The 287,035-nt window shown below is 34.5% G+C and overlaps 27 protein-coding genes and 3 long non-coding RNA genes across 72 annotated transcripts in view; 13 read left to right on the top strand and 17 right to left on the bottom strand.

Annotated features, from left to right (window-relative positions):
- The window catches only part of LOC118644976, a 52,417-nt gene extending 348 nt beyond the window's left edge, over positions 1-52,069 (bottom strand). The window contains exons 1-2 of the long non-coding RNA XR_004962743.1: positions 50,857-52,069; positions 1-2,548 (exon numbers count right to left, since the gene is read on the bottom strand). The exon at positions 1-2,548 is cut by the window's left edge and continues 348 nt beyond it. This is a non-coding gene — a long non-coding RNA (uncharacterized LOC118644976). The remainder of the gene's footprint in view (positions 2,549-50,856) is intronic.
- LOC105838293 (RNA-binding protein Musashi homolog Rbp6) overlaps positions 1-68,766 on the bottom strand; it is a 613,545-nt gene extending 544,779 nt beyond the window's left edge. For all 3 annotated transcript variants that reach the window (XM_036284985.1, XM_036284984.1, XM_036284986.1), the window contains exons 1-2: positions 67,727-68,766; positions 63,401-63,441 (exon numbers count right to left, since the gene is read on the bottom strand). In XM_036284985.1, coding sequence (XP_036140878.1) covers positions 63,401-63,441; positions 67,727-67,791 — 106 coding nt within the window. In that variant the 5' untranslated portion in view covers positions 67,792-68,766. The remainder of the gene's footprint in view (positions 1-63,400; positions 63,442-67,726) is intronic.
- Positions 68,767-97,465: 28,699 nt separating this feature from the next.
- LOC105835464 (mediator of RNA polymerase II transcription subunit 12) lies at positions 97,466-107,018 on the bottom strand. 2 transcript variants are annotated; one of them, XM_012678768.3, is made up of 12 exons: positions 106,472-107,018; positions 105,525-106,315; positions 104,637-105,417; positions 104,027-104,352; positions 103,161-103,692; positions 102,481-103,074; positions 100,683-102,397; positions 100,117-100,545; positions 99,563-100,046; positions 99,159-99,430; positions 98,887-99,048; positions 97,466-98,781 (listed from the first exon to the last, which is right to left on the bottom strand). In XM_012678768.3, the coding sequence occupies exons 1-12, from the start codon at positions 107,016-107,018 to the stop codon at positions 98,557-98,559; spliced, it is 6,858 nt and encodes a 2,285-aa protein (XP_012534222.2). In that variant the 3' UTR covers positions 97,466-98,556. The 2 variants fall into 2 exon arrangements, with proteins under 2 accessions (XP_012534222.2, XP_012534229.2); XM_012678775.3 differs by having other exon boundaries at positions 98,557-98,781; positions 99,563-100,043.
- Positions 107,019-107,947: 929 nt separating this feature from the next.
- On the top strand, positions 107,948-114,534 carry LOC105835490 (transmembrane 9 superfamily member 2). 2 transcript variants are annotated; one of them, XM_012678829.3, is made up of 15 exons: positions 107,948-108,370; positions 108,844-108,911; positions 109,725-109,818; positions 109,912-110,047; positions 110,673-110,794; positions 110,890-111,013; positions 111,101-111,240; positions 111,372-111,548; positions 112,102-112,246; positions 112,417-112,594; positions 112,870-113,029; positions 113,115-113,266; positions 113,327-113,438; positions 113,514-113,685; positions 113,775-114,534. In XM_012678829.3, the coding sequence occupies exons 1-15, from the start codon at positions 108,245-108,247 to the stop codon at positions 113,840-113,842; spliced, it is 1,974 nt and encodes a 657-aa protein (XP_012534283.1). In that variant the 5' UTR covers positions 107,948-108,244; the 3' UTR covers positions 113,843-114,534. The 2 variants fall into 2 exon arrangements, with proteins under 2 accessions (XP_012534283.1, XP_012534272.1); XM_012678818.3 differs by having other exon boundaries at positions 108,245-108,370; positions 112,090-112,246.
- Positions 114,535-114,966: 432 nt separating this feature from the next.
- LOC105835474 (apoptotic chromatin condensation inducer in the nucleus) lies at positions 114,967-120,309 on the bottom strand. 4 transcript variants are annotated; one of them, XM_012678808.3, is made up of 10 exons: positions 120,059-120,309; positions 118,027-119,413; positions 117,708-117,789; positions 117,510-117,620; positions 117,237-117,435; positions 116,937-117,145; positions 116,636-116,860; positions 116,297-116,557; positions 115,943-116,072; positions 114,967-115,608 (listed from the first exon to the last, which is right to left on the bottom strand). In XM_012678808.3, exons 2-9 carry the CDS (start codon positions 119,409-119,411, stop codon positions 115,953-115,955), a joined length of 2,592 nt encoding a protein of 863 aa, XP_012534262.1. In that variant the 5' UTR covers positions 119,412-119,413; positions 120,059-120,309; the 3' UTR covers positions 114,967-115,608; positions 115,943-115,952. The 4 variants fall into 4 exon arrangements, with proteins under 4 accessions (XP_012534262.1, XP_012534243.1, XP_012534252.1 ...); XM_012678789.3 differs by having other exon boundaries at positions 114,967-116,072; positions 120,059-120,307; XM_012678798.3 differs by having other exon boundaries at positions 114,967-116,072; positions 119,930-120,066.
- Positions 120,310-120,703: 394 nt separating this feature from the next.
- LOC105835496 (NADH dehydrogenase [ubiquinone] 1 beta subcomplex subunit 11, mitochondrial) lies at positions 120,704-121,615 on the top strand. Its single transcript, XM_012678842.3, has one exon. The coding sequence runs from the start codon at positions 120,887-120,889 to the stop codon at positions 121,316-121,318; it is 432 nt and encodes a 143-aa protein (XP_012534296.1). The 5' UTR covers positions 120,704-120,886; the 3' UTR covers positions 121,319-121,615.
- Positions 121,616-121,637: 22 nt separating this feature from the next.
- On the bottom strand, positions 121,638-125,030 carry LOC105835503 (Golgi reassembly-stacking protein 2). The gene is made up of 7 exons (XM_012678855.3): positions 124,813-125,030; positions 124,059-124,139; positions 123,718-123,921; positions 123,414-123,631; positions 123,236-123,320; positions 122,735-123,086; positions 121,638-122,504 (listed from the first exon to the last, which is right to left on the bottom strand). The coding sequence occupies exons 1-7, from the start codon at positions 124,873-124,875 to the stop codon at positions 122,080-122,082; spliced, it is 1,428 nt and encodes a 475-aa protein (XP_012534309.1). The 5' UTR covers positions 124,876-125,030; the 3' UTR covers positions 121,638-122,079.
- A 696-nt stretch (positions 125,031-125,726) lies between these two features.
- LOC105828205 (probable kinetochore protein NUF2) lies at positions 125,727-129,007 on the top strand. The gene is made up of 9 exons (XM_012666433.3): positions 125,727-126,294; positions 126,522-126,694; positions 126,816-126,957; positions 127,497-127,705; positions 127,783-127,929; positions 128,018-128,253; positions 128,334-128,516; positions 128,652-128,814; positions 128,933-129,007. The coding sequence occupies exons 2-9, from the start codon at positions 126,542-126,544 to the stop codon at positions 128,966-128,968; spliced, it is 1,269 nt and encodes a 422-aa protein (XP_012521887.1). The 5' UTR covers positions 125,727-126,294; positions 126,522-126,541; the 3' UTR covers positions 128,969-129,007.
- A 307-nt stretch (positions 129,008-129,314) lies between these two features.
- LOC105828207 lies at positions 129,315-130,593 on the top strand. The gene is made up of 3 exons (XM_012666438.3): positions 129,315-129,676; positions 129,842-129,994; positions 130,192-130,593. The coding sequence occupies exons 1-3, from the start codon at positions 129,662-129,664 to the stop codon at positions 130,477-130,479; spliced, it is 456 nt and encodes a 151-aa protein (XP_012521892.1). The 5' UTR covers positions 129,315-129,661; the 3' UTR covers positions 130,480-130,593.
- A 912-nt stretch (positions 130,594-131,505) lies between these two features.
- Positions 131,506-144,813, top strand: LOC105835801. 2 transcript variants are annotated; one of them, XM_036285095.1, is made up of 7 exons: positions 131,507-131,930; positions 141,378-141,454; positions 141,538-141,738; positions 142,803-143,011; positions 143,309-143,443; positions 143,588-143,687; positions 143,857-144,813. In XM_036285095.1, the coding sequence occupies exons 1-7, from the start codon at positions 131,908-131,910 to the stop codon at positions 143,946-143,948; spliced, it is 837 nt and encodes a 278-aa protein (XP_036140988.1). In that variant the 5' UTR covers positions 131,507-131,907; the 3' UTR covers positions 143,949-144,813. The 2 variants fall into 2 exon arrangements, with proteins under 2 accessions (XP_036140989.1, XP_036140988.1); XM_036285096.1 differs by lacking the exon at positions 143,857-144,813 and having other exon boundaries at positions 131,506-131,930; positions 143,592-143,686.
- Positions 132,027-135,246, bottom strand: LOC105828206 (pollen-specific leucine-rich repeat extensin-like protein 2). The gene is made up of 4 exons (XM_036285093.1): positions 134,330-135,246; positions 133,923-134,012; positions 133,501-133,734; positions 132,027-132,698 (listed from the first exon to the last, which is right to left on the bottom strand). Exons 1-4 carry the CDS (start codon positions 135,029-135,031, stop codon positions 132,225-132,227), a joined length of 1,500 nt encoding a protein of 499 aa, XP_036140986.1. The 5' UTR covers positions 135,032-135,246; the 3' UTR covers positions 132,027-132,224.
- LOC105835800 lies at positions 138,361-141,371 on the bottom strand. The gene is made up of 2 exons (XM_012679358.3): positions 141,025-141,371; positions 138,361-140,755 (listed from the first exon to the last, which is right to left on the bottom strand). The coding sequence occupies exons 1-2, from the start codon at positions 141,171-141,173 to the stop codon at positions 139,072-139,074; spliced, it is 1,833 nt and encodes a 610-aa protein (XP_012534812.1). The 5' UTR covers positions 141,174-141,371; the 3' UTR covers positions 138,361-139,071.
- Positions 144,177-147,657, bottom strand: LOC105835818 (cytoplasmic phosphatidylinositol transfer protein 1). Its single transcript, XM_012679395.3, has 8 exons — positions 147,419-147,657; positions 147,084-147,232; positions 146,893-146,981; positions 146,680-146,687; positions 146,539-146,610; positions 146,349-146,447; positions 146,113-146,268; positions 144,177-145,225 (listed from the first exon to the last, which is right to left on the bottom strand). The coding sequence occupies exons 1-8, from the start codon at positions 147,467-147,469 to the stop codon at positions 144,992-144,994; spliced, it is 858 nt and encodes a 285-aa protein (XP_012534849.1). The 5' UTR covers positions 147,470-147,657; the 3' UTR covers positions 144,177-144,991.
- Positions 147,658-147,871: 214 nt separating this feature from the next.
- On the top strand, positions 147,872-151,410 carry LOC105835819 (derlin-2). The gene is made up of 6 exons (XM_012679396.3): positions 147,872-148,312; positions 148,675-148,740; positions 148,905-149,072; positions 149,301-149,423; positions 149,575-149,738; positions 149,932-151,410. Exons 1-6 carry the CDS (start codon positions 148,214-148,216, stop codon positions 150,032-150,034), a joined length of 723 nt encoding a protein of 240 aa, XP_012534850.1. The 5' UTR covers positions 147,872-148,213; the 3' UTR covers positions 150,035-151,410.
- A 1,142-nt stretch (positions 151,411-152,552) lies between these two features.
- On the bottom strand, positions 152,553-155,973 carry LOC105835816 (protein phosphatase PTC7 homolog). The gene is made up of 5 exons (XM_012679392.3): positions 155,366-155,973; positions 153,862-154,041; positions 153,557-153,755; positions 153,155-153,411; positions 152,553-152,757 (listed from the first exon to the last, which is right to left on the bottom strand). Exons 1-5 carry the CDS (start codon positions 155,616-155,618, stop codon positions 152,708-152,710), a joined length of 939 nt encoding a protein of 312 aa, XP_012534846.1. The 5' UTR covers positions 155,619-155,973; the 3' UTR covers positions 152,553-152,707.
- Positions 155,928-160,186, top strand: LOC105835815 (golgin subfamily A member 4). 4 transcript variants are annotated; one of them, XM_036285091.1, is made up of 13 exons: positions 155,928-156,010; positions 156,839-157,329; positions 157,425-157,619; positions 157,682-157,825; positions 157,911-158,110; positions 158,187-158,349; positions 158,421-158,712; positions 158,796-159,028; positions 159,107-159,250; positions 159,318-159,482; positions 159,555-159,676; positions 159,749-159,863; positions 159,988-160,062. In XM_036285091.1, exons 2-13 carry the CDS (start codon positions 157,081-157,083, stop codon positions 160,060-160,062), a joined length of 2,097 nt encoding a protein of 698 aa, XP_036140984.1. In that variant the 5' UTR covers positions 155,928-156,010; positions 156,839-157,080. The 4 variants fall into 4 exon arrangements, with proteins under 4 accessions (XP_036140984.1, XP_028045379.2, XP_012534845.2 ...); XM_028189578.2 differs by lacking the exon at positions 155,928-156,010 and adding an exon at positions 156,048-156,214; XM_012679391.3 differs by lacking the exon at positions 155,928-156,010 and adding an exon at positions 156,049-156,682 and having other exon boundaries at positions 159,988-160,186.
- On the bottom strand, positions 159,886-161,325 carry LOC105835817. The gene is made up of 5 exons (XM_012679394.3): positions 160,999-161,325; positions 160,773-160,908; positions 160,593-160,713; positions 160,393-160,522; positions 159,886-160,245 (listed from the first exon to the last, which is right to left on the bottom strand). Exons 1-5 carry the CDS (start codon positions 161,126-161,128, stop codon positions 160,184-160,186), a joined length of 579 nt encoding a protein of 192 aa, XP_012534848.1. The 5' UTR covers positions 161,129-161,325; the 3' UTR covers positions 159,886-160,183.
- Positions 161,326-161,501: 176 nt separating this feature from the next.
- On the top strand, positions 161,502-163,992 carry LOC105835802 (GTP-binding protein 128up). Its single transcript, XM_012679360.3, has 8 exons — positions 161,502-161,703; positions 161,799-161,964; positions 162,180-162,310; positions 162,495-162,734; positions 162,967-163,135; positions 163,210-163,339; positions 163,418-163,540; positions 163,640-163,992. Exons 1-8 carry the CDS (start codon positions 161,662-161,664, stop codon positions 163,740-163,742), a joined length of 1,104 nt encoding a protein of 367 aa, XP_012534814.1. The 5' UTR covers positions 161,502-161,661; the 3' UTR covers positions 163,743-163,992.
- Positions 163,993-164,144: 152 nt separating this feature from the next.
- Positions 164,145-167,905, bottom strand: LOC105835808 (centrosomal protein of 131 kDa). Of its 2 annotated transcripts, XM_028189627.2 has the most exons (11): positions 167,817-167,905; positions 166,873-167,184; positions 166,617-166,710; positions 166,400-166,472; positions 165,848-166,280; positions 165,559-165,776; positions 165,308-165,467; positions 164,970-165,226; positions 164,712-164,883; positions 164,484-164,647; positions 164,145-164,377 (listed from the first exon to the last, which is right to left on the bottom strand). In XM_028189627.2, the coding sequence occupies exons 2-11, from the start codon at positions 167,092-167,094 to the stop codon at positions 164,239-164,241; spliced, it is 1,932 nt and encodes a 643-aa protein (XP_028045428.2). In that variant the 5' UTR covers positions 167,095-167,184; positions 167,817-167,905; the 3' UTR covers positions 164,145-164,238. The 2 variants fall into 2 exon arrangements, with proteins under 2 accessions (XP_028045428.2, XP_036140983.1); XM_036285090.1 differs by lacking the exon at positions 167,817-167,905 and having other exon boundaries at positions 166,400-166,469; positions 166,873-167,371.
- Positions 167,906-168,115: 210 nt separating this feature from the next.
- LOC105835809 lies at positions 168,116-180,146 on the top strand. Of its 3 annotated transcripts, none has more exons than XM_012679382.3 (5): positions 168,116-168,994; positions 174,484-174,580; positions 175,434-175,607; positions 176,356-176,720; positions 177,530-180,130. In XM_012679382.3, exons 1-5 carry the CDS (start codon positions 168,983-168,985, stop codon positions 178,376-178,378), a joined length of 1,497 nt encoding a protein of 498 aa, XP_012534836.1. In that variant the 5' UTR covers positions 168,116-168,982; the 3' UTR covers positions 178,379-180,130. The 3 variants fall into 3 exon arrangements, with proteins under 3 accessions (XP_012534836.1, XP_012534834.1, XP_012534837.1); XM_012679380.3 differs by having other exon boundaries at positions 168,118-168,994; positions 177,527-180,130; XM_012679383.3 differs by lacking the exons at positions 168,116-168,994; positions 174,484-174,580 and adding an exon at positions 175,918-176,105 and having other exon boundaries at positions 175,469-175,607; positions 177,527-180,146.
- Positions 180,147-187,948: 7,802 nt separating this feature from the next.
- LOC118644994 lies at positions 187,949-189,862 on the bottom strand. The gene is made up of 2 exons (XR_004962756.1): positions 189,382-189,862; positions 187,949-189,262 (listed from the first exon to the last, which is right to left on the bottom strand). It is a non-coding gene; the product is annotated as an uncharacterized LOC118644994 (long non-coding RNA).
- Positions 189,863-190,025: 163 nt separating this feature from the next.
- On the top strand, positions 190,026-229,104 carry LOC105835806 (disintegrin and metalloproteinase domain-containing protein 11). 15 transcript variants are annotated; one of them, XM_036285104.1, is made up of 26 exons: positions 190,027-190,822; positions 203,919-203,972; positions 206,015-206,163; positions 206,492-206,548; positions 206,665-206,744; positions 207,018-207,087; positions 207,538-207,684; positions 208,050-208,253; positions 208,578-208,652; positions 208,729-208,901; positions 209,135-209,304; positions 209,415-209,578; positions 209,692-209,859; positions 210,077-210,381; positions 210,570-210,689; positions 210,787-210,868; positions 210,987-211,082; positions 211,442-211,604; positions 216,404-216,542; positions 219,098-219,250; positions 221,226-221,297; positions 222,859-223,040; positions 224,158-224,512; positions 224,775-224,891; positions 226,257-226,466; positions 228,323-228,501. In XM_036285104.1, the coding sequence occupies exons 1-26, from the start codon at positions 190,738-190,740 to the stop codon at positions 228,348-228,350; spliced, it is 3,618 nt and encodes a 1,205-aa protein (XP_036140997.1). In that variant the 5' UTR covers positions 190,027-190,737; the 3' UTR covers positions 228,351-228,501. The 15 variants fall into 15 exon arrangements, with proteins under 15 accessions (XP_036140998.1, XP_036140997.1, XP_036140994.1 ...); XM_036285101.1 differs by lacking the exon at positions 216,404-216,542 and adding an exon at positions 213,629-213,731 and having other exon boundaries at positions 190,028-190,822; positions 219,101-219,250; positions 228,306-229,104; XM_036285100.1 differs by lacking the exon at positions 216,404-216,542 and adding an exon at positions 213,629-213,731 and having other exon boundaries at positions 190,028-190,822; positions 228,306-229,104.
- Positions 225,777-233,201, bottom strand: LOC105835814. 2 transcript variants are annotated; one of them, XR_001139020.3, is made up of 4 exons: positions 233,053-233,201; positions 232,711-232,880; positions 232,189-232,268; positions 225,777-225,985 (listed from the first exon to the last, which is right to left on the bottom strand). It is a non-coding gene; the product is annotated as an uncharacterized LOC105835814 (long non-coding RNA). The 2 variants fall into 2 exon arrangements; XR_004962755.1 differs by having other exon boundaries at positions 232,711-233,188.
- A 111-nt stretch (positions 233,202-233,312) lies between these two features.
- On the top strand, positions 233,313-235,982 carry LOC105835810 (sin3 histone deacetylase corepressor complex component SDS3). 6 transcript variants are annotated; one of them, XR_003625490.2, is made up of 10 exons: positions 233,331-233,697; positions 233,810-233,873; positions 233,945-234,058; positions 234,125-234,326; positions 234,408-234,588; positions 234,897-235,014; positions 235,108-235,192; positions 235,253-235,423; positions 235,507-235,664; positions 235,738-235,982. XR_003625490.2 is itself a non-coding variant. In XM_012679386.3 (9 exons), exons 2-9 carry the CDS (start codon positions 233,574-233,576, stop codon positions 235,346-235,348), a joined length of 984 nt encoding a protein of 327 aa, XP_012534840.1. In that variant the 5' UTR covers positions 233,313-233,452; positions 233,552-233,573; the 3' UTR covers positions 235,349-235,482. The 6 variants fall into 6 exon arrangements, 5 of the variants coding, with proteins under 5 accessions (XP_012534840.1, XP_012534838.1, XP_012534839.1 ...); XM_012679386.3 differs by lacking the exons at positions 235,507-235,664; positions 235,738-235,982 and having other exon boundaries at positions 233,313-233,452; positions 233,552-233,697; positions 235,253-235,482; XM_012679384.3 differs by lacking the exons at positions 235,507-235,664; positions 235,738-235,982 and having other exon boundaries at positions 233,316-233,465; positions 233,552-233,697; positions 235,253-235,482.
- Positions 235,350-235,911, bottom strand: LOC105835812 (E3 ubiquitin-protein ligase MARCHF2-like). The gene has a single exon (XM_028189651.2). The coding sequence runs from the start codon at positions 235,876-235,878 to the stop codon at positions 235,381-235,383; it is 498 nt and encodes a 165-aa protein (XP_028045452.1). The 5' UTR covers positions 235,879-235,911; the 3' UTR covers positions 235,350-235,380.
- Positions 235,983-236,450: 468 nt separating the features above from the next.
- Positions 236,451-238,444, bottom strand: LOC105835811. Of its 3 annotated transcripts, XM_012679388.3 has the most exons (7): positions 238,291-238,419; positions 238,155-238,219; positions 237,773-237,932; positions 237,514-237,695; positions 237,029-237,155; positions 236,777-236,949; positions 236,456-236,689 (listed from the first exon to the last, which is right to left on the bottom strand). In XM_012679388.3, exons 3-7 carry the CDS (start codon positions 237,917-237,919, stop codon positions 236,605-236,607), a joined length of 714 nt encoding a protein of 237 aa, XP_012534842.1. In that variant the 5' UTR covers positions 237,920-237,932; positions 238,155-238,219; positions 238,291-238,419; the 3' UTR covers positions 236,456-236,604. The 3 variants fall into 3 exon arrangements, with proteins under 3 accessions (XP_012534843.1, XP_012534842.1, XP_036141000.1); XM_012679389.3 differs by lacking the exon at positions 238,155-238,219 and having other exon boundaries at positions 236,451-236,689; positions 238,291-238,444; XM_036285107.1 differs by having other exon boundaries at positions 238,155-238,406.
- A 768-nt stretch (positions 238,445-239,212) lies between these two features.
- On the top strand, positions 239,213-242,344 carry LOC105835803 (popeye domain-containing protein 3). Of its 2 annotated transcripts, none has more exons than XM_012679362.3 (7): positions 239,213-239,504; positions 239,771-239,905; positions 240,100-240,281; positions 240,353-240,592; positions 240,657-240,809; positions 241,057-241,126; positions 241,367-242,344. In XM_012679362.3, the coding sequence occupies exons 2-7, from the start codon at positions 239,884-239,886 to the stop codon at positions 241,537-241,539; spliced, it is 840 nt and encodes a 279-aa protein (XP_012534816.1). In that variant the 5' UTR covers positions 239,213-239,504; positions 239,771-239,883; the 3' UTR covers positions 241,540-242,344. The 2 variants fall into 2 exon arrangements, with proteins under 2 accessions (XP_012534816.1, XP_012534815.1); XM_012679361.3 differs by having other exon boundaries at positions 239,222-239,508.
- Positions 242,345-243,256: 912 nt separating this feature from the next.
- Positions 243,257-258,246, top strand: LOC105835820. 6 transcript variants are annotated; one of them, XM_036284267.1, is made up of 8 exons: positions 243,266-243,394; positions 244,017-244,186; positions 244,803-245,117; positions 252,834-253,175; positions 253,395-253,792; positions 254,124-254,542; positions 254,909-255,204; positions 256,127-258,246. In XM_036284267.1, the coding sequence occupies exons 4-8, from the start codon at positions 252,846-252,848 to the stop codon at positions 256,148-256,150; spliced, it is 1,467 nt and encodes a 488-aa protein (XP_036140160.1). In that variant the 5' UTR covers positions 243,266-243,394; positions 244,017-244,186; positions 244,803-245,117; positions 252,834-252,845; the 3' UTR covers positions 256,151-258,246. The 6 variants fall into 6 exon arrangements, with proteins under 6 accessions (XP_012534853.1, XP_012534851.1, XP_036140163.1 ...); XM_012679399.3 differs by lacking the exon at positions 244,017-244,186 and having other exon boundaries at positions 243,257-243,394; positions 252,834-253,157; positions 254,927-255,204; XM_012679397.3 differs by lacking the exon at positions 244,017-244,186 and having other exon boundaries at positions 243,257-243,394; positions 252,834-253,157.
- A 317-nt stretch (positions 258,247-258,563) lies between these two features.
- Positions 258,564-259,410, bottom strand: LOC105835805. The gene is made up of 3 exons (XM_036284571.1): positions 259,377-259,410; positions 259,082-259,293; positions 258,564-258,893 (listed from the first exon to the last, which is right to left on the bottom strand). Exons 1-3 carry the CDS (start codon positions 259,380-259,382, stop codon positions 258,704-258,706), a joined length of 408 nt encoding a protein of 135 aa, XP_036140464.1. The 5' UTR covers positions 259,383-259,410; the 3' UTR covers positions 258,564-258,703.
- Positions 259,411-260,874: 1,464 nt separating this feature from the next.
- Positions 260,875-264,698, bottom strand: LOC105835821. The gene is made up of 4 exons (XM_012679400.3): positions 264,540-264,698; positions 263,680-263,858; positions 263,124-263,403; positions 260,875-262,402 (listed from the first exon to the last, which is right to left on the bottom strand). The coding sequence occupies exons 2-4, from the start codon at positions 263,847-263,849 to the stop codon at positions 262,157-262,159; spliced, it is 696 nt and encodes a 231-aa protein (XP_012534854.1). The 5' UTR covers positions 263,850-263,858; positions 264,540-264,698; the 3' UTR covers positions 260,875-262,156.
- Positions 264,699-287,035: the final 22,337 nt, after the last annotated feature.

The following is a 287,035-nucleotide window of genomic DNA, read 5'->3' as shown; positions in this document are numbered from 1 at the left end:
TGTTTCGAGACTTCTCGCTTCGAACGAAAAACATGTATCCTATAAAACTGCAACCCGACCTCTCATAAAACAGTTTCTTGATGTGGCGATTGTTGAAACACGATTTCGAGCGAGATTTTAAGTCGCGAGACGAGCATCATGTTTCTTATCCAGAACGAGACATTGAAATATAGTACACGATGTAAGTTTCAACACGTAGACTTGCGTTTTGCATCACACAGAAGCAATATGTTACAAAATAGAGAAGCATGAATACGTTAAAATGAAGAATTTCGTATCGCGAAAGCTGTAGTTTTGTCATGTTGCTCGACATGTTGCTTCATTTCTTATTGTGACATATAAACTGTTTATAATAATTCAATGTAATACAAATTCAGTTATGTAAAGTAATATTAATTTAATTCTTAAAAAATAATTCACGTAGAGGGCTTTACTTGCAATTTTTTGTTGTCCGAAAATTATTAATCCCTCGACGAGATTGTTATACGAAAAAGTTCTGGCAAAATATATATATAAGATACCATACTTCTAGAATGGTCTCATGTAAAGATTAGATAAATTTTTAACGGAGAACAAACTTTCTCGAAAGGGTTATAACGCTCCCTACGGAGACGGCCCTATGATCTCGATCCTAGGGGATGCTTGATCGCGAATGGCCGTGTAAATAATGATACACACAACGTGCTACCGATACACGCGGCTTCCGATACGATAAATTGGAGGGACTTCATTATCGTCTTCGAACGAGTCGAGGGTGATTCGAAAGAACAACGGACTTTCTTCGATCAAGAGTCCCCAGAGGAATCTCTGTCCTTTCGAGAAGAAAGAGTTCTCTGCTGATCGCTTTCGCTTCCTTATTTTCTCCTTCTCTTTATCCTTCGCTTCAACATCTAGTAAAGACCTCCTCAAGTCGTCGTCATCGAAATCATACCTCTTACGCGGCAAACAAGTAGGTATGTATCGAACCGCGAATCAAGGCGCCTTTATCGTGTTTCCCGAGGAACGATTTTTGCCCCATTTAACTTTGATTATGAGTCGCCGCGCGTTATACGAGTTTCAGTCCACGACGGTGGCTTAAGGGCTGCGGCAATCGCCGTCGGAAATCTACAGCATTCGCCGCCAGTATCTTCACTGTGCGCACGTGCAAAGGTTAAAGACCTATGAAGGTATCCTATTCTCAGTACGCTCCCGCCTGCCAACACATATACACACGTACAAACACATATGTTTTTCTTGCTGCTTACGTGTGTGTATGTCTGTATGAGTAATTTATCTAATGTCTCTTTTGAAAAATTTTTAAAAGATAAATAAAGATTGATTGTATGTGTGTAAAGTTCGGAACAAATAAATAAGATAATTTTAAAAATTACCAATATAATATTAATGTACAAATTTTTTCAAAAATATAACTCCGAAATTATTCTTGAAAACACAAATTTCTAAGAAAGAAAAGAGTTGGACGCTAAGCTACATCATTATCAGATTTTCATATTTTTATCATTATTTGAGTATTTTTAATATTCTAAAGATATTAGTACTCGAAATAAAAGGAAATACTTTTATAGGGTCATATAACACCAAAAAAACTTACGCACTAAGAAACTCAAAAGTTTGGATCTACTACTGTTTACGTTATATCTTAAGTTCTTGATTGTGATCAACTGATTCATTTACTGCTTAAATTTTTCTGTATATTACGACTCTTACTCATACTGATGTACGCATGTGTGTATTTAAAACTTGATAAATACTTAAAAAAAAAAATATATATATATATATATAAACATATATGTTTAAAACCCGTTAGCAGAAAATATATTTAATAGCCGTTTAAATATGTATTTCTCGCACAATATGTCTCAGATGGATCAAGGAAGATCATATTCTGCTACGATAAAAAAAATTTAATGTAAATTCTACACGTTTTCTGATAATATAAATGTCATCTAACAGGGTATCACGTATATACGACTATATTTAGAAAGCTATGAGATATAGATGGAAAGATCTGAGACGCTTCAAATCCTGTTCCGTCTATCTATATTATGTCGATGGTAAGATGCTATTATCGGAAGATAAGGGTTAAATTTATCCTTGGCAAACCTGGATCCTCACCTTGGCAGCACTATGCGCCCGTCTTCGAAAGCGACGGAATGGAAATGCAAGTAGAACTGCAAATTTCGCGAATAATTGAACTTAAGTTTTGGTCAGCTGATAGCGAACACTCGCGTCAATTTGAATTCAACACATTTCAAAATCAATTTAACTTCAGTCTTTCCCTCCATTTCGGTAGACTGCATGTCGTGGAATGCATCACTAAAATCTCCGTATCCCAGGTTTATTTTTTCATGCTTCGGAAGAACGCATCCTCAACTTTTTCCTTTTCGTTCTCTTTCTGTATTACGCTTAACATTTCTCTAATTTCTGTACGTTCTTAAACGATTAAATTACGACGTTGCAAAATCTTATGTAACAAACAAATACAAACTCACCGAGATTATATCGCCTTCGTGACTTTGCGCAGTGATTTACGAAAACGGTCACTCACCTGTAACAAAAAGAGAAAGGTATGTTAGTATATAAACAACGGAAAATTTATTTGATCTGTCGTAATTTCTTGATTATCAGAAACGTTGGATCACCTTGGATCACATTGTGCAGTTTCACGCCACGCAACAATTTGATCTTTACTCTGTCATAATGAACTGACTCATCTAATTTATCGGCGTTGTACAATCAAAGCGTCTCGTTATCTTTTATAGGATGAATTCTTACTTTGTTTTATCAGCTAAGGTTTCCGAATTCTTTAAAATCTTAATTGCAATCTGTTCATTATTACACATTTTATGTTTTCGATTATGCAACGAATTCGCTAATACCCTCTCTGTTATTTCCCGTAATATAAAAACCGTGCGCCAAAACTTTTTCCTATTGCGGAGAAACAGAATACGAAACGATTTTCGCCATGGAAAAAAAAAGAACAGAAAGAAAAGACAGCGGAAAAAAAGATAAAAAAGACGGCGGAAAGAAGAAAAGAATAATAAATAAAGGAAAAAAGAAAAAGAAGGAAGGAAAGAAGAATACCGAATTCGTTACTTCACGGAATTGAGTCGTACGGTTCGCAATCTTATATTACACCTACTTTTCACTGCTGCGCATGCATTTGTTATCAAGGTTGGCATACGAAACTCGAAAAAGAAACTGAGGTCGGCGTTGTTTAAAATAAAAGGGTGATCGCGCTCTCAAAAGCTTCTCGAACGTTTCGTTCTAAACATTACAACGAGGTCACGTTGATGGTCTAATAGCGCAATTACATAATGCATAGATTTTTGCTGGACCGTAACGAGATAATACGACCCGTCTTGACAGATGTCGGCGCCAGTTGTGAGAGTCGCTGTTGCGCCGCCTGCACAGGAGCGCGCGTGTATGCATGTATGTACAATACAATGCGAGATACACGACCCATATACGAACTCGGGCGTCCAACGCACGAGGTGGGTGGTCGTCCGGGATTCGCGTCGCAGGTTGAGCACCCCTACCGCCGAACAAATGAATGAGTGTGGGCGAACACGTGACTGGAGAGGCAAGAGCGCGCCGCTCTGAGCCCTGCCTGTCCCCTCTGCCACCTCCCACCTCTCTCTCAATCACTCTCCCTCTCTTTCATCCCCCCCCCCCTCTCTCTCTCTCTCTCTCTCTCTCTCCTGCGTCCTCTATTTTCTATCCGCGTTTTTCCTCCCCCGCACAGTAGAAATGACTCTAGCTTTGCGAGGCAAACTGTGCCTCGGTCAGGATTGGCTTTAGACAATGAACAAAACACACAGCACAAGTATAGGCATCTTTTTTACAATAGAAGAGATAGAGAACATAAAGTTCTCATGTCACTTGTATAACGAGTCACACGATTCTTAATTGTTCGAGAACAATTAAATTTAATCATTACGAGTTCTTATATCGCCCGAGAGATATCTGTAGCAGAATAGGTATATTTCAAGCAAATACTTCCAGGTTAAATATAAAAGCAATGATACATCGTACAGCAGCTCTTTGTGTTTACTAAATATTTTATTAAAATTCAAAATTATTTTCATATCACTCCGATCGTGCGAGTGTAAAACATATAGCACTACAAATGCATTATTTTCAAACTTTGCAAATCACAAAAAGTAAAAAATTCGACTACAAAACCAAAAATACTTAAGTTATTGTATTTAAAACAAGTAACATTAAAAACTTTTGTTGAAGAAAAACCTTTTATGATAGAGGTAGAGAAAAACTGATAAAAAAATCCGTAAATACCTAGCCATAAATGATATCGCATGCATAGTCATTACACGGTATAGCTTTTATATATTTTCCGTTTTACGCCCGCGTATATAAGTCCGCGAATATATATATATACAAAATGTAGCAGATTTAACTATGATAAACAAACATTTTCCGATACAATTTAATTTGTTTATCCCGAGCGATTATAAAGAGTGAATTGCGTAAATCTGTGGCTTCAACTCACAGCGGTGGCTCGTTTACTTAACTCCGAAAGATGTTAACTTCCACGACTGGACAGTTTTTCTTCTCCCTCTGCCCCATCTCCCCTGAGTACCGAGACGTAATCTTGTAAACGCACTGCGTTCTCTTCCGCACTTCTTCCTTTTTACAGCGACTTTTTGCGCTCGTCGGGAGAGCACCGCTTTGCTCGAAGCCGCCTTTTACGCCGCGACGCGGCCGGAAAATTGTAGCAAGATAAAAGTTTAAAGTCGCTCAGCCAGCGTTTACAAAACGCTAGTTGGTGCGATAGCGCCATACAGAGGAGAAGTTTGTCCCTCTTTTTAGAGAATGAAAGAGGTTCTTTAAGGAAGAAACATACACCACTGAGATGTCACCACCAAAAATTAAGAGGAACAATAAATGATCGTATTGAATAACATTAACGTAAAGAAAGCGATATTAAATTCTAGAGTATATTAGAATATACATTTAAGTAACCTATATATCATAAAAATTATTACATGTAATTAATTATATAAAATTAAAATATATATAAAGTATTATATAAACAAGCCGATTAATTTTTTTATATCAGCACTAAATTTGTTTTTAAAACATAAAAACAAGTGAAAAACTAAAATAAAACAAGAAATCGTTCGTTTTATAATTATCAATGTCTAAAATATATAATATTATTTTTATTTCTTTTTTCTTCGTCTGCCTGAGAGTTCTGCCAAAATGAATAAAGATTATCCTCGCCAATAGGTTCGTAGCAGAGTGCATTTACAAATTTTGCAAAGATCGCGACGAAATTCTCGCGTTTTGATTTACTATGCCACTTCTAAAAGAAAGCCGCTTGTGTATGATAAATATTTCGCGAGTTAAAAAAACCGCGCCAGACACCGAGAACGCGTCGTGACTCAAGCTTACGTAATCGCACGTACTTACGTCGTGTATGCATATCGCGTGCACGCGTGTTGCCCCGCCGTTGTGTGTCGTGCTTGCGTGCGCACGTCCGATGTAGACGGCACGGTCCCTGTTTGCAATGACTAATACACGTAATATTGCCTCGGCACACACATTATACAGAGTCTTCCGTCCGCGTTTTGACGCACGGCCATGCGAGGATGTGCGCATTAGAGCGCACTGATACCGGGTGTCCGCCGAGTTCACCATGTTTCGCCATCGCTTTTCATCGGATTTTTTTCTTCAAAAGTCCGACGACAGATCGACTTTTCATTTCCTACCATTGAATCGCATAATCATAATTAATAAATAATCAATAAAAAACAGATTTTCCACTTGAATAAAATTCTATTCAATTTATTATTAATAAAGAAATAACATTTTATTATCCATTTCTAGTGTGCTCTCAAAAATTAACTCATTTTCTTTCCATTGTGATTAAAATCTAATAACGATCGTGGGATAAAAACGCAAAAACTGTCAACACGCATTACTTATAACTCATTTATATAATTCGGGCATTGAGAAATAAAAGATCGTAATATACGTGTGTAAGAGAGACTATGCCTATGGATCTACATATGCCTGTATGTAGATGTGTCCGCAATCTCCACGAATACTGGCATGCCGAGGATGGAGAATAATGAATATGAGAAACCGGAAGATCCAATATTCAGCGGCTATATTCCATTTTCAGGCAATTATCGGTTTATTTAATTGAACTATTAATTGGATCGTCCGACGTAACGCACACGTCGCGCTACCGTACTTGTGATCAAATTGAATAAACGTCGTGCAAGATTACTTGGGTAAACGCTGATCGATTTTAGCTTTTATTCAAAGAATGAAAATATCAGAAACGTGCGAGTACCCGACAGTTTAGAGTATTCGATTTCATTTGAATATGGTCGAGCCGACTAGAAAGACATTTCGTAATTTCGGATTATTCAAAACAAAATAGATTTTCGCTTGTCTGTATTGAAGATATGAATTTTATGGGTATTTGCACATCTTTTAAAGATGCTACAGCTTTAACGAGTTAATTAAGAAAAGATTTTGAATAATAATAAAATAGTCGATATAATCAAGCATAATGACTGTCTAAATTTTACGCTATAATATTTACAGATTTTTTAAATATATGTAGCTGCTTACTTCGTAATTACAATTAATTATTAAATTTATACGAAGTACTTATACAATTTCTGATAATTTATTTTAAAAATACTAACACAAAAAAGCTTTTTTAAATTTTATTACTTTAGATATCTGCTATTTTCTGTTCTCTTTTTTTCTATTTCTCTTTTTCTCTATATAATTAGCTCATAAAACTATCTAATAATTTTTTATCATATTGCGACAAACGCACAGCAAAAGAGATCTGTGCAGCTGGCACGACATTTTATATAAAAAAAAATAATGGCAGTTCTAGTAGCACTTTCCATAATTCTTGAGTTCTTTATAAAAATAAAAGAGTTCTGCAATCCTTATATAAAAAAATATCGTGTTTTTGCTCGAGTATCGTGCTGATTTCGAGTATTAAACAATTATTAAAAATATTTACGCGGCAGAACTCTGTTTAAAAATGATTGTAGAGCATAGAACTCTGCAAGAACTAGCGAGAACTCTCGCTAGAACTGCGATAAATACTCAGCACGACACCCCCCTTGCTCAAGTGCTGACTTCGGGCATTAAAAAATTATTCAAAAATGTTTACTCGCCGGAACTCTGTTTAAAAATGATTACAAAGCATAGAACTGTATAAGTACTACCGAGAATTGTTGCTAGAATTATCAGAAATACTCAGCACGATACTTCTGTCCAAGTGTCGTATCATGTTTAATATTAAAAGTGTAACAAAAAAGGAAATCGTTAATATTTTTTTTTGTTATTACACATAATAATAGAACTCTAGCAGTACTATCTGAAACTGGTATTAAAAATGATAATATTTATTGGTTTCTTATACTTTAGAGGAAAGGTGTCGTGCTAACTTCGCGAAGTTAGCACATTTTTTCATTTTTATTATTTTTTTATGTACGGATTGCAAAACTTCTTTTATTTTTATACAGAACACGAGAACTATGAAAAATGCTACTAAAACTCCAATTATTTTTTTATATTAACAGAATGTCGTGCCAGTTTCACAGATCCCAGCGAAAGAGAAAGAGTGAGGGTGAAAAAGAAAAGAAAAGAGAGAAATAAATACGGAAATATTTACGATAAAAAATAATAAACGTAGCAATCTCATATGCAATGAGATAATTAAAACATTTTTGTTTGTCAATTAAATTCGGTTTTCGCTTTAAAAACTTCAGTACTGGACCTAGGAAGATATATTTTTTCAAAACAACTTGACAAACAAATTACGCGCAGACCAGTAACGTACAATTTCTGTTGATCTCCACCAAAGGTAGTTAACATTTTATAACGACACGAAAGGGAGTACACGCGCACTCTCGCAAACTCAATTATTTTTGCGCAGTCCGCGACACCCCGAAAATCATTTCTCGTTGAATTTTGTCGCGCAAAGGGTTAAAAGATTCACCGGTCGTCGAAAAATTCCAGCGTGAATTTCTTTACATTTTCCGGAACATCGACTCCGAAATAGAACGAGCGATAAGCTCGCTTTGCGCTTGCTTCGAGGACTTAGGCTTGATTTATAGTATTTCGTGGAAACGGTCATGTCTCAGTGATACTGCAGTTGCACTTCAGGAGAATATTATTTGTGGAATATAAAAATTCAAAAATGCTTTAGAATGCATGGCTTTGGGAATATATGTGTTTCTAAAAAGATGGCAAATGCACAGTGTACACATGTATTTTGCATAATATAATACGCAAAATATATCAAATAAATTATTCTGATTGTACAATATTCCTTTTCAATTTACTTAAAGACGGTATCTTTGTAATATTCGGCATTTCCAGTGTATAATAATACACTTGAAAATACATACGTTCCAGAATCCGGAATGCGAATCGAAAGTGCGTAGCACACGTTCGGATTCCCGCGCGAGATACCCGGCTCTCCTCTCCCCCTCACCTTTTTACTTTTTTTCTATCGCCCCAGCAATTGGAATTGAGTCGTGACGAGTCCCGTCGGTGGTTTCAGTCGGCAGATCCCTGAAAATCCCCGTCGGGATCGTTGACCCCCTCCCGAGCATCCTGCGAGTTCCGAAGTGGTAAAAGGAAGAGCAGCGAATTGCGATGGTGAAAGAGGGAAAGAAGAACGGGAGAACGGGGAGCGTGGCACAGAGAGGATGGAGAGGTGTATTCCACATCGATACTCTCTTACTCAAGCTATCCTCTCGCAATATCGTCTGGTATATCGCCATCACGTCTGATCGAACTGGTAGTTTATACCTATACGACTCATAACGATTCAAGCGTGGGAAAGAAAGAGGCATGTGCCTCTGTTTCTCTCTCTCTCTCTCTCTCTCTCTCTCTCTCTCTCTCTCTCTCTCTCTCTCTCTCTCTCTCTCTCTCTCTTTCTCTCTCGCTTCCTCTTTACCCCTTTCTCTCCTGCTACCTCAATATCCAGTTCGGAGAGGGACCAAACTTGAAAATGCTAGGCAATTGAACGAGGTTAAATAAGGTGATCTCGCCGGTGATTCCCAAGTCGAATGAACCCTCCCTCTTCCACACGAAATAGGAAATCTAAACGATGCTATATAATATTTCGATAACCACACTTTATCGCGGATGTGCCAATTTTACGCGTATTATCGATTGATTTTTGCTTTTATTAAATGAAAAAAAGATTTAAATTTAAAGATTGGAAATAAATACAATTTACTTAAAATAAACATAAAATAAAATATTTTATCTACTTATATCAAATGACCAGAAACATAAGAATTAAATATTTTATTTATAACATTATTAAAATTAACAAATTTATTAATCTCCAAAATTTCCTCATTTTATATTTTAAATATCTTAACTTTAAATATTTAATTTTAAATATCTTAATAGGAAACGTTTTAGTAAAGTTGATCTTATAAAGCCTCTAAATATCTCGATTGTTCACTGACTTCACAATCATAAATCTTTCAATTATAATTTCTTTATTCTTTTATTCTCTATATTAAAACAATCGATTCAATCTCTTTTCTTCTACTTTTGCAGAAGTACCTGACTTCCGAAACATGTATATTTTGTATATTTCGTTTCTTCTACTTCCGTACGACATCGGTCATTCTACTTTCAAGATATCGATTTATCATAACGACTTAAAAATCTTCCCCAACAGATTGCATGACCTCCTCGAACGACGATGAGGAATCTGTTACGCGGATCGGCTTCGTTGGGGTTTTAATCCCTTAATGGATCTGACAAGAGTGATTATCCGCGCGCGTTCTTCGGCCAGTATAATCACGCCTGCCATTCCCGCGCCGGAAATCAATCATGCGAATTAATAACGTTACGAATCGGCGGGCTGTTATAAATCATTCGATGCAATGCGCGAAAATGAACTCGGCTCTTCTCAGACGGGTGTAAACATTACAGTGGCGTATACAGCGAAATAAAATATCCATAACAGAAAGACTATGTCGGTCACTTATTTGGAAACCAATCTAAACTCGGCTTTTAAGTATTGCAAGAAAATATAATTGTAAACTGATAAAAGCTATCAAAAACGTTTTCGCTGTATATGCCGCTGTAATGTTTATGTCCGTCTGAGAAGAGCCGGTTTATTTTCCAGACAACATATATATGATAAATATAATATGATAAGTATATGTGATAAATATACATGAAGTACATACAATATATTTTACAATGTATTATACTTATAAACATAATACAATGTATATATTTTATAATTATTATATATGCGTGATATATTCCGCGACCGCATTTTAAAATCTAAACTGACAAATAAATGCAATGGTAGAATAGGGCACGCGATGCACTATATACCTCGTCCTCTAAAAGTGTCATTGACGCGCTAACAGGTTCCCAGGCGGGATCGATGGCGCGTTCTTGTGTGCGGACAAAAAAATTACTAGTTACCGATACGCCGCAATTGAAACGGACAAAAATGGAAGCGTCGGCGAATGTTGAATGGAGCCCGAAATAAAAACGGCGACACAATAACGGCAACGTAATTAATGAAAATATTTCGTTGCATTTGCCTTTTTTTTATTTAACTAGTTAGATAAAGATCTCATACACGCTATTGATCTCTTGGTTAATTTGTGAGAGCGGTAATCATTAAATTTATTATATTTCCTAAGATTATCTAATGTAAATAGTGTCGCAATGTAAAGAGATGTCGCACAAGTATAAAAACAATAGTTTTTTAATGTGTTTTAATTGTATTATCTGCTTCAATTTTTTTTATGATAAACACCTTGGAAAATATTTCTTTCTTAGTTTCTCTTAAGATATTTTTGAACGTAAAATGAAATTGTTATTAAAACACAAATAAATTTTATTTTGCACTTTTTAATTTTTTATATCTTATATTTATTAAAATATTAACTATGTAAAGAAATATAAAAAGCTCCTTTCAAAGTTTTACGAAAAATTTTAAATTTGACATTTAGATTAATCTTAACAGCTTGAACATGAAATGAAATGTAAATTTGATGTGGGAAGATATCAGCTTTTTATATGAAAGACACCCTATAGATGCCTGGGGGTAAGATGATGTCGGAAAGAAATCGCATCCTGCGGAATCCGAACAGCCGCGGAAAAACGACGCAACGGAATTCCCGACGAAGTGCACCGGTTTTACGAGGGCTCTTCGTGAATCAGCCTCGGCCTTCTATCCCTATTCCACTTTGTTTACCTTATTTCCTTATTTCCTGCATCTCGCATCTTGCTCTTATATAGAGTGTACAAAAAACAATGAGCTTCGAGTAAAAAGTAAAAAAAACCATACTGCAATTATATTATTGAGATACCGTAATTTAAATTCAATTATCAAAAATTGATTGCCATTCAATTAAAAAGTTGATTGAATATATTCACCATTTTTATGTGTTTCTATAGCACAGTTTCAACAAATACCTATTCAAATATATATTCAAGTTCGCTTGACGATTGAAGTTGAAAAAGATTGCAGCTTATTTTCACTTTTCAATAGCAATACTCAAATAATGTCGAATGTATTGGTAATATATCATGAAGTAAATGAAATGAAAATGACAAATGTGTTCTCTCTTACTGTTAGTAATGTAATTACTTACTAGTTCTACAATCACTGCTAAATTGACCTTCATAAATAAAACCCTAAAAAAAAACAAAATTTCATTATACATGAAAATCGATTTCTGTACACCCCATGTATTGGCACCCTTCCCGTGTTTCTCTGCCCCTCACAGAGTGTCGTCAATCTTCAGCTGCAGCTCCTTCGAATTCCGCTTACTGTCATCGTTCGCATTTCTCATGGCCTACGCACGATGCGGACTGGATTTGGCAAACGTCGCAAAAGGAAACTTTATTCCCGGACTGTTAACGCTGCTGCGATTCTAACAAAGTGATTCGTCTTCTTTGTTTCGCGTCCTATTTTTCATTCATCAAAAAACCCAATCCGAAAAACTCAAAATTTTCCAAAACAATGTTAAATGCTTTATGATAGCAAAACTGATTTCACGTTTGTTAATCTGCACGAAAAAAGTTCTCTCTTTAAAAGTTGTAATATTTTAAATAAACATACAATCTTTTATTTTGTTTTAATTCTCTATATAAATAAATTATTTAATATATAATTGTTCATTCAAACTTTATTTGAGCTAAGAGAATTTTAAAATCTTTCTTAAATGTGCTAGCTGTGAAGATAAATTAGTTTATGGTAAGATAAATGTAATAGTATAACATTATAAATCAAAATGGATTGAATGCAAGAGTGATAACACTTTCAAACAAATAGATTAATTTATATTTCAAAATATTTCATCCGATTCTCCTTGATTTCCCGAAAAATGTGGATTTTTGCAAACAGTGAACGCTGGGATTAAACGACCCGTTGAACACTTGTACCGCGAATGAAATATGCCGAGTTTACGCGTTTCCCAACCCGCTTCGTGAAAATCGTTTCGTGAGATGGAAAAGATCGATCGTATCGCGCAACATGGCGATTATCCGACGCTGCTTTCGTATTCTCCTCGGAAACAAGCGGCCGCGCGCGCGCGCGCAAATGCACGGTTATACCGTCTACCAATTTGCTATTCAATCAAGCAGATCACTGGAATGCAGTTTAAAGTTGTTCCATCCCAATCTCGTCTTCACGAGTTTCGCGCAATTTCGCATGGTATACATATACATACATACAATACATATATGAATGTGTATGTGTGTATCTGTGCATATATACGTATATACATCCGTTTCCAATTTCTCTTTTCCGGAAGAGTCCGCTTATCCACCTCGCAAGGAAACGTGGTTGCTGCGCAACCGAGATTCGTCGTCTCCGCGGTCTCGTCTGCGGTGAGATGCAGAAAATAAGCGAACGAACGGAATCGAGATGGAAGGAAGATATACCCAATCGTACTGTCCTTTATTATTGAGACATTCATGCGGAAGAATCGGAGATCGTTTACAAATCAGTTCGTAATTTATTGCTTGTGTAGCAATAAATACATAAGCTTTCGTATCTTAAAAAATAAAAGATGAGTTTAAAGGTAAAGTAAATAGAAAAATAAGCAAAATAATTTTAAAAGTTATAATGATAATGATATAATAATAAAAACAAAATTTTTTAAATATATCTACATCACATTTTAAACTGCCTTAAATAAATTCGCGCTTTTATTAAAATTATAACTAGTGTGATGTAGAGCTATTAATATTTAGCGTTGTAAAAAAAGAAACGTTAGTTAATGTGCACTTTATAAAAAAATATGAAAGTAATATTTTCCGCTATTCTATAAGTAGATTTCTGTAAAACGAATTGCACAAATATATGTACGCCGAAACTAAATGCGTGAATGTATACTTCACTACAATCAAAAAATTTAACAGAAATAAAATATTTAATTTACAAATATTTTAAAATACATTTTAATCACAAAACCAGTAATAAAAAATACCGTATAATTTGTTACCGCTAATATTTTATTTTTAAAAATAATCCAAAAATCCGATAGTCGGTTTATTATTTAAAATTTTGGCTTATTAAATGCAATCGATCGTAGTATGAAAATATTTGGCGCGCATTGTTCGTCTCATAAAGGGCGCCTACGTAATTAATCACGTCGTATCTTTATGCATCTCCGGCCGAGTAACGAGATTATGTTCCCCATTCGCATGCATACCGTCCCAGATCCATAATCGTCGCCGTCGAAAGACTCGCTTTTACGATAGATCTTTTTTTCGCTTTTTCAAGCGGGAAACGCAAATTGTTTATGTATGAGAACGCTCTCGTATGTGTATGCGCGCGTGTGAATATGGGCTCATGGAAATTACTCCCGAAGTATAGTCATGAGCGGTACAGCCAACATAGTGGGACTCCGAATCTAGGAGGAAAATGTCGCGGCGATGGAAATTTAGCGGTTAGTAATTATATTCGTAGAAGCGGATTTTTTTAGAAGCGCAGAGATTTCGCATTCCAAGTATATTTTGCAAATCAAGAAAGAGAAACAATGATAACCAAGATAAATAAAAGAGTTAGTAATTATTTAAAAACTTTCGAGGACTCATTGAATTTTTAACATCTCGTAAAATCGTATTGGTTAATTGAGATAATAATATACTCAATAATTAACAATAAAATTTCAGACAGTACATCTACAATGTTATTTAATTTCTATAATATTACATAAATTCTATAACTCTAAATTGACAAAAATATTAAACTAACAAAATATTTTCAAAAATACACTGTAATAAATTTGTGTAAAATTACAACTGTGATAGTGGGTAATTTTGAGATTCACAATAATATGTGTAAATTTTACGTGTATGTAATTTTGTATATATAAATTTTGCAATAATTTATTTTGTTTTTTATACTTATGTAAAAAACAAAGAAATGTTTTTTACACTTGTGTAAAAAACAAATAAATTCCATATACTGTAAATAAATTCATTACAATTATTTTTACTTGTATATTGCAAAATTATAAACGCAAAAATTTATACTTATTATAGTAGAACTCAAAATTACGCACTATTATGGTTGTAATTTTACACAATTTTTTGTACAAAGTACAAGTGTATGGAAAAAATTAAAGATTTAAAATTATTTTACTATAATAGCATTATAATATTGTTCTCGCATATCAATGTTACGGCAATTTTCTTTTCAGTATATTAAACTTTAAAAATCGGAATAATAAAGACATTTTCTTTAAAAATAATCAAATTCATAGTGATATTAATATAATTATTTAAAACTAATGGATTATCATTATATATAAAATCACATATTACTCTCCATAACGAAAGTATAACTTTTTCTGATAGGAAAATTGCTTTTTCTAAGAAAAAACTTTCTACAACATAAATGCTTTTTCTAAAAAAAAAAAGCTTTTTTGGAAAGAATTATCAAGATGGAAGTATTGATCATGAGATTGATCAAATTTACGTGAACACAAGCACGACACAGACTGAACGCAACGAATCTGTCACTCTGCTTTCGGAGTAACGAAGGCAGATGGAGAGTAAATTTCGCAGGCGCTCCTTCGTCTCTTTTTCTCCGTCTTCCCCTCCCCCCTCTCTCTCTCTCTATCTATGTATCTATCTATCTATTTATCTATCTATCTATCTATCTATCTATCTATCTTCCGTCTCGGAAGGCCAAGGAAGCCGATAAACGGTCTAGACTCAATACGATTAGCTCATGAATAGGTCGAAGGTGATAAACTTTAGAGATGACGCTAGCGAAAGCCACAAATTTATAAACGATACAAATAAAATATTGTTTATGGATGACTCTTTAAAAGTTACGAAAGAAATATACTTTTATCATTTAAAATTATTAAAATTATTTAAGTTTTTTTTTCAAAATTTATTGAATTTTTAAACACATCACATTTTGTAAAAACTTATTTATTTTTATATTTTTATAAAAAGTAATATGTTTATAAAATATACATTTCATAATATATTGGATACGAGTATCTGATTAAATTGACATTACTCTCGTAACGGCTCTCATATAATCCCCGATTGATACTAATTTATGTACAGCATTATCCATTGAAAATTATAAAAGCAAAAATTATGTTTTGTTATTTTCTCTTGTTGAAATTTTATTTATCGCATTTTAATCGTGAATGCAGTTTTATATTGCGTGAAACATTTCTGCATGTCAAACAAATTACGCATGTGTTTTATCTCTACTTCAAAAACTGAATATTTCTCTAGAATTTCTGTTATCTACTCAATAATATATCTTTTTTTTATTGCAATTAAAAAAGAGGATTTAACATTTTACGGATAATCATAGTACTACAACATAATAGATGTAGCTCTATTTGAAATTACTGGGTCGGGAAGAGTTAAGGAATTATCAATCTTACTGTAAGCATCTTATACGCTGCACGAATGCAATTTCCGCCAGCGATCGAAGAGGAAGTAACAGATACAAAATTGATATAGTTTAATCGGTTTTGAAACTAGATCACAGATAGCACTGGAGATACTAATAGCGCCGTTTTACGGAGATCGTGAAAACTTTTACGAGAGTATTCGCGATCCAGATATGGAAATACGCACGATTGGTATAACTACTGTAAGAAAACGTTGTTGTAAGACGGCAGAATGCCCGAGCAATCTCGAAGAGCACGTTCGTAAAGTGCACAGTAGATAAAGGATATCAAATCTGAATAAAAGAAAAATACTGTCGATTGCGATTAATGATATTAATCCTGTCTTGTGATCTCTTCGATTGCGCTTTAAAAAAGAGCCTCTTGCAACAGTGCATTCCACATATACGGTAGCTATTTAAACTGCTTATAAATCATAATGTATCGGGATTCTATAAATAAGAATTATTATGACAATATTCACTGTCGTAAACTTTAAATTTACAACTTCGGTATTTGTACAAAAGTATGCTATTGCAAAGATACTTTAATAACTTTCTCTTCCAACGAACTTCAAAGTTAATAAGGGGACGTATAATTTTCTCTCCTTCCGCTACATCGGAGAGAGTAGTTGTTTGTGGTGTGAGGTAAATTAGTATAATAAAAGCGTCGTTCATTAACCCGACTACTTCTCATTCTACTCTTCAATCCCGCCCAAAGACCTAAATTTCTTGCAGAAATCCAACTAATTAATCAGGAATATAACTTCGTGTCGGCACTGTGAGAGCTGATGATCGGCGTAATTCTAAGTTTTTGCGGTGTTTGAAAAATGACAAATGGAAAGCGGGACAACCGGAAACAGCTTGTTCGCAAAATCGCAAGAATCGGGATCATCAACCGATCATTAAGCAAGCCTTTCGTAAGAAGTGCACGCATACACATAACCCGTATTTAATTGCGCGCATGTAGATAAATTCGTACACATACTAATATACTAGCAAAGAAATCAAATAAATTTAACCAAAAAAAGGAAAAACATGAAAAAAAGAAAGCTAAAACAAAAGACCAAAAGAAGACCATGTATATATATATTCAAATAATAAAGGTGACAAAGTAAATTAAAAAATAAAAATAATTACACACCTTAAAACTTATAAGTTATCATTTAAATATATATATATGTATATGTATATATATATATATATATATATATATATATATTTACATGGTCTTCTTTTGATCTTTTGTTTTAGCTTTATTTCTTTGCTAGTATATTAGTATGTGTACAAATTCATCTACATGCGCGCAATTAAATACGCACTTAAAGACACAAAAAGAATTATTTTTCAAAAATGTAAAAACTATTTTAAAAAGTAGCAAACAAATAAAGATAAATATAGAAATAAAAAATATAACACAGAAAGAGACAAAGAAAGAAATTAAATCCCTTAAGAAGTATGGGTAGCGAAGAGAAGAAGAAGATTAAAAGAGAAAGAGGGCGGGACGTGAAGAAAGAGAGAGAGAGAGAAGGAACAGTAAAGAAAGATCTCCGAATGCAAATTGAGAAGGGAAGAGAGAGAGAAAGAGTACGGATCGAGAGTCGAAGGGCGGCAGGGCATTAACGAGCAAGAGAGCAAAGAGGGAGCGCGTAAGCGAGAATGAAAAGGACGGAGGTGGCGAGGGGCCGGATACGCGGGATGGAAAGGCCAGGGGAAGAGGGAAAGAGGCAACGAGAGAGGAACTGAGGGGAGAAGAACGAGGGCCAAGAGCGGAACGAAGAGGCCGCGAGTCTGACGGGAAAAATCAATAGCGGCGAGCCGGCGAATCCAACCCGTCCAACCCTCTTGCCCCTCTCTCTCCCCTATGCTTCTCTTCTCTCCTCTTCTCTCCACCAACGCTCCCTCTCTGCCCCCAGCTCCCTGCCTACAATCCCTGCTCCTCCATGTGTTTTCTATCTCTGTCTCGCTCTTGGGGTCGAACCCGAGCCCACGCATCCACACGACTGCCCTGGCGTACCCAAGCCTCTTCCACCCTCCTTCCCTCCCGCTCTCCCCCTCGTCCTTCATCCTCCATCCTCTCCTTGCCCTCTCTGTGCCCTCCTGCGACGTCGATATACCTTTCGAGTCTCCGCGGAAATCGCATACCGCGGAGGCTGCACGAGCGAAACAAGAGTACTCGCCTTATTCCGGGACCCTTCACCCCAACCTCAACCCGTCCCCTCCTCTCCCGTCCTTCACCACCGATTTCTCCCTTCTGCTCGCAAGTAACAAGACCGAAGGTCAGGGTTAACATAGTCCTTTGGGACATCCGTGACGAAGCTGAGGACTTCGTATCTTCGAAGGATACAGCATTCTTTAAATGTAGATCGTGACAAATGGTACGTTAATCAAGCCGTAAATAAATGTGTCATTTTTTAAGTAAAGATTTTCGGGTACAGAAAGAAATGCGCACGCAATATTTCATAAATCTGATAAATATTATCGCAGCCTATTATAATGTGACATTAGAGTTTTGCTCTTCGAGAGAGAGAGAGAGAGAGAGAGAGAGAGAGAGAGAGAGAAATGCAGAATTATTGCGATAATAAAAATTATCATACGTATGTATTTATTTTCATATTCCTCATGCAAAATAATATAAAATTGAGTAAATGCATATTATTTCAATACACGAAATTCGACATTAGTGATAAGAATCATAAAACCGTAAAAAACAAATCGTAAAAACCGAAATAATGTTCACGCTCAAAAAAAGACACTAACAGATGATAATGATAATGATGACAAGAATGAGAATATAAATCTCGACAAACTGTCTATAAGCACTTCTTTCAAAAGATTTTTTTCGAAGGTAGAACCGATTGACGACATAGAGATTTTAAGACGAAACTGCGAATGACAAAACCGTATTTAGAACCGAAACGGTTAAGCCTGTTCGCGAAAGTACGATCGTGGGGATGTCGTCGCGCTCCTTTTTACATGCTCGTTTTACAAGTGTACCAGGACGAGAATACCAGCCGGCGAGGTTACCGGCGCGCAGGAATTTGAATACAATGGGCCGGTCTGAATTTTTATCAGCGCGCCAATGTAAGCTCGCGAATCGAACAACGAGCGAATGCAAATCTCGACGTCAATTAAACTTTAGTCACACCATCGTCTATTCCCACAGTAGGGATTGGCGCTATTGCGATTGCAAACACTATAGAAACCGAATAATTTCAAATTCGTGAATTTCTGATGCCATTAACGAGACCACATTGGAATAAATTGGAAGTTTTGAGATAAAGTCGATATGGTAATGAGCGGCCAACGCATTGAAAATAAGTGCACTTGGTTCGATACCTGATTTAACGTTAACAAACAAAAGTTTAATCTCTTTTGTCTGTCCATGCTGGCCAAAAACTTAATACATATTTAGTAAATTTTAATATATCGTTTCAAATCACACTAATAAATTATTTAAACAGTATAATGTACTGCAGCTTAGTATTTATGAGTGTTTAATCTGTGTCTATCAAAGTATGCCATGTCTTATTAATTCATGAATTCCAATTAATTTATTGCGCGATTTTGGCTCAGATTGCGCTTTTTGAGCTCCGCAACATCCTACTGTTCTAAACGTGTTGTAGTACATTTATTCCAATAGGATTTTTGAAATATGAGATGCGTTGTTTTTAAAATAGACATTTTATTTATGGGAGAACCCCCGACAGAGAGGCCACTGCTAACTGTCGCGATCAGCAGTTCTTCTCTTTCAAACCCCGACGTCGACGTGACTAGCGCCGACGATTTGTCTTCGGTCGCGGAAACGTCTCGAAGATTTCGCGAAGTAAAGGCCCGCGGAGTTCTAAATATACAATCCTCTGTGCGTCGCGGCACCGAGGAACGGTCGGTCATTCCGCATCGGTTTTCGTTAATCTGGTCGCGCGGTGCGACGCGCCGTGACGCCGTCGTTACGGTTTCTGATTTCCGAGCACACGACATACTGATATCAGCGTGCTACGTTAGTAACAATATTGCGCAACGTCCGTGCAAAAATAAAAAGGACTATAAATAAATTCCCATAAATAGTAAGAGTCATTACATTATTATAAATGCGAGCTTATGTGCGAAAACAAAATGTAAATATTGCAGATGACGATAGTACATGTAAATGTATGCAAACCTATGTGATATGTTAATCTCTGTATTTTAAATTCTCTGTCGTTCTAAACAACACATACAGTTTCGTTGGAGAATCCTTTTTCTATGTTCATCAAATGCAAACAGCGGCGATGTAGTGCACTAAGGCAGAAAATTCTATGAACACCTATATACTTGTGGATTACGTATATTTCAATAAAAGCGAATATTTCCTACATGCCTTCGGCATTAAATTCTCCACAGTAAAAAGTGAAATCCAGTGAAATTGACCTATCGTACTAAACAGTTTATAAAAATAAATTATCACAACGACGAGACGAGTTATTTCTATTTCTATCCATTTTCGGTTTTACAGATATACGATTTGAGTATCTATTTTAATTTTATGCGTATATTCCATGCTAATTGAGACAAATCCCTTTAATATTTGCTTATTGACTGATGATAAATGTGCAATTACACGTGCATTTGGCGTTAGTGTGCGCTCCAAAATCAAAATCATTACACCTAATACGGGTGACACAATATCGCATTAATATTCGGTATCGAAAAGATTAATCGGGATTTGCCGCGATCTTCAATGCGATATTACGAGCAGCGTTCTGACTTCGCAAGGATCTTCGTACGCAACCCTCGCGTGATTTATCTCACGTCGTTATTATACGCACGGCCTTGCCCTAAGCCAGGGAAACACGTGTAAGCCCGACGGTATTACACAACATGCTCCCAATTTCTGCGGCCTTTCACGCGGCGGCCGACTTTTCAGCGTGTCTCCCTTTATTACAGATATCAAACGTACAAGTGCATTTGCCCACGACGGTAATCGCGATTAGCACACAAGGGTTTCGCACTAAGAACGCCGCGCTCAGGTGAGAGATTACTTTCTTCTTCACCGACTGTTCTCTCGAAGAATTTTTGTCCCGTGTACGAAAAGTATTTTTCGTGAAACTCGGGCAGCAACAGCAAATTTTCATTTTCAACGTTTGCAATGAAAGAGAGAGAGAGAGAGAGAGAGAGAGAGAGAGAGAGAAATGACGTAAAAAACATACAAGAAATAAAGGACACTATACGAGAAAATGTGTCGTGCATTTATATTCATAATTCATATCATCTATCGTTTCTTTAAAAGGCGTTAGTCTGTAGTATATGACGTAGGCTCGTGTATTTGCCCGCAGCAAATACATGCTCCATAATGCGTGTAATTCGATAACTGGGAATCGAGCGTGATATCGAGCGCGAAAAGTTGAAAGAGTTTCACCTGCAATTTTTTAATTCCGCGTTATGTTATTTTTCAAACACAATATTGTTACATTTTCTGTGCTTGCACATTTTAATGCATGACGTTAACAGTAATTATATATTAGTAGCATATTATTCTTAAAATTATTTTTATTAAATTATATATATTAAATTATATATATTAAATTTTAAAGTTTTATCGTTCAAAATATAATTTGACCCAATTTTTTAAATAAATAATGCACATACATTTTTAAAATAATTACAATAATATATTAGTTTTTATCAAGAAAGAGAAATTATAAAAATATATACTGTAAATTAAAAAATACAAAAAACTTTGTAAAATAAAATATTGCAACTGTTTTTTTATGTTCTAGATATAATTGTCTTTTTTTCTTTCGAACGTAATCCAAAGTTTAATTGTTTAGATTCGTAGTTTCTATCGTATTTCCAGACGTAACAAGAGACAGCCTTCTTTACAATGCTTTCCGTGCCTAAAAAGTTACATAGGAAACTTTGGCGTGTCCGAACGTCATCCTTCTCTCGACGTTACACGAAAGGATCAAAGGTCGATACGAGTTTCATTTTCCGATTTCATGTCGCGCGTTTACGTAAAGGTTTCCACCCTCGAAGGTGGTGCAACGTGTCCATTCTCTCTTAAAATATCGATCGAAAGAGAGTGAAACAGTCGTTTCCTTTTCGCTCTTTCGTAGACGGAAACAGATCCTGCTGCAAAGAAGACGCGAAGAGGAATAAAAATAAAATTTACTATTTTATGGGTGTGTGTAGACTAGCGGCATATATAAAAAACGCAAGAAGCGTAAATACTTGCAAAAACTATAAAATGCCACCGAAAATTTCAATAAACTTACAATTAGTAAATTACAGCCAATCACACGAAAACGAATTTGCCCGAAAATTTGTACGTTTGCGTTTTTCGTTGTTCATTGAAATAAATGAAGCATAACACAACGCAAACAGACAATATCGATAATATCGATGAAATAATTACTTTAACTTATACTACTTTACCTTCAGAATGAAAGTGGTTTCACAGTATCATTGTCAAAATCTAGTACATTTCAATATATTAAATTTTAGTATTTTAATTATTAATTATTAAGATATCAATCACTAAAACTTCGAAATCTCTGAACAATTATTGAAACACTAAGGAAACTTAATGTCCTAATATTTTAAATATCTTTTGAATTCTCGAAACATATTACATCTTACACATGATACTATTAACTTAATCGAAAATCAAAAATTAATTAGGGAGGGAGAGTAACTAATTGCGAATTTACATTGCAAGCCGGGCGTTGTTACTGCTATTTAATCGAAAGATTTTGCCTGCGAGGGGAATTAATAACTTTAGCGAGCCCCATTTCGAGCCCCCTCCGAACGTCTAATCGATATTCAATTTTACGCCATGCGCTGTCTAGCGTGACTGGCGTCGCCGTTCCGATGGCATCAATTATCCTAGGCATCGGTATTTTGATGGATGGCATTATTCTGCGGCGAATATAATATTCTGGTTACCGCGACTTCGCATAGAAATAATGCCGCACCGATTCGCGCTAACTAGATGCCCTACATTGCGGATTGTAAAGCAGCTGTCTAGATGGATAACTAGACTTTCTTCAGCTTATGACACCCTCGTGACTGCACTGCGAAAATACGTCGCAACGTATCTAACACAAATATACTAAACAACGTGCCTATACATTCTTCTTAACTACTTGCGTGCATGATAAATGTAGTAGATGTATTAATTATATATATTATGCCAATATTGATGTGAAATTTGTCACTAAAATATCCAATAACAAAGTAGAATAAGATATTTCAAAAATTAGATAATTATATATAATCTCTTATTTTAAACCGTGAAATTTGCGATTTTGAAATCTAAGACAAAAGTATTCTTAAATCTCTTCAAATTTCGAAGCTTTTTAAAAATCGATCTAAGAACTCTTAAGTTTTAATTTCTTAATATGCTACATTCGTAACATTCAAAAATTCTGAAATCTCAAGATTCCAAAAGTTAAAATTTAAAAGTCTCAAAGTCCTAGAATCTTGAGACTCTCAAAGTTGCAACGTACTTACTCCGAATTCAGATATTTCAGAATCGCAAAAGTTTGAAAGTCTCAAATCAAATTTTTCTATTCTATATTCACTTTTTATATTTAAAGTAAAGTTCTGCTTTAGCATATGTTGATCCTCATTGTTAACTATACTTGACAAACTTTGTAACTATTATCATCGCTGAATAATGAATCACTTAAAGGTAATGATAAACCAATGAATATCAAATACTTTTATCAATATTTCCAGTGACAGTTTTAACGAGATTTCGTGGTATAGCAAAGATTCAGTCAAGTACTAAGCCCCGACGTCGATAGTCGAAGGCGGTGGTAAGCGTAGAGTGCTCTATTCAACGTCATGGCATAGTGGCATCGCACAGAAGGCAGCTTCTTCACGCTCTGCCGATAATCGCAGTGACAAGATTTTAGCGCGTAATAGGTTGCGGATAATTATCCATAATCGGTCTTCGAAGGCAAAACGGTGGCCGAAGAGGGACGAAGAGCGGCAAACCAGGTAGCTTTGGGATAGTAGCTTTTCATACAGATTCCTCTTGGATAAGGAAACGGTGGTGGCGGGAAAGAAAGACAGAGAGAGAGAGAGAGAAAGAGAGAGAATCACCCTTTCCAGCGACCCTCGTAGACAGAAATTACTCTACCCCAACTGCTCGCAGGTCGTATCCACTCTCGACCCCTGAAGGGAACCAGTCGAGCCGGAGGTAACTACCAACCAGTCTCAAACGATGTTCAACGGTGCAACCTGTTACGTTGACGTTTGACTACAGTGATTGACCGATCGGTCGAATGGCAGTGTGATAGACGAGAAACCGATGCATGTCTCGATACTACCATCAGCTCTCTCAAAGTTTGGATACTTGCTTTCGTAAATATACTTTGGGTATTTGCTCTTCAAGGAGACGATATGCTCAAGCAACACTAGAGAATCTCATCGACTTTTAAAGCGTACATGAAAAATAAAAAATATTGATAAATATTTTTATGAGCATTCTTTTTATGACTAAAAGGAAAATTAATTAATTTACGAGAGCAGAAAAAGTAGTAAATTTAATTGTAATAAATTAATGCAATTTGACATATTATTTCCATTTAGAATTTCAATACAAACAAAGAATCAAAATTAAAAATAATTCTTCAAACGTAATTCTTAATGACTTTTTGCGTCTATAGTCCTTAATTCTTATCGATAATGGTATAAATTTTTCAGCTCGTAATTCGCAACCTAAATCGCTTATGAATAGCGGTTACGACGACACTTTCTCTTCGTTCTATTTCCCCCTTGTATAAAACGACGTGCACGGCACTAAGGACGTCTAATTAGTGGCGGCGGTACATTCATTAAGGACGCAGGCCGGTGGAGAGTCCTTTAATTCCGCGGTACAGTTTTGTCTGATTTACGTCCTTGGTGTCACCACCACACCCTCGACGTTTCTTAAGGTACGAATTCATACGAAGTACACTCTTGATGATCATCCCGTATAAACCATCCAAAATAAAAGAGAAACAAATAACAATTATATTTTACATTCTAATAATGATTGCCACCATTGGTTGTAAAAATTAAAAAGATGTAATAATCAAAATAATTAATTAATTAATTATAAATTTATAAATATATAAATAATTAAGCATCTTCTTATACCTAAAATCAACAATCCAAATATTAAAATTTAAAAAACTAAACTAAACTATTTAAATTAATAAATAATAATTAGACCGCAGATATAATTTTGTAAAATAAAAGAATTTAGAACATTTTTACATACACACAGCGTTTTTTCTACCTTATCAGAACCCGCAAATATGTCACGCTGTAATTTATTATTATATGTGCTATAAACGTTCTCTACAAAAGTTCATATAATGCCCGTCACAAGTTGCTGTTTGGCACAAAGCACAGTAATAAAAAGTTTTCAGATTTCCAAATACAAAAGATACAGCGTTTTCTTTTTTTATAATTTATCAAAAAGCGCGGGTACGTCGAATTCTAAGGTGTCACGGATAAATCTTTGTCGGCATCTTCCTCGACCTCTTGCTCATCTTCGATCTCCTTCCCGTCAGTTTCGTTGTCAGAAAGCTCGCCGTAAAATATATCTTGCGATCACTCGCGTAAAATCTATAAAATTTTCTATCTAGAGCGTTCCATCATCTTGAATATCTAGGTCTACTCTAAATTTCTGTATTTATCATAATAAAAATAATGTTTTACTTACATTACATATTAAAATAAAGATTAAAATAGTAAAAAAAAAACAGAATCCATTTACTTTAGCAATGCTATTGTGCCGATCGGGAGTCAATGATAGTATGCACTCGAGTTTCACCTATCAATGTATAAAAATCAACTAATGAAATATTATAAATAAATTGCTTAATTTTTATTTTTATTTTTGCGGCATATAAAAGTTAATTATATAAAGGGAAAAAATAATAATAATAATTCTCAATTTCTCGAACAATACTAATATGATTTGCATACAATTTATGAAATGATAAACGCTTTCCTCTACAGGAAGATAAACTCGTTACGGTTAGTCAAAAGCAAAGGAGGTCAAACTCAACGGGGAAGTGCGGTGATGATTTCAAGCCGCGAATATCGCAAGATATGATTTAACGTAGTTCACGAAATTTGTATGTGCCTGCTGTAAGCCATTTGAGCGAATGCGAATTCCGTAATCACGGAATAACAGACAAAACGGGAACTTACGAACTTGCTCATCGAGCAATTCGTGAAATAGCATTCAAACTTCCAGTTTCTAATACTCAACGTTTCTAATCGATTTGCTTTACATTAATTGATTACACCGCTACACATGACCCACTTACTTATTTGACAACTAATAGTAAAAAATAATCAACATCAAAATCAAAGTATTAGCGTTCTTTCGGGACGAAATGTTATACGTCTCAACGTAACATTTCTTCAGTTGTTACACACGAGAAACCGGCGACGTTTATCACCATATCATACATATCACTATATATATATGTATGTTACATATCTTGATAACGCACGCGCGATTCCGTACGATTCTTGAAAGTTCTCTCTTGCGACACCGTAGTTTTCTCCCCGTGACGCTACACGTGACCGCGCACGCGGCGCAACGCAACAGCACGCGACGATCGATCACGCACGCATGCACGCGTGACGCCGCGCCGCTTACCGCCGCGACACACGACGGACGCGATGCAACGTAGAGAGAAGGATGTACTTTCTCCACGTGCGAACACACTCGCACAGGCATCATCCTACCTGCTATTATTGTACTTTGTACCACGCGACAACGGAGGAGGAGAGATACGTTCCTCGTGCTCGAACAAGTCGTCCCGGTCGCGTTCCACGGCTCTGACAAATTGACAACGCGAATGAAAAGAAAGGCGTGACACAAAGTAAACCGCGCGAGTAGTCACACGATATTCATAAGAACGACGTAATGGAATACTCCGTTTCCCGTTTCATTCGTCGGCCCATTGAAGTAATCCAAAGGTGTAGACATATGAGATGACTACTCGTGCACATATACACGTGGAAAGAATTCTATTTTTGTAATATATGAGAAAAGGAAGTAAGCTGATTTAAAGCGTCCTTGCACCGATGACGTCATCAAATCGTTTTCTTCTGTTTGCGCGCGATAACATTAAAAGTGCCGCTCTAATGAGCTATATCTTATCTACCCATTAAAACAAACATTAAGTTGATATTTGTGCACTTAATGCCTATCAACTCTAAAAGACATAAATATATACTTTTATCGGACAAAACATGTATCACAAGTGAAATTCCTAATAGTATCATAAATGAAGTTCTCGATAGAACAATTAAAAATAAAGATTGACACATCAATCAACTATGTAAGTCCATTGAGATTGACATTTTACAAAGCATTTGTCATATATATTTTAATAATCAAAAAATAACTTCATATCTTTATACTCGGTAATAAAATTAGTAAAATTCTAGTAAAACAGAAGCTCCTCCCCCCCGTTAACAGAATACGATTATTAATAGTAATTACACAAATTCTCGTTGCGATAATTAAATAGACTAAAGTTTACAAATTCTAAATTTACTTTATCAAAATGTTTTATCATTTACAATTAAAATGTGATAAAAGAAGATCGTATATTCAGTCCATGTATCATCTTAATATTATAATAATCGAATGTGTGTAAAAATCTCTAGAATTATCTACGCACGCGACCATTGTAAGAATTCTGCATACACATATAATACGCGCACGCATACTAATCATAGATTTAAAAGCCCCGACGGGAATCAGCTGATCGTCTCCGTGGGCGTTTGAAACCGCGGGAACTTGTTCCCTGCTAGGTTGCATGACAAACGTGTGCGTAAGCCGCAGCACGTGATCGAGCACGCAATCCTGTGCAACGCAACACGAAGAGACCCACTTTGCGGTAGTAGTAATCAACGACTAGCTCACAGACTTCCATATACAGAGCGTCCCAGAACTACTATCGTTATGGTTGACCGCGGACTCTTTGATCACTCTCAAGTAAACATTTCCTCTCGAGAAATTTCGAAACACCATAATTTGCAAGTTGCAAATATTAAAGAGTTCTTTGCAAAGCAGGATATAAAAATAAAGATAAATTTCTAGTGATTTTTATATCAACAAGATTTCAATTAATAACAGCTAAATCACAAAAAATACATCAAATATTATGATATATTCTATATATGACGAACTTTTTTGTTAGTGATTATTAAAGTTATTAAAGGTTATTAAAGATTATATTAAAGTTTGCAAAGTTATGATAAGTTGTGAATTATTTATATGATTATTCGTGCGGAACAAATAATTCGGTATTCGCGAATACGCGAATTTATTCTGACTTTAGTTGCGATTGAACTTTAGTTACGGCTCTGGACATGACAGCGAATGTCGTGACACCTCGTCACGTAGAAACGGGGCCCTAACACGCAATGATCGATCGCACAGCCATACGATCGTTCCCCTCGTCCTGTCCAATGCGCATGGTCGTGCAGCGGTGCATACCGTTGCATCCTGCCGCGACTGTCACTTCGTTGCACCGGACATGCCTCGTTTGCAATTATTTCTACGTTTCCTCGAAGGCTCTCCTCGTCGCTAGTGCACCGGACTCACGATTTTTCGCGACAAATCGTTTTCCGTATTCTCGTTTTTCATATGAGATTATTGTACAAATTAAAATTCTCGCTTTAATCTCACAGTCTGTCTATAGTTTGTCTTTTTCTAGCCCAAGAAAGACTTTAATTGCAATTCTAAAAATTCACGACAATATATAAGCTAGAGAAATGTAAATTTAAGCAGCCAAGAAAATCGGACAATCTGAGAATACGTAATGTAACCTTTTCGAGAGTCAATGCACGCGGACAGCATGTACAATTAAAAAAAATCTATCTTTACTATAAAGTAAAGTAAAGATGTTATGATGTCTCAATATTTTGCATATTTCTGAATGTCTCGCTCTACTCGGATGTTGATCTACATACGACGACAGTTCAGGACGATGTATTTTCCGCGAGTCGTCTCCGTTCGGTGCTTCCAGTTCCGGAATTTCTTCTCGAAGCAACTCCGCGTATACTACCTCATAAATCTCGACCGCAGGTATATACATACATACATACATATACACATAGCGCGTGCGCGTGCGTGTGTGTGTGGGGGGGGGGGGGTTGACCGTGTCGCAAAACGACGAACCCCGTCGCACGTGGACTCTCGTTCCGGATGCGGCACTGACGTTGCCCGATGCAATAACGCGCGGAGGGACATGACGTGCACCAGAGTGCACACAGTGTCTGCCATATTGATTGGCTTGCTCGGTATTACGTAATGTCATTAACACGTCGCTTACACATGCGCCCCTAATCCCGTCCCGGCCTCCGCGACGTGCAGCCCTTCAGTTTCCATAGCCCTTCCCTTTGCCCTTCCACACCATGGGAATTTGCGTGCATACGCAGAGCGAGAAACACGCGGACGTACTATTAGACAAATATAGAGGAAAGGGGTACAGGGAAAACGGAATGTTTTGTGCGCACATATGCGTGTTGAGGGGGGAGGGGGAAGAGGGATAGATGCACACACATATACAGGACCGCGACACATCGTATAAAGCACCGTGGATTAATGCGTGACGAGTGCAGGATGCAGGCATAATAACATACGTGCGCCGCGATGCATCGGTACCTGCAGCGGTAATTTAGCGGTCACTCATCGAATTTTGGTTAAGAAACAAGTGGTTGCTAGTTCATATAAATGTTTATAGAAAATTAAATTCTTAATAATCACAGATCGCGTACACACATGCAGTCTACTCATAAATCTATAAGATTTAATTATTTTATATACGCGTGGCAAATATATTTTTAAACAAGTCCCTCTTTCCGAGAATTTTATTTTTATAATAAGTTCTTCTCTGTAATATTTCCATCGTTCGTCTGACTTAATAATCGTCGATTAACGCCTAACCAAACTCAATTCGCTTGGAAGATTTTCATCAACCTATGTAAATTTTAAATAAATCACATAGCTATAAATAAAATTGAAAATTACATTCATCTGTTCATGCGTAATAATTCTGGAGCGCCGCTATATAGAAACCGTTTTAATCATAGCTTATATTCTGTATCACATGATTCAAACTAGGTGGATTGACGACAATCCTTCGAACCGCTCCAATTTCTCATCTGCAAAAATGCTTGGCCTAGAATGTTTTGTGCACACCGTTTCGAATCAGGCTCTCTATGGCTAGCATTTTTCATGCACGCCACGATGTATTCGTTTTCGATGGTTTCCATTTTTTTTCTTTTAATCGATTTCTGTTTGTGCGTGGGCGTAATTACATGCACGTACCTATAAGCGTTCTGTCGTATATGTCAAACGTGGACACAACTGAGTCTCGAAATAAGTTTGCGTACTTTATTTTTAGCAGCTGGCTAAGTAAGTGCATTCGCGCAGTGCATTCCAATATTGGTTATATATCAAGTCGCTGATATAACTCAAAATAGCTTTATATTATTTCTGGAAAGCTGAATAAGTCTGATCTAAAATAATTTTAGTTTAATTATTTTTCTAACAAAGAATATGACTCATATAATCTCATCTGATTTGATTATCTCTGAATATTTAGTCCGCGAAAACAAAAACCGTATCATTTTACCATATCAAACCTAAGTCTATAATTAAAATATTAGCCTCATTAAAGCTTTATATCGTAAATCTCTATCATTGTGCGTTTTTACGATAAAAAAATAGATATAAAAAGTTATACTTTGAACAATAAAAGTCAAATATATTATCAAATAAATATAAAAAATAATATTTTAAATCATAAGAAACATTCTCTCTAAATTACAATCAGTGTATTATCATTTGCAGTGATATACTTACAGCTGTGGTAATTTATGAGTATTTATTATCTTTTAGTAATTTTTACCTTAAAATTAGTATATAATTACTAAAAGATCAGTGTATTTATTTCACTGGTTGACAATTTGTAAATACCATTAAAAATCAGTGTATTATCACTGATTCCACAGATTTTTCACTAATTGTAATTTAAAGAGTTAATATAGCCTTTGTATTAACAAAACTTATAGCTTGAACCTACTTATTTCAAAAACTATGATGCGAAGACGCGACGCGATGTTGGTAGCGACTGTACCGGAAGAACTTACAGCAAAAAGGCGCGCAAGGCCGTCGGTACCTTGGTACCTTTGGTCGCGGCCTCGAAGGTTCGTAAGATGTTTAGTTCCCTAGTAGGGAGAAGAGAAAGAAAGAGGGAGAGAGAAAGAGAGAGAAAGAGACGAAGAGAGAGGTAAAGACAAAGGGAAATAAGACGAGACATTGTGGGAGGAGGAAGAAGAAAAGAGCGGGCGGAAGAAAAAGGAACAGTAAGGCAAGTCCAGCAAGTCTCTCGGTTGAGAGAAACCGAGAAACCGGTGAAAGAGAAAGAGAGAGAGAGAGAGAGAGAGAGAGAGAGAGAGATGGAGAAAGAAAAACTGGTTTCAGCAAGAGTATACCATGATATAAGAATAACAAGTGCAGTAATGTGCATAACGGCAAGATGATGAATTGGGAATCCGTCCGAAACGCAAGCTAGGAATTCAATCCTTGAAAAATGTAGCGTATACGAAAATGCAGACTAAATTGTGCGACTTTCCTCTTTTTTTCCAATTTCTTTTATGGAAATTTATTTAACTCTCTCATGTCTCAATAAATTCATGATCATAGATAATTATACTTTTATTGCTAAATAATGACACACAGATGCACACACATATACATATCACCGCATTAAAAAAAATCATATCATTATCAATTTATTTAAAAAAAAAGATATTTTTATTCAGATAATTTGAGTCGGAGAGATTGGATTCAGTATGATTTAAAATAATATCACTCTTAGTAGCTGTGTTAACAGAAAGCAGGAAAACCTCTCAATTTTCTGACTTCGGATTAAATTACTATTAAATTTAAACAAATGTGCTTTGTTGAATTGCAGCAATATTCTTACATCGTGGTGCCTACTATCGTTCTTTGACGACATTTCGTGTCTTTCGTTCCGTCTATAACACCGATAATGCAGCCTACCTACTTTATGGCAGTCCCCTCCGACTGGAAGAAATCGTTACCGTCTGCAGGTCGGTGGTATGTAATATTCACAACGAAACTTCCGCCGCGCGTTCACGACTGTTAGACCACCGTGATGTAAAGAATGATTTTCTACTAACCCACTTGATCAAGTCTATATATACAGGCATTTTTCGTTTTCCACGAGTTTAGTCCCTTCCTGTTGACCGAATTATAAAATTGAAGAACTTGCAAAACCTAGCAACCAAGCTATTGCCTTCAATAAACGAGTTAATTACTAATTAGTGTTCGGAGAATAGATCGGCACGTGGATTGAGTGATAATTAAGAGTGTTTAGATCGCTGGAAATGATATAAAAATAGAAAAAAAAACTTCAATTAAAGTTTCTGCGTTAATTGAAACTTTAATCACGCTTTTGAAATAAAAATCAATATTTTAAAAAGATTAAAATTCATTTTCTACATTATCTAACAAGCAATAGAATGTATTTATTATCTCTTTAATCTCATCAGACATATTACAGTTAGTAAAATTTCTAATATACGCTTTCTTTACTATTTAGCATCATCATATGATCATGAACTAATCAAACATACGAGACTCAATAACTTTTTGACTTCCACCGTGGAATGACGGAAGATGGTATTAAAACTAAAGCCATCGGTGACCGTGCAAGGTTTGGCAGCCACTTGTTGAGTAATCTACTTAGTTCGACGGGCAAGCACCGTAGAAAGGGATCGGGAATGACACGACGAAAAAGGGAGGGGCAAAGGGTTGAAAGGTGGGAAGGGTGTTACTTGGCGCAAGCATCTTCATTCTGTTAACTCTTAGTTAAAGCGTTCCAAAACTAATCCTTCTCTCTCTCTCTCTCTCTCTCTCTCTCTCTCTCTCTCTCTCTCTCTCTTTCTCTCCCTCCTTCTCCGCCCCTCTCTCTCTCTCTCTCAATTACCAATTCTTTGATGAATTCTATCAATTTTTCTTAAGAACAATCAAACGTTATTTTTATGACATTTTATTATATACGGTATAAAATATCTATTAATAAAGTAAAATTCACATTTAAAAAACCAAAAGATACATAAAAATTTATAAAAAATAAAAATCTAAAAAAACTTTTATTTATATTTCAAAAATATATATTCCACAGAAAATCTTATCTTTCATTACTTATAACTAAGGAATAATTTTATTTAAAAAATCTTTATTCTAAATAAGTCAAACAGAAACAAAAAACAATGATAAATTTGAAGCACTATAAAACTTAATGTTCCATCATATGAAATTTTTTTACGATGAGAATATCATTTTGTAACGATAATGTAACAGAGACTAAATACAGATTTAGTGTTAATGTTAAATAAATTTTGGCAAATTTTCAATAATAGTAAGAATTATTTTTAGTATTTAATTCAGCAGATTTATCTATTTCTCAAACAATTCTTTCGCACAGAATAGTACCTTAGAGTCGCTCTACTTACAAAGCAACCTGCTTTTATGAGATATAACAATTTAAAAAAATCGCGAAAGAATATCTTCCTTTGAAAATACCGCTTCGCCTCTTAATGCGGCGTGTAAAGTGGCCCACGCAAGCTGCATCGCGGAAGCCGCACTAATGACCGAGGATTAAAGCCGTCGTATTCCTTCCACTTTCCCTTGCGCTTCCGCGAACGCGATTCCCAGTGGTCCGCATAAATTTCTGCTCTGTGGTTCATGAAAGCGCCCGAAAATATCAGCCGCCCACGTGGTCAGCCGCAAATTTGCGAGAGCCGCGTGACGGATTCCGTACGCATGCCGAGCTTCGTGCCGAATTATGTAAACGCTGCAAAGTGGCATTTTTTTAGAGAACTTGGCCAAGTGTAGAATCATAGTAAAATATAACAATAGAAGTCTGATAACATATTTTTATCGTGATAAATTAATTTACAAACTTTATGAGATATTGTAATTATCATATAATATATTCCATTATTTCCATATCATATGAATAAAAATTACTAGAAATCCAAATATCTCTAAATTTAAATTTTTCCAAAATTTTAATAGCCAAATGACATCCATTTAAAAAAAAATGCAAGTGAAACACAGATATAGACAGATCCGAGAATAAGGATTAAAACTGCTCCTGTTGTTTCCGCCGATTTTCTCGCGTTAAAAACGCGTGTTACAAAAAGGGGCGCGTTTGTCAATGTAAACTCGCGGATAGTTACAGTCGCGTGACAATGGTGTCACGTATGCCCCATAACTGCACGACGCGTGCGTGTGCATGTCGGAAGGGATACAAGCGTGTCACGCTAGGTAATGGACGAGCATGGTGAGTCCATTAAGAAGTAACCGTTGTTCGTCTAACTGGTTCGATACGGCATGCGAGGTTGATCTATTCGCTCGTGTACGCGCGTGCACGTGTCTCTCTCACGCTTATAGCATTCTATCTAGAGAAGAGCCTGACCTAGCCTATAGCATTTAACCACAACGGAGGGGAATGATCCCGTTGAGAAATATTCCTATCTATACCTTCACGCGATAAAAACGTAGGGAAAATGCGAAAAAAATCTACTTGCCTGTACACTTATCTTGTAACTTTTTTGGTATGCGGCATATATTTCTCTGATCAACCATTTCTCGATTTATATGTCATGATAGTCAGACATGGCAGACGCAAGTGCATATTAAGCGATAAGAAAATGTCTTTTTCTTAATATGAAGCAGATACTGGTATTTCATTTACTTGTATATGTGATAATAATTTACTTTTTGTGGCAACCTTTAGAGTCGATTAGATAAGTCTGTGTAACCTTGTACATTTCCCGTTTTCCAATACAAAAAAGTTCTCAGTACGTGCAATGCACGTATAAAAACAAAATTTTAATTCGCATAAAATATAAGATAATTAATGTGTCATAATTTATAATCATGTCAGTTTTTATCGATGTAAAGTGAGAGGTCGTTATCTTAATATCTTTCAGATCAATTTACTTTGCTATATATCTAGGAAATACTTCTCAATTAGTAAACTACTAAGAATGACTGGCAGAACGAGTGTATAATCTTAACTTGTGCACATTCATTCCGTAATAAAATAATCGTTTAAAATAAAATACTCCCTCGTTCTTCAGTAATAATCTGGGTTATGGAAGATAACACGATATTATGGCGGCTGAAAAGTTTAACAGACTTCCGTATGGAATGCTACGCGCCACTTTCGAGACGATACCGGCAACTTACAACTAAACATTAATCGATCGTTATAAATCCCGGTACGTATCGAGGACATAAGATGTTACTGTTCGCGGTTACATGCACGGGATGGCGCATTCACATGTTGAAATGTTAAACTGGGTAAAGTGATATCGTGCCAAGTAAGAGAGAACTTTTCTCTCTTCACTATATTCTACAATTTCTCTATATTTTCCATTATCTGTAACTTTCCCATCTTTTCTTATTAACCCCTTTACCCCTTGTCCCAGCTGCACATATATTATATATAAAATTAAAATAAGAATCGTTATTTCATCACTATCACTGATTAGTCCGTTGTATTAATATGTTTTCATTTACGTCATTAAAAAAAATATTAAATTGGTTATTGTAGGCATAATTCTATTCATTTTTTTTTTTTAATAAAACAAGTTATATACAAAAATGTATTAAAATTGCATTAAAATTGAAAATAAATAATAGTCTAAAAGTATTTAGACGATGTGTGTGTCTCTTTCATAAGTATATAAGTAAAATTAAATCGCACACAGCTTGAGTAATATTGGAGTAAAAGACACAATAAAAGTTCAGTCTTTAATCGGCGCATTAAAAAGAAAAAGACAAAATAAGTTCATGATAAGGCAAAGTAAATATCTGTCATTAGAATTGGATATCGATATCTTAACACAGTTTTATGATGCGCAGCGTTTAAAAATTCTATTTTAAAAATAAAATTAAAAAATCGATGTTTGACATACGTTTAGATCTATGAGCTAAGGAGGACTCGAATTCAAAATGCATCACGTTCGCTCCATGACATTTTCCAAGCGTCAAAGCATGTTCTTCCTTCTCGACGATCATCTTTACCACTGCAACGTAACCCAAGCCACTTCGTGTCAGCGACGAGTCAGCGTAAAAACCTATCACCTTACCCGCCTCTATCTACATCCAACCGCCTTTTATCACGTCACGGAAAACTCTCGCGAGCCCTATGAAGATGACTTAAGGCGAGTTCGTACAGCTCATTTTATATAACAATATTAGAACTTGGAATCATAAAAAAAATCAAATTAAAAAAATCGGATTTTTTTGTAAACTATTTAGGTACACACATTGTCAAAAGATTAAGATCTTAAGAAAAATTCGCGATAAGCAGAAGAGAATAATGAGGCTGTTCTCGAATCTCACTCCCATTTCGCTTGATATATGTATAATTATTTAGATTTAAAACAAATAATATTTTTTTAATAAAAAGTAAATATAAATTAATAAATTTTTAATATACTCAATAAATAATAACTCGCGCGACTACAAATCATCATTAAAAAATCATTATAAGATCTCTATGTGAATAAGTCTATTCTCAAACTTTAGATGATGCATTCAAGCAAGAGCTCATTTACTTAAATGCGCTTTGCATGCCTCATTTTGAATGATTATCGAGAGCGATCCGCATAAATTTGCCCTTTTTTCTCTCGTATGAGTCGCTACGCGGAAATTTTTCGCATAAAAGGCACGGACGTAAAAGACGATGTAAAAGTTGGCCGCAAATGCCAACGCGCCGAGTACGAGGGAGGCCGACGTGTCGTCAACACCGATTCTAATTTAGATAGTCACGGTTAACCACGTGCTGACAATAGCTCGTTTCGGATGATCTCGATAAGCTTGCGCGTACCATGTCGCTCCCATTGCGGAAGTGGCTCTCGGCCTCGACATTTTTCGCGCTCACTATATATGTTGTCAGGAAAATTCGACGAATTTTCATCATCATATTCACGGATTAAATTTCTTTCTCTACATTAGAAACAAAATCGCTGATGTCTGCAGAACTACGTATCAGCTAAATTTCTTTTACATTTACATTTTTCCCCCAAAGCGTATGATATCTTGTATCATTATTTTAATTCCTAAATGGATAAAAAAAGTTAATTTTGAAATCTTAAAAACAATAAAAATTAGTTTTTTATCTTTGCATATTATTCATTACATTGCTTCATAAAACTAATATTGTAACAAATTTTAATATCACATATTCGTAAATGTAAAAAAAATATAATTCTTATTATACAACGAGAATATAAAATATAAAAATACTTGTGCAAACTCTTATTTATAATTATATCATGTATTTATGCTGCACTAATTGCAGCAGTAGTTTTAAATTAGCTAAAAAGACGCATATCGCGTAGCGTTCACTCAGGCTCGTAACTGTGCTTACACGTATACCTATCTGTTATCCGTTAATTATAATAGCTCAAGAGATATTAATCTTTATCGCTTAGTTGCCTTAGTTGATTTTAGTTTCTTACAGGTACTATAATATACTTATCGACTGATATTAATAAGTTACTTATTTACCATTTTTTCTTACAAATAGTAATTTACTTTATTTCATATATACATATTTTAAAAAAATCTTGTTTCAATCTTTATTATTATACTTGTTAAGTATAAATATCTTAAAAGAATTTGAAATTGCTATATCAAAGCTATGTTAATCTATAAAATACAAAATATATTCAAATCATGACTACGTCCAAGATAATTAATGTGTCTAAGAACATAATTCTTAGAAAATAATTCTTGCATAAAATAACGATTAATATTTCGCAAATAATGAATAAAACAAATAAGTTACCTCAACTGTTCCGCTGCGCCGTCCACTTTCCAGGGTGTGTCAAGTTAGCCCCCCAAAATTAAAATTTCGTAGTTCTAATAAGAGTTCCCACTTTATTTTGAGGAGATTAGGAGTTCTCTATAATTTATATAAAGAGTTCCATTTATTAACGGCCGGAAATTAAAATTAAAAAATTGGGGGGCCAACTTTTTTTCGAAATTTGAGATCCAATAGTTCTGAACGGTTTAACAGCTTCTTTTTGCAAATATCTAGAGTTCCTGATACGTAAAAAATTTATTTTATTTACAAAAAAAAATTGTTTATTTAAAAAATTTAAATTTTAAGATTTAATAGTTCTGAGATAATCTTATTGTTATTTTGTTTATTTCAAAGAGTTCTCGACGCTTTAAAACAATATAAACTAAAAAAAATAATAATAATCAGAACCTTAAACAATTTTACATATCAGTTAAAATAACACTTATACTTTCTTATCTCGTCATCCGATTACTTTGAGCCATAAGATTTTTCGTTAGAACTCGTAGAGAACTACTCAAAACGTTATTTAGAACTACTCGGAACTCTAAAAAAAATTTTGCTCAACTGAAAATTTTCTAAGTTCAGTGACTGAAATTTTTTTTAAAGTTCCGAGTAGTTCTCACTGTATTTTTTGACAGTTCTCGACGAGTTCTGACGAAAAGTCTAATAAGTCAGAGCGATTCGACCAACAGTTTACGAGATGTCACGTATTTAAAGGGTAATCGAAAATTTTTTAAGTTCAGTGACCGAAATTTTTTTTAGAGTTCCGAATAGTTCTCACAGTATTTTTTGGCAGTTCTCGACGAGTTCTGACGAAAAGTCTAATAAGTCAAAGCGATTCGACCAATAGTTTACGAGATGTCACGTATTTAAAGGGTAATCGAAAATTTTTTAAGTTCAGTGACCGAAATTTTTTTTAGAGTTCCGAATAGTTCTCACAGTATTTTTTGACAGTTCTCGACGAGTTCTGACGAAAAGTCTAATAAGTCAGAGCGATTCGACCAACAGTTTACAAGATGTCACGTATTTAAAGAGTAATCGAAAATTTTTTAAGTTTAGTGACCGAAATGTTTTTTAGAGTTCCGAATAGTTCTCACAGTATTTTTTGGCAGTTCTCGACGGGTTCTGACGAAAAGTCTAATAAGTCAAAGCGATTCGACCAATAGTTTACGAGATGTCACGTATTTAAAGGGTAATCGAAAATTTTTTAAGTTCAGTGACCGAAATTTTTTTTAGAGTTCCGAATAGTTCTCACAGTATTTTTTGACAGTTCTCGACGAGTTCTGACGAAAAGTCTAATAAGTCAGAGCGATTCGACCAACAGTTTACAAGATGTCACGTATTTAAAGAGTAATCGAAAATTTTTTAAGTTTAGTGACCGAAATGTTTTTTAGAGTTCCGAATAGTTCTCACAGTATTTTTTGGCAGTTCTCGACGGGTTCTGACGAAAAGTCTAATAAGTCAGAGCGATTCGACCAACAGTTTACGAGATGTCACGTATTTAAAGGGTAATCGAAAATTTTTTAAGTTCAGTGACCGAAATTTTTTTTAGAGTTCCGAATAGTTCTCACAGTATTTTTTGGCAGTTCTCAACGAGTTCTGACGAAAAGTCTAATAAGTCAAAGCGATTCGACCAACAGTTTACGAGATGTCACGTATTTAAAGGGTAATCGAAAATTTTTTAAGTTCAGTGACCGAAATTTTTTTTAGAGTTCCGAATAGTTCTCACAGTATTTTTTGACAGTTCTCGACGAGTTCTGACGAAAAGTCTAATAAGTCAGAGCAATTCGACCAGCAGTTTACGAGATGTCACATATTTGAAGGGTAATTGAAAATTTTCTAAGTTCAGTGACCGAAAATTTTTTTAGAAAACTTTTGTATTGCGTAAGAGACACCGCGGAGACACCGCAGAAAGTAGCGGTCCTTTTTCGCGGTCCGTCAAAAACTCGCGGCGTTATTGATCAATCGCAGCGCAGTTATCAGAGGGCCGGTTTTTCTGTGGTGTCTTCGCGGTGTCTCTATTTGAAGTGTCGGCTAACTTTTGTATTACGTAGGAGACACCGCGGAGACACAGCAGAAAGTAGCGGCCCTTTTTCGCGTTCCGTCAAAAACTCGCGGCGTTATTGATCAATCGCAGCGCAGTTATCAGAGGGCCGCTTTTTTCTGCGGTGTCTCCGCGGTGTCTCTTACGCAATACAAAAGTTAGCCGACACTTCAAATAGAGACACCGCGGAGACACCCCACAAAATTGCGGCCCTTTTTCGCGTTCCGTCAAAAACTCGCGGCGTTATTGATCCAAATGCCGCGATCTTGAGAATGATCCGCGGTTCGTCTGATCCTAAGACAGCCAATAAGATTTTAAGAAGGAACCTATAAAAGCTGCTGCTAATATTTTAACGCATCAGTTCTGCCGTTTTCGTGTAGTGCACGACATATGGAGCTCTATATCTAACATTTTGTGAAAAGCGGAGTTAAATTGCAACGAACTGATAATATCGTTTTCGTCTAGTGCACGACGTGTGAAACTCTATACATAACTTGTGAAAAGCTTTGTGAAAAGCAGAGTTAAATTGCAGCGAACTGATAATATCGTTTTTGTCTAGTGCACGACGTGTGAAACTCTGTACATGACTTGTGAAAAGCTTTGTGAAAAGTTTTGTAAAAAGCAGAGTTAAATTGCAGCGAACTGATGATATCGTTTTCGTCTAGTGCACAACGTGTGAAACTCTACACATAACTTGTGAGAAGCAGAGTTAAATTGCAGCAAACTGGTAAGCACAAAATTAAGATTAATTATTATACATCCGATCGTATATTGTGTAGTACACTTAAATACGGTTAAATCAGAAATATATATCGAATAATGCCATTACGAGTCAACACTGGATGTTCGTTTGTGTATCATAATTTATTGCTTAAGTAGAAATTATAAATCTTCAATTTATGCAGTTTGCACGCCGCATATTTATCGGTTTTGAAACACTGTCCTTATATATATTGACGAGCAATTTGATTTTTAGTTTTGATGCTAACGAGCATCTATTATAAGATCCGCCTTTCCGCGTTCCCCAAAAAACTGTAAAGAAATTATTGCGAAAAATAACATCTTAAGATTCGAACTTGGATCTTCTTACAACATGTACGTGTCTTTCACTCTCGCGAACTTGGAACACTGTATTAAAAAATCCAGAAGTTTCTTTAGAGTTCTAGCATCCTTTCGAATAGTTCTAGAGAGTTCTCTGTAACAATTTTTAACAGTTCCGTTAATTAAACATAAAAAAAATTGAATTTGAAAATATGGTGCGCTAAGTTCACGCAGCGCATTGAATTGTAAAAATTAATTACTTCTTAGGGGTTCTAGCTTGTTTTACAAGAGTTCCTAATAGTTTATGTTAATAGTTCTACCAAAGTAATAAAAATAAAAATAATTTTAAAATATACAGTGCTAAATTTCTGTGGTATTTCAAAAAAATAAACTTTTGTTGTATTTTCCTATAATTCTCAAAGAGGTTTACAGTTCTTAACAATTTCAACGCATTTTGCAAAGAGTTCCGTCGATTAATAATTTTTAATTAATTTAAGCCGACTGCCGGCACATCATGTACGATTGATAGGGTGCGCTGAGAGCTTCAATTACTTTTTTGACAGTTCCTGACAATTCTCGCATAGTTCTATCTATTTCGATGCATTTTACAAAGAGTTCCGTCGATTAGTAATTTTTAATTAGTTGTTTAAGCCGACCACTGGCGCACCATGTACGATTGATAGAGTGCGCTGAAAGTTTCAATCACTTTTTCGACAGTTTCCAACAGTTCTCGCATAGTTCCAACTATTTCGAAGCATTTTGCAAAGAGTTCCGTCGAATAATAATTTTTAATTAATTATTTATATTAATACTTTTAAATTAATTATTTATATTAATTGATAGAACTCTTTGCGAAATGCATCGAAATAGATGGAATTATGCGAAAACTGTCAAAAAAGTGATAGAAACTCTCAGCGCACTCTATCAATCGTATATTGTGCGCCAGCGGTCGACTTAAATAATTAATTAAAAATTATTAATTGACGGAACTCTTTGCAAAATGCGTTAAAATTGTTAAGAACTATAAACCTCTTTGAGAATTATAGAAAAAAACAACAAAAAATTATTTTTTTGAAATGCCACAGATGTTATTTAGTACCTCATATTCTTAAATTATTTTTATTTTAATTAATTCGGTAGAACTATTGATATAAGCTATTAGAAACTCTAGAACTATTGTAAAACAAGTTAGAATTCCTAAAAAATAATTGATTTTTACAATTCGGTGCGCTGCGTGAATTTAGCGCACCATATTTCAAATTCAATTTTTTTATACTTAATTAATGGAACTCTTGAAAATTCTTACAGAGAACTCTAGAACTATTTGAAAAAATACTAGAACTCTAACTTCTAAAGAAACTTTTGAATATCTTAATATGTTGTGCCAAGTTCACGGGAGTAAGCCAGTTAATGGAATAATAATATACTTCCGTATGATGTTACAACTATGTACTGATACAATAATGCACTGAAAAAGATGTGATTTGATTTGCTACATAGACATTCAATTTATTTGCAATGTAGCAGTGCAGATTGAGAGAATGATTATCATTATAATTAATTTTATATGAAAGTTTTTACTCTTCCAGTAGTAATAGTAAAATTATTCGATACATTATATATATTAAAATTATATATATTTTTGATTTAATTTTTTTGAGCCTAATTTTTTTTCGATGTATCTTTATAGAATTAATTATTTAATTTATGTTTATATGTTCTATTGCATTTAATTACTTTTTATTATTCATATTTTAATTTTATCATTATTACTAATAATTAATTATATTGTATTTTATTGATACAGAAATTGTCTCATTAATAAAATACTCATTAGGAGAATGTATGACATAGAAAAATTACGTTCTTTACTTATAAGTAAAGAATATAGAACAGTAGATGAAATGGGCCGATGTTTTCCACCTTCTAATGAAGTTTTTAAACGCATCTCAGTTGCTATGGAAGGAACTCTTTCCAGCAAGCATGCATACACAATTGTTAAAAATAAGAGGAACGGTTTATACGAGGCGGTATTAAATGCATTTAAAATAAAAGATACGTCAATAGAAGTAAATGCAGACTATAGTTTCGACCCAAATTTATCGACAGTTAAGGACAAATTTGAAATATTATTGACGTTTAAAGAATGGAAACGCATTAAACCTTCAAAAATTACATCTGAAGATCGTCGAGATATTATACTGCAACCGAGCTGGACAGATGTTCTCGCTGAAAAAATGTGGATGCAACAGCGAATACCATGTCCTTGGACATTTAAAAATGCTAAAAAAACCACAAAGACATATATTCGTATCAAAGCACAGTGCAGTGAATGCTGTGCAAAATTAATTTGTACGCTTGAAGAAGAACCTACAGAAAATGAAGATGTTACATTTAATTGTATTATTAAGAATGCTATTCCAGATTATATTCATAAAAAAAGAAGACAATTAAGAGGACATAGAAGAAAATCGTTGGCTAATACTTTAATAAATACTAAAACCGATGCAATTTCGTACATAAGAAGTGAAGCAAAGAATTTAATCGATTTTGAAGGTTTATATCCTCCTATTCTTCCGAAAGCTACTGTTTTAAGGCAAGCTGTTAGTGAAACAAAAAGTCAACGTCTAGGACTTACTGGATCAAAACCTATTAATAATCTTATCGATGCTAAAGACACAACACTTATAGGTTCTATACACAACATTGGCGGATCTCCATTTATTTGTCATTATTGGACTGAAGAACAAAAATTATTATATAAGTTGCATTATAAAAATGATACGCAGTCATTTATGACACTTGATGCAACAGGATCAATAGTAAAAAAAATAAAATATCAGTATTCGAAATCAAGTCACATATTTTTATATCAATGTATAAGTGTATCACATTCAGGAGGTGTACCTGTATTTCAAATGTTATCTGCTGCACAAGACACAGTTACAATTACAGCATGGCTTTTAAAAATTGTAAGCAGTGGAGTACCTATTCCTCGAATGGTTGTATGTGATTTTAGTCAAGCACTGTTAACATCAATTTCAATAGCATTTGCTCATAAACGTGATTTACGTGACTATATGCAAGCTTGTTATAATCTTGTGATGCAAAAATCTGAAATAGTTCCTGCAACATTTATTAGACTAGATGTAAGTCATTTAGTATCAATAATATGTAGATGGGATTGCTTGAAACGACATCCATTGCCAAAAGTACGACAATTTTTTATTAGAGCTATTTGCCAAGCGTATAAAATGGATAGTTTACGCGATTTAGAGTATTTTTTGGAAACTATATTAATTGTAGCTATGAGTCCCAATATTGGTACATTCTGTGAACAAAATTTAGAATCACAAACACGATATAATTATATAAACAATATTATTAAAGGTAGTTTTCAAGAAACAAATGAAGAGGTATGTACTAGTATAGACGAAATAGATTTAGAAACGGATTGTCATACTGGATGGCTAGAATGGAGCAAAACAATTTATGAAAGAGCTTCTGCTATTGCAATAAAATGTGAAAACGGAGATATTATAAATGCATTTTATAATATTGAAGTTACAAAGAAGATAAAGAGACTAATGAATTATTTACCTATTTGGACAGGTATTTTGATACCATTTTTCAAAATTGGTTCTAGTATTGCAACTTCATCCAGTGTTGAATCAGAGTTTGCTAATATTAAAAAACGAGTTTTTAAAAATGAGCTACCTTTAAGAGTTGATAAATTTATTATACGTCATTTAGATTATATAGATGGACGTGTCAAGGAAGCATCGGCAAATTGTCACAATAAAAAAGAAATATTAACAATTGAAAAAAATGATAGCAAAACATGTTTCGATAAAAATATAGACACAACTCCAACTGATTTTTTAGATACATCAATTTCTGCATCTCTTAATGAATATGAAAACTGGGGCGGTTTGAGTAACGCAAAAAAAAAGAAAAAGCCAAATTATTTAGATGTTTGCCCAGATTGGGATTATGTGCAATCACACAAAACAATTGCAATACCTATTTTGAAAAATGGTAATCTTTGTCCAAGCATGCGAATAGGAGAATTACTTGTTGTAATAAAAGAAACATGTGCCTTTGACTCTCTTATACAATTAATTATGCATGCTCTCGGAAAAGAATCCCAGTATAAAGAACACGTGCAATATCTCGATTATCCTTTAATTAAATTAGCTGTAAGTATACTTAATAGAGGAAAACTTATCGCGGCAGATTATGTTACTCGAGCTAAAATACTTTTAAATACAAATATTTGTAAAACATCAAGTACAAGACACCTTCAGTTCGTAAATGCCAATTGCAATGTAAACCATTTAATTGATATTATTTTTTATGAAATACCAACAGTAACGCGAATTAAAAGTTGTAATAATTGTCACAATACTCAATCCAGATATTTTCCATCTTTACATATTAATATTGGTATGTTAATAACAAAAGGTCTAGGAACTGTACAAGAAGCGATTGATGATACTAGATTTAATGATGAAGTCATCAAATGCAATCAGTGCAACAATAATATTATAAGAACTGATGAATATGGTTCACATGTATTCTTAGATACAAGTTTAATAACAGATCCGAATTATAAAGCAGAAAAACATTGTAAATCAACATTGGACAGTATAACAAAATCGATTAATGTCGATAATCAACGTTATACATTGTGCGGTATAATAAATTATATTTCTTATGCAACAACTAATTCCAAGGACAACTTAAGAACGGGTCATTACATTGCGATTGCATTTACTGGAATGAGCTGGTATGAGTATGACGATTTAAAAAAAGTAAGAAATTATGTTTCACAAGAGAAAATAGTTACACCACACGTAATTATGTATACGAAGTAATATTTAATCTCAAAATAATAAACTTATTTTTTTTTTCACCTCAAACGTCATATTGGATTATAAATGTACCCCAAGTCGTTCCACTCTAGGTTTGAGGTGGAAAAAAATAAGTTTACCGTTCTAAAATTTATTACTTTTACATTTACTTGTATACTTTACCTTTTTTTTACTAACCTAAGTATATTATGCATATATAGTATAAAATACACATATGTACTTATACGTGCATGTCAATTTTATTTCTAAATCCTTTTCTTGAATTGAATAATTAAATTTTAAAGATGCTTCTGAGCATTAATATTTAGCTTAGCAACAGACGTGTTTCAAGACAGACACATTTGTCAGCGTGCAGTTTATATGAGTTGAGACTATTGAATTAATAGAAAAATTACATTCACTAAAATTCGCTACAGACTGAATAGAACGATCTTAATTTCATTTGTTTACAACACTTATCGGTCGGAGAATTTATTTACTATCATAATAATTTTAATTCTAAAAATTGATTAAGATATTAAAATGTACAGTAATATTATTAAACAGTAAACAAAAAGAAACAATTTCAGATGTTATTTAAAAAGAATACCTATACCTCCTTACCTCGTTACTTGACCACTTTGAGCATTTATGTATGATTTTTCGTTAGAACTCTTTGAAAACTAGCTGGAAGTGCAGTAAGAACAATTAAACTTGGAATTTTTTATTACCGTTCGAATACGTTCGACATCTCGTAAACTGCTGGTCGAATCGCTTTGACTTATTAGACTTTTCGTCAGAACTCGTCGAGAACTGCCAAAAAATACTGTGAGAACTATTCGGAACTCTAAAAAAAATTTCGGTCACTGAACTTAAAAAATTTTCGATCACCCTTTAAATACGTGACATCTTGTAAACTGTTGGTCGAATCGCTTTGACTTATTAGACTTTTCGTCAGAACTCGTCGAGAACTGCCAAAAAATACTGTGAGAACTATTCGGAACTCTAAAAAAAATTTCGGTCACTGAACTTAAAAAATTTTCGATTACCCTTTAAATACGTGACATCTCGTAAACTGCTGGTCGAATCGCTTTGACTTATTAGACTTTTCGTCAGAACTCGTCGAGAACTGCCAAAAAATACTGTGAGAACTATTCGGAACTCTAAAAAAAATTTCGGTCACTGAACTTAAAAAATTTTCGATCACCCTTTAAATACGTGACATCTTGTAAACTGTTGGTCGAATCGCTTTGACTTATTAGACTTTTCGTCAGAACTCGTCGAGAACTGCCAAAAAATACTGTGAGAACTATTCGGAACTCTAAAAAAAATTTCGGTCACTGAACTTAAAAAATTTTCGATTACCCTTTAAATACGTGACATCTCGTAAACTGCTGGTCGAATCGCTTTGACTTATTAGACTTTTCGTCAGAACTCGTCGAGAACTGCCAAAAAATACTGTGAGAACTATTCGGAACTCTAAAAAAAATTTCGGTCACTGAACTTAAAAAATTTTCGATCACCCTTTAAATACGTGACATCTTGTAAACTGTTGGTCGAATCGCTTTGACTTATTAGACTTTTCGTCAGAACTCGTCGAGAACTGCCAAAAAATACTGTGAGAACTATTCGGAACTCTAAAAAAAATTTCGGTCACTGAACTTAAAAAATTTTCGATTACCCTTTAAATACGTGACATCTCGTAAACTGTTGGTCGAATCGCTCTGACTTATTAGACTTTTCGTCAGAACTCGTCGAGAACTGCCAAAAAATACTGTGAGAACTATTCGGAACTCTAAAAAAAATTTCGGTCACTGAACTTAAAAAATTTTCGATTACCCTTTAAATACGTGACATCTCGTAAACTGTTGGTTGAATCGCTCTGACTTATTAGACTTTTCGTCAGAACTCGTCGAGAACTGCCAAAAAATACTGTGAGAACTATTCGGAACTCTAAAAAAAATTTCGGTCACTGAACTTAAAAAATTTTCGATTACCCTTTAAATACGTGACATCTCGTAAACTGTTGGTCGAATCGCTCTGACTTATTAGACTTTTCGTCAGAACTCGTCGAGAACTGCCAAAAAATACTGTGAGAACTATTCGGAACTCTAAAAAAAATTTCGGTCACTGAACTTAAAAAATTTTCGATCACCCTTTAAATACGTGACATCTCGTAAACTGTTGGTCGAATCGCTTTGACTTATTAGACTTTTCGTCAGAACTCGTCGAGAACTGTCAAAAAATACAGTGAGAACTACTCGGAACTTAAAAAAAAATTTCAATTACTGAACTTAGAAAAGTTTCAGTTGAGCAAAATTTTTTTAGAGTTCCGAGTAGTTCTAAATAACGTTTTGAGTAGTTCTTTACGAGTTCTAACGAAAAATCTTATGGCTCAAAGTAATCGGATGACGAGATAAGAAAGTATAAGTGTTATTTTAACTGATATGTAAAATTGTTTAAAGTTCTGATTATTATTATTTTTTTTAGTTTATATTGTTTTAAAGCGTCGAGAACTCTTTGAAATAAACAAAATAACAATAAGATTATCTCAGAACTATTAAATCTCAAAATTTAAATTTTTTAAATAAACAATTTTTTTTATAAATAAAATAAATTTTTTACGTATCAGGAACTCTAGATATTTGCAAAAAGAAGCTGTTAAACCGTTCAGAACTATTGGATCTCAAATTTCGAAAAAAAGTTGGCCCCCCAATTTTTTAATTTTAATTTCCGGCCGTTAATAAATGGAACTCTTTATATAAATTATAGAGAACTCCTAATCTCCTCAAAATAAAGTGGGAACTCTTATTAGAACTACGAAATTTTAATTTTGGGGGGCTAACTTGACACACCCCACTTTCCAAGCCTTTCCCTCTTCCACTCATATTCTTTCTGATTGCAATTACAACATTCGCGAAAACACGATTATTTATTATCGCAATATTTTACACTCTCAATGTTATACGTACACGACGCGTCGCTGTATTATATTATATTATAATTAATAAAAAATAATAATAAATATTATCACTTATAAACAAGCTACGTTCTGCACACTCGCAATTCAAACGATGAAAAAAATTAAACAATCACCGACATATAAACGTACGATACGGCTAATAAATTTGGGTTAATTAATATATGATGAACCGACTGTTCGAAAATGTACAAAATTCGGTACCGTACGGGAATTTCATATAAGTCCTTCAAAATACGCATATTATAAATAAGCGCTCAATATTATCACGGCTTTTCATTGTACATATAAATCAGGCAGACTGTGAAATTTAAGTAATTGAACGGATTCATAATTAATAACTCAATAATCGCGATCGCGTCTCCAAGAGATGATGCGACGATACACGGAACGACCCATACTACTATCCGCTTTGCTCGAATGTCAGTAGGTAAATGATAAGCCCGGCGATCTTGCGTAAACATGACGTACCGTGCACCGTAATAACAAACCTAAAGGCCACGTATCAGCCAAATATTTCCCCAAATATTTAACGTTTTACAAAATACATTCTGAACGAATATTCATTGTATTATAAAATTAAGTATAAATCGTCATAACACATCTTTCTAGTATATTAATAATTTTCGCTTCAGTGCGTCATGTATTACTCAGTAATTTAAAATATCACAAATTGCATTTAAATGAACAAAACATTGTTATAATATTGTCATAATATTAAAATATATTCAAATCTAAGCGTCAAATAAGTGAATTATCATCCACGTAAAATATAGCAAAGAAAAAACTAATTCACATTTCTCACTTTCTATTAACTTTCTATTTCGAATACATTATGCAAAGTACTTATTTCGATAAAAAGTCGAAAAAAAACAGAAAAGAAAATCAGTATCATTTTAATAATAAAAATTAGTAACAGATCTGTACGTGTGTAAACACAGTTGCTTTTGAGAATTATATACACCATTAACTTTAATTTTTAGGGTTAACATAATTACTCATGAGAATTATATACATGATTAATTTTCAGGATTATTAACTTTATTATCAGTTAACTTGAATCATTCGTAGCTCAAATCTATCGCGTGACACTTTTTCGATATATGAAAATTTTTGGAACTTTAATTATCTTCGGGAGGTTATATAACGATTAGGAAATATCTTGTGTCTATAGATATATACTTTTAATATTTTAATTTTAATACTCATCTGTAATCTTAAAAATATTAAATTCCATTTTACACAGTATAACCGCAAGTAAAACGTCGGTTTGAAAAGTAATCGATAGTGTACAATTTTGACGATAGCACGGTAGCAGTGTACAGTAAGTATTATTAGCATGAGAGAGAGATAAATACCGATTAAGGTTTACGATACACTACACGGAATGATGAATGGTCAGGTAGTTAATCGCCAGCTGATTAGAGCGCACAATCGCCTCTAATCCACATAGACGAAGCTTCACTTTAGCGAATCAAGTCATTATGTAATGCGAACTTTAATCAGATTTACACAACGTATAGTGATTATATTAATGTATATATTTATTATGCGTAATTATAATCGTGTATATCAGGTGACTCGATACAAAGGCAGATATATTCTACAAGCTCACTAATGAAAGCGTATGATTACGCACGATTAATGCAATGATAGATTTAAGATTCAAGTAACTGAAGGCTTTAAGAAAACGAAGATTGAACATTACGGATATTCTAAAGTATAAAAATATCTTGAAGATTAAGAAATTTTGATACATCTTAGAGATTTCTTAAAATTCTCTTTAAAAAGCTACGTGTAAATTAAATATTAAACATCTAGCAATTCGCAAAAATTTTGAATTCTAAAGCTTTATAATTATAAGGTTTTAAAATGTTAAGATCTAGTCTAAATATGCACACTTCCAATACTACAAATTGTCAACATTAACCTGTTGATAAGGTTAACCAACTTTACCAACATTAAAGTTGGTAAGATTCGTACATTTTAATATCGAACGAAAGAGATCTTTAGATTCTTAAATACAGGTTTGCATCAATAAGATTGTTGATTTTTTAGCCTTATGTAAAGATTCTTACTTTTTCGGACTTGTGCAGCAAACCTTTTGCCCGCGTCAAAACGCGTGTAATCGCGCAACTTTAATGATTCGGCGTTTCGGTCGACTGAAGTTCTAGAACGTGCGAGAACGGCGCGCATCCGCGGCGCAAAGTCACACCTCACTGCCGACGCAAAGTGGACTAACCCCTTAATTGGAAACGTTGAATGAATTCGAGTGCGGTGGGGAAGGAATGAACACGAGACGAGGGGAGGAAATGCGGGGCAAAGCAATATGACTGCCATTGTTGGAAACTATAGCGCTCCGATGCCATACAGGAAATCCTCGCGATGCGCAGCCACCCGCGCTCCTGCACGTCGCTCCCGTTCACGGCTTTGTCAAAATGACTTTTCGTTTCGGCCCCACAACTACAGCTTTCACTATCCCAAAAGTGTTAAACTTTTCCTCTTTCCACAAAAAGTTTAAGTTTGCGCGCGGTGTAAATATAAATGAAAATTGAAGATCGCATTAAAATTCATATGTCGGCAGCAGTCAAGATTAATATTTCCAGCAATAATACATTGTAACTTTGAATAATAAAACAAGCCATATTTACTAAATAACCTTTCTATGGAACAAGATTTATTTAAAAAAGCCGAGTGAGAATTATATAGCTCACCGCATCTTTTAAAATAAACTTTTACAATATTACGAACACACAAAAAAAACTTAATCATGTACTGTTTGTAAAAGTTTTAAAACAAAAAAATACGAAACATCAGAAGAAACGTTAGTTTGCCATCTCGGCTAAGATCGTCTTATTTTTGAGTGATGCTCTAATTTTCGTTGGTTAATGCTATTTCTTATTAGTCGTCGAGTCATTTAATTGAATCTCTTAGTCGCCGCTACACGATACACAACATGAATTTTAAATCCGTACATTGGCTTTCACCACTCGTCGCACGCTTAATGATGTCATTTGGAGCTGTCTGAACGAGCAGCTTATCAGATCAAGGAATTTAAAGAAGTAACAATAATATTAAACATATTAAACATTCTTTTTAAATATTACATCGGTATTCTTTAGGATTTCTCTATAATTATCTTTGAATTCTAAAAATGTTAACTGTTAATTATAGCATTTAAACAGTCTAAGGTTACACAAATATAAAATTAAATTATCAAGAATAAATAAAAAACTGAGCACTCTCAAATCATTTTAAATAAAAACGACTAAAATATATATAATTAAAAATTAAAAATTAAAGATAAAAATATTTACTTAATACATTTCTTGCAATATTATTAATAATAAATTGATTAGAATCAATTCCGGTAATTGTGACAATGCAATAACGGTACCAACAAATTACCAATGATGCTGCAATTAATATTTCAGTGTTATTAAATTTCAGCAATTTTATGATACTTAAAGATATTTATCTTGCATCTTATATAATTTATCGAAAAAATAGTTATTATATTTACTAATAAATAATTAAACCAATTGACGTTACCATAACATTTTAAATATCCTCATTGTCCCTTAAGAAAAATTTCGATCTTTCAAAACTTCTCATTAAAACATTAAAGAGTTAAAGCATACGGCCATCGAAATCGAGTGAGAACCGTCATGGTCGATTCTATTTTAGCGCGATCTCGAGATTCACGTCGCGAGTGGCGGCTTCGAGCCGCTTCAAGTGAGCGGCGAGCGACGAACGGCGATCGCTCGTATCCCCGCGACGTGAGTTAAAACGTATACCTAGACTCGAGGAACTGTGCGAAACGCAGGACTCAAAGACTGCCGATAACAAACGTTATCGAGCGACACGTAGCATAAACATTTATGCTCGCATCAACGCGATCCGCTCGCGTCCCGTCCTCCTGCTGCACCTTGCAGTCTCCGACGGCCGGTGCCCGAACAAACGATACGAGCAGCACGTGCGTCCGACAGGAGAAAACGACGAAGCATCTGGCGCGAACGACCGCCAGAGCGGAATGGATGGAAGGGAGGAGAGGGAAGGCAGCGCGGTGGGAACGATGCGCTGGATGCACTCCGCGATGCACTACTCCGCGTCCGTCGTCGCGGACGGATTCCACTGCGATCCGGAGCATGTGAGGCATTGGATGCAGCTGTTATATGTAAACGCTATGGTATCGCAAAACAGAAATGTCGAAGGTAATAACCCTCGTGTTCTATTATAGGAAAAGTAGCCGTCGCTATTATTAATGAAAAACTCTGTAATCGTAACTTCAATGCTAAACAAGCGCTTCTGACTTCTCCCTTTATCGCTAGTACAAAATAGCGCTTCTCTCATTTTGTCTTCTTTTTTTATTAATTATAGACAATTTTCCATCGTACGAGTACGAATTCTGTAACATTTTAATTTTGTAACTAAATGTATGGCGTACAACACTTTCATAATAACCTTTTAATTAATAATACTGATAAGAAAAGATTCTTACATTTTTTTTATTAATAAAGAAAATAATTTTTACTTCCTTTCATAAGACAAGAGATTATTCTACTAATAACCAGCTGTAGGATAATTCTAATGTTAATATAATGGAGAATTGTTCCATTTACGTGGAATATCTCGAATACAAGCGTTTCTATTTCATGAAACAAAAATATCATAAAAATCGCCACGTGCAATCTGAGAGAAATCGCGATTGCGCTAAGTAACGTCGGACAAATCGTAATGCAGCTTAAACGCTCGATGCACTCGGCAAAGGTACTACAGCGAATTGGAGCGTGCGAAGCAATAACGGTGTATCTTGAATGCAAGCGTTTCAATTTCGCGAAACGAAAGTGTTGTAAATATCAACTGTGAAGATTATCACGCGCTATTTGAGATAAATCACGGCATTATTAAGCGACATCAGTAGCAATGTAATTCAAACGATGCGCACGATACACTCCACGGTGCATTAATTCCAGCACGAAAGGCATCAAATGTAGAGATAAATGTGAGAGTGAGTGAGTGAGTGATTTGAACAAATTTTATCGATAACAAATTAAAAAAGATTACATCAGTAGTGACTAAAGAGTTCAGTTCACACACATCTCATTAAAAAGTACAATAATAAAAATTAAATTAATTAAAATGGTAAACAATTTTTTTATTTTTTATTGTAGGATTTATATTGGGGTGATATGCTGGATGCTAGTTCCTTTTCGAGGTTTATGACACATTTTTTCCCGAAGCTATTTCTCTTCTGAAATTCCATTTTCCGCGTTCGATCGAAACGGCCGATAACAAATCAAAGAATTGCTATCATAAATCGTAACGCAGGTCAAGTTTGTAACTCGTCCCATTTTTCCTATATCACGTTAGTTATAAGAAAAAATTCGTTAATATTTAAAGGCGCAAAGGAAAAATTGTGATAATATTATATTAATATATAAATTTAAAAAAAAATTGTTTGGCATTATGTGATTTATCTGGCCTTATTCAAAGAGCATAATGCCAAAGGCTAGTATAAACAATAAATATATGTTCATATAAAATTTAAAAAAAAATTTAATTATACATATATTCTATAGATTCATTAATAACCACGTAATATGAAAGAGCATAATGTCATTAAATTGATGTATTAATACTTATAATTTTAGCAACTAATATTCGCGTGCATGTCTCTTTCAAGCGCTTAACTCGTCAACTCTGTGAGAAGCATGTGGCGTAAATATTTACGCCGCACTTTGACCACATATACCGCATTATATATTACACATTATACATATATATTCAACAACAATTAATCATTACTACCCACAAAGCTGACTGTGCAACACTTTGTATCAATAAACATGAGGCGTCATTCCAAAATCCAAGATATTCCACACTCTTCTATTGATTTTATTCGAATTCAATGTACCATCTTCTTCAACATGACATTGCGATTTTGTAAATCGATCTGTATGACGCACATTTCTCGTCTATTTAAGAGTCTTTTCGCAATTCTCCACATTATATGTACTACTCTCTTTTTTTTATCTCTGAGGAGCTTCAGCTTATCTGTCGTCGACGCATACGAGGTTGGGATGGTTGGGAAGAGGGGATGTGCGCGGGAGGGAAGAAAAGAACCACGGTCGTGACGACGGTTTGCCCGATAAGGGAAGAGGCACCGACTGTTATGAGATTCTTTCTAACGTACGCGTATCGGCACAAGGCGCCTCTTGTTCGAGATCTGCGAGCCGGCAAAACGAGATGCTCGAGGATAAGAGTGTTCGTCGACCGTGCGAACGACTGCCGGTGCATACATATTCAAAACCACGTTCACCATCGCTAGTCGCTACCGACCCCGTCCGTTCTATCCGAACTTCCCTCTATATACGTGGAAGTGTTGCAGGATATACAGGATGTCCCGGAATGACTATCGTCTCTGTCGATCACTATCCTAAGAATCAAACTAAACTAAACACGTATGTTAATATCGAAGTAGAGACAGCTTTCAAATTTTGAAAAATATGAAATAAAAATTGCAGGACTATACGTTAGTAAATAAAACTTTACAAGTTGTTAAATTATTTAGATCTTATTTGAAGTCTCTTGAATATTTAAATCCTGCAGAAATTCTCGAGTGCGCGCGCACAGATTTTCGTCTTCAGAACTTTTGGAATAAATTCGCAACTCCTTTTGCAACTAAATTTTTACCTTCACAGAACGATGATGAACAGTTCTATCTGGTAAAAAGTAGAGAATGATTTTATAAAAGTAATGGACATAAAATTATATTATCAAAAAAATATAATACATGCACCTTTTTCTACTTTTATTTTGCTTTGAGTGGAAAAGAAACTACAAGAGCAAGCATATAGATATAAGAAGAAAAAGTTGTTCTGTTCTACCATCGGTTTGTTTATAATCAAATACATAAAACTTTAAAATAATATCTAATATATGTGTGTGTGTGTGTGTGTGTGTGTGTGTGTGTGTGTGTGTGTGTGTGTGTGTGTGTGTGTGTGTGTGTGTGTGTGTGTGTGTGTGTGTGTGTGTGTGTGTGTGTGTGTGTGTGTGTGTGTGTGTGTGTGTGTGTGTGTGTGTGTGTGTGTGTGTGTAATACAATACATTCTTTATAGGAAGATCTGGCAATAAAAGCAATGGCGGAAACGTGACGATAAACCACCGCGAGGCAAAAAATATTTATTAAAACACCCGTTAAATTGTAAACGACATCCATCTGCGAATAATATTTCTGATGCCGCGACAGTACACGTATGCAACGTTCACGAATGTACCGAAATTTGCCATACCACATCGGGTTGCATATTTTGGTAAAATATAGTGGAAATAACATTTGCCCGCGCGCCTGAGCAAAACAAACTACGACTTGCGTTAATATTTCAGGAAAATAAAAGAGAGGATATTTATTTTGTTCATCGATATTTTGAATTTCCCAGTTATAGAGAGCGATGAAACTTCACACTCACAGTTGTTGACAACTGTTGTGCAATTTAAAAGTAGTATTGCCGCGATATAAAATCGTTCAATATTTATAAATCGCAAAAATAGATAATGCAAATAATGCAAATTGAATACATTATATGTAACTTCACTGAATATAATTATGTTGAAAATTGTCCGATAAAAAAAATTTGTTACAAATAAATTTTAAATTTTATCCTGCCAAACGTGCATCGCAATAACGTAAACAAATTATAAGAGAAATTCAGCACAGAGAAGCATCCCAAATTCCACACATTTTCATCCATTTACGTATTCTTTGAGCAATTTAAAAATAATTTTACTTGAGCGTTAATTCGATCAAAATCGTTTAATATCGCCCGCGCAATTGAGTTACTATTACGGATTTGTTGAAATTAGCCTAAAAATACGTCGAACACACATCCACATACGAAATGCGTCATCCGCGTTAATACGCGACTTAAGCCCGTCCAATTCAACCCAGACCTACCTAACGTACTATTTATAATCCGCTCTAGAGTGGTACTAATTGGCGTTGTTTAGGGATGACGACGTCAGTGTTTTGTGACTAATCGACCGACGTCTCGTTTCGTCCCACATTAAGCTTCGCGCACGCGAAGTGCCGCGTGACGAACTTTGTTATTGTGATCTTATCGCAAGATGCATTATTCACGATAATTAAAAGTCAATCCAGTCATCTTGGAACATCGAGAAAAATGCGACCAGCATTTGCAAATTGAAGGGAAGTATCTCTGATCAAATGTATAAGCTACAGTATTGTACACGAGTATCTCTCTCTAAGAGAGAATTTATATTTTTGTGAAAACTTCACATGTGAAAAAAGAGGCATCTATTCATATCAAATTTATGTAGATTCTTTAGTGGCGAAAGATTGATTAAGGCTTCATACTCTGAATTACTGAAGGACTGTTTCCTCGGGCAGTAGCTAAGTTTAATGTCTGCTCATCCGAGGTTCGCGGGTTAACGTGCTCGGTGAAATTTGTCGGTGAATTTTTGCCGTTATTTTTCCGTGTCGGCTCGTGGCTCTATCTCCGTCACTATGCCTGGTCGCCCATTAAAACGGCCGGGTGCAATTACGTTTAAAAATAGCGAGAGAGTCGAGAGTAGAGTCTGTTGCGCTCGATTGCATCAGACACCACCATGACGACGACGACGAAACGGACGGTAGCGGAGGAAACAACCACAACGACGACGACGACGACGAGAACGACAAAGAGGAAGACAACAACGACGACGATGGCGACGACGACAGGGAAACGTCAGAGGTTTCGCTCGTCCGCACTTTGCGATCGATGTACTGCAAGAATCGATAGCGTGCTCACTCATGTTTGGCATACCATTATCGTAAATCGCTAAAAAAGTAAAAAAATCGGCACTAATCTCTAATCTCATATTCATCATATTTATTTTTCATTGTTCAATGAAACTTATTATAAATAAATTTTTAATTCTTTCACAAACATGAATCGAAATAATGTATTATAAATGAAAATAATGAAAGAATTTTTATAAAGAGAATCATAGCATCTACTAAGATTTCGCATTTTATTTATCCATAGATTTCATTTATCGAGCAATTAAAAAATCAATTTATTCTTGCATGTTAATTCGGTTAAATATTATTTTTTAATGTAATATGTATTTTTTAATATTTTCTTTGATTCAATTAATTCTCTAAAAATATTGCGATAACGCGAAATTCGCTTGAAATCAAATAATTAAACTCTAAATTTTCTATAAATTTTCAAATATTTTTATAATAAAAACCTATCAATATAGCTTCTTTAAATGACTATCAATATAATTTCTTTAAAATACATTTAATTTTATTTTACGTAAAAACCATTTTTTTCTTAAAACAAATATGTTCCATTCTCTGTATATTATACTTTTTAAATATGTAGTTTGCATAATTTCTAAGAAAGCTAATGCAATACATTTCATGACATTTCTCTATATTGAGAACACGTTTGTGCTTAAACCGCAATTTCTTAGCTGCGGCAGTTGTTATGAAGCTCGTACATTAATTCTCGTTGAGAGTGATGAAAATCAGGCGTAAACTGACGCGTGCTTGTAAGCCCTGAGTAGTGTGTACATTGTTTCCACAACCTCTAGACCAGTCCCAAAGCGTCAGTTTAATGTTTAGATCGCCGAAGATGTCGTGGCGCTTGTTAGGAAACATGGGTAGTACGAAACCGCGAATTTCAGAATGACGATTGGCTCTTGACCCAAATTCAATTAATTCACATAATGATTAATTTTTAATGTTCACCACTGATATAATAAGACATACAATAAAACATATATCATGCATTAATGGTGAAATTATTCCGATAATATTCACGCGTTCATGTTATATAATTAATTATATAAACGCGGTATTATCACCGATTTATCTATTCCATGAGTGAATAACCCTGCTAATTTACAGTGAAATCAATCACACTGAGAAAGAATCTTGCACTAATAAGAATGCAATTTAGATCAGATAAACGTAGAATAAGAAGTCTCAATTATTTAAAATTATTCATAAATTAATCAATTACGGCAAAATAAGTTCAACCATATAAAAATATATAAAAAATTTTATCAAATAAAAAATATAAGAAAAACTAATAAATTAACTTTCGTGGACTAAAATAAAATGTTTGTTTAAAAAAGTACAAATAAGAAATGTTCTTCTCGATTAACACAATTATTATTAATAAAAATGTTATTCAGCACCAAGATTCGCAGACCAAATAGACGATCTTACACTCAAAAAAATGGTCTTGCAACTTCAACAAAAATTATGTGTGTAAAAATTAGCTGGGATAGATAAATAATTAGCAAATACTGTAATATATACTAGTATGTATTGCACCTATCAGTCTAGTTCAATAGAAGCAGAATTTTCAAATTCTATACGTAACAACCAAAATTCTAGCAAAAAATAGTGATACATTTTGGTTGTGATGTCAAGAAATCTGTCTATATCAGAAAAAAAATTTTTTGGGTATAACTTAATCTATGTTTAAAACATTTATCGATCAAGAATTAACTTACAATTATTATTGTTAATAAAAATTTTATTAAGATATTAAATTTATATTCAATATTGCAAACAATTTAAACGATAATTATTTGCATCGGGCAACATTAGTACACCGTTGAGCCATATCGGTATCACATTCAAATACGCCAAGAAAAATATTATTTCAGCAACTATTGGTTTTTCTGAACCGGATAGCATATCGTCGATTCAGGATAAAAAGAATAATGTACAAATTTTATTTTCGCTTATTATATATCACATTTTTCACGTACAAATCAAGAATAATCGCGTGTGATTTATTAAAGCTTTACTTAAGAAAACTCGCAATAATTGTATAATAAAAAAGATATGTATTCCCTTTGTGATCTATAATATTATTGCTTCGGTAAATTAAAAAAAATATTTAAGTAAGATTTGTGAAATTTATAACGACTTTATATTTGTCTAATATAATTATATTAAATTTATTATAATTATTAAACAAATCGTTAAAAAATCATTACTTGCCTTATTGCACATACCGTCAAGAATTATGGTGTAAAATGACGTAAGCAATTAAAAAAAATTGTATATGTATACAAAATGTATAATATAAGTCATATATCTCGGTACACAGCCAATATAATAATAATCCAAGATATTAACAAGGCAACTAGGGCGACTAGCTCAATTGATGTTATTTGATAGCCTAAACAAGATATTTAACACAAAAGAGAAAAGGCAGAAACCTTAACCGTGAACTGCGTCATCCAATTATGTAGGATATAAGTGGATAATTTACAAACTCCATGAATGTATATATAATACAAGCAACTTATTCAATGTAAATAACTTTGAAAGCGAAACACAGATTTTCAATGAGCTCCGCTATTTTGTGCTATGATGGTGAGAGAGCTTTGGTTACTGACCTCATTTTCATGTAATTTAGTACACAACCTTTTCAAAACATGACGGAAAGAGTGTAAATTAAACGAAAGTTGATCTGCTGATTCATGTTAGAGCAGCAGCTTTTATCGCCTTACAACGCCCAACATGGGGTTTCGCGGGCCTCACGTTTCGCTTGAAAAGTTACGTGTACCAGAGTCCTACGCGCCCGCAAAGTTTATAAAAGTTATTTGTCTACATCCTGTAAATGGCTTGTAGAGAAGGAGCGAATTGTAGCACGGAAAGGCGAAGTATGGAACAAGCGAGATGAGGAGAAACGAGAGAGAGAGAGAGAGAGAAGGAGGGAGACACGACTTACGCAACGACGGCAAATAACGCTAATGAGTTCGCTACTCGTATTCTTTCAACAGGAAGCTCTCCTTGGAACGAACCCATTGCTGAAGAACGGTACGAAAACGAGCGATATGTTGTCGTATCTTTCGGAGAACGAAAAATTGCGTATTGCATGTTATACATAACCATAATTCCATAACATGATGAAATATATATTGCAAACATAAAGTTTACAAAATAATAATGTATCATTACATTATCATTTACTATTTATATTAATAATAATAATAATTTTAGTACAATATATGTTAATAATTGTATCCCATATGTATAATATTATTATTACAAATTATGTGTCACGAAATATATTTCTTTTTATCAAGTAATTATCTTAATTATCTCCATATTTTAATGCTCGCGAAAAAAAGGTTCCGTGTCATACATAATTATAAAGCAACGTGGTAAAATGTAACCCTTAGAGCAATTTACTGAGACTTTGGTAACATCTTCAATAAACACAACGCATATGTAGGTGACGAGAATAAATAAGATTAATACACGTGTGCGGATATCATCACATCAAGCCAACTTGATTAGATATCGCGAAAAAGACATGACCGCTATAAATATTTCTGTAAAATACGACTGCACATGTGTTTCCAAGCATTTCCGTTCCATTTAATAATGAGCTTCCTTTACACGACATACACGTTACTTAACGTATATATGTTTAAGAGAATAGAAGAGAAAAATTGAAACCTATCGAAATTTAGGTTTTCCATTTTCATGATTTTCTTTTTATTACTTTTGTAACATGTTTTTGCCATTTGCTTTGCACGGAGAGAATTTTCTCTTAAAATTTACCTTCAAAACTTGGTAATTGTGAGATAATGTGTGACCTCAAAGAATTTTACTATATTTTTCAGTAAAATTTACTATACTTTTTTTAGTAAATTTACTAAAAGTATAATAAATTTTACTATACTTTTAGTAAATTTTATTAAAAAGTGTAGTAAAATTCCTCGAGGTCATATATTATCTCACAATTACCAGATTTTGAGGATAAATTTTAAAAGAAAATTCTCTCCGTGTAGATGACAAACACGTAAAAAAATTAATATAAAACAAATTCTATTTCATTGCTTGCGTCAAAGTTGTCAACAAATCACATCATTATTAGTTCATAAGACGGATCTGGTAAATTTGTAAACATTTAAGTAATATTCAAGAATAGAAAATAACAAGTTATAAACGCCGTTACCATTATTGTTACTTTTTTCACAACAATTTGATAATGATTTTACCATTTTCCATAATAACAATGATAAAGCCATGATTAAAATAATTACTTTTGACAATCAACTCGTTAGTATATGCGTTATTAGTTGAAAAATAGTAACTTGTAACTTTATTCATTACATAACGCGTTACTAATGCATTATTTCTGCTCGTTATGTAACGACTCAAACTAACGAGTTTTCTTTTCAACGCGTAATAGCGAATTACTTGCCAAAAGTGACTATTCCAATTCTGGTATTAACATTATCATTATAAAAAATTGTAACGTTATTATTATCAAATCATTATTATAACAAAATTTAAGTAACCGAGATTTGTTACACTTGTAACATGTTACTTCCCATTCTTGGTGTCGTATTATATAACAAAAGTTGATCAATCAATTTCTATCAATTTCTCATATATCAATACTTTTCACTTCTCTGTATCTCATGCAAGATAGAACCAAGTTCTATCATTCGAACTTTCTCGTCATTTTCGTTTCTTTCCTATCAAAGAGACATTTCTTTTAAAATACTTGGACAGATACTTTGCGCAGAAAAATATAAAGTAAGTAATGCGAACTTTTTATATTTCGTTGTTTGAGATCACAATGTGTTAATGAAAAGCTCTTAAATTTTATTAATCTCTTAAACTTTATATACAAGATATTGTATAAATTTATAAAAATATAGCCGTCACACACGCAAAATTTAACATTAAATTAATTCCTATCATTTTTCACATATCATATTCTCTTCTTACATAAAAAAATACTTTTTAGAGATGATATATAGTAATGTTTTCTCTATTATAAAATAAGAAAATACATCAGGTTGTAAAACTACAGAAAATAAAAAAATTTTATATTTTCCAAAGTTACGTTTCAGAAAACGTACTTCCCAAAGTTTTTAGTAGTGACATTTTTTCCGCCATAGAATAAAGAAACAAATCAAACTATAAAGCCGTCAATCACAACAATTTTCAAATCACTGTCAAAAAATTCACCGGAACTGTCTGTTGCAATTTTTCAGAGTTTGCCTTTACAAATGGTACCAAGTCTAATGTTATTTTTTTAACAAAGTTTTAAACAACTTTTTAAAGCAATATTTCGCAATAACATTTTTACCTTACGTAAAAAAATATTGTTGGAATATATACATTTTGGTTTATAATTACAATAAAATATTTTATTTCAATAAAAGTTTTGTTTTTTTAGCTTAACCGCCGATTAATTCAATAAAAGTAAAATGCAACACATGGCATCAAACTTCGTTAAAAAAAAAGAATTTAGCCGTATTCGACGCATCCGTTAGTTAGATTCCCGTTAATAATTTTTCTCATAAAAAGGCTGCTTTTCAACTTCTTGATAATATCCCTTAATGCTCAGCAACTTGTGAGAGAAACGCATGTCGACATATAAATCAGTAAATAATAACCGTGAAGAGACGCGTGGAAAGAGATAATGCCCGCAATGGTCAGACTGACGGTCTCGCAAACGGGACTTCCCGACCGGATAGATGCCATCGTTAGCGTCCATCGCGAATGATTGTTATAACAAATATTCGATTCAATTATGCTATCATATATTTTGCCACGCATACCTGGACTGGTCTGCCAAGATAGACCACCGATGAACATTTTCCTAGAAAAGAAAGACGATTCCATCAGGCTCGTCGTCCAGCCGCAAGTCGTTGGCGGAAGAGGAAGCGGGGAGACTGCCGGCAGAGGGTAACTTCCGGTACTATTTTGCAACCCCCTGCGCAGTCTCCCGTCCTTGGCGGCAGGTGTCACCACACATCAACAATCGAACAACACCCGTTTCCTTTTTTTTCCTTTCCGGAACACGTTTCATCGCGACGCGCTTAAAGACCGGATCTTCCGATCGTGAACGGAACGCGAGCTACGCGAGACTTCTTCTCGGACCGGCACCTTCGTTTCACACATCTCTTTCACAGCCTTTTCGCACACGGCTCCACACATCGAGTCACAAACAAACACATGATCAATCCAATCGATTGACCTATCAATTAATTAATTTTTTTTTCTATACGGGAGGAGATTCCGTCAATCTCGAACTTGCGTCGCCGGAACAACCTCCACTCTCGCGCGATTTGTATCTTATCTCTCGAAATCCACTGTCAATACAGATTAAAGCGGAAAAGCTAACAGATGTAATACATGCAATTACATGTATGCGATATGCGATTCTTATTGAAGAATTCAACCTGCCTACTGACTCATCTAATAATTATTATTTTAATACTTCAAGAATTATTGTAATACAGAAATCGAACTGATATCGGAAATTCTCGCATCTATGGGTTTCTTTGGGAAGTTCTACAATTTAAATTCTTCCTTTGTGAACAGATTACAAAAAATCCAGGAAACTGATGATAATATTAATTATTCATTTGGAACCTTTCTATCGAAAAACAGTCGACTAACTAGTTCAAGCACGTGCCGCTTATCACGATCCCTATTCTAAAGCAAAAAATCTGTGTTATCTATTGTATAGATCGATAAACGATCCGATGATTGTTGATAATCTGTACTAGTGAGCGACTTGCATTTGATAATTTACGAGGATTCTAATGTCAGAAAAATCTCTAGATGAAGATTTCTCACTGTCAAGGTTGTTGAACAATAAAAAAATGACGTAAATTTTTTTAGATAGGCAAACACAGCACAAACCGTTCCGCGAATAAACCGGACCGATCCGGCAGACCGTCACCTGATCTGGTGTAATCTCCGAGGAAGCGAATTGCGCTTCCCGCATGACAGGCAGCGGCCATAATCGATCCACGTACGCGTCATTAATTAGCCAGCTTAAGTATCCGTCAGCATGCGTCGATAAGGAAACGACCTCCTATCCTTTTCATTCATGAACTCGTCCTCTCCCAGCCCCCTCCGCCCTTCCACCTCATGGATGAGGAGAGATCCCCACTACTATTCGCTCTTCATCATCGTCGTCGCAAATAATCGCGCCTCGCATTATTACACGGTGAGATAACGCTCCCGCTTGGTGGACGTAATCACGTGGTGGCGCATTTGAACATCGATTTTCCGAGCCACGATATAGCCATCTTCCTCCCACGCGCGCTCACCCCTCCTGCCGCGCGCCACTTCTCCCGCCTTCACTCTCTCTCTCTCTCTGCATCTCTACCTCTATCCGCCTATCCATCTAGAGCTTCTCAATTGGAAGAATCAAAGTGAGCTACCGTTTCCTAGCTCGGGATCACCGCGAGAGTTAAATCTGGAACCAAGGATTATCTGATATCCACAGATAATCTTAACGTAGCAATACATATTCTCAATATCATTTATCATCAGCATCAGTGTTACTTAACATTCCTATTCTCCATGAAAAGCAACTTTTTTTAGATAAAAGTAATTGAGATGTTATTTAGTAACTTTATTCAAAGAAATGTATCTTAATATTTATTAATCTGTCGAAAAAAACAACATAAAATAAGCAAATATTTACCATCGAATTCTTTTATGTCGAAAAATTTTAATGTGAAAATACTACAGTTAGATATTGATAATAATCATGTGCTTATATTTATATACCTATATTTGCATACACAAAAGAGAAGAAATATCAAAACTCTTATATTTCGAATCTTATTCAAAAAATTTAACACATAGCTCAACATGTAGAATTTCACTGTATAATTTTCATCTCATATAAATTATCTTGAGATATATTTATACTTTAAAATACAGTTTATTTGAAAAATAGATATATCAAATTTATTAAAGTTTATTTTATTAAAGTATTTATATAACTGACATTGAGTTAAGAATTAAAGCATAGTTATGGTTTTTTTCTTGTAAATTTCGCATTTGTTTCGAAATTAATCTTTAATTGAATATAAAATTAGAACTTACATTCAAATATAATTTGTATTTATAACTTTACTTAAAAAAAGTGTTAAATATGTTAAATGTATTTTAATTATTAAAGAAAAGTTATTTAAAGTCGCAGTTTTTAATAAATATTATAAGAATATATATTTATAATCTCTCTAGGAGACTTATATTTATAATCTCTTATAAATACATTTCTGAGTGGGTGCTTTAACTGAAAATCTTCAGGAGAACATGAGTATTAGTTTATTCCAATACTTTTCTCAGTATCAATAAAGACAAAGTTAAGTGGTAAAAGTTAGTGATAAAATATACAATGGTAAAATACAATCAAAAAATTAAAAACCCATAATTTCCTGTTATATAGAGAGCAACTAAACAATTAACATCACGCAGTAAAATTTTTAAAAAAGAATATCTCACTACTCACTGTCAGTAGAATTGAAATTATAGTCTAATCATATTCAATCATATCATCAAGTAAAATCAAACGCTGTTGTATAATTATTAAATTAAACAAGCTAACGAATATTGATAAATATTGCATCTTACGCCAGTAATAATTAATAACAAAATTTAATCAATTTAACGAACAAAGTCAAGCAAAACATTCTTCGAACATGAAAGATCTCATCGAATAGATGTATCGATCAATTTAACTAATACTAAATCACTTATTATTTATCATAATCAGAGACCTAATCATCAAGTAATCTAATTCCATTAGTCACTCAAAACTGTACAAAATTATTTTCTCAAACATAACATCATGAACAACATTTAATCGGATACAAACAATCTAACGAATAAAATCAATCGAATATCCCACCAACGCTGCAACGTTAATTAGGAATGTAATCAATTCGTCAATCATAACCGAAGGTAAACGAAACCATCGCGTTTTTCGTCAAATCTCAAGTACATCATCAAATATGCTTGACAACGAGTTATTAATCCAACTGCTAAACGTAAAAAAAACTAATAATCTAATTCGAGAACACTACACGTCATTTTATGCAGAGCACCTAGACCGTACTCCATTTTGAAGAATCACGTGACAAGACCATGCGTGATTTCGCCCAGAAGAATCGGTCCACCACGTGGCCATCGCACGAGGCGTGGTGTGGAATTGCAGTATTTCGTGTTCTTTTGCGAGTCTACGAAATGTGTCGGCTGACAAGCAAGTTCGAAGGTGGCGGCATCTCTCCCTCCCTCCTTCTTTCCATTCATCCGACTCTCTCTCCCACCCCTCGGTTCTCATCCGCCCTCGTCTATATACGCGGGGGGAGTATACCAAACACTGAAAGAAGGCGCCACCGGTCCGAGAAGAGGCACGCATATTCACGCGCCCGGCAAACATAAACACCATGCGTGTTTCCATCTCGCGCCGATTCACGACGGCCAAGGGCCAATCGATCAATGCGAAATCATAGCAAAGTACGCGGCGGTCCATCCGTTTGGGAAGAGACCGAGACGTTAAACCAGAGCACTGACACGGAGCAGGATAACAGAAACACAAGCTTTCCCAGGAAGAACGAGCAATCGCTGCGCGGCATCGTATCAACGCACTGAGAACGAAAGCGCTCCATTTTCCCGCCCGCCATTCCCCACCCTCTCTTTCTCCTTTCACACTCTCCCACGCATTCACGCATACATGCACGTACACTCGTGTTCGAGCGAGAGAGAGCGATGAGAGCGCTCTCGCTCGATCTCTAGATCGAGCTAGCTCTCTCTCTCTCTATCTCTCTCTCTCTCTCTCTCTCTCTCTCTCTCTCTCTCTCTCTCTCTCTCTCTCTCTCTCTCTCTCTCTCTCTCTCTCTCTCTCTCCCTCTCTCTCTCTCTCTCTCTCTCTCTCTCTCTCTCTCTCTCTCTCTCTCTCTCTCTCTCTCTCTCTCTCTCTCTCTCTCTCCCCCCTCCCCCCCTCTTTCTCTCGTGTGGTCGATCGTTGATGGTCGATGTAGTGGAACGTTTCGTGGTTGCCCGGGAGTTGTAAACGGAGGCTGCCGTTCACGTGGTGGACGGTGACAACCTCCCGCGTTTGCTCTATTCCTTCGTACCCTGGATCGTTCGGCACCTCGGCGGGCGAGCCGCTCGCTACGATCTCCTGGTTCTGGGACTCCATAACAACGCGCGGCGCACGATTGCTCGTTGTCGTCGTCGTCGCAAGGCTCTCGCGTGCCCGGGGTGGAAGCGACGGCGCTCGGCGTCCGGAGTAGCGGTGCTGTTGTCTAGTGCTGTTGTAGTGGATAACGATGACGTTGTTGCTGCGATGGTTGTGGACGGTGGCCTTGTTCGGTGCTCGCGACGGCGGTAATCTCGTCGCCGACGGCAGCGGCGAGCGTCGTCGCGGCCAAGCTCGTGACGTACAAAGGGGGTGGTTCGGTCACGACGCGCGCGAGACTTCCCTCGGAACTTGCTCCAGTTGTGCCGGGCGCTCCGCAACTACGTTTCGGAGCGTTTCTCTCGCACGACTACACACTCCTTTCCTACCGTCTCTTCCTGTGTCTCTTTCTCTCTCGTTCTCTATCTACCTTTCAGTCACTGCGATTACGAAGGGTGATGCGTTCGCTGATAATCGCGCGGCACTACGAGCGAACACGGATTATTGACGGTGAAGGAGGTATGCGAAACGATTGTGTCGAGGGTATCGGGATGTGTACCCGCGCTTGTCGCGCCAGATGACGACGATGACAACGACGACGACAACGACGACGGCGGCAAGGATGACGACGACAATGACGAGGAGGACGAATACGAGGACGATGACGACGACGACGACGACGACGACGACGACTAATAGAGTACACGAGGGAAAAAGGCTGTCGACCTCTCGCTTGCTCTTTTTTGACTCTCCGATGTTACTCTTCCCTTGGTCGCCAATTACTTTCTCCTTCTCTCTCTCTCTCTATCTCTCTCTCGCTCTCGCTCTCTTTCTCTCTCTCTCTCTCCTCACACTCTCCTCACACTACCGACTACTAAAAACTAAGAAGGTGAGAGGTTACGTGGCTGCGCGGTACGGCGACTACTGATGACGGGCGGCGGCCGGTACTCGGACGTGCGACGCGCTCTGCGAGAGGTTCGACGCGACACTGCGCTCTCGGCGCGGGGCGGGGGGAAGGGGGGCTGGGGGGAAAGGGGCATGTGGCGGCGGCGGCGGCGGCGGCGGCGGCGGCGGCGGCGACGGCGGCGGCAGCGGCAGCGGCGGCGGCAACGGCGGCAGCGGTGGCGGTGGCGGCAGCATCGACGGCGGTGGCGGTGGCAGTGGTGGCAGTGGCGGCGGCGGCGGCGGGGAACGTCGGCACTCCAACGGCGGGGATCGGAGAAGGGATTTGCGCCTGCGCCCTCCCCACTCGACACGCTGCCCGCGATGCGGAGAGGGGAACGTCACGACCGCGTACCCGCCTCCGATCGCGGCCTGTTCGCCTGCTCGCTCGCTCGCTCGCTCGCGGATAGCGCTAACGTCAACGCGCTAGCGCGAACAGCCGGGCGAGAGAGCGAGGCGGCTGATCCACGCGCGAAAAAGTCCGACCACCCGCGCGCCTACACTACTTGCTCCACTTCCGCGTGACCCACGGCCGAAAACCCTCGCGCGAGTAACCGCGCGACAAGTATGGCGAAAAATTTATTTGCTCTTTGCGCTTCCTCTCTTTTTTTTTTTACCCTTTTCTTGCGTTATCCTCTAAAAAAAGATATTCAAAAGCGAATAAAGAGAATAATAAATTAAGATGTCATTTCACAAAGTGACAAATCATTTAAGAGCAATCGCATGCTTATTATTCGCCGCCTATTTATGAGACGTTTAAAATCACATGTGTACTCTCTCACACGCGCGCGCGCACATACGCAAGAAATATAAAGACGGTCTCTTTCGAGTGCTGATTTATGCGGACTTCTATGCATGCATCATGTCCTATCGTTCTATCCAATTACACAGAAAAACAAGCGGAAGTAACTGTCGACCTACTGCCAGTATGGAAAGCAAGAGGGTTAATAGTTGCCCCGTTTCCCTCGTTCGCGCACATCTCATCCCCTGTCGACTATTAATTTGCCTTTCAATGCAGTACCGGTGATTATCGATTTGATCGGTTGAAACCTCCGGCAGAAAATTTTTGCTTGCTTCTAAAGTTTATCGGACCGCGCATTTCCACTAGTTTTAGAACCGTCGAATGAGCAATTCGTTTGTACAACAAATCATTCCCGGTCGTTTGCCTTTCGATTTGACGTTGACCTAATCTAATTTTCTACGTGATCGTACGACTTATTGTATGTTTTGTATAACACGGCCGTACACTATAATTTGTAATCAACATTCCTTTGGCAAAACTAACAGCGGCTTAATAAAGTTGATTCTGTGCACTATATATACAGACAAAAACATTTTTAGTGGGTTAAAAATATAAGTTGCTAATAAAATCTCAGGCACAAATTAATTTTGAGTAAATATAACTTTTACAGAGAATCATTATCAATCACATCAAACTTATTGTATAAAATTTGAAAATGAATGAGTTATTCTACTAACGATACTACGGGACTCTACATATATTTTAAATCATTACATTCCACGTGGTATTGTTTTTTTTTCTTTTGTATTATACATGAATAACATTGTTAAAATGTGTTATACATTTGATGGTATGATTTATCAATTTTGCGCTTTATTTCATTGTTAAAGAATTGTACTTGTTGCGTTTAAAACCATAAAAATTTCGGCCAAGAAAAAATATGTAATTAGATTAAATTAGATTAAAAGATAAATTAACTGCAATGTACGCAAAAATTTATATACTATTTATATGTTTCAAGCGTGTTAATGAACGTGTCACGTCGAACAACGCGTGGCAATTATCATATTTGCAGAACTAATTAAATTAACGCAGTTCGTATAAATGATTTTTGCGACCTGTATCGATCTATTACTGTATTCAACAGCGAGAGAACTACATGCACATGATATGTGGCAATTTAACACACAGCAATTGACACGGACCATATTATGTGTACCTCGCGTATTGTTTTTATTACACTTATTACGCTTCTTAGAATTTTGTACTTAATGGCCGTGACAAATTAATTATATGATTACACAAATTATTCATGGCATAAATCCGGAGCAGCGATATGTGCATCGTCGATAGTCGGTTTATTGATCAGAGCTTTACGCTGATATGCGCTTTATGCAATTTGAAGGCAAATTAACCAATTCAAATAATAATAAAAATAATTTACGTAAGCGGAAAAATGATTCAAAATATTTTGAATAAAAAGGATTAACGATTATATGTATAGCTGATTTCGTTGTATGTGACTGTACAATTTGAATGAACGTTTTCAATATTAAACGTTCTGTCAATATTAAATTAATTCTTCAATTATTAGATATACTGATTTTAATATCCTATTCGATAATTTTTCGTTGCACTCTCAGTTATCGTAACTGTTGAAGCACGTGGAAAATAGACTGTATGTACACACGTGTTCTTCTAAGGTAGCAGGTTGTCAGTTGCATTACACCATTCCAGCACAATATTTCTTCCCACAATCTCATCCGCAGAACAATAACTGATGATCGCACGAGATCTCACACGCACGTAGAAACAGTCTTTCTCTCGTTACTGTTGTCTACTAAACGTGTTGGGAAAGAATAAAGGTCAAAACACAAAATCTATCGAAAATGCAACGAACAAAATTGTTCTAATAATTGAAAATAAAATCCCTACTGTATTAAAATAATTTCGTTTGTTATTAATGCGTTTAAAAAAAATTGACGAATTTTTAGTGCAGTATAATATTGTAATATATTCAATCAACTCGTATTTCTAAAATTTCAAAAAGATTTTTGATACATTTCGCGGCACGATCTAATGTATTGTATATTAATTATTGCACATTACAATTAAATATAAAAATATTGTAACATGCTAATGTAATATTATACAGGAATATTTTAAAATATCTTTCAATATAGAGAACACTGAGATAAAAGAGATTACATCTACAAAAACACTTGCATAGATATCAAGTAATTTCTATTTCTAAGCTTCACCAGCACTAAGCTTTTTAGATATGCCAAATTCCTAAATCGATAAGAGCTTCCCTCGAATACACAAAATTCGTGAGTTCTGGCGAACAGAGGAGAGCAAACGACTCGTGAGAAATCGGTATTCACAATAAGTAGTCACGAAGGATTTCTCGGACCGAAGTCGTGACCGTCTGTTCCTGATGATATATCCCACGGGATCGTCGGGAACTTGCCAATCACTATTCAGGGATTTACACCGTCCCCGAAGTGACCTCGCGGTAGCTCATACAGAATCGTCCTAAGCCATGACATCGCCCGACTGTAGTGCATCCTTCGGCCAAAGGTCCGTGATCGCGCTCGCCGCAACGGATTTGCATAATACGAGGATGAGAGTGAGGAAGGGAGGGAGAGAGAAAGAGAATCGTAATTCCGTGGCATACACGTCACATGGCACATATTGAACGTGCACGTGTCTTGAAATATCAAGATGCATCGCCCCAATCGTGATTACAAATCCCTCAAACGCTTACAAATCAAATTCGATAATAAAAATTCGATATATAACTTGATTTCATTTACAATTTGCATATACAACTCTGCATTGCTCTTTCTTAAATTTTAGGATAAATTTGAAGAAACTTATCTTGAAATAAATTTTATATATTAGTCATTGTGAGACTGATCTTTCTCTCTCGCGATTGCAGAGTTATCTGATATTGTAAATTGCAGAACTTTAGAAAATTAAATTTCAGGGATATCTCTATCATCATCTTAGGCGAGTTATCCGCTTGAGATAAAATCATATTTCTCCCGTGCTGACAAGCTTTATGTCGCCCCAAGCCAAAAAAGCGATTTTGAGGTATTCACGTGTTCGTGAGTACGAAATAAAGGATGCCATGAAGATGATAGTGCCGTAAGCAGACCGTAAGGACGTCGATCAAATTTTTATCGACTTCCCACGCCTCGTCATACTTTGCTTTGCACATAGTCCCTTACTGTACGGACAGTTACGTCAACACTATCGGCAAATTTATCAAGTAAAATTCAAAATACCTCATTTTATATAAGAGATTATTTTTAACGTTCGCACACTCAACAATATATTAATTAAACTCAGTTTTTAAGTGATTGATTTAAGTTGAATGAAGACATATATAGGAAGAGAGAATGCCTCTTAAACGTATAATCTTTTCTCTAATAAATCTTCTAAAATTCGGTATGTATCTTTTTTTTATATGTATATAATATTTTAATTACTTATCATTATTTAGATATTTATATATCTAGAGTTGTATTGTGTTAATTTATTTTTATTTACATCTGAAGCATTAAATCTATCAGCTTATTAATTTTTACTTTATTTTAATAAACTGACTATAAATAAATCTCACTGTAATTAAGTCTACAAAAAATGAGATATGTTCTAATTTGTCTAAATATAATTTTAATCGTGCAAAAAGTTTTTTTTATATTACACGGTACATTCAATATATTGTGTGCATTCAGTCTTTCTTGAATGCTGCAGCAAATTATAAACTGTCTATAAAATAGGCTTTAGACTTTTGCAGATGCAGCGTTTTACAATTTGTCCAGCAATAGAACTTTCGTCATGCATTTTACGTCAACACCGTAACGCGTCAAAAAGGAACGAGCAGTGAAACATGTAACGAACGTATAAGCAAACAAAACGAGCTTCAATCGCTTTTCATATCCGCCTCGGAATAACGCAACAGGAAAAGTCCGTCGGCGCGAATCGTTGTTGACCAATAAACTACAACCGGCCATCATAGCAGTCATTTTTTTTTAAGCCCGGCAAGGCGTGATCGGAGCAGAAAACGCTTCGTAGAAAGAGCGCGATGGCGAAATTCGCTTGGCTTCCTCACGGCGCGGTTGCGAATAAGGGAGGCTACAATACGATGAGAATGGTGGAAACGCGGGGGAGTAAACGGGGGAGCCGCGGGGCAATTAGTTAATTGAGTTGATCGATGGATTTCGTTCGCGCGACACGCGCCCCGATTCGACGTCTGATTGAGGGGGCACCCCACGCTCATGCTCGCTCGTTCTCTCTGTTGTATGTACATACGCGGCACGACCGGCCCCCGGGCGCTTCCATGTCTACAAAGGACTGAACGACAATGATGGCGAAGGTGTTTCGGAACGCGAAATGCCGTGAGGAGACGCGGGAGACGAAGTTTTCGCGAATAGTTAATCCTCTCACGCTCATCGGTGAATTATCTCACGATCTAACTGATGTTCTGTGGGAGATTCGCGTTTGTCGCTTTAAATGCTTTGCATAAAATTATACTGACAATTGGTTATTGTAACAAATTTTTTTCTTCGAAACGCGTCACGTCTATAATCAATATTTGCACTTTCGAATGCCAGAGAATGCAATTTTTTAATTTATCCTTTATTAAATAAAATTTCTATCAAATTTCTACTCGAAATAGACAAATAGAATATTATAGAGAGTCAAACAATTGGCGATTCACGCATCTTATCAGTTAGAAGAGAATCATTAAACTTAGGCGTGCTTGCCTAACCCGTCTTCTAATTATGAACGAATCCAGATTCTTCCGCAATTTTCGTGCAAACGAAGGTAAATTTGCTGATTTCATTACGAAGAAGTTATCTGATGGTTCGAAAAGGAGGATCACATTGAGCTACGCGGCCAAAGGTGTAGAGCACGGTTTAATCCAGTTTTAAAATGCGTCGCAGACACTCTAATAAGTCGAAACCGGTCAATTAGCGAGCTCGCGCCACCGTTCGTCCTGAACAAATACCCGCAGGTGTTTAAACGACGTGGCCGGCGACGTGGAGGGTCACGTCGGTGGAGACGACGCGTTAAAACAGACGGGGAATTCATTTCTCGAATAATCATAGGAACAAGAGAACACATACAGAGCCAAAAATACAAAACTAAAAAGTGTAAATCAAAAAGCGAGACGAGGCATATAGAAAAGACGATCACGAGCCTAATTCAGCACTTTACTTTGTCATCTAATCTGCAAAGTCGTAAAAAAAAATATTGGTAACAGTAACATGCCGTATTTATTGTTGGAATATTACGTTAACATTCAGTTAATACGATGTCTCCGTAGAATTTATTTTTTCTCAAAACCCTTAATATTATGACAGAAAAATACACTCGGGTAAACATAACAGTGAAATAAAAGAGTCGTACCGCAAAGTTTGCTTACAAATATTTTGCCTGCATTTCTCGCACCGAATGAAAACTTCTCGACGAAAGGGGAATAACAGGAATCCCGACAATTTATCGACAGGGAGAAAACGCATTCCGACCTTACACACACGTCCGCTATTCTCCCTACAAAAGTAACATCAAGACCTTAAAGGATAGTCACATCCTTCCTATCTGTTTACAAAATAATTCTATCGCAATCTTAAAGCATAACTATTTCATTACACCTAATTATCTGTTTTAAAAAAGTAATATTCTATATTTTAAAAAAATATTAATATCAATCAACTATTAATAAAAATTCCAATTTAATTTTTTGACAGGTAATGTTAATAATATAAAATAAAATAATCGCATAATTTTGTCAAACTTGCAAGATGGTAAATCTAAATCTGCATCAATTAAATTTGAATTTTTAATTTTAAATCATTACTATAACGCGTTTGACACTAAATGAAATCAATTATGAAAGTTTCTATTTTATCAAAGTTTTACTAGTAATTTTTTATAAAAATGTATCAGATTTTATTACGAAAAGTTTAATTTGATAGAATAATAATATATGAAGAGATTTTCCACTTATTATGAATTTACAAAAGATTGGTAAACTTTTAGCTTCACTCTTAAAATTTTCAATTGTGAACGAAAGTTCGCACTACACTGAAATTCCGCGTGGAAAATTTTCGCAGATCGCGGCTTGCTTATGTATAATAATCGATGCCATTCACTCTCAAGCTTCACGGCAGTTTCTTATAGCGTCACTCGGCCTGCTGACTTTTGGCGAAACTTTCGTGCAAACTTCGCAACTCTCACGCGGTAGCAAGTGAATAGCTGAGAGTGACAGCGAACGTCGTTTCGAGCACAAAGGCCGCGTTTCTTCTTAAGATAGAAGCGCAAAAGGAGACATAATGTTTCCTTCATTCTGCAAGTTCCAGTGATGACTGTGATGTAAAGCCGCTTGTAACAATATCGGTTAACAATGCTTTAACCTCCACATTATTATGAACTCGTACTTCCTGCTCTATCAATCTCACAAAGTCACAAAATAATGGGAGACAATGTGTTGATTTTTCATAAAGAAAACTGATAAAGAATGTTTCAACTTTACAATATCAGCTTTAGGTTATCAAAGTTTTAAAACTTTAGATTACTTACATTTATTCTTTTCTTTCTCTTATATAACGACAAAAAATGTTGGTCATAAATATTCAAAATTTAGTTCTATAAAAGTTGCAAGAAAAAAGAATAACAAATTTGACTTATAATGACTTAGGCACTAAAATTAATGATCTCAGTTTGCTTCAATTTTTAGGAAAATAACTTTTAAACAGTAAGTAAATCTAAACAAACTTTTCGATAAATATTTATTAGAATTTTATTCTTAAAACACGTAAAAAATTTTGATTTGATTCATAATGCTACTTGTCCATCAAATTTGCAAATAAGTATTACAAAACTCGATTTTTATATAATAAGAGCAAATAACAAATTAAATAACTTTTAAATAAAATAATTGTATTCAAATTTTACACAAATACTTAAATGTATATAAGATAGAACGAGATTTATAAAATCTTGAAATTTTGGGTCTTAAAATCGTAACATTAGGATGTGACGTACATACATCCTTAAATTCATTATATCTTTAGAAAGTTGCAATAAATTATCTCTTGAATAATATATCTTCGATATTATTGTAACTGAAGAGCTATAACATCAAACAGACTATTAATTAACTAACAGCAGAATTAATAAAGGTGCTTGCTTAATATATTGTATCTTCCCTAGCTCTCTTTGAAAATTTTATGTTCTTTATTTATGTTCTTTATTTACGTGCAGCTACAACTTGGAAAGCACAACATACTAGGTTTAGATAACGGAAGAGTGATACTGTTGACGTAAGAGAGACCCTTAGAATCATTTGGGAGAAATTTTCCTTCGCCCTTTCAGAAGACTCAAAAGATCGTCGGTTAAGTGAGTCGACTTTGCGAGCAACGCTTCATTTACGAGAGCGTATCAATTAGTCTTATCGTGTAGCATGGTCTGTGTGTAAAATCGTATTCTGAGACCGAACTTTAATTCCATTAACCGACGCAAAGAGGTGTCTCCGGGTACCACGAAGACGCGAAAAGTAGATTAGAAACGGTTATCGCGCAGAACACAGCCACTTCGTGACCCCTAGACTGAGAAAGACCCTGCGAAACTGAAATTCCTGAGGTTCTGTATCCGCCAACCTTCGTCACAATCAGGTGGCACATTATTTGCTGATAAAGTTGAAATTAATGTTTTGATGATAAGCTAATGCAGGTAATAATCGTAATCTCAATTAAAAACATATGAGTCACATTTCTAAGTATTATCAAAAATTTTAAAAATTTACTGATTGTTCTATTATATTTGAATCTTTGTAAAATTTAACATAATTCTCTTATTAGTTTAAAAGTTATTTAAGAAGAATACATCTAAGAAGCTTACAGCTTTTAATAAATTTTATTACCTCTTAGCTGGTACTGTAGAGCCCAAATATAATTATTGTAAAAACAACAGTTATTTTAAAAGCTATTCATTAGTAATTAAGTCGTATTGGAATAATTTTCCTTCTATTAATTTTAAATATTGTATTTTAAATGCAAATGTAACAGCTTCAAATATAAATCTTGAATAAAACATAAATCTTGTGCAAAAAAGTTAACAAAATAATATTTAGTTAAACAATAAGAACTAAATCTCATAATATCTCTTAAACTAATTATTGATTATACATATAATTCATTGATTTCTATTCTATTAATTTATTTAAGATAAGATTTTTGTTAAGAATAAATTAAATTCAACCAGTATAATGAATCAACAATTACATATTTTTTATGAGAATTTTTATATAAGTACAAGAAAGAGCTCTGCAAACACATGTGCTACCATCTCTGAGCAGAAGAAAGAACTGAACGTCTTATACGCAATATGCTTTCGCGTTCTATCAGCAGATAGCATCTGTGTGATCTCCAAAATTATAAAATAAAAATAACAAATCCCTCTATTTTTTCTATGCACGTAAAGAAAATTAATCCTAATGAAATGAATTAAATATATTATATTAAAGTATCTATTGTTCAAACTATCAGTATTTATGTTCAAAAATATACTGTAAACATATAAGTAAATTGTTAAAGTTTCCAAAATTTAAAAATTTATAAGAAAATCATTACTTAAAAAATTTGTTTAAAAAGTTTCATAATTTATAGCAAATTTCTATAATGCAAAAGAAAAAAATGATATTGTCAGTATGGTATGATCAAATTTTATACTCCAATTACAAATACAAATGTAAAATATATTTAGTAGACTTTACACGATCAAAACTTTTTAAGTACTGAATTTAATAAATACTATTAATATACGATGTGATTATTTAAAAAAACAGATAAATATATATTCCAAATAAATAAATCAAAAGACGAGTATCTGTATATTCACAATAGTTAAATAAAAGTTGTTAATAATTATATTTTACAAAATTTTAACTAAAATACTAATAATAATGAAACAAATACATTTTAATCTATTGCCTTTGCAGAGAAAATGTTGCTTTAATTTTAAAAAATATATTAGAAATAATTACAAAGAAAATTTCAACTCAAAATAGTATGAAATCTATTAAATCTCAGTGCATTATTCGAAAAAAAGTGTTGAGATATATATAACACAATGAAAAATCCTCATAAAACAATTTCTTCTCTACATTAATAACATGCACCGTGAAGGAATAAAATTCAATCTCGATAAGACGAAGCCGCTTCTCTTCACTTCCCGTCGCAATTTCTCTCGGCGTTGGGACGATGAAGGGGCTGCGAGACGCGGAGCTCGTGGAAGAAGTTTCGCGCAAATTCATCCTTAAAATGAGGCGCGGCGTAAAGAATCGGGAGCCTCAAAGCCGCAAAAAGGGAGCCGGGCTGTTCCGAAAGGAAACGAGAGTGCCGGGCGAGCTCGTCGGAACGGCTGGCTTATAAATCGTTCTCGAGGGGCGACGACGATCTCACGGACGTTCCGGAGCTCTTCTTCGCGATCTTCCCGGCAACATCCAGGCGATATATTTTTTGGTACTTCAACGAATTTCGACCCATTTCTTTGGAGAACGACTCGAGGGGATTCGGTTCCGCCGTACGAATTCCGTAAGGATAATATTCCATTTTTTCGGAATAAAATGTCGATAGTTTCATGAGGTATCGATAACACAAGTCAATGATTTGTCGATTCCAAAGATGGTAAACTCGCTCTTAATTTCTCTGTTTAAAATTAGAATCTTTTTTATTCTTCAATACGAAAATATCTCATTAAAAGGCTTCTTCATTATATTCTTTCTTTTGTTACTTAAAAACGTTTTTATAGAACTTTTTTTTTAATTTATTTAAATTGAGAAGCATTTTTTGTTCCAACATATTTTCATTAATTAAAAATATATTTATCACAGTACTTGAAATACAGTTTCTATTGTTTATGTAAATTACGTAATTTCTATCATTGTATTTTATAATCTATTCTCTGTATTTATTTGCTTCCATTGATTTTAGTTAAACAATTGAGTTAAGTAAACACTACCTAAATTGACAGTCGAGTTAAATGAAACTCAGCTAGTAACACAAGCTAATTAACCCTGTAAACTAGCAATAGAATCTCTGCTACAACAGATAATTAACCCATATAGCTCCCGTAACTCAAATTAAACGGTTAAATTAAACAAAGTAAACAAAAGGAGTACTAAGCCAAAAGACATCTCAAGCCAGTGTTATAAAATTGTTCTGACATCAATGGAAAAGATAAACCGGCTATTTTACTTTCACAGTCTTTCTTTTACACTTTATGACTAATGAAGAGTTTACGTCTTCTGATATTTATTACTGCAAATATCTTCTCATTTATTACAAAAAATATCATTTTAAAATATAAAATCTCTCTCTCTTTCTTTTATAATTTAATTAAATTTATGATATATTTTCAATTTAAATAAAGTATAATAATAAAAGAATCTTTGGTTTTTGCTTAAAATTATCGACATTAGTCTAAATTAAAATCTAGATGTATTTCTAAGTCTTTGTGTAAGATAGCATTACAGAGAATGCATCATCAAAAGAAATGAAAGAAATTTTACCACTGTCCAAACCTTAACCCTTACTTCGCTTTCTCCGTTCTTTGGCAGCCTACCGTTCTTTCTCCGGAAGTGGTGGAATCCCAATCGAAGTGAACGAACGATTGAGCCACCCTGTGGCGTATTCGGAATTGTGCCGAAGCATCAGTCGACTCTCTCTTGACGCCTACTGTCGTTGAAATATGTTCGACGAGGGTGAAAAAGAGCTGACGATATTCATACCCGTTGCCAGCAGGGTGGTGGGAGTGGCGTTTTCCAGAATCGTCAACGTGACGGGGTAAAAAGAGAGAGAGAGAAAGAGAGAAGAAGGGTGGAAGAGAGAGAGAGAGAGAGACGAAAGGGAGCTAAAGGAACGGGAGCGAAAGGCGAAAGCGTATCCTGCTGTACTTCACGCTACGCCGAACTCGCAAAGCGACTGCAACGTCAGGCGTTTCGTTGACTTCGATGGTGCTTGAATTCGCTGATGAAACTACGGTCATCTCTTCAACGAGATCATCGTGACCTTCTCTTATATTATTACATTTTCACGTAACATAGTAACGCTAATTCCTTTTTATATAACTGTATTATTCGCATTACGATTAGATTATAATTTTTTCCAATTCTTTTTTGTTTAAAATTTCCTGTTTTTAATTATAAATCACATCACGTTATGTATATACTAATATTTTAACAGATTCAAATAATTATTATATGCAGCCAAATTTTAAATAGTTTAAAGTTTAAACAATTCATTTAATTTATATAAAACAAATAATATTATACATATATATAGTATAATACAACAGTGCAACAAAAATCAAATTGTTTAATTTTACTTTACTTTTTTATCTGATTTTAAATTTAAACTATGTTAGTATATATGTATATTATAGACCTCCGAAAAAATCTACCATTTTTTTATGAAATCTTGAAATTGAAACTTTTCCGAAATTTTTCCAACAATAAAAAATGTCGAATATAAATATAAATTGGCACTCTTTTATTTTCGTTCAAACAATTTAACGTAACAAGTAATCGGATAAATAAATTTTCAGCTTTGTTCGCGATCTGAATAGCCGTCGCGATTGCTTCTTCATACCGAGTTTATTCCAAAGTCCCATTCAGATTAATTGGACCGCGGATTCCCTATGATCCGGATAATCCCCGTAATCCGACGAGTGTGAAGGCTTCAGGACTAATTTATACGAAGCAGGAGCTTAAGGAGATTCCGTGCTGTCTCCTTGCACCTTTAATTCCCAGGATCACGCTACGAGATGGTCAAATCATTTTCTTCGCACAGGAATTTGACTCTACCGTCTTCAATTTATGATCCTTACTTGTCAATGGTGAAAGTTTCCCTTCCTTCGCGAAGCAAGGATAAATAATGTTCAAATTTCAAACAAAGATATTAAAGGTATTGCAAATTTAATTTATTGCAAACGTGAATATAAGTGCAACAAACTTAATAGATCATTGGTTTGATAATATTGTGTAGATTTTATAAAATGAAGCGTAACTGTCACACAAGATTGAAAAATATTTTTCAAGAACGAGAAAAATATTAATAAACTAATTTCATTAACAAAAAGTTCATTTTGTCTCTTTAATTTAAAATGAACACCGATTACACGTAGCGTGCAGAATTTGCACTGTTAACAAACATTTCTCGAGTTTTATTGCATTTTGAATATAAATGACTATGCATTTCGCTTCTCGAATTAATAAGCTTTTCCCATTATTTAAGCACGCATGACAGAACGCACGAAATCGCGAAGGGCTGTATAATAACGCCAGAGTAGCTCAGTTCATAATTTTCGAAAGGGACTTTGGGATTTTGGACGGGATTAGATTTTGCGGAAGTCAAAAGAGAGAAGAAAAACGAGAAAAAGAGAGCGAGGGCGCTCGTTATATTAGACGCGATATTCGCGCGTGTTTTCCCTCTCTATTTTCCGCACGTGCTCGCGTTCTTTCTCTCGTTTCGCCCTGCTGGTCCCTCACGTCTACTCGTCTACTCCCTCTATTACGCATTTCCGGCTCGCTGGACCGGAAACGCTAAGATAAGACGGGTCTACGGGGCGCGCACACGCACGTACAAACAACGACCAAGAAAGCGACGGAGGGTTAGATCGGTCTTATCCGAAAAATGTTATGGCCTCGTAGATGCCATCGATCTTGCGTATAATGAACCGATAAAGCGTGCGCGAATGAATCCCCCCGAATCAAACAGACCCTACAAATCTAATTTCTACGTATCTGTGTATTTAATCCAGTGACCTCGACTTTCTTTGTTCATTCAAAATCATAATATTAAAAATTATTTAAAGAGAAACTTCCGACATTTTGTAGTAATTGCTAGAAGCGTGTAAGAAAGTGCGCAAAAAAATATATCGGGCATTTTTCGTAGAATTCCATATATCCTACTTAACTGATCATATCATTCAACTCGAACAATCTCGTAAATCATTAATTGGTTTATCAATCAACAAGTAGCAAACTTATCATAAATTACTGCAACATATGATATTCTTTCATTTAAAAAATGATAATAAGCGGCGTTACCTTTATACGAAAATCTATACATGGAACTCTTTAGATTTAAATCTTCGATAGATGAACTTAAACCAATCGTAAGTGATAGATATCAGGATTGTGCCGTACATTTAAAGATTACATGTACAGCTACATTATGGATTATTATATATACATTATTTACGTTATGTTTATAAATCTTTTTCATGTAGACAATATACTAATGTAAATTACAAATTGGATAACACAATACAGAAAAAAAAATCAAGTTATGAGATGTGTTATTGTTAATATATCTAACTTTAGTGTTTAAAAAATATAAATATGTATAATATTAAAAATAAAAAATAAAATATATAATTTTCTTTTTCTAATAAAATCTGAATCTTCTAAAGGTTACTGATCCATGGATCACTGTTTACATAAATGACATATAAAATATCGTTTACATAGTTTATATTGTATATGTATAATATAAATTATTTATATTTTACGCGTAAATGCTCAACTACGGTAGATATTTCGCTATTCCGCGGCATCTTTTCAGAGACAAGGATATCGACTAGAGATGGTGACCGATGCAGTTAGAGAGTGCTGCATAAGCTTGTTAAGACAAGACAAGGCGAGACAAGCTAAGACAGGACAAGTCTGCCTCTTCGTGTCCCGGCCTCCGTTCAACCCCCAGATTCGCGTGGCGCAAAAACGGGACCTACCATACCGACGTCGTATCCCGAGAGGGTTGCTCGTCGGATCGGACGGACGATGTCAAAGAAAAGAGGACAGCGAGGTTGTGTAAGAGGAAAGGCGAGACAAAGACAGAGAGAGAGAGAGAGAGAGAGAGAGAGAGAGAGAGAGAGAGAGAGAAAGAGGGCGAAACTTGTGAAAGCAGGCAGAACAAGCCGCGAGGATGAGAAGAGACTAGGAAGAGAACGTGATGAGGTGTGGGGGAAAGGATGAAGCTGGAGGAGACTCTCTCGAGAGACAATGAGGCCGCTCACGAGTGTCGCAACGAGTGGGTGCTCTTCACTATTGCCAACTCAGGCCCTTCAGGCCTTCCAGACCTGCATCTCGCGCGCTGGCTAATACACGTCGTGTCGCAACCACCATCGTATAGAACGTGGTCACAGGGGAATCGGAGGTCTTAAGAGACACCCCATCGTCACGTCCGCCGATGTACCCTGATTTTTAATTTACTCGCCGAACTGCGGACAAGCTTACGTTCCTGCTCGACATAAACTCGCGGATCGAGTTACTAGCGTAAGAGTGTGGTGATCTATTGAAAAGTTCGTTAATAGCCCACTGATTAATATATTAATTACTATTTGCATTTAAATGTAAATGTAATAGACATAACAACAAAAAGAATATGAAGAAATAAATTAAAAACGCTTGATACTTATCAAAGTATGAAAAAATGTTCATATAACTACGATAATATAATTATAGCTTGTACAATTACAATAATTGAATAGCTATAAATACGTTTTAATAATATACAAATACATGTTATTACAAAAGAAATAAAATAAACTGTATAAAGATACATACACTGAATCTTCGGTACAATATCCGTTCAACTAATTATAAAGATAGGAATAATAGAACGTGACGTTTATCCTTTTCTGAAAACAAAGGCAATCTCGTTTCCCGACCTTGTTATAATTCTGGTGTAAGTTATACGTCAGCGTTTTCATGAATCACATTCGAAAATGAAATACGTCTTTTCGTTTAACTCGTTAAGAGCTATTGTTCTATTTTTAAAGTTGAATTGAACATTAAAAGATTGCCTCACTCTCCTATGTATATTTTAATATAAATTTGCATTTACAATAGAAATGAAAGCATTCGCAGTTTAAATGTTCCCTGTTTGAATTGAGCTTGAAAAGCTCGAAATAATTAGTATAATTTCTATGACACTGATAACAATTAAAAATAACTTTCATAAAACTTATTTATGCTATTTATATAATTCTAATTTATTTCTTTGTTCTATCAGGAAATGTATCTTAATATCGACAAATTTAACTAGAAAAATTGTAATACATCTACACTGAAAAAAAAATTCAATAAAATATGTTATTGCGGGCTGCCAACTACAGATATATTCAATACGATAATAATATATGCTATTGCAGTATCAACATTGTACTTACATTAATAGCAAATATTATTGTATTAAGTATTTTATGTAGTTGGCAGCCCGCAATTACATATGGTATTGGCTATATTACATTTTTTTTCTGTGTATTTGTGTCACATTACAGAAAAACTAAAGTTTGCATAACTTAATTTTTTATTCAAAAATGCTGCTTTTATTAATTATTGCTATTTCGATATTAATTAATCGTTAAAAAAATATATTTATTTTGTTTGCGAGAAACTTTATCTTACCAACTTCTCATCGAATAAGAGTTTATCTTTTATAGTCTCATTATTATAAGAGACATATGATGAAGAGGATTGATGATTCAACCGTAAACAGAATAAAGATAAAAGCGTCACGATCAGCCTGAGATTCAAGAGAAAAGATTTGCGACTACAACGCACGAGGCGAGAGGAAATCCCTTTGAATCGCTGTCGCACAAAGAAATCGCGAAACTCGTTTCGTACGTTCGCTTCCTTTCAGTTTTCCGGGGCCGAATCTCCCTTCAATTTAGTGGCGCGTCCACCGCCAACAAGGGACGCGCTCGGGTAATGCATCTTCATCCCGCTCGTATTTAACTTGTACGAAAGTTTATCGTCAACTCGGCAAGAAGCAGCCGGACTCATCCCCCTCCCCGCCACGCGACATATCTTCCGATACATCCCTCCCCGTATGTGCGCATCCTCACCATCTTTAAGTCTTGCCGACGTGGACGAAGAAGAGAAACATCTTCGTGGATAAAGAGAGAACGGAGACGCGAGACGCGCCATAAAACAACTCCGACGCCGGGCGTCGTCGTCGGATATCGTCGATACATAATCGCGCCGTCGGGAAAAGTTACGTTCTCATGCCGGAAATGTCGCAGCAACGCAGGTCCCTTTAAGTAAAGGTCCTTCCGCGTTAATGTCAAACCGTTGGTTCTACATGCCGAGTAAGAAGTAGAATATCGCGATATTCAGTTCCATATTCCGGGCAAGAACGAAAATACCGAACGACATTATCGAACGATCGACGTGTGCTTATTAAATTCGTTTATCCGACCTGAACAAATTAAAGATGAAGATAAAAATAATTGAATGTGTGCATTATTCCAATTCACGCAAAACTATAGAAATAGTGTGTTTCTATTGAGTATTATTGAGTATTATGTACCATAGAGAACCAAAATTGATCAAATTAATGCAGTGGATAAAAAGAGTATCTATGTCAAAACGTTGCTTCGACACTAACGCGTATGTGTGCGAAGTTGTCACTTTCTATTATAGAATTTAATTAAAACTTTGTAACTCATAAATATATATACATATGTATTTTTTTTTATTTACGGATTTTGCAACGTATTTAAATATTACAACTGATATAAAAGATAAAATATATATATATAAGTGTACCTGTACACATATGTCTTCAATGGTGAAAGCAATCGACACGGATAGAGTAAATCCCTCGGTACAAATGGGGAAAAAAAAGAGAAGCCGGTGAAAAAAAGCGAAAATCGGCGCATTTCGGGCGTATGAGTAATTTCGTGCACGAAAAAGCCTATTTTGAGAAGGAGGAAGGGGACGGGAAAGGGAATAGGCGGTATAAAGGAGAAATATGACGACGACGCGGAAGCGTGCGTCGTTATGCGATAGTGCGTTCAAACGGTTAACGTAACGAGAGTGTGGAGACGATAAACGATTTGGGTGGCGAAAATGTCCGGTGGCGGGGAGAGAGATTACGTGCGGCCGCCGAGAGATACCTTAATCCGTCGACTGACTGGCGGATCCTGGCTAAGCTACTATCAGGAGCTTTCGGGCTTGGCCGCCAAAGCGCGGGACGAAACGCGACGCGTGCTCGCTCGCTAAAAATGCGGGTTTGTTAGATATCGCCGATTTACCTCGGAACGTCGAATCAAAGAAAATGTAACGCGACGCATAATTTTGCTCACACACATATATCTAATGTCGCTTGATCGCCGCGACTTTACGCGACAATGGCAAAATCGCTCATTCTCGACGTCGATTTTTTCTTTTATTTTCACAAATTTAAAGCCAAGCGACGTATATTTATCGCGAGAATTAACTTTCCCAATGAATTTGTTTTCCAATTAAATTTGTTCTAATCCTCATGATAATGGCTTTTAACTTTCCACGTATAATTTGGAGGATTAATCCACTTACGCAAGTGTTGGAAGGATCGAGCGCTGCCTTTGTTTAACTCTTCCCGGCGATAATGTCGAATTGGAACGATTATGCCGCAACGTCAACGGCAAAAAAAGCAGTTCGAAAGAAACTTTCGTCGTGGCGAGCATGGAGCGGAAACGGACGACTGCCACTGTCGTTTGTTTAACTTTTGCGACGATTCTCGACGTTTTTGCATCGGTTAAAGGGGTTCATCCCCCCCCACCCCTTCGCTCTTCCCTTTCGTACCCCTTTCTGTCTCCTTTCGTGCGTCCTTCGCGATTTCGTCACAGCGATTCCTCGCTGTCCCTCTTTCTAACTTCGGCCTCTTCCCTACTGTCGCAAACAAACAAGCTGCAGGTCAAACTTCACAGTCTCGAACTCCCTTGGCAAGACTTGATGGAACCTTCGGCAACTTTCAAATGCAATTTTCGAATTCGTTTCACCGCGGACCGTTTTCGGGGTCCGCGACTTTCGGACTGACCGCGCGCGCGTGCGGACATAAAATATCCACCAAATATAAATCGCACCACGCGAGCAGTTAACCTTTATCATGCAACTTTTGACGAAGGGAGAATCACCGCGTCAGGAACTTTGAATTAATTCGTTAAACGATTATTTATGGATTTAATTAATTTTTGGATACAATAAAATTTGGATACTTTTAACGACAATGTCTGGAACATTAAATTTTTTTACAGCTTCTTACTCGCAATTTCGCTTTTCTTCTACAACAGGTGTAGATCCGCTTTTTGATAGCAATTATAGGAATTTACATTCATGATCTACGTATTTCAATCATTTCAATTTTACTCTATTCTTAGATCTTACTATTATCTTACATCTGTAAGTCATTGGATCTACTTCATGGATCAATTTCATTCGTTACATTTACTATTCTTATTTTCGAAGCCAGCGTAGCCCGTACTATCGGCGCGCTACTACGGTCAGTACCTCGACCATCTTCTCAATCTACCAACAATCTACTTCAAGAATCTTTTCAATTTCAATGCCGCTCGTCCGTATTAAATTTCATAAATGCAACGGGACGCGGCGTCTATACAGCGCGCTGGATAGACGCCGAGCGCAGGAAAGAAGAGCCGGGCGGACCTGATCGAGCCTCGATCGAGAGAGCACTATCGTTCCAAACTCCGGAGAGATCGCGTGCGTTATTTATGGAGGCGGCCGATAGCGATAAGAACGGCAAATCGAGCGAACTCGCAATCGGACCAAGCTGTATTCAATTCCGGCTCATAATTGTTAAAGTGGAAAAGTTTCAAAGCGCCGTATCGGAGGCCACCCTCGCGGCATTTCCAACCCTTCCGTTCCACCCTCCCTCCCCGTCGTCTCTCACCCGATCCCCGAGGGAGCGAGTGCACCCCTTTTCTTGTTCCGCGTCCCGTTTCCGCATTCGTTTCTACGAGTTCCGGACTTATCGTACAGTATCGGACTTTCTCGAGTTTACGAGAGAAAAAGAGAAAGAGAGAGAAAGAGAGAGAGAGAGAGAGAGAGAAAGAGAGATTTCCGTCTACACTATCTAGTGTCTACGCCATAAAGGTAAATTTTCCCGTTCCGCTTCGGCGATCGGCGAACAACCGAATGACGGAGTCGTGGGACACGTCTTTTACGTGGTCCCACTCACAATCAGAAACGTAATCCCATTTCCTCTTTGTTACGAAAAGATGTAACGTTGTGTTTTCGTTTCCGCCGTTTTCGTTTTCACAGTTTTACATTTTCATCGACATATGAGAACCCAATAACTTAATCGCGATAATTAAATATAAAAAAAACAAGTGCCGTTTTCCATAATTTAAGCGTTTGTTCAAGTTTCTCGCATTTTGTGATGTGCGTCAGTCGACTTCGTGTAATGTAACACGTGCTTACTTTACACACTTGCTGTGTAAGGAGCCAATCGTTAAATATTATGAAACTGCTCGGAAAGAAACCGATGCAGCTTTACTAAATCCCGCCAGTTCCAATAATACCTGCAGCAAAAGATTCACTATCGGAATTTCTGAAATAGTCCTTCTCTTCCGGCATCAGTTGTATTATTAAATCTGATCGTTGCTGGCCGAAATAAACCGATAACCGACTTTGTAATATTTCGAAATCGAGCGTCAGGTGGCTGGGTGCAACCGTTCGCACATATTTTATATCTCACAACTCCCTGTATCTGTATTTCGGATAAAATTTATTAATTAAAGTTACTGCTGTAAAAACGTTACGTTTGTCTCAGATTAAAAAAATACAGTTATTAGGAAAATCACTTCTATAAACTCATTAATTAGAAATAGATTGCGTAAAAATATCAGAATGTTAAAAAAATTAATTTATATTGATACATGACTATGAAAGCTAATGATTTAACTTCAAAAATTCAGAAAAACACGGTTACGAGGGAGGAAAGAAATAAATCGTCGGGCGCGTAGAGCCATAGAAATACCGAATATTTTCAACTTTCGGAGCGTTTAACGGCGTGTCCCGGCGAAAATATTTCGACTTTTCTCACGGGCGTTATTCGCGCGCGTCGCGTCGCATCGCGTCGCGCCGAAGCGGCGACAGCGGCGGCGACGCGCAAAAAAATATCAATATCAATTCCAATTGCGGCGAAACTCGATCATCTCCGCCGAAGGAATACTTTCGACTGCCGCCCGCAACGAGGGCCTCCACATCCATTTCGCGGCTGTGGAAAAAGCTGTGGGTACACAGCAGGTCATTGACCCCCCCCCATCGCCTTCTGTCGGCGCGAGGCATTCTATCGGCGTCCTCCATCGTGCGTTCGCTACCGGCCGATTCAAATCGACGCGGCCGGATTTACGAGGCGCAGGCGAGCTATACGCGTTAAAAGCCGCCGCGTTTTCACGCCCGGGGACATTTAACGTTAAATCCGCGCGCGACCGCGAAAACAATTCTGGCGTCGCACGAAAATATTTTTTCGCATTGCGCGATTAAAACGCGAGAATCGCTTCTACAAAATGCAGTCTCGCTCTTCTCCCTCCTCCTGCCTCCTTTTCTCGGGAAAGAGGGTGCGTTTAATCTTCGATGCCCGGGAGCCAAGGTCTGACTAATCGAACTAATGTGACTTATCTCGTTGGTGTAGTAAGATCGTTATGTCCAATATAAGTAAATATATATATATATATATATATAAAATTTGTTAACGGAAATAAAAGTTCAATCTTCGAGATAGATTATAATTGGAGTCAAAAAGTTACGGGATCGCAATCGAAAACTCATTTGGATCCTACGGGCCTATCTTGCCGTAGAGAAGAGCGATTCTTATTATTATTTCCGTATTTGCACGCGCGCGTTTAAAGGCAAAAAGCACGCGAAAGCAGGGCGAAACTTGGCGCGCTACCAGTGACTCGCTTCTCTCCCCCCCCCTCTCTCTCTCTCGCCCGTCCTACCCCCTTTCATCCTCCCTTATTTTTCCGCATAAATGCAGTCGGGACGATTCCCTTCCAATTATCCTTAAGGATTAATCCGCTTTTCGACGTTAGCCGGTTGTTGGCGATTAAACGCGCCAATGGGACACGATGGAGGGTGGCGCCGTGCGATGGGTGCGAGTGTGACGGCCGACGGCGGTTGCACAAACAACAAGATGGCCGCCGGCGTCCCCCTCCGGCACTGCCAGGGGGGATGCGCCGCGACGCCAGCCTGGCCCGCGGACGAAAGGGTTGTTTTGCGAAAGGAGAGAACGCCGCGCGTACCTTGTCAATTCTTTCCGAATGTCTGGCCGTTTGAAATATTGGCCGAGCCGCATTGCAAAGCCAACCGTTCCTCCTCCTCCTATTTCCCCAATCCCGTTCTCCTGTCCTCCTCCCGCCGCACCTCTGGAGAACCTACGGATCCCACAATTGTTAAAAACAACGCGAATATCTAACTCGAATATCTTCGAACCGGCCGTGCATCTCGAAATGGGACACACCGAATGCCAACGTCACTCGCGTTTGCGTCGAAACCCCCCGTTTTCGTTCGCTCGGCGACTTCCGGATTTTTCCTTATGGAAGAATCTTTTTGCCAGGATATGAATTTGACGTATGTGAGGCGGAGAATGATCAATATTGTTATACCCAAAGATTACATATCAATATTGAAATTGAAGATAAAGAATGTTAGATAATCCAAAAATATTTTGTTAATGTAGACATATTTCTTGATATAACAACTAAATTGTATCACTAATTTTTGTATCTGTTAGAATTTTGACTGTCATGTATAGAATTTGTTTAATAAATTCTGCTTCTGTCAGTTAGATTTATTGAGTGCAATACATATACATATTATAATATTTGTTAATCATTTATCTATTTAAACTAATTTTCACACATGTACAATTTTTGCTAAAGTTGCAAGAACATTTTTTCAGATGTTAAACTTCTCTCTTAAATAGATGATCATAAAATTTTTTTACTGTATTATCTTTTGTACTTAAAACTCTAAATTTATTGTATTTTGTATTTAAAGCGTCTAAGTTTTGAGGAATTTTCATTTCTGCGAAACGTTAACGTAATTGGGAACTCAATGCTCGGCCGTGCGATTAGTGAAAAGATTTGTCCAATTAGTGGAGCCATCCTCAATGACGAAGATAAGACATGTCTCGCCCACGTCGCCGATAAGCATCACAAATAATTAATGTTCGCCGCGTGAACATGGGAAGAGCCATCGTAGAAGCTCTCTGCAAGACATGATTTCTCGACTTTTAATTTACTGCCGCTAAAAGTAATTTTTCCGACATTTTTATTCTAGGACATTGTGATATGCAATTAAATAGAAGTAGACAGAAGCTTTATTACTATAACATCCGTATATTTAAAGTCAATGTTTCTAAGTGTTTTGCGACTGGAATTAGTCTCGAAACAATGATTTAAGTTTAATAAATAAATCTCAAGAGTCAGTTTAACAATCGTTACGTTATATTTGCAATCGTGATTCAAACGAGAAATTCAGATAAAGCTTGTTTTAAAAAATGGTTTAAATTTTGTTTCTCGAGATTCAATGTTTAATTCTTGAGAGAAGCTGTACATATTTATCCCTTATACATTGTTATCCCTTACAAATTTTTGTTTGAAATATTAATATTCTCAAAATATTGTTTATCTTGTAACATAAGTGATATCTATAAGACACAAATAGGCCCGCCCGATAATAATTACGACTGAAAAGTGACGGAAAGAACAATGACACTAGATCAATTACAGAAAGATTGCTTGTATGCTTAGTTCGTCATTCGTTCGTCCTCTCTTCCTCGTCGAATTCTTTTTTTTCAGCTCGCGGAGTAATCAGCAAATCGGCGCTGGCAAGCGATCGTAGAAGGTGGTAGGACGAGAAGAGGACTCGGTAAGACGTCGAATAACTCGATTACTTGTCGGAGGAGTGTCACTTTGCCAGGGCCATGCATCCAAGTGCGAGCGGAATTTCGTTAAGATGCTTCTCGTAACCACCTCTACCGTCGCTTATCCGCCGCTTTTCCCGTGACATCTATTTTCCGAAATATTCGGAACGAAACGTTTTTACGATAGTGTCGCGATAAGAACGAACGTGGGAGAAGTGTCGGAAAATGTGGCACATAACTGCGATGAACGCAGCGAAGATATCGAGGTATTTCGGAGAAAACACCACATATATATATTAATATATATATATATATATATATATATATATATATATATATATATCCCAATTTCAATTATTCGACATTCTTTAGGATATTGCAGCAGTTGCTACGTGCTATAATAAGATAAAGTCCATTTCTTTGTTCATTGTTTTCCAGATATCAATTAAAGAAATAGAGATGTGGAAAAAGTCAAGTTATTACAAATTTATATAAAAATTATATCATATGTAACATATAAAAAAGAACATTTTGAGATTTCGAGAAAAAAATGCACGATTTTACTGCTGATTAATTTTGGGCGTAACTTGATAAACTCGTACAGCTAGTCGAAAGCTTCTTACTTCCGGATAAGCTCGGGGACTAGATCAAACAATTGGGTTAAGTAAGTCAGATAGCCGCAAGCCTTCGCTTGGACGTATAGTTAAGTATAGTTAAGTATAGTTAACATTGACCGTATATTTCTAAGAATTACAAGATTTCAGAAGCCGACTGAAAACTCCTTAATATCAAGAAACCGTCCTAATAAAGAAATTTTTTGTAGAATGTAATTTTTGCTTTCAGCAAACTTTCTGCTTTATCAATCTGTTAACATTAATGATAGCAGATGCACAATATACCTTGCAACAATTTACTATTATTTAAAATTAATAAGACATAAATGTAAAATTTATTAATTAATATATATATATATAAATATTCAAAAGAATCTCTTCCTAAAGAAATTGTGTGTGTGTGTGTGTGTGTGTGTGTGTGTGTGTGTGTGTGTGTGTGTGTGTGTGTGTGTGTGTGTGTGTGTGTGTGTGTGTGTGTGTGTGTGTGTGTGTGTGTGTGTGTGTGTGTAATCTTCCTAAAGTAATCTAAATCTTCTTCCTTAAAGAAATTGTACTTTATAAGAGATTATTGCAATTAGGAAATCACGAAACATGATCTTTTCATCACGAATGTAATAATATAATACAAATTTAACTGATATTCATCGAAATAAAAAATGCTAAACGCAATCAACTTCATTATTCATTATCCCCAAATTATTCTTGCATACGCAAAAATTTAAATATACACAATTTCTCCACATTTGTCATTCTTTTTATTCTCTGTATCGATATTTGCTTATTACTTTCCCAGCAAGGGAATATATGGTAGACAACAAACCTATTAAATAGCATATCAAATATACCCGCGCTGAATCGCATTCCATCGCACAAAATATAAAAATCGGAAGGCATGCGCCAAGGCAGAAATAGGATTTCAAGCCATGCACGTCCTAGATGCATCTAGGAAAAATATTGCGCCCGGCTTATCAGGTTTCGCGAGCAGGCTCCAAGTTCGCGACGTTTCGTACTCTGCGGTTTCGTCTGCGATTTCCGAAGCGTCCGCGGAAACTGCGGAGCGAGAGATCTACGAGCTCTACTCCAATCAGATACCATCTAGGTCGGGCTGGCATCAACGGCCAATCGCATTTACGGGATTGCCGTTCGCGGATTTTGGCATAAAGGCTTGCACTTATTTCGCGTACCGTTGGCTAACTAAAACGAAGACACAACGTGATCTAAAGTCACCTTTTAACAGTTATTCGATACGTAAAATATCGAAAACATTGAAAAAATTATGAAAAGTATCTTTCATAACTTAAAAAAGTCTCCAAATCTGTGTTTTCATCGTGCAGAATTGTGTTTACACAAAATTGTGCTTATAAAACAGTTATTGAAAACATCATAGTACATATAAACATCCAAGTAAACATCAAATATGATATTTTTATTGGAGATATTGTTCCATGCATGCCAAAAGCAATAGATAATAATTATTGGAATAACTTTCCATTTTCGAAACTGAGGTTCTTTACGTCCTGGATGTTTTTTTATATTAAATTGTTAGAAAAATCTTACAAAAGATAAAAGCTTTAATAATTAAATGCTAAATTATAATATCAAACAATATCATTAGATATAAATCAAATAATTAGAAAGATTACTGATTTAAAAAATACATAAATAAAATTGTATTTTATAATATTGCAATGTTAAATCCAATATCGCTAAATCGCTCTTTAAATATTTTAATCAACTCAGTAAAGTTAAATTGAATTTATTAATTAAAAGAAGTTATTAACACGTTATTAATAGTCTGTCAAATGGATTAAAAACTATTATTTATTTGACAGTAATTATGTAATATAAATCGTCTAAATAAACAAATTTTTAATCAATTTTTAACTAGATAGTTCTGTAGATACGCGAATTAAAAAAAATTTTTTGTTCTAAAGAAAAAATGCACTGATTAGTCAAAAATACGTCTTGTTAAAAATCTATATTTTTGTTAGTTTAATTTAGTATATAAATTAATAAGATGCAAAACATAAAATAAAATAATTCCTCGTTAGTGCAATACATTATATCAAATAGAAAACGATGTTCTTGCTACATTATGCAATTTCTAAATATTCTGAATACGCCCTAATTGTGCATTAATTTTATTTCAATGAATATAGAAATTATGCGCATATATCAATACGAAGTCTTTATACAAATGAGTGATAATTACAAGCTCAGCTCATTTATAACAATTAAACAGTTGGATTACCTTTCATTAAAATGTTAAAGAATTCAATCGATTGCTACATACATACATATATGTTGTTTGAATGATGGAAAAGATACCGCTACCCCCACCTTTTGTGAACGCATGAAAATAGCGCCCGAAATCGTCGTCTGGTCAATAACGTTAATCGCTACTTTCGCATCATTACCATCAGCGAAGCTGCTATTGTGAAACTCCGTAAGTAAATAGAAGCTCTTATCCAGGGATGCAACGCGATTATCCTTGGATAATTAGAAGGCGCTCGACATTACCGACCATTATCAATCACTATATTGGCGAATACCGACACCGGAGTCTGGTTGCATTTTGCATTCTGATATTCACTGTATTAAAAATCTACAGTGTATGATACGTCACTGTAGATTTTTAGCACTGGCAAAGAATGCAGCATCCATACAACCAATAAACGCGAAATATGCAAATGAAATTAAAACTAAAATAATCATGATTAGTATAGACAGAAAAGTATCGCGTGGTTTCGCGAAAATGTATGACGTTACACAATTGCAAGAATTATATAGACAGTTACCTAATAAAAATATTTGGTTCGGCTGATGTATGTAGCGTTAAGTGACGCTACGATCGTATTAAAGAAATTCTCGCAATGAATCTTCACTCTATACGAGTGAATTAGTCAATTAGCGAAATTACGGAATGTAAAATGTGTGAGAAAACATCACATACCTGGCACCCGATGTATATACATCACGCCATGGACCAATCCCGCTGCACATCGATAGAAAGTAATCCAAATATGCGAAGGTAATCCAAATATGCGAAGGTAATCCAAATATGCGAAGGTAATCCAAATATGCGAAGGTAATCCAATGGGCAGGCATATATATCCTATATTTGCACATCTCACACACTTCAAAAACGATCTGTAAACACTACGAGCCGAACGCGTTAACCCGATTTCACATACCGATGAAACACTTCGCGAGACATTCCCGCCATTTCTTCGCGCCCATTTCTTACATCCCGAGTCCCGGATCCCCAAGACTGAACTCGATCCGGCCAAATTTCACGCCCGCGATTGACAATAACGACCGACAAAAGTGCGGAGCGATTCCTAGAATCTCCCATGACGATTTGAGAATGATGGAGAATTTGAATCACGATTATTGGGTGTTCTCGACGAACCAATCAACAACAGATTCCGTAACGTACATACATATGCGACTGATGCACTTCGAAGTCGGTGTATACTACGTGTCGAACGCGTTTAACTTGATATTCGTGTAACGACGAAGCACTTTACAAGACACTCCTGATATATTTCTTCGCGCCCGCGATTGTCTTTCACACAATGACGATCGACAAAAGTACGGAGTGATTCGGACGCCGGTTCACTCTTCCATGACGATTTCGGAGTGACCGAGGCGCGGAATTTGAATCACGGTTATTGGATGAGATTCTCGACCAATCAGCAGCCGAGCTGTATTGCGATTCTGAGCCCACGAACACCACTCACAGCACTCACGTACACCATCGCGCTCCGACTATCCGTGACGGTCCGTGAGCCGTTGCGTGCTCGACTACGTTCGACCGACTCGGCCGAACTCGGCCGCAGGCCGAATGTAGACGAGCCGGAGGCCGAAGCGCGCAGCCGCACAATGGCTCACTCCGAGGTCTCCGAGTACTCCGAGAAGGTTTCCGAGCGCAGTCGAGTACGGGGCGCGGAGTGTGGACAACTCGCGGATAGATATGGAATACGACGGTGCGTAAATATGCTCAGACTTGGAATCGCAGCACAGCAGTCGGTCTCTATTGCATATATACTCCGTTACATGAAATAACTTTTGTGCGCATGAATAATCTAAATTGAGAATATATATATTGTTCATATCTATATTATATTATCTATCTTATATTATGTCAAGTGTCGAATAAAGTACTGAATGTACAAAGAGAAATTATGCAAATAATGTTTTAGTATTTTTAACATTTAAGAAAGAATGCAATATTTTAAATATATATGCATACACGCAAATTTTGTATTTATTTTTATATCTGGAAAATATAATCGAATATTCTTATAAAAATTTTTACAAAATTGTTTCACATATTTCTTGAAAATCTTCAAAATATTCATGATAAATATTACCATATATTTTATACTGTCTGAATAAAAGTAAGTCGACTATATAATTGGGTTTTATTATTGAAATTGTTATTTAATACATAAATATATTGAGAAATGCTCAATAAACGTTAGAAATCTTTACGTAATAAAGAATTATTAGAATACCATTATTAAAAATAAAAATATTTTAATATATGCTAAAATCAGTCATTGATACAATAAATTAAACGTGATAATTTATTTAAATTTTTGACATTGGGAATAACAAGGAAAATATCGAAATATGCTAGAAATAAAATTCAAAACTTATTAATTTATAATTATATTTTATTTCGCGCCAATTATCCGAACCACGCAATTTGTTCGCATCTGTGTAAATTCTATAGTAGCTGCTGAATTATCATTTCTTAATGAATGCACTCGTTAAAACACATTTATCTTTATACTATTATACATGATCAATGTTAATATATATAGTCTATGTAAAAAATATTATATATAAATACCGTTTAAATAGTTGGATAACAGTAACAATAAATTTACTTTATAATATAAATTATAATAGTCTATATACTACGTATAATCGTCATATTATCGTTATACTTTAGAAATTACATGTCATAATATGTTACATCCCTTACGTACCTATTGTGTTAGCACTACATTATGTAATGCTGTGCAGATACATAGGGCAATCGAATGTCTTCACAAAACAATATTTCAAGAGCAAGACTCAAAAACATAGACGTAATATCTCTATTACAATCTTTCTTCAATTGGCTTGCATTGTAAATCAATGTAATATCCTGCATTTGTGATGCTTATAGTATGCTCATATCAAGCATATTACAAATATTACTTACATAGAAACAAAGCACAGAGGGACGTAGTAATATTATTAATACGAGAATTTACAAAAGTGTTGCAATTTATGATTTTTTAATCTTTACTTAGCATATTGACTGAATAAGATCATTAAAACGTGATTCTTTATGTTTGACGTAAAAAAAATCTATATTATATATAATACAGAAAATTCTCTTTTTTATGCTTAATTGAATTAACTGAAATGTACATCGCTATAATTAATTATTGATACATTCACATCACATTAGTAAGTGATATTCAATTTGATGTAAAAATTTCGAATGTCATTTTTATATCTATTATATCAAGAAATATATTAGCGTCTAACCAAATGCATAATAAAAATATTGACTGATAAAAAATTACAGCAAGTTTAATAAAAATTTTTTCTTTAGAATATACCTTTATCCTGATGCAAACATTGTTCATTCATTCAATAGCATAGAGTCTGGAATTCAAGGAATCTTTTTGTTTTTTACGTTGCATTAGCTGTATTTAACCAACAGATAAATAAATAAAATCTTTGTATATTTTTAATAAGGTGGTGGTTGATGTTGATAGGAATGTTGCGGCGGTTGACTCAAGTGCCTCTGTAAATGCGTTACGAGTTGAGGTGTGGGTTGTTGACCACCAGCACCACCTTGTTGCTGCTGCTGTTGCTGTTGAGCGGCTTGTTGTTGCTGTTGCTGTGCTTGTTGTTGCTGCTGCTGCATAGCCAACATTTGTTGTCTCATACGCTGCTGATTTATCGCTTGTTGCTGTATAAAAACAAAAACAATTAAGAACAATGTTTCATGAATTCTTGACGAATATATCACGCTTAAAAAAAATATCTTAATTAATACATTTTATTAAGGATCTACCTGTTGAAACTGTTGATTTTGTTGTAAGCTGACATTGGCTGTGGCTACCCCTGTTACCCCTACTGCACCTGGTTTTCCAGTGGATTGTCGGTACGGAGGAGCTGGTTGATTTTGAACACCTCCACCCATTGGTCCCATTGCGTTCATTGTTACATTTGGCGCCTAAATTAATAATAATTTCTTTTAGTATTTGTTAAATCTTATATGATATAGTTTTTACCCTACTTTATTATATTCTAACAATATTGTTATGGTATTAAAATTAAACAAACCTGTAAATATGGCGGTCTTGTAGCACCAGGCTGCATTCTTTGTTGCGGCATATATTCCTGTCCTCTTTGTGGACCCATCATTTGCTGCTGATTAGAAAACATCATATTTTGTTGTTGATTTAAGATGCCTTGCTGCTGTTGTTGCTGCTGTTGAAGCAACTGCTGTTGCTGCTGCTGCTGCGTTTGCTGCGGCGTTTGTTGCTGTTGCTGTTGTTGCTGTTGCTGCTGCATCATTTGTTGTCCACCATATCCTGCATAATTTTGATTCATACCTGTGGAAAACAATTAATTAAAATAACGCTCGAATAGAACTGTACACATATTAATTAATCCAATAAAAAAAACATTAGAATTTAACAGATGATAATCATTAATATTATATTCATATTTCTTTTAATTTGTACCTTGTTGAATTCCAGCGTATATTCCTTGCTGCTGCTGTTGCTGCTGCTGTTGCTGTTGCTGTGCCGCAAACATGCCTTGCTGTGGATTTATGCCAGGTGCTCCGTGCTGCGCTCTCAATTGTTGTCTAATAAATTGTTGTCTCTGCATTCCTTGGAACGCACCTGGTCCGGCTACCGGCGTAGCGTTTGGTGGTTGTTGTTGTGAACCCATGAACTGATTGGATGGTAATCGTAAACGTAACATATTCGACAGAGCTTGTTTAGATTGATTATTCATCCCCGGTCTCTCGTAGCGCGGTCCACCGACCGGTGTAGGTGGTAACTGTTGACCGTATGCGTACTGCTGTGCAGGTGTGTGAGTTTGCTGATTGCTATACCATTGCTGCTGAGGTTGTGGCGGCTGCCCAGCGAACATTCCGGGCTGTTGCGCAACAGGAGCTTGTTGATTACCGAATGCCATTTGTTGTAACTGAGTTGGTGGCTGCTGTAGAAAAAAAAGAAATGTAATAACAATTGCTCTTTGTTTTGTAATATATTATTGTAGTTAAACTCACTTGCATCTGCTGCGATATAGGCGTTGTAGGCGTAGCAGCACCTTTCACTCGTCTATTGTGTCGTTTATTCTTCATGGCTTTTCCTTTACCATTAGTATTCGCATTATTAACTCCGGCGTTACCGACATTACCGCCAACACGACCTGGCGAATCGATGCTCATTGGAGTGTCTGCTTTGCCAGGTTCCGACTCCTTTTTATCCGGTTCCAGATCCTCCGGTGGTAATGGAGGTGAATCCAGATAATGACTAGCTGGTCGAATTTGACTATGAGTGTGATATCGCAACAATTTATGCGCATTCTGATATGTAAGTGGTTTGCGTTCTAATCGGACAGCTCTGAACCAAGCCCAGGAAAGCGGTGCAGGATTTTTGTGACCTTCCAAGATTTCCCATGCTGACACTCTTTGAGAATCACACACTTGCAGTCCCTAATTTTAAATCCAATACATTATACACTTTGTATATGATAACATTGTGTCTTTTGCAATAATAGAAAAAAATACTTTAATATATAAGTAGAAAAAAAAAATTTCTTATATAAAAAAAAGAAACCATCTAAATGTACCTGTTTCTTGTCGATGCTATCAAATCCAGCAATCTTGTTGCCTTTAGTATCAGTCAAACATCCAACAGGTTCGCACGTGATAACTTCCATAGTCAGCTTCGGTAACGGTAGAAGTTGTCTTACAAAGCGAATACTCGAAGAATTTCTATCACCCAATTCTTTTTTCAACTTTTTCATTAAATTTTGGTAGTGCTTTTTATTTTCGTCTTTCTCGGACTGTGAGTCTGACACCAAGGTGGAGTGAATTAGAGTCGCTAGCATATCTATAACGGTCGTAAATAATTCCGCATTATTATTTAAGTCTATAACACCATAGCTGACCAATTGAACTAGTAGAATCGCCCAGTCCGTTGTAGCGGTCGTATTCCTTTGTATTGTGTCAAACACACCTCCAACGAGACTAAACCTTAACTGTAACGCGTCTTGTAATACTTCTCTAGTTTTAGGATCCTCAGAACCAATGTGTTTTTCTTCTTTGCTAGTATTCAAAAATTGTGAAAGCTGCGAATGTAGAGATGTCAACAAGCCTTCTCTTTGATCATCCTGACCCTTCAGACATGTTAATACAAGTGACAGAAATGGTTGATGATTAAACAATGAAGGTGACTTGGATCTACCTCTCTCGCGACCTGCTGTTTTCGACCAATTACCAGACTCTAATACCTGCCCTGCCACTTTTAAAACTCTGCCTTGTACCGCACTTGGCAACTTGGAAACTAATGGAGCAACTAACCATATAGAACCCGATCTTTTATCAGGTTTATTACTTAAGGTATTGTTTAACTGAAAAACATCGATCGCGGCTTTCGCAACTGTGTCCAACCACTGAGAGAGCTCACTGGAACCTGACGCAAATTGCTTGTACATAAGTTGTAAGTCTAGCCAGGACATTCTTAGACTCCATTGTTCCAAATTTTCTAAAATATTCGTAATATGTGTCTTCTGATCAATAAAAGCTTCGGTCGGCGTTTCGGGATAACAGATCATGTGTAACAATTTTTGAGCTTGTCGTGGCGTTAACATATTATCCAACAGCATGTCCTGATGACAAAGCTCTTCAGGATTTTGTAAGCATCTTTCTAACACCCATTCTTGACTGCAAATCTGACGTAAAACGTGATGAGCAAAATCGGAAAATCCCTTGACATTTTCCGTCGTCATGCCGGCACTACTACTAGAGGAAGACATAGCCAGATCAAGGCCAAGATCATCACCACCTCCTAAGATATCACTAGTTCCCAAAATATGACTGATTGATAGTTCACCAGGCCCACTACTACTCACACCAACTCCAACACCAACACTGGCTGGACCGCCTCCTTTACTGGAGTGGCTCAAAGGTATATCTACTTTCTTTGGAGGTTGTTTAGCGGCTGTAGCATCCCCCACGACCAATATAGCCTTTAGCACCGCGAGTACTGGCCCTACTCTTATATTATTGTGTGCAGCTGCCAACAAGTGTCTATCGCAACTCAATTTTATGCTGTAACCCCTAGAATTTCCACTTGGAAGTGGATGAGGACTCGTGCTGACCGAATACAAAGCAGGCTGTGGACATTCCACGGTTTTGAAGAGTCTCAGTAATAAATGACAAGTTAAACGTGCACCTGCTTCCACTTCGATGTCAATGTCTCCACGACCGTCGTTGCAAGTTTTCACCAAGGATGGTAGTGCTATATGCACAACAAAATCTTCCAAAGAGAAACAATGCCTTGCTGTAAACATAATAATAAGCTATTAATACATTAACAGATATTATAATATAAATTATAATAAATACAAAATAAATCTCACTTACCAATTAAAATCGATGTGAATATAGCTAGAGAATTATGTATACTTAAATCTTGTACATCAACTTGATTTAACACATCAATATAGAAAGCGGAACTATTAGATGAGCAACAAAGTGCCATAAGTACTCCCAACCACTCGGCATTAAGAGCATTGCAACAAGCAGTTAACTCTGCGCAAGTTATAGCAATATCGTTTAACTTATCATTATCCGTTTCGCTGCAAACTGCAACAATTGCATTACAAACGAAACTATAACGATTGGCTGGTGTTTCATTTAACTGTCTCGCCCATTGCGGCTCAATTTTTCCACCTCTTCGCGGACTAGTGAAGACATCCACCATAAATTGCGAATTATAAACATGACTTGAAGGTGTTGGCTGTAACGTGCTGTAGAGAGCGGCTCGAATTTTCGGATATGCATTACTAAACGCTTCCACTCCGTGTGATTTTGTCTTCAAGAGAGAACACGTTGAATATAAGTCATATAAATGCGCTAATACGCATCGTTCGGCAGAGCTGCAGTCGCTCGGATTTGATACATGTTTCACTACTTTGCAAAGTAAATCAAATACCGCTGTCGTCTGCTCAGGTGATACTATAACACAACACATTTTTATATATAATACGTATGTATAAAATTGCTAATCTTTAAATATATGTAAAATCACAATTAATGCTTACATAATAAACAACAATGATATCTTCTTAATACACCAACTACGTATAAACTCAGATTTGTAGTGTAACTTCGAACCAATTGACTATTTCTAGCTGTCAATTGTGCCTCCACTTCCGGTAACTCTTTCAGGATTTGTATACAAACGTCAATTAGGCCATATATATTCAATGCTAGTTCCATTAAATCAAAAAGAAAAGCTACATGCTCGTGAACTGGTAAATATGATGAACCAGCTAATGCAAATGTATTCAACATTTCTATCACTTGCGTAGCACATTGCCATGTTACAACGTGTTGATCGAAATAACTTAGATTTTGAAATTTCATAGTAATAGCTTCAAAATTAAATTCACTTCGAGAATGTTTCTTTACTTTCCCCCCTTCGGCAACATCAATGCTAAACTTCTTTCCAAATAATTTGCATACTTCTTTCGTCATTTTTTTAACAACATGTCTAGCTTCATCTCTCACACGTCCAACACCATAAAGTAATACATGTCGCTGATTACAATCATGCTGACTACATGTCTCATCCTATAAACATATAGCAATATATTAAATAAATTTAGCAATATTAACACTGTAGCAACTTTATACTCTATATCTAATAATTTCAACAATTTTACAAGATAAGTCAAAGATGTCATTAGAAAGGTATAAGTATATTACAGAGTTAAAGCCAATATTCACATAGTCGATTTTTATAATTTATACAGTCTTAAGATTTTATCAAAATCAATTCATCAGTCACAATGTTGTGTTAACATCTTAAAATATTATTTATCTTGAAACAAGAATCTATAAATACTCAGAGCCTAAGAATGCATTTAAATCATTCAATAAAGAAAAATATTTTTTTTTTAATTACTTGTGGTAATGGAAAATGCGTGGTGTACAATAAATGTCTGCTATGACTTGATGGTATTTTTGAATCAAGACTTTCATGACCTCCATGACCAGTCAGTGCATCCTCTTTAGGACTATCCGGCGCATCCATGCTATTTTGTTGATCTTCTTTAATATGTTGCAATATCTTATCTAAATCATCATCAATTTTACTGTCATCATAATCCATAGTACGTCCATGATCTGATACTTCCAATTTAGACGGTTTTAAATCTATACCCGGAAAGAGACTATCTTCATCAATCGGTTCTCTGTTGCTAGGTGTTCCAGGTTTGCTAGCTACAGGGCCTATAATTTAAAAAATAATTTCATATTTAAGCAAATTTATCAGAATTTCGACAACATTTTAATTTGTATAAAAAATAAATTATTTTTATTAGAAATAACATTGTAAATTATTGTCAATACATATTAATATATTTTATTAATATATTAAATAATTATATTAAATATATTTATAATTTGAGATACTTTTTTTAATTTTAAAATGTAAATTCACAATTCAATTAATTATTTTTTATAAATGGTTGAAATAATTAAATAATAATTGTTAGATAGGTAAATATATCTACCTTGTATGAGATCACCTCTTGAAATAAGAGTGCACATATACGCATCGTGTGAGAAAACATCATGCCTAATCAATTCCGAGAATAGGTGAATTAAATTTGTAAATTGAGCCTTAGATTGAGTTGAGGTATTATCAAGTACCGGAGCGTCCATATCTAAGAATTTCATAAGTAATGGTTGAAAGATTGGGAGCACAGGTGGACTTCCATTACTACATGTGCTGTCTTTATCATCGTTATCGTTAGTCTCGCCAGTGGCTTCACTTTGTCTCTTTTCAAGGAGCTTAGCAACCGCCATCGCCCTATGTTCCCCCCAACGTTCAGCACTCACAGCCCATTCGCACAGAATTTCAACTACTGCTGAATCCTGTTGTGGATTATATTCTGTTTTTGTGTCACGTTCATTAGAAGTGTCTTTTGGAGGTGGTGTAAAGATTTTTGCATATAGAGTGTCGAGTGAATTAGAGACGTCCATTTTATCAAAACTATGCCGATCAAGGGCGTCTAATGCAGCTAGCACTTTGGTAGTCGTCGTTCCTGCGCTGCTTTGCTGCCACTTATCGCACGACCATCTACCTTCCGCTGCCTGGGATCGAGCCCTTATATTTTCTTGAGCAACCCTCAGTTGTTTCATTGTAGGATTGCCAGAACTTGCAGGTGGGCATGGCAAAGTTGCAGGAGGACACAGTAAATAGTCTAAAGGTGATCCATTCAAAACTGATGGTGCCTTTCCCTCACCAACGCTATTCCAGACCAATGCTGTCGGGCACTCTAATGTTATGACCTAAATTTCAAGAAACTTTTTAATCACATAGACTATTAATTTAATAAATTCTTTATCACAAGCAATATAAATTATCAGTTATTCAACATAATAAAACCATTTTTTACCTGTATTATAGTAGATAAACTGTAAATTACGTCTCTGTGGTGTGCACAAGTCAAATAATCATTGAAAGCAACTGTTAAAAGATTTGGCCCTTGGGCAGCAACAGTAGTGTCCTTGCTACCGTTAACTTCGTTCTTAGTAATGGACGGACTCTGTGGATTGTTACTTTCAACATTATTACACATATGTGCCAATTTACGACAGCATAAATATGCTAATCGTCTGGCTAGCAATTCGGATTGTATAAACTCCTCCAGATATTGCAGAGCTAATGGCAATAGAAGCTTCAATATGCCATCTTCCGAGGGAGAGGATCTGATCTTATCCAGTAATTCTAGAATCCACTGTAGCAATTCTTGTCTATCCAGCAAACCTTCTTCAAACATATATTTAGCCAATTGTACACAATAATGCCATTGTTTAAGTGCTAATTTATGCTCCTCGTTCATTGTACAGGTCGTCGTAGATTGACTGCTTGATGTAGGTGTAGGTGATTGATTATTGGCAGAACCATTGCTTACGTTATTGCTTGCACTATTATTATTACTATTATTATTATTAACATTGTTATTGTTACTGGTACTGTTACTGTTATTGTTATTATTACTGTTGCTGTTACTGTTGTTGTTACTGTTGCTGCTGTTGTTTGTCCCAGTAGTCCCATTGCTATTACAGGAGCTGTTTGTTGCACTATTATTGTTACTAGTACTAGTTACCTGATTACCCATATGATAATACTCTTGTAGTTTGGATAACTGATCTTTCAAAAATTTTATAAGAGTGCCCGTCCATTCTGTCAAATCAAAAACAATCATATTTTAATATTCAGTATAATATTCTTCAAAATAATAAAAACTTATATTTTAATTATAATAAAAAGAAATATAATTAAATTTTTTTTCAACTTTATTAGAATCCACAACAGCAATCTAACACAAAGTCAATTTACCTGTAGTTGGATCAGGCAGTTGACGCTTCTTTATTTTGGCTTCCGAAACTGCAACTGTGTAAGCAGAACTAAGCTTGATAAACCAAGCTGCCCTCAACATTGGCACTTGGTACTCGCAGAGCATCATGAAAATCTCTTCTTTCTTGTTAAAGTTTGGCGCCTTCTTCGCAAGCGCGACCAACGGCTTGCTGCCCGAAAGATCCTTGAACCACGCTTCAATGCCATTCTTCGTCCTGGCTGTTACTGGCCAGAAGTTGTCTTTGGGATTAATCTGCTGTCTCTTCCTGCCGGTGTCGGGCATCGTCGCGAGCTCCTCCTTCTTGGCGAGAATCGCGTTGAAATACGCGCCGACCTTGGCGGCGGTAACATTGTAGTTTCTACCTGTTCCCGACTCATCTGCCAGCTGAGTCGTGGTAGCCATGAAGCCATGCTTCACGTTTGTTAGCGAGAGCTCGTCCTCCTTTTGCTTCAGCTCCTGTGGGTAGACGTCTGGGGGGCCCAGTCTTGGCCTTTTCAGCGGCCTTTTCTCGTACAGTATTCCCATCATCGTACAATTAAACGCGAGGGAGTACCGCCGTTAAGGAATGCCAATCATGTACATCGCCGGGCCGACGACGCGCGAACGAGACTTGTCCGTCTTGTCTAATAATCACCACGAGTGCGCGCGACGTCCGTTCATCGACGTCGCAGACTTTATTTACATTTGCGCGTATCGGAATTATAATAAGATTAGCACTGAGCCGCAACGACGACGCCGCTGTCAATGTCACCGCACTACCGCGGTAGGGTGCATCGTCGAGGTATACGTATGCATTATCGAAGACTCGAAAGGCTCAGCACAAATAATCTACATAATTGCACCGTTCATTTCCGCGTTTTCTCTTTTTCAGAATATCCACGAATGCGCACAAAAAGCGTGGCTCGTCTCGGAAAACTACAGCTGTTTCATGCAGTGTCCTCAGCTGGTGTCTACGGTCGGTTCAATGCACGTATTATCGAGTATCATGATAAAGGTTTGAATTATCGTTGCCATTTGGAAGCCTTTCACAGCACGCTGATAGATGTCTCTAGCATGGTTGACACGTGCACCTCCTAATCAGAGCAGAGTATTCAGCGCCAGCCATCCCTTCACACGCTACTAGCATGCTGCAGTGTGCTGCAAAATGGCAACTTTGGTTTGAATTGAAGCTAGAATCCTTTTCTCGTTCGGTCGTATGGTTGAGAAAAGGAAAGAGGAGACGCGACTTTTTCGTCCTGACTGAACTGCACTCTGATTGATCAATCTTGGTTTTTGTCCAGCTATCTTTAAAGGAATTGGTCATTACAAATGGCCGAGGGAAGAGTCCTCTCGCGTCCTTTCGCGCGAATCGGCGCGAAGTTTAAAAGCGAAATCAGCCGTGTTTGTTTGCGTCTCGCTAAGCGGGGAAAGCGGAGAGGGACGAATGATTATTAGTCACCCGAGAAACTACTCGTCGTCGCGCATTTCGTGACGTGTCATGGCACTGTTTGAGATGTGAATATGTGATACGGGCGTTTGGCATTTGGCTCGTGGCAACGACGACGTTTCGCGCAATCCCACGCAGCGAAAGCAAGAGAGAGAGAAAGAGACCCGCGCGTACAGACGTGCGCGGCGTGCGATGCAATCGGGCGCTTTTATATAGGAAACAGTATCAAACAGTATTCATCACGGAGGTGAGGGTGAGGGTGAGAGTGTGAGACGTGAGCGGCACAACATAGACGCTTCTGTAGGGAGACTCGACGGCGACGACGACAATGAGAACGACGACAGTGATCCTCTGCACGCTATGCGTGTTTCTGCACGGTGTCACGGCCTTCTATCTACCTGGTCTAGCGCCTGTGAATTACTGCAAGGCCGGCGAGGTCACGCCAACCTGCAAGGTACGAAACGCGAGGAATCGGGAGGGCGGTCAGTCGGTTGGTTATGATTGACGGGACATCGATACATACGTCGCAAATTGTACGTGCTCAGCACACGTCCTTTATATCTTTTTTGAAAACTATATTGTACGTCTCTGTCTTATCTCGGAAGTCCAATTAATTCCGCGTACAAATTCGCCACTTTATAAATATGTATAGTACAAATGTGCTGCGAAGAAGCTTTCTTACCCGTATGTATTTTGCTTGACCTGTGTTGACGTGCGTTCACTTTCATAATGTTATACTCTATATAAACTACTATACATTTTGATAATTTTATATATTTTTTTCTGGTACAATAGAAATGTATATGTACATTGCTTTGTGTGTTATCAAACAAAAATGTAGTTTGATATGGTAATGTAATTTGAAATCTTTGTATCACAATATTATTAGTTGTGTAGTGATAATAAAACTCTATAATTCTGTTTCAGTCTGATATTAAACTATATGTGAATCGTTTAAACACGGAGAAATATGTCATACCTTACGAATATAGTCAGTAAGTGATATCACACATTTAATTTTTTGTTATATTCTTTGGTGTACATAGGTCAATTACTGCAAAAATGATATAATCTATAAATGAGTTGAGTTTATTACTTTGAGAATTAAACAAATTGTACTTTTTTCAATAAATAGGTAAGATATAAATGCACTGAAAAAAATTATGGTCAAATCTGATCAAATTGTCCTTTAAAAAAATTAATTTATGACCATTTAGATTGATTCAATCATGGTTATTGAATTAAACTTTTATAATATTAAAAAATGAATAGAAAGATCTATCTGTCACTTTTTGAATAAATAATTTGTTTATTTATGGATTCTAATAATTTTATTCCCAATAAATTATAGCTGGATTTTTATCCGATCTAAATGATCTTAATAATTTGTTTACTTTCTGCAAGGATAATTCAAACATTTTCTCAGTATATTTATATATTGTCTATTTATTGAGAAAAGGTCACTTTGAAAATTATATAACTTGTATAATCATCAAAGTGCTAAACTGGTTTTTTTTTCACAGATTATATCATTTTCACAGTTATTTACTGACTGATCCATGTATTATATATTACTTTAGTGCTCTCATCGGAGCACGCAAAGAAGAGACCATGCCCTTTCTTCCTGTGTCTACCCTGTCATTCCTTTTTGCCTCTTGAGTCACCTATCTTTTCCACATTTACAGTTTGTGGGCCAGGCTTGCTTTAGTGTAATATATATATATATATATATATTTATTAACTAAAGTTGAATATAAAATATTCAACTTTAATAAAATTTTATAATATTTTATTTCTTTACACTTTAGTTTTGACTTCTGCACAGTGGAAGATGGACAGTCTCCGGTTGAGAATTTGGGACAAGTTGTGTTCGGAGAACGTATACGTCCATCTCCATATAAGGTAGACATAAATATATCTAAGATTATTATTTTTTTAAAGAACTTTAAAGAAGTTTTTAAAAGAGAGTTGAAATATATTTTATTTTACTTTTAGTTGAGCTTCATGAAGGATGTCAAGTGTGCTGCTGTTTGCATAAAACAATACACAGGAGGTGATGAAAATTCGGAAAAAAAGTTACAGTCATTGAGAAAAGGAATAGCAGTCAATTATCAACATCATTGGATAGTTGGTAGAGTATCAAATGCAATAATTGATTTTATTTAACTTAATTGCAAAGTATTAATTTTTTTTAAATATTTTCTATTACACAATTTTCTAATATTATGTTAGCGATATTAGTAATATCTCAGGTTATTATAACGCCAGTTTGTATTATTTAAACATTTTAAAAATTTAAAGAAATAGATTTCTTTTTTATGATAATTTAACAATTTAAATATCTGAGTAATAAAAATGTCTAAGAAATATGTGACAAATATGTTGTGTAAATATATCAACAAATATATTTTATGTTAAAAAATTTTGATATTTTAAGACGCAAAAGTTTAACGTAGGAATACATTCTCAAGTTCTATATCAAACTCTTGTTGAAACACAAAAATATGTTTAACAATATTTAATTTATCTTATATAGTTCATATTTACTTTTTTATCATTTAATTATATTTTACTAGTTTTTATAACAATTGGTAAACTGGTTAAACTTTTTTTGTTGAAAAAATTGTATAAATAATTATTGTAAAAAGTTTTATAGAGTTTTGTCAAAGTTTTGTAATTACATGACTTTTCATCTTATACTTGAAATAACTTTATATGACTTGCTAATAATTTTTAATGTATTCTGCTTTTGTCAGATAATATGCCAGTAACATGGTGTTATCAGCTTGAGGATGAACGACAGTATTGTAGCACTGGCTTCCCTATGGGTTGTTATTCAAAAGAATCCAGATCTCAGCAAGATACTTGTACTATACATGTGAGAAGGCATTATCGAATTATATTTTAAAATTATGAAATTATAAAATTAAATTTATCTAACGAATATTTTTGTGTATGTGTATGTGTTGCTAGGGTCCGTACAACAAACCAAGAACTTACTATTTGTTTAATCATGTAAATCTTACTATAACTTATCACAGTGGTGGTTCGGAGGAATGGGGATCGTCTTTTAAGGAAAATGGTGGTCGTATCATATGTGAGTATTCGTGAGTCAAAACATTTAATTTTATTAATTAATAAATTATAATTAATATATTAATAATTGTACAATGTGCTTTTATAGCTGTAAAAGTAGTGCCTCACAGTATTAAGCATACTGGTTCAGTTGATTGTGAAAGTCAAATACCATTAGAGATACCATCCAGTGAACTCTCAGTTGGACAGACATTTCAAGTGACATATACCTATTCTGTTAAATTTGTGGTAAGTTCGTAAATATACATTTAGTATTTAGTACTTTACAGTAATAGAAGGATATTTTAATAATAATTTATTATATAATATAATTTATTATTATATGTTAGAATTTATTCTTATCTTTATTGTTATTCCAGAAAAATAATACGATCAAATGGTCATCCAGATGGGATTACATCTTGGAATCGATGCCACATTCGAATATACAGTGGTTCAGTATTCTTAACTCGTTGATAATCGTATTATTCCTTTCTGGCATGGTAGCTATGATAATGCTTCGCACTCTGCACAAAGACATCGCACGATATAACCAGGTACCTATAACATACTTGTCTCGGTTATATTATATAATTCAACAGCTGCATGTAATTCCTTCCATATTATCCACACATCTTTTCGTATCTTTTCTTACAAAATAAATGTATAATTGAATGAATTCTTGAAAATATTTATGATAATTTCATGCAATATTTGGCAACTGAATATTGAATGACATAATATTAAAAGTAATTCTAAAATTACTAGTTACATTTTTTATCCGTTGAAGTTAAAAAACGTCTTTATTAAAAATTTTATCTACAAAACTACTGAACTTCTAGATAAAATTTGAAATTCTAAGAAATATTAAGGAGTTATATTCATTAATGTCTTGGAAATTTTTATTTAAAAAATTAATATAAATTCTCTAATCTTGTAATTTAAAAAATAGATAACATAAAATTAATTCATTCATATAAAATTAATACAACAATATTATAACAATATAACATTTTTATGAAAAGGTGAAGGTAACCAAATGTTTTCTTCACTTTTACAAGATTGTGATATCTGTTTGTCTGTGTTGCGATAACGCAGGCCTACTTCCAGATAGAATCAGGAGAAGATGCACAAGAGGAATTTGGATGGAAATTAGTACATGGTGATGTGTTCCGCCCTCCACGTAAAGGAATGTTGCTTTCAGTTCTGCTAGGATCTGGTGTTCAAGTGTTTTTCATGACGTTAGTTACATTAGGTAAATTGCGCACTTACTAAACTTATTTGATTAATTTTTAATTAATTTAGATTTTTTAATTTAATAATTTATAATTATATAATTAAATTTAAACATTAATAAATTGCACATTAATTGCTTTTTCCTTTATTTTTGATAATAAATTATAAATATTTTAATTAATACTACAGCGTTCGCTTGTCTGGGTTTTCTTTCGCCTGCTAATAGAGGCGCGTTAATGACTTGCGCGATGGTGTTGTATGTTTGTCTGGGAACCACCGCGGGATACGTAGCTGCTCGAATATACAAGAGTTTCGGTGGTGAAAAATGGAAGTCCAACGTGTTACTCACATCTATGCTTAGTCCTGGGTAAAATGTTATTTTCTGAGATCGAGTATATAATGCCCATATTTATAGTCAGGCCTTACACTTAAGGCCTTCTTAAATTCATCTTTAGATCCTTTATAGCTAATGAAATGATCTAGTAGAGCATCTAAAGATAAACTTAAGGAGTACCTCGAATATAAGGTTCGACTATGAATACGGGCATAAGGCCTGTCTTTTCGAAAATAAATTATTTTTACGAATGTCATTTTTTAATTCGATTAAAATTATCATATAAAAATTATATTTTACTTTTTTAGAATTGTATTTAGTTTATTCTTCATAATGAATCTAATATTTTGGGCGAATGGAAGCTCGGCTGCAGTACCCTTCAGTACTTTAATCGCGCTTCTGGCATTATGGTTTGGAGTATCTGTACCGTTAACGTTTATTGGTGCTTATTTTGGCTTCAAAAAGAGGGTAATTATACTAATTAATTAAATTAGTCCTAAATTATTATTTTGTTACAATATATCTGTAATTAATTGGGATAATACTCACACAGGCTTTGGAGCATCCGGTACGAACAAATCAAATTCCTCGACAAATACCAGAACAGAATTTCTATACGCAACCAATACCCGGAGTCATCATGGGTGGTGTCTTACCGTTTGGTTGCATATTTATACAATTATTCTTCATACTTAATTCTTTATGGTAAGTGGTAGGCATGTAATATTTTTATCAACAAATGCTCTTACAAGTTATTTTTGTTAGGTCGAGCCAAGTGTACTACATGTTTGGATTTCTCTTCTTGGTTTTTCTCATACTCGTCATTACGTGTTCAGAAACGACAATTCTGCTTTGCTATTTCCATCTTTGTGCTGAGGTATAAATATATGCTGGTGAATCACATTTGCAGGTTTTTTTTTATTAAATATGATATTTATAAATTTTTTTACAGGATTATCACTGGTGGTGGCGTAGCTTTCTCACGTCCGGCTTTACTGCTGTCTATTTGTTAATTTATTGTGTACACTTCTTCGTCACTAAGTTAGATATTGAAGGTGCCACCTCTACGTTCCTGTACTTCGGATATACATTTATCATGGTTTACTTATTCTTCCTTTTGACAGGTGAATGTTATTCGTTATATGTTATTTATTCGAAAACTTATAAATACCTTTCATTATGTTGGTATTTAAAAAATATTATTTTCTTTTAGGTTCTATTGGTTTCTTCGCCTGTTTTTGGTTCGTGCGCAAGATTTACAGTGTTGTGAAGGTTGATTAAATAAAACTGATGATGAGGACAATACTTATATATATGATGAATGTGGTATGATGAGTGAAACTAATCGCAATGAGAATGAGCGATAGTCGATTTTATGTAAACCCGCGTTAGAAAAAAAAGGAAGAAAAATCAATAACGATAATAATAGCGCACTCTGCGTCGTTATTGTTGAGATTAAGATACATCGTTACAAGTATCATAAATGATAGTTTATTTTAATAACGCGAAAGGTTTACAGTTTTTGGAAAGCGGACGTCGATATCGTCATCGAGTATCTAACATTCTTTGAGAAGAATTTTCTTGAATAAGCGTCTAACGTACATCATACAATATTTATTGATGTATGGTTTAGATGCTGCGAACATCCGCATAAGCATCTTGTTTTATTTTTGCTCTCAAAATGCTTGACTCGTGTCGCAAGAACGTCATGCGGCACATAGCCACGATACGTCTCAGATTTAGCGTTTCAGATTAAATCTTCGATGTGTCATGAAATTGATTTTGGTTAATTTACTTTGTTTATTCATTCATAATTATGAAATTTTTAATAAAACAAATATTAAAGTTACGCACACGTGCATAACGACATAGAAGTACAATTCGATTCTGATTGTGAAATGCACGTGTCATCGTGTTTTTCAAATTATAAATTAAATACATGAGTAATAAAAAAATGTACAAATTAAGAACTATAACTTGATTATTAAATTTTGTCTTTTTTTCACTGTCTACCAAATAAATAACATAATCGTAATCGTGACATATTTACAGTCACTATGCACATTCTGTACTGGATTTTGTAAATTAAAGTACCTACGATGTTAGTGTTGATAATGTTATTATTGATAATAAAATAAAAGTATAAAATAAATTTATATTTGCATATGAATTTGAACAATTGATATTATATTTCGCGCGGTATTTAATTACCAATTTATTAATTGCAGTTCTATGATTGTACAGCAAATTAGATACCGACAATAACGTAAGCGATTATTTATTTTATAAGCATAAATGTATTTGCTTATTTATATTTTTAATTTTTCGTCGTAGGTGAATAACAAATTTAATAGATGTATTGTAAAAAAAAAGGTAAATGTACATCTGTATGTGCTAACACAATGTTTTCATTCCATTTTTAGGATTTATTAATAATCTTACATGTCACACCAAGAAAGATTGGTTATATTTACAGACATGTCTCCGCCCTAGGCTAATCTATATCATAGTTCAGATAACACTGACGCGACGCTTCCAAACGTAGTTGCTATCAACGTCGAATGGCTGGCAATTGTTGAGCTCAAGGCAACCAAAGCAGACCACGAGGAAGAATACTTAACGCAGAGATGCAAGTCTTTCAAGAATGTTCGAAATATCTTCATGTTAATCTTCATATAGTCTTCTGCGTTTCGGGCGACAATGTTTTTTATCCAAATTGTGTCGAATTCATCTCATTTCTCCATTCAAACGTACTGTCTCAGAGTTCGATTCGTAAAAAAAAGAGAAAACAAGAAAAAAGCAAAGGAATAAACGATGTTCTCATGAATCTATTCCAAGTCTATTCCACATTTAATGTGTCTCGTCTATTTTCTTCAAAGAGGTTCCCACGTTGTAAAATTATTCCGTGTAGACACTGCGAGTCTCACGTGTGATTTCAACATGATATAGTGAATTGGTATTTTTTTTGCCTCGTCAACAGTTGCAAATACACAGTACCACTATACCGCGTCTACGATTGGCTCTCTGTAGGATAGATAAATGTTGACCTGTAAGAAGTATGGTTTAATTCTGATGCATAAGGAAAGGAGATAAGGAATTGAAAGGACATTTGATAGTCATGCATTAAATCTGAAATTAAACTGATGGGAACTAGAGATACAGAGATTATAAAGAGAAAACACAAAAAAATGTGAAAAGAAAATTAAGAATATAAATGTTGAAATTTAAATTTTCAGATATTCTTGAACGAATAAAAAAAATTACTTCTCATAAACAATATATATCAATAACAAGAAAATTCCGAAAAATTGAGTGGAGTGGAATGAGAGTTAATAAGCAAAATTAAATTTAGGATAAATCAGGTCAAGGGAGGAAAGGTACATTTAAATCTCTATTTTCTTGGACTACGTCGACGTCGACCATCCCTGTTTCTATCAGCGCGTCTCATCTCTTCTAATCTGCGCGCATGTTCTGCCATATGTTGTCGTCGCATCTCCTCCTTCACTACTATCTGGAATGTTTTCACATAAAAATATTCATTGTCAGTTTACTTATTTATTTTACAGTTAATACATAAGATAAATCAATAAAATGAAGAATTAGGCAACAGTCTCTTTATAAAACGCTATTATATCTTAACGTCTTTTATCTTTAACAATCTCCTTATATATTTATAAATATCGCAAAATAATAAAATGTTAACACACATAGCTTTTGCTCATTGAATTCACCTACCTGTTCATTCGTAAGCGGCAACCAGTATATACAGGGTGTCGCCTTAGTCTTTCTAAAAAGATCATCCAAAAGTTTGGCTGGCGGTGGGTCGTCTTCCTTTTTCTTAAATTTGCGAGCCGGTGCCGATAAATGCGCATCCAATGTTGGGCTACGACTCCTCACTCGTCGCTTTTTATCGTACTCTTTCTTTTCACGCTCCTTCTCCCTGACGTGTTGCTGGCCATCCTCTTTTCCTAAATCCCATTCTCTTACCACGGTCACCTAATGCATATATGTTTGTACTTCATTAAATTGATCGAAAATATTCCAATGTTTTAAGCAAATTTGCAAATCCTTTACCTTAGTCGTATTAGATTTTTCGTCACGACTCCAATCTTGCTGCCACGAATCCGACGAGAGTGGCTCGGTTTTACGAGTAATCGGTTGTTCCTTGGATGATTCTCGAGCAGTCTCCATATCCTCCTTCGTAGCATATTCCACATGAAGCTTCTTTGGATTCGACAGAGGCCAAGAGATTCCGTGAAGCGCCTGTCTTGTCTCAAAGGCCTGATCCTCATTAGAATACTATAATAATATAATTGTAGAAAGTTTAGCTCGAGATTCATCGTGATAATGAAATATTCCGTTTATAAAATCATACTTCGACAATGCATTTAGACTTTATTCGATCCATCCAGAACCCGTTTTCCACGATGGTGCCAGTGCGTGACAGAAGTTCCTTTATCTGGTTTAATGTGAAAGGACGAACTAGATTCTTGATCAAGAGGATATTGGTAGGTTTAGATGCTGGCGGACTTGGTGATTTCATGTGTGGCATTTCCTTCACAATTGATATCTTTCGTCTTGTTGCTACATAAAAATAATAAAAATATTAATTGTAAATTTAACAATTATATAAAAAATTTACAAATTTTATCTAAGAAATTATAAATACACGTACCAATGTGATTATCTATTTTTCCAGTGCCTTTTTTGGCAGTGCCATTTTTCTGCAAGTTTTCATCCGCTGCCCTATCATTAATAATGTCGCTAGAATTGTGCCATTTATCGTTACTTCTATGTCGATCTCTATCCTCGTCATCATCCTTTGAGAGACGAACTTCGTTAATGGATAATGGCTTCGCACCCGGCACCAATGCCTGTCACATTATTATAAATGAGTTATTCAAGAAAATCGAAAATAATATATATGCGTATATAAATAAAATAAAACCTTAAGTGAATCGGTCGAGATAGAAAACGAAGGCGCAGTATCCGTGGAAAGTGCAGTCCCCCATCGACGTTTTCTCGGCACACATTTTGGTTCTTGTTCGCTGCCATTTTCCTGAAATGTATATTATTCAAATATAATATACTAAATGGTGATATAAATATCTTTCTAACTCTGATATAATGCTATAAGTTATTATACCTTATTTTGACTGGACTCATTGTCGATGGTTGCATCAGCATCATCTCTTTTTACTTCGTTCTTTTCGGATATCCTTGTTGAGCTGGAAATGGATAGAAATTATCGTAATTAAATTACATGACTCAATCTTATGACATACTGATATTTTTTATTCATTTACACTGTGTATAAAATTTAAAGTAAATTATTCTGTAAATATAATGATACACATTAAAAATCTTCAATGAATCATATTGATTATATTTCATGTCTTTATTTAATAAAAATGTGTCCCTGGTCGAGAAAAAAATACTTATGGTGCAAAGATATTTATGCTTACAATGATCTCTTCAAGTTGACTTTAACAGGTTTATGAGCGACCACCTGAGTGCTAGCTGGTGTAGATTGTTCCAATTTCTCAGTTGCATTTTCTTCCGATTTATCCTCAATAGTTTCACTGTGTTCAATGTCCGTCTTTTCTACATTATTCGACTGAGAATTTGTTCTTTCTGGCGATACTGATTGTTCTTTATTATTCTCTTGCGAATATTCTGTACTCGGTTTTTCTTCTTCTTCCTCCTCCTCCACATAAGGCTCAGAGACCTTTCTATCAACAGGTTCATCCTCAGAATCAGGTGTTTCTGAATTAGATGAGTCTCTGTATTTATTTCGATGTTTTCTGCGCATCGCGCGTGGTGACGTTTGGTCACTGCTTGTCCTGCTTCTTTTAAGGCGCGATTCATCATTCGAATCGGACGACGAGTCCACTGGAGGAAGCGTTTTTGCCTTATCGTTCACCTCCTCCTGCTCCTCCTCCGCCTCCTCGTCCTCGCTACTCGTATCTTTACGAACATTTTCCACGCTAGTCTCTTTGACAAATATCTCCGTTGACTTTTCACTGGTGTCTTCCACAGGCTTATCTTCCTTAACGACGGCAGTGGTCTCCGTCTCCTCACCGTTCGTGCTAGGAACCAGCGCGGTTGTCGGACTACCCGGGCTACCCGGCTTACCAGGTTCGATATCAACTATTTGGGCAGCGCAATTTGCCTCATTTGATTCACCATGCTGATCTATGTTTGGTTTATCGTCAGACAACAAGTTGGCTGAAGTGGTTTCAGGCAGGATCTCCTTGCTATCACTTACCTCTTCGTTGGAGTCCTGACCTGGGTATGAAGAGGAGGGATCGTTCGGCTGTTCAGCGCTACTGAGCATTCTTGTACAAGAAACCAGTTGCTCATCTGCCGAGTCAGCCTCCTCTGCAACGCCCTCACCACTTCCTTGCCACTTGCCAGTTGACCTGACACTCTTCCTGCTCGATGGTGGTGTGTCTGATGATGGTTCTGACGTGTTGCGCTGCCTGCACAATTTCAGCTTCTGTATTTCACCAGGTGACGCATCCGCTCTCGCTACTTTCCACACTGAGCCGCCGTTGTCCTCATCTTCGGGCGAATCCACCTTTATGTTTATATCACTCGAGGAAACCTTCTCCTCGTGCCCTTGCGATGTATGCTCTAATTCTTTGCTCTGCAGGCGTGTCTGCATATTCGTCTCCTCAATTTCCTTTAACTGAACAGTACTTTTAGCCGCATCTTCGACAAAAGCATCCTGCTCGGACGAAGTGGAAGGCGATCTTCTGCCACGCCTACGCGTTGACTTCCTCGTCGGTTTTTCGACTTTCTTCTCTGGAGATCCCTTTGCTTTGTTCCTTTCACTCTTGCGTCTCATGCCTAAGCAACATTAGGAAACTCTTATATAATATAAATAACGTAGCTAATTCAAAAACTAAAAAAATTGTATATATTTAATTTACGCAGTTATCTATTAGATTGCACAATATTTAGGAGTAGAGTTGTATCAATGTTTTTTCACACTCTATCAGAGTGTAGCTTCCGTTACTATTAAATTATATACATATATATGTATCTTTTCATACATGTTGATCCATCAGTATGGATCTCGTTTCTTATTATAGGCTAAATATAGAACATCATAGCACATGTTAGGTCGAAAGTTTTACGTTTTCTCATCAGGCACAGCGTCAAACATACGCACACATCTACATACGACACATGCATACACACCCTCATACATGCACCGCCTCCATATTTATTTTACGCGACGCGATTTAATACCGATTGGCGGAGAAATACGATCGGGTGGTAAGATCGCGGACCGTCACCCCGCAAATCGGTATGTATTCACGAATTCACGACCAATTGCCGCCGCGATTGAGGGTCACCTACGATCGTCGTCGATTGATCCAACACACTCCGATTTGTGGTTATCAGCGCGGTAATTTGCGCGCGGCGGCGACGGCCGAGGCCACAGCGGCGACGGCGACAACGACGGCGACGACGACGAAAATTACTCACTCGACTACGTTGTGCTATGCTGCGTCCGTGAAATCTCCGATTAAGCGCCGGGTTTCCGCCGAATGTCTGGATAATACATAAACGACGCGCTCTCGAAAAGAGAAACGGCGGTCCCGACGACGCCGTTCGACAGTTCTAACACAGTTCTCCGTCTTCGTTCGTGCGGGAGCCACCGTACAATTGTTCGATCACGAACCACGAATCCGTCGTATTACATTAGATGGCCCGACTCGAAGAACAGTTTTATATCGTAAATTGCGCGATGCTCAATGAACAATTTTTCAGAATGATTTTTTCTGTGATCTCTTCTTGTAATGAATAAAATTAATAATTTTGTCTGTAGTCTAGCCTTTGCCAACCGCGAAACTTAAAACTGATCGCATTACTTCGTATTCCTCATTCATTTCCTGCAAATTATAATTTATGTTCGGTCGATTAAAATTAATTGTTAATTCTTAAAAGTCACGTATACATTTTCTTATTTCGATTTTTTCTTGAGATATTTTTTTTGTACTGGATTATATTGAGGAAATCCTACAAAATCTCTATTTCATAGCCAATCGAGATGGTTGGTGTCAGCCAATTGGATTATGCACACGTATACTATAATTGGTTAGTGGAAATCTAGCCCAACCTAACCTATACATCTATACATGTATATATTTACACATATAGGAAGTGCAAATATATTTGAGGAAATGTTATCTAATTTTCCTCAGGACTCGATACTTTGAATTCATGTAACGTGATTGGCATTGACTCGCAATTAGGAATCTTTGTGACAACAGTCGTACACAGCGGGAGAGCACGAGCACACATTTAACAACGATGGCGGCATTATTCCGCATGAATTGCATGCAGGGTCTGCGCCGAGGGTTAGTTTTGATGTCGCCCAAGGAGACGATATGTCGCAGGATAACGACGACATCGGGCTTATATGACGGCGCCAAGGAGGAGACAAAGCCTGTCAAGAGGAAGTGGGTGAGTTACGGCTTCAGCTCCGAGAACGAGGCGGAGGATCAGCATGCTCTGCATCAGACCATGTTCGTCACCGTGACCATAGTGATGGTGCTCGGGATAACCGTCATGGCCTATCTACCTGATGTCAGAAATAAGGACTGGGCGCAACGAGAGGCGTACCTGCAAATCCGTTACAGAGAGGAGCACGGACTTCCTTACGTCGATCCGAATTTGATTGATCCATCAAAAATAGTATTGCCGACCGACGAGGAACTAGGTGATACAGAGATTATCATTTAAACATAAATACGTTTCAACAACGCTTAGAGAATGTTGATTAAAGGATTGAGTGTTGTTACTGTCTATCTATATTCACTTAGTACTTGTTATGTTAATAATTGAGGATAACATGTAATAAACTGTCCGAGTGGATAAAAATTTCTTCTCATTTTGGAGATCAAGCTCACAGTTTTGGAATCTTTAGGCTTTATGGTCAATTAAAACAAAATGCTCTGGATACAAAACTTGTATATTTTATAATTAATTAGCATATGTACCAATGATAATTATTCGTAATTAAAATTACAAATAATATATGGAAAATTAATAAGTGTAACAATTTTTTGTGATGCAATATAATTAGGATTTTGCAATTATTTTATTTATGTACAATATTACATTACATTACTATTCTCTTTTTAGTACATATTAGTACACTTAAAAAATGTATTACGCTCATCACATTCGCAATATTAAAAGAAATAAAACTTAGGGAGGCATTTATAAATATTTCTTTGGTAAAAGTAACAATTTCTATGCATGTATATATACATTCAAATATATTTTGTATACATGCACATACATGTACAAATAAGAAATTTTCACCAAGGAACAATTATAAATACTACCCTCAGTCTCATTAGCTCATTCTTTCTGTCCTGACAGTTTAGAATGGATAAAATATTCAATTTTACTTAACCAGCACGCGCTTAAAGATATATTTTATTAAAGTGAAAATTATATCCTATTCTCCATTTAATTTTTTAACAATATAAACTTTCTTACTGCGTGGACGTCGGCAATGTAGGAGAAGTGGCGGTGGTGGTGGTGATGGTGGTGTTGATACTGGGTGACAATTGATTGTGCTGTTGAAGAACAGATGGATAGAAGGATGTGTCTTGTGGGAGAGAGGCGGTGACTGTAATAGGCGGCATTCCTGGCAGTGAGATGGGTGTCGTTACAACGTGAGACTGAGGCATATTAAATCCAGCAGCTATGTTTGCACCAGGAATAGGATTCTGCTCTCTCTGCTGTAATACTGGCACATTGATTGTGGTACCATGGACAGGATTCTGTCCTCTCTGCTGTCCTGGGACATTAATTGGTCCAGGCGGCGCAATCGAACCCTCGTAAGAATTGGTAACATTTGGTGATAATGTTGCAACAGTGGGCATACCAGGAATATTTGGAGTTATTGGATAAGTGCCTAAACAATTAAGTAGATGAATCAGTAATAATTAAATGACATTTGATAAAATTTTCTGTAGAAGTACAAAAAATTTCAACAGTTTATTACAAATTAACATTAATTTTTTTTTAAAGGATTATCCCCAAATACAGTTCTTTCTTAATTTCTAACAATTTAAATTTCTAACAATTTATAATTGAGCATGAATATACTATTTAAGAAATCATAAAATCTAGTTATACACTTACTAGGTGTGAAACTGGTGGTAGGTTGACTTGGAAACATGTGAGGAACTGAACTGACTGGTGTATAGCCACTAACAGCGCCAGTGAAATTGACTTGATTCGCTGGCTGTATTTGAGTGCCTAGTCCAGGTGTACTTTGAACAGATATGATTTCCTGTTCACTCTTTATATTTTTCGAGTTATCCATTGAGGCAGTATAATTCGACGGAATGGGTAATCCAGATGGTATACTGGTGATTGGATTGATTTCTGCCATGTTAACGATAGTAGTTGCTGTTGCAGTCACTGCTGCTGTAACTGTTACTGGTACCGGAGCTGGTACTGGTAGAGTTTGCATTGCAGTCTTGGGAGTATTCTGAAATGAATATATTCATATATTCATAGTAATAATAGACAGCTTAATAATCTTCAAAGAATTTTAAAACTACTATCTACAATATGTTATATATATTCCTCAAATTATTCAAATATTGATGCTAAAATATTATGCAATACAATTTTTACCACATATGAATTAACAGGTTTCTGCTCTGGTACATTTCTGACAGGTATTCTGTGTAGGTACCCATATCCAATTCCACATCCCAAACTGTTAAACAAATACAGAATAATTTAATATCTATGTGCACTTCATAAAATGTCTAAAAATCCATTATTGAATGTTTTATGAAAAATAACATACCTTCCTTCACCACCCCAATTATTGTTAGGTGTAATAGTCACTTCTCTGCAGGAATCATCCTTAGTGTTATATACATACAATTTGAGAGGTCGCGATTCATGCGCCTCTATTAAGGTAAACAAATCCTCGCTTTCATGGAGAATGGAGTCTGCTCCAATAATATAATCAGTGAATGGTCGTAAACCAGCCAATTCAGCAGGAGATGATGGATGTACTTCCTGCAAATTTAAATATTACCTTTCTTTTTTACCACAGCACACTACATAAAATTAATCTGAGAGCTTTATATTAACTTCATACTTACAAGTACATGCCAAACGTTTTCATTAGCGCCTTCAAATGAACAGAAACGTATACTAACGCCCAATAAACCCTGTCCACCCCACGTCATACTTGGGACAATTTTTGTTCGCCTTACAGATTGTGTTTTACTACTATATACTGTGATTGTTAGTTCTTTATTTACACCAACTTTTAAAAGTTCCTTCAAAGTATCATTATCTTGGTCCTAGAGAAAAGGAACATATATATGACATTTTAAAACAGAAGTACAATAAATTATTGTAAATGTGGAATATATATATATATATATATATATATATATATATATATCTTTATCAGTGCAGGAACTACAAGTAAACATACCAAACGAGTATTTCCAATTGCTACTATAAAATCAAAAAATGCTTCAAGCCCCGCTTGCTGTCCAGGAGAACCATCCTGAACCTGTTGAAAAAGATATAAAACATTCATCACATTTGTATATCAAAATAGATATATTCTTGATGGATTTAACAAAGAAGTTTTTCTCAATTTTTATCATTACCAATTAAAAAATTATATTACATGTAATAATAAGGTCAGTTGTTTGTAACTAAAATGTATAGATACACAAGTTAGATTTACATTCTTTATTTTTAAATTTCTGTCAATTAATAAAAACTTAAAATATAATTTAGCACATTATGTAATACTAAACAGGATTATATATACCTTGACAAGTGTCTATGATTCCAGATTTGGAGATAAAATAAATACAAAAAAATCTAACTCTTATGACAAATAATACATCTTAATTTTCACCAAAGAAAATTTTGATTTTAAATATTCTGCTTGCAGAGTTCAGGTAAGACGACTTAATAAATTTGATATCATCTTCAGCACGAGATAATAAAACTAAAAATGGCACTAACAACAAGGCACAGATGATTAGTCAATATGTTAATTTTGGGTGACAAATTAGGTCACGAGAGACGAATTTTTACGAATACGCAAGAAGCGTTCAGGTGTACTTTCCCGTAGATTTTATTATCGTTCCCTGTAACAATTGTGCGCTAGCGGTTTTCCAAAACCGGGCGATACTTCTTTTAGGGTGGTCACTTTTGACAGGTCACCTTACCCTCAATACATGGTAACCTTCTGTACCGCCTCCCGGTATCTCCACGCTGTGAGACGATCCCATTTCCTGCCAAGAACTCTCCTTAGGTCACTCGAGACGAGCAAGTAAAAGACATTAAATCAATTGTCGGTCGTACGGCTTTGCGAGACACTCGAATGGCAAAAATACGTGGCACGGCTATTGTAACGCAAACTGTAGTGACGTCACGACAGCCATGCGGCAGTAGCTGGTTACTTTTGTGAAAACGTTAGGCCTCCGAATGGTCCTAGCAAAATCGCGAGAGACATTGGACGCATTCAGCAGACAGAGCAGCGGATTAGTGAGCGCGCTCAGTAATTCTTTATTATGATTGGTTTCTGCTTCTAAATCCAACAAAGAACTAAAAGCAAGAACCAATCATATTAGAAAATCACTGTGCGCTCAGCGCTCACTGATCCCCGCGCTCTAGGTGTGTTCGAGGAGACGCTATTAGCGCTATTAGCATCAGTTTATCCTTGTTCTACTTTATGAGTAATGAAGATAAACTGATGCTGTGGTAGCGCTAATAGCGTCTCCCCGAACGCACCCTCTGGGTGCTAAAACGACGCGGTAACCCGACAATTTCCTCAAAAAATAGAGGAGTGATGTTGGTACTAACGAAAGTCCGTAGGCACTAAATTTTAATTTTTGTGATTAGTAAAACTGCATCAGTAATAAATCTGTCAGCGCGAAAACATATGAATCTACAATATAAGGCAATTTTTGGCGATCGTTTGGTACATGTACCAAGGTTGATATTGGCCTAGTTTACATCGTGCATTTGATACGCGTATCAAGTAGTGAATTTAAGCTGATCAGCCAATGATTAAACACATTCACTAGTTATTTACTATTTGATATGCGTATCAAATGCACGATGTAAACTAGGCCATTGGTAGGGGTGGAGCTTATCTTGGTACGATGTACCACTATCATGTACCACTATGAACGCTAAAACGGACTGGTTCTTTTCTCTTTTCTCATACCGCAGATTTGGAAAAAACTACCTTACTTCGTTGCAAGGTATAGCTGGTATCAACCAGAAATGTACCAAAATGGTTAGCCACGCCTTAACCAAAAAGTACCAAACACTCGAAAACGCTCTGGTACATATTGGTACACTTTGGTACATGTACCAAACGATCGCCAAAAATCGCCTATAATGTCAAATAACCTGCTAACACACAAAAATTAAAATTTAGTGTTTAGGGACTTTCGTTAGTACCAACATCACTCCTCCATTTTTTGAGGAAATTGTCGGGTTACCAACGACGCTTTTATTTGCGAGAGAGGCGCGGTTCTTCTTCCATAGGGAAAAGTTGCGTGATCGATGGACATAAAGCCAAAAACACTAGTGTCGAACAGATTCAAATGACTTCGGAACGTTAGAACGCGGAACATTGCGATTGTGATACTCTGGAAAAAGTGGAGAGGATTTTGCGGTATTTTCAGGGCAAAGATAATGTAAGAAATTACTTTCATATCGTTTATTAAAAGTATTTAAAAGTTTTACGATTGAGGCAATTTTTTTACGTAAATCTATTAAAATCGATGACTAAATTGAAAATAAATAGTGCTGATAATAAATGTCAACAGAACACCGTTTTGTTGACATTTATTATCAGTACTATTTATTTTATTATATTTTCTCTTTCTGAAAATTATCTTTTTTTTAATTGATTGATTTGCAGACAACGTTTAATTAAGCATTATGGATTTATCCGTCAATAAAATTCATCGTATTTTATTGGATGCTTCATTGCCATCAACTATTGAAGATCTTAAAAATCCAACAGAAGATTATGTCATGAATTTGTTAACAACATTTTTATCACGTTTTAATATCAATATAAGCTCGATTGAGGTAAGATTAATGTCAAATCTCTTATATATATTTTAATTATTGAAAGTTATAAATAATTTCTTGGGGTGACAGGACATCAATTTTCATTTTATAGTATTTTATTTGTAATTAAATTTTACAGCCAATTCAAGATCAATTTGATATTATGCCGTATCACGAAGATTCCAATCTGCTAAATCTCATAAATGTACATGCAGTTGTGACAAAGATATTTGACAGGATATTTTTAAGTGATTTTTATCTTACTGATATTACTAGCCCAGGTACAAATATCTCAGTTGAAAACTTTTGTCATGAGAGCAAGAATTATATTTTATATTAATAGTCTAAAAAACAATATAAATAATTATATAACTCAAATAATAATCAAATATAAAAGAATAAGCACACGAGTGTTGAAGTTGTTATATTTTTTTAAGCTTTATGTTTATAAAAACAATAACTAATAGCTTCATACAAATGTTTTGTCTAAATTGTATTGCATTCTAGATACAAACATATTATCTTTTACTTAAGTATAGAATATAAAATTTAATTGTGATTATACACAATTAACACAGATATCTGTCCAATTATCTTAAGTTTATTATGATTCTGTTTGACACTACATTACACACACACACACACACACACACACACACACACACACACACACACACATACACATAAGGATAATCTGAAGTCAAAATGTTATGTATGTATATATTAGTTATTGTGACATAAAATATGTAATAATAAGTTTATTTCCTTATATTTGCTTTATAGTGATATAATATGCAAATATTATAAATAAATTTTATAGGACAAAAACGACTTAGAAAGATATTAAAATTTCTTTCTAATTTTGTATTATATTGGATGCACAAGAAGTCAGGATTTATTGATAAGATGGAGCAAATCCAGAATATATCTAAAGAACTAGAAGACCTGAAAGAAAGAAAGGTTCAAATTTCAGAGAAAATTAATAATACATTAATATATAAATCAAAACAAATTTCTATGATAGAAAAGGTAATTATAAAATATATGTATTAGCTTTTAAGTAATTTTTTATTAAACATGTAATAATAAGCTCAAATATGTTTTAGCTAGAGGCTGACATAGAACATGTACAATCGAAAACTGAAAAAGTCAATAAAAAAGAAATGGAACTCGAAATAATGAAAAATGATGTGGAAAGGGAAAATCAGAAGGCTAAAGAACTTTGTGGCTCTGTCAAAACAACAGCAGGAAAGGTAAATATTCTTATTTGAAGTTTGATCTTTCTTAACACTTTTATTACAATAGAATCAATAAATTTTTAATTCTTACTATAATTTTTAGCTATCCAAAATGATAACTGAAATACAGTCGGCAGTTGTACATTCACCAGAAGAGTATCGATGCCGTTTAAAGGAAATTGAGGAGCAACATAGGTTAAAAGTAGAGGAACGTGACGCAATGCAAGAAGCCATTCAGGATAAGAAACAGTCTATAAAACAAATCGGAGAGAAACTAAATTTTGTTCAAAAAATAACTGACGACTTTTGTACATTGGGAGATACATACAAAGAACTGAAGTATTTATATATAAATCACATATATTTTATAACAATTTTTAATAAAGTATATTTTATATTTCTAATATTTTCTAATATAGAAACAAAAAAACAAAATTAAAAGATGTTAAAGAAGAAATTGATTCATCAAACAAGATATGGAAAGAATTAGAAACTAAAATAGCAATGCACAATAATCAAATAGACACTGAAATAAATACATTACAAACATGCCGTGAAGAAGATGTGATTCCATTGTGCAACCTACAGAATCAATTGCTAAAGTAATATTATAAGTTTAATGTTATAAGTTTAGAATTATTTTTTAAATTTAAGATTATTTTTCTTCACAATTCTTTAATTTTCGATATTAAATACTTTAGTAAGAAAATATTAAATTAAAATTCAATAATTTTTAGTGAAAAAAAAGAACAAAAAACTAAATTAGATAAAAGTCAAGATTGTATCAATGAGAAATGCTTAAAAAGGGACAAGTTGCATTCAGAGATTAAGAAAGTTGAAGAAGAAACTATGACCTTCATCAACGGTTGTCAAAAAAGATATGACAATGAAGTTGCTGAAGTAAGTTACATTGGTTATTTTTAAATAACCAATGTAATAATAAAAATATATGTAGACTTGAATTATGCACATGAAACTTATACATTTTTTATAATGTAAATTATATGATCTATTTCAGGAGCTTGAATTGCGGAATACTTGGAGAAAAGAATAATTGTAAAAATAGAAATAGATTTTATTAGAAAGCAAAAAATAGAGACTTATAATTATTTATAAGTCTCCTATTTTCTCTTGATTTTTAATAAAATATATAAGATTTTAATAAAATTGATTTTAATAAAATTGATTTTAATAAAATATAATATAAGATTTTAATCAAATATATAAGATACTAGCAATACAAATTTTAAAGTAAATAATTTTTAAAAAGTAAATCTGTTTATTTTTACATACTACAATATACTATTTTTACATAGTACAAACTGTTGTATATTAATATTTTATTATAATATGTATTTTATCAGATCAAGAAATTTGTAATTTACTTCAAATATAACTTTTTATCATGTCGTTAGACTTAAATGCTTCTTTAGAAACGCTTATTTAATTTTTGATTTTTTTTAAATGATTGTCTTTCATCTGAATTTTTAAGAGTGCAGTATGAAGTTTGTCAGTTTTAATGGAACCAATATGAATATGTAAATGATTCTTTTTGTGTCACATCGAATTGTAAGTTTCTTAAAAAGTTTTAATTTTACTCGATGACTGGAGCCAAAATAAGAAATACGGAATGCAGTTCATTAAATACGATGAATTGCACGAGAATCTTAATCGACTGGATTGTGAAACAATCTATGATTGACAAGACTGCGAATGTGAATAATTGTGAAACGAAGAAGCATCAGCAATGTGGATTTTTTGTGTAAGAATTATTTTCAGAAATTTATAATTAATATTTTTACAAGCACATGTAATTTTAAACTTTTAATTTTTATAAACCAAAAAATTTACATATTTTATGATTATAAAATTTAAGCAGCTAATTTTATTATATATTTGACGACTTAGGGAATTATTTTTATCATAGATACTGATCAAACTTTTCCAACTTATAATTTTGTTGATGTTGTCTGGGATTCTGTTTTCTGTTGCTGCTGTTTCGCGTTTGATGGAAATATCGATTATCCTGGTATATCCTACAGCCGTATTCTTATTACGACAGGCTGCAAATTTAGTCATCGTGAGTATATAGTTAAAATTGTACTAACTACAATTTCTCAAAATTTTGTCTACATATCTTTGTCTCTATTTTAAGAGGCTATAAAAATCTAAAGGCTTTATTATAAAAATAAAAAATATCTTATTAAGCAATATGTAACCAAGACCAGGGTCAAGTAGCCCATGGTCAGTTAATTTTGAACACCTGGTCTTGTACAGTTTCTAACAATCCTGACGGCAAAAATGACATCCTCGGCGTTTCACAAACTATGCACACTTGTTAAATGCAATAATCAGCAGCTGGAAACGGCTCCTCAACAAGAACCATCGCTGAGAGTTGCTCAACTTCAACTTGACGTGCAAACTCCTTTTGTGCTGTACAAAAGTAGCATCCTTGAAGAAATACCACAAGATATTCTATCTTCAAAAGATGAATTTTCTGCTGTAACATTAGCAGACAAGGGTATTATCGAACCCGCACAAGATCAATTACAGGATAACATCTAGGAAGAATTAACCGCACGCAAGGATACTATTGATTGCTGATTAAAAAAAGGATTGTTGATTATCAGATGAAGAAAATAATTACAAAATAATTATTTTATTTACATAAATTTATAATATGAAATATATTTTATTACGAAATACAATATATTGTATAATAGATTTTGGAAATTAAATTTTTCATTATGTTTATAAAAAAAGACGAGATTTTTATAGAATATAGTTTTATTTTTTTATTAAACACTATATATATATATAGTAATAAACATTAGCGAAATAGACGAAGTAGTCAGTTTATTGTCACATTAATGCAATCAATTAATTGAAATTGCATCATATATTTTTAACAAATTTTATTTTTATTGCGCTAGTCACATTTTGCAAACATGTTATATTTCAAAATGTAAAATATTATACACGTTTTATCATATAGCAATTTTTTATTTAAATTAAAATTATTTATAAGTTGTTTATACAGAAATTGAACAAATGGAAGTGAGTCTTGTTGAATATTTTGTTAGATTTGTTATAATAATTATAATAAAATCCTAAGCAATTTTTAATAATACAGTTAGAGACTGTACTAGTTGATTTGGGTGATAAAATTCCTTGCTTGCGGCACATTCTTCGTCCGGAATATGCTCCCTATTTAACTACAGCTGTAACAATGTTAATAGGATGGCTGCTTGTATCTTTGATATTTCATGTATGTATCTAAAAATTATTTCTATTGATTTATAATTAATTTATAACTAATTTTTTGCAGTTAATTTGGATGTTACTTGCTCCTCTAACAATAAGCGTCATTGCTATAGCACTAATATGTCCAACAAGAAGCAAATGGTATTTCCAGCAATTAGGAACGAATTTAGAAGAAATAGTGAATAATATCATTCACAAGTTTCAAGCATTTCGATAATAATTTAGAAAATCATAATAAAATGAAATTTAATAAGTTTATTTCAATCATAAAAATTTGAGCATTTGTATATTTACACATATTGTCATTATATTATGTACTAAAATTTATTCAGTTTACTGTATAAGCCTTAATAAATTAAGAAAATATATTTTGTATGTATTTTTAGAAATTTTTATATATAAAATTACGAAGACAAAATTATACTATAACATTGACTATTTGTCTATATAGTATATATGTATATAATATATGTATATATAATATATATTTAATTTAATTATTGCATATATAATTTTTCAGGATAAATTTTTTAAACAATAACGTGAATTTGTCCGTGAGTATCAAAAAAACGTTTCGAAAAATTATGCTTAATCTCGATCTCGAGCTTGATAACTCTAACTAAAATTTTGAAGCATACGATCAGGAAACAAATCACGTGTGTAAATATGCCTCATGGTGAAGCGGAATTGTACAGGAAGGAAAATATATGATATAGAAAAATTATAGAAATGGGAATGCAACATTCAAAACGGTGAGTGCTTAAATTATACATGATTTTTTTTATACAATATTTTATTATTATTGAAAAAAATATGTGTTCTTTTGAATTAACAATATTTTCAATGTATTGTAGAAAAACGTAGAAAAATTAAAAATTAGATAATTAAATGCATTATTTAACGGCATTAAATTAAATAAATAAAATAAAAGCCGTTTTGAGAGATTAAATCTTAATGTTAAATTGACAAATTATTTAAGCATGTTTGCGTCTTTGAAAATTCAAAAACTTATTCGGCTTGGTACTACATACTTTTAATATGTAGATTTATGAAATTTCGTTGTTGCTTTCTTTCACTTTCTGTATAATTTCTTGTTCTTTCAACTGCATGTCAGCCTCTCGCTTTTGATTGATGGAGGTATCTATCATTTTGGTAGTAGTTGAAAGTACTTCGCTTGGTATCATTTCTTCTTTACGCGATGAATCGGTGTGAAGAGATTCGCGACCATAAAATGGTCCTCCCGCATTTACAGTAACAGCCGGTATATTATTTGCTGAAGCTTGAGAGTCGTAGTTAAGATAAGAAGTTCCATAAGGATAAGAGGTTCCATAATTTCCATAATTTCCATAATTTCCATAATTTCCATAAGTGCTTGGGTAGGTGTAAGAATTAGTATATGCTGGAGAGGGATACTGAGGTCCATAATATTTAGGGGAATTGTCGGTGGAAGGATATATGACTGGGAATTGCACCGAGAGGTTCAAAGGGGAATACTGTTTTAATTTTCTGTGCCTTCCTTCCTGCAAAAAAATGCAATTTAATGTTTATTATTAAAAGTCATTTTATGATATATTTAATATTTAAAAGTGTCTTTCTTAGAATCTTTTTTTCAAAATCAACACTCGCGTATCTTTAATGCCATTTCTAATTTTAAATATATATAATATATAATCGATGCTGATTCTTCCAGTACAAATTTGCCACGAAATAATATTGGATTTTTAATTTTCAATATTATATTTTTAATAATTGTGCGCTCGACTAATATTTCGTACGCATCAAAAGATTCCAAACGTCATGCAATGCTTTAGAGATATATTACACTAGATATATATAGATCAAATAGAACTAGATTAAATGTTTAACAGAGGATTGGGAGAACAATTGAGAAGGTTTTTATGAACAATTATTTTTATTTTTTGAACAAATAATACATAACAACGTTTCCGTTGAAGGCACATGTGTGCTCTGTACAAAGTTTTAAATATTTTCAGCATTTGATTATTGAGCTTGCTTGGTCCAATTCCCTTAACGAGGTCATCAGGGACATAAAGAATTTAAACCTGTGCGTGAAATTAAATATTATGTAGCTCTTCTTAATCAAACTGCCGAGCCTTCTATCAAGAATATTTACAAAATTTCATCGTAAACATTTTTTACGCAATAAAATTGCACGCATATAGGAATCTTTTGATGTCGTATCAAAATGTTTCGCACCATTCCAAAAATTGCATTATTGGAGTAATACGCAATATTGCTCATGTTTTTTCAAGATCAAATGTAAGATATTACTACTTAATTTATATCTAACTTTGTACTTACCATTTCTCCTTCTGAATTAACAAAGATGGGTTCATTTGACATGATGCTAGAATCGGACATCATCGCGGATCTATAGGGCAGAGATTCGAAAGTCATGTCGCTAGGCATTGCGCGACCGTAGGGTGTTAGCGTAGGAATACGGTTCTCGAGTCGGTTCTCTGGTCTGCAGCTGCATTCGAATTTTTCTTTATCATGGTTGCAGGTGTTGGGTTGTGCATACGGCAATAGCAACGGCTGGATCAACAAAGAAAAGTTTTTTTTTGTAGAAAAACTTTATTTAATATATGATATAGCTATTAAAAAAAGTTGCAAATTTAAAAAGTTGAAGAATTTAGCATAAATTCAAGAATATAATTTAAAATCCAACTCTAAAAAGAATTAAAAGCTTTTAGAGAAACTATTAAGTAATGATGTCCACTTACAATGGCATTCAAGGCCTGGGATTGAACAGGAAAAACTGACGGACGAACCTTTTGCATAACAGTGATGTGCTGTTGTGGAAGTGGTAGTTCCTAAATGAAGGACAAATCAAAGCATTAATATGTGTTAATTTGTTACTTCTCTCCTTTTAAATAGATTTTAATTACATAGTAGTTAATTTTATTTAGTTGGAAAATAAATTAGTTTTAATTTAATAATCTTTAATCATTTTCACAAAGATTACTTAAATGTTTAAAGTTGGATATTTAAGAAAGTTAATTGTGAAAACGAGCTTTGAGTGAATTTTGAAAGCAAATTATGCTGAAATTTATTGTTTATTACTATTAGCTTTCAATTTGTACAATGTATGCTATATATTATTATTAATCTAAATTGTTAATCTTTTTACCTTTACTATACGCTGTGGCTGCACTAAATGTATGGCTGGCTTCTGTTCCTTAATCGGTTCTTTGGTCACAACTGGCTTTGGTTGAGGTTGTAATTGTGGATGAATGACATGAACCGTGTGAATTGATGGCTGTGGTGGCTGTACAATGGTTGGTCTGTCACAAGGTGCAGGAGCTGGCGGTACGATGTTAATGATCGGAGTAGGAGCTGGTGCTGCTTGAGGAGCTGGCTGAGGCTGAGCAGGCTGGCTAGGCGGAGGAACATTGACGTGAGTCTGTTGCGATGATTGCTGTTGCTGGACTACTTGAGGAGGTTGCAATTGCTGGACCGTCTGAACTAGAGGAAGTTGCGGCTGTGTGATCACAATCGGCTGTCTCTCAATTGATACAGGCATTGGTGCTGGTACTGGTACGGGTTGCACGACAACCACCGGTCTAGATTCCTGAATCAACGCTTGTGGTCTTGCCTCCTGTCTGGAAGGGCAAGGCACCTGTTCTGGCTTTCCCGAACGAACTTCCACACAAAAGGTCGTTGATGATTTTTTCGCTCTATCTTTTTCCGCACCAGTATCTTCCAATTTTATATCGCTACTAGTGAATGCCTCTGCCTCGTTGATCAATTCCTCGGACAACGGGGATGAGGGTGCAGCCTGACAGGCGACCAGCGCCAGCAGGAACAACGCGCAACAACTCTTCAGATACATTGTTCGTTGATCAAAGTCGAATTCGAACTGGTGAAACAGGATTAGCACGCCTGTTTTTTAAAGGAATCCGCGACCAGCCGCGAAATCAGAGTCGACGACGAAGTTGTTCACTTTGCTTGCGAAATTGTGTGAACGATTCGATGCATCGGCAAATTTTGATGCGTGATTAAACAATATGCGTCCTCGTCCTCGTAAAATCATATATGATGAAATATTGATTGATTATGGAAAAAATTATTTAGAAGTTAATCTAGAAAAATATTTTTATATTTTATGAAAAATTACATAAATTTTTGTATATTATTATATATTTATGAGTGTATTAAAAAAGAATCGCTTAAATATTATTTAAAAAACTTTTGGCTCTTTGATGACTTTATCAATACAAGACTTTTGTGAAAATTTATTATTTATTTTTTAGAGTTTTTTTATCATATTGACGCCAATAATATACTTACATAGAAAAGAATAGTATCCAATTAAATAATATATTTTATTTAACACATCATTGTGTTTTATATTTTATTTTAAGCAACAATATAAAATCTTTAAAGAATTTGATATAATTTTAACTTTTAGTAATATATTTTCATAATAGTATTCTATTTTTTATTTCAATATAATAATCGTAATATTATCTAAGGACTATAACGATTTGATAATAATATTAACAGATTTAAATTTTTAATTTAAAGATATTGTTATTACACACACACACACACACACACACATTTTTCTTCATAAAACTATATAAAGAATTTCTTCACACGTAAGCAAGTTATTTAATACTATATAATCTCATTTTAATATTTACATTTTGAAAATAAAAATACTTTTAGAAATGTTCTATTTTTTTATGTATATTAAATTTAAAACAGCAGAATTAAAAAAATCTTTGAAGTTAAACAGAAAATATACTTTATATTCACTTTATGTACACAGAAAGATTTTTTAGATTTAATAAAATTTATTTATTTATTAGAGTTTTTTTATCATATTGACGCCAATAAATACTTACACAGAAAAAAATAGTATCAAATTAAATAATATATTTTATTTAACACACCATTATTTTATATTTTATTTTAAGCAACATTATAAAACCTTTAAAGAATTTAATATAATTTTTTATGTATATTTTTTTGTATAAACAAAATTGTTTATTAAATCTAAAGAAATCTTTCTCTCTGTGTATATTTTGTATAATTATATATATAAATAACAATAATTTTAGTAATTAAATGACATGTTAAACATAATTTATGTATTTATATTTAAAACTGTTTAATAAAAATAAAGAAAAGGGATACAATCGACTTGTAGGTTTTCTTAAAAAAAGTAACAAAACAAAAAAATTGATAAAAAATGACTTTATGAATAGCGCAGAATTTAGAGTGTAATTTTCTATGTTTGACATCTATATTCTAGCTTTACACTTACATAACAAATTTTCAATACATACATTAACATCCAAACGCGTTTTGATTCAATTTGAATTATTCTCAATGACGATACAAAAAATTGGTGTCCAAAATTGTGAGAGCATTATTTAATCTTGTACACAGAAAAAAATAATATTCTTGTTTTGACAATATCTTTAGACAATTTCAAAACGAAAATCTTGAAATGAGATTATATCACATTAAATCAAAAAGATTTACTTGAATGAAGATTTATTTCAAAATTTTATATAGTTTAACCAAGAAAATAATATTCTTGTTATTTAAGAATAATTTTCTTGAATGGAAAAGAAAAAATATTGGATAGAAAATACTACATGTTTAAATCGAAGATTATAATTTTCTTAGAATAAAATTATCAAATCAATTATATTATATTTTTAAAATAATACTTATAGTATTGAAATAAGACTATAATATCTTGAAATTCAAGATTTTCAAATTTTTCTAAGAAGATTATATATTGTTGCTTATATATGAAACAAGGATCGCGTTAATTTGAATATATAAGTTTCAATTTGAGAGTAATTTTTTTCCGTGTACATAGAAAATAAACATTCTTTAAGAATATCTTTATTTCCGAAAGATAATTTAAAATTATATTTAATATGAAGTAGCATTATATGTATAGTATTAGACAAATTACATGAAGATTTTTGAATATAATTTTATTAAGAAAAATATATTTTTATTATTGAAGTAATTTTCATGAGTTTAAAGATAAAAAATTATTAGAAAAAATAACGATATTTTTAAACAAATAATTAAAAATTTTTTAGTATTTACTATAATTAAATAAATTAAATAAATGTTTTTTTGATAAAATATAAAAAACTTTTTCATGTTAACACAAGTTATATCTATTTAATGCTATATAGTTTCATTTCAATAATTATATATTTTAAAGATATAAAGATGTTCTCAAAACAAGAATTTTCTTTTTTTTATATACAGTAAAATCAAATTTTTATAAATCACAAAAGTTGTTGAAAAGGAATTAATAACGTTACAAAAATTTTACTTTATTTAAATATTTTTATTAGCATTCTCTATTTTGTAACGTGTTGCATCATTACATATTTCAAATATAAATATGCATTAGCAAATATAAAAGCATTGCTGTAAAATTAACTCAACAATTTGCTGCGTATTATTAAACATTTGGAATGTTGATATTGTTCCACTTTTATTCATGTTGCAACGTACATATGTCGCCACTCACATCTTTTTACGCACTTTTTCGCTTATGTGTCAAATTCCGTAGACGGAATCCAGTTTCATAAGCACGATGATGAGATTTAATATACTCGCTAATCGGCTAATGCATGAAGAAAAAAAATATAAATTATTATAAAATTTTAGTTATCTATATAAGAATGTTGAACAACAATCTTTTATATAATTTATTCCAGCTTTTTTGGTTTTATATATATTGACAAGATTAAAAAATTCATATCGAAAAAGGAGAAACAAAATTACTACTTTTATAGGAAGATATTATTTGTGAAAAACCATTTAAAATTATTGGAAAGTTCGTATTATATACTATGCATTTCAATAATTTTTTTGCTAGTATCTAATAGAATTTTTAAGAGTACTGCAAATATGATATTCATCAAAGCTAACTTTAAAAAGAAATAGATAATTTTCTATAATACGACAGATATATCTATTTAATATTATTCAAATTATTAATTACTTGTTGTAATTATTTTATTTGATATTGATTTTTATCATTTTTATAATTTATAGTCGATGTGAAACCATTGTGTTACTTGTGCGAAATTGTACTAGCAATTCAATGTATAGGCAATACATGATTTGATAAAATTTATATTAGAGAAAAAATAAAGTACAAAATTATAAAAATATTTTTTGGTGATTCATTTATTTAGGAAAGATAGTAGATTCAAAAAGAAATCCTAAATTTATATTACAGAATGTCCATTTAAAGATTTCTTTTCAAATAGAACATTTGCAGAAAAGTTTCAATAAGGAATGTTATCGTTTTTATTTCATCAAAAAATATATTAATATTATTAATTAATCAAAACTTAATATATTAACATTAATAAATAATAAATCTTTATTTATCTTCAAATATTATTACTATATTACATTTTCTTCTTTACAACAGACTCACTTGAACATTTCTAGTTACTATTTACGATAGTAATAGAATAATGAAAGTTATACAAGATATCCTGGATTTAGTTTGAGCAATCTTTATTAAATTTATAAAATTTTTATCAATTTAGAATTTGACTTTTTTAAGTGAAAGTGTCAAGGCAGATTATATTTACTCGCAAGTTATCAATTTTGTACGTTCTTAAATATTTTTATGATTTAATTCTTTAAATCTTGAACTATTTTTTGAAGTTATCATTTTTAATTATTAGTAATTTAAAAATTACTGCTCGACGTTTTATTAACAAGAAAAAGCTAATTTCATAAAAACTCTTAAATTCTTAAATTTCTTAAATGAAAGAACTCTCAACTGAGCAATTCAACTGTGATCCGAGATTTATATGTATATGTAATACTAACAATTATATTGCTGCTAAGAAAATTCAATAAGAATTACATTGGTGTTGATTCGGTTGTTCCTACTGGAGGATCTTCAATGTCGTCCAATAGATCAGGATCAAGTTCTGTCAAAGCCTCATTCTTATTTTTTACATTATTTCGTTTGTCGGGAATAGGATTGCTGTATTTCTGTACATCTAAATTATTCTTAGAAAGTATAAGATCTTGGATGCGCGCGTTATCTTCAATAATAGCATCGTCCTCGAAGAATTTATGATTCATTTTTATTACAGGATTCACATGTAGATTGCTTTTAGCTTCCAATTCCGGCGTCTCGGACTTTGCCAAATCCTTCTTATCATTTACAATATTTAAGTAACGAGGAAGTATGTAGGCGTTATAGGCATTAATCACAGGTGCGCGAGCAGTTTCAGCGTCGATATTTGGTTTGTCTTGAAAGATTACACCTTCGTTTTGCTCGTCTTCAAAGAACGGATATTCATCATTTTCGTCAGAGTATAATCTCAATTGTCCACTCTCTTGCGAGTTTTCGCGCATAAAATCTAAATCGAGGAATTCATCACTTTCTGTACCTTTCCAAATATTCTGAGGTAAAGATTTGTAATTATCTCGTTCAATCCCGAGGGTCGGAATGGTATCTTCATCTCTATTGTATTCAGTCTTATCTTCAAAATATTCTTTCATGTCTTCGTCATCCACAAAGGGTTCAGTTCTGTCGTCGAAATATTTTTTCATATCTTCAGCATCTTCCTCATTTTCGAAACTTCTAGCATTTGTTTTCATCAAAGAATCTAACGATTCTTCATCTTTTCTTGATTTCCATATATTTGAATCTTGAGAAAATTTAGAATCATAAGATTTAGAATTGATTTGGTCAGTATCATCTTTAACAATAATTTCTTGTTTCTCTGCAGGATATTCCTCTAAGAGATTATTCTTAGATTGTCCCAGATTCAAAGATCGCGATGAATCCTTAGCGATGTCCCAATTATCCAAAAATTCTTTCGTCGATTTCGGAATATTTCTATCCTTAATATAAGAATCACGCTTCACTTCTGACAGATCGAATCCTATGGGATTATATCTTTCTTGAGGATATCTCAGCTGGCTGATAGAATTCGAAGACTTTTTAATCGCATTTCTTTCTTCATCGAGAATATCTTCCTGGCGAGTTCCGTAAATATTTTCGAAAGATCTGTCTGATTGGAAGATATTTGAAGAAATATCTCTTGAACTCTTCCATAAAGGGTTTGCATCTTTATCAGCGCGATATACAACTTGCACTTTGCTCATAGGATCTTCTTCAGTCTCTAAATAATCTTTCGTTTTTTTGTAGTCCCCTGACAAGGATGATGTCTGATCTGAATATTTATTGCGAGGATTTCTGAAGAACAAATTTTCCGATTTGTCAAAAATTTGCCGCGATGGAACGACAGGAGGGTATCCTCTCGCAGGTTTGTCTTGAGAAAATATTTCTTGTCTGTCTAAGTATCTCGGATCATTATTGAGATAGTCTTTAAAAATTGAATGTTTAGTTGTAGGTTCTTGTTGAAAGAACCTTCTAAAGTTTCCGAATGGCATCGAATTTTGACTCAATGGAATGTTATCATCGTGTTCTATATCTTGAGATATTCCTCTTTGTATAAAACGAGAATAAGGAGAATTTTGGTACGGACTGACGGAAATATCTTGCAATTTTGATTCTTGTCGAGGACTCCTAAAACATTGTTACAAATTTTTCATTGGATTTTTATAACATTTCTCAAATATTAAAAAATCACAACTTTTAATTTCTTACATTTTGGAATTAAATCTTTCTATTTTAAAATTCTAAACTTCTTAGATTTTTTTAATGAAAAACATTCTAACTTAATTATATTTCTTATTTTCTTTTCTACCATCCTCGATTCTAGGATTGTAAGTTTGAGTTCTTAGATTCATCGATTTCTATTTTCTATATATTTTGATTTGAGTTTGAAATCTTACCATGGTAATTGAACAGTCAAGGCTTCTGGGCAATCTTGACTACACGAGGGACAGGATGCTCCTCTAGGAATCCTTCGGGATAATCCGTAAGCTAAGATCGCACTCACGGATAAATAAAATAACAAAAAGCGAGAAATTTGTCTCGACATGCTTAAAAGATTCGAATAAGAGAATTGCGACGATTCTTTATAAGCTTGTATGCGGAAGGATGCAGCGAGGACACGTACTGCTGAGGACAAAAATATTTTTCAATGTTGCGTCAATCGCTTCTTACATACATCCGTTAATTCTTATGCGAATCGTTTATTTATTTAATCTCTTGATATTCACTTCCACGTTCCTTTAATCTTTAGGCAGGATACAGATGACGACATAATATCGCAGAAGACTTTAGATGTAGTGAAAATACTTATACATTTTTTAAAAGAGCGTAAGTTTATTTCATACTTTACTAATGTTTCGTATATTTTAACTATGTGATAATTTAATAATTGTTTTAATTTTGAATCAAAGATGCTAGGGTGGAAGGATTATTTCGACGAGCAGGACGTCGTGAGGTCCGACAGTATATCTTGAATTCTCTAAAAAAAGGCCATAAACCGCATTTTGAAGATTCAAATGGTGCAGCTCTAGAATGCGCGGCGGCTTTACAAATTTTTCTCAGCCGTCTAAAGAAACCGATTATGCCGCAGCATGTTCAAGAATTGATTCTTGGTAAGTATAAACAATAAAAAATTAAAAATGAGATATAAATACAATTAAATTGTGTAAAAGAATAGTAATAAATATTCTTTATATTTAATATATAATAATTACATTAATCTCTTGATTTACGCGAAGTATTTACAGGGTTTTTTATTACAGTTGAAAATCGTGTAAATGGAGTTTATTAATAAAAAAAGAATAGGAGAAAACGCATATAAGTTGTAAAAATATTTATTTCACATATTTACACAAAAAAAATATATATAATAATAAAAGTTAAAAGGAAATAAATTTAAATTTTATTTGTTATATTTTAAAGCAGTCAATGTAATAAGTCAAGTAAGAACTTTTGATTTATTGATATAGAATAATTTCAATAAATATAGAAAAATCTATTTTCTGAACGCGTAAAAAAGACCACGTAAAATTAAGACTGCGTATAAAAAAATAGAGGAATTATTTAAATAAAAGAATTTTTGCCATCGTAAAAAACCGCGTAAATCAAATTAGTGTATAAATTTATTTATTGTTTAAAAAATTTTTCATGAAAACGCAACATTCATCGATGAACGTTTAAAAAAATTTATCATCAGCAAAACGTCAGTTCCGGTAAATTATGGTGTTCATCTAAATCTAAAATTAAAATTTTGATGACAAATGAATATTTGATGACAGCTAGTCTTATACTTTTCGTATGCCTAATATTCTTAATAATACATTTCTAATTTTTCAATTTAATATTAATTACTTTAAGAATTTTGCGTATTTTATGAATAATATAAATTAAAAGTTTAAATATGAATAAAATTTTTTTTTTACAATTTGTCTTTACCATTTAAGTATCTATACATATAGATATACATATATGTGTATATGATTTTTCCATTGAGAATAGTTCGAAAAAGAATATTTTTTCTTGTGGATTATTTTTAAAAGAGATAATAATAAATTATATATATGCTAACTTGTGTACAACAATTATAATGCTTGACTTTTATTTGCACATTCTATTGTTGATCTTTTCAAAAAATTCCATTAATTATTTATTAATTATATAAATATCTTATAATTAGCTGACAATCCAGGTGTAGAAGCACAAGTTATTGCGCAAGATGCTTTAGGACTTATTAGACAGGATGTTAGTGGTCGTCATAGTGAACTCCTAATCCATGTCTTGGATTTGATAAGGCATTTAACTCTGTCAGGACCTCCATCTGAGTGTTCTGAATTGAGAGGATCTCCATTACCCGTTGCGCTTTTACCAGTGTTTTTTAATTTATGCGTAATATATATTTATAATCATTCAATATTAAAAAACATTTCATCAAATTAATTTATTTTATATAAAAATTTTTAACGTTTAAGAGTTTATTCGAAATTATAATATATATTTATAAAGAATAATTCATAAAATTATTCTGTTTAATGCTAAGAATTTTTTGCCTGTATACTATGTATATATATTTTTTTTAATTTTTCTCAACAAAAAAAATTACATATTTAAATTCGATCTCATATAACGCAATTCTTAAACATATTTCCCTCAGATAATTAATATTTTTCATGTTTTATTTTGTAGCCTGATGACTTGATAAGATGGAAACAAGTGGCAGCCAGATTCAGCGAATTAATTACGGAAGCCGCCGCACAACTCCGTCGTGATGAACAACATGATATTCATACAGAAACTATAAATTCTACAAGTTACACTGATGTAAGAAACCTTTATTGGAATTTTTATTTAAAAAACAATGAAAAACTCCATGTTTTCTTTAACTTTGAATTACTTGATTAGTGTAATTCTTTTAATTTTAAAATAATTTTTAGTAAATTAAAAATTCACTCCATTCATTATTAGACAGTTTCAATTTTGCCAGAAGAATCTGAAGAATTAACAAGATGGCAAGAATTTTCGTTATTATATCCCATCGTGCGACTTAGAGATCATTGTAATATTTGTAAGATATTATTAATTTACATTTTAATTCCATAGTACATAAATATCCTTCTCATTATTATTTTATAGAATATTCATTATTTTATGTTTCTTAGTTATGAATTTTGATAGTAATACTAATGTCTGACTTGGTAGCGTTTGCTAACCATTCAATAAAATTTTGCTGACAGGTCATGTTGGTGAGATGGCACGTGTTCTTATTACACCGTTACAACGTCCAGTTGTTGGCAGGTTACATCCGGCAATTGCTAATTCTAATTAAAAATGTGATAATTGAACAACTGTGTGAATTATTTTTAGACAAAAATCATTGTATTTATATCGTTGCAATTTTGTCTATGTAAATTGAATAAATTCACTCAATTGTATCTCAATTAAAATATTACGTCTATATATGCTGCTAATGAATAGTAATAATTATCGATTTAAATTAAAGCTAATAAATCATATCTGCAATAATAAAGGTATTCATGTTTAAACAAATAGGACATTATTTGCAAACACATATATTTTCATACATTTTTCAGTGCCTCTATACATCAAACTGCGAATAAAAGTTTAACACCTTATAAATAAATTACACTATAGAATTTTACATGATAAAAACAATTTACTGCTAACGCACGCGAGCAAAACGTAAGTGAAAGTTATTCGCATATACAAGGTGTAACTAAAATGTGCGGTTAAATTTCATGATTTAAATTTCATCATTTAACTGTATGTCAGTTTTTGTGGAACGACTTAGACCAACTTCCTTTAGGCATTCTTAAAATTTATATGTGCAATCGCACACAAAGTACGATATATTTTCAGGTTCTTTACAGTATGCAAGTAAAAATCATCACAGCAAGTCTATGTATGGAACTACATTTATATATATAGAACATTCCAAAAAATGTAATAATCAATTAGAGACATAGTCTTTTAAAAATAATATCAATTTTGTTTTGTTTGAAAATAACATTAATAATAATTATTGTTTAATAATCCTCTGAAGTTTTTCTTTAACAAAAAATACCGGCTGCTTAAGCTAGATTAATGATAATAAATTTTTACTTACATTCTCTAAAATTACTGTTCTTATACTTTCAAAAATTGCACAAATTTTTAGATAAGTAAAAAAAAAACTGATTAAACTAACGTAAAATTGATTTAAAAAATATGTTATGCCTGATTTGCGCATTCTCTGAGATTGGTAAAAAATGGATATGAGCAATAAAGAATGCCATTCATTTCTGTTGCATAATATTAACCAGATTAACGAAAACCTGCCGCAGAACCTAAAATTGTTGCTACTAATTGTGGCTACGACCAGGAAAACCACGATCGTTGTGTGGGTGATTTTGGTGTGGTTGGCATAGACGAGGACGGTGTAGCAGTCTGCTTTTCGTCAACTTGATTTTTTAGTCTGACCTTTTCGTTCGTCTCGGCTTGCATTTTCTGCTCGTATTGTCGTACATCCTCCAGGTTCATATCATACCACTCGTCGATCCAGGCGAAGGCCTGTCTGTGACCCAGTAGTAGAATGTCCCTTATACACTGTCACACAAAGTACCCAAAATTATAAAAAATAGAATTATCAACACTCACAAATAAATTTAATTGGAGAAAACTTTTTAATATTGTTCTTTGAATTGATTGCATACAATCTATGCATTAACCCTTAGAGGACCAGTATGACGCCATACATATCAGTCCTTGTTTGGGCCCTGCATGGGGGGGCCTCGGAACTCATTTCTATGAGAATTATGAATTCATTTCATTTCTAAAATCCCAGTCCTCTAAGTTAAAAAATCAAATTTATATTTTGTATCACTCAATATTAAATATTTTCAGTTATAATGCTATTTATTAGGTTTGTGCATAAGTTTGTTAGTTTTTTGACAAATTAAAACACTTATAAAAAATAAGTTGCAACAACATTGTTTTTTAAAATATTTTCCATGTTTTCAAATATTTTTTGTCAACATTCTAAAAAATAGAAACAAACTTTTGAATAAACAACTTTGCAATTTATTTTTACAAGGATTTTAATATTTAACAAAAAACCTTCCAAATTTATGCACAGACCCAATATATAATCCTCCAAAAATATCATTAGAGGCAGACAAATAGTCAGACAAATTAGACAAACATATAAAAATTAAAGAAGCAAAAGAGCAGTACAAGATCTTTGTGTAATTATGTGTTCAATACAATCAAATTTAATATTTATGGACGAATATTAAAAATGGTGATATTAAAAATAGTTGATCTGATGACAGACCGAAACGTCTATTAATATTAAATTTGTTCGTATTAAATACATAATTGCACAAAGATTTTGTACTTGTGTGTTGTACTTGTTCTTTCACTTCTTTAATGTTTAATGATTGTGAATCATTAGAGCCATCTATAACTTAAATTTTTAATTAGACAAAGCTTACTCTATGTATGAACTCTTCCACTCTCGTTTGCATGCCCCAGACTTCAAATGAGGCGTGAACTAATTTATACGAGCACATTATGGGTTGCGTTGTATCCCTCCAGCCTTCAACCAGAGGACCACGACCTGTTCTTTTCGATTGGAAATATTTTGGATCCTGTTACAATGATGTCTTGATTAGGAGATAGTCTTATCTTAACGTTAGCAATTAAACATGAATAAATGTGGTAAACTTACTTCCTCCTCCTTATAATGCTTTGCAGAGATCTCATCGTATGCAATATCCACAAAATCGACTTCTCGATGGATTAATTCAATGGGTGACAGTCCTAAACACTACAATTTAATAATAATATTATTATTATGTTATTCATTTATATTGCATAAAAAATATCAAGATGCAATATAAACTTAATAAGTTATTTACATTCTCTGTAGAGCCATTGTTGTTCTCGTACCGGGTATTTATCGCTATATGAAACTTTGGTATAAAGGAACACTAAAAAAAAAAGAAATTCATGAATAATAAGAAATTTTATAGCAAATACTCCCACTAAACGTTACTTACAGTGTAGTCTGCAATCGTCGGGAACAAACATACATGTAAGAAAATAAAAATGTTAGCAAAATGATTTAATTTTTTCCTTTTTTTTATTGAAAAAGTTTAAAGATTGCTTTTATCAATTCTAAAAAAAAAAATTACTTCCAAACTTTAAAAGTATTGAGTATGAAATATAATAAAAGATCAATTAAGATACCATGTACATAAAGTGAAACGTACCGGTGATAGTAAAGGGATAATAGTTCCATGCTTTTTCCGTCACATAAAATATTCGTGGCAGAATGGACTGGATCCAATAAGGGAGTTTACTGCAAGAAAAAAATCCATTATAGTATTTATTTTAAGAAAACAAGTTACTATATAAAATTACTAATATTGTGTTTAATATATTATGTAAACGAGACTTATACCTAGACAGGTGGATCCTTTTCTCCGTGTACTGACCCTTTCCGTGAACAGGATCCTCGCAGACGGTGTTTTCCACTACCTCCACTCCCTCGTCATTATCGGATTGTTCATGACTATGTCTGGCGATCATGTATAGCTGGCCGATGCGGTACTATACAAAGAAATTGATCGATCATTACGAGGTAACTTTCACAAAAAATTCGTCTTTCGAAAGAGTCAACCGGGCCGGGTTACTCGACAAACGGGCTGACAACAATTTTCAAGAAAGTAGGATAAACACTTGCGATTATCGAATAAATAATTAAATAAGTGATCGAATGTAACGCGTGAAGGTTACCTCTTCCGTAGTGAGCGGCATACAGATACGGTACTCCTTCGTGAGAACCATTCTCGATTACTGCGTCCTCCAATCTTTTAAGGAGTCGATCGTGCGTTCAACAATTGACAACCCTTTTCACCACGCGTCCTCACCTAGAGCGGTCAACCTCACGATTTTCCTGCGTCCGACGTTACGTGGAATAAACAATACAATCCGCGCGACGAAGTGAAGTTCGCCGTTTCGCGCGCGGTGATCGATGGTCAGTTCGGCAATCCAACGGCAAAAAAGTCATAGCGCGGCGCAGTCCCGCGGTGTCCGCATGTCAGTGTTGTCTGCGCGGATTACAAACATTTATTATAATAAACACAATAAAAAATTAATATGTATTACATAAAATTCCAAAAGTACTATAGAACTTGATATTTTTCTTCCCTAAAGGCTTTTCTAAATTTTTCATCCGTCTAAAGAATTATCGCAATATAACAAAATTTGAATTTAGGGGAAAATCCCCTAACCTAATAATTCTGGCGGTTGTATTCCCCTGTTCCCCCTCGCCAATCGCTGCGCCGATTCCCCAGGCGCGCGCCCGCTGATAGCCAGGCAGTTTCACGTGTTACGTGTACAAAAATCGTGTGGTGTGCTGACGAGTTGACGACGTGATCGCGTACGCGGGCACGATGTGCAGGTAACATTGCCGCGCATTGGTGCGACATGCAATGGTGAAGCGGGCAGGACTGGGTAGCGGCGTGTTTACAGCTGCGAGGTCTTGGTGGTGCGAAGGAAGGAACGCGGGCGTGAGATCGCCGACAATCAATGCCAATGGCCTACGAAGCGTTATGGCACGAATACATGCAGATGCCCGTGGTGACGCGGGCCTATACCACAGCTTGTGTCATCACGACCCTCGCCGTGGTATCTAGCGCGTTTCTTTTCATTTTACCCCCTCTCCACCCTCAATCGCGCACGACAGCTTCGTCGTTGCCGTCGTTCTTGTTCTTGTTCTAAATCCTCCGGATTTTTGAAATTCTCGAGATCCGTCACTCTGTCACATCCGCCTCTGCAAGTTCGAGATCATCAAATGCCACGTTTGAGTGACACATGATGACTCAGCTTATATCATTCTGATGCTTGCCTGAGTGACTGTATAAAAAATGACGTGCAAAAAAGTCTAATAACTTTAAGATACCTTTAATTGAATTTGAATTAATAATTGGCCTTATTGAATTTTTCTAAAATATGTTTGTCAGTGGTTGATGTAATTTTAAACGTTGCAGCAATTAGACTTGGTATCCCCGTTTCAACTATATTTCAATCCTATCCTTATTGTGGAGCAGTATCAGGTACGGAAGTATAGATATGCAAATAATTATGCAAAATCACTAGTTGACTTTGTTATATAAGATAAAGAAAAAGTTTACTGTTTATTACTGTTAGAAGAAGACATAAATTTGTACTTTTCTCCATCTTGTATTTAATGCCTAAAATATTATGTTGGCTCTTTTAGATATGGCGATTAATAACAACATTCCTGTTCTTTGGAAATGTTGGATTCAACTTATTGTTCAATATGATCTTCACATATCGATATTGCCGTATGTTGGAGGAGGGATCCTTTCGCAGGAGAACAGCTGATTTTGTGATGATGTTTATCTTTGGTGGAATATGCATGATTGTATCCTTGACAAAATATTAATTATTATAATTTCTACAAAAATTATAGAACTCTTTCTACTATTTAAGTATAACATTAAAATATTCTAATGATAATTATATTTTTTAATATTACTAGTAACTTGGAATAATATTTGTAATTATAATTATTAATTATTTATTATGTAAAAGGAATGATATTGTTATTCCTTATTGGGAATATCTTATTATTTCTTAACTATATCTAAAGATTTTTGCATTCTTCATCAATTTGCTGTTCCTGGGACATGCATTCACAATAATGTTGGTGTACGTGTGGTCACGACGAAATCCTTTTGTTAGGATGAACTTCTTTGGACTTTTAAACTTCCAAGTAAGTCTAAATTTAAAGAGATGCATATGACATCTGCATTTATAAGTTTTATTCTGTCTATGTTAGAATTTACTATTGTATCATTATTCTGGTTTCGACAAATGATTTGTCGCATTATGATTAGTAACTTGATAACTTTGGTTTTTTCCAGGCTCCATATTTACCATGGGTACTGTTAGGCTTCTCTGTATTGCTCGGTAATACGATTTGGGTCGATCTTGTGGGAATGGCGGTAGGACATACTTACTATTTCGCAGAGGATGTATTTCCCAGGTTAAGAGGTGGTTTCCGAATTTTGAAAACGCCACAAATACTGTAAGTAATGTAGTTTCCACTTATTTATATTTAATTAATACTGAAATTATGATTGAAATTATGATTGTTATTCAAAATTAGTATATTTGTTCATTAAATTATCGATAAAAAAAACTTTATCGAGAAATATCTTAAAATTGGATATCCATGAGCAATTGATGAGAAAAATAAATATATAATATTTATTTGTCAGTAAGACTCTGTTTGATGCACATCCCGAGGATCCCGATTATATGCCGCCACCAGAAGACCGGCCAGGCGGCTTCAATTGGGGACAAGAAGCCAACGTGCAATGATCGAGAAATTCAGCATTCTTTTCCCAATGCTGTTTTTGTGTCGAATTGCCCTAGGATGTTGCGGAAGTGCGCGTCTCCATCATTGCTCCTTTGGAGCTATCAACAATTTAGTGCCCGAATTTGTATGCAAAGAATAATGAAGCGAACGTAAATAATAATATACAGAGTGTATAAGGAATCAAGCAATTTCGCTCTATTAAAGATCTCCCGAAAAGCTTGAAGCTAATATTTTTTTAAGCGAAATTCGGTAGACACCAAATTAAAGATTTTATTAAAAAATTAAGATTTATGATAGTCGACAATAACAATTAGATTGTCGTCGAAGATAAACCAACTTTAAAGAATTTGTGGATAAAAGGATACGAGTATTTATACACTCTGCATATAAACGAAAAAGTTAGAAATATGCACCTAACATCAGTAAATTTATTATTGATTTCTTTTCCATTTGCACATTCGTACGTGTTTGATACTTATTACAGAATCCAATGCTGTTGCTTCTGTCGATAATATTAACTTTTTGGAAGCCAAGTGTTGCGCTTCTAGCGCTATTACCGAAATTATGATAAATTAAATTGCTCTATTCAAAATACAAGACGCTACAAACTTATATTTTGTTTCCAATCAGATTCTCCAACAAGTTTAAAATGAGTTAATCATAAAAAAATTAGTAATTTTAATTATTATAGATGTTAATCCAAGCTGTTTATATACGAAATTCTAATATCGTGTATAGTAGCTTGTTTCCTAAATATTGTAATTATAGCAAAAAATTTTAGAATAACAAGTATTAAATTTGCGCAAATTATTTGTGGAATTCATAATTCTCCAATTCGATAGAAATAGCATTTTAATCCATGCGAGTGCAACTGAATTGGCATTCCGAGGGTTAAACCTATTTGTCAGTGAATATAAACTTTCGGTTTAGTATGAGGTTAATGTAATTTTTCACTCGCGAGTTAATTAGATTTGTCGTATCGAAAGTGTCACTTTTGTAAGATATTTGCGATTGGTAGTAATTTTGTGATATACTAACCGTGCTCATTGCAAGTATCGATGGGAAAAAGTGAGAAAGAGAGAGAGAAAGAGACCGAAAAAATGCCATTGTGCAAAGGAGACTATTTTAAAGTGTACTAAAGCATTTATTTATATTTATTATCATAGCTAAATGTAATCTAGGCAACATCTACAAAGTACAAATCGTTAAATATAAACTAAAGAAATAATATATATACATTTCCCACACTTTGTTCATATGTGTATATTGTGTATTATATGAATACAACAGAAAGACTTACATTGATTATAGTTAATAACTGCGCAACTTACATTGATTATAGTTAATGTCGCTCTTCTGTTATTTTTTTCATCGTAATAATGAAAAAATTTTTTCTAGAACCAATTACTGTTATGTAAATTTTGAGTTTTATTTCTTAAATTTTTTAATGATAACTATTCAAATTTTTTAAAAGCGTGAATTAAGTCTTAATGTAACTTAGCATTTTTTAATTTTTACTTTTTCTTCCGTTTGAAAATTATTTTGTCAAGTATGATTAATAATCAACATGTAACTTTTTCTGTGATTCTTGTGAACGCTATGTGCAATTCTGAGATGAACAGATGTGGATTTTTAACATAAGTCATCACTCTAAATGTTAATGCAAATTTATTTTACAGTGTACTGATTCAGACAAAGAAGAAATTTTAACTCCCGCGTGATTGCAAGAAATAATTACCTTGTTCTAATAATCACGATTTCTATAAGATCCTCAGGTTTTGAGTCTTAAATTCTTTATTCTTTATTCCAGTTTGAATATATTATATTCGAACTTCATAGCGTTCTAATTTTTTAGAGACTTGCACATATTTATCTTCTCTTATATCTTTGGCTTCCAGGATCGTAGAATATGTTTTTCCTTCGCACGGTGTATCTCTTGGATTCTTAGTTTAATATATTTGTAATTCTGACGTGGATGTTGCGATTTTGGATTTTTGAGTTGTTAATCCTAAAATTCCGGTCGTTTTTTAAACGTTAACATTGTCATTCTGGTTCAGTTAACGATTACATCCGTGATCGATTCCTGTCAGGAGTCGTTTGTGTAAACTCTTTCAGTATCTTATTAAGTATAAAAACCATAAAATACTTTTTTATTAATCTTGATTTATTCATTTTTTTTTACTTTTAGGGTCGGTTGTTCCAACTTCTTGGTAATTTTATATCTTGGTAATACCTATCAGGTAAATATACGTTTGTCTTTATTTATTTAAAAAAAGAAATGAAGATAGACACATGCTTACCTGGTATATAAGTTTACCAAGAAGTTGGAACAACCGACTCTTAGATGTGTAAATGCTTACAGCTAAAATGACAAATTCACCGAAAGTGAACGTGTGATATATGACACATAGATGCTGAAAGGGTGAATTAACAAGCACATCCGCAATCGCCAAAGAGTACGTTAATATAATTATCAAAGAGATGTAAAGAAATTAATAATAATGAGTATAGAATAAGAAGTGATTTTACAAAACCATTTATTTCGATTTAAATAATAATGATTAGCGTAATAGGATTAATATAATGATGTATAACTAAATACATATACGCAATGACATGGACTATAATACAATGATCATCAGGGCTCTATTGTACAACTGGTTTCTTTTATTTTATCATATCGCCACTGTTGCTAAGAGCACCGTGATATCGTCTGGTTTACCACCTGGAAAATTCAAAATTACGTCTTTTCGTCGAAATCCTTTAAACTTTTTACACTTATTTATTCGTATAAGGCCAAGTGCACCAATATTATTTTGGTTTTAAGCAAGACTTCAGCATATGTCTATTTCATCTTCCTTTCAAAATAAATAAAGACAGAGATACATACTTAAGTCTCACTCAAAGTTAAAATGATGTCCGTGCAACTTTAGTCGTTCAAGTTTAAATATAATTAATAAAAAAGTTTTAATTTTTTTCCAACAATTTTTTTCTATAAAAGAGATTAATGAAAAATTGCAGCATATCGTGAATTTCTCATAGCTTTTTAAGACATGTTTACAATATTGAAAAACACTGCTGTTTGAAATGTAGTATAAATGATTAACTTTTCTTTTACATACCTATTGCATCTATCCCGTTCTCTCGGGCATTTTGAGCAAACGGAGACATGAAGGCGCCGTCAAACGCTAAACGACGCGCCATCCACGCTATCGTGTTAGCGACGCACTGTATTTTCGTTGGGTCCCTCTCGCCTTCGATCTTACGCATCTCAGTGACTAGCAACTGGTCAGGCACATTATCGAATACCCCATCGGTTGCCAGAAGGATTACATCGCCATCCTCGACTCCGAAACTCGAAGTGTCGGCAGATTCTGGACTGGAAAGAAAAGTAATTTTTTATAATTACTTTTGAACATAAAGATGATATTGTGCAATATATTAATGCTGGCAGTTATAGAGAAATATATTACACACACACATACACACACACAATATTCTGCCATGTGTAATAAAATATCTACCTGTCGCGAAGTACTAGATTAGAATGTCCTGGAGGCGGCAGCGACAATTGGAAGGGAGTATTGAAATAATGTTGTTGCTCTGATGACCGATGCACCACCTCTCCTCTTCGTACAACTACGAAGCCACTGTCTCCTATATTGGCCGCGTAAATGCTACTCGTCTCTTTATTGAGAACTATTACGCATGCGGTGCTGCTACCTGAATAGTCAAATAAATTGTCAATGTAACAACATTTGGACAAATTTCTAAATAATTATGATTCATCTCTTATTTTTTCTATATACAACTGAAGGTGATCAATTACCTAATATTGGTTGTTTATTTTCTAACAATTCATAATAACTACGTGCTAATAAGCCAGCTGGTTCTGTAGGTGTGAATCTACCCATGGAAACTAGCCTCTCACATGTCCTCATTAGGAAATTGGAAAATTCTCCAGGATCGATTCCATAGTGTCGCCATCCCCCCACACCATCAGCTACACCTGAAATATTGCAATACAAATAAACACTTATACAAGGTAATTATTTAAATATCTTATGTTAGTCAATATATATTTTAGATTTTTACATATAAAACATAATTTAAAAGTTTGAAGTTTATTATGAAAAATAATATATGAATAACAATAATAATATAGTTTGAAAATAGAATTTACATCAATAATAATCTATGCGTAAAATTGTTATTCTTAAATTTTTATTATTTTATAAATAATTTAAATAAACCATATCTATATCAATATAATGTAGCAATACTGTATATACGTAGACTGCAAATGCATTTGATATAATTAATTCAATAAATGCACAAACATTGCTACTAGTTAATTGGTCTGGTAGGGGCAAGAATTATATATAAAAAATAAATATATATAAGATATTACAATACCTGTTTACTTCTCTTGATTATTATATCTTTATTGAAAGATGGGTTAATTAAATTTTTATATCTAAAATGACATAATATGTACTTGTATATTAAAAGAAAGAGGAAGGGAAATTAGGACAGAAAATTAGTAAAATGTATTTGAAAAATTAATTATTTAAAGTTTCTTAAAATATAGATTATTAAATCTTTAGTTACATTTATCATACTTGAAATAAAACTTTTTTACTTGAGCTTTGAATGAATAAAAAAATGATAAAAAGGTATAGAAAGTGCAGCAAAAAGTTTGGTCAAATATCTCCCACAATGGACAAAAAATACAATCTCATTCATTTTCCTAAAATATAATTAAATAAAAAAATATGAAATTCTGCTCTCTTTGATTTAAGTTTCTCAGTTTTTTTAACAATCTTCAAAATTCTCTCTTTTTTAAACAAAAATTCACGTAGATACACTTATTTCATTATAAATGTAGCAAGTATAACACAGTTAAAAAATCTTTTCCCCAAGAACGTATTTGAAATTAAAATTCTGTTCAGAGATTTAAGAATTCCACATTATCGGTCGACTTATCATTTAAACAAAGCATAAGTCTGTTCTTTCCAGCTGTATCACATAAATCATCCATAATCAAACTGAAACAGGCATAATCAAGATTCAAGGAAAGAGAGAAAAGGAAGAAAAAAGAAAAAATAATAAAAGCAGATAAAGCAAGCGTGATCTCTTTACCCTATCTCAAGCCCTTTGTCAGGACCTTATATAAACGTATGCGCGAAATTTGGAAGAAGCAAAAAAAATTTTTGAGAGCGTAAGAGACAGAAGAGAGAAAGTCCACTTTTGAAAGAACAAACTCCCAATGTATGATGCGAGCCAAGGAGAGTGTGATCGCAAAGACTCCCGTGCGAGCCTTCAAGACTCACCTATGACTTCGGCCGTCTTGAATCTGGCAGTGAACCAGGCGTCGTCGCCGAATTGGCCCCTGCGTATTCGGCTCCGAGCGAAGTCCTTTGGGAAACCGCACACAGCGGAGACGAGTGAGGCCTCACGGCGTCTGCTGCACGCGACAACCGCGCTCGACGGCTGCTGCTCGGTGCCGCATGCGGTGCTATAGCTCGCGATGCCGTTCCAGAGCGCGCGCGACAGCAGCCGTCCAGTCCAGTAGATAGATTGCATCGCTATTGGTATTGACTCGTGGTATTGTCACCGTTCACGACGACGACGGTGGCGGCGACGATAAGGACCAGCATACGATGATCGACATCGGCGAAGTCGGCAGCATCACGACGCGCATTCCTTTTGGTCGTTCGCTGCCTTCGCTGTCCGGCCCCAAATTATCCCGCCGACTCACAGTCGTCTTGACACCATCCTCTTTCTCTTTTTTTTTCTATCTTTCTCTTTCTCGTTTTTTCTCGCGCTCTATCAACAGGACCCGCGATGGCCGAGGAACCGTGCGACGCGAACCTGGCCACGATTGTCGTCCCCGCGCTTGTCGCTCATTCACCAGAGTTTCACGTTCACCACGCACCCGTGGTACAACGTACAAGAGGCACATACACGAGAAAAAGGTTCGGTGATCGACTTGGTGCGCGATCACGTGGCGCGCTGGCGTCGACTCCGATTAGACTTCGGACCTTTAAGCCGACTCCATACGGGCGCGCATTCGCCGATATGACGTTGACCGTATGCTTGCGCATTGACAAATCATCAATGTGGTGTCGGACAACGCAAAGATTGTGTTTCTCGACGAGAGAAAAAAAAATAAGACGAATGTATTCTTTCTTGAATGACTTTGACGATTTTTTTTTTGAAAGATCTCGGCGCTAAACGTTTTTGAATATAATTAGGTTTTGGACGAGGCGGGAAAAATATCTCTTTAGAGACACATTAAAAATATTGAAATGCTTCCGATAATCGATAATTAACTTTCCTCTCTTCTTCACAATAATCACAATGCACTTTATTTCCGAACGCTATACTAGAGTACATGACAGTACATGACACATCTTTATTATTAAGTCGATTGCTATTAATATACGGCTAGAATAATAATTGGCATGGTTTATGAGTTACGCAAGCCGATTTGTAATATATTTTACGACTGAAATTGTTACCCGAATGCGACGGGAACGGTAAAGAGATGGTAGAGGATATGGACAGCTTGGACGACAAGCTGTTTAGTAATGCATTTAGGAGAAATCCATCCGTTGAAAACGACAAAAAGAGAATTACATTTGCAGGTTCAATTAAAAGACGTTAATTAGTCAATTGCATTTTAATTATTTATAGAAAAAGTTTATTTATTCGAGCAAAGTGAAAACATTTTCTCATAGTTTTCTCACAGTTATTAAATTTTCTTTTATCTTTACCTATAGCATTATTTATTATTTGTGTAGATGAGGACGATCCACTAGCTAGTTTGCTAGCTGACAAGGAAGATTTGCCATCGAATCAGAAGAATCCAGCAGCAGTAAAGGACAAACGAAGTATACTAGATTTATTCAGTAATAAGATCTCTAATGAATCATTGTCAAGTTCAAAGGCAGACGAAAAAGAGACTGGCTTGACATTCGCATTAAATACTACAAGTATTGAGAGGCCAAAAACATCAGATGATAAGACCAAAAAATTATCATTGATGCAAGATTTATTTGGTGATATATCGCGTACGTCTCCACTGAAAGAATCTGTTAGTAAAAAGTCTGTACAACTGGAAGTTACACAGCACACAGCTGAAATTTCCAGATCACAGTCGCAGCACTCGACATATGCGCCAACAGTTCTTGGCACAAGAGAGCCTCGTAGAGGCAAAAGAACTTCAGAGATAATCAACGATCCTCTGGGATTATTTACTCTGGATACAACGTCGATTCAAGCCGAGCAAACTGTGAATATAAATTCAATAAATTTGCACATTCAAAATGTTCTGATATTTAATTTTGCTTTCTATTCATGTTTAATAATTCTGTTCTAAATTCAAAGACAACGGAGAGGCGTACAGCATCTGCAGATCCTAGTAGACAGAAATCGGAAGTTAGAGAATATTTGCCTGATTGGTTGGAGCCTAAAAAAGCACCAGAAGATAAAAATAGCAATCATGTTCAGGATAGAGTAACACCTACTGAAGAATTATTTAGCAAACATAGGAGATCTAGTTCTGATAAAATTGTTCAAGGGGTAAGAAATACATTACTGGTATGTGATAAAAATAGTTTTACTTATTAAATTATTCATTATAGGCAGTGAACGTATTACAACACGAGGATAAAACAACGGTAATTAGGTCACTGCCACACGAGAACAAAACATTGTCAAAATCAAACAATCAAGAAATAGAAATCAATGAATATAAGAAACAGGAAGTTGAAGAAAATTATTCTAAAGTAAGCATTTTTAATAAAAAAAACTTACATAATTTATGTGATTACTTTGTAATTAAGATTTATATTTACTCTTTATGATTTGTAGTCTGGCACAATGGCTGTTCCAATTGCTTCTGATGTAAATACAAATTCGGAAGATGTGCGTAGTACCTTAATTCCCCAAAACATGGGCTATGAAAATGCAATTCATAAATTAGAATTAGAAAAATCTCATCTGTCAGTAACATTACATAATTTAAGTGAAAAATATGAAAATGAGATAACAATTCTAGACGAGTCGTATAAGTAAGTAGAATTTTTTAATATTGAAATATATATTGACAATTTTTTTTCAAAAATTTGTTACACAATTATTCCATAGGCGACAAATAGGATTCTTGCAAGAAAGAACGGATACATTGGAAAAGAGAATGCAGCAAGAACTTGAATGTTTGGAGACAGATTACGAAACAAAGATTGAAAAGTTGAAAAACGAAAAAGTACAAATTGAAACATTTTATAAAGAAGAGTTGCAGAATTTAAGGGTATTTACTTTTCAGCACTTTAAAATTATTAATTTGTTACAATTAATATTAGTTTTATTTATTTTATTTAGAAAGAACATGCTCAATTTATAGAAGAAATTTATGAACGCCATTCTCAAAATATAAGACTGCTGCAGAAAGAGCATTTTGATACGATAGAAAACATATTAAAAATGAGAGAAGTGGAGAATTTAGCTATGACGACCATAGCGACCCACAAGACTGATCTGCAGAATTTGCTCCAAAAAGCTGATTTTATTATAGAGAATATAAAAAATGTGCAAGAAAAGACTGATCAAAGAAATGACCAAAGTGTAAAGTTAAGAGAATATTATTTAAAAAATCAGGAGGAAGACATGCAAAGTATGTTTATAAGTTGCTGTCAGATAAGTAATTTTAAGTAATTTTAGTAAGTTTTTATTAATTTTATGCAATATATGTTATAGTACAAAATATGGAAACAAAGAAGCAACAGAAATTACTGGAACAAGAACATGAAAAAATAATGAGTGTAGCGGACAGATTAGATTCGCATGTTACGCAATTAATGCTCGAATTAGAGAAAAAGAGCACTATGCTCAACCAGACATTAGAAACTCTGCAAAAAAAGGAACAATCTTTGTCGCACGAAAAAGAATTGTTTGAAGAAAAAGTACAATGGGAGCGTAATCATTTACAGGTAATTATTCAGTATAAATAATTAATATTCGAACATGTATGGTGTTATTTGAAAATCTTATCTACAATCTATCGTAAGGCTTTAAAAGAATCTTGGTTTAATGAGCAAGAAAAACAACTGAAGACTTTAACCAAGGAAAAAGAAACAATCGCGGCTAAAAAGAAGCAATATGAAGTTTTAAAGACAATAAAAAGTAGTTCGGATAACATTACAAAGATAGAGGTAAATTATAAAAGGATAAATCAATGAAATAGAATATTAGGAAAATAAAAGAAATAATGTTCCACAGTCGGCAGCTGCTATAAAAGCAGCACAAGAGGCCACTATACTCGCAAATCAGGAACGATTAAAATGGCAAGAAAAAATTAAATATCTCGAGATGCAGCAGCAGGCCTTGCAGGAAAGGGAATATCGGCTCTTAGCGCGCGCTCAAGATCTCGAAAGTTTTACACAGGTAATGATAATTAAGCATATATGCGATACACTTTAAACAAATTGTATGTGTAACAGTTAAACAATTATCCAGATAGCATTTACGAAAAATGAGGAAGCTATTAAAGCATTGAGAAATGTTCATCATATTGAAAATGAGCATAAAACTAAATTCGATTCTCATTATGGCAAATTTGGAAAGATCAATTTGGCAAGGTAACATGCTACAATTGAATTAATTTTAATAAGTGTAACAAATTAATATGCTTAATTTTACTTTTTTTTCAGTGAAAAATTGGCTTTAGAGAAATTTAAAAAAAGTTCAAATATCCCATATAATTATATAGATAAACGAACATTATCTAATCAGCAACATGAGTTTCAAGTTACTACTCACTTTACAGTAAGAGAAAAATAATTATGAATTATGTATAATGTTATTTATTTTAAATTATTTTATAAATTAATACTTTATAAAAAATATATATGCACATTTATAAATCTATATACATAAACCTATTTTTCAGGAAGTTGTTGACCCTCAATTAGTAATGTTGAAGTTGAATCTAGATGATCAGTTGGATAACATTCAATATACATGACTGCTATAAAATTTTGATACAATATTCAACAAATACATATTATATACTTTTTGTATAAAAACTGTCTGTGCTTGATATTTTATATATTCTAAATAACAGACAATAAATGTTGATATATTTATTATGTGATAGTTGACCCACTATCTGTTGACTCGCCATTGATAGTTAAATTTATACTCCCATCTGAAAAGAATAATTTTTAATTATTTCAAATTTATCGTTATTTTCTATATACTATTATTTTAATTTTTAATAAACAAATAACATTACTATAAATATTATTAATATTTTTATTGAAAATTTCAACTGAAAACAAAAAACAGATGTAACCTTCAGTGTTATTGCTGTTGTTCAAGATATGTTGTTGGAGCACTGCTATATTTTCCTTCAATGTTTCCAGCTGTGCAATACTACGTTTTGTTTGATACAACTTGTTCTCTACAGTTTCTGTACATGTTGTCTAAGGCAGATGAAAAAGTATAGACATGCTACTATTTTCAATGTATGTCTAAAAAATTTGTAATATTTACCACAGCTTGAATCAACTTCGAAGGTTCCACATTATTTTCCTTGACGTTAGTCAGTGTTTTGTGAATATCTCCTACATTATTCAAGAATTTGATTGCATCAACGAACATAGTAGTCATGTCCCTGAAAATAGTTTTGTAACATCAGGGGAGAAAGAGAAAAAATTATATTCAAACACATACTGTGCATAATTGTGTGGCACAGGCAAGCCTGAGATGGAGTGCTGCGTAGAATGTACAATCTTGTGTATAGAATGCTTGTGCGACGTAATAGTATTAAGATGTTTTGTGATGTTCTCCTTGCATTGTTCCCTCTTCCCTGTGAACAATAGGTTTTTACGCATGCAATTGCAATAATTCTTAGTAACCAAACAATCAATTTCCATTAGAGATAATCCGAGAAAATTACTTCTCAAATCTCGCAATTCCTTCATCATCTCCTTGTGTTCGTCAGATTCTGTGTCGAGACGCTCCAATTCGCGTTGACTAGCGAGCCTTTTCTGTTGCACAACTTTTATAAAACGTTCTATGTCCTCCATATCCCAGATCACGCGCTAATAGACAAGACGCAAGAAAGTATTTCACAGGAAATTAATGCCCAATATAATAGCAGCGATCGCTTCTTAAATGCTATACTCCCGAAAATGTTTTCTTTTATTTAAATAAGTTTTCAAAAACAAACTTCTATGCATGTATGTAGCATGGAAAATACGCGGGCTGAGCAACCTCCTAAATTATCAAACTTTCCCTAGAAATGTACCAACCACAAATGTTATTCGTGATCCTATATTTTGGACTAAAAACTGGACTAAAAACTAAAGATCCAGGGTCTCTAGATTTAAACCGCTGGCGATGCCACCTGTTTTAACAATTTAACCTCTCAGTTTCGCATCTACAGACAGTACAGACTCCAAATAATACGCTATACAATCCGTCATGGCGGAATTAACATATGTATCCGCACACGTGTAGCTTGCCCGGTTCGTGTTGTTACAGTCGACAATTCTGATAATGTGACAGGGAGCCCCAGCCGAGCAATTCTTTTGACGTCAGTCAGTTTTGCGATCCGAAAATGAGCACGATCCTGGAAAAGATCGCCTCGATCGAGGCCGAGGTAATTTTCCGTTCTGTTTTTGCACTGCGATACGACGTTTTGTCTTACGATATCGCTTTCGCGGCATTATCGTTTATCGCGGTCTCCTCTTCCAGATGGCCCGCACCCAGAAGAACAAGGCGACTTCTGGGCATCTGGGTTTACTGAAGGCAAAACTGGCCAAGCTCAGACGCGAGTTGATCACCCCAAAGGGTGGCGGTGGAGGTGGCGAGCAAGGTTTCGAGGTCGCCAAGACCGGTGACGCTCGTATTGGTTTCGTCGGTGCGTTCCTCCTAATCCTATATCTTTTCTTAATATTTTGTCAATATCTTTTCTTTCATTGTATCTATGTTATATCCGTGACATTCTGATAGGTGACTCCTTAGATTGATGTTTTTTGAATATCTTGCAGCATGTTTTCTTTTAATATAATAATATCTTATGGATTATGTGCGACGTCCTGTTTTTTTCTGATACAGCTATGATGAAATTTACAGGTTTTCCTTCTGTGGGAAAATCTACCCTGTTGAGTACACTTGCTGGTGTATATTCTGAAGTAGCTGAGTATGAGTTTACCACACTCACGACTGTCCCTGGTTGTATTAAATATAAAGGTGCAAAAATACAGGTAAATGGGTGGATTGCATAATGGCTTACAGTTTGTTATGTGTTTTATGCAACTGCTAATTGATTTCTAGTATTTTAATACTTTTTAGTTGAAATATTTCTCAATTTAAATTGGATTTTGGATTTGAAGTCAATTGTACATGGCAGTAAAATCAATTAAGAGTATAACAAAATGCATCTTGCAGCTGTTAGATCTTCCAGGTATTATAGAGGGCGCAAAGGATGGCAAGGGGCGTGGACGACAAGTTATTGCTGTAGCGCGAACGTGCAGCTTAATCTTCATTGTCCTGGATGTACTCAAACCACTCGGACACAAACGGCTGATTGAGCACGAGTTAGAAGGGTTTGGCTTGCGATTGAATAAACAGCCACCAAACATAACTTTCAAAAAGAAAGACAAGGGTGGTATCAATTTGCAAACAATGGTAAGGAAATTAGTGGATTAGTGAAATAATGAAAATGGTTTATTACTTCCCAAATAATTTACAATTATGATTTATCTCACGTCTTTTCACAAATCTTTAATTTTTTAATTGACCCTTTCATTCAAAGTATAATTTGAATGCATAATTTTGAATAATCAACAATAACAATTAATTCGACATTAAATATTATGGCGAAATTAATCAAAATTAAAAATTATGGCGATTGTTTCAGTGTCCGCAATCTGAACTGGATTTTGACACAGTAAAAATGATTTTATCAGAATATAAAATCAGTAACGCGGACATCACACTGAGGTATGATGCCACCTCGGATGATTTGATCGATGTTATAGAAGGGAATCGCGTTTATATCCCTTGCATTTACCTCTTGAATAAAATAGGTAATTGTACAACCTGATAAACATTACAAGTGTAATCATAATAAAGTGTAATTGTAATAAAAAATATCTCTTAGATCAAATAAGCATAGAAGAACTAGATATTATTTATAAAATACCACACTGCGTGCCGATCTCAGCCCATCACAAATGGAACTTCGACGATTTGCTGGAAAAAATGTGGGATTATTTACAACTTGTTAGAATGTAATTATTACTTATAATTTATATAAATCTTACAAACTGAATTCTATTAAAATAACACGATTTTCATTTTTAAAACAGTTACACGAAGCCCAAGGGACAACTCCCAGACTATAATGCACCTGTAGTATTAAATACTGAAAAGCGAACTGTTGAAGATTTTTGTAACAAGCTTCATAGATCGATTGCGAAAGAATTTAAATAGTAAGTCTTGTATTTTATCAGTTATTAAAAAAATAATTATTATTTGTGTTTTAAATATAAATTATTTTACTAAATACTTACTAATTTATCGTGTTGCAGCGCTTTAGTATGGGGCTCATCGGTGAAACACCAACCCCAGAAAGTAGGAAAGGATCATCTTCTTTGTGACGAAGATGTTGTTCAAATTGTAAAAAAAGTGTGATGTTTTTCTTACAGTTATTTTTTGCGAGCATAAATTAATGAGATTAATGATACCAGATTTGTGTAAAGAGATCACATTTTAATTATAGATATATACATAAGCATAATGTATGTTTAAAATGCTATTATATTTCATCGATGAGAAGACACAAATGCAGCATGAATGATAAAAATTGTGGTTAATCTTTCCAACAGTGTAAATGTATTTGGTTTTATATATGAAATTGTATATAAAATAATCTCGAAATCTATATTTTATATCATTTAAACTTTTTGTTAAAAAAGGGTATATATAATATTTTAAAAAACTCATACTATTTTTTTATTTTACATACAATACATGGTACGTATATACATCTTGATTATTAATACGATTTTTTAGTAACATAATTTATAACAAATAATGGAAAAGATATTTTGACATTAGAAATTATAATTTATCTTTACACACAGCGCGCACTCGTGCGCGCGCGTACACACATAATTTTACAAATTATTTACAAAGTTTTTAAAATATATTCCTTTCTTTGTTGATCTAGCAATTTTTCCAAGTGTTCGCATCTTGCATTAACGTCATCAAGTTTTTTATTAAGATTTTTTATAATTATAACTTTTTGAGTGACTACAAGTTTTATTCTAAAATAATATTTATTAAATTGAATATATATCATATGTATTAATTATCAGTATTAATTTGTGTATTAATTTTTCTTTATTACGCCTATTAAATATTAATTTTTACCTGCTGTGCAATTGTGCCATAAGTTGATCTCTGTTAATGTTATTTTGTGTTATTTCTTGATAAAGTGATGCGATTTTGTCCTCTAACTCCTTTTTCTCAGTCTCAATTTCCTGCCTCGCTAACTCCTTTGCATTGTCTCTCTGTATAGTCAACTTTACGATTGTCTGTAAATCGACAAATTGCAAATTTAATGATAATATTATATCAATAACTTTTCATAAAATTTACCTCATTCATATTATTAAGATTTAATATGCATTCTTTTAATTTATTTTCTGTTTTTTCAAATTGGATCTCTGTACATTTGAGTTTTTCTTCCAGTAATGGTAATTTCTTTTTATAAATGCTCTCGCTTTTAATTGCAGCTTGCAATTTTGCATCGTAATCTTCTTTCATTAATCTGAAAGCAATTTTGACAATTAAATTGTGTTTAAAATTTTTTAAATATTTTTAGGTGTTTAGAGGGAAGATATATTATAAACCTACTCCAATTTGTTATCAAAACTTTTTTGCAATTTGGCCTCTATTTCACGAGATTCTTTTTCCAATCTAACTATAGCGATTTCTATCTGCTTGTCTCTCTCTTTTTGACACTTGTTACGAATTGCAGTCTCCGATCTTGTAAAAGTTATGCTTTGTTCTTTTTTATAATTATCCGCCCATGCGAGCCATTCTTTTCTCAAGGATTCCTCAAAATTCTTTTTAGCAATTTCGTGTTGTTCTTTCAATTTTTCTAATTCTTTCTATAAAAAAAAGTTGAAGTTAAATGATCGTATAAATGAAATGATTGTTTCTTGTCAACAGTAATTGGGTAATTTTAAAACCTGAAAATGCAATTCCATTTGCTGTATCTTCACACTTGTTTCTCGATCGCGTTTATTTTGTTCTGCAATGAGCATTGACTTCTCTTTTTCGAAATGCTCTGCAAATTTCTTCTGTTGCGTTTGAAAATGCTCCTCCTGCTCTTCCAGATTTTCTTTGTACCTAGTCAAAATATTACATTATAATTTTTATATAATAACTTGCCTATTTAAAATAAATATCAAAGGTAATATGCACGACAGAATTTTCATACCTTGTCGCCAATATATTCTTCTCCGTGGTCAACATTTTCTCGTGACTGTCTGTCAATTCGATTCGCAATTGCTCTAACTGTTGATTCGACCTACGCATCGTGCGCAATTCCATATCCTGTAACTCTTTTATATGCGCACGTCTTAACTCTTGTATCTCCTGCTGATGTTGCTCCATCATGTTGTGCAACTCTGGTTCCAAACCTTTCACTGTCATTTCCTGCGTGATCAATAATCCCCGCGTAACTTTAAATTAATTATTTGTCGCTACATAATTCGTGTTGAAATTACCTTGATTTTTGATGTTTTCATCTCCAACCATCGTTCGCGTCGGATCTTCTCGGATGCTGCTATGTTTTCCTTCGCGCGCTGCAGCTCGACGGCATGTCTTTCGGTAATTACTTTCAGATCACGTTGGATTTTTTGTTCCATCTCTTTAATTTGCCGCGCCAGAGAGTCGCATTTTTGCGTGAGATCCTTTTTCTCGGCGAGCAGCTGTTCGATAAATTTCTGATGGCGTTTTATGATTGTCCTGTACTTGTTTTCCAACTCCTTTGTCTTGACAGAGTGATGACGTTTCTGTGACGCCATTTTGTCGCACGCCGCCTTGCGCTCGGATTTTAGCTGATCTTTTAAACATTTTATCGTCGCATTTCTTTCTTCGATTTGTAATCTCGCGGTTTCTAAATCATCCCGAATACAGCCAAAATTCTGGACATCGTATCTAGAAAAAAAAAGAAACATTTTTCCTTATTTTTTTTAATGAATGTGTTTATAAAGGTGTCTTTTTTTTAAACACGCGATACTCCGCTTACGAGATATTAGAAGAAGTCAATTCCCCACCTACTAGAATTTTGGCTGGACGAAATAATAGTTGTCACATTATTGGTGGTAATGTCATTTGCTGGTGGATCTTCTAATTGAAATAAAAAAAGAAAGAGAAAGAAATTTATAAAATTAAAATTTATTTTAAAAATAAATAAGATAAGTATCAGAATCTAACATTTTTAATTGTCTATTAAATCTTAACAATTTATACTTGTCTATTAAATCTTAGTACCGTTTTCTAGCTCTCCTAAAAAGGATATTATGTCTTCATAAGTTGTTGCAATTGATCCACATTTGTCTGTCGCAACATCTTTCTCCGGTTCAATCTGCGCTCAATCATATTTTTATTAATATAATAAAGTGGAGTTATTAACATTTATAAATAGTGATACAATCCTCAATTAAATCAGATTCTACTCTTAGAGATTAATTTTAAATTAATTAATTAAAATTAAATAATTTTAATAAGTGAAATTTCTATTACTCACTTGTCCCGAATATTTGCGCTTTGCTGGTTCTAGATTAAGATCGTATTTTAAATTGTCAGCGGCTAATAAATCCATTTGATTGCACTCCGCGATTTCAATATTGCTATCTTTTTCCAATTTATTTATCATATTGCACAACTGTTCAAACGAGCGAGATGGTTCGATCAAATTCTGATTAAAATCGCACTTTTTCTCATGTAAATTCTTTGCTTCCATATCCATTTACTATATTTGCTTACAGTAAAATACGTAAATGTACTGCACTGGTCGACAAACTCGCGTGCATTGATATACAGGTAGATGAGGTAGACTCTATAGACACATTTATTTACTACGTTGCCCAACGATTGCCATGGCGACGCACGTGTCATAAACAAGAAGTGATGAATGTTCTTATGCATGTCGAAGAAACATAAAAGGCTCGCATATGCATAATTGCAACTGAATTAAAACGAATGGAAAAAGAAAGAAAAAAAAACTTAAAAGAAGAAAAGTAAATTGAGTGATTTTTTTCTTAGCAGTAAAATAATATTTGTCTTCTGTGTACTATATAAATTTCAATTTTTTTGAATAATACAAAAGATTATATTTACTAGAACATTAATTTTTTCTATCGTCTAACTTATAGAACAGTATCCCTTCAATTTTTTTTTCTCCTTGTGCGTTTTCAAGGTTTTACTTGGTTAAAATTTCTAATGAATAAAAAAAATGAGACCTAATATGGATTAATAATTTTATCATATTATATTGTATTGCTGAAGATCTCTCCCTTGTGTAAGACTTGAATGTCCGATCGCAATTAGAATTATCTATTTCCTCTCGATATCTTCCATTTCAACTCTCGGTCAAGAAAAACCCTGTTCATGTAAATTCCGAGGGAAAGATTCCTCTTATCAAAACTCCGTCGACTTTATCATCGCGTCGTTCTCTAGCAGCGCGTTTACCCTCGGAGAGATTTCATCCCTCGAAATCTCCTATTAACGTGCGACCCTTGCTGTATCCTCAGGGGTGGCATTTTCACGTAGTCGCAGGTGTCGGCTGTCGGTGGCGTTCGCGGGGCGAGGTTTCCTAGAGATTTCAGGCGGCGCGGAGGGAGAGGGAGGGGGAGGGGGTTATGGCTAGGCGGGAGGGCGGATGACACGGGAGGGTGGTACGTGCAGAGCGGCCCTTCCGACCCCTCGCGGCGTACGGCGGTACGTAACGTAGGAGAATCGATCTAAAACTAGGAGTCGCCGCAGTAACCGCTGGGAGGAAGCCAGTGTTACAATTCGCGGGGGCCCCCGTCGTATGCGCCAGTGAAATCTTAGACGCACGCCTGCTAATCGCACGTACGCACGGCACGGTCGTCGGGCCAGGTACGTCCACGTCGACGGACGTACGTACATCGCCGCAGCCCCTGCTCGTCGCCGCTCCTTGCCGTTCACTCGCCTTCTCTCACTCCCACTGTCTGTACTGGCAGCACGGCAGCACAGGGGTGGCCGGCCGGGGGCGGCCGTACTTTAATCGCGGGATATAACGGAGGGTGTTGTGCGCTCCTCGCTCTCGTCTACCTCGCGTACGTGCGTGCGAGCGAGCAGGACGGAGCGAGGCGCGGCGCCGCGGGTGCGACAAGAACGACGGGCAGCATCTCGGTGAGGAGCAGCCGCGTGAAAAAGAGACGACACCACGTCTGTCAGCCGTCAGTGATACAAGTCAGCCAGCCAGCCAGCCAGCTAGCCAGTAGCTCCAGTCCGCCACTATCCGGCCAGTGAGTTCAATCAGCCAGACGATCTGCCAAGCAAAGTGTCGCGCCCCATAGGAAGAAGAGAGAAGAGAGGAGAGAGAGAGAGAGAGAGAGAGAGAGAGAGAGAGAGAGAGAGAGAGAGAGAGAGAGAGAGAGAGAGAAAAGGAGGAGAGGGGTACGAGAAGGCGAGGGAGAGAAAAAGAGACACCTTGCGAGGGTGTACGCGCGAACAAGCTGGGCGGACAGCAGCGCGAGCCAGAGAGCAGCATCCCACGATATATAATGCGACGTGCAGCGTTCTTCCCCTTCGCCTTGGTGGTCGTTCCTTCGGAATAAAGCTGCGCGATTGCTGCTGGGACGGTTCCTTACCTGCAGGGCTATGACGTAATGGCAAGAGAGGTACGCATATCCTTCCGGCAGTTTTCTTTCTTTCTCGCGCGCATGCAGCATCCACCCCCTCCTCTCCCGCAAATTATTCCCGCGATAACACGGGGAGGAAAGGAGAATTCTCGCTTTCCTGCTTATTTGTATCGCGAATGAGAGAAATCGTCGCCGTCGTGGGAGTCACCGCGGAGAGGACGCCTCTCGATGACCTATTTTCACGTGACCTCGTGACACCCGACGATCGGTCCTCGGTTTGTACCCCCCAAGAGTGCATCACCCTCTCGGCAAGGCCGAACGGCCGAAGGGACAAGCCCTTCAGCCCGCTCCTTCCTCCTCGATAGGTGCGCGTTTCTCCATAAAAAGATGCTCGCGCGAATGCTCCACTTTTTCGCTCGTAGAATCGCACGGCCTCATTTCGCTCTTTCGGGACATCTTCTCTCTGTGTGCTTATGAGATTGCCCTTTCTGAGGCGTCCCGATTGCAGGATTTTGTTTGTTCAAGGGTATCCCCCGCGATTAATCCTTGCTATTACTTCCAACGTCTGCCCTCGTAAGGATTTATTTTGCTTTATTCAATTATATCACGTGTGTATTTAGAATCCCACTCTGATTCTTCTGGATTTCATCAGTTAAAGATATTGAGGATTACGTTTCTCGATAATTCTCTCCTAATCCCTTCGCACCTAGTACATCTATTATGATGGACACGCTTTTTCTTCATTTGTAATATGGAAGCACATAGTTGTAGAGATACTGCTATTGTCCTAGTTTGTGAACATATTCTGAGTTATGATTCAAGTCGTTTATCACTATTCGCGATTTCTAAGGGGAATAATAAATAGAGAGGAAATATGTTTGAACGCATCTTTTGATTAATCGGGTCTGGAATATTTAAGATTTTTTTTACTTCTAATTGTACTCTTGCTTTAAAATAGCATTTTATCAGCACATTCTCTGTATTAATTGTCAACCGTTTTTGTCTATTAACATTCTCCTCTCATATATATATATATATATATATATATATATATATATATACACACACACACGTCTTTTTTAATAATATAATTTCTGTTAAAGATAATTTCTAATTATTTTGAAAATTAATTAATAGTCATCTTCGCATGTTTCTGAAAATTTTTATATTTATTGTTTTAGATCATAACATTATTTTACATCATTTTCTTTTACGTGAATGATTAGAATTCTTCTTGTACAATTATTATTAATATTTTATCTTTATTAACATAACTTTCTACAAGACTTAGCGTTAATAAAATTTCTCTTGTTATTTTATTCGCACGTAGATTTTTCCATGATATTTTTTTCCATTTAAAAAGTCTACTTCATCATTTTATTCCTCAGTAGAAGCTAGTTCGTCGCTTTTACGTGTTCACAGAGTCCTTGCATCCGTTTTGTCTACTGCTAAAAACTTTCTTCACGCTTTTCCCACTCATATAGACTCGTCCTCATTGCCTTCTTACAATACGCCCCACTACTCGCTCGTAGATTCTGCTTCACCGATTTGCAGGGTCTTGGAATCCTGTGTCATCATCAGTCGCTGGAATCTTCTTGAAGAAGTTCGCAAAATACAAATTTTAAATTCAATGCGCTTTTTGCAAGTATTTTCTCTCGACCTGTTTATATTGAAAATTATACACAGAGCAGAGTCGCGAGAATGTTACTCTTTCGTTGCTGGAATGCTTTTCTCGCTCGTAGAACGCGCTGAACCTCATTGTATGTTCGCCCGTCGTTATTTTGCATGCTCGCAAAATTCTTCTCGTTGTTCTATACGTTTGCGGACTTTTCCATGCAAAATCCCTATCATCGTTTGTTATGTTTCACAAAATTCCTGTATATATCTTTTGTTTCATTGTAAAAGCCTCTTCGCGTATTTACAGTTAAACGTTAATTCCTCCAGGAATATTCCAAAAAAGATTCTTTCAAATTTGCAGTTTAGTTTTATTTATATTTGTGAGATAAACAAATTTGTACAGAATAAATAATTAAAAGAATAATATATATACGATTTTAAACTTTTTATTAAATGACTTGTATTCAATTTAAGAAAATCTGAGAGGATATATTTCAGTCTTTTTAACACTTGAGTTTACAATTTTAATGAAGAATCTACATTTTTATAGAGTCCATATTTTGTACAGTTTTTTACATATATTTAAAAAACTCTAAATATATATATAAAGAATCAAGTAATTATTTGTTTCTTAAAAAAAATATATTTAATACAAATACACTCTAAGAACACTTCAATGTGGAAAGACATCGTCACAAAAGAGAGATTCGGTTAAATATTTGTTTTGTGTTATTCTTGGCTCGTTGGTTATTCCACGACTTTAGAATCCTCCGAGTGTGACGAGTTTAAGTAAATCAAAAATTCGCCGTCGACGACGGCGGTTCTCGACGATACTTCGTTAAGGGATGCACCTGGGTACATTCACGTTGCAGCTGCAGGCGGCTCCCTATTTGCTCGTTAGCACATAGCGATGTTGTTTACTAAGTTCCATCCACGACGAGTTCACAGATGTGAGAGGTTATTCACAGGAAGAGGTTGATACTTGTATTGCCAAAATAAATATTCAATTTTAGGCCTTTGGACTTTTAAATTTCTGAATTTTTGATTCTTAGATGTCGAGCACTTTGAGCCTTAGTTCTGTTTGACTTTTGTCAAATTTTTCTATATTTTGATGCAATATTATTATTCGTTTATTATTGTATTATTATTTAAATTTGTATGCCATTCATATGTTTTAAAATTTTTAAATTCGTAGATTCTTTCTGCTTACTTTTAAGTCCTTCAATTCTCTCAAAGTAAATTTGATTCGTAGATTTCGTGTGTTTCAGTAGAGAGTGAAATCAAATCACTAGGTGAAGAAAAGCACAAGCGCATGAAATATTGCTTTAAATTTCGGTACTTTTCAAATTTGGAACATTCATAGTTCTAAAGAACAATAAAATTTGAAAGATAATAACGTATAAATGCAATAACTCGTTCATACAAAATAAAAATAAATAAATAGAATTTTTTACTATTAAATCAAACCCTTGCACATTCTGCCGGGATACATATTTAATAATTACAAGTGTCTAACAAATTATTAATAATGATATATTTAGTATGGACGAAGAATGGCAAATCCGACTGTACGATGTACAGAATAAATAAGCGATATTATAAGTTAAGACCGGTTAAACCAGGTCAGTGCTTTCGATCATAAACTGCGCACGCGTCCTGTACACCCTTAGCGCCACCCCGTTGAGGACTAGGGACAACCCCAAACATAATGCACCCCTTCGGCTCGCATTATTCCGAGATCGCTAGCGACGTCGTCGGGATGCAATCTCGCCGATCGAAGAGTGCAGATGTATCCACGGTGCAAAGTACGATAAAGTGCACGAAATGAGGCAGAGGCGAATATTCGCGAATAAATTGTGTGAAGTAAATGCATTTCTAAAGTAAACCGAGTAAATTAAAGTAAATTAACGAAATAATTCACCTCCTTCCCGATAAATGCCGCAAAACATCCGAGTGGAAAGTTCGTTGAAAGATATATACCGTTGTTGTAAGTGTCCTGTCATGCATATTGCGTTTACGTTTTTAATATGAATATTATTAGATGTGATTGTGGTCATGATTCAATATAAATCAATTCTACGTTACTCTGTACATGTAAATGTAACATAAATATAGAAATTTGCATTGCAAATTTTGAATGCTCGTGGAAATTATAAATATTCAAATTTTTAGTTTCAAGTCATGAAAGAAAGGATATCTTTAGATTCTTAGATGCATGGGATTTTGAATAAATCTTTAAGCGCTAGGTCTAGGTTTAGAATCTTTTACACTTTTAACTTTTTAAGTAAATACGTTAAAGTGAGATAGTTCAGGAACATTTTGCACCGAGAGAAAAAAAAGTTGCGGTAACCATAATTTATACTCATTTTTGTCTCAATCATATTTTTATAGTTATTTAACGATATAAAATTATATTAAAGTGCTTATAATCATAATATTGGTCTATGCAACTTATGATATAACCAAAATGGAGATTTTAATATAGTAAGTTGTACCATAAAGCAATTGTACTATATTTATTATTACCAATATTATAGTAATAATTACTATAAAAATAATATTGTTGACTTTAATTATTTTATTTACAATAATAGTAACAAATACAACACATTTTTCTATCAGTGCATGTATATAAATATATCGGTGTTCATAATCTAATTTATTTCAAGACCGTCTTAATTAATGTTTTAAAATGCTAATATAGCTTTGTGATTGGTGATAACATTAAGGCAATACTTAATACAATCTTAATGAATATCAATTATCACCAGTCAATTCTTATTTTTTAAATTTTACATAATTTTTACATTACTTTGTTCCTTCGATTGTTAGTCACAATCGTATATTAATGGATTTAGAATAATTTTTGTAACGTTGCACGTTACATCATACATTTTTATTTATATATTGTACATTATATATTATATATATTAATCATTTTTTATTTAATTTTTACTGAAATTTATGCATTCAATTTCTACAAATAAATATATATAAATATAAAATGTAATTTTGTTGCGGCTTTATATTAACAATTTAAAAAATAATGAAACATTTGATGGTTTTATATATGAGATTTTATTATCAGCCGTTCTGTATGACCACTATGTATACAGAGCACGCTGAGAAATTATTTACTCCATTTAACATCTGGGCGACAAGCGTTTTCCGGAGTCAGCTCTTCAGACCTTCACCCGCTTTTCTTGTCGTGAATTATTTTTAATTCATATGTGAATCGTTTCTTTTATTTATGAGCTTATTTTTTTATACATTCTACAGAACATAAAAGAAATCAATTTGCGTAATTTATCGTTTATGTATAATGTATATATACACACACAAACATATATTTATATATATACATATATATGTGTATATATCTTACAAATTGTAAATGTTGCACAATGTTGCATTTCTTAAAATTAAATGCGAAGGAAAATTAAATGCATATAACACAATAACACTGTAAGTCGCATATTTTAACTAATCTCAGCATAAGTGTGCCATTTTACCCTTTCTCTAGTGTTCAATATTTTTATTTTTACAAAGTGCTTTAAATGCCTACAAGCTTGCACGAGCTTCCGGAGAATATTTAAGGTCAATAATAAATCGCAAATGTCAACCATTTTTAACTTTACCGAGCATAAAAGTGCAGCACACACCGGCATTTTTTCACTATACTAAAATTAATCGATGTCAGATGTCATGCCCTTTCTATGAAAATTTCTCTCTTTCTCTTTTGATATTTGATTTTTACTTTAAACTATATTTAATATTTTTCTTATATAAATTCTTATTCTGTTCTTAGTTTAAAAATAATAATTAATTTACATTTTGTATCATTCGCAATTTAATGATATATTTTAACCTTTGTAAGTAATATTAATGCTAATTGTCTAATTTTTGCACAGGAGTTACGGACCAAGAGACCTTTTAAGATATGGGACAGCTGGCGTAACGTAAGAAAAGGACTGGTCGTTAGCAATTTCGAAGAGTTGATTGTGCGAGGTGAGAAATATTTAAATCTAAATCTATAAATTTAATTATCACACTCAACATAAATTGAAAACAAAGGATATTAAAAGTCAAATTTACAATACATCTTAGACATTAAAGTTGTCTTCTTGTATCATTATTGAAACTATATATATTTTATTGAAAGCTATGTTTAATACCTAATAAACAACAAACCTTTTTAAATAGGTTATTTGAATAGTTTGAATAGTTTATCATTCAACTATTGATGCAAATTCGCAGTGTGCATTTATCTATAATATATCTTTTTTTTTACTTAAGTATTGGATTATTGGTCACAAGTATTGTTTTTCTTGAACATTTTTTTTCAAAAAAGAAAGAATTTTTTCGAGAAAAGACTCAGAAAAACTTTGAAGAAGATATTAGGTTCTTTACAAAAAAAAAAAAAACCGATACGTGTTACGCTTAGGATAACTCCTGCAACCGTCATACATTGTCCTTCCGGAGTACTCTCTTTCCATCTGTCCGGCCGACTAACGAAGAAATATTTCCGGTCGGAAATATTTCCATGCGGCGTATCGTAGCGCGGAATTGTATTATCTGTAAAGTTCCTTTGAAAGTGTCGCTCTCGCAACACACATTTCTCGCAACATTTCTCAGAAACAAAGCGCCGTTCGTTCGTTCGAGGACGCACCACTATTATTCGCAACTGCGCCATTCACACGATTACACAGTACAGTACGACACGTGGCACACGCACATTTACTTACACAGAATACACATGCACGCGCGCACGCACACGCACACGCTTACACACTGACGTTGAAGCGTTATCAACCCTGAACGCCATCTGACACTTCAACCCTCGGTCAACCCTTGTTTTCAGGTAAGGAAAAGCTGGGCGTGCCACCAAATGAAAATGTTTCACTAGTTTTGGAATCGGACGGCACACAAGTCGAGGACGGCGAGTACTTCAAGACACTAGGAAACAACACGATCCTGCTCTTGTTGCGGCATGGTGAACGCTGGTGTCCTACTGGCGTCGACATCATACGCGCTGGTAGGTAAAGGGGACATTACATAGATTTTAGGAGAAATCGGCAACTTGGTTGAGGAAGTTAAAGTTGAAGCTACACAAAAAGCAGAAATTTCGAAGAGACATCGTAAGAAAACAAGAATGTCTAAAGGATTTAAAAGACCAGAGTACAGTTAGGGTACCATCTAGATGGATAATATAATACATTAAACTCGTCAAATCGTTTCACAAGTAAATATTGAATTTTTACAGAGACCTTTAAATCAACCAAGTAGCTTTTCTTCTGCTTTCAAATGTCTCGACTTTCTAGATTTTTGAACCCTCGAATATATAGCTTTAGAGTCATACGCGCTGCTATGTAAAGGGGATATTACAACGATCAACTTTGGTTGATGGAAATCGACAACTTGATTGAGGAAACTAATCTCGAAGCAACTGATAAAATTGAAACTGATCAAACTGAATTACATGTGGATCAAACTGAATCCTTACACACACACAAGCCTTTAAACGATCAACCAAGTAGGTTTTCTTCTATTCTTAAGCTCTCTTTAGATGTATTGGATTTTTTAAAACAATCTTTATCGCCCGAAACCTCTTTAGACTTTTGAATCCGTAAGTTTTTTGGCTTCCTTAAGATTTGTGGATCTCGCACTCTTGCGATGGATCACCGGCACTGATTGTCACGCCTTGCAGCACCAAACACCACCCGAATCCTCCACAACCGCGTCCACCGATAATTGCTCACTCGTTTTCTCTTTCTCTTTCTCAGCAATTTCGGCGATCCCGAAAATAGTCTGCGAGACGATTCACGCGCTGGAGTTGCACGATGAGACGCCATCGTGGAAAATCATGGACAATAAAGGCCGAGTCACAGTGGTACTTCACTGGGACCAGCGCTCGTCGTCGTCGTCGCAGGTACAACAGCAACAGTCGAAGGCAGGCCAGGACGCTCAAACCTCCAAATATTCGCCGACTAAGAAAGCCGACTTGAGTGGCGCCCAGCGACCGTCTCTGGTGATCCAAACCAGCTTGGACAAGCTCGGCTATGATGGCAAGACGACGCACTTGCCTGGCGAGATTGCCCCAACGCGGTATACCAGCCCGCGAATTACTGTGATAAATCATGATGATATGGTATATTCAATCTGCAGTTTTTATCACTTGTTTAAATGTTAAATCTTTAGATTTTAGATTTCAAGTTTCTAAACTGTAGACTATACGATTAAGGGGATTAATGCGATATCTCTAATCCATTTTCTTCAATTTCTGAAAAGACTAATTCATTGATGCTTTTAAGTAAATAGTCAGCACTAAACTTCTTAATCTTAAAAATTATATACATATAAATATTATTATAATTATACAATGAAATTAAACTCTCTGTAGATCACACACTCAAAAAAATAATTTTGTAACTACATTAAAAATTGTCTATGTGTAAAAATTAATTGAGATAGATAAATAATTAGCAAATATTGTGTGATATGCATATGTTTTGCATTTAATCCATCTAACTAACAGAAGTAGAATTTATATACAACGGTCAAAATTCTAGCAATTCTTACACAAAGTTCGCGATAAATTTTGATCATAACATTGAAAAATTTACTTACATTAATAAAACATTTTTTGAGTGCAGTCTCTTATTAATTATAATTTCTTGAACTCTATCATATTAATAAATTGACAAAACATCGTGTCACGTATAATTCTAATAGCATAATTCATTAGCGAAATATTGGCCCAATATATTCCTAATGTGATAATGTTGAATCAATGTCAAGAAGTTAATACATTCATTTTTTATTGTTTTTAAAAAAATTATCGTTATGTCGTCTAATTCTTCGATTTTAATCATGTTACCTTATTTTTGAATGTATTTTTGAATACTGAATCAAATTACTTTCTATCACGCTGTAAATTTATCTTTATTTTAATAGCAGCAGCCGATGCCATCGCACATGCCGGGCCGTCTGGTGAAGCAAGGCACGAATTCGTTCGACAGTACGACGATCCACATTCATACACCCGAGTGCTCCAATCACATTCATCAACCAGTCGCGCGGAACGGTAGTCCGGTGAATGGCGCCGACGGTGGTGCCGTCGGTGAATGTGACTTCCATTGCTGCGCTCTACACGAGGAGGGTCGCAGGATCGCTGTGCATAAATCTGTGGCAACGTCACCAATTCAAGACGCGCAGCATGCGTATCATCCGCATCATCCGCATCCACAGCAACAACAACAAACGCAGACGCAGACACCATCGCCACAGCCGCCATCCTCTCTATCAGACGGCACCAAACGACCTGGTCTTAGCAAAGGTCATGTTCGCTTTCGTGATACTGCCGACGAGGAGTCAAGCTCACGTCTGGCAGGTGCCGTTGGCTTCCACTTACATCACAATCATCATCATCATCAGGAGCATGATAGCTCCGAATCTGAAACGGAAAACACAATAATGGAGGATGAAATCGTGACTTCGGAGAAATTTTTGTTGCTGATTGATCAGCTAACGGTCGATCAAAAGCATCATCTTAGCATCAAGGACATTGGCATCATATTAGAGCGACTTAGCTCCAAAATCCTCGACGTCGAGCGGCTGGATCGCGAGAGCGAGAGCGAGGAGTGCTATAATTGGACGATCAAGGCGATCATACGGGGTGATGTCTTGCGGGAGCTCGGAGTGATCTACAACGGGAATTATTATGCGATCTCAGAGCATCCCGGTTACAAGGAGGAGTCCGAAGAGAATAACGAGGATAACGAAGAGGAAGAAGAGGATAGACTTTAATATGATGCTGTTTCACTAGATAGATAGATAGATTATATATACCTATTTCAGGTTATTATTAAATTAGGACACGTTGTTTAATGGAAATAAGAACGGAAATATCACGCGGTATCTCCATGAAATCCGAGGATTTTATGAAAATTGATTAAACTAGAACTTTCTGTGATTTTTTCTGTGAGTCATAACATTTCCTAGAATCTTCCTAGGATTTTTATGATCCTTCAAGGATTCCCAGTGAGCTTGGGTTTTCTTAATATTTTCTAGAAATTTTCTAAGATTAAAAGATGCAGTGGTATTATCTCGTGCCAAATATATGAAAGTTTTATAGAATTAACTGCTTAAGATATGATGACCTTAGGATTTTTTAGATTGCATCCTCTAGGATACTCCTAGAATTTTTTAAGATTTCGAAATTCTCTCTTTAGGATTCTATAAGATTTTTTAGGAGATTTCCGATGTTATAGTCCTGTAAAATCTTAAGATTCTCTGTAAGATCCTATGTGCACTTAGAATTTTTAACACTAATCTTACAAGTTTCTAGGAGTCTCTAAAAATTTTCCAATTCCAGAGATTCAAAATATCTTTAATTTTGATTTTAAATATTTTTTTGAAATATGTTTGACTCTAAAATTCTTTAACAAAATTTTTTTATTTCTTAAATTTTTATCAAAAAATTTTTATTGCTGTAGATTTGTATACGTTTTTTTAATTATAGAGAATGATTTTCTTGGATTGTAATTTATTCGATAATGGATCCTGGATTCCAGATTAAATTATGGCACCTTAGATTTTAAATGTCGTAAGATATATCTTAGACTAAACGCTATAATTCTAGGTGCCTTAGATTCCAGGTATCTTAAATTAAACAGATTCAAACATCTTAGATTCTAAATACAAACAGATTGTAACTTCAAAGTTCCTTAAATCCTAAGATCTAAGTTCTTTAAGAGCCTGAGTCGTATAAATTCTATCATTTTCTCTTGTATCCTGACATATTTCTGATACTTTTGGATCACACGTTAAACTATTCTTAGAACTGTAATCTCGAAAGAATTTGTGAAAAAGATCTTAAGAGATTACCGAGAGAACAAAGAAAAGAGAAAACTTTATTTTAATATTGTTTTATTATAGCAAGATAAATAGATACATAAAATATAATTAAGAAATCTAGTGCCATTATTGTTTAGTTTGACTTTTGTACAATTTTGTGGATATTTAAAATCTTTGAATTGAGGAAATTAAAATAAATGTGTCCAATTTTTTATGAAACATTTGTGCCAAATTTTATTTATTTATTGTAATGACTTTGCATATTGGCCTTATAAGTAATCCAACTTTTTCGAAATTCATGAAATCCTCGGATTGAAGATGAGATTCACGGAAAAGCGAAAAATGGACGCGTGCGAATTATCCGCGTCGCGAGAAAAAATCTAATTTGAAAGACGACAGAGGGTAGATTGACGGAAAAGCGTATACATTTCTTCCGAATGTTTCTTAATAAGAAAAAAAGAAAACAAAGTAAAGGAAGAAAGGGATCGCAACGTAATGAAATCATGTGTAATATGATATAATATACAACTTTATTAAAAACCTAGTTCTAAAGACGGTTGTTGAAATATGTACTTATTAAAACTAGCATGTATACTTATAGGAAACATTTTTGGGATTACGGACGTCGATTCCGTAACCGTCCACAACACTGCCCTCTCTAAAGAGAAGAAACAAATTAAGAAAGAGAAAGAGCGAGAGAGAGAGAGAGAGAGAGAGAGAGAGAGAGAGAGAGAGAGAGAGAGAGAGAGAGAGAGAGAGAGAGAGAGAGAGAGAGAGAGAATGAGAGTGAGAGATAGACAGAAAGAGGGAGAAGGAAGAAAATGAACTAAAAGAAACGTAAATATGTAACAATCTGACTCGGCAAGACTCGATTAAATTCGATAAGATAATTCTTTTTTCTTTTTCTTATAAGATGGCATTGGCTAATCCTTTATTATTGTAGGTTTCAAACACAGTTTTAACAAATTTTTTGCAAATTTTGATTAAAATTTTAATATTTGTATCAATTTGTAGAATAATTTATAAATTTACGTTAAAAATTATTAAATGTGTTTTAAATTTTTATTGTAAATTTTCAATTCATAATTTTTTTTAATTGTAATTTCTTTGAGTGAACATTTTGGAATTTATTAATAGATATTGAAAGATTATAACTAAAAAATAATTTCAAAATAATTTGCAGAGCAGCAAATATAATACATTTCTCACAGCATTCTCATAAAAAAATGTATAAGTGTTTTGCAATAAAGACTTGATTTATACATTTTTAATATTCGCAATCGAGAATGAAAATCTCGTAAAGGTGGAAGTCGATGTCGGAAACGATCGATGCTAATCGAATAGCGGATGGATAATACATGGCGAGCACTTGTATTAATCGCCATAGAATGCTCAGTATCAATATTAAATAAAGATTAATGTATCGCGTGGCTGCCTTTAATTCATCGAACATCTCGATTCACAAAGATTCACGCGCGAAGATCGATGTCAAAGCTAATGACAAAGTGACGCGACAATGAGGGTGATAAATGAAGTTGTGTTTGTTTCTCGCCGACGTAAATTCTTTTTGTAGATTTGTGAAACAATGTTCTCGTAGCCTAAGATCCTTGGATCCTTGGATTCTCCGATCTTCGATCACTTAGGTACTAGGTTCCTGAGATTTAATTTTTTTATCGGATAACTGAATTTATTTTTTCGAATAATATAAATTAATTGAGTTTATTTCTTTTAGAATTATATTTTCTTAATCCTCAGTTTCTTGAATTTTCTAGTAATAAAAATTAATTGAAATTTTTTAAATACATTTAAGACATTTTAGCTAGTTTAGTTACTGAGCTATTAACTTTTCTACATTTTTTTGTACTGGTTACTAATTCTTCTAGCGGAATCTAGTACCCATTTTACTTATTTTAGCTCATTGCAGCTACAATTCTCGGACTGGATCCGCGAATGAAAATCATTCATTCGAAACGGAATATACAGGTAGCATCGTTCAAAATTCTCTACTCCTCCCTTATATAATATAAAATCACTGTGTAATTATATAATAATATAATTTTTCTTGTAATCCATAATTACTTAAGAAAAATACTGCAAATATTACATTTTAACAAGAGGATATTGATATATTTTCTTTTTTTTTATTTAAATGTATGAATAAAGAAAAAATGTATCTTTTTATATTCTTACTATTAAATATACCGTATTTTTACTATAAACTTAATATAAAAAAGATTAAATTATATTTTGTTTAAGTATGTAAATATCAAGTTTTCTTTATAAGAGGGATGGAAGTTAAAAGTTTCGAACGATACTTCAAAATACATATGCTTACATATGTGCGCGTATAGATTACGTGTAACAATATTAACATAGTCTAAATCATTCGGAATTTACGTTAGCGAATGTATTACATGATTATAAGTGATATTGATACGTGTTGGAGATACATTCTATGTGAAACTTTGCAATTTTAATATATTTCTATTGTAAGTATATTCAAAAAACTGAGAGAGAGAAAGAGAGAGAGAAAGAGAGACATGATAGCACACAATGCGCGAGAGTTATTCAATATAGCGTATATAAATATACACACACACACACATATATATATATAGATATATACATATATTATATAATAATACAGCGAACTGTCATGGGAAAACCACTTTATACATATAGGTCGTCACGGTTATGACCAACTCGAGGAACGTTCGAAAGCAAATTTTGAGGATGACTAAAAAAAGACATCCACGTGCAGCTAAGCTCGTCATTCCGTTGGCGTTAAGATTTTCCATGTGTCTTATTTCATCTCATACTTCGTTTGTGATCATCTTACCTTCGAGCGCTTGGTACGCTTGGATCGCTTGGATCGCAAGATTGTCGAAATCTAGAAATCCAAATTTGCTTGGATTTGCGTTTTTGGATGTTAATCTTGTTCCAATTTAAGATTTTTTTCGACTTCTGTTTTTTTAATTAGATTATCGCATCGTTAATTTTTCGGATTCTCAAATCATCGAATTCGATAGTTTTGTTTTTAACGGTTAAGTGAATTTAAGATAATCAGACTAATGTGAAAAGAGGGAAGAGTGAAAAGAGGGGGAATAGAAACAATTAAGATCTGTAATCATACTTTTTTTTCATTGTATTATAAAAAACTATGCTTTGCAATTAAAAGTTTCTGCTCCCACAAACTATTTCACGATAAAAAAATCCTCTACCGGTTTCTCGTAGTGTGCCACTTTAAATAATAATGAATAATAAATAATAAAACTAATAGTTAACATTAATATTAATATTTATAATAAAATAAGAATGGTAAAAGAAATAAAAGTTATATTAATTATAATAATTGTTATAAGTTGGAACTGTTGTTTCTGGTACATGCAGATACTATACACACATGCACACATATACATATATCTTAAACTAAGAACATGGCCTTTATCGTTTATTTATATGTAGTCTCCTCCTATGATCCTTTTTTGCAAACAGTGCAATGTCCTGGAATTATTCGAACAGAAATTAACTCGCATAATTATAAGGTATTTTGTATTTAATAATCATTAAAATAATATATTTTATAATTAGTAACATATATTTTTTATATTTTTCTGAAGCTCTTCCTACATTTCAACAATTTTGATTTCGTCAGATCTTCGAATGTCCTCCAATATAGTACTCGTAATAATATTTATACTATCCATTATTCATTATTAAGTATTTGTTATTAATCAATTTATATTATCTACGACACTGAATGTTTTCGATCGTATGAAATGTTGTTATTAATGTCGGAGAAAACTTTATTTTATAAGAGATTTTTGTGATATTCCTATTTGTGCAATTCGTTATATATCAGATATAATTGTAATTTTTCCATCATCATAATAACGCGACTTTTTCACGACCTATCGATTGATCGATTTGCAGCGAGCAACTGACGATCATCATAAGAGAGAGCTAGTGTAAGCAACCTCGCATTATGATTACCTCTATGTATCTGCATGACCGCATTACAATAACTTTAACTACTTTTAAAAGAAACAAGACATAGTCACTACTCGATATAGCAGAAGAAAAATTTTATACAGGTGTTCCAAAAGCATGTGCCAAAAGAAAAAATCGAGATTGAGCGTGTCGAAAGTATTCGATGCCAATATTTTATCTTCGCAATGACAATCTTTCTCAGTATATAAATGTTAACACGTAATCATTAATCTCCTAATTTTTGTTAAGAATCATTAAGAATACTTAATACTTTCTTTAAATTTATAAATTGTTTTCTGTTTTCAAAATTTATTATCCCAAAATTTTCAAATTTATAGATTTTTTAAAATGTAAACAATTTACATGGTTTTTTGGATTCTATCATTTATGTATCTAAAGCCACCATAAGAGATAAATTTCTTTTTACAAAGATACATGTTTTATGGGAGAAATTAATTTTTAATGTCGCGTGAAACTTTCGGAGCACTTTGTATAAATATTCATACCGATCGCGAAATACATTTAGCAACTCTTGCCGCATAGCGCTTAGCTCGTATTAATGAATGAATGAAATAATTAATTGCGTTAACTTACGAAGGTAAGATTCGAAACAATGAAGTAAGGGAGTAAATCAAAAGACAGAAATTCCTGCGAGATTTATCCAGGACGAGGTACTTAGGAGGAGTCTTCCCTCGCGAGAGGCATGTTGCCCAATATACACATATATTGTATGTCAAGAAAGCATTCATATATTATATGTACATTGTCATGGTGTTTTTATTAAGTATTGCATTATACTTTTCATATAGTACTATGTTAAAAAATTTTTTTATTATTGTAATATGTACTTATACAGAGTGAATTTATTATTTACGGCATACATATTATAGATATAATATAAGTTCTTAATAATTATAAGTTTTTTAATATATCAGATATCGGGAATTCTAGATTTCTCGAACCTTCTGGAATTCTTATAAAATACTAAATGCTTTACATCATAAATTTATTCTTATTTACTTTTATTTATTTTAACAATTTATTCTTGGAATGCTTAGATGCTAAGTTACACATACAAATTAAAATTAAAAAAATTTAAATTACTTAAATTCTATATTATTCAAATTACAAAAAAATATTTGTATTTAAATCTATCTTTTGAAAATAATTATTTGTATTAATTTTTCAATTTGTATTAAATAGTAATTAAAAAATAACTATTCGTATTGATATATTCTATAGAGTCAATAGATTTGTATTATGTGCATATTTGTATAATTTATAAGTACATTATTACAATATAATTATAAAATTTATCGTTCTTAAATAAGATTATCTTTTTACCGTGGAATATGACACGAATGCTTTATTTGCACACCATGCATATATATATATATATATAGTATAAACTATACATATAATATAAAAATTAATCATGATCTGCAATCTTACACTGCACTGTCGGAAAGGAAACATAAAACCAGTAGCGCAAATTAAGGTTTTTTAAGCATTAACGATGAAAGAAAATGGAGAATTAATGTACTGACGATGACGACTTTTTTAACGTTTTATCGCGTTACGGATTATAATATGTGTATATATACATAAATGCATAATGTACGCAGTACTCTCAGTATAAAAAAAGAACACGTAGACCACTTGTGTCTATGTATATACATATATATATATATACAATTCATATATACGCGCGTGCGTGGAAGTGTGCGGGTGCGTGTTTGATGAGAATACAGTAAGAATGTAAATAATAAAGATCGCATTATACGATTATCCACTGGGATCTATAAATTGTAAGTCATGATACATGCACAGATGTGTGTGTGTGTGTGTGTGCGCGCGCGCGCGTGTGTATTAGTGTATGTATGTATATATGCACGCACGAATACGCACACGCGCGCGCGCGCGCGCGCGCACACACACACACACACACACACACACGTACGTATGTACGTACGTACGTACGTAGATATATATATATATATATATATATAAATATATACATATATGTATACACATGCATTTACATATATGTGTATATATGTATATAATATGTATATATATACATGTACACATATATAAATTATATGAGTTCGATGCACAATAGCGACAATCGCATTATCCTGTGCGATTTTCTGGCGAGCGAGTTTTTGCACCACTTTGTTCGTGAATTTTCCTGCAAAATGGTGTCTAAACGAATTTATGAATATTACTAATAAAAACAACAGCTCAATTTTTTATTCTTTCTCGTTTCTTTGGATTCTGGCATAATTGGATTAACAGATCTCTAAATCCACAATTGCCTGGATCCTTTTCTTTTCATATGTATTTCCTCAAATCCCAAATCTCTCCCTAAACAAATTTATTGTCTTTTATGGTAATTTCTGGGTAGTTTTCAAGAAAATATCCAGATTACCGTCAATAAAATTATCCCTAAAAAATTCACCAACAAAAAAACGGTGCAAAATTATGATGAGAGCATTATCAATAACAGATATTTCTCGTTAACCCTTTCTAGGCACGTATGTCATGGCGTTTGTTCTTAAGTACCTAAAATCTTAGGTATTCTGATCATATATCTAATACATAACCCTTTTTAACTTTTTTTATTTCAAAATAACTAAATCAAGATTACAAAGAAAATAAAAGCGAAATTTCTATACACAGGAAGGGTTAACCCTTCCATCGCACCGCTGCAACTGATACATTTATTAAAAGGATCAGTAGAGAAGCGTCGCAGGATAATGCCTAGAGAGATTGCTCGATTGTTGAAGAGAGATGTTCCGCGCTGACGTCGAGCTTATAAAGCTACTTAATGTTAGACGAATGTTTTTACACAACTGCCACTTTACAATGACGCAAAGTTACAATTGTCTCGGTGGCCGGCGCATGTTTGTCGTCGTCGTACAATATAAAATTTGTGTACAATCGAAGAGAACAAAGACACTTTACTTATTATGCATCTTTTTTCGTTTTAAAAAGTTAATGTAAATGTAGTAATTTGGACTTATATTTAAAATAATAATTTACATTAAAAAATTTTGAATGTATTAAAAATTAAAAACTAATTAATTTTTTTATAATGTGAGGAAGAGATGTAATTTTAGTACTTGAAATTAAGAATAAAATTTAATTATTATGTATATATTATATGAACTTAAAATTGCAAATATTTAAAACATCGCTTCTTTAATAAAAACGTTACCATAAATTAGAATTTATTTTAGAATTAATATGTTATGTTTTGTAAAATATTTTGGAAAAATAAATTTTCTCTCAATCACCTTTGGATTGAAGTCTAAGGATATTTTTATGTAGCTCTAACAAAAAAGTATAAACGTTTAGATGCAATCAGGTAAAGCATTTTTCTTTTCTTAGATTGGTCAAATTTCATATTGCACACCAACTTCTTGTTTTCCGCTGGTGCGAAGAACGGCATTTTTCTCAATTATTTTTCCTCGCCGCAGAAAACACGACGACAAACTTTGCGCACGGCGAATAAGTTCCACTGCGAACAAGAATCTGTTTCTTTTGACTACGGATTAACATACAGCCGAAATGTACCTACTATACGTAAATAAATAAATAAACAAATAAACAAATAGGTGGAAGAAAGTAAAAAATAAGACTAGGCCGTTTAATTTTTTGCTTTCATTATTAAAAAATTATTATTTTGCGTTTGATATTCACAAATGCATGTTATTCTTGTTAGAAATTAATTCATGTATTTTTTTTGTCTTGTTTGTTTAAATAGAAAAACTTAATAATTGATTTTGATTTGTTAAAATTTAGTTATTTGTTTTCATTAAGGATAAATTGTATTACAGTCAAAATTTATCAATAAAATATTTCTTTTCAATGTTGTTTTAACATGAAATATTTAATATATTTTGAAAAAAATTATTTTGAATGATATACAAAATAATTATGTTCAATAAAATAATAAAGTTTCTTTTAATTTTTGTATGTTTTCTAATAATTAAAAATGTGCACACATAGTGCCAAATGTGTGGATATGTAGCATTTTACTCACGCGCTACCTATTATAAATAAATAAACGCCAGCCGAATCGACTACTGTGTAACCTACGCAGCGACCCAAATTTAGACCAACACATGAATGAATCTCTCATGCCTTGTTGTTGGCCATCTCTATCTTTCATATACATCAAAATCCATTATTGCAAAACAGTCTCGACACGTGTTCTTGTTATTTTATCGTGTTAAACATGAAACGCAAATAAGTTGCACATTATTTTAAACAACTTAAATAACTTTTAAAGGACACTTTTTCTGTTTTTTTTTTTAAAACTGTAAGATAATTTACATTCATATAATTCGCTCGTTTACATCTTAAAAGTTTAAATATTTAAATTATTATGATTTTTCTTAAATTCAAAAATAAAATTTTAAATAAATTTCTCCGTATACTTCTTTCTTATTATTACATGTGTTTCTTACAATTTTTTTTATTATATATCTTTTAATTTCAAGTAATTGTTAAAAAGCTTTAAGGTTTTCATTAACTTTATTATTTATCAGACGATTATGATCATTTCGGAATGTATTGCGACACTCGATCTCGAACAAATTCACTGACATAAAACAGCTGTGTCAGTTATAAATGGCTTTTGCAGGCTGTGTAATCTTTTGTGTGTTTAAATTTAGAAATGAAACTTCATGACGACAATTCGCTGTAAAATTGACTAGCAGGTAAGAAGATATGATGATGATAAATCTCCAAGGAGTCCAAGTTGCGCAAACAACAATAATTAGATTGAATTCTGCAGGAAGAAGCAAGCCCGTCTTTTCTTGCTAACGGAATAATAGATGATGGAAAGTATCAAACTCTAATTATTGCAATTAAAATTAGCAAGAATTTTAGTCTCAAATAAATCACAAATAAATCAGAGTTTCATAGATTTGTCTAAATTCAGTTTGTAGATTTTAACTTTTTAAAATAATGTGATATCATTAGGTATGAACTTTCTCGATCTTAGATCTTTCTTGAATCTTGGATACTGGAACTCATAAATTATTACAGCTACCTCGAATCCTAGACGCTCGTGTTTTTATATTCCTCGTACCCCGGTTAGTCTAGCCCTCATATTTGTTGCAAAGTAACCACTTCAGAATCCGGATTCTTTAAATTCTAGATTCTCGAGATCTTCTAAATTATTTAGTGCTCGTCTCACATTCCAAGAATTTTTGAAACTCTCTGGTTCACAGATCCTTAATTCTTTTCATTCCAGTGCTTCAGTAAGTGCAACATCCATAGAGCTCCTCTGACTCAGAGTAATCTCAAACGTTCTTCATACACCACTACTAGTACTTCGATAATTCCTCCACTCTTATTCGTTCTACAATTTTCACCTGATACACCATCTCCAATCTCTCGTGCTCCATGTTGACTATCGGCCAACTAACTCTCGTCTCATCATCTTCTTTCATTCCCTTTTATTTCCTCTATTTACTTTGATAAACACTAATAATCATACCAATTAATAGTTTGCAAATATATTTTCTTCATAATATCTGTTAAGTAAAACTAAGAATAAAACTTCTATGAATAATTTTAATCTTGATTAATAGTTCGCCTTTATCTGAACACATTTATGCACATCTTTAGTATTCTTTCATTTCATTTAATATTCTGCATAGTTGCAACAGAAGTTCTAGTCGTCTATATAATGTTCTAAGATTTCCAAGAAATGCACAATAAGGCTTTACTGTACGATTTATTTTCTTCTTTCATTTTCTTCCATTTATTTCTTTCGTTATATTGTCTTTCTTCTGTTCTGTATATGCATGTGCATAGAATTAACAAGATCTGAGAAAAAACCAAGTTTTAAGTAAAATCTAGAATTCGCGCATAATCAAAATCCGAGAAACGAGCTTTTTAGTTCTCTGCTTTTCTTAATTTTGTATCGATTATTTGATTCTAGATACCTGTACTCTAGCTTCTCTGTTCATCCTATCTACTCCTCCTTTCTCTCTCTGCTTTTCCCTTCTCTCCTTTCTTCATCCCTAATTCACCATTCATCTGTGAACCTCCTTTAGAGCCATGTCAGCACTCTGCGCTGCCCTTCTTCCGCAGGATCCAGTTAAACGACAGGATCACCATCTCCAGGCGGTTGATGCTTCATGGCAGCTCCCGCCACCTGGTCCAGGGTTCGCCCTCTCTCATGTCCTGCGCGCTACCCCAGCCAGAGAGGGTTTCGCATCTCGATGCCGCTTCTATCCCAGCGGCGGCAGCGAGAAAGCCGGCGCGGTGCTTATTGATTTGACAGGAATGACGGGAGGCGGAATGGCGCAGGAATCGATAAGAGAGGGTGGTGGTCCAAGCTGCTGGTGGTGCGTCGCGGGGGTGCGCGAGAAAGAGAGACTGCTGGTACGACGGGCGTGTTAGAGCGAGCGAGCGAGCGAGCGTGCGAGCCGCGGCAGACCGTGTGGGGTTGGAAACGAGCAGGTGGAGGGAGAGATGAGGAGAAGAACGAGGGCTGGCGGGAGCGGTAGCGAGGAGGAGGACCAGAAGAGAGAGGGAGCGGAGAATATTTTCATACTCCAGACTCCCGGCGTAGGTAGAAGATGGCAGCCGAGGCGTGATTCGGTCCGGGCAGTTTCCTCTCTTCTGGCCGCGCGCGCGCGAGAATAGTAGGGCCGCAATCCGCTCCGGGTTTGAGAAGAAGAAGCCGCCGGGAAGTAGTGTGCTCTCCCTTCGCGGTCGGTCTCTTCGTCTTCGGTCAATGGTGTACGAAAACCACGAAGGAAGCCACCGGGAGATGATTTGAGGAGAGATAGAGAGAGAAAGAGAGAGAGCGAGAGAGAGAGAGAGAGAGACTGATTGACTGACTGATACTAAGAGAAAGATAGACGGTCAGAGAGAGGGAAAGATAGAAAGAGAGAGAGAAAGAGAAGGAGAGATCCGCTTCGCTTCGCTCAGCTACATTCCGCTCGCGCGACGTGTCCGACTCTTGCTGTTTTTCTGTCGTTTTTTTCATCGCCGCACACACAGCCGCCACACACTCGCGCGAGCGTGCAATTCGTATCTCAGAGATTGGATATACGATTGGTAGCGTATTATCATCGAGAGGATCGGCTCGTGATCCGCTCCGATCCGCTCCGCTACGCTTCGTTCCGCTCGGCTCCGCGTGCCGCGTCTAATGATCGAGAAGGTGATAGACATCGGTGATTATGTACGTTACGAATAATCCTAAACCCTTAAAGCTTCAAAAAACCGCCATCATAGTGTTCATGAGTATACATGGATGGAAATTTTAAAATGTTGTTAAGACGGAAACGACGATGTTTTCGCTACATTGTGGACTCTTTTTATTAGTGATTTGCCGTGGATTTCTCAATAGCTTTGCGGATACGACTTCCAAGCGAGGTAACGCCTGTCTGCCTTAAGTTTATCTTGCTTGCCCGCTTGCCTGCCCGGATTGGTAGCTGAGCGTATTGATGGCTGGAGCTTAATCGGACCGAGTGTAATCGATCCGATATTTCGAAGAGTGCAAAGACATCATAATCCGTTAAAGATCCAATCTGTCCGATTTCTTTATCAAATTTGTTTAGAAATATTGCGAAGCGTTTATTTCAATCAGTTTCAAAAAAAATAGTGTGACCTAAGTTTTAAGAATAATTTGTCATAGGATTATTCGAAATTTTTTATCGGGCAAAGTGGAAGCTACGGTCCTCTATACGAATGGCTGCGTGAATGAATGGGTGTAAAGCGCTGATCGTTATGGAGGTATTGCACCTGCCTGCGCACCTTGCTTGGCCATCCTGTCCGCTTAATAGTCCTAAGGAGGTAGGACTTGAGAAAAGGGGAGTGGATTTAAGACGTTTAAAGATCCGATAAAGATTTAAAGTTCCTTAATTCTAGTTTTATGTGAAGAACTATAATATTTTGTTTTTTATATAAAACAACTATCTAATCCGGCAAATAATTTAGTGTGAATTGGTCTATATAACTTAGCGAGTAACGATGTTTGTTTGATGGACTGAAATAATTTCCACTGTAGAGGAATAACGGTTTGATTCATAATTAGAGCGAGAATTATTCGTTGAATAATTATGTCTGGATAGCTGGGTGTAATCATGTCAAGCAGTATGTTTACCTGTTTAATTCTAAAAAGAGTTCATTAATTTCAGGAGATTTAATTGAATAGCTTTAGTATTTTTATGTTTACACCTTTACTAATATTCTAAATTCTTGAATTTACTTGAAAATCATCAGATTTCAGTTTTTCCGCCGTTTTGATCTTCAATTCATTGAATTATAGATTTTTTGAATAGAGGACCGTGATTTCATTTTTAACGTCAAAGAACCCATAATGTCGAGTTTGCGGGTCAGGAGATCTCTCAGAATTCGAGGAATTCAGGGAATCTAGGATTCAAATAACTTAATCTAATCTCTAGAAATTAGATAAACCTAATGAAGAAAATCCAAGATTTGCGGATCTCAGGATTCAAGGATACGAGAAATTTGAAATTTATTTAAAAAAACAAAAGAGTAGTTAACTTGAACATTTAGGATGTCAGAAATTTGATATTCAATAAAATTTAAAATGTACATTTAGATAAAAAGAGGAAGGAGAGGCATATACATGATCAGATTTTTAAAATTCAAAACCGTAATAAATTAAACATTAAAAAATTCGAAGGTTTAAAAGCTTGAGAGCCTTGCTTTAAAATTTAACGAACTGACTCAATTGAGTTCTTCGTTGTTGCCAGGGCACTGCAAAGCTCGCGAACTCTCTCGTCCCTGAAGAAGGATGAACACCCTATCAGGGTGCAACCCTCGACCTTTTAAATTATCAAGTTAAATTCTCTTATACGCTCGAGTTTTCGATTTGTGAAATCTTTATGACTTGTACTTCTTGGATCTTCGAAATTTTACATTTTTAATTTTCTCTTGAATTTGTATTTTTCATTTCTTACATATTTAAATTTTTGACATTCTCAGTTTTTTGGATTTATGGCGTCTTAACATCCTCGAACCCTAATATCTTAAGCTTTAATCTCGTAGATTTTTGGGAAGCATCAACATTCCCATATTTCAAAAGCTTTCATTCCTTATTACGTTACTTCCTTTATATGGCTTTTCATATGCCGTAATCTTCTCATTAATTATCAAGACATATATGTATCTTCGTGGCACATTCTTGCTCGTTGCGACAATCTTTTATCTCATTACATACATAATTTTTTTATAATAATAAAGTGTAATAAGTCTAAGCATGTAAGTAGCATAAAATATAAGTCAATAAATTACTAGCAGTAACAATTTTTTAATGTTAAAATAAACAAATATATTTGTATCTTAAAATATAACTATGTTCAATTCTGTAAAAAGTTACTCAATGTTAAATTAAATTAAATATTTAAACAAAATTTTCTTGTAAAATTCGGTACAAGTGTCCGAAATAATATTTGCGACAAATCACCTTGTTACACCTTACAAAAAGAGGAGTATCTTATTAATGTCGCTAATTCGCACGGGATAAAAACTACTAACCGCGAGCGTGACGTTCCTCTTAAGTACCACGGATTCGCGTGTTTTGGCTGCTGGCGGTGGAAAATGCGAATATAGATCAGCGGAACGACCGGTGCTTATGACCGTACGTATGCGGCACGCCGCGGATTTTCCCGAAACAGCCGCGGCAAAACGCGCGACGCCGCGCCGGTCGTCGAAATGCGCGTAATCGTTACGTACATTTCCGTCGGGCTTCAAATCCCACTGCTGCATTATTCATAATGTTATCGCGCGGAATTACTTCGCGTCCGCTCGCCCTTGTCCGCTTGCTTTGCATACCGTTAGACGCCGCTCGTCGCTGCGTAAAACCGCGAGCACGCGAATGTACGCTTTGCACATGCATCATCGCAGCTTATCGCGTCGTCGATTCGAACGACAACAACGATGATGATGCACGTATATTGCACCATGATAATACGAATATTTTTTTTTATCATGCAACATTAAAAGCCTATCATTTTATGAAATTTTCTGAAATTTGAAGTTCATCTTTGAACGCAATTTTAATATCTTGATAAATAAAATTGAAAAAATTGAGCAATTTTTTCAAATTGTGTGTTAAGATTGAGTTACAGTTCATATTGAGTGATTCAATTACTTGTGCTGTATCTATAAAATGTTACCGGCTCCGTTGCTACTCAGTACCAACTATGTTTATCCGTATAAAATATCGCTAAAGCTCGAACTGTATCAGTAAGTCATAAAATATTTATAAGCTTCTTACAAGCTAGTTTCGAAAATATACAGACTATCGTAAAACATCAATAAATATTTTAATGACAATTTTAGCGTTCGGTTGTGTAAAAAAGCAGTGAATGAACTGAAAAGTAGAAAGTGAAACACTAAGAACTAATTTCAATTGTCTTCCTTGGCGTGCTTTAAACTATTCAAGAAATATATAATAAAATGTATAAAATTATAAACAGAAATAATATTGTATAATTTTACTTTTAAGTAAGTTTTGAGCAAACTTTACTTCCACAAAATTTTTATTTCGGTTTTTAGTTACAAAGTCACTTTTAACGCGAAAACTGCAGAAGTTGTGTAGCGAGTTGGCACTTAAATTAAATTTTCGTTTAGGGATCGATATCAGATATTATTTGCAAGAGCCATAAATGCGACACACTTTCGGTAAGGTACGCGTTTATTATGTTTACAAGCTATTTCCATAATCGTAAAACATATTCAAGCCTCAGCTATCTCCGGTATAAGCATCTCGATGAAAAATTCACAAGTAGTTTGCATGTTACATGATATTTATCAGTAGCCGTGAAAAATGTCATTTGTAAGCGATATTATCCCTTAACGTTCTTTGCGCCAGTACTTTGTAAATATAAAAGTATAATATGTATGAATAATTGATCGTAAAAACAATAACCACAAAATGTCCGAGCAAATATTTTCAATTATTAATCATTTTCAGAAAATAATTTCTTTTATAATTGTAGTGTTAAAAGTATCCATATTTAATCAAATAATCTCTCTCGGGAGAAAATGACATTGGCTATAACGAAAGGGTTGCGTAGCGAACGAATATTTTGTTTACCCATTGTACATGAAATCAATCAATCTGTATCCTGCAATTAATCAAAGACGTAGGACGGAAAGACGAGTCCCTCGACGAGTTCTCTCAAGCAGGACCCACGAGATTGAAATGGCAGCGTGCCAGTTCTAATTTATTGGCTTTTAATACGTGAACCCGCGGCCGATTTTGCAGTTCAACGAAATAGAACGATAGATCTTCGGAAAAATCGAAGTAATGCGCATGGATTTAATGCAAAATTTATTACAGCTTGAGATGATAAGATTTAAGAAGCCAAAGATCAAATTTATTCATCAATTAAATTCATCAAAAAATTAATCGTATACAGATGATATTTCAAATAACGGCTGTTTCTATTTTATTAGAATTATTTCGTACATTAATAATAATATGTTTAGTATAACGTTAATAAGAACTAAACAATTGCAAAGGAAAAGTATAGTGAATGAATTATTGCATAGTAAAGACATAGTCTCTGACCGAGTGGTTACCCATTCATTCGAGCATTCATATGCCTACATACCTATTCGTTTAACCACTCACCTAGTGAGTACATCTTCACTATACCATTATCCACGATTTTCGCTTGCCTGCGTTTTCCTTTATAGCTTTAACGCTTCTTGCCCAACAATGTAATGCATAATTTATAATACTATCTTTGAAGATAAACAAGCTTTCTCTAATGTTTCTTTTAATAAGTAAAAATTTGTCGAATAAAAACCTATATAATTATCAATGTAATGATGTACATTTCCTCGGTTTAAAAAGATTATTTAAATCTAACGAGCCAACCTTCATCTATAACACATTTTTTATTAATCAGAAATCGATAATTCCTTAATGACCGGACACACATCGTCTTTAAGCCAAGAGACTTTTACTTTCACTGAGGAAAGGTCAACGTCAAATTGATGAAAGAATCTATAGATAAAAATATAGGTTGATAGGTCTGAGTCAATCTGTATTTTCGTGAAATGGCTTCTACTGAAATAAAGATAAGTCGATTTCTCCTGGTCTAGGAGGCAGAAGATCTAGGAGAATTTGTCTCCTAAATTTTTACTCCTCTATCCATGCCGATGGCAAACGGAAAGGGATTAACTGGAATCGTGCAAACAGTTAGTGTGTCAGGCTCAAATCGATCCCGATTATCGATCAACGTTGCATTTTAACGGCGATAAATGATAAAAGTCGCATTTGCGGGCGTCTAAACAAAAAAAAAAACGATCGATTTCGTATGCACAGGTAGACGCGTGTCCTTCTGCTCGTCGTCGACGTACGTATCTGGCGATCGATCTCTCGCGATGTCGTAGGGCGGCGATCAACAGGAAATCGCGAAATAACGAGGCAGTCGACTGCAGAGCGCCTGCAGTGTACATTGACGTATGCGTTGGTAGTGATGACGTAATGAGGGTGGAAACGCGAGAGAAGGGACGCGGGGGAGAGTCAGGCGGGGGAAGGGGATCTTACGCGGTTATCGAGTGACGAAGAACGATGGATTTACTAACCTTCCTCCCCCCTCTCGGAATGTATAATGTAGGTCAATCTGATCTAGTTTCCCCCCCCCCCCGCACCCTTAAAACGTAAATTGTACATTGGTTATTTTATTCGAGCGAGTTTGTAAACGTCGATCTAGGACATCTTCGGATGGTGGGAAGCGCGGCGGACATCTTGAATAAAACGGGACGGGGATGCATCAGCCCATCGTCGATTATCAATGAACGGCCGGGAGATGACCTACCCTGTGCTCGATGAATATTATCCTTCACGAATTTAGCACAAATTTCATGTATTCCGTTCTTGAATTCCATCTTCCGCGCGAATTCGACCGTTTCCCGTTGAATCGAAAACATGGTCACGTAGCGATAAAAATTCAAGAAGGATAGCGAAAAACCGGTGGCGCGGAACGCGGCGAGGGGAAGAGGGGGAAAATTAAATTTCTCGGCGAAAAAAGGCCGAGTCATCTCACCGGCGACGAGGTAAAAAGGCGAGATCTCCAATTTTAAGCATGATCACTGAAAGCGGCAACGAAAAACGGGCCGTGGCGCTGTGTACCAGACGGTGCCCTTTTGTGCGCGTCTCCGTGGTACATCCTTTATCCCGCCTCGCCAAACCGCATTATTAGATTTACCGAGCGCTGTATCTGTCCGGCCGGCTTAATTCATGCAAATCGAAAAGAATTAAAATTTGACGTTTCAAACGGGCGGGAATTTAAAGACTTTGAGAAAGCTGTTTACATGCTGAAAGGAGCACGGGATGGTATCAATTCCTCCCGCACAGCTGTGTTACATTCACCTTTTATTCGGCGAGACGTGTCATGTGTATTGGTCGCTCGTGTACAAACAATATCGTGATAGAGCAAGGCGAGCAAACTTCCGGATCATTTTTCCCATGTGTTCCCCGAGACGCTATCAATGTCTCTGAAAATTCTGCCCGAGCTCACTATCCGCTTTTCTGGCTGGTGCACCCTACACAATTCTATTCATATTGATTTTGTTATCTTTGCACTGCTAAATAATCGGATTATAGGCATTTTTGATTCAATATATCAGACTGAATATACGATACAAATATACAGCAATTCAATGCATATCGATTTTTATAAACATATTCAGTAATTAAAGTATGGAAATTCAAGCATTTCACATTAATTATATAAAATAACAACCAGTAATATTAATTAAAAAATTATTAATTGCATTAATAACAAAAATGGTGCCGACTGTCATTTCATTTATCATTTTACATCGCATAAATACAAAGATCTACTTTCAAAAAGAGCTGCCGCGAGCAATTTAAGTAGAAAACGCCCTAACAATCAGACAAGGAAGGCGAACAAAATGAATTCTTTTCTACACGGAAATTTAAGTGCTTCTTTCATTAGTTGAAGATAAATTTTACTATTCTATTTTCATTCGCTGGAGCAAAGGTCCCTGTCATCTAAATTCTAGATAGTAGTTCTGAATTTTTGAATTGGTACATTTCGAATCGTAGCCTTGGATCGAAATTGCCGGGCTCGTGGCAGGTCATTTTTCCCGGATGTCCTCTTAAATCGTCTTCGACGCCTGAGAAATTCTGCCCGGACCTGGCTGCCGCTTTTCCGGCTGACTCACCCACAACCTCTCGCCAGTCTCGTCCATTTTCCTTTTTCGGGAATGACCGTCATCATTCTCTATCTCGATACCGGGCGAATAATGTGGGAACCGGCAAACGGCAGCGACAGGACGTTAGACAAGAAATAAATATGACGCCGCGGGTTGTTTGCGGTGGCGAATATGTCTACTTTATTAGATTGCGACGAAAAAGAAGTGTCTTTAACTGTGCAGAACAAGAGGAATCCGTTAATTCATTAGTTCTTGCTCTGCATTTTCAGAGAGAAGAGAGTTCAAGGTTTTTCAAAAATATAACAAAAGTTCAAAAATTCACAAATTAATTTTTTGTACATATTAAAATTGACAAAATGTAAAGTCGAGAGATATGAGGACCCTATATTGTAAGTCAATCAAAGAACTCGACTATTAAATTGTATCCACGACGTGACAGAGGATCGAGATGTCGAAGAGAAGAGCGGCCAGGACGAGTGCAAAGCGTGGTATTTGTTTTAGAATTCCTACGCTTTACCGATGTTCAAAGTGGCAAAGCGTTTGAAATCTGAAACGAATGCGCGCAAACCTTCATCCCAGCCAGACAGGGGAGCCATAATCCGCGGAGGAGATGCGTGATCCTGAACGCCCGAGGCCGAGGGGAAAATATGAGACACTTAGACGTAATTAATCATTACCTTCATTTCCGGGATTACATATAGTTGACGCATCATATTTGTCCTGCATCGTAATATTCTGCTAAAAAAATCTAATCTCATGTCGGAATGCGTGACAAAATAAGAATATTGACCCATTGTTTATTAAAAAAGCGTTTACTATGCTTGAATTTCATGCAGAGATTTTTACTTTGATTGTATCAAATATTAAGTTGTTTACAAATACTAACGTTTATTTATTTTTAAAAAGAATTTTCTTTCTTTCTCTTTCTCCACGCAATCACACATACACGCGCGCGCGAGAGGGGAGGGGGGAAGAAAGAAAGAGAGAGAAAGAGAGAGAGAGAGAGAAAGAAAGAGAAATACATATATAAGTAACTGAACTAAATTTACTTTTGTAAAAAAAACTGGTTTTTTTCTTAGATAAAAAAATTTAGATTTAGTTATTCCAAGACGTTTTTAAATAAACTATTTATTGAGATATTTAATGCTGTAAACTAAGAAATATAATATCCGATAAACTTTTTCTTTACGAGCGATTCTAAATTGGTCAAAGCGTTCGTAGACGAAAGGAATGGCAGTATTTCCGAGATGTCGTATACACTAGTATTTGTTCAACCTGCAGCCTGGGATTCGCCAATCTTCCATAAATGTAGGAAATAAACAGTTGCGACAAACACGGAAAAGAGAGACAAATTTCGAGAGGAAAGACAGTCTCAAAGCGAATGTCCGCTCGTGTCTGATTGCATATTTATATTCGATTTTAGATCTTTCTCGCACACGACAAGATGTTGACGGGACAAATCAAAAATCAAAATTCGAAGCGAAAGAAATTGGCGCGATAAGAAGAAGTTTACGCTGTAAACATAGATTTATGCGCTTTTACTTTAATTCACTTTTACATAATCGCGTGATGCGCTTCTATCAGCTTAGAAAATAGACTGAAAAGATGTTAAAGTATCTTTATCACCATTTCTTTATTTAATCTCAATTTCTAACTTTTTTCTTATAAAAATATGTGTACATAAAGAATTTTTACAATTATTTTCTTAAATTTTTTATTCTATATATTTATAAATTCACAATTATATAAAAATTAATACAAAAATTTTAACAAATAAAAAATCGATAAATGAAAATCTATTTTGAAGATCGAATAATCTTTTAACTCTCGGATTTTCGGATCTTTGGATTTTCGTAAATCTTTAAGTCCTTGGATTTGTGAAGAGTCTCAAGAATTAAGATAAAAAAAAAACGAGTAAATAAAAGTGGGCGAAGGGGTTGTGTTTTAACCGACCTACCATTCACAGCACTTTCCTGACTCCACCTCCTCCTCCTCCTCTTCTCTCTCCTCGTCCTCCTCCTGCTCCTCCTGTTCCTCGCCCTCTCGTCCTTCACGCGGCTTCTCATCCCATCGGAAAACGTTTCCATGCCGGTCTTCGGGATAAATAGTTTGCACAGGAAAAGGATTTCTCCACGCCGGCAATTTATCTCGAACGTACGCGGCTCCATTAAGCGGAGACGCAACCCTTTGAGCCTGGAAAGAGTGGGATACTGCGGATTCGGGATTGCGCGTGGATTTAAGACCGTAATCATGGGATTTCGGGATAAGTAAAGCGCGACGACAAGGCCGCCGATAAGTCCGAAGGAAATTATTTTGCGTGTGATCGTGTCAACAATTTTAGTTACTATAATATTTTTATAAAAACGTTATGATACACGTGCGCGAGTGTATAGATTATTATCACTACTTCGTCTTAAAAAAAAATCTCTTATGAAATTTATGTACATCGTCATAATTGAGATATTTATTAATAATAATACCTCAAAATAATTATATACTTACATATAATCGTTATAAATCATAATTAAGTTCAATATAATTATACATATAAAATATATATTAGTAAAATACATGTTAGTATTTATATATGTAGTTACATATATAAATATAATAGATTTGAGAGGTGTAATAAATATTATGTACCTTAAAGTATTTGATTTTTTCGATCCAAGACTAAAATTTGTAATTTTGCCATGTTATTTTTTGATCCCTTCGCTGCTGAAGATTATCTTGGCCTTCAAGTCTTTCTTTAAGCCCTTTTAGGCCGAGGATCATGAAACTATTTAAAGGATTGTACAACCATTCTAAATTTGCGGACACGTCTACTGTACAAATGAAACGAGTCTTTCGCGGAAATGGTTTACACGACTGTGAAAAGAAATCAATATATGAGCCAACGGGAAGAGTCTTGGTTACGAAAGAATCGACAGCTGCCGCTTTCTGTGGCAATAAAGTTAAGAGACCTTAAAATAAAAGGGCAGTTTAAGCTCAAGACGTTCGCCAGTAATATAGTCTTAAGTAATATAGTCTTTGTACGAAATAAATTCAACAGAAAAGTGAGCTTTTAACCTAGAAAGTTTATCGTCCGACAACGAGTCGCAAAGAAATTTTAGTTCCGTAACTTCGCGAATTTGGCTCCAATTCCTTGAATATGTAACCTTAATTTTTTAAAGCCTGCAACTCTTTTTACACCGGTATAACCATTCTATATTTGCAATAATTTTATTAAATTCCTAATAACTTAAATATTTAAAAAATGTTTGACATTTTAAAAATCTAATTAATCTTGTGAATTATCCCACCATTAATTTTATAAGAAAATTTTATCAAATTTTATCAAGATATTTTATTGAGTAATCGAATTATAAATTCTTAGATAGGTATTCTTCAATCTATCTATATTTCTTGATGGATGAAATCATCACATTCATTAACCTTCCTCTATGAATTTCATCTTTGACCCTTCGCTTGAACTCTAGAATCTTAATCTAGGTATAGAGTCGTAACTTCCGGTACAGTGCCGTTAGGTACAGCGAAGGATGAAGAGGGAGACAAAGAGAAAAAGAGGGGGGAGGGCAGAGAAGAAGAGACCGGGATAGACAGGAGAACGCAGAGAATGAGAAGGAAGGGTAAAAGGAAAGGGTTGGAGGGAAAAGCAATCAATCTTTGAGAGGCAGATGAGTGCGGGAACCTAAAATATAGGGCAACACAAATTTAGTCTGGCTGCCGGTCCACGTCCACGTGTCGACGTGAATGCGCAACCGCCCGGGTTTGTAATCGATATTGCCGACAAGGCACCACGCCCTGCACCTGCGAGATGTGCCGGGATATGCAATGCCACCGAACCGAACCTAGTCGAACCTTGCCCAGGATTCTCTCTCCCTCTCTCTCTCTCTCTCCTTCTTCTTTCTGGGCGCCCTCTTGCATTACCTTCTCCTGCTTCGAAACTTAGACGATCGCAGACTCCTTTGAAGCTCGACTCTCTTCGAGTCCTAGATAAACCGATTGTTCAGTCTCGTATGTGACAGTTTGGTACCTCGAACCTAGGCGAATCTTCCTCCAGGAAATTTCTGTTTCCTATTTTATCTTCCTTCTCATACATTTATACCTTTCCATGTATCAAAATTTTAATCCTTTATAAAAAATTTTTTAAACCTTAATATCCTTTCTTTCTCTCTCTCCTTCTCTCTCTTTCTCTCTCCCTAGATAACTTTATTATCTTCTTTTAGATAATTATTCAATTTTTCATGTAATAACATTGGTTGCAACTTAATCACATAAGAATATCTTATATGTCCTTTCGTACTTCTTTTCTGACTTGAAGGATTTCCGGAGTTCTTTTTTGAAATCCGACTCTTCTTTGAGTCCCAAATAAATCGATTGTTCAACTCCATATGTGGTATGATGCTTACCTTGAACCTAGCCAAGCTTCGTTGGAGACTCTTTAGCCTTCTCACGCTTATCTTCCTTCTCAAGTATTATTCTTGAAATATTCTTTTCAAAAAATTTTCAAATATTCAATTCGAGATAAAATTTGAGATTAAATTATCCAAGCCTTTGTGTATGACGACTTGATCGAATCTATCTTGTGCAAGTTCATATCTTTAGATGCATCTGTGTTCCTTCGTGATGCCTTCGGACGATGTCAGAACTCTTGGAGTTCTAAATAACTTAATTATCAAGCTCGTCAGGCAATCGAACTTCCTTCATCTTTGACGCTCTTCTCAACCTCAATCTTATCTAATTGGAACTTTGTTGTTCCAATTTCAGAGATTTTGATATGAAATATTAAATTTTAAAAAAAGATAATCAAATCGCGAATAAACTATTTAGATGCTATCCGTTTTTGACGATAAATATTAACGTAAATAACGATTGACTAAACTACACTCGTTCAATCGCGAAGGGCAACGTACTAGTTTCACTCGAAAAGGGCTCCAGAGGGTTAAGAAATGCCGACACAGCACCGTCGCGTCATTGACTCTGATCTATTCGAGGCCGACTTCGCCCACGGCTGATTTTTTTGTGTTCTGATACCGGAAGTAGGCCAACGTAAACTGTCCCTTTATCCGGTGCTACGTCCGTCTTATAAATTTTGCGGCGAGAAATTTTGCGCGAAGATGAAAAAGTTTCGCCATCCATTCTCATCCTTGCGCAGGATAAAAGTGCAAATACTGTTGTATATTCTTTTTCTTGTTGCCCGCATGATCGTTTTATTCAATCCAGATTGTAAAACATAATGAATTGCGCGATTATTTAAACGGATTCTTTTATGCGGAAAGAACATAACATGTTTTTATCTTAAATAAACGAATAGAAATGCTTGAATCAACGTATATCCAGAAATAGAAGGTAATATCGGATATTTGGCTAATATAAGAAAATTATTCTGTTTGTATACGGATAGAAAGGTTGGCAGTTTCTGTATTAACTTCGCGTAATAGATGAATGAGCAAGATAGCTAAACATACAGTTATAATGGGACGAGTAACTGATGCATAATTAATGGATTCATTACGATGTTTCAATATTGAAACATTTAACATTCGTCGTCGCTAGTCCTACACTGTTATCATATTTAATATTTTAAATAGAATGTTTTAAAAGCTAACATATATAAGTTTTAGACTTAATATATGGATTGATTAAACATAGAATGTCTCATATGTTTTAAAATATTACAAAATGCCAGAATCTCAACAATAAAAACTAAGCAAAAATTAAATTAAAACAGAACATCGTATTTCTTAAACGCATAATTTATCAAACATACATTAAATATCTTTGAAATTAATAAAATAATAATTAAAAAACTCAAAATTAAATTAAAATTTAGTTATGTAAACTAAGTTAAAAAATAGTCTGTCTTCTGTCCGAAACGTAAGATCTTGACGCTTTAAATATAAAATTCAAAATCCCAAGCATCTTAGATCCTTTGACCCTTTATTCTTTTGATCCCCAGTTTCTTGTTTGAACATGGTCAGTAAAGAGTTTGCTTTGTTCAAGTTCGCTAAAGTTCACTGAAGTTCATATCGTCTAAAACCCTCCAGTGAATCACTAAAACACCTAACACGCGCCACGTTGGTTCATTGTTATCCTTTTATCGCTATTTAAGACATTATCTTTGGCTGATTGATGTAAAAAGTAATTTAGAGTTATTTATATCTGTTTTACTTATTTGTTTCTATTTTTAAATGCATTATTCGTCTTGCGTATATGTACAGTGTATGTATGTGTATATACATATATATAAATCTAATAGAATTTCAATTATTGAACAACACATTTTTGTTCTGTGTTTTAGAAGCAGATTACACCTTAGATGATTCCTTTTGGAAGGAAGAAGAAACTCCCGCTGGTGAGTAAACATATATTATAATGGGCATAAAATTATTATGCTTAACTAATGCTAATTACCCTTCTCACAATGCGAGCTAGCCTGAAATATAATCAGCTAATTCGCGAGGCAATGAACAAAGCTTTATGAGTATTATTTTAGAAATTATTCAGTTTAATCTGAAGTTCTCCTGCGAAATTAATCTTGATTTATAATAAAACAAGCAAATTTTATTTTCATCATTACTTACACAACGGATCGCAATGGTTAAGATAATTAAAATTCTGCTAATCTTGTGCGATAGGAAAAAAATTGTAAAGATTTGCTGTCGCAATCTTTACACAATTACGACGGCTGCGGGATAAGGCTTTGCGTAAACAAACTACCGTAAAATGGAAGGACCGCAATGCAGCACTTTCGTTAGAAACTTGATCCTCGAGGATACGACAAATCCTCGAGAGCGGTTTATTGTTAAGTCAACATCGCTGATTGGTCGGAAACGCGAAACTTAAATTGGATTACATTTTAGACGGGGACAATGCACTGGGACAGAGCTCGACGGCGCGAATCCCGGCCTAGATATTACGACGATTGTGTAATGGGAAATCTGTCTTAAGAGTAAGAAAAGAAAAATTTCAAGTTATTCCAGGTCGCATTTATTTTAATCTGGTTTTAAAAGCTGAGAAAATTCTACATAATGTATTTCAGTAACGTTGAATGCAGGATTCATGGAATTAGAGAGCTTAATTAGGGATTAGGATGTAAAGCGGCGTGTTGAGTGTACACGAGTAAACAGCAATAGCTGCTGCAACATTACATGAAATTTAATTTAATTTGATATACCACTTGAATGTATCTATTATTTATACAGAAATTCAATTTGCAATTTAATTAATCCTGGATTGAAAGTGTTGGGAAACGTATTACGTGATGTGTCTTGGTAACAAAGAATCTAAAATTCAAAGCATTAAGGAGTTTAATTAACAATTAAAGTTTAAAGTTGCATAAATATGTATAATTTAATGGTTAAAAAAATATTATTTTAGTATGTAAGCATTTGAGAAATTGCAAGAATCAAAAAGTCTAGAAAAGATGTAGAAACTTTCTGACATAAAATCGAAGCTGCTACATATTACCGCAATTGCAACGCATATAACTGCAATATGAAATATAATGATGTCAGCCGAATTAATCGTAATTTATGTAACATTTCTGCGGCAACGGTAACAATTGGCGGATGAAGAAGGAGGGAGGGAGGGTGACGGGCGGGACGAAAAGAGTAAATTAATCAGCGAATAATCTCGGCGTGTTTGGGCGACACTTGAAGAGTGAAGATGGAAATTGAATTCGCGATTCGCGCGTAAACTTCTCGAAATAGGGACACGGAATGATTCGTAAAACGCAGGGAGTCAATATTAACCCGCAGGAGGGCTTTAGACGATCGATATCTATCGTCGATCTGGGTAATGGCAATTTTCCAACACGCAAGGTGTACTGCCACTTCTTGACTATAAATTGTAGGGGGCAATGTCAATTTAGAATATAAATTGTTCGCGAAAAATCTGCAGACGAGAGAAGCAAGAAAAATTTTAAATTTAAATTATGTTACAGATTATTAATTAAAAAATGCATCTGATAAATATTAAATATATATTATTTTATAATGCTATAAGATATACATATACACTTATCGTTAATTTTTCTCTCATGAATAAGGCTTGAGAGCTGAGAGAAAATGCCACCTTTTTATGCAAGAAATCGAGGCCGGATCAATCAAGATTAAGAGGATTAATACGTGGATACAAAAAAAAACGGAACAATAAAATCTACTTTATACCGCTTTATTACTGCCGTTGTTATTGAGTCATACGGACTAAAATCTCAGTGCCGGTGGTTGAGAGGGCAGGTTAATGGCAATAGCGTGAAATTTCGTCGGTGCGGCACAATGAATCGCCCCAAAGTCCATTCGAGATGAAATTAGAGATCATAAAGGGGTGGATGAAAGAGTGGGAAACCAGGGGGTGAAATTAGGGCGTTCGATTGAACGTGGAAATTGATTTCAGGTGAGGTCGAACGACTACTACAGGAATATCGACAAAACCAAGAGCTAATACGAAATATCGGTGGTCATTACTATCAGATCATCTATCCGGTACAGCTACGGCATCACGAGAAAATGGGAATATCCACAAGAGAAGTTGGCGTACCGAAGGTAAAATTTCGTATTGCATTGTTTTCACCTATAGTCTCCACTACATAAATGTTATTTTACTAAATTAAATAAAATCAATTTAAAAGAATAAAATATAAATAAGAGAAGACTACTCTATAGAAATAGAAATTACAAAAAATAAAAATGATAAAAAAATAGTGTTATTATTTTTGTTTTATTAATACAAATTAATATTAAATTAATAATACGATTTTGTTATTTTTTGTAAACTCTTTACGATCTTATATCTTTTCAATTTATTTGGACTTTTTGAGTACTATAATTGATAAATAGTTATTTATATGTGCTTTTAATTGTTATAATTTAGTTTCCTCAGAGAGGTTACGGAGATGGTGGATATCAGAATCCTAGAGGCAGAATGAGAGTAAGTTTTGCAGATTTTGAGAGATATAATCAATTATTAAAATAGATTTTAAATAATTTATTCTTAAAATAAGTGAGTGTAGCCATGATAATTAATCACAAAATTGATATTTGCAGACGGGGAGACATTTTCACCGGACGTCTCTTTTGATCAAGGCCTTTAATCACAAATTTCGTCTAGACTTAGAGTTAAATACGTAAGTATCTGTGTAGTTTAAAATTATATTTCTTAATGTTGTAATAACCCGAGAAAAAATGAACATTAATATGATCAGATGTAAATAGTGATCTTTTCATATCTAATTATATATTTTTAAATCTGATCATACTAATATCCATTTTTTTCTCGGGACGACATTAAATATAACACGAATTAAAGATCTAATTTAAAAATATTAATGTAATATAATTGAAAAATATACAAGATTTGTTAAAAAGATTGACATATATTTTTCGTCGTTATGTTACAGGCAACTATTAGCTCCAAATCTTATACAGAAAGACTTTTTAGCCGGCGATGCCGAACAAATGTCTAAGCAGGTAAAATATTTCGCGCGAAATGCAATTTCACATGCGACCATCTAATGTTACTCAAGTATTCACGTGGCGCGCAATCAGTTGTTCATAAACACATAATTGTTTTGCATAAGTGATTATTTCACTCTGCGGTTTGTTAAAGCTAGTTCAGTTAGCTTAAATTGCTTTCAATATGAGTTTGCTCATTATAATCCTTCTCGATACTAAAGGACAAGACGAACAAAAAAAAGTGGTTCTGTAGATATCGGGATAATGGCAGAGCTATTTTAGTACCGTAAAAGAGAAAAAATATCAATAATAAATATGTACAAGCATGTACACGATTACATTATTTACCGCGTGATATAAAGGCAGTATTGTGAATAGAGTAAAGTCTAAAACGTTCACGTGAGACTCAAGTAAGACTTAAGTTTAGCGATAAAACTCATAATGGCGTTATTACCTTCCTTGCAGGAGATAGAACATTGTTATTATCACGGCACTGTGAGAGATTATCCAGGAGCTAGCGCTGCTTTTCACACGTGTAACGGTGTCAGCGGTGTCATTCACTTAGGCAACGAGACTTTCGTCATTCATCCATTCTACGGCGGTGACTTATCGGTCAGTTAAATTACTTCTCATTAATTATATTATAAGGATATAATAGCATAATAATCTAATATATGTGTATTGTTAAAAATTATGGAACAATTATGAATGAAATTATTATGGAGAATGGAGAAATGCACAATTCCAATCTGTGCTAATCCGTTTGCGCACTTGAAATAATAGTCGACTAATACGGCTAAATTTGAATCAAAGGCTTTGAATTCGAGTTGGCTAATTTGGCTTGATTTTAATACTAGATAGACATAAGTTCGCGAAAGTTTAGGCCGCGCTATAATTAAATGGAATGTCGAGGGTCGGAAACGGCTCTACGGTGACAACTGGCGAGAACATAAACTATATGCAGGCCTCTCTTTTAGCAGAAACATCCTCACATTATATTTGAAGCTCGAACAAAAGTTAACAAAGGCTGCGCTAACTCGGGAAATCTTGAGTGGCGTGTAAAGAACCGCCGACAGAAGCACATCTTCGGGCTATCAGAGACCACTTCCGATCGATACAAAAGAGACGTCCGTGACGCAACCAAATACATCGAAACTGCCATCATTATCGATAAGGCTATGGTACGTTATTATCTTTATTACAACGTTAATTAAACACAAATAAAACTGTGTAGATAAAAATGACAAAATAATAAATATATTGATAAAATGGCATAAGACTTGAATAGAAAATTATAAATTATATGATATCACATGACTTTTAAAAAATTCTAATCTATATTTACAACGATAGAAAAATATAAAATAAACTTTAGTTTTTTTCCCATTATCCATTTATTTAAATTTTTAGATGTTAAATGGAAAATAAAATTTAATACAGTAATCATTAATGTTATTTAACATATCCATAATATTTTTCAAATAAAACTTCATCTTTGTGCATAGTTTGACAAAAGAAACGGTAGTACCAGAGCTGAGGTTGTTCACGATGCCATCCAAGTTGCTAATATCGCAGATTTGGTAGGTAGATACAATAATATCCGTGTAAATATTTATTTTTTAATAAGGTATGTGCTAAATAAGATTTTTTTCGCAGTATTTCCGTACATTAAACACTAGAGTCTCCGTCGTATACATCGAAACTTGGAAGGGCAGCAACCAAGTGCAAATCGATAACGGCATCGACATCGATCAAGCCTTGTTAAGCTTTAACGATTATACGATGCGGAGAATGTATCAAGTTGCTCAGGATACCACCCAATTGCTCACGTAAGCTTATTCCTCTTTCATTTCTTAACCCTTTCTTCAATTAAACTGATATTTGATATCAAGTATGAAACTATTTTATTTATTACTTTTGTTTCGATTTAATGCGATTATTTTTCTAAATAAAGAGAATATGCAAATTTAGTGTTACCATGTATATAAAGTTATTATTAAATAAATATTTACTAAATATGAACTATGAAATAAATTAACGCATTTGAATATATTCTTTGCAGGGGTGAGACTTTCTCAGGTGGAGAATCAGGGGTAGCTGTACCCGAGACCGTGTGCAGCCAAAGATCCGTAGGAATCAGCGTCGATCTAAACACTTATGAGCCTCATCTTTTAGCTGGTACCATGGCTCATATGATTGGTCACAATATCGGAATGAGTCACGACGATGGAAGTGAGTATATTATACGAAGTCCATTTCATTTCTGAAGCATTTAATTTGACAAACAAGAGAATAGTTTCTAGTTTTACAAAAACGGTAAAATTTCTTGTTAATAATTTTAGGAAACGATTGCAATTGTCGGGATTGGCACGGATGCATCATGGCTCAATCCATCGTCGGCCTAGAAAACGTTCAGCCATACAAGTTTTCGGAATGTAGTAAAACCGACTATATTGAAGCTTTGAAGAGTGGCCACGGCATCTGCCTTTTTAACAAACCGAACGAGGTAATCCGAAAAACTTTCATAGTGTCTCCATCAAATTAGAAAAAGATCGAATGAACCGCGAAGCAAATTCAAATAACGTTTCCGTAACCGATTGGGTGTGCTTTGGGCTATAGCTGGAGATTAGGAGATCGTGCGGAAACAGGGTAATTGACGACGGAGAACAATGCGACTGTGGATCGATCGAGGAATGCAAGGAGTACGATCCTTGTTGCGATCCCATCACCTGCAAGCTGACGTCAGAGGCCGAATGCGCGACCGGTCCTTGTTGCAGCGATTGCAAGGTAGGATAAGAGAAGATCCGTTTATCCTTTAGTGAGCATTAGTACAACTTATTTTTATAACATTTTCAAATACAGAAAAAAACATTAATCATAGAGAGTAGTAAATGTGCACATTTGCTAAAAAAAAACCAAATAATACCATATATTTGTTTTGTTATATTTGTTTTTGCATGTTTTAATGTAAATTATAAATTTTTCAATACTGCCAAAATTGTAGCTCCGCGCTCGCGGTGTCGTCTGCCGCGAATCGACGAATGAGTGCGATTTACCCGAAGTGTGCTCCGGCGACACCGGCCAATGCCCACCGGATGTATATAAAAAGAATGGCAACCCGTGCTCGAATAACGCTGGACATTGTTTCAACGGAGTTTGTCCGGCTCTGGATCTACAGTGCGAACAAGTGTGGGGTTACGGCGGAATCGCCGCCGATCAAGAATGTTTCGAGCAATTTAATTCTAAGGGATCCATCAACGGTCATTGCGGTACCGATAGCAGCGGTCATTTTGTCAAATGCGAATCTGAGTAAGTAACGAAGAACTACAGCTATAAAAGATGTATAAGAAAAAAAAGAGATATTAAAAATTAAGAAGGACTAATAAATAAATAAATTTAATTATATTATATTGACATAAGAGATAATTTAATTGTCCTAGACATTTTTTATGTTTAGATGCAACAACGATTAAAATAAAATTAATGTTTTCTTTTAGGAATGTTCGTTGTGGATCCCTTCAGTGCCAACAAGGAAGCAAACAACCGATAATCGATGGAATGAAGGATTTACATACTAGAACTATAATTTCTATCAAGAATCAAGAATATGAATGCAAGTAAGTGTTCCTAAGGCAGAATATCTATGTTTTGACTGAATATTTCACATTTTCATATAAATATATAGTTACTAAATCAATTATTCCAATTTGCAAGAGCCACGAATGGAAGAGTAGAAGGATCCGATATACCTGGGATGGGATTGGTTCGTGATGGCACATCCTGTGGTGATAACTTGGTAATTGTCATAATGCTACATCTTTTTAGTTTTCATGAAAACCATTATACGTAGTTTTATCTAAACTTTAAATCGTATTAATTTGATTTTTTATTAAATTTATCAATGCGCATTCCAGATTTGTGTGAATCAAACTTGTACGAGTTTGTTTCCACACATCGATCAAGAAAAATGTCCCAGTAATCATGATGACAAAGAATGTTCGGGAAATGGCGTAAGTATATTTTATAATAAATAATCTAAAGCAATTTTGCTATTAACAAACGAGAGATAGAATAGTAATAAATAATAATTTTGAAATCAGAAAAAATAATTGTTCAAATTTTGTAGGATTCAATCTTTAAAAAATGTTATATTCAATTGAAACTGAATATCTAAGATTTCTTTCTCTTATTTGTAAAATAATTTCAATTATTTATAAAATATAAGACTTATAATACATTTGTGACATATTAAGCAACGCAAAACAATTACGTTAATAAATCTCACAACAATTACATTAATAAAATTTATGTTAAATCTCAATTGCTATTTGTAATATTACCTGAAATTCTATACTGTTCTCTCTTGCAGGTATGTACAAACGTTAACAAATGTTATTGCTTTCCTGGTTGGAGTGGACCGGATTGTTCCATAGAGCAACCTATCCCAACGATAGCACCAACGACATCAACAACAACTGAAGCGCAGAAATCTAATTCTACTTCAATTCAGGAAAAGAAAGAGACCCCCTATGGTAAGCCGCAGCTTCTTACACAAAATTTTTTCTCAATTGTTAATTAGAGGATAAAAGCGGGAAATTTAAAGTAAGGTTATTCTTATAGATCTTTTTCATTAATATTACAATTCAATTAACTCTCTAGCAGGCTTAAATCAATAAATCAATGCATTGAATCAGATGCTACTTCTTTATAACTTTCATTCACTATCCAAATTATTTACTTATTGTATGCTTTCTGGAGGGTTATCTGTCTAAAAGTAAATATAATTGTCCATACTGTTACAATTATTTTTCTTATATCGACAACTCACTTCAAAAAGACAGTAAGTTAATAAATATTCTAAAATAAAATTTACTTATGTATATATATATATTTAAAATCATGCAGAAAATTTTTACATTATTTAAATATAATTAAAATATCAGTTTTTATGCAAAAAATCAAATAAAAAATTAAACATCAATATTACAAATTATTTTAAAATAAACATTGCTCTAAAACGTTTTTTATATAAAATTAGAAATATTATTACTACTGCTTTTTGAACTAAGACCTCAATGTAACGCGTTGTTTAATATAATTATTTATGATATTATTAAAATACAAGAAAAAAGTAGGAGCGACAGACAACTCCAATATTTGCATTAGCTATAACATAGAATTAAGTGTTATAAAAATAGATTTAAATAGGTTTAATATTTGTTTTCGTGTGTATTTTATCATTAATTATCATCAAGTTAATAAAACTGTTTTATTAACGATTATTAATTCTCATTCAGTATAGCAGACTTCCGTTAATTCATTGTCTTTGATGAAGACTTAATTAAACAATACAATAGGTGTAGCATTCGTTCAAAAAATAATTATTACAAAATTTTTATTACTGTTATTTTCTTGATGTCAAGTTTAATATATATTGTAATTTTTTAAATCTAAATGTGCATCTAAAAGGCTGCACTTATTACAAGCAATTAATAATAGTAATAAATAAAGTTACAACTTTGAAATAATAAACTCCAGAAAATTTATTGTCTAATCAGAAGTAAATCAAATGAAAAGTTACAATTTTCAAATAATAAACTCCTGATGTTTAATGTTTAATTAGAAAAGTAAATCAAATAAAATCTATTTAAAAATTCGCATAAAAAAGATCAGATTCAATATGCCGATTAAAGTTATAATTTTTCTAAACCGATTTCACATTCGATCAGCGATAAGCTATCTTTTTCATTGCCGTAAAGACCGGAAATGATATCGTTTCCGATAAAAGGAAGTCTACTATACTTTCAATTCTAGTAATATGAGTCTAGTCGATTGTTCCAATCGATTTTAGGCTCGCGATAAGGCAGTGTTAGGTCTTTTTGGAGGTCATACTATCAGCTGTGCACATAAAATCCAAATGGGTATACGAACTCTTATATTGTACGATAACCATGCTCAATTTCGTTTCGAGAGAAGCGAAAGTGAAAAAGAATCTTTTTATGTCCTCTCTGCGATATCCTTTTAGTACTTTCTCGGTCCTTTCAAATGCGACATCCCCGCTTTTATCCCAGTGACTAAAACACTTTTAGGTCATTTTGTTATTAAAAAAAATATTTTTAGGAATATTACTTTATTTTTGTGCATTTTTAGATCCATGGCTTGGTTAAATTCCGAAAATCCTATATGTTCTCTTATTTTTCTTAAATCCTTAACTCTCTGTACCTCAAGTTAAATAATAATTATTATATTTTAATAGCGATATATATAAAAAGCGGTATATATATATAAAGATAATCGTCTCTTAATTATAGAACTTTTTAACTCTTTTAAGCTGACGTATTTCCAAGATTGTCAATCCTTCAGTGAGAAAAGTATAATCTTGAAGGATCTTCGAATTTTTGAAGTTACAAAGTTCTACGATTAAAGTGACGACGTATTTGCATATATTAGGATGCAATTACTACGCGACGTGATCCACACATTCACGTACACAAACAAGACACGGTCACACACATACGCGCGACACGCGCGGGATACAAATGCTTGATCATTTCAGGAGGCACCAACAACAATCTCTCTACAGGATTGATGGTAGTGATCCTGGTGGGTGTGGTGACGGGCGTCTTCCTTTGTTTTGCACTAATGGCTGTTTGCTACAGGTACAGTAACAGCGAGAACAGATCGCCCGCGATCAAGGCCTGTCGTCTTCGTCTTCGTCGTAATTCGTGGCTAGCTGGATGATGATGATGATGATGATGATGATGATAATGATAATGATAATGATGATGATAATGATGATGATGAGGAGGCATCGCACGCGGCCATCATAATATCGATCACTCTTAGCCTATTCTACTCGATGTTCACCTATTATACGTATAAACGCGAGAGTTGCAGAAAACAAAACTCGCTGCGTTCAGATCACACAATGATAGCGGGAAAAAGTTATTTATATGTTGATGTCTCGTATTTATCTCTTCGGTCTTCACTTGCTCTTCTTTTTTGGCACTTCCAACTAAGTTGCAGAAACCGCTAATATAAGCAATTTCTTGAAACCCTCTTGGATCCTGTTATGTGCTTCGTAGTTTAGATTGCTTGCGTCCTTAGACTTTATGCTTTAGCTTTTGGTTCTAGTTATCCCGCATCCTAGATTCCTCGCTAAGAAGTTTTTTAGAAGAGCAAGGTATCCTACATACTACGGATTCGAGATTGTTTAGCTCTTATTTTATACTATAATCCTATGCTTCGTGAATTTTAAGTTACTTTGAATAATTTAATTAACACTTAAATTAAATAATTTAAGTAACATATAACTAATTCCTAGAATTCCTAGAATTCTGAATATATTGGATTGTTCAATATTCTAAAGTTTGTTATTAATTAAAATAATCAATTATTTAGAATTTCAATATTCTATAATTTTCAGCTGAGTTTATTAATATAAATTTTCTATGAAAATTGAATGCAGTTGGTTTTGTGTCTGAATCGCTCGCATACATGACAACATAAATATATATGTATACACTTTTTTTATATATTATATATTTATATATATAAACAATCTTGTCACTATGTGGTGTGTGCTATGGATGTGCTCATGGCATAGTGATTTATGATCGTAACTATGTTGTTCGAACGAAGATCTTTATCTTAGTGATTATCGCGTTTCGAGGGATGATAAATTTCGTACAAATATAATAATTATGGATTAAAAATCATTACAAAACAGAAACTTTTTACACAAATAGACAACAATTTTAAATAAATTTAAATTTCAAAAATTGAAAACATTAATATTACATCTTTTAAACTTGTCGATAAATTAACATTTTCTTTGGATAATTATACATATCAAAAGAAGATAACAAACGACAACAATAAATTAGACAAACTCAAGTAAATTCTGTTAAATAACCATAAAGTATAAATCAAAATTCTCTAGTCATCCCTCAAAAAGCGACGTCAAAAGAACTATACAATGTGCCAGCTGCTTGTATGCCCTATGAAAGCATGAAAGAAGCTGATTAGCGAAGAACTTATTGGACATCGTTAATTACTAATAACTGTATGCAATTTGGCGGAAGCTTGCAAGTTAAGTAAACGATTGTTTCGAGTCAATGAAACAGCCTCTTTGTGAAAACTCGATGTTCCGATGAGTTAAGCGATATGATTAACCCTTTCATTTAATTTCATATCTCCCTATTATTTAATTTACTTATAGTTAACTATTATTATAATTAAAGAAGAAATATTCAGAACTGAAAGGGTTAACAAAACTGCCTTTTTGCAGAGAAAATACGAGAACCGGGTAATAGGATTATACGATCCTTGGATTTTGAAATCCACGGATCTAACCGTCTTTGTATTCTTGGATACTGAGATCTGCAGATTTCTGATACCCCTGGATGTTGAACTCCATAGCTTCTTGAAATCTTACAGATCTCTATAAATCTATACAGATTATATAGGATCCCTGAACGTTGAGATTTACATCTTTGATAACTAAGATATACAGATTTTCAGATCTAAGAACCAAGATTCTAAAAATCTGTCGAGCGTATCATTGACCTGATTATAAAACTTTGTAACTTGAAATTCTTGCAGATTTTTACTTTTATTTTATTGCTGACACGTTCATAATCGAATATCACATATCATAATCGAAAATCAAAACCTGTCGTATCTGCATTTTTTTTTCAGTTACAAAGTTTATTATTTTGACAATGCTACACAGAATGTTCATTTTAAAATGCAGCTCGAGTTTTACTTTCTTACATTTATTATAATAATAAGTATTCTAGAAAGAGTATAACGCAATATATATTAAAATAAATTGTATTTTATGAATTTTATTATACCAAATATATTCGTAATAAAATAACGTATGAATAAAGTTTCGGTTACTTTCAGAATGAACACTCTGTATCATAGATTGTATATAATTGTCTCTACGTATATAATAATATACATATATGGGTGTATGTCTCTTCACGTGCTGATATTGGCTTCTCTGTTTCTTGTCTGTTTCTGTCTGCCATCTCTGTCTGTCTGCATGCTGTGGGACGCTCGGATACGAAAATACCAAATCGAACCACCCTCCTGCACTGCGTAAACTGCGATGGTGTAAATCCTCGTTTCGCAAAATAAAAAAATGATAAATAATAATCCATTCATGACGACGTAAACGATGGCCCGCCACATCTGACGGTGATGATGATGATGATGATGATGGTGATGATGACGATGATGATGATGATGACGATGACGATGATGAATGCTAATGATGATGACGGTGATGACGACGAATTACATACATACAATACGCATACAGAGAACTACCACGGCTCTAACACTGTATTTTTAGTTGGTATGCTCATGTCGGTGGTAGGGGGTGTTTTCGTAGTATTTGCTCTGATGGCTCTCTGCTACAGGTCAGTCGTAGTACATAAAAACTTCTCCCTCTGTCTCAGGTTAGTGTGCAGAAACATACACAAGTAGAACTTTTCTCTCTTTTTCTCTATCCATCTTTCTTGTTTTTCTTCTTTTCTCTTTCTCTCTCTTTCTGTATATATTGCAAGGGATGGAAGGAGTGTATGCGCACTATGAATAGTACGTTGTTCTTCGGAAAATTTATAATGCAGTTTTTTTCCAGCAAGCATTAGATTTTTTTTTGTTGTTTAATACTGTTTTCATGTTCGTAGTGCGCATTAACAACATCTAAAAATCTAATTTTATTACTGCATTTTTATTTAATTTAATAATTATAATTTGTCTCCGTTAATACTCTAGTTAACATCATTAATATATTTAGCATATTTTACACTTGTTTTTTTCTCTGCGTCTTTTTCCTCTCAATAAAATTTGATATATTTTCCAATTAATCCGAGATAGTCACCTAGTTTTTTCGCTTAACATCGTTAACAATTACTTGTTCTGTGATTTGAAATTACATATATGTACTTTCAAAAAGAAGTAAAGAGAAATGGAAAAAATAGATATGAATTCTTAATCAATAAAACGAGTACATACTGTACGGAGCTTCATTTTTTCGCTGCTGGAATATATAAGACAGGTGACTGTTTCCGGAGGTTAATTAATTTTTATATTTTTTAAAAATCATTATTATTAAAGTTCTACAATATAACGCTTAATAACTTATATATTTTAGAGAATTAAAATTTAACCCCAAAAAGTTTTTATCAAAGTAAATTTTACTTTGCATTTATTAATTTAAGAACTTTAGCAAATATAAGTTTTGGTTAAATCGCTTGCTACGAAATTCTAGTTACAAATTCGTTTGACAATGAAACTTTGCTACTAGCATACGCTCTTTCCGCGACCCTTTTTATACATTATGCATTTATACATATGTAACACGCATATATTCATGTTATTAGATTTGATATTTATATCTTGTATGTTTTTATATTTCTCTTTGATATCTTATACTATCATGAATTTAATTTTCATTTTCTATGTTAAACGATAAGAAAAATTGTATATGCAAAATATTACAAAGTTTGCCCCTAAGCACAATAATTAGTATTTAAATTTGATCATTATATTAACATAATATCAATAGTTAAATGTTTTTCATTTAATTGCACATTTTTAAATAACAATTTTTTTTATTTGACAAGAAACAATATTAATATAATATTAAAAGATCATTTTTTATCATCATTTTTTTAATTATTTCATTTATTTCATATATTTCATTTTTTTTTATTTCTAATCTTAATTTATCTTTTCGTTTAATCCAAAGCAGTATATTATTAATATTTTTCTTTCTCTCTTTCTCTCACAGATTATAATAAGAGATTACAGATTATTAGGAGATTATAATAATTTTAATTTTATAATAACTTATAATAATTCTAAAAGCAATTTATATAATCGAAACGCGACATTATATAAATAAAAGCGATAATAGTATCTTGGTAAATATTTTCAAGATCGTTCCTTGCTACTATATTTTGCTGTTTAGAGTTAAACTTATTTGTCTTTTACTGATTAGTTAATGGGTACTGCAATGGAGGGTGATCCTTGTAAAAGTAGCTGCAATTATACCAATTGGCTGGTTATCTGTTTTGCTTCGGAATTAAATTTCGCATGACAAAAAATTCGTTGATTTCTATAAGAATGTATAATGAATCGAATGTTTAGCAAACGCAAATTTTGCTTATATCATGCTTATGTTATCTATAATAATTTTTTGATCACAGATAAAATTTACATAGACTCTGATGAACCTCATCCACCAGTTTAAGAGGGATTATCAACATCACATTTATTTACATTGATGGATTCGTATGTCAAAATAAATAAACAAGAACAATCATTGTAGAATATGAACATTAAGGATTATGCATCATTGCAAAGTATTGAATATAAATCACTGAAGATAATGATTGAAATTTGATCAATATTGTGTTATTAGAAAAATTATTTATTTCAGTATTTAATTTAAAAATATTGTAATATATAAATATGTATATAAGAAAGTTTCATATTAAATTTATTACATTTATTTTTGAACGATAATGTGTATAAGTATATGAGAATAACACAAATCAAAATTTATTTTTTAATTTATATTTTTGATTTGTTAAATTTTTGATGTGTTGACAGAAATTCTTTAAACTTTCATATATTATTATGATAATGTCTGTATCTTCTATTTGTCTTTATAAAAAAAAACAAATTCAGTAATACTCTCACCGGTTACTCCAGGTAACTCTTAATTATTAATTAACATAATTAGATAAAATTGTTTTAGAACTAACATTTTCGTAACTAAATTGATTGTTTTACAACTAAATTGTACACTAACAGTTAAGCTTAATAATTAATAACAATATTAATCGATCTATGCAATGATAATCCCTTTTAACATCCGTTAAAATCCTTAACAATTATTTGTACTTTTCAAATGAATATTCTTCCGCTAGTTTGCATGCGCTTTATCACTTTTTCCCCACGATGTAAAGTAACAGGCTACGCGTAATTGGCGAATTTCTCGCAGAAGGAAGAGCACCGTCCAGAAGTATGACCCGCCATACTCAAAGAAGCCGCAACAGAAGAGCTACAGTGGTGTTTCCGGTAACCATCATGCGGAAACTGCGGCATTGGACACGGTCAACAAGATCCTCACTTTCGGCAGTATGCCTCAGTACAGGTACGGAGGTCATTTCGTTGTTTATTTTCATTTCTAGCTATTGGCTATTCTGAATTACAGAGTACTTCATAATATGTTAGAAGAACTTGCTTGTTGGAAAAAAATTGACGAGCTTTGCAAGAAATGGGTAAAGTGCAGAGAAGTGGCCAAAATAAAGTTTTTAAAGCAAAACTTCTAATATTTAGAGATTTAATTGTAAAAATTATAACATCAGAAATTTAAAAATTTAAGCAAACGAGATAATTTTCTCGATTTTAATATTTTCAATCTATAGCTTATATTTCATTTTCTTAAAAGTTTATAAGTTTTTATAATGTAACTGGTAAAAAATTGTTACAGTAACAAAAATCTACATTACTAATAAGAGCATCCCATTACATCTTACATCTTAGCTCATTTCTCATCATATTCTTCGTCATTTCTTACACAATCGGCAAATCTTGAAGTGCATGTTGGACATATTTTTTTAAATCGCGATGTCCCAGAATTCGTCCCACAAGTGTTAATTAAGTATCATGCGTTTATCGATGTATGATGTAGGATTTATTACAGCTCGAGATGCTTCTGTCGTTCGATCGTTTTCGAGGACCATCGCTATTACATAACGACGAACGAGGTTCGCAGTATATCCTTGTAATTTAGACAGCTACACGAGGGGCCAAAAATTATCGATAATTAATTAGTTCATATTCTCTCTCAAAATAAATTGTGTAATATTTTTTTAAAAAACATTACTCTATTTTCCTTTTAACGCATATCGATTTTCGATAGTATTTTTGGCCTATCTTGTTTACAAATTACGCTTATTATTGAAAATACGCGAGCTGCTTTGTAAGAAGAGTGAGCTGAAGTTTGCTTGAATTAATGTGACTTTGGAGTTCGATACCTTTTTATTTCAGGTAAATCTCGACTCCTAAACTTCACATAAGCTTTATTATGCGCTTTATAAAAATCTTTATAATATTATTAATTGCATTTTAGATCCGTAAATATAAAGTATTAAATTTTCTAAAAATTACAAAATAATGTGCAGATGTAATAAATTATTATATGTAGTAGAAAAGTAAACATTTTTTTTATAAGACAATTATTCTTTTGACAAAACTGTATTTTAATTCGTTAAAAATTTATAATAATTTAAATATCCAACTGGAAAATTTTATAAATTTTCATTGGAAATCATGTTCACTATCAACTTTATTTATATCAAGAAATTATTTCTACCCTCTTTTTTGAAAATAATTCAAAGTTAGTGGATCTTGTAATAAACTATCCATTTATATTTACATAATTGTTAATTGTCTTTATCTTGACAAAATCGAAGCGCGCGAACGACAGAAAATTACGAGCCCTGCTCAATCGATTTATTTTATTCCGCAAGTAAACAACGATAGTATTATTCTCACAGAATTTTATTAATCCTCAATTATTATAAAAAGTGCAACGCTGATCTTTGTACAGAAATTATTTAAACGTAACAACAAACGTTCAATTTATAATTCTATTTATTTTGCTTGTTTATAATTTTCCAGGAGTTTTTTAAATTACTCTAAAGATATTCTTTTTATTATCAAAATAAGTTGAATAAACTGAATAATAATCTTTTAATATAATTTGTGTACAATATTATCGACAAAAAAAATTAATATTTATATATTCTATTTTAATATATGCTATAATAAAAATAAACTACTCATTAGTTTTATAAAGAAGGTAAAAGAAAATTCATATAAAAATTATCTGTATAAAATTTTATGTAATTTTGACACGCGTCATTCTTTATAAGTGACGTAACATTTTGTATAAATTATTTCAAAAATAGGAAAATTATGTGACAGTATGTATTTATAAGAAGTAGGAGAACCTTTTCTTTCTTAATGGAATCAAGATTAAAAGCGAATTGAACGAACGGTGCACATGGTAGTTGAGGGTTAATAAAAATAGCCGCGGCATGCCTATATTAGTATATTTCTAGCCGCGGCGAGACCCAGCGCGTGCTGTTTCGACACCCGAATAACGTCATCGCCGCCGACGGGCCAAGAGTCAAGTAAGTCTCATGTGTGTCGCCGTCATATTTACTATCAAACTTGATCCAATCAAGGAATCATTTTTATCATCTATCTCAAAGACAATCAAATACAAAAAAAATACATTTTGCTAACATTCCTTGATGATATTAACAATATATGATTGCAATTAACAAAACATTCTCGTTTTTAATTAGCCATAAAAAATCATAGATTATTCATATAACAATTATTAATCAAAATTCGGCAGAAGTTAAAATGATTAATTTGTTTAAAATTTTACTCAGAAAATTCGTGCAAATTTAATAGTTGTTATTCCTTACTTGGATCACAATTTTGCTAACGATCGCTGCAATCGGTCGGCGATCTATCTGCGTCTTAAAGATGTCTAAAGAAAATAATATTGACGCGTTACGGTTATTGTGATTGTAGCTTCGTAAATTTTTAACAATCAAAATTCTACTTTGTATGTAATTATGTTTATTAATTATTAATTCGGCTTTAAATTCGTCTTTTATTTATCTTCTCATATTTCGCACGGAATCATTTTCTGCACAATCACGTTTTTAACAATTCAGCTGACTTTGCAACACACACGCTGCGGTCGAACTGAATATGAATGATTTGATTCTCGCATGCCTATTGCTATCCCATCGCATTAAAATATCTATTATTTTATTCCGCTTTAATTTTTTGTTTATCGCATGATAATAGGTGCACTTATACAGAATATCTCAGCATTGTCACCACATCTTTTTTTGTCAAAGATAGCTGTCTGGGATATTATGTACAGCTAAATATCGTCAATCGTTAATTATACTCGATACACTCACTCAGAAATTGATTTTTCATTTAGCACCTGTTTCATCGCAAAAACATCATTAAATACTATATCACCGTCCATTCTAGCAATCAGATGCAAGCAGACTATAACAAGATAATTATAATAATTACTGAAATTAACGAGAAACGTAATGCCAAAATTTATAAATTGCAGCAATTATTGCAAATGCTCACGATTAATATCTCATTATAATTTTTAATTTATTTTTTAATATTTAAGTAAGAGCATTAATTGTTAATAGCTGAATTAAACTTTCGAAATTTGTATCTCCCTCTAGAGAACAAAAATCTGTATTCAATGACGTCTGTCTTTCCAATTATTGTCAGATGTGAACATTTATTTAAGAAGAAAAGAAAATGCAGATAATAATTATTAAAAAACTTGTATGTATGAGTATGTATAATATGAGTGTGTGATATCTGTCACCGCACAAGTCCATAAATCTATAAACTTAATTTTGTATATCTTTATCTTGTTTTGTAATTTATAAAATGTTTCATAATATAATATGATATTACGTTATTCTAGAAGAATAATTATAATAAACAATAACATCATTATAATATTGAAGGAGGGATACAAGAGTTTATAATTCAAAATTTTTATATTCTAATATTTTTGAAAGATTAACACAATTAAATTTTTGCACATTTTTATTTTTGCGGAGATGAGAGTTAATACAAGGTTGATGATAAGAGTGACCGACATAGACCTAATCGATCTGATCGAAATTTCAGGGAGCATAAACCGCAGCCGAAGAGGCTCGGCGTGGAGGAAGAAGATGGAGGTACGGGAGCAGAGGAGGTTGTCTCTTTCATTGATCTCCCACCAAACAATCTCACAAAGTTGCCTGAGAAGGGAATTTTAAAGAAACACGGTGGTTACGGTATTGTAATGCCTGATAGTTGTAACAAAACAAGTGAGCATGATGACTCACGATATCTCGTGAAGAATAGCTGAAGGAAGTTTAAACTTTGGCGAGCCGAAAGATGAAGCAAAAGCTAGCCGAACTTGTAGCTCGACTATGTAGATAATCATTGTTACAATGGTAAAGAATCATTGTAAAAGAGAATTCTCTAATCAAAGATTTTAATTTCATTATTCGTTATCCAATGTTATTTTAAGAGTAATACTTAATCTTATCATTCATTTTACTCAATATTAATAAATACACTGTTTCTACTTTAAAAGATATCATAATGTCACGTTTGAAAAATGTTCATTTAGAAATTACATTAATATAAATTATTATTATTTAATTTTACATAACATGTATTTTTTACAACGTAAGTAAAGTATGAAAATTAAATAACAATACTTAATAACATTCTGTTTGATAAGAAAATATTTTCGCAAAACTGATGTCTGTGTTTTTTATTCTATACTATTACAGAAATTGATTTTGAAGTGCTTAAATAAACTATCAATAATCATAAGTTGAAGTGCTTAAATAAACTATCAATAATCACGAGCATACTACATGTTCAGTTGTCTTTTGATCTCTTGCGAGTTCGAACTTCTTGCTTCAATTCTTTACGAACGTTAACCCTTTATAAATCATTTTCACATATTTTATTTTCATTATTAAATAAAAACGGTTAGCAAATTAGTTCGGTACATATGTAGTTATAAATATTATTATAAAAGATTTACCTTAGGATCTAATGTTTTAAAATATAAGGGGTTAATTCTGTTATAAAAGGATCTTTTTAAATAATTTTATATTTTTATAATCGCTTAACTCTTTCGTGTGCTGATTAACTCTAAATTTCAAGATAATATCTTATTAACTAAAAACTAATTTTTATTTCCCATAAAATCTAATAAAAAATTAATAAACCAAATATTAGCAATAGATATCAGTAATAAAATATTAGTTCACGAATATAGATGTTAGAAGAGAATTTATAAATCTCGAGAAAAAAATGAGGAGAGGCAGACGAAAGAAAACTTGTGCACGAAAGGATTAACGTAAATTGCGCCACATTAAAAATTCTCTTTTTATGGAGCGGTAACTCGAGTCATGTATTTGCCAGGACTAGGCGGAAGCACGATCGAGCATGTGGAAAGAACCTTGAATCAGTTGAATGGCTATCACGAAGACATACTTGAGGTGCTGAAGAACGCAGCGAGTCGTCGCGAACTCGTCGGTACTCCGTCGGGCAGTAGTAATCTCCTCGACGAGGATGCGCTACGCAAGTCGCTGGCCGAGTGCGGTTATCCTGACATGTACCGCAAGGACACTGATGGCCAGGACAATGGCATCGACAACGGACAGGAGGAAGAGGAAGACGACGTGGAGCTGCAGCCGCCGTGCGGCACCATTCGTATACGCAACCTCGAGGACCTTATTCGTCAACTCGAGCATTCGTCAATTCGAGCAAGCGCGAGGTACAGATTTTTTTGTATATATATATATATATATATATATATATATATATATATATATAAACATTTTTTTAATACTTTGGAAAAGTTTTGATCCTTCAGATGATTCATATCGTTTTTAAAATCACAGATCACAAAACAGATTTTAAAGCTCTTGAATCTATGAATTCTTTGATTTTAGCAAGCACTCGCCGATCGTTCGATTTCTATAATTAGGTTTTGACTTGTTTTGAATTAAAAGATCAATGATTAATTCTGTCATCAGACCCTATTTAACCGGCCAGATGAGTCCGAGCGGGTCCGAAGAGATTCGAACATCTGAGACTGAACCGGATCGACACTACAGAATCGATTCATCTGTTTGTAGCGAATCATCACAAGGGTAAGAACTTATGAGAAAAAAATATGACGCTTACGACAGAGCTTTTAAACTTAACTCAAACAATGAGCGTTAATTTTGAAGCAACATTGAAATAATATTTTTAAATAACAAGGATGTTTATTACAGTACACAAGAAATATTCTTAGACATTTTAGCAATATTTTGTAAATTAGACATTCGTTTTAATTCAACGGTGTATTCTTACCGAAACGATTGGCTAAATACGTTTGAGCTTTTTCATACTTTGTTAATCACAATTATTGTCAGCAGACATTTCACACGCTGCCATAACTCTCACTGTGGATCGCTTACTATCTTCTCTTTCGCCAACTAATTATCTTAACCCTCTCATATATATCAATTAATTACAATGACAGATTACAATAAAAATGGTTTTTTAATATATAAAATACAGCTTTAAATTTATATTAATTTATTATCTAGCAGCAGCTTATTAGCTTAAATTTTTTTTTCATAATATCAATAAAATATATTCTTTCCTCATTTTACTTCTAATATTTTTATTATGACAGTCTTCAGAATCTAAATTAAAAATAAACTGAGTTAAATGTAACTTTTCTGTATAAAATTATGTGTAAAATTATAATGTTCTATATTTAAAAATAAATATGTAAAAAGCAAGAAAAGCAAAAAAATATGTAAATTAGTGTATATTGTGCATATCAAAGTAATGAAAAAATTACAATGAGAGGGTTAACTTATTATCTTATTCTGCTTCCTATCTTGCGCATCAAAAGGCTGTCAGACTCGACGCATTTATTTATGTATTATATATCAGACACTCTATATTCGATGTTTTGCAAAACCGTAGATTACAGTAAAACACGCGCAAGGATAACAAGAAAGGGATACACACTTGGTAATAAATCATTAATAAGTATTTATGCAAAATTATTAGAAAATTTACTCAAGGCATAAAATGCGGAGTCTGTTTATACTAAATAATCCACATAAAAAACTTGATTATAATAATTGTGATGCAATTAAAATATTACTAAAGCGCCGAGGAACAGTAGAACTGTACATGAAATTAACTTACCGATACCAGGTGTGAATGTCGCTGTTGCCGCATCCTAGAAAAGAGAAAAAAAAATAAAAAAAATTAATTATAAATTAAATGAAAAGTATTTAGACAATTAATTAAAAAATAGAACAAATAGAAATAAACGGTCCGAACACATTTTCTACACAAAAACTAAATTTTATGTATGTAGTATCTAAATTAAATCCTCAAGTATCAAATGTCAAGAAACAAGACTTAAATTTCGAATAAAATTCTTGGCGCGAGTGAAAGTGCGCGTAGTCCGTGGACTTATACAAGAATTGATTGGATTTCCTACGTAGAAGCAGAAGATGTAGCCGCGGCCGCGACGAGGACGCTAGTAGATTCGTCTACGGTAGATACCGTCAGCCGACGTCCCGAAGTCCTTATGGCAATCATCAACACACCCATCAACATTCCCATCAAATGCACCCCGAGGACGAGGGTATCTATGAAACTGCCGATCCTGACAGAGGCTCAAATACTAGGGGTGAAACACCCGATTGTGAAAGGTATTGCAAGACTCTGCGTCACGAAAAATCCTACGGCTTCACTAGTAGCAATTTTTCACTGTCACCGAGACATGTTATCGGTTCACGTCTGTATCACTCCCTCTATCACGAATCCCACAATAACTCACATATATATATATATCAGATAAGGATGGTGCATGTGTTGTCGTTTTGCGAAGAGAAAATGGATCGAAATATCGATAAAGCTGACATCAAAATAATTGTTAACAATGTACAAAAGTCATGTGTCGTGTAATCACATTAATAAAAGGCGCAATTTAATAATATTAATAATATTAATTTGAGAAGAGAAAGCTGGATTTTAACTTTAGACAAAACTTTATTTGTAACTGTTAGAAAGATTTCCTCTTATTGTGAATGTAAGAACAATATAATATATATATATATAACAAAAAATTGTGAATATTGTGAGAATTACAATACAATTGGCTGAAGAATCTGGAATCTACGTAAAGTATAAATGGACTCGGCATACAATATTTAATTCCGCAGTTGCAGCGTTCGCAATTGCATCGTAGATTGAATTAATAAAGCAATTTGTTAATAATAATGCAACATAAAAATTTTTGCAGAGGGAAGCTAAATGCACACGAAAGTCTGCATGTTTTTTCGTTTGCTTCTGCATTGTATGAATGTTGCTCTGAACAATAAAACAACACACACGTGTGATTAGCAAGCTCGAAATACAAATACGTATTAATTAGATACTCTTTTTTAAATAGCATAGACCAAATATTGATAATTTATATTTTACATCTATATATTTTTATTTTTTTATTTTTGATTAAATTTTATGCAATAATTTAAGACAAATGTAGAAAATGTAACAGAATTCATAGTTACAACAAAATTTCGTGCATGTTGCTTCTAGTATTTTGCATCGCAAAAACTCGTTAAATTATAGTAGACGAATTTCACAATTTCTCAAGTGATTATAAGATATTTTACCAACCTATTTCGCGCAATGAAATGATTTACATTGTAATTGATGTACGCACTTATCCTTATCTGAAGTTTCTCTTTGATATGTTTGACAACAGTTTTTGTATAAAAAGAATGTTAAATTAAAATAGCAATCGTAGTGCTAAGTCGCAAGGCTTCGCACGTGCTTTAAATGTCTTAATTAAATTTTCAATTATGTGTATACGTGATATTTCTTTTATAGTCTGATTTGAATTTAATTCGACCTAGAATAAAACAAATGTATTCTGCATGTAAAATTAGTCAAATATCATTATAAAAAATATTAATTAACAGAGAAATTATATATATCCCTTTAATCATTAAATTAATTACTTTTTGAAATTTTCAATTTTAAAAATATTAAATCATCGGCAATGAGTATTAATCTTTACATACAATTGAGATATAAATTAAATAGTATATGACAATTTCATTAGAAAGAAAAATCTGCTTTAATAAAATAACCTTTTACATCATGAAAAATACATAAAGGAATAATAGTTTTAATTCGATAATTTAATGGTACCTTGATCTATTTTATTCATAATTGCAATTTTTCATCTATTAGTTAATTAATTAATTAATTGAAATTTTTGAGAACTAAGATTATTTGCCAATTCAGTTTTATAAACAGTTTATTTATCCTTTTTTTATTCTACGCTAAATTTTTGATTATTGGCTCGATCACAAAGTTCTTAGAGATTAATCACGTATGCACTAACAGCTCCCACTTCTGGGTCGACTGGTCTCACCATTGGCTCCATTTACTGAATGTTGTTACGTCGTGCGTTCGAATGCAGCATTAGTGGCGATGGACTAGATCCAATGGGCTCGTGTAATCTTATTATTTTCTAGTGATGCATTTATTCAAGCTCAACAACAAGTAGCCCGGTGGACTAGTGAGGATGGAGGAGGAGGAGGAGGAGTACAGCACCGGCCGCCGCAGCAGCCACCACCGCCGCCTGCGATGCCGGTGCAGCAACAGGCGCAGCAGCAGCAGCAACAGCAGCAGCTGCAACAGCAACACCAACTGCCGGTGGAACAACTGCCAATCAAGCAGCGCGGCTATTATCCATCCCCCCCACAAACCGAAAACAACCTCGACGCCGGCAGCAACGCCGAAGTCGAATCTGCTCAATCCCAACAACAGCAAACGCTAAGCGAAGTTCGTGGAATCGATGTTAATCACATGCCTAATATTAACAAACGCCCACTAGACGATAACTTTAGTCTAGATTGTAACATAATGAATAATGATTCCCCTAAAGAATTAATTACCAATAATACTAGTGATAACGAAAATACTGCCCTACTGCCCCCCCATTTTCCTGAGTACAAGCATTGATAAATAATTAATCGATAACAGGTAGTGTCCGAAAGAAAAAGAAAGAAATGGGAAAATGTCGTAATAATTGCTAATAATAATAATAATAATAATAATAATAATAAAACAACATAGTGGTGTGACAATGATGATGACGATGACGGCGACGATGTAATCTCGAACTCGCATTTTATACTGAATAGTGTAAATAACGATAAACTGTAATTGCGACGATTACAAGAACAACAACAAGTATTAAATTATAATGAATTCAAATAAGCTATATGAAATGTTTATTAATAAACATTAGTAAAATGATTTACTCAAAAATCTCACTACGTCTGTTATTTCATCTCTCTGCATGAATTTAACTATTACGCTTAATAAAAGTATCCATTTATACAAATTTGTTTAATTGCATGAAATTCAAAATACCTTGAATTTACAAATTCTATATACAAATGTATACGTATTTCGTTTATTTCATGTATTATTTTATCCTAATTAATTAAGAGTATTTCTATGCATTATAAAACGTTACAAAATAATATAATTGCACTTTTTGATCTTTTATTATTATTATGAACTAAGCCAGCGACACACAATATTTGTTTTTGTACTAAGTCGTTTACAAGATGGAAATAACGTGTGTGAAATTAGCATCTCAAAGTTTAGCATCTCATAAAAATACTGCAGAATTACTTGCATCCAGCATAGTTCTACAGTTCTTGATAGGTTTCAACAATAGTTTCGTTAAATTACGTATTTTAATTAAATTTTTATAAATGAGACGCTAACTTCCAAAATCACATAATAGCATCTCACCGTATTTCGAATGTACGACCACAGAGAAGACTAAATCTATAGAGCTCTATCGTTTAAAGACGTCCTGTCAATAGTTCTAATGATTAAATTAATTAAAAAAATTTTTTTGTTACAAAACATACGTATATATGCGTATACGTCTGGGCACGTGGATTTGGTGTAACTGGCATCTCAGATAGACAAAATAAATTAATTAAAAAAATTTAGAAAGTATTTTTCAACAACTATCTTGATGGAAAACTTGTATTTATAGGTCTAGACATGAGATGCTGGTCGAATATCGACAGTTCTATTTCTTTTAACGCAGTTTCCATATAGATACGGATGCGTACAATAATTTTTTAAAGAGTTCTGGTGATATAATTAATTAAAACATTTTTTAAACAATTATTTTGCCCAAAAAACTTGAATTTTGAGGACTAAACGTGAGATGCTGGTCGAATATCGACAGTTCTATTTCTTTTAACGCAGTTTCCATATAGATACGGACGCGTACAATAATTTTCTAAAGAGTTCCGGTGATATAAATATTTAATTAAAATTAGAGATGGGGAGAGACCGGGAGAGACGGGGAGAGACCGGGAGAGACGGGGAGAGACCGGGAGAGACCGGGAGAGACGGGGAGAGACCGGGAGAGACGGGGAGAGACGGGAAGAGACGGGGAGAGACCGGGAGAGACGGGGAGAGACCGGGAGAGACGGGGAAAGACCGGGAGAGATCGGGAGAGACGGGAAGAGACCGGGAGAGACGGAGAGAGACCGGGAGAGACGGAAAGAGACCGGGAGAGACGGGGAGAGACCGGGAGAGACCGGGGGAGACAGTATCTCACTAGCCCTCAAAATTCAAAATTTTCGGGCAAAATAATTGTTTAAAAAATGTTTTAATTAATTATATCACCGTAACTTTTTCCGGAATTATATGAGAACTGCGTTAAAATAAATAGAACTGTCGATATTTGAACAGCATCTCACGTCTAGCCCTCAAAATTCAAATTTTTGGGGCAAAATAATTGTTTAAAAAATGTTTTAATTATTTATATCACCGGAACTCTTTAGAAAATTATTGTACGCGTCCGGAACTATATGAGAACTGCGTTAAAATAAATAGAACTGTCGATATTCAATTAGCATCTCACGTCTAGCCCTCAAAATTCAAGTTTTCCGGGCAAAATAATTGTTTAAAAAATGTTTTAATTAATTATATCACCGGAACTCTTTAGAAAATTATTGCACGCGTCCGTATCTATATGGAAACTGCGTTAAAAGAAATAAAACTGTCGATATTCGATTAGCATCTCACGTCTAGCCATCAAAATTCAAATTTTTGGGGCAAAATAATTGTTTAAAAAATGTTTTAATTATTTATATCACCGGAACTCTTTAGAAAATTATTATACGCGTCCGGAACTATATGAGAACTGCGTTAAAATAAATAGAACTGTCGATATTCAATTAGCATCTCACGTCTAGCCCTCAAAATTCAAGTTTTTCGGGCAAAATAATTGTTTAAAAAATGTTTTAATTATTTATATCACCGGAACTTTTTAGAAAATTATTGTACGCGTCCGGAACTATATGGAAACTGCGTTAAAATAAATAGAACTGTCGATATTCAATTAGCATCTCACGTCTAGCCCTCAAAATTCAAGTTTTCTGGGCAAAATAATTGTTTAAAAAATGTTTTAATTAATTATATCACCAGAACTCTTTAGAAAATTATTGTACGCATCCGTATCTATATGGAAACTGCGTTAAAAGAAATAGAACTGTCGATATTCGACCAGCATCTCATGTCTAGACCTATAAATACAAGTTTTCCATCAAGATAGTTGTTGAAAAATACTTTCTAAATTTTTTTAATTAATTAATTTTGTCCATCCAAGATGCCAGTTACACCAAATCCACGTGCGCAGACGTATACGCATATATACGTATGTTTTGTAACAAAAAATTTTTTTTTTATTAATTTAATCATCAGAACTATTGATAAGACATCTCTAAACGATAGAACTCTATAGATTTAGTCTTCTCTGTGGTCATATATTCGAAATACGGTGAGATGCTATTATGTGATTTTGGAAGTTAGTATCTCATTTATAAAAATTTAATTAAAATAGGTAATTCAACGGAACTATTGTTGAAACCTATCAAGAACTGTAGAACTATGCTGGATGCAAGTAATTCTGCAGTATTTTTATGAGATGCTAAACTTTGAGATGCTAACTTCACACACGTATGGAAATACTCTGCTCTGTTCAATATATCTCTGAAGATAAATAAAAATGCATCAATCAGAACAGAGTATTCCTATCCAGCAAACAATCTTGTATGAAAACAACCATTGTATGTCACTAGCTTTAGCATCACAAGCTTAATTTTTCTTAACAGATTTAAGAACAACTATTGATGATAATTATTTTAATTATTTCTTACTTAAAAGATTATTATATCAGTGATTGCATCAGTGATATCATATTATATTATATCAGTGATAAGACCATGATAAATTAAGACATTTGTTTATTTAAGTAAGTCACGAGTATTTACCCAAGTTTAATATTTTATTTTATAATATAAATGGAACACTTACTTTGCGATTGTTCCATCATTATCTGATGTCTTCCTGATCTCTCTCCTCTTTTGCTTCGTGCCACTTAAATCAATACCTGCCTGCAAGAATATAATAATTAACCGTGCATTAATCAAATCTCTACTGTGAGATAAATAAATATTCTATATCAAGGGAACTATGGAATCAATACCTAATAGCAAAATATATTGGCAGTATATTGGTTAATATTAGTTAAATATTTATTATATTGGAATGCATTGGACAATGTTTTCTCAATGTTTCCCAATGTAATGCCAATATTGGTTATAAAATATTGGCTCCAAATTAGAATGCAATTAATGTCCAATATGAAAAATCGATTCGTTTAATATTGGCCTAATGCTGAATCAATATTGAACCAATATTTCTGCTTAGACAAATTGGCTAGATAAGATAAAGCATCCACTTTACAATATTGGACCAATATTGTCTTTATATTACTTTTCAATACAGCGCCAATGTTTTTTACTATTAGAGTATAGTCAATATAGCTTTGCTTACCAATTATTAAATTTGCGACGCCACTCGTTACAAAACCGATCCATCATTCACTGTTACTTTTCGTTAATGACGACATAATATTCGAAGATGCTGCTAACTTCAGTCTGATATCACGCAATACGATGCGAGTCAAATAAATGACTAACAAAAATCTTCTAAAGTTCGCGTAACTGATAAAAGTTAACCAAGAAAAAAAGATGAGTTTTATGGCAATATATATGTGATACTGTATTGTAAATATACATGTTTATAAAGCATCTGTATAATAATAAGATCGTGAATTTAATGTTGTGCATTATGGAGCTAAGCTCAGATATTTAGGCCATCGATTAAAAGTCTTACATTGACAGTCAATAATGTTAACATTCTCTGAGTCCTCGAAATCCTATTGATAAAAATTTACTTAACTTTGATAACTTTTAATAATATCTGATACACGTATGTAAACATCTCGGCAATAACATACGGCGGCCATCTTGGCGTTTTTGCGATCAGCGACAGCGATAGTTCATAGCTCGTAGCCTCGTAGCAGTCGTGGCGTTGTGATCGTTTCGACGTAAAAATAAAAAAACTATAGAACTAACTTAACGTAAGCAACCTAATCTAACCTAATTCGGAGCAGATTTGTTGTCTATTGCAGTCAGAGATAAGAGTTGTCAGAAATCAACCCCTGCAACATCGTTTACACAAGGAGAAATCGCGGAGGAGATACATCCGTGTGCGCTCAACGCCACGCTGATTGGTTTGTGTTTAGTGTGCGTACCTTTCACCATTGTTGCTCGATGGTGCAGTCGTGCAGTGGCGATTTCTGACAAATCTAATTGTAGTATGTATCGCGTAGATACGAGTAGATATGAATAACGATGTCATATCAAGAGGCTGGTTTTTCAACGTATGATCGCCAGGACGATTACGATTTCGACGATGACAATGAGGAATATCTGGACGATGATAGGGATGCCGAAGAGCAAGATGAAAGCGATGAAGGTGACAATAAGATAACAATTAAAATTTTTTAGAAATATGTAGTAAGCCATATATAATGTAAATTAAGTGATACGTCCAGGAATATTTGTAAGAACTAACGGAAATTTTTCAGATACTGAGGAGGCGAGCGAAACCGACATGGGAAAGTCGGAGGAATATACGGAGATCAAAGAACAGTAAGTTCGTAAAGTTACAAAGATTTATTAATTTAGCACAAGAAATTATGTTTCGATATTCAATATTTCAGGATGTACCAGGATAAATTAGCCAGCTTGAAAAAGCAGCTGCAGCAGTTAACCGAGGGCACGCATCCTGAATATAATCGTAAGGTGAAAAGACTGGAAGCACAATACAAAGAACGGTAACAACTTTTTTATTGTTATTATGATTTACATAGGGCATATGCTGATTGAGACGTTTTTCTCAGATTAAGACTGAATCAAATTTATCGAGATTACTTGACAGAATGGGTGGAGCGAGATTACATATCGGAGAAGAAAGCAGCAGCAAAAGAATTTGAAGAGAAAAAGATTGATCTGAAGGAAAATCTGCTTACTGATATGGAGGAAAAACGAAAGATGATTGAGACAGATCGTCACACAATGGAACTCACCGGTGATTCCATGGAGGTATTTGAATTTGTCCTTGTTAAGTAATACATATTTCTATAACACGTATTTCTTACTAATGTTATTCTGTTTTTTACTTAGGTAAAGCCAGTAATGACAAGAAAATTACGCAGACGTCCCAATGATCCAGTACCTGAAAAAGTAGAGAAACGACGAAAGCCACCTCCTACACAACTAAATTACGTGTTGGACGACAAAGATATTGAACTCGACTTAAAAGCGATCAATCGTGCAAAAGCACCGACCACCATTCGCAAGCCAGGTGCACATTATTCAGTATCCTAAAATTTAGGTTCAAAATATTACAGCAAAATAATTTCCTGAAAAATTAAATATTGAAAGTTTATATGACTTTTTTTTATAACTGAGGCATGAATCTATAAGATTTCAAACTAGTTCCAATTATAACTTTCCATATCTAGTTTTTCAAGAATTAGTATTTTGATTCTCTGAATTTTGTCATACCTTGTATATAGACGTAAAGCTGCAAATACATATGATCAATGTAAAAATTAAGAGTAAGAAATAAATTTTTTTAGTTAATGCATAACCTTAATAACGTATTTACAGTAGTTTTACCACATTTCAACGCGGTAAATATTCCGTCACAACATATATCACAGCCATCTGAAACTCCACTGGTGGAAACTCGGATAGAGGACGGAAAATTATTGTATGAGCGAAGATGGTACCTTCGATTTATTTCTATTATTACTTTATATTTAAAACTTGGTGTTCCTTTTAAATATAAAGGGATCCTTTTGGTCGAATTTTATTAAAGGTTCCATCGTGGTCAACCTGTCTATGTCGAAGGCAAGGATCTTAATAGATTCGCGGCGAACATTTCCGCAATTGGCACCGAAGCGGTAAGTATTCGAAGCATCAAATAAATCGCGCATCTTCGCAAGATAAACATATTTTTTCAGATCTGGGTGAAGAAGGTATCTGACAGCAGTAAAGTACGGATTTACACGTCGCAGTTGAGCCGTGGAAAGATTTCTATCAAGCGGCGGGCCTCCTAATTCAACTCCTCTATTATCCTCGGAATCTATTGTCAGACTTGTGATACATCTCGCTTATCATTTCTAGTTAAAGTGGTATTTTCTGGCATTAAATTGACAATTTTTACGCTACTGGTCTTCTGCCACCAGTAAAACCATGCTTTTTGGTGATATTGTAGCGCCATGTAAATCCAGACGAAGAATGACAGAATTAGTAGCGCCATCATTGACAGCAGGGAATAGGTGGTCCATCGTGCCGGTGGAAAATTGTCGTAATTATTTCTAGCATAAAAATCGGCAGCCACTACGCAGATGTAGGAACACGCGATGGTCACAGGTGTGACTATAATACATCTCAGTAGATCAGCCTTCACATTTCGAACGTATATCTGATGCTCATTTTGATTCAGGCACAACCAAACTCCAACGGACCGAAGAACCTTGTAACGAGGTGTTCGTTCCATCCGAAACTCGTGACCGCACAATTCACAGTTATTCCTATTGCTCTCTTCTAACCATCGTTCCAAACATTTTAGATGGATCGCGCCCATTGTTCCCTAAGTTCAGTTGTCGTTATTGTAATTGTGTAATTATTGATTTGAAATTTTTTCAAACATATTTGAGTGAAAAATAAATTACACTCCACAAATTGGAATACTTATAATTATTTATTAAAACAATAAAAGAAACATATAGAATAATGTGAATTTTTAATTTCCTAGATCTTCGGAAACTTTAGATTTTTAGTTTTTCGAATTATTATACGTAAGTGAATTTTTATTCATACTATTCTTTCAAACCTTGCACTTGCACGGGTATATGATGGGTAGTTCTTGATTAGGATCATAACAAATACGACAATTTACATCTTCCACCGAATTGCACAATTGGTTTCTTTTCTCTGACGTTGCAACATCGAACTCCGATTGGTTTGCCTGTAACGATGGCTTCTGCTCTAGTTCTATTTCAACTCTTGAAATTATGTTTTCTAAAATGTTGGCTATCGAATTAGTTTCTTCAATCATTACGAGAATGTAATTTCTGCAAATATTTTTTACAAACAAACCGACTACATAAAACAAAAGACAAATGTATTGCAATTCACAGTGGTTGGAAAAGGAAATTAAAGTTAGGGGTGTCCTTTATTATTGTGTGTATAAAAATTTGTATTATATTATAGTGGATACAATTGAGTTAGTCACGTGAAATAATCTTAAAGAGCCATGTAACTATATGTGCATTTTATAATTAACGAGTAAACTATAAACGAATGTTTGTCACTCCGCCATCATGTCCACACTGAGGCAATCTTCACCTATATTACTGGGTGACGTCTCGAGTTCGCCGATTTCGTTTGATTCACTAAAAATTTATTTTAATAATTTTATTTTCAACAAATATACAAAAGGAGAGAGATAAAACATATTGATTAACAAGGAAGAAGTTTACCTATCCAAAGAAGGATCATTACTAAACATTTCTGTCGGAACCGTAGGTGGTGCTTTCTCTGGCACAAGTTCCAGATATGTCTGACGAGATTCCAAATGTCTCTCTACTTCCTCAGGTGTCATGTGTCCATCGGACATCAAGGACATTGGAACCATATTATTCGAGGATTGTACCTGAAATTTAAATAGTTTATTACAATAGTCTAATAATAAAATTTGACTTTTACCATACATGAAATGAAAATACCCTTACTATAGGTGTGTTGTTCGTTTTAGCAACTTTTGGTGTACTCCTTTTCTTCTTGCTAGTGCTAAGTGGTTTTGTGACCATAGATGAATGATGAGAAGTATGATTGTTGATATTCATGTCAACTTTTTTTCTAAAAATTACATATGTTCATTAGAGTGACAAACTTCAACAAAATTCAAAAATTTTCTGATTATAATGGGTTAATAAAAAGTTATCTTTCGGCCTTTGATTTGAACAAAAGGTTGAGGATTGAGGTTTACATTCTGAATTGAAAGATAATTTTCTTGTTTTGTTAAGAGATTTTTCTAGGTTTTTTCTAATATTTATATAATAAGCGATTGATAAAAATTATATTTTATGAATTTTATGGACTTTTTATATTGTATTGCAATGTAGAATCACAGATAAATCATTTGAACAGTTTCTCATTTCTAATTTAAGATAAATTTTTTCTATTTCATTATCAGATTGTTATACAATTTTCTTACCTCTTGGAATTGTCTAGACGAACAACTTCCTCATCTGACGATTCAGTTTCATCACTTTCACTGAATGATGCGTCAACTTTTTCATACTGCAACAGGCGATCCAAGAGAAAACTTTTGTCCCTGTTCACCTTCAGCAGTTTTCTTTGTGTGGAACGCAATGCTTCCTGGAAACATTCATTCTCCTGCAACGTAATACGTATTTTGTCACAATTGTAATAATATAGAAAGAATATCAGATATTGAAGTGTCCTTCACATACATAAATCAAAAACTTCAGCTTCCTTTTGAGATTGCGATACTGGTCCTTATAATTAGGCACTTCTTCTTCAGGACTTTCCTCATCGTCTTCTTCTTCTGCATCTGCATTGTTGTTGGCAATGGATCTGCAATACCATCCTTCCAACATTGATCATCTGCAGCTGTAAAAAATAGTGTTTCAACAATCGTAGGTTTAACCAAAACTTTTATTACACTCAATACTGTAATACACAAAAGCTACATATACAAGTTGTTAATAAAGTGGAACAAACAAGAAATTTATCCAGACAAAAAAATATTTCTTCTTATCATAAAAAAGTATATAAATAATCAATCGATACAAAATTAGAATAAGATTAACAAAGAGTTCTTGAGAGACGCACTTTGGTTTCGTTCTGGGAGGTTAAGTCGCACAAGAAACGCGTTATCTTATGCGTCAGCCGTTTAACTGCGCAAGAAAACGAATTGTCAGGTTGCAATTAGCCGTAATATTGACGGCCGATTTTCTTTTGCACTCACTTGAAATCCCAGAACAATTTGTCGCACGTCGTAAGCGCTCGCGGCGGCCGATTATTGCGAAGATAAATAAGCTGTTTATGACTGGCTTCCATTCTGAACTCTTTATCGATTCTACAGTAACTTCAGCGCCTTGCCGGTCGAACGGAAGCGCGCGTCGTATCATAACAGTGTTGCAAACCTCAAGAAACTAAAATGTCGTTCCATAGTGAAATATCCCTATCTATTTGAAAAGTATTTCGCGGCATCAAAAACTATAGAATTAACTTTTAAAATAGAAAATAATATTTTTTGGTATTATTAGAAATATATATAACTAATTGTTATTTTCCAATTTTACAGCAGGCGAATAATTATTTTTAAATAGTTAATTAAAAAAAAATCTATATAATTTTGTTTTTATTTTTTTAATTTATCCTGAAGTAACTTTTGCAATTCTACTACAAACTGCATTAACTTTATTAATAAAATTAAAGATGTTATTGCATTGTCATTGTTTTTCTTTTTTATAAAAAAGAATTTAAATTTCTTATTACATTATACTGCTATAAATTATTTTACAAAGTAAATTAAAAATTATATTTTTTTTAATAAAATCAAATTATTAATCAATAATAAAAAATAATCAAAATTTTAAAAAATTTAAGAGAAGTTTTACTATTGTAAGTATCGGAATAGTTCCCTTTAAATTTATATTTTTCTAAAATTGCATCTAGCATTTTAAAAAAATAATTTTTATTTTTCTCATAAACGTACATAAAGAAAAATTGTATGATAGTGCATAATTCTTGTTACAAAACAAGAATCTTTTAAATTCTTTTTAATTTTGATTTTTAATTTTTTGATTTTATTTCAGAAATGTTTGATTCAGTTTATGTGAAATAATTTACAGCAATGTAATTTCTTTATCGCAAATCGGTATTGCAAAATTATCACATTTAATCCCTTCGGACCGACGGGAAACAATATCGATCCTATAGGACCAGCACATGCGCTCTAAGGGGGTTCTTTTTCAGTATCCGCGTGTACGAGGGGTGAAAACACATCGAGCTCTCGTCCGAGAAATATCATTGAATATGAATAGTCGATTCTCGTATCTGTAATAGACTATTTTAACGTAAATAATAAAACAAATAGCGTAATAGTGTAATTCTGATTTGAAGAAAATGAGTCCTGGGCTGGGTCACGATCCCTTACCGTCGTACAACGGCACTTCTGTAGGTGAGTTTTTTTTTTAGAGCAAAGAATTCACATCTTAGAACGGAATTTATTATTTCCCTACCGATAAAAATTCTTACTTGTTGAAAACACACGGAGTAAATAATGTCTTTAGTTTTTTGTATGAAGAGGAGAGCGGTATACAATGTCCGTTACATGAATGAAAAGACGTTGCACGCGGCAGAAATATTACCGGGTTTATGTGAATAGAAAGTTTATAAAAAGCAATGAATCAATCCATCGATTCTTCTTTCTTATTTTCAAGGGAACCCCGCGCTTTGCTTGTGGCAACAGCCTCAACACATTTTATTCCAGTTGGCAAATTTTTGCTTTGCACTGTCATACTCAGCGCCATCCTCGAAAAAGGGGATTTTGTTCATGCATTCAGTGCTAATTATAGGTAAGTAATTAAATGATTATCCACCATAAATGTGATAAAAAGAATATCGCGGTTTAAAAATATATATTTAATTTATTTCAACATAAAATTAACTTTATATGTAAAAAATTCTTATTTTTAAAAATTATATAATAATTCCATCTTTTTAATTCGCAATTATTAAATTATTTCTTGATCTTATTACTAATTTCTAGGTTTTATGTTGCTGTCAGGATGGGCTTGGCACGTAATCTGCGCACCAGATATCTTCTCCTGGAACTTCAGTTTCTTATTGCTCAATATCGGTCAATTAGTATATATCGTTTATCAAATGAGACCCATCAGATTTGATCCCGAATTGGAAGAAGCTTATCACACGCTCTTTTATCCATTCAAAGTAAGTGTTTTGTAAGAAAGATATCTTTTTGTAGAATGTTTGGGGATTGTAATCTGCTTTTTTTCACGTAGGTCTCACGAATACAATTCAAACGATTGGTATCCCCAGAATTTGCGACGATAACGTCTCTTCATGCCGGCGAGGCGTACGCGATGCAAAATCTAACAAGAACAGACAGATTAGGTTTATTGCTCACTGGGAAAGTCAACGTTTTAAACGAAACCAATTTTCTGCATCCAATACTGCCTTGTGAATTTTTAGATTCACCGGAATTTGAAAGCTCCCGAGCTTCCGTTGACGATAAATTTAAGGTATAACTTTAATTAATTTTCTACTCTAATAATTAAAAATTCAAAGCTAAATTAAATCTCGTAGGTATCCATCGTTGCGGCGAGTTCCTGCAGGTATTTATATTGGCAGCGATCAGCCTTGGAATATCTGCTTGTAAAGGAAACTTATCTTGCAACCGTTTTAACTACGCTAGTGGCAAGAGACATCGCAACAAAGCTGTACGCAATGAATAATAAGGTATTCTTTTTAGAGAATTATATCTACAAAAAATAACCACTATTACTTTATTTCTTTTTCAATGCAAAAATGTGGTTTTTTTCATGTATATACATATTTTATTAGATATACTAAAAATTATTTTATTAAACATAAAAAATTTTAATATGTAATAATATTTAATATAAGTTATAAGCTATCAATTAATAAGTTAAGCTTGTTGTAATTGTAGTTTTTTTATAGTGTTTTGATTTTATTGAAATTGTAGATAATTACGGATAAAGGATCACATTTGGACATTCGTCTTCCTTCTATCAGTGCCGGTTTAGGAGTAAGCGGTAAGTATAGAAATCTTCGAGCATATAGACATGTACTGATTAGCAAGAAAAAAATGAAACCGACGGTACTTATTAATTAAAGCCAAATTAAATTAATTAAAAATTTGAAAATTGAAAAAGTTATTTTTTATCTTTTTTTATTTTGTTTTTTTTTCTCTATAATAATGCAATCTTTGCTTGCAGTCTTGTTTATATTTGTTTATATTAAATGTTTGTCTTATTGAATAATATTGATTTCAGTTGGCAGCTCAAAGTCCAAAGAACGTACGGCGAACAACTTAACGAAGAAGGCCGCGCCTATGGAGCCTCTTCCGGAGTTACCATCATGTGACGATCTAGCTTCCAGCGGTGTGGAGAGCTGGTTGGATTCCTCTAGCAAGTATCACAGCTGCGAAATTGTCGACGAGGAATAGCATTACGCCAATTATTCGAATTACGAAAATTTGATGGATGACGCCGATGACGGCGAGAACGATATACAGGCCTTTGACTATAAAAACGCGGAAAGTTGGCCGTCATATGATGACTAGCAATAAAAAAGGGGGCGCACATTTTTTTACTTTCGTTTAATACATTTATATCTTTTAATTTGCCAAAACGAAGTTATCAATTTTTAATGTTAAATTATTTCGTAATTAGCCTTTGAATTTTATTAGAGAACAATGAAAAAAAAAACAGTTAAAAACTTAAAGGGTTACATTCCTACTGATCGCAATATTGTATATATAGATTATATAGATGTGTTGTAGATTTGTTGCCTAGCAACGAAAATTCGCAACGAAAACATCTTTCGAAGAATAGATATATATATATATATATAAAATGTAAATTTACTACTATATATGTACATATGTGTAAATATTAAATTTAACAACGCTCTCAAAGAACAAAAGATCTTAGTCCGCGAAAAAATAGTGATTACGAAAGTATTCTAATCGAGTTTTGAAAAAAAGAAAACAAATGTTACATAAATCTAGCATTTATAAGTAAATACATAATATAAATGCGCGCCTATAAGTTTTTGTAAATATTGAGATCAGTCAAAAGATTGATCTAATTGTTAACAAATATCTAGAATTTCTTACCAAAAAGATTTTTACTAAAAATGTAAAAAAATACCCACATTTAGTCAAATTTAGAAAACTTATTTATAATAAAATAAATAAAATATGTTGATAAATACAATATTGAGAAAATGCAGACAGAATGCTTTTCTCATTGATTCTATTTTATCATTTCATCCTTTACAAATCGTTCTAAGTGTCTCTAAAAAATGTTTCAAAAATATTTTAAGGAGAAAAAATGTAATAATGTTGATTTTTAAAATAAATGTTTGTATATTTCCAAATTTTTTTATATTATTTGTACTTTAATTCTCTTTTAATTATTAATCCAGTTAAATTTACAATAAGGTTTTCTTTCTCTCTTGATTTTTTTTAAATAAAAAAAAACGGAGTTTGAGTATGGAAGAAACTGCATGTAAAAGAATCAAATAATGAAGGGAAAAAGAGGTAGAAAAGGAGAGCACGAGAGTAAACATCATCGTTAGAAGAGGAAGAATTCGAAGGACTCTCGAGTGAGATTTATAGCAGGTGCTTCGGCCTCGGAAAAGGGGTTGCGAGCGGTGGTGCCACCTACGCGGAGGGCGTGGTGCTAGTTCCAAGGGTGGCTTAGTGTCGCGAGAGCCTCCAGAGGCGCGTCATCGTGCAGTGTACAACCCCCGAAGTGTTTCGCGCCCTCAGGTCGGGGCAGCTAAGAGCGAGAGGGACGCGCGCTTGAGCGCGATCGAGCGAGGGGGTTGAAGGTGGACAGGTGGGCTGATGAAGGGGGGGGGGAGAGGAAAAAGGGGTGAGAAAAGCTTCACGGGGTGACCAACAAGAGAGCAAGGCTGACTGGCGTACTCTGCATGCGCGCATACATCGGCGAGAGCAGACTCCGCGCGGAGATGAGCGTACAAGTGGCCGTCATCCCTTGTGCTGCGTCCTCTCACCGATGAGGCCGCGTTCTGCGAGAACACCGTGGGAAGAGCAGGAGAACATCACCGCCACCGTCACCGCTACTGTCACCGCCACCGTTACCGTCACCACCACCGCCACCATCGACAGGACGAAGGACACATCGTCGCTGAGGACCGCTTTTCTTCGTTTCTGGCGACAGTGACCATGGCGTCCAGCTTGCCGTATAAACAGTACTCCAATGAAGAATACGATCCGTTTCCCAGGCTGGTGATGCTGCGGTATCTCTGCTGACAAGCAAACGGAACATCCGGTACGTTAAGAACAGACAATGCTAAGAACAGTGAAAAGAGAATGAGTAAGAGGGAGAGAGAGGGAAAGAAAAATGTTGCGTGTTTTCGAGTAGCTTTCGATGAAGCTACTAGAGGAGAGAGTATTGAGAGTAATGATCTCTCTGCTGAATTGTAATGTCTATTGTTGCAGTCGCGCGGGAGATTTACGGGATCGTGAATGAAAGAACTGATGAGTGTGATACACAATTGTTATTGATTACTAGCGTGATGAAAACATGCATCTTGGACGCGTAATTGTTGCTCTTGGCAAGAGACTGCAGCAATATTGTGCTGTTTATTTGCTCAAAGCTCCAAATAGCAGCAAAAAAATCGAACGAAAATTTTTCAGAAAAATTTTTATATGAGGAGAGAGAGAGAGAGAGAGAGAGAGAGAGAGAGAGAGAGAGAGAGAGAGAGAGAGAGAAAGAGAGAGATGGGAGGGGGGAGAAGATGAATAAGAAAGAGAGATGAATAATACGTAATTGTTATTGATCAAAAGTGATGCACCTGAGGTACTGAATTGCTGAATATCATATTAGAATATATCTCTTGTTAAATAACTCTATTTATGTAAGCAAGTTCATGGAGATTAATTCTGATTAGTTCTGTGGCTGATGCAAGAACATCTGACATTGCTTACGGGACTTACGAGATACCGAAAGGGATAATCTGTGTTTAAAGACTTTTGCGTGGATTACTAAGAGTAATAATGGTCGTTTGAGTTGCTGTCCGTTATGCGTTAGCAGTCATCAGAGCACAATTGGGATAAGTTGGTGAGCTAACATTGTTAATGACAGATGATAGTTTGTGCTTTGTAATACTTTGTAATCAAATGATGACATTTATCGCAAAGAATATATGTGTATTTTCAAATATTCTAAATTAAAATAAAAAACTATGAACTTTGTTACAAAAACTCAAATCCAAAAATCTGTTAATTAAAATTTTTAATTTTTTAATTAATTATATTTAACGTTTAATAGATATTTTAATTGTCCTAAAAACTTTGCTTTAAATTAATTAAAAAATCAAATGCCAATATTAAACAATTTAAATATTTAACTTTAAAATTTCAATTCAATTGAAAAATAGATTTCTGATCCTCTCTCTCGGTTTCTCGTTTTGGTCCTTTTTAATTTATAATATCTTTGCTTTAAAAGAATCTAAAAATTGGTTTTAAAAACCATTTATTTATATTTATCTATTAAATTCTAATTGAAATAAATAAGAAAGAGAGTAACCAATTCTTATATAATTGCTTACGCGGTTTAATCATCAAAATTAGCTTGCATAAACTTATCGGAACTTTGCAGTCAAGAGACAAAATTACGTTTAACAGTTAAGGAAAAGTTAGGTCTTCTCTGATTTGTGAATCGTGTGATGTTTCAGGCGTCAGCAGCTGGGCGAAAAAAAAACAGAAACGCTTCGTTAAGATAACTCACGAAAAACTCGCGATAATTATTATGACTCTACTTACGGTGATCTACGTGATTGATCTATCGTGATTCTTTTTTTGCGTAACAAGCTTGCTTGCAAAAAAATAATCAATCGCGATGATGTCGCGCGGAATGACAATCGTTCGCGTCGCGGATTCCGACGAGGACAATGAGAGCTCAGCGTCTTCATGTTCGCTGCTGTCATCGCACAGTAGACTGAGGTGTCTCATCTTGCACTCCAAAAGACATATCGCTTATCCACCATAAGGTAAGGAACTGGAAAATATTAATACGTCAAAAATCACTTAAAATATACAATAAACAATACAGCATAATTAAGTCGTTCTGTTAAAATTGCGGAGTTGTACGATAAATTTAGAACATTTTATTTAGAACATTCTACGCTGGAAACAATGAAAAAATGTGCTATTTTGCGAAAGTAGAAGGTCGCAGGTTAAAGAAAATTAAAGACTCTTTTCAACCATTAAGATCTCTATCTTATGTTATAATCTCTCTAATCGGTCGCGTTCGCGCTGTCTCGACGCAAAAGAAATTAATTGTGACATGCGATGCTAGAGTATTTACCTGTTGCTTTACGTTCGTGCAAAGCTGACGACGAGACTTGCAAGTAACTAGCCGCTAACTTTGCAATTCGTAAGAATTCTGCGTGTGTAAGAGCGAAATGGAGCTTTCAAATGTTCTCGCGACAGGAATAAAAACGAATAAGTTTAACAAAATACTTCCAATCCTGAATCGTGCAAACTGAAAGCTTTACATTGTGAAAATAATAAATATGTTGGAATTTTATTTAATAGTAACATAAATATATATATATAAAGTTAAAGATTTAATTAAATGCATTAAATAACTAAACAGATGTAATTTGTAATTTAATTTATTTTACACTTAATTAGAGAGAAAATATTCCATTATGGTATTAATATAGAATACACTAATGTGTTCTGAATAATTTAACATTTTGCGGTGAAACTAGCTACTGCGTACGTATATGCCACACGCCTCTAAGTCTCACGATGTGACGCAGCGCCAGTATGTTGATACGGTGCAGCTGCACAATAAGGCGCGCGTATCAATATTTTTCATCCCGGACAAGAAAAAAAAAACGCCTGCAATGTGGGGAACTTTAGATTCGGATATGTCACATTTTTCGACAAAAACGTCGGAGACTTCGCAGCTGATTTGCCGACACGTGTGTGCGTGTGTCGCAGTGTATAGCGACCTTTAAGAAAGGGAGGGTGGCACGTAGCAGACCGCGTGGTTCCTCCGTCGCTGTCGATAGGGTCGATAGCCCTCTCTTCTCGTACGGCGCTCGCGCCAACCCCACGCGTCCCTGTAGACAGCTGCTGGCTGTTTACTGGAAAGAGAGTAAACGCTACCCCATCGAAGCGTTTTCTATATACCGTAACCTTCGGCCTCCGCGCGCAGCCCGGAAAATTAATTCTCCTCTTTTTTTTTTCTTTTATCGACGTGGATATTTAAAATTTACTTCGATGTCGCATTTTCTCTCGCAAATTTTGCCTTATTATTTTACGCGTATCCCTTTTTCTTCCCCTTTGGATTTGGAGTAAAAGTCGCCACTTTATATGATAAGTACCCTTCGAATTTTACGCTCGGCTTTGCGTGGTGATTGAGTTTTACTACTTGTCTGAATAGCGAGCCCTTCAGTACTGGCTTAAGCGGTGAAGGACTTAGATTGGTGAAACGCGATTTTCTCGATAACAAGTAACCCAGATAGCGTGATATAACATATTGAACAAACTAATACATTGTATGTATATGTATATTTGCTGTACATTTGTTGACATCGAAATAGTATACAGTAACGTGATTGCTTATATATATGCGATCAGTTGGCGAAATTTCAAGAATAAACAGCAAGTTAGTATGTTGTCAATCGCAATATGACAGCAACATGATAACAAGTAATTTATCGTTCCATCTTGATCATCATGATGGAAACATGATAGCAATACAACATATATGATTTCGTTGTAGCATTCAAGTTTTTTAATTGTAGATTGCTGATAACAAAGTATTGATGATATAAAATTATTCAACTAAATTTCTCGTTGATAAAAAGCATCACGAGATAAAACAGAAAGCACTGCATTACGAAATTTTTCACTCTTATTTTGATAAAAGTATGTATTGGAATAAAAAGGATTTCATGAAAAGATTTCTTAAAGAAGTTGGCTTTTTAAAATTGGAGTCTGCAAAATTGGGCGCTTTATGATAAAAATTAATAAAACATGTTTTGACAATATAATTTTGCTTATAGCATATGTAGCATTCATTATTTGACATATGTTGTCGTCATGTTGCTATTAATATGTGCTCCTAGTTGCGGATAGCATATTGACAATGATGGTGACAACAAGTAGCTTTTAAATTGTCTTAATTTACAGTCAATATGCTGATAAAAAATTGTCAATATAAATTGTCATCAAGTTGCTGTCGCAAATCATCTCTTTACGAGTCATGTTGCCATCAATTTGCCATTGTTAGAATTAAAATTTATCTGAGTAACAGACATATAATGTGCTCTCTCACTTTACCCTTTGTCGAAATTATTGTTTTGCTGATTGGGTTGGTAACGTGACAGCAAACTCACTGCACTTTGTTATTTTAAAATTCAATGAACTTGCGTGTTAACCAGCGTTAGTTAATTCGATGCTACGATCGCACGAATACAAACAATTTCATATATTATTTAAAAAAAGAGAGACCCTTATGTAATTGTAAATTAATAGCGAAATCGAGGAGACAATCAGAGAACAACGCGTTGCCACACATGATTGTGACTTTTGAAGTAATCGTGCGTGAGTCCCGGACGAGAAATCGCGTTAAAATTATTTACATGCGATGGACTCGTTCACGATAAGCTTGACGGGGCAACAAGTGTGCACGACGTAAATCCAAGCACAAGTCCAATGTGCTCCAGCAAGGACCTTGACTCGACAAACATTTTTACAGGGATCGAGATTTATTTACACTTGCAGGCATTACTGTCTTCTAAGTTATTTCTCTTTACTATAAACTCTAAAGTGCGAATAAATTCGATTATAAATTTTTAATTGGGTTTATAAATATATAATACTTTGTGATGAAAAAAGTTAATAATTAAATGTTGATTTAAAATCTTATTTTTTTTTGTTTTTAACAGTTAAAAAATATTTAATTAATAATTTTTTTATATTAATCTGTACAATTTAACAGCATATATACAATTTAGACTTTTGGAAATTTAAATTTATTTATCTACTATTTGTTTTTTTCAATAATATTGGACGCGCTAATAAATTCATAGCTAAAGAAAATACAATGGTTACAAGGATACGATGCCGAAAATTCACGGGAAGTAGTTCTAGCGATCGAAATAGGCGAGTCATTTCTATGGAGGGCAAAGAAAATAAGTTAGGTAATTTTATCGACGCAAATTGGATTGACCGGTCAAGCGCCGCACTATCAGAGCTGTTTCTGTCTCCTGCGGCTTGTCGGGCACCGTTTCGGTGGGAATCGAGGGATAGAAGGGCGAAGGGTTGACTTCAAATCGTCCGTCGGCTTTAATCCAATTCAAAAGCTGTCCGACAAACCGCCGCTGTCCATCGTAAAACGAATCGGGACTGACAGAATGTGTCCGCTCGACGATTTCAGGTCGATTCTAGAATGGTTACGTGACACCGAAATGGTTATGCGACGCTGTTGCATTTTGGTCGTCCTTTTCATCTGCATTTTTATAGATTGTCGACTTTGCAGCCTTTTTGAATTTTTATGAGATAATAGAATAAGCGGATAACAGAATTATCTCTCATTAGGATTTTCTTTTATAATACAGAGATATATTCCGTTCGCGTCTACATAATGCGCAATTTAAATATTTGTGATTAAACTTTCTCCAATTAAACTTTATTAATTTGCTAAAAATTTCTTGAAATTAATAGAACAGACGTTCTATGCAAGTCGACATCTTCGAGGTCGAAACAAAGTGGCAAACGGAAGTAAAATCGCAAGGAAGCGATTGTCGTCACGCGAGCCATATCTTGCCCGTCGACAAGATTATTTTCATATTTTCAGGAGACCTAATTTACATACGGACTCACGGTACGAGCAATAAAAGAGAGCATATTGGTTTTCTCGTTTTTTTCCCTTCGATACGTTATCGACGCTAATTTGTTGGCTTGAATTAAAGGAAACCAATTAACCCGATTTAAATAAAAAAACGATTGAGAAGAAAATATGGTTCAAGTAATATTTAATTTAACGTTGCACACGTGTAAGGTATTGTTGGATCTTCTCAAATACCATTATTCTATTATTTAAAGTTGTTAAGCATTTACTACAATAGCTGAATTTAACTTCTTTTTTAAGCAAAATTGTTAGTATTTTAAAAATTAAACTTGTTAATATTTTTTTATTAAGTTTAAAATAATAATTTACTGTACAGAGAGTTGTTCAAATGTAATATACAGTTTTTAAAAGCAATCAACAGGGTAAACGAGACAATAATGTATTATATGCACTATGTGTAAATTATTACATACTTTCATTAATTTTAACGTCATCAACTATTTGCAAGATATTTTTCCTAAAATATCCTCTTCTGACAATTCGATCGATGACTTCAAAATTGGACCTCGCGTAAAAATTCAACGCGTCGTAAATGCAAGCTGCACACGTTGCAGGGAGGCTTTTAGAACCTCACGTAAATCAACACACCCTGTTATGATGTCACGTGATTTACCCTGACCCAGCCGAGCCCATGCACAACTCGCGAATAAGTCTTCTGGGGCGATAGTGAATACAGTCAGTCACGAAAGCTCCGCTTTCGTGCTTAATTACCATACGAGCTAAGTCGATACAGAGGCACGATGACCTTGAAACTTTTCGGCCGTTTGAAGAAGGATCTGTAAATTTGTTCGTGCGGATTATAATAAGAGTAACGTCATTTTAGATGGATTAATCGGAACAAACAAGAATATATCAAAGGTAACATTGGATTATGATGAAGAAATTTTGAAAATTTTGAAAAATAGAAACAAATTTTAAATTTAATTTTTTAAATCGTGATTTTAGAAATGTTTTAGGAGCGCTTTTACGTTATGCTTTTTATGCTATTTTAAATTAACTTACAAATTTGTATTATAAAGATTAAGGCTATATTTGCAATGTAGCCTAAATATAAATATATCTACGCTCCTACATGTGTGTGTGTGTGTGTGTGTGTGTGTGTGTGTGTGTGTGTGTGTGTGTGTGTGTGTGTGTGTGTGTGCGCACAACTATTTATGATATTAAAATTCTAAATGGAAAAGGACTTTTCACGTGATTAGAACGTCCTACGAAATGTCTGCAGAATTAATGTATTAAGATAATAGGAATATTCACAGAGCATAACAAGAGTTGATGAAATCTGCAGTTAAAATCTCGCTCACAAAGCCGATTATCTAGTTACTTCACGTTTCCTTTCGCGAGAAACAGCTCACGTCACGGCGATATTAAGCGAAAGAATATCAAGATAGAATCAAACTTGTACAGCGGCGCGGCCTGAGCCGCGAATTAGGATTTGCATAACGCAATGCACGAAGCTGCCCTTGCAGCAAGCAGACGTTAACTCTTTAGGGATCGCACGAACGTGAAATCAAGTTAATATGTTCAGGAAATCTCTCAGGCAAAACTAGACTATATCAAAGGTGAATCAAGCGGTAAACAATATCCGGTTTTGATGCTCTTAATATGATTAGCTTTCTCTTCACAATTCGGTACGATATGACCTATATAAGTAAACTTCTGTTGTTTTAAATATAAATTCTATATCGACTGTTTTATTTGGGGAATCTCGGTCGTCGGTCTATAACACTTTTGTATAAAAATAATAAGAGCAGTGTCTCACGAAAAGTGAGATTGCACAAACATAACTGTCAGAGCAATATTTTAAAAATGGCACTTATATATTAACAAGTTATATTCTCTTACGATGCTACAAATTGTTACAAGAATAGACGGAATCTCGGTCATCTGTTTACAACACTTTGATTTAAAAATAATGAAAGTTGTGCCTCACGAGGAAAGTGAGATTGTACAAGTAAAATTGTCGAAGCAAAGTTTTAAAAATGACATTTATATTTGCCAGTTATATTCTCTTTTCATAATGTTGCGAATTGTTATAAGAATAGATCTAAACCTCCACAATTATCAATTGGAACATTTAATTAAATACAGCGTTCTCTTTCCGATTTAGATTTGAGACATACATGTCACTTTTTTGCAGAATCAAATGCAAGAATATTTAATTCTTACATCTGACGCAAAAAGAGGATATTATCAGAACTCTGACAATGATTAATCTATAAATATACACGTTCCTCTGATTCTGGATTCCAGTTTACGTCTATTGTACGATAGTTGAATCAGGCATCTGAAAAGAGTGTCCTAACGAATTTCCGGTCTACCAGCTGACGTAGTTCCGTTAGATGGAAGCGTGATTTCGGCTCACCCCGGACGGAAATATCGAAAATCGAATGATGATATTGAATCATTTCGAGAGCGGATCCACGATTATTGGGCGCATGCTGTGTTAGCGGAAAGAACGTTAAATGGCATTTCTGGCCGTTTCTGGCTGGTTGCGCAGCTCATATCGACAGCGTTGCTTTGCAATATTAGATATTAATCGAAATTTTTTTCCGCGTGATTTTATTCCTTTTATTGGCTCTTATAAGATTGCACGAACCAGTGACTTTTATTTTAAATAAATCGTTATTGATTCTAAATTGAACTAATATATATAATATACTTTTTCTTGTAAAAAAAAAAGTAAATTATTTTACGCGATTTAATGCAGATATTTATCACACAGATGGATATCAGTATTTTTATGTATCAAAAATTAAACATTAAATTTTTAATTCTGAACAAGAATTGCATGCATTCATTCTAGTCATTATAAAAAAAACTTATTAGAATGTAAATTGCGAGCTTTAGTTTACGTAGTAAGAAATCACGTGGAATCGTCAGATCGAAGCAGAAGCAAAAAGTGAGCTTTATATGAAATCTAGGTTTTATATGAAACTCAATGTTCTTCAAGAGTATAAATTATACAGATGCATCTTCGAAGAGAGACAGCCTGCAAGAGCCAAGAAGTATGTGCCAAGAGGTTTTGTCCGGTTTTGCGGTTTGGAGGACGCCCCTGCAGTTTCGGAGGCATTCTGTACGGTTTAGCTTAAAAGCAGATAAAATCGACTTCCCCGATGGCGATGACGTGGTCGATCCTTAACTGCAAGCTATTTCGAGATTTTCGTCATTTCGGCTAGAAAATATCCCGCGAAATCTTTGGCTCGGCGGTGAAACGTAATGCTAAAGTCACGCAGGGCCTCGCGGCGCGACCTCGAAGATAATAAAGCGCAGATATTGCATCCCAAATCACGAAGAGTCAAATCGATATTCCACGTTAATCGTCCGGTCGCTTTCAGCTTCTGCTGTAAATCTGACAGCCAGTGCTTAACTGTAATTTAGATAAATTAAGGGCAAGAGTATATGCAGCCTGTTCTCGATATAGAAGGTCGTCTCTAGCCGACTTTCGGAAACTCTGACGAATATGGAAAAATTATTATTCATAGAAATATAATTTCTGAATTTTTCTCTGATTTAAAACGTAAAATCTCAATTGGCTTCTAATACTCGTTCAGCAATGGAGATTTTAGTTATTTCCTCGTCCGAATGATAGGAATTTGATGATTTCACGCACTCTCTGGTATTAAATATTTAATCTGCGAAATCTAATAATTGATTTTCTTATCTTCAAATTGCACTTTTCTTATTTTATTTTATTTTATAATATTAATTTAAGGATGCTTCAAAAGGAAAAAAGATCTCTATAAATATACTATAAAAGTAATTATAAAAATAATATATTAGCAAATACAAGTTTTTAAAGATTGACATTTAGAAGGTATCAATGTTCGGCTTGCAGGGGTCAAAGGTGATGGCACGTATCACGCGCCCTCGACAAAAAATGGCGAACACGACTGATTCATCCGCGACGACCGGTGGCAGCCTTCTTTCATCCTCGACAACGACGCCGTTTTCCACCTCGTCGACATCGGCGGCGACTTATTCAAGCGAGAGCACCTTCAACTATAGCGGTCTGCCGAACCTGGGAGGCTACTCGCTGGACGATTTCAACTACACGGAACTATGGTTGGTCAACAATGTCACCGAAAGGCTGAACGTGACTGTGTTGTCACCGGGTGGTTATTGCGATGAATGGGAAGCTGCTCAGCACAAGCTCTTCCAGGTGAAGAAGAGTTTTCAGGTTTTGAAGAATTTCTAAATTCTTTTAAAGTTTATAGTAAGATCTTCCTTTTTCGTAATATGACTAATAATTAGTGCCTTCCTCAAAGACCACAGATTACCTCGAAAGTTCTGTTACATTTATAATTGGATTAAGTATATTTAAAGCTTTAGACAAAAAAACGTTTTAATAATCTAAATTTAAAATATAAACTAATTGATTGACCATAATTAATTTCAGACAGCAAATTTATTTTTTGCGGCTGCGTTTCTGGTGCCGCGCTCGTTCAAGGCTTCCGTCTTGGCTCTTCGCACGTTTCTCACGGCGGGTTTCATGCTGGCGGCCCTCTGGGCCGGATTCACCATATGCGCTCTGGACGCCATGTTATGGTGCTTAGCTCTCGGTCTGTTAAACGGCATTCACTCGTTAATACTCGCCTTCCGATTTCTGCCCCCGGCTCTCCCTCCGGAACTAGCCGAACTCTATTTGAAGCTTTTCAAACCCTATAAGGTCAGCAAAAAGCATTTCCAAGAATTGACGAAGGAGGTGAGGATACTGACGTTGGATTCCGATCAAACTTATGCGACGGAAGGGGTCACACCGGCGGATAGGAGGCTGTCCATTCTTTTGCGTGGGAAGTGGGTATCCTTTCTTTTAATTAAAGATTAATTCTCTTCGGATAGAGGTTGTAATTATTTCTTGCGAAAGAAGGCTGATCCTAATTGAAATTAAAGGCTAATCGAAAATTGGATTAGTATAGACGCCTTTTATCTTGTCTCTGCGATCTTCATGGAATTATCAAGTTAATATCAAGAAATATAATTTAATAATTTTCACATTCTCTTCACTCAATCTTTTTTTATGTGCTGTATTAATTCATTATTGGAAAAAGGAAATTTTATTAAGCGTTCTTTTGTCAGACATAGAGATGTGGCGTGCAACTTTAATAAGTTTGCCTCTTGATTCCAGATTGAAGGTAACTTGCGACGGGACTCACTTGCACTACATCAGAGCCTACCAATTCATCGATTCGCCCGAATGGGAGGCCACGCATGAAAGCGATGCCGACGTCTTCCAGGTGACGATACGAGCCGAGGAGCCCAGCACGTATGTCTGTTGGACGAGAATGAAGTTACTCAGGGTGCTCCGGCACAGGCCGTTGCTCAAGGTCGTTCTCAACACCCTCATCGGTAAGGACATTACGTCCAAGTTGTACGCCCTTAACGAGCAGCTTGCTGGTGTCGCGACTGCCAGTGAGAACGCCACGTCGAATCCTTACAGGGGGGTCACGAGAAGCCTCAGCGTCGACGCTGTTAATACGGAAACCGCCGGAAAGGTTCGATCGACAACTTGGAAGACGCAAAGACAGTACAATTCGCGTAATGACAGTAAGTGTCGCAAGCCTGTTTCATTTTTTTCTTCATGAATTGACAGTTTTTTTTTTTGTTCTACGTAATCTTCTAATGTTATCCTGGAAAACTTTTGGAAATCCTTTCACCCTTAAACTTTTATGTCACAAATATACAAAGACTTAACAAACAAGGTGACGTTAATAACGTTTCAATGACGTCTTAGTAATGTTAGAGACGCGTTTGTCGTTAACATTTCACATTTCACTTCGTATGATTTAGTCTCCTTCGCCTTCACCAAGACATTCAATAATTTAGTTTACATAATCGGTCATACAGACGACATATTCATATGGTGAGTTAGAGAGGCTAACCTTTAAATGCCAACTTCACTAAGGTAACTAGGTAATTGTCTGTCCTCAGGGAATTCCTCGGCCAGATTTTCGCACCAGTACTGGGCACCGGTAGTTGCGAACCACTTCCCGCCGACCTCGCCGTTCATTCAAAGCCAAAACCTCGGCTACTCGTTACTGCCGCAGGGTATTCAGTTCTCGCCTCCTCCGCGAGCACCTACGTTGTCCCACCAACCCCCCGTTGCGCGACAGCGAAGCGGGGGTGCTAGCGGCGATTACACCCTGCTACCTCAGACACCGAAGAAAGACACGCTCGAGAGAAAACGATCGAGAAAAGGAACTCGAGAGGTAGGTGGTAGATTTCATTCATTGACTTCGTTACGTTGACTTCATTACGGGGGATACGATGGAGGATCGAGTATCACCTCGTGGCGCAGAAAATGCAGAGACTATTTTTAGACCAGACAAAGCAAGTTACACGCGATTTTTGAAGCGTGATGCAAGTAGAACAATATTCTTATTCAACTTTTTATTTTTCCTAAATCTTACTTTATTTATATTTTGTAAATTTAGTTTCTAAAAAAATTTAGAATGTTATAATAAATAAAAGTAAATCTTTATGTAAAATTTAAATAATTTTCTATACCGTCAATTACCTTGGAGAAAGCATACTTCTTATCGCTATTTCTCGTTTAGCGTTGCCTCGCGCTAAACAATTAAATCGTATTTGTGCTGCAAGTAAGTTTATTCTGTCGTCCGAGTGTACTTCCAACACGCTAATCTATACAGATGCATCGAGATATTTGTAGACTCTCCTTTAGCAAACCTGAATTGTCTGGTTCAACTTAATGCATCGTATTAGAAACACGTAATTACACAGTTTCTAACACTAACGTTGTAATTATACCGTCTTATGTGTTTAACTATATATAAACCCTTTATACATTTGCGCTTTCGCCTTACTGAGGCTTTCACCGAACTAGAGATAGCAGATCGTGATCCACTTTTCAGTAGCTTTACAGCTTAATAAATGAATATCTAGCACACATGCACGCGTACCGACTTAACATTGCTTACTAAAATACCTTCTGTAATATTCTTAAAAAAATTTCTGTCTTCACGTTTGATCTGCCGATCTGTCGCCATCACGTGATACTGTCTGTCGCCATATCGAAAGAAATGTTACATCACCTACAAATGAACGATTTTCAATTTTTTTTTAGAATAAATTAATTTCTGGCGTAATAACAAATTAAAATAAATGTTTCAGGTGACCTTCGAGACACCGGTATGACGCTCGCCCGACGGGGAAGGACCTGCCAGCGTGCCTCTACTTACACTGTCACCGCAACGCTCCGCCTAGCCCCGTCGTGGTCTCATCGTTCTAAGACACGTCGCAAAACTCACCCTTTGAACTTCCGGTCGATGCGATACCGACGAATGGCCTACTTCCTTCGACGGGAAGAGAGAACGCAAACTGGGTTATGCTTCGGTACCACGAGAATCGCTTGGTACCGCGAAATCGCAGGAGCGCGGGTGAACGAAGGACGCAGGGCGCAGTTTTGACGTGTGCAATTGATTTTCATATCCTGCAAGTGCCACGCCTTACAGAGACACGCATGCACGTGTGAAATCGAAACCACGACGGCGGCCGTGGAAAAAAAAAAAGGTATTCCGATGTCTCTCGGCCGCATTCGGGGCATCCGTTAAAGGTGGACCGAATTTCGATCGAGTGATGAGTAGGAGGAGGGAGGATGAATCGTTCACAAATTGACGTGAGAAAAGTAGGAATAGAAGCGATAAAGCAGAGAAAGAAATCGTAAACGAAAGATTAAGTATAGATATATTATATTAATGAGCATCGTCTCTGTGTACACTTTTACATCGACTGTGATTACAACGGAATAATTATTAAGTCTTTCAGAGAAACGCTGATTATATACACATACAGAAAAACACGTGCGTAAATAGCTGCCGCGGTAATCACACACGCATATCTCACATTTGCGTGAGTTAGGATGTCCTTCGCCCGTAACGATTTTTGGTTTTGATACTTTTGTCATTCCAAAATCCCTAATTCTGCAGAATTTTATCCTGCTCCTTTATGTCTTGTAATTTCAAGCGAAAGCGTTTTATTCGCTTAATTTATAAGATTATTACACAATTGCATAACATCGATATAAAAATAATATTTTATTACTAAGTGCCATCAGTGAAGGACATCCGAACAGCGTAAACGGGTCGGGATTGTTGTATAAAATTAGTGCATAAAATGCGCATTCACGATAAATGTGATATGTCGAGAAAACACGCAGCAATTTCTATCCAACACCGAACAGAAAACTGCATTTGCACATCCCTCAATCAAATGTAAAACGCGTTAAATAAATAAACAGGAAGAAATTAAAAGTAAAATGAAAAACAGGCCGAATAATCCGGATGTAAAAAAAAAAAGCAAATAAGTGCTTCGCGTTAAAACAGAAACTTGCAATAAAGTGCTTCAAAAATGTAGTTGATGGCGAGAAATGCAAATTATATAAAAAGCAAAGTTTAATTTGCGCAAACGAAAAAAAAGCTAATATGCGTCGTGCGTGACATGTAGAAGAAAAAAAACATGTGTGTTTGTATGTTTCTATGTTTATATAATCACCGCGTGTGAGAGTGAAGCCGTAGAAGATCATAAAGACGCACAAACGATTAAACAAAAAAAAAAAAATGTGAAAGGGATAAAATTAATTAAAACGGCTGTGTAGAGTCGAGTGTAAATGTTATAAACACAAAAGTGGCTGTAGAGTATTGTAACACTACGAAGGACTGTATGAAATCTTAAGAGGCGCACGTCGGAAAGGATCGTCACTGTTTAAAGTAGAAGTTGTTTTCATCGCATCAGATGAGACTGTTGTAGTATTCTATCATTACGTAGTTACTTTCGTAAAAACTGGATATATATATGTGTATATAATACATATACATATATAAATATCTAGTGTTATATATTGTATGTATAGTAAGTATAAAAACTTTATATATTTGTAATAATCAAAATTCGAAAAAGACTGAGTTGCTATAAATACTTTGTTAGTTTCGGATTTTTGCAGTGATGTTTATATTTAATTAATAGTAAGATTGTGTTTTTGGAAACTAATTTGAATTCTGAGAACTCTTGTTTGCAAGACTGATCTATTTTCCGACGTAGACAAGAGCCTAAAGCACGAAAGAATCTGTTGGAGTGATCTTTGTCGACGTTGTGTCAGGAGAATAAATGAAATTGCGCAAGGTAGACCGCAGCAGCGACACATCAACATCACGGCGACATTGTATGTTATTATTATTTACAATTACAATATGTTCGTTGACTATTACGTTAGAAATAAAAACTACATTGAAAAACGTGTAATATGTATAATTACGCACAAGCTCAAATCATCCTGCTTCTAATCCCTATTTATTTAATTTTCTTAGATACTTTCAAAATTGTCCTAAATTGCAGATAAAAATCATATAATTGCAAAAATATTTTATTAGATTCGAAAATCTTAAAAATATAAAGAGACTAATACAGTTCTAATAAATAAAACACAATTTTTTAAATATTTTCAAAGCAACACAGATTACATTATATTGATATATTTTTTATAAATGAATACAATCTTAATTACAAAAAATTAACATATATGTCGAATATGTTATAAACAAACATAACAAGCAAATATCTTTATATTTACAAAACATATCAAAATTAAAGCTCAACTTTATCAATTATATTGTTAGTTCAAGAGTTTATTATTATACTACGTCAAATCTTGTAAAAAGCGACAAGCAGTTGATTTTTATTTAAATTTCTTAATTATTCAGGTGATGCATTTTCATCGTCATCGTCAATGTAATCATTATTATCTCGTGGAGGATCTGTAACATGTTTTCGTTGAGAGGAATGATATTTCTTTTTTCCATTTTTATGTGGAAATTGTATGACTATAATATAAGGTTTATCGTGATCAGATGTATCCTCCGAATCTTCATGATACGGTGCATATCTGCATGTAAAAATAAATTAAAACACGCATGTATTAATGCATATACAAGTAATATAATATCAATGGATATAATATAATTACAATTAAAAAAAGTAAATTTTCAAGGTGCCTAATAAAGATAATATTTTATATTATCTTTATTTAAACACCTTAAAAATTTACTTTTTTTAAACAAATTTTAATTTTACCTATGATATTCTGGTTCTACTGATTCATAATGATGATACTTGTGTGATGGTATTCTTTTCGGATGATAACGTTTTCGGTGCTTTGGAAGTGGATGCCATCGTGGGCGTCGCCATGGATGGGAATTGTAATATCTGTATGGCTTAATTTTGTAGGTTTCATTAAATTCCACTAAATCCAACAGTAAGCCAAAAAGCACAATAACCATAGGTAACTAAAAAGTTATCATCAGCACATCACGATTAAATTAATTTTTGTAATGAAAAATACTCATTCTTTTAATATTAATTAACTCACCTGCATTTTCGTAGAATATAATTTTTTTAAATTAATGTAATTGCACTTTCAATGTATCTCATTTACTTTAATTAAATAATTTTCGATTAAATAAATATGTAGTTAGAATAGCATTTTGTAAATATACTTTTCTCATTTAAATAATTGTATTATTTTTTTATAAACTGACAAAGAAATACTTATAAAAAATTGTCACTATTTATTAATTTATTATTTTGTTTAAAATAATTAATTTAAGTTTTTACTTCGATTATCTCAACAACTTTGTAATCAACAATTCAGTGTATCACACATTTAAAAAATATGTAAACACAGTACAAAATATAAATCTATAGGGTATTAAGATTTTTCGAATTTACGTCGTTATATCACTTTGTTTCTGAAACACGACACTATATTGCTAAGATTTTTGATAAAGAGGAAAACTCGCGTAGCCGGACGAAACCTTCGTGGATCGAAATGAAACTATGAACTTGAAAGTCTTGTGGCAGACTTTCTTTTATATCTTCCCTTCCATTTCTCTTGAGCCACCCAAAGAAACATGCATATAATGGCTCATAAATGTCATCGTAACTCTACGGCTAAAATTATTATAATTTGTTCTTCAATGAAGCAAAGTTTCTCTAAGGAAAATATAAACTAAAAAGGGAATTGTAAACTTCACAAAGAAATAGACAAATAAAATAAGTAATTATTTGATAAAAAGATTGTATCTAACATAAAAAGATTATGTTATTGTCGATGTACAATAATTTAAGAGATTGTATTCAAGCAAAGAATTACGTGCAATTTTATGCATGATTCACGTTCCACAAAATACTTTCTCCGTGACCTAAATTTGGGAAATATTGTTATTAGTATTTCTTAACTGTCACGACACGCGCATTTATATATCAATAATCCTATTTTGCAGGGATATTAGATAATAGCTTTTTTATAAATAATTCTTAATGCAACATTAAATATCTTACTGTAGATAAATCTTACTACAAAAACTTTATAATATACAAAAAATAATCTTTAAAAAATCTTAAAAAATTGTTCTTTTTAATTATAAGTTATTAAATATTAAAAAATAATTTATTTGTAAATAATATTAATTTTATCAAAATAAACATTGAATGAAGCATTGAATCTTAAAAAAGCAACAGCGAGGTGAAAGAATGTGCTGAAAAATTACTGTAGCAATTGATGAGCCGTAGATCCAGCGTAGTGAAAAGTGAACGGAGGCGTCCATAAAGATACTTTCGAGATACTTTCGACAAGGAAAATACGTGCGTAATACGTGCATGATAATACGTACTCCCATTTACTTTCGAAGATTTCCTCGATGCTGCAGAAGTGCTCATTGCTTTGAATGATGTTGCTGCTGTATTGTCTATTTTATCAATCTATTCATAGTCGAGAGCTCTGAAGAACTTTCTCTTTCTACTTATAGAGGAAGAGCTTTGATCGTCATATAAATAATTACCTTAAAGTAAATGAAAAGATATGCTAATATATTTTACAGATTTTTATTCAATCCTTGGAAGAATTTGGAACGTAACTATAACATTACAAAGCATATTGTTATAATTACATTTATAATTGTTATAAATTATTACAATTATTATAATTGTATTTAACACAAATTTGCGCGCAAACATTAGAAGTGCAACGAATACGTTTTATTATTGCATATTATTGTTTCTCATCATGTTGCATTGAATAATTACGATTGTTATTATAGCTTATAATAAGTTGTAACAAGATTGTCTATTGAAGTAATAATTATCTATAATTAATCTTAAATAAAGTACGTCATTTTAAGAAGACATGTTTCTTGTATAAAAAGCCCATTGTATATAAACGTGTAAATAAGTATATAATTAAGTAAGTTAAAGTATACTAACAATTTTATAAGTATACATATTTTACCTTTCACTGTATACTTTTTCAATAACTTCACGATTAGACATAGAGTATTTTGCGCTTCGAAGAATATATATGAACATTAAACATGTATTTGCGCATACACGTACTTTAATTTTCGTAGCACTTATGGTAGTGTGAATGTTATCGCATTAAAAAATTCTCAGCTTATAAATTAAAAAAAAATTTTTTTTAAGTGTAAAAATGCATAAAAATTTGTTTTGTAATTTTGTATTTTTTTATTATTATTTTGAATATAAAGTTTTAATTACAAATGTAATTAATAACTTTAATTACAAACTAGAAAGAAGGACTAAAAATGCAATATATGAAAATAGAAATAATGTGACAACAATGAAAAAATCTTAGGAAATGAGAAACTATGAAATTAAAAAGTATGATTTGTAATTTGAATCCATTTGTAATCATCATCTAATAGTACAATCGCTATGATATGATTAGCAGACGATCTCACTATCAATAATTCTAACCGTATGTTTTCTTTTATGTCAGCACTTGAATACTTTCTATAAGCGGTAATTGCGTTGTTACTTTGTGCACGCCGATCGAACTTTTCAAAAGAGTAAATTAGATTATGAGCAATTACACAGTAACTCAAGGTCTACCGTTGTTATCACATGCACATTTTCTATTCATTGTATCTATATACTGCTAGAAAGTATCTTAATTATAATAAAATACCTCAGTACTTCTTTTTATTACGGTTCAAGCTAATTATTTGTTGGACACTATAAATCAACTAAATTATAACTGAGCTATGTCCAAGTTGATTGAACAACGATTAGACAATCTAGTGAATTATACAGTGTTCTAAATCGGACTAGGACTAATTGCACCATGATTGTACACTACACGTTCGTCTCTTGGGGCTCGGTACAGTCAGTGGGCTTGATCTCCAGCCACCAGTCGTTGGGATAGTGATACTTTTGTAATTCTATGCCTTCTCGTGGCACGGGCATCAGTCGGCCACCGAATTGTTTTGCCGGTAGGGGAGGTATTACTAATTGTGGCGGAAAACACTGTAGACTCGGTGAAAATTCGCAATCCGGAGGTAGAACCCTTCTGGTCCAGCCGACTCTTTTCACCATCTGCGTCTGCAAGCGTCAATATGATTGAATTTTTCAGGCGTATTTACGATGTCTACAATGTTTCTTTCTTCCTTTCTAAATTCTCTTTAAAGCTTTTTAACTTAGAATTTTTTAAAAGACAGTATGCCTTTCAACAAGATCAGATCACGTCCGCCTCTTAATCCAGGAAATCTAAGATGGATTTGTCATGTAATACATAATTAATGGCCTTGCCGGCAAATAGGGCAATTCGGATCATAATCCCTACAAATGAGAGGTAATAAAGCGTTTGTATCGCCAGTTTATAGACAAACCAGAGCTGTTAAAGCAATCCTCTTCGTTTCTTCTTCCTATATACAGGATCTGCTAATAAAGCGCATAGAAATCGCATATTCGTGTTTTCTTTATTGCTTCATAAAAGCGTAAAGACAGCAAGACATAAAACGTCGAATTTAAATATGCGTGCTAGATACGTAAAACGCAGCGAATACAAATATTGCTCTTGATATAAAAGCAAGGAAGAGTCGAAGTTATAACTAATTATTACAGTGATAATAAAATTGACAAATGCGAAGCATTTAAAACAAGTATTAATAAAACTTCAGTATTTCTTTGATTTTACGTTTTATGCAATTCTTTAAAAATTATTATTTATTCAAACTTCACAGACACAATAAAAAAATTCTTGTTAGTATAAAATCCATTTTAAATAAAATACAAAAGATGTTTCTCGAAAATGTCCTCTTACCACTGCGTCTTCTTCGAAAACGACTACCTCCACTTTGGGTGCATCCTCACCAACCTCATGCTCCTGTATCCTGTAAATTCCCGCCGCGTGAAGATAAGTTGCACTTAAACCGACTTCCCGGAAGGCTTTTGTAATTAAGACATCGTCGCGAAGCGTGTCGACTAAGCATAGCTCCACTTTACGAGCCCACGGCAGTGCACGGCCTATTCGAACTTGACCCCAAAGGGCGCCGAAGCAAAGAAAGTGGACGATGCCCAATTTAGTGAGGACCAAGTGAGCCCTAATGAAATTATAAAAGTTATGTATACATATGTTTTAATTTTACATCAAAAAATTGTTCATTAAAAGACTTTTTTTAATATAAATTTAATTTAAAACTACTTGAAAAAATTAAGAATAACAAGAGAAAATAATATTTTAATTATGTTTTTTGTTCTAACTTAAAATTTAGGGCCTATGATTGAAAGGAAAAATATAAACATTGTCAGACATCTGATATATGTTTTACATTAAATTTTCTTTAGATTTTTATTTAAATATTATAATATATAAATACCTGTAAGCGAGATCATGTAATTTCTCGGTAAATTCTTCAGGCACGCTACACGGCTGCTGCGGAATTTCTTGCCGACTGAGGCTATACCAAAACAGCACGACCATCAGGAAGAATGCCGCCAGAGCTCGCATAGGAGTGATGCGAAAGCGTCTCCGTGGACAGAGACTCATGGTGATATCCTGGAAATCAGGGCATAATTTAATCGAAGACCATACTGGACGTTATACAAGTCAATTTTTATATAATGGCATGGTGTTTTATTTCACACTTATAACATATTTTTTATTTATCGAAGAAAACAAAGAAAGCACTAATTTTTCCGAATAGATTTGACAATTTTGGAATTCTTTCTTCTTTATTAGTCTGATATTCTTTTTTAAATCATTAAATTTCTAAAAGAGATTATTGCATTAAAAAATTTCTTATTTATACACGTTTGACATTATTAAATCCTTGTTTAATTTAAAAACTGTAATATTTTTTATCTTTAAAATTAATAAATATTTTTTTATTTTTATTTCTTCAATTAAACATTTTTTTCAACAGCACTATTAGATTATTTTCAGTCCTTGATTCTCTAGATTCTCACAAATTTTGTTGTAATATTTTTTATTCTCAAATTTTAGTATAATAATGGCGCCCACTAAAAATGAAGCCTATTTAAGTATGCAGTTATTTAAATATATCCCACAACCAATTTATTTGCCGTAATATGCATTTTAAAGAACTCAAGAAAAACTCTGACGTTTCCTGAGAAGCATGCATGACATTGATAACACTCTTGGTCGACACTCGTCTTATTCAACCTCGAACACAAAGAACGAACTATAAAAAATCGACGACACACTTGAGTTACATACTTGCACTGTACGACGTAGTCATGACCCACGTGTAATCAGACTTTCTTGAAATTTTTCTTCGCTTTTTTCTCACCCCTTGTGACGAAAACCACTTTCTCATAAAGACTCCGACACTCAATCCTTGATGTGCTCGACATGGCAACGCTGCAGAGTATTGATTTTCTGCTCTACCGACAGTTTCCTCGAGTGTGGTTTTGTCGAAATAAATATAAAAATAAATATAAGAAAAAATAGAATATTTTATTAAATAATAAGACATTATTTAATTCTATTTTTATATATAAAATCTATTTTTAATCATATAATTTCTTTTCTAAGGTTAAAAAACTATTTATAAAACTTTACGATATTGATTTTTGCAACCTTGTCAATATTAGTTTCATCAAGATAAACTTTTGTAGATTTATAAGTAAACAATTTTTAAAAATTTAGTTTTATTTATTAACATTTATTGTAAGTTTATATAATCGATAAAAATTGATTTATTAAATTTTTGAAAAGAAAAATTTAATACCTTTTTAGTATTCCAAAAAACATTATAGTATTATATTTAATAATGATTAGTGTCCCATTAATAAATAATATTTTAGTATTTTTTATCAATACAAGCAATGTTTCATCTTTTTGTTAATAAATATCAAAGAAGATAGAATAATATTTGTGTCACTAAATAAAAATTATTCAGCAGGGTTACATCATAAATTTTAAGATTACATTTACATAGATTATTTATCTATTATTTACACAAATTATGTTACACAAATTATTTACACAAGTTATGTTAACACAAATCTTTTTCATGTAGACAATACAAGTAAATTTTTATAAATTAGATATTACGATATAGAACAAAATAATTAAACTATAATTAAGATTGTTAATTGATATATCTGACTTAAAATGAAAAACATAAAAAAAGGAATATAATTATTTTACTGTTTAATAAAATTTAAATTTTCTATGATTTAGAAATTATAGTAAATTTATCTATATTATCTTATACGTATATTAAACCTTGCCATCCAGTGCTTTATCCAGTGTACAGATCCCAATATTACTAACGGATTTCTCATAGATGGCAATTCCTCTCTAAGATTACACTGATAAAATGTTAGTATTTTAAAATATGTATTTATTTCTTTACAGTTTAATAGTTATTAATCTTCTATTATAATAAAAAGCTTATAAAAATTTATTATTTATCAATAAAAGAAATAATGGTATATTATTATGACACTAATATTCTGTTATATCGATTAGTGGTACAAGAGTAATTCTAGATGTAATCGATTGTCAGTAATAATCAAAATTTAACTAATTTACATTGCAGAAAAACATTTAAAAAGTGAAGAAACCTTCTAAAAGGATAAATTTATAATGTAGAAATAATATAGAAAATTTAAAATAATATAGTTTTCATATTTTTAAACATTATTTGATTATGATTAGTAGTAATGACAATTTTCCTATTGACTCTATATTAAAAAATTTAATTATGTGTGTGATAAAGTTATTAATATTAAATTTGTATTTGAAAAAATTTTTTAATTCTTTACCTTTAAGTAAAACAAAACAATATAAACTCATAAAATTTACAATAAAGCGTTATTCAGTGAATTAAAAATAAGAAATTACTAACAAATAAATACGTAAAATACAATAAATAAAAGTAAAAAATTAACATTAATAACAAAAATTGACAAAATAATTCCGAACAGCATCAACAACCTGTTATCAACAATACAAAAAATTTTAAGAAACTTATGCTGCTTTATTTTTTTGTTCAATAATCTGTCAATTTTAGTTAAACTTTTGCACAATGTTTCCTATCCTATCTAAAAAAAGGCATGTAAAGTCGATTGCTCGCATTTCTCGAAGATCATTGTTGTCGCTTTTCCGCGATGCCAATTGATTCTCTCGCTGCGCTTACTTTGTGTTGCAAGAGTAGCTGTCATTGCAATTGAATTTTGACAGCTGTCAAATTTGTATAAATATTATCTATACATTTATTGTTGTAATTTATATTTAAAAGGTAAAAAATAAAAAGTTAAGTAGCGCGCGCGAAGCACGAGTCTGTGGTGTCTAGTGGTATATAAACTTGAAATATTTTTTATATTCTCTGATAATAATAGTATAACTATTTATTTTAAATATTTTTATAAAAATTTATCATAATTTTTTTAATACCTGACAAACTCAGACATAAAAATATGTACAAATAATTTAGCTTCCGAAACGGACCAATCTCCAATTTAGTTCAAATTTTGGAAATTTCATTTAGTGAAAAAAAACATATGCAAAAATTTTTGGCGACTCAAAAAAATTTTTTTTTAATGTCGGTAAATAAGAAATCCATAATTTGTAGACAAAAATTTAAATGTGTGTGTGTGTGTGTTGTGTGTGACCACAGCGAAGCAATATCTTTGTTTACTTTTCTTATGGGTGTACTTGTAAAATGAGTAAGTGTTAATTCCGTTACTAGACATTGTATTGAAAACCTGCAAACACATGTGAACTTTACTTTGTTTGCAGTGTGCACATGGGTTAGCGACTTGGATGGGGTGCGTGCGTGAGTGAGTGAGTGAGTGAGTGAGTGAGTGAGTGAGTGAATAAGAGTGAGTGAGAAGTAAGTGAGTGAGTGAGTGAGTGAGTGAGTGAGTGAGGAGTGAGCGAGAAGTGAGACGGAAGTGAGCCGGGAGTGAGCGAGGAGTGAGCCGGGAGTGAGCCGGGAGTGAGCCGGGAGTAAGCCAGGAGTGAGCCAGGAGTGAGTGAGTGAGTGAGCGAGAAGTGAACGAGGAGTGAGCGAGGAGTGAGCGAGGAGTGAGCCGGGAGTGAGCGAGGAGTGAGCCGGGAGTGAGCGAGGAGTGAGCCGGGAGTGAGCCGGGAGTGAGCCGGGAGTGAACCGGGAGTAAGCCGGGAGTGAGCCGAGAGTGAACCGGGAGTGAGCCGGGAGTGAGCCAGGAGTGAGCGAGAAGTGAGCAAGTGAGTAAGCGAGGAGTAAGCGAGTGAGTGAGCGAGGAGTGAGCGAGAAGTGAGCGAGGAGTGAGCCGGGAGTGAGCCGGGAGTGAGCCAGGAGTGAGCCAGGAGTGAGCGAGTGAGTGAGCGAGGAGTGAGCGAGGAGTGAGCGAGTGAGTGAGCGAAGAGGAAACCGGGAGTGAACCGGGAGTAAGCCGGGAGTGAGCCGAGAGTGAGCCGGGAGTGAGTCGGGAATGAGCCGGGAGTGAGTCGGGAATGAGCCGGGAGTGAGCCGAGAGTGAGCCGGGAGTGAGCTAGGAGTGAGCCAGGAGTGAGCCAGGAGTGAGCGAGGAGTGAGCCAGGAGTGAGCGAGAAGTGAGCGAGTGAGTAAGCGAGGAGTAAGCGAGTGAGTGAGCGAGGAGTGAGCGAGGAGTGAGCGAGGAGTGAGCCAGGAGTGCGCGAGAAGTGAGCGAGTGAGTAAGCGAGGAGTAAGCGAGTGAGTGAGCGAGGAGTGAGCGAGGAGTGAGCGAGGAGTGAGCCGGGAGTGAGCCGGGAGTGAGCCAGGAGTGAGCGAGTGAGTGAGCGAGGAGTGAGCGAGGAGTGAGCGAGTGAGTGAGCGAAGAGTGAACCGGGAGTGAGCCGGGAGTAAGCCGGGAGTGAGCCGGGAGTGAGCCGGGAGTGAACCGGGAGTAAGCCGGGAGTGAGCCGAGAGTGAACCGGGAGTGAGCCGGGAGTGAGCCAGAAGTGAGCGAGAAGTGAGCGAGTGAGTAAGCGAGGAGTAAGCGAGTGAGTGAGCGAGGAGTGAGCGAGGAGTGAGCGAGGAGTGAGCCGGGAGTGAGCCAGGATTGAGCGAGTGAGTGAGCGAGGAGTGAGCGAGGAGTGAGCGAGTGAGTGAGCGAAGAGTGAACCGGGAGTGAACCGGGAGTAAGCCGGGAGTGAGCCGAGAGTGAGCCGGGAGTGAGTCGGGAATGAGCCGGGAGTGAGTCGGGAATGAGCCGGGAGTGAGCCGAGAGTGAGCCGGGAGTGAGCTAGGAATGAGCCAGGAGTGGGCCAGGAGTAAGCGAGGAGTGAGCCAGGAGTGAGCGAGAAGTGAGCGAGTGAGTAAGCGAGGAGTAAGCGAGTGAGTGAGCGAGGAGTGAGCGAGGAGTGAGCGAGGAGTGAGCGAGGAGTGAGCGAGGAGTGAGCCGGGAGTGAGCCGGGAGTAAGCCGGGAGTGAGCCGGGAGTAAGCCGGGAGTGAGCCGGGAGTAAGCCGGGAGTGAGCCGAGAGTGAGCCAGGAGTGAGCCAGGAGTGAGCGAGGAGTGAGCGAGGAGTGAGCCGGGAGTGAGCGAGGAGTGAGCAAGGAGTGAGCCGGGAGTGAGCCGGGAGTAAGCCGGGAGTGAGCCGGGAGTAAGCCGGGAGTGAGCCGAGAGTGAGCCAGGAGTGAGCCAGGAGTGAGCCAGGAGTGAGCGAGGAGTGAGCGAGGAGTGAGCCGGGAGTGAGCCGGGAGTGAGCCAGGAGTGAGCGAGTGAGTGAGCGAGGAGTGAGCGAGGAGTGAGCGAGTGAGTGAGCGAAGAGTGAACCGGGAGTGAACCGGGAGTAAGCCGGGAGTGAGCCGAGAGTGAGCCGGGAGTGAGTCGGGAATGAGCCGGGAGTGAGTCGGGAATGAGCCGGGAGTGAGCGAGGAGTGAGCCGGGAGTGAGCGAGGAGTGAGCCGGGAGTGAGCCGGGAGTGAGCCGGGAGTGAGCCGGGAGTAAGCCGGGAGTGAGCCGGGAGTGAGCCGGGAGTGAACCGGGAGTAAGCCGGGAGTGAGCCGAGAGTGAACCGGGAGTGAGCCGGGAGTGAGCCAGGAGTGAGCGAGAAGTGAGCAAGTGAGTAAGCGAGGAGTAAGCGAGTGAGTGAGCGAGGAGTGAGCGAGAAGTGAGCGAGGAGTGAGCCGGGAGTGAGCCGGGAGTGAGCCAGGAGTGAGCCAGGAGTGAGCGAGTGAGTGAGCGAGGAGTGAGCGAGGAGTGAGCGAGTGAGTGAGCGAAGAGTAAACCGGGAGTGAACCGGGAGTAAGCCGGGAGTGAGCCGAGAGTGAGCCGGGAGTGAGTCGGGAATGAGCCGGGAGTGAGTCGGGAATGAGCCGGGAGTGAGCCGAGAGTGAGCCGGGAGTGAGCTAGGAGTGAGCCAGGAGTGAGCCAGGAGTGAGCGAGGAGTGAGCCAGGAGTGAGCGAGAAGTGAGCGAGTGAGTAAGCGAGGAGTAAGCGAGTGAGTGAGCGAGGAGTGAGCGAGGAGTGAGCGAGGAGTGAGCGAGGAGTGAGCGAGGAGTGAGCGAGGAGTGAGCCGGGAGTGAGCCGGGAGTGAGCCGGGAGTGAGCCGGGAGTGAACCGGGAGTAAGCCGGGAGTGAGCCGAGAGTGAACCGGGAGTGAGCCGGGAGTGAGCCAGGAGTGCGCGAGAAGTGAGCGAGTGAGTAAGCGAGGAGTAAGCGAGTGAGTGAGCGAGGAGTGAGCGAGGAGTGAGCGAGGAGTGAGCCGGGAGTGAGCCGGGAGTGAGCCAGGAGTGAGCGAGTGAGTGAGCGAGGAGTGAGCGAGGAGTGAGCGAGTGAGTGAGCGAAGAGTGAACCGGGAGTGAGCCGGGAGTAAGCCGGGAGTGAGCCGGGAGTGAGCCGGGAGTGAACCGGGAGTAAGCCGGGAGTGAGCCGAGAGTGAACCGGGAGTGAGCCGGGAGTGAGCCAGAAGTGAGCGAGAAGTGAGCGAGTGAGTAAGCGAGGAGTAAGCGAGTGAGTGAGCGAGGAGTGAGCGAGGAGTGAGCGAGGAGTGAGCCGGGAGTGAGCCAGGATTGAGCGAGTGAGTGAGCGAGGAGTGAGCGAGGAGTGAGCGAGTGAGTGAGCGAAGAGTGAACCGGGAGTGAACCGGGAGTAAGCCGGGAGTGAGCCGAGAGTGAGCCGGGAGTGAGTCGGGAATGAGCCGGGAGTGAGTCGGGAATGAGCCGGGAGTGAGCCGAGAGTGAGCCGGGAGTGAGCTAGGAATGAGCCAGGAGTGGGCCAGGAGTAAGCGAGGAGTGAGCCAGGAGTGAGCGAGAAGTGAGCGAGTGAGTAAGCGAGGAGTAAGCGAGTGAGTGAGCGAGGAGTGAGCGAGGAGTGAGCGAGGAGTGAGCGAGGAGTGAGCGAGGAGTGAGCCGGGAGTGAGCCGGGAGTAAGCCGGGAGTGAGCCGGGAGTAAGCCGGGAGTGAGCCGGGAGTAAGCCGGGAGTGAGCCGAGAGTGAGCCAGGAGTGAGCCAGGAGTGAGCGAGGAGTGAGCGAGGAGTGAGCCGGGAGTGAGCGAGGAGTGAGCAAGGAGTGAGCCGGGAGTGAGCCGGGAGTAAGCCGGGAGTGAGCCGGGAGTAAGCCGGGAGTGAGCCGAGAGTGAGCCAGGAGTGAGCCAGGAGTGAGCCAGGAGTGAGCGAGGAGTGAGCGAGGAGTGAGCCGGGAGTGAGCCGGGAGTGAGCCAGGAGTGAGCGAGTGAGTGAGCGAGGAGTGAGCGAGGAGTGAGCGAGTGAGTGAGCGAAGAGTGAACCGGGAGTGAACCGGGAGTAAGCCGGGAGTGAGCCGAGAGTGAGCCGGGAGTGAGTCGGGAATGAGCCGGGAGTGAGTCGGGAATGAGCCGGGAGTGAGCCGAGAGTGAGCCGGGAGTGAGCTAGGAGTGAGCCAGGAGTGAGCCAGGAGTGAGCGAGGAGTGAGCCAGGAGTGAGCGAGAAGTGAGCGAGTGAGTAAGCGAGGAGTAAGCGAGTGAGTGAGCGAGGAGTGAGCGAGGAGTAAGCGAGGAGTGAGCGAGGAGTGAGCGAGGAGTGAGCCGGGAGTGAGCCGGGAGTAAGCCGGGAGTGAGCCGGGAGTAAGCCGGGAGTGAGCCGAGAGTGAGCCAGGAGTGAGCCAGGAGTGAGCCAGGAGTGAGCGAGGAGTGAGCGAGGAGTGAGCCGGGAGTGAACCGGGAGTAAGCCGGGAGTGAGCCGGGAGTGAGCCAGGAGTGAGCCAGGAGTGAGCCAGGAGTGAGCGAGGAGTGAGCGAGGAGTGAGCCGGGAGTGAGCGAGAAGTGAGCGAGAAGTGAGCGAGTGAGTAAGCGAGGAGTAAGCGAGTGAGTGAGCGAGGAGTGAGCGAGGAGTGAGCGAGGAGTGAGCCGGGAGTGAGCCGGGACTGAGCCAGAAGTGAGCGAGTGAGTGAGCGAGGAGTGAGCGAGGAGTGAGCGAGTGAGTGAGCAAAGAGTGAGCCAGGAGTGAGCCGGGAGTGAACCGGGAGTAAGCCGGGAGTGAGCCGAGAGTGAGCCGGGAGTGAACCGGGAGTGAACCGGGAGTAAGCCGGGAGTGAGCCGAGAGTGAGCCGAGAGTGAGTCGGGAATGAGCCGGGAGTGAGCCGGGAGTGAGCCAGGAGTGAGCGAGGAGTGAGCGAGGAGTGAGCGAGTGAGTGAGCGAGGAGTGAGCGAGGAGTGAGCGAAGAGTGAGCGAGGAGTGAACCGGGAGTAAGCCGGGAGTGAGCCGGGAGTGAGCCGGGAGTGAACCAGGAGTAAGCCGGGAGTGAGCCGAGAGTGAGCCAGGAGTGAGCCAGGAGTGAGCCAGGAGTGAGCGAGGAGTGAGCGAGGAGTGAGCCGGGAGTGAACCGGGAGTAAGCCGGGAGTGAGCCGGGAGTGAGCCAGGAGTGAGCCAGGAGTGAGCGAGGAGTGAGCGAGGAGTGAGCAAGGAGCAAACGAGCGAGCGTAACTAAATAGATATGTAGCTAGCTAGCTAGGTAGTTACATAGCAGTAAGTATGCAAGTAGATATGTATGTTGATATGTATGTATGTAGATAGGTATGTAGGTATGTATGTATGTACGTATAATTGAACTTTACATTTTTTTATTCAAAATTGCCGAAGACGTTTGATTAATGTAAACGAAAGATAGAGAAAATCAAATTGCAATTATTATTATTTTTAAAGTGAAAAGTCAAGTAGCGCGCGCGCAGCGCGATTGTAATGTTTTAGTATAATAAATTTTGTAATATCGTAATTTCTTGTTATAATAATTATTATAACGAGATATTATTATAATATTAATATTATAAAGAAAAATTCTTACAAAGTAAACTTAAACTTAAACTAATATTAAGTTATTTCTTTCTTCAAACTAATTTGTGACAATATTGTCGTAATGACAAGAAAGATTATCCCAGTCCTAGGGCATAAGAGGTATTCTACTTGAGCTCATTTTGAGACTGAAAGGGACGCGTGATTATGAAAAGGGCGGGAGACAAACGAGCGACGGAAGCGAGACGTGAAATTAACGAGCAAAAATAAACGTTTTCTCGATAATCTCGGTCGCGCGTTTCTCCGTTTCTCGCTCTATTTACTTTTTCTCAGAGCCGAATGAGTTATCGCGTCGGAACTTCCCTGGGTTATCCTAATGAGCAGAAACGCCAATAAGCCAGTGCGTCTCAGAGGGGATGGTACGTTCTTACGTCTTATTTTTAAACGGGGTGCCTGTTGACGAATTTGCGGACGCGCCGGCCGTCCGCGCTGTAAATGAAACATCGAGGGTACCTTCATCAGCCCTTCTGAAGATGTTTAAATATAATAGAGCGTTGTACATTCTTGCTCGATGTCAAAAAGATTAGATGTTTTCTTAAAAAAAAATAACAAAGTTTATTATTTCAATTTTTACACAGAAATTATACAAATAAATTATAATAATTAAAAATGTATAAGAACTCTCGACAAATATCTAAATATTAAAAAATCCTGGAAAAAATTAATTACTAATTAAAAAATTAGTGTTATTATTATTCTAATTTTAATTATATTAGTTTAGATTTTTTTACTAGGCAATAACTATCTAGCAATTGGTCATTTTTGGGAAAATTTCATAGTTTATCTAATTCATAGTTTCCGTTATTATCTATAGATAAGTCTTTACTTTTTTGTAATATATCGCAGGGCGTCCTTTATTTAAAAATATAAAACACCGAAAAATGTAAATTATTATGATTTGATATGTAAAATATCACACTTATATTACACACTTTATATTAATATATTTCTTTATTTTACAATTAAATTTTTTAATATCCTAAAATATTATCATGATATCATGAGCAATCGCGTCGAGGCAAGCATTAATCTCTCGCCAGCGCGGGGTCGGCAGGTCGCGAGCCCTCTTTGGAATAAAAGAGCTCGGGCGAGGCACCAGAAAGGAAGAAAGAGGACGAGGATGATGGAGAAGAGTAGGACGTAGCAAGAAAAATTGCTCTCGATGTCGTGGAAACGGGCGAAGCCGTAAAACAAACGGTCGGACGTCGCGCCTCTTTCTCCGCGTCTAATTCTGTCTTGTCGCCCCTTCGCTGGTTCTTCGCTGTGTATTTTCGTAGCACGTGTCACCTAAGTGCCTTATCTACACGCTCTTCGGATGCTGAATCCTAAGATCTGTCCTCGAGTCACGTGCCCTGCACCTGAACTTTCATATCTAGTTGTTTTTAACGCAACACGCATTCTAAGTTCATAATAAAGTTATATTAGATATAATTTTATTTTAAAGATAATTTTTTTTTAAGCAATACGTACTAGAAATTTACTGAATTGAAATTCATAAAGCGTATAAGATAAAATTACTTAAAAATAAACTGATAGCTTATGTAGGCATTCTTTCGACTAGACACATATTTTTAATGAAATTTATTTAACGGAATTTTATTATAAAATTTTTCTATTTATTCAGGATTGTGCTTTCTTCGTACTAATTATAATTGTAAATTATTTTATGTATAACTGAGGAAGCTCTGATGATAAGGTATCTAACAGTGTATTTATTTCAAACTTCCAATTACTGCAGACCACTACACACGGAATCATAAAAGATTTTTTTTTTAATTCTAAACATCATGAATCACCCTCGATTAGCTCGATAAATCATCCAAGTGACTTTCGATTGTGCTCGGTGCCGAAAAGTCGACGCGATGATCCTAGCATTCTATGGGGCTCACTCACTATCGTGAAAACACATCGCCTTTGAGACCCTCCTCGCCGACGATCGCCATTGAGGGTTTTTACTCTCGTGGAATTCACGAAACGCTTTTACGTTCGCACTGATCACATTGAAATGCAACTCGCGTTCTTCGATCTGATCCATCAGCCCTTCGTATCCTATCCTTCTTTTCCTCCCCCCACTCCTCATCGGTAGATTGCCCTTCGGTAAACCACTAATCTGCTTCCGATTGTCCCTTCTTTATCACTTTCTTTGGCGATTAATCTTTCATGATTTTTCTCGTTTTGTTAACGTATATATAAACGGAAACGTTTATCTCGTATTAACATAACAAAAATCCATTCCATGTTTCAATAGAAATTGAAAGAAAAATGAGCAGAACTATTGCAAAAGAATTGCAGAGAAATTAAAATAAAATTATAAAATCTACAAGTCTTAAATGGTTTCAGAGATTTCAACAATATGTCGCTTAAATTTCTCTCGGCTTATAATTTAATATAATACTATGAATTAAATTATAAGCGGGGATGACATTGATATTACAATTTTCAGTTGCATCTATGATATCGCGAACGTGGAAACATTGGGGAAACATTGTTGTGTGAAAATATCACGCGTGTTTCTCGAGCGGGAGGAGAGAAGCGATAACGACCGGCAGCGTCAACTACTGTTGACAACGTAAAGGCGAACCATGTGGTCAATGCGCGTTAAACGTCTGCCGCGTAAACGTTTAGCGTTCCGCCGAAATATATGGACATTCCGCGGTTATTTCGAATACGTTCCGCCGGTCGTTTTTACGTCGGCGTAAATCACGCCCGCGTTCGACTTCGCGCGCACGAGTCGCTCTTTCTCTTCTCTTGGGGGTCCTTCGATCCTGGACGATTCCAAGACGCTATTCTAAAATAAATAATCGCGTTTGGTTATTCCACTATTATTCAGAAAAACCTTGCCAATATGGCAATTTGCATCGACAGGTTCTTATGAATATTATTATTTTAATTGAAATAAATTTTTTGAAAAGACAAAAGTCATTATGATCAGAGATCTTAATTAGTGAAAATAAATACATTCAAAAGTACTTGAATTCAACGATTATACGGAAAGATACGTGCACGATATTATGTTACAACGTTGAGTTGTAACGAAAGATAGGAGACTCGAAGCTGCTTTTTGCGCGGCGAGTAATGGCTAAAAAGTTAATTTATGGATGCATTCTACGAGAGACGTGTCGCGGAGAAGGAGACGGACTGCACCGTCCACGTGTCGTTCGTCGCGCGGAAACCGCTGGAAACGATACGTGGTCGACTTCTTCGACGGCCGGTGATCACCTGCTCGATCAGAGCAGGGTGTTTGAGCGTTTGGTGACTGCAGGACTGGAACTGTCGTCAGTAAGTGTAAGTCGCCGAAACGACGAGTGACGGTAATCTATGCGTACGAATGGCCATGTCGCCATGTGAGACACCTGCAACATTCAGCCTGTGACGGGTACAAAGTGCATAACATTCGAGAAGAACTGATTATGCACACGCCATCATATGCTTGATAACGATCGTTCTTTTATGCATCGACCTTATTAAAAGTGCTGATTATTTTTTAATATTTACTTTTTCCTACTTGAGCAACCAAGTAAAAAAATCACGTCAACCATTCTATCATTGCAAAAAATGATAAGTTAAGATAAAAATAAATATGTATTTTTGTATTACACACACACACACATATATATGTATAAACAAAATTTGATTAATATATTTACATAATTTTTTATTAACGTTTGAATCTGAATATTATTTATATCATGCAAGTTATACATATTATATTATTATATTTAGTGCAAAAATTGTTTCACAGTTCTAAAAAAATGTTTGCATTTATCTCTATCTAAAAGATATATAGAATACTATTGATTTTTATTTAATTGTAAATTTAAGAAAACAATAAAAAATTGATATATCAGGTTATGGTATGAGAGCACTCTATGTGAACAATTATGTTAAGAAAACCGAGAAAGCTGTTTACCTCGTAAGATAAAGATTCTTTTAATGGCTCTCTCGTGATAAATACTCCAAGATATTTAAAAGAGAAAAGAAATATATCTTCAGAGATATTCACCTGGAGATTCATCTCATTACTGCAAAGGAAAGGGAAGGACAGACACAAGGGGAGAGAGCGGGATGGAAACTCTCGGAAGGGGATGGAAATTTTTATTTGGCGTTTACGAGCCGATTCAAGGCTGCGGAAGGACCCTGCCCCAAGGAAGGACGCTTTAATATCCGCTTATGACGGCTATGTTTCACAGTCTGAGACACCCACTCGGCCCCATTCCGCCCCATCAACCCCCATAGTGCGTTTAATTTACGTGTTTTCGCGAGTTATTCGCCCTCCCATCCCTATGCGGCCCTCGTCGAAGAGGGTCGGTCGCCATGACGACGCCGGGCGTCCCGGCGCCCAATCGTAGTGCGCCTACACAGCGTCGACGTCGGCCCTACAAGGACGAGAAGGACGATAATAATTGATGGGGGAGGAAGGGTGCCACAGGGGGAGTGTGCGGATGGATGGTCGGCGGTTTCGAGGGATGTAGCGGGGGTTGAATCGACAATCGAAAAGCGCCACGTTTCACCCGCTGCTGTCGCTGCTGCCGCCACCGCCCGCCGTTGTCGTTGCTCGGAAGTTCATTGCGGGATAAAAATAAGAGGAAGGATTCGTCGGGAATACTTTCGCTTTTGGCAATAGAGCTCGCGAACTCTTTGGGCACGCAGGAATGCGAACGCGCGAGAAGATCGGAGCGTTCAAGGAAATCAAGATGCAAAAATTTAGAAATTCAAAGAATTCGCGAATCTAAAGAGAAGTATAAGAACTTTAAGATTAGCATATTTAAATATGTAGGAATATGAAAAGGAATAGAAGTTCTTGTGTACAAGCACGAAATATTTTTTTCTAATAGCTCTAGATTTGAGACGTTTGTCTACATATTTTACTAGAATTAAGGGTGCCAATGTTCGATGTTTCTTAATCTTTCACCTTCCACGACATTGCCAGCGTCGATTTTCAAATATGCGGATCTAAGAGTCTACGGGGAGTCCGAGAATTCACGGCTGTCAGAATTCAGCTCGGAAAGAGACTCGCGGCTCGTCCGGTACCCCCGCTATGCGGACGCTCAAATTCCGGTGACTTGTGGTGTCACTCGTTGAATTCCGCCGGGCCTAACGACGATTTCCTGTCCGCCGCGCCGGGGACGAAGAGTATTTCAGATACGTACGTACCGGGCCGACGTACAACACAGCCGCCGCCTGGACCATCATGCGGTTCGGCATTCGCGAGAGATGAGCGTTCAAACGAGGTTCGTCTCTCCTCCGCCTCGCTTCTTGGCGGTTAAACCCCGTAAGGTTCGCTTCACATCGCTGACATTACTCCATTCATGTTCCAGTTACGGTCACAATGAAGTATTCCATCTTGCAGCAGCAATGGCACACTGCAGTAACGAAGAGAAATGTAAAAATTGACATAAAATTAGAAACTGATATAATTTACTAACGTTAACGCGTCACGATTAACGTGATAAGAAAATTAATTAATTGCGAGTCGTCGCGCAGCGTAAAGATGTAAAACGCGAGCGTGTATTGAGATCGTGGTCTGGCACGGAGACAGCGCGGTACAAGCAAAGATTTTATCTCAGGCAACTGATCACGACGTCGAGGAAAGGCCCTTCGAGGCTTCCTCCTTCTTTCCTCTTCTTTCTTTTTTTCTCCGGATCCTCGAGGTGCTACTACAGATTTGCATAAGATCACTTACCGATTAAGGCCGATAGGATCGCCTTCGGGCTCGAATCGGATCGTTGGCTCTTTCTGGATTTCTTTTTTCTCAATCACTTAACTTGCGAAAACGTATGCGGCGAATTCGCCGACAGTTTTCAAAGTTCTTTTTCTGCTCTTAATTTATCCACCGGTCAATATTAATCTCGTAAAAATTCGTTAAACTTTACAGGAGAGAGGGGGAGTGAAAAGTGCAAATTTCGTGGATAATTTAGCGCAAAAAGAGACAAGATAAGCGTGAATTTCATTGATCTCAAGAAGTAAGCTGAAATTATTTGTTGCCATTTTGACGTTAAAATGACGTCTTTAATGATTTTTTTAATGCCACAATAACGGCAAATAATGTCGACTTGTTATCTAATATTGACATTGTTAATCGCAACTGTACGTTTGCTTACACAGTTGTTGCCATCCATATAAATATGAAATTCGCGGTAGCATCAGAGTCAAAATTATTAATCGTGAATTACTGATTGTTCGAAAAAAATTGCAGTAATCATGTTGATTGTAAGTGCTGATTATTATTCTCGATAATTATAGTGTTTGTTTAATTGTGCGTCGAACAATTTTCGAAAGAAAAAAAATTGTGTGCAAACTATAGAAAAAATACTTTTATCTAATACAAAAACATATAATTTTAAAGTATAAAGATTGGAAAAATGCAAAAAAATTAATTTTGATAATTTATAAGGTACATGAAAATAAAAATTTTTTAATCTAATATTTTAAAATAACAGTTTAGTGATTTGTAAACTTTAAAGTTTTTCAATTGAATCTTGAAATATAAATTATTAAAATATTTGAACATACTTTTTTTACAATTATAATGACAGAAAAAGTAAAAATGTGTATATTAAAACGTGTATATTTAATAAATTATAATTTAAAAAACTATTTTTCTGTTAACATTACAGAAACCTTGGATTCTTATGATAATTATTGCTGCCGTGGTGTTAATGGCACAAAGCGGATGGGCTCGTCGAAATAAAAATAAGTTAAAAAAACATAAAAGCAACGAATGGAATCCAATCAAAGTTTAATGAAATGTTTACCTTTTACCATTTTACCATTTTAATTGTAAAAAAATAAACATATAAATAAAGTAATGAAAAAAATATTCAGAGGATTTGTAGAATGTGTATTATACTTTCAAAACAAATACAATTTTAAACGCAAATATCACATTATTATATTGTAAAAATGAACTTTGTATTTTATTTTATATGCTTCCATGTAATTTATTTTTTATTAGTTTAAATATTTGTATGTATAAATGTTCCTTATTAATGTACGCTTTCGGAAATGTATTTTCTTAAATTCAAATTAATCTTATAATTTAATGTTTTATGAGATTTGTGCGGCTAGTCAACTACTACATCAAAGCGTGCGAATCAATGTCAATGCAAACTTGTCCAGTACACCGAAATTTCGCAAAGGGACGAACATACGGCGATCGTGACATTGTATGCATATCAGACAGCTGGGCAATGGTGGAAACTTGCAGTTGAATCCAAATGATTTATGACCACTTCCGATGCATTTGTTAGATGAATTCCTGGCTGTAGACTTTTTCAGTATATTAATAAATACAATACATATATTCAATTACGTACACATTTGGGTTATATTTTAATAATTTAATATTTTAAAAGCTGTCCCTTAGATTTGTTTTTTTTAAATGTAATGTTGTTCGTAATTCACAACAATATATAAAAAAATCTTTTTTAATTACCATTTTAATATTTAATATCTTATTGATGGGTAAATTTTGACAGATATAACAAACGACAAATTTAGTTTTATGCAAGTGTCGCATTATCTCCAAAGTGTTATTGTTAACTACTCAGAACATTTGTAACAATTTCTAGTTGAGATAATCAATAATTAAATTAGTCATTTAATTAGCCAATACTTTGCCTCAGAAGAGAAAGAGAGAAAAGAAGTTCTAATACATTGAATTGTTAACATTTTTGCAAATTAATTATCAATTAACTTGATCAGATTAATGAAAAAGTACTAACAAGGAAACCTCGCGAACTCGAAAATTCAGATTTTAATGAAAATTGGCATAAATGTAGAGGGGGTGAATACATGAATTTAGAAATTCTTAGTTGTTGCCCAAAAACGGTTTGAAAAAGTAAAACCACCTCTTCAAAGTTGAGAAAAATTATTTTCTGCAATAGACTGACAATTGCAGAAAATATCGAATTTTTACAATACACAGAGCATTGTAAAAATTATTTTCTGCAATAGGCTGACAATTGCAGAAAATATCGAATTTTTACAATACACAGAGTGTTGTAAAAATTATTTTCTGCAATAGGCTGACAATTGCAAAAAATATCGAATTTTTACAATACACAGAGCATTGTAAAAATTATTTTCTGCAATAGGCTGACAATTGCAGAAAATATCGAATTTTTACAATACACAGAGCATTGTAAAAATTATTTTCTGCAATAGGCTGACAATTGCAAAAAATATCGAATTTTTACAATACACAGAGCATTGTAAAAATTATTTTCTGCAATAGGCTGACAATTGCAGAAAATATCGAATTTTTACAATACACAGAGCATTGTAAAAATTATTTTCTGCAATAGGCTGACAATTGCAGAAAATATCGAATTTTTACAATACACAGAGCATTGTAAAAATTATTTTCTGCAATAGGCTGACAATTGCAGAAAATATCGAATTTTTACAATACACAGAGCATTGTAAAAATTATTTTCTGCAAAAGGCTGACAATTGCAGAAAATATCGAATTTTTACAATACACAGAGCATTGTAAAAATTATTTTCTGCAATAGGCTGACAATTGCAGAAAATATCGAATTTTTACAATACACAGAGCATTGTAAAAATTATTTTCTGCAATAGGCTGACATATGCAGAAAATATCGAATTTTTACAATACACAGAGCATTGTAAAAATTATTTTCTGCAATAGGCTGACAATTGCAGAAAATATCGAATTTTTACAATACACAGAGCATTGTAAAAATTATTTTCTGCAAAAGGCTGACAATTGCAGAAAATATCGAATTTTTACAATACACAAAGTGTTGTAAAAAATAATTAATGCAATAGGCTGATAATTGCAGAAAATATCGAATTTTTACAATACACAGAACATTGTAAAAATTATTTTCTGCAATAGGCTGACAATTGCAGAAAATATCGAATTTTTACAATACACAGAGTGTTGTAAAAAATAATTAATGCAATAGGCTGATAATTGCAGAAAATATCGAATTTTTACAATACACAGAGCATTGTAAAAATTATTTTCTGCAATAGGCTGACAATTGCAGAAAATATCGGATTTTTACAATACACAGAGTGTTGTAAAAAATAATTAATGCAATAGGCTGACAATTGCAGAAAATATCGAATTTTTACAATACACAGAGTGTTGTAAAAAATAATTAATGCAATAGGCTGACAATTGCATAAAATATCGAATTTTTACAATACACAGAGTGTTGCAGAAAATATCGAATTTTTACAATACACAGAGCATTGTAAAAATTATTTTCTGCAAAAGGCTGATAATTGCAGAAAATATCGAATTTTTACAATACACAGAGCATTGTAAAAATTATTTTCTGCAATAGGCTGACAATTGCAGAAAATATCGAATTTTTACAATACACAGAGTGTTGTAAAAATTATTTTCTGCAATAAGCTGACAATTGCAGAAAATATCGAATATTTACAATACACAGAGCATTGTATAAATTATTTTCTGCAATAGGCTGACAATTGCAGAAAATATCGAATTTTTACAATACACAGAGTGTTGCAGAAAATATCGAATTTTTACAATACACAGAGCATTGTAAAAATTATTTTCTGCAATAGGCTGACAATTGCAGAAAATATCGAATTTTTACAATACACAGAGCATTGTAAAAATTATTTTTTGCAATAGGCTGACAATTGCAGAAAATATCGAATTTTTACAATACACAGAGCATTGTAAAAATTATTTTTTGCAATAGGCTGACAATTGCAGAAAATATCGAATTTTTACAATACACAGAGCATTGTAAAAATTATTTTCTGCAATAGGCTGACAATTGCAGAAAATACCGAATTTTTACAATACACAGAGCATTGTAAAAATTATTTTTTGCAATAGGCTGACAATTGCAGAAAATATCGAATTTTTACAATACACAGAGCATTGTAAAAATTATTTTCTGCAATAGGCTGACAATTGCAGAAAATAATGAATTTTTACAATACACAGAGCATTGTAAAAATTATTTTTTGCAATAGGCTGACAATTGCAGAAAATATCGAATTTTTACAATACACAGAGCATTGTAAAAATTATTTTTTGCAATAGGCTGACAATTGCAGAAAATATCGAATTTTTACAATACACAGAGCATTGTAAAAATTATTTTCTGCAATAGGCTGACAATTGCAGAAAATACCGAATTTTTACAATACACAGAGCATTGTAAAAATTATTTTTTGCAATAGGCTGACAATTGCAGAAAATATCGAATTTTTACAATACACAGAGCATTGTAAAAATTATTTTCTGCAATAGGCTGACAATTGCAGAAAATAATGAATTTTTACAATACTCTGACAAGGGAATCTTGCGAGAACTCGTAAATTCTGATTTTAATGAAATTTGGCATAAATGTAGAGAGGGGTGAATACATGAATTTAGAAATTTTTAGTTGGTGCCCAAAAACAATTTGAAGGGGTAAAACCACCTTCAATGTTTCGACATTTTTTTTCAGATATATAATTATTGTAAACATATGTTTATCATATTTGTATGTATTTTTTGCATGGCCGAAGAAGAAGGAACAAAGTCTCGAGGGTTCCGGAAGTTGCTCAAAGGCCGCCGACGACGACCTCGAGCTACCGGTTTTCCGTGAGATCCCAAAATAAGGTGCGGGAGGGATAAGGAAGAGAAGGAAAAAGGACAAGCAGGCGAGCGGAACCAGTGAAATGCGTGAGAGGATCGAGAAAAAGAGAGAGAGAGAGAGAGAGAGAGAGAGAGAGAGAGAGAGAGAGAGAGAGAAGAAAAAAATCGATGATATCGATGAGGAGGACGCCTTGTAGTCGCGTATTCAGGACATCGTACGTCAGAAGGTCTCCGAGCCCGTGGGAACATGAGATGCCTGTGGGGCCCGACCAACGGCGGAGCCCTGCCCAAAGCCCCCCTGAGCCCGTGCTGCAGGTAGATAACGAGGAGCTGCCTAGACGAGTCGCGCGGTCAACGAAGAGAAACACGGAGTTACAAAGGGAGACAAAACGAACGTACGAGCACACACGGAGACGTGTGAGAAAAGAGAAGGCAGAAGGATGAAAGAGGGAGCGTCGAGCCTTCTCTGAGGTGACACCGCCGAAAAATGTCCGTCGGCATTCCTAGAGATTTTTTCAGCCTTTGTCAAGCGCGCGACTCTACGACGTCGCGTCATCGATTGAGGTCTGATCTTAGATCATAACTTAATACAGAATGTTTCTTATCAAATTCATGCAGCATACTTTCTAATTTAGAAGTCATTCTTTTGTTCATGGAATTTTTTTTAATAAAAAAATAATTATTAATTTTATATCAAGCATTATACATACATGGTTGAATTCAATAATACAGTTGATTTCACGTGATTTTTTTCGCAAATCAACGCACACCTGCTTTCGCGCGGGAGCGTTTTAATGGACGAAGTACCCCAACGCGACACGCTGAATGTGCCAAATGAGACGTGACTGGAAAACGAGTAGGGATCACACTGCTTGTCTGTAGTAGGACTTTTAAATGAAACCCACGTGCACCCTGACGATGCACCCGCGTAACTATTGTTATGCCGATGCGCTTTGGACAATCGCAAGAAGATAAATCATTCCGCTGCTCTAAATTCTCTTTTTAGATCAATAAGAGCGCCCAGTGACATTAATCCTCGGAAGACTTTCTATTTTTATTTCTGCAGTGTAGTAATATACAAAGAATTAACTTGTGAATAAATTCATTCGCTTTAAAATTATATATTAAAGTAATTATATATACATATATATATACTGAAATGTAAAACTACTAAATAAATATACGTAAATGTAAATCTAAAATTTTGTAAAATAAAAATTTGGTATTTAGTTACAAAAGAAAATATTAAAAAATGGAACTTAAAGTTGTGATAAAATAAAATAAGGTAATGAAGCTAAAAATTTATGTAATAAGAAAAGAAATTTCTGAAATATACTACCTTTGTTTAGTAAGTTAAAACAAAGGTAGGTACAGATATGACCTTTTCGTATCTGTCGTTAGAACGATGGAAAGCGAAATTGCAGGAACTACGTCGCGTTGTGCGAATCTCATTGATGTTGGATTCGTTCAGCGCTTACCTCGTTGCTCTTATCTCGTTTTGCTCTGCATAAATGATGAGCTCAAGTATTTTAATGAAGACATTCCGCAGCTGCTTGCCTGCTCCTTGGCGCACAACAACGAGAGAAAGAGGAAGGACAATCTCCTTGACTTAGATTTTATTCTTCATCGCTTCGTATCTCAATGATGCAGTGAACAATAGGATTACGAGAGTCGCTTTCACAAATTGTCGATTAAGTCGCTGTTTTTGTATTAGAAGAAAATAAATTAACTATTATTAAAATTAAATGACACTGGTTGTAAGTTAAACTAAAAGCCAATCTTTTTTTTTTCGATAACACTGAAAGATAAAATAATTGCAATTATCATTACTTAAAACTTACTCATTTTCGATGCCAACTATATACCTTATAATTGTTCTAAGCTTCTAACCATAATTTTTTTACTATGTAATTATTGTCACAAATGTTTTTCTTTCAGTATATAAATCATATTATTTACTGCGAGTGATTTGCTATAACTATAATAATAAAAAACAATTTATTAATTAATTTATAATTCAAATATTTTTATTTTAAGATGTACATTTTCATAAAATCCATTACAGGAACTTTATCGTAGTATCTAACAAGCTTAACGGGTACATCAGTGGCTTCCGGACTTCCGTCGTTGGAAAAGATGTCCCGTCGATTATAGTTAACCAGTTCCTTTGAAGGAAACCGAAGATCGCGACGTCGTGGAATGCTCGAATCATGCTCCCTAATTCCTCGATGATCCTCGCTGTATAAAGATCTACCGCGATTGTCTCCGATCTACCCTGAAGAGGTCTCCTGCGGGGCAGGTAGTCTCTTGTGCGAGAGGGAGAGGAAGAGAAGCGAAGAGACTTCTGTCAGCATGAGAACGATTATATCTATACGTTTATCTACGCCTATTTTAGCCACGAGAAATAGTCGAATGTCCCTGTTCTACGTACAAGAGAACATATGGCTTGTTTATGTAATATGGGATTCCTACCGTGGACAACGCGTGGTGCCAGGAAGGGGGAAAGCTAACTAGAAGAGATCCTACATTTCCTTGATCATAAATCTATCTCGTGGGAGAAAACGCTGATATCACGTGGGGTCCATGGTGAAGACGAAGGTATATTGCGGTTGATGGTAATTTTGGGTAAACCAAGAATTTCAATAAATTGAAAAGAGAAGCTTCCGATACTTTTATTTCTTCATTTTTATCCTCGTCACGTGTGAATTCTTATTTATGTTCGATACACGTGTACCTGACTGAAACATTCATTAAGAAAATTTGAATAAGGAGAAGAATTATTTAAAATGTATTATAAAATATTACCAAAAATTTAAAACTTTTAAAAATTGTTCTATTATTATGATCGAGTATCTGTTACATTTGATTATAATTCTCTTATTGGTTTAAAAGTTATTGTATTTCTCGTTTTGCTCTTCTTACATAAAACTATGTTTTGCAGTATTTATTTGTAAATTTAATAAAGAAGTAGTATTATAAATTAAATTAAGTTTTTTTACACACACACACACACACACACACACACACACACACACACACACACACACACACACACACACACACACACATATATATATATATATATATAAAACTCTAATAAATGTAGTACAAAAAACTTGTTTGAATCTATTTTTTAAAAAGTTATTTGCATAAAATTGCAACAAAATATAGTCATTTTTGCTGCATTACAAATCTAATTTTGTTTTCTTTTTTGCAACAGATTTCAAATTTTGATATTTAAGTACAAATATTATTTTTATTATTAATTAAAAAAGAAAAAGAATTTAAAGTCTCCAATTTACAAACTTTAATCATTTTTAGTTGATATTAACATAGACAAAATAATTTTAAAAACAAAGAATTAAAGTATATAGATTATTTTCATACTTGAATATGTAAAATTAAAAATACATATATTTTAATTCTGTTTATGAAATTATCGGAAAATTTAGATATGACAAATGATCGAGAAATTCAAAAAGTAAAATTAATATTCATATTCACAGTCAAGCCATTTATTGCGCTGGTGCAATATCAAGTCGACCCCTCCATATCATCCTAGGTTACAACAAAAGGGGAGCTCGTGTATCCGGTATTTAATTACCACGAACTGAGGGGTGATTCGTGCAAGTGTTTGATTATTTATTACTCAAATATCTAATGCTTTCAATATTTCTACCTCACACTAAAAATTAATATAAATTATTTCTACACTATAATATCCTCGTTTAACTATAGATTTTTCAGTAAATATACAACATATAAATGTACAGTATATAAATGTTTACAAATAAGGAAATAAATAGACAAAGCTATTATTTTCTCTTTCTCGTTTCAATATTCTGATTTTTAACATTAATTGCGCTAAATTCGGAAATGTGATTTC

Source organism: Monomorium pharaonis, chromosome 3, assembly GCF_013373865.1.
Source record: "Monomorium pharaonis isolate MP-MQ-018 chromosome 3, ASM1337386v2, whole genome shotgun sequence".
NCBI classification, from domain to species: domain Eukaryota; kingdom Metazoa; phylum Arthropoda; class Insecta; order Hymenoptera; family Formicidae; genus Monomorium; species Monomorium pharaonis.
The sequence above is the reverse complement of the archived record's forward strand: the minus strand, read 5'-3'. Positions and strand labels throughout refer to the sequence as shown.

Bases quoted from the DNA above. Each gene is read 5' to 3' on its own strand.
- LOC105835474 (XM_012678808.3), bottom strand. From the start codon at position 119,411: ATGAGACGCAAGAGTGAAAGGAACAAAGCAAAGGGATCTCCAGAGAAG. The intron at 116,861-116,936 runs GTATGATTTTAT...ATATTATTATAG, and splicing joins AGTCTAAATGCATTGTCGAA to TATTCTAATGAGGATCAGGC. The intron at 116,558-116,635 runs GTAAAGGATTTG...TATATGCATTAG, and splicing joins AAAAATCTAATACGACTAAG to GTGACCGTGGTAAGAGAATG.
- LOC105835819 (XM_012679396.3), top strand. From the start codon at position 148,214: ATGCCAATGGCCTACGAAGCGTTATGGCACGAATACATGCAGATGCCC. The intron at 148,313-148,674 runs GTATCTAGCGCG...TAAACGTTGCAG, and splicing joins TCATCACGACCCTCGCCGTG to CAATTAGACTTGGTATCCCC. The intron at 148,741-148,904 runs GTACGGAAGTAT...TGGCTCTTTTAG, and splicing joins TTATTGTGGAGCAGTATCAG to ATATGGCGATTAATAACAAC.
- LOC105828207 (XM_012666438.3), top strand. The intron at 129,995-130,191 runs GTGAGTATATAG...GGTCTTGTACAG, and splicing joins AGGCTGCAAATTTAGTCATC to TTTCTAACAATCCTGACGGC.
- LOC105835811 (XM_012679389.3), bottom strand. From the start codon at position 237,919: ATGTTGGAAGGATGGTATTGCAGATCCATTGCCAACAACAATGCAGAT. The intron at 237,696-237,772 runs GTATGTGAAGGA...ATTACGTTGCAG, and splicing joins AGCTGAAGTTTTTGATTTAT to GAGAATGAATGTTTCCAGGA. The intron at 236,950-237,028 runs GTAAGGGTATTT...TTTAAATTTCAG, and splicing joins AAACGAACAACACACCTATA to GTACAATCCTCGAATAATAT.
- LOC105835803 (XM_012679361.3), top strand. From the start codon at position 239,454: ATGAGTCCTGGGCTGGGTCACGATCCCTTACCGTCGTACAACGGCACT. The intron at 239,509-239,770 runs GTGAGTTTTTTT...CTTATTTTCAAG, and splicing joins GTACAACGGCACTTCTGTAG to GGAACCCCGCGCTTTGCTTG. The intron at 240,810-241,056 runs GTATTCTTTTTA...TTGAAATTGTAG, and splicing joins TGTACGCAATGAATAATAAG to ATAATTACGGATAAAGGATC.
- LOC105835820 (XM_036284266.1), top strand. From the start codon at position 252,846: ATGGCACGTATCACGCGCCCTCGACAAAAAATGGCGAACACGACTGAT. The intron at 253,793-254,123 runs GTGGGTATCCTT...TCTTGATTCCAG, and splicing joins TCCATTCTTTTGCGTGGGAA to ATTGAAGGTAACTTGCGACG. The intron at 255,205-256,126 runs GTAGGTGGTAGA...TAAATGTTTCAG, and splicing joins CGAGAAAAGGAACTCGAGAG to GTGACCTTCGAGACACCGGT.
- LOC105835801 (XM_036285095.1), top strand. From the start codon at position 131,908: ATGGGAATGCAACATTCAAAACG. The intron at 143,012-143,308 runs GTAATATATATT...TTTATTTTGTAG, and splicing joins CAGTGTTTTTTAATTTATGC to CCTGATGACTTGATAAGATG. The intron at 143,688-143,856 runs GTAAGATATTAT...TTTTGCTGACAG, and splicing joins TAGAGATCATTGTAATATTT to GTCATGTTGGTGAGATGGCA.
- LOC105828206 (XM_036285093.1), bottom strand. From the start codon at position 135,031: ATGTATCTGAAGAGTTGTTGCGCGTTGTTCCTGCTGGCGCTGGTCGCC. The intron at 133,735-133,922 runs GTAAGTGGACAT...TTGTTGATCCAG, and splicing joins CCCAGGCCTTGAATGCCATT to CCGTTGCTATTGCCGTATGC. The intron at 132,699-133,500 runs GTAAGTACAAAG...ATTTTTTTGCAG, and splicing joins TTAATTCAGAAGGAGAAATG to GAAGGAAGGCACAGAAAATT.
- LOC105835815 (XM_012679391.3), top strand. From the start codon at position 156,583: ATGGTAGAGGATATGGACAGCTTGGACGACAAGCTGTTTAGTAATGCA. The intron at 157,620-157,681 runs GTAAGAAATACA...TATTCATTATAG, and splicing joins CTGATAAAATTGTTCAAGGG to GCAGTGAACGTATTACAACA. The intron at 159,864-159,987 runs GTAAGAGAAAAA...CCTATTTTTCAG, and splicing joins AAGTTACTACTCACTTTACA to GAAGTTGTTGACCCTCAATT.
- LOC105835816 (XM_012679392.3), bottom strand. From the start codon at position 155,618: ATGCAATCTATCTACTGGACTGGACGGCTGCTGTCGCGCGCGCTCTGG. The intron at 154,042-155,365 runs GTGAGTCTTGAA...GCAATATTTCAG, and splicing joins CAAGACGGCCGAAGTCATAG to GTGTAGCTGATGGTGTGGGG. The intron at 153,756-153,861 runs GTAATTGATCAC...TTGACTATTCAG, and splicing joins AAATAAACAACCAATATTAG to GTAGCAGCACCGCATGCGTA.
- LOC105828205 (XM_012666433.3), top strand. From the start codon at position 126,542: ATGGATTTATCCGTCAATAAAATTCATCGTATTTTATTGGATGCTTCA. The intron at 127,706-127,782 runs GTAATTATAAAA...AATATGTTTTAG, and splicing joins AAATTTCTATGATAGAAAAG to CTAGAGGCTGACATAGAACA. The intron at 128,254-128,333 runs GTATTTATATAT...TTTCTAATATAG, and splicing joins GATACATACAAAGAACTGAA to AAACAAAAAAACAAAATTAA.
- LOC105835810 (XM_012679386.3), top strand. From the start codon at position 233,574: ATGTCATATCAAGAGGCTGGTTTTTCAACGTATGATCGCCAGGACGAT. The intron at 234,327-234,407 runs GTATTTGAATTT...TTTTTTACTTAG, and splicing joins TCACCGGTGATTCCATGGAG to GTAAAGCCAGTAATGACAAG. The intron at 235,193-235,252 runs GTAAGTATTCGA...ATATTTTTTCAG, and splicing joins CCGCAATTGGCACCGAAGCG to ATCTGGGTGAAGAAGGTATC.
- LOC105835802 (XM_012679360.3), top strand. From the start codon at position 161,662: ATGAGCACGATCCTGGAAAAGATCGCCTCGATCGAGGCCGAG. The intron at 163,136-163,209 runs GTAATTGTACAA...AATATCTCTTAG, and splicing joins TTACCTCTTGAATAAAATAG to ATCAAATAAGCATAGAAGAA. The intron at 163,340-163,417 runs GTAATTATTACT...TTTTTAAAACAG, and splicing joins TATTTACAACTTGTTAGAAT to TTACACGAAGCCCAAGGGAC.
- LOC105835464 (XM_012678768.3), bottom strand. From the start codon at position 107,018: ATGATGGGAATACTGTACGAGAAAAGGCCGCTGAAAAGGCCAAGACTG. The intron at 100,047-100,116 runs GTGAGTTTAACT...TTTTTTCTACAG, and splicing joins CTATATCGCAGCAGATGCAA to CAGCCACCAACTCAGTTACA. The intron at 99,049-99,158 runs GTTTGTTTAATT...TTATTAATTTAG, and splicing joins CAAGACCGCCATATTTACAG to GCGCCAAATGTAACAATGAA.
- LOC105835812 (XM_028189651.2), bottom strand. From the start codon at position 235,878: ATGGGCGCGATCCATCTAAAATGTTTGGAACGATGGTTAGAAGAGAGC.
- LOC105835490 (XM_012678818.3), top strand. From the start codon at position 108,245: ATGAGAACGACGACAGTGATCCTCTGCACGCTATGCGTGTTTCTGCAC. The intron at 111,014-111,100 runs GTGAGTATTCGT...GTGCTTTTATAG, and splicing joins AAATGGTGGTCGTATCATAT to CTGTAAAAGTAGTGCCTCAC. The intron at 111,549-112,089 runs GTACCTATAACA...GCGATAACGCAG, and splicing joins ACATCGCACGATATAACCAG to GCCTACTTCCAGATAGAATC.
- LOC105835817 (XM_012679394.3), bottom strand. From the start codon at position 161,128: ATGGAGGACATAGAACGTTTTATAAAAGTTGTGCAACAGAAAAGGCTC. The intron at 160,909-160,998 runs GTAATTTTCTCG...TATTGTTCACAG, and splicing joins GGAATTGCGAGATTTGAGAA to GGAAGAGGGAACAATGCAAG. The intron at 160,714-160,772 runs GTATGTGTTTGA...AACTATTTTCAG, and splicing joins GTGCCACACAATTATGCACA to GGACATGACTACTATGTTCG.
- LOC105835806 (XM_036285097.1), top strand. From the start codon at position 190,738: ATGTTTTCGCTACATTGTGGACTCTTTTTATTAGTGATTTGCCGTGGA. The intron at 190,823-203,918 runs GTAACGCCTGTC...TCTGTGTTTTAG, and splicing joins GGATACGACTTCCAAGCGAG to AAGCAGATTACACCTTAGAT. The intron at 206,549-206,664 runs GTAAGTTTTGCA...TGATATTTGCAG, and splicing joins ATCCTAGAGGCAGAATGAGA to ACGGGGAGACATTTTCACCG.
- LOC105835809 (XM_012679380.3), top strand. The intron at 174,581-175,433 runs GTGAGAAATATT...CCTTGTTTTCAG, and splicing joins CGAAGAGTTGATTGTGCGAG to GTAAGGAAAAGCTGGGCGTG. The intron at 176,721-177,526 runs GTATATTCAATC...TTATTTTAATAG, and splicing joins TGATAAATCATGATGATATG to CAGCAGCCGATGCCATCGCA.
- LOC105835805 (XM_036284571.1), bottom strand. The intron at 258,894-259,081 runs GTAAAATTAAAA...TTTTACATGCAG, and splicing joins GTAGAACCAGAATATCATAG to ATATGCACCGTATCATGAAG.
- LOC105835808 (XM_028189627.2), bottom strand. From the start codon at position 167,094: ATGGATATGGAAGCAAAGAATTTACATGAGAAAAAGTGCGATTTTAAT. The intron at 166,473-166,616 runs GTACTAAGATTT...TATTTCAATTAG, and splicing joins TTTAGGAGAGCTAGAAAACG to AAGATCCACCAGCAAATGAC. The intron at 164,648-164,711 runs GTAAATTTTATG...GTCGATTTACAG, and splicing joins ATCTTAATAATATGAATGAG to ACAATCGTAAAGTTGACTAT.
- LOC105835821 (XM_012679400.3), bottom strand. From the start codon at position 263,849: ATGAGTCTCTGTCCACGGAGACGCTTTCGCATCACTCCTATGCGAGCT. The intron at 263,404-263,679 runs GTATTTATATAT...TAATTTCATTAG, and splicing joins TTACATGATCTCGCTTACAG to GGCTCACTTGGTCCTCACTA. The intron at 262,403-263,123 runs GTAAGAGGACAT...TGACGCTTGCAG, and splicing joins TTTTCGAAGAAGACGCAGTG to ACGCAGATGGTGAAAAGAGT.
- LOC105835818 (XM_012679395.3), bottom strand. From the start codon at position 147,469: ATGGTTCTCACGAAGGAGTACCGTATCTGTATGCCGCTCACTACGGAA. The intron at 146,982-147,083 runs GTATAAGTCTCG...TTTTTCTTGCAG, and splicing joins AAAAGGATCCACCTGTCTAG to TAAACTCCCTTATTGGATCC. The intron at 146,448-146,538 runs GTAAATAACTTA...ATTAAATTGTAG, and splicing joins ACAATGGCTCTACAGAGAAT to TGTTTAGGACTGTCACCCAT.
- LOC105835800 (XM_012679358.3), bottom strand. From the start codon at position 141,173: ATGTCGAGACAAATTTCTCGCTTTTTGTTATTTTATTTATCCGTGAGT. The intron at 140,756-141,024 runs GTAAGATTTCAA...ACAATGTTTTAG, and splicing joins TTGACTGTTCAATTACCATG to GAGTCCTCGACAAGAATCAA.
- LOC105835496 (XM_012678842.3), top strand. From the start codon at position 120,887: ATGGCGGCATTATTCCGCATGAATTGCATGCAGGGTCTGCGCCGAGGG.
- LOC105835503 (XM_012678855.3), bottom strand. From the start codon at position 124,875: ATGGGATCGTCTCACAGCGTGGAGATACCGGGAGGCGGTACAGAAGGT. The intron at 123,632-123,717 runs GTAAGTATGAAG...TTAAATTTGCAG, and splicing joins AAAACGTTTGGCATGTACTT to GAAGTACATCCATCATCTCC. The intron at 123,321-123,413 runs GTATGTTATTTT...TTTGTTTAACAG, and splicing joins AATTGGGGTGGTGAAGGAAG to TTTGGGATGTGGAATTGGAT.